The sequence below is a fragment of the Homo sapiens genome, chromosome 7, assembly GCF_000001405.40.
Source record: "Homo sapiens chromosome 7, GRCh38.p14 Primary Assembly".
Lineage (NCBI taxonomy): Eukaryota > Metazoa > Chordata > Mammalia > Primates > Hominidae > Homo > Homo sapiens.
This window is the reverse complement of record NC_000007.14, coordinates 125,184,303-125,472,660: the sequence shown is the minus strand read 5'-3', so window position 1 is coordinate 125,472,660 and position 288,358 is coordinate 125,184,303. Positions and strand designations below refer to the sequence as shown.

At 35.7% G+C, this 288,358-nt stretch overlaps 3 long non-coding RNA genes and 3 pseudogenes across 4 annotated transcripts, besides 7 other annotated features; 2 read left to right on the top strand and 4 right to left on the bottom strand.

Moving 5' to 3' along the window:
* Window positions 1-5,885: 5,885 nt before the first annotated feature.
* Window positions 5,886-34,792, bottom strand: LOC100506664 (uncharacterized). Its single transcript, XR_927932.2, has 3 exons — window positions 34,364-34,792; window positions 11,011-11,180; window positions 5,886-6,391 (listed from the first exon to the last, which is right to left on the bottom strand). It is a non-coding gene; the product is annotated as an uncharacterized LOC100506664 (long non-coding RNA).
* Window positions 6,071-6,302: a silencer, noted in NCBI's record as "fragment chr7:125106413-125106644 (GRCh37/hg19 assembly coordinates)". NCBI's record gives its function as "represses an EF-1alpha promoter that drives an FKBP-Casp9 reporter gene in an ReSE screen in K562 erythroleukemia cells {active_cell/tissue: K562}" and the evidence as "EXISTENCE:reporter gene assay evidence [ECO:0000049][PMID:32094911]".
* A 58,547-nt stretch (window positions 34,793-93,339) lies between the features above and the next one.
* On the bottom strand, window positions 93,340-288,092 carry LOC101928283 (uncharacterized). Its single transcript, NR_110188.1, has 9 exons — window positions 288,048-288,092; window positions 286,169-286,617; window positions 277,577-277,713; window positions 142,914-142,979; window positions 142,258-142,404; window positions 137,246-137,408; window positions 125,454-125,536; window positions 109,145-109,226; window positions 93,340-93,603 (listed from the first exon to the last, which is right to left on the bottom strand). It is a non-coding gene; the product is annotated as an uncharacterized LOC101928283 (long non-coding RNA).
* On the bottom strand, window positions 126,464-126,836 carry PPIAP93 (PPIA pseudogene 93; annotated as a pseudogene).
* MTX2P1 (MTX2 pseudogene 1) lies at window positions 126,904-127,715 on the bottom strand (annotated as a pseudogene).
* Window positions 171,757-172,198, top strand: RPL31P39 (ribosomal protein L31 pseudogene 39; annotated as a pseudogene).
* Window positions 192,231-192,732: an enhancer, noted in NCBI's record as "NANOG hESC enhancer chr7:124919983-124920484 (GRCh37/hg19 assembly coordinates)". NCBI's record gives its function as "activates a minimal SCP1, AML or CMV promoter by ChIP-STARR-seq in naive H9 embryonic stem cells {active_cell/tissue: H9 hESC(naive)}" and the evidence as "EXISTENCE:reporter gene assay evidence [ECO:0000049][PMID:30033119]".
* Window positions 207,326-208,204: an enhancer, noted in NCBI's record as "OCT4-NANOG-H3K27ac hESC enhancer chr7:124904511-124905389 (GRCh37/hg19 assembly coordinates)". NCBI's record gives its function as "activates a minimal SCP1, AML or CMV promoter by ChIP-STARR-seq in naive and primed H9 embryonic stem cells {active_cell/tissue: H9 hESC(naive and primed)}" and the evidence as "EXISTENCE:reporter gene assay evidence [ECO:0000049][PMID:30033119]".
* Window positions 208,205-209,084: an enhancer, noted in NCBI's record as "OCT4-NANOG-H3K27ac hESC enhancer chr7:124903631-124904510 (GRCh37/hg19 assembly coordinates)". NCBI's record gives its function as "activates a minimal SCP1, AML or CMV promoter by ChIP-STARR-seq in naive and primed H9 embryonic stem cells {active_cell/tissue: H9 hESC(naive and primed)}" and the evidence as "EXISTENCE:reporter gene assay evidence [ECO:0000049][PMID:30033119]".
* Window positions 208,370-243,082, top strand: LOC101928254 (uncharacterized). 2 transcript variants are annotated; one of them, NR_110182.1, is made up of 5 exons: window positions 208,370-208,618; window positions 222,604-222,681; window positions 224,220-224,360; window positions 226,131-226,317; window positions 241,820-243,082. It is a non-coding gene; the product is annotated as an uncharacterized LOC101928254 (long non-coding RNA). The 2 variants fall into 2 exon arrangements; NR_110183.1 differs by lacking the exon at window positions 226,131-226,317.
* Window positions 213,277-214,262: an enhancer, noted in NCBI's record as "OCT4-NANOG-H3K27ac hESC enhancer chr7:124898453-124899438 (GRCh37/hg19 assembly coordinates)". NCBI's record gives its function as "activates a minimal SCP1, AML or CMV promoter by ChIP-STARR-seq in naive H9 embryonic stem cells {active_cell/tissue: H9 hESC(naive)}" and the evidence as "EXISTENCE:reporter gene assay evidence [ECO:0000049][PMID:30033119]".
* Window positions 214,263-215,249: an enhancer, noted in NCBI's record as "OCT4-NANOG-H3K27ac hESC enhancer chr7:124897466-124898452 (GRCh37/hg19 assembly coordinates)". NCBI's record gives its function as "activates a minimal SCP1, AML or CMV promoter by ChIP-STARR-seq in naive H9 embryonic stem cells {active_cell/tissue: H9 hESC(naive)}" and the evidence as "EXISTENCE:reporter gene assay evidence [ECO:0000049][PMID:30033119]".
* Window positions 225,512-225,806: an enhancer, noted in NCBI's record as "tiled region #1923; K562 Activating non-DNase unmatched - State 6:EnhF". NCBI's record gives its function as "activates a minimal TATA promoter and a strong SV40 promoter by Sharpr-MPRA in K562 cells {active_cell/tissue: K562}" and the evidence as "EXISTENCE:reporter gene assay evidence [ECO:0000049][PMID:27701403]".
* Window positions 288,093-288,358: the final 266 nt, after the last annotated feature.

Below are 288,358 nucleotides of genomic sequence, written 5' to 3'. Positions count from 1 at the left end.
AATGCAGCATTTGTCCTATGATTGGCTTATTTCACTTAGCATAATGCTTCTTCAGGTTCATCTGTGTTGTCACAAATAGCAGGGTTTTTTTCTTTTTAAAGACTGAACAATTTTTAATTGTATGTATGTACCATATTTTTTTTTTTGTTTAAAAATGAGGTCTTACTCTGTCACCCATGCTGGAATGCAGTGGGGTGATCCTAGTGCACTGCAGCCTTGAACTCCTGGGTTTATGTGATCCTCTCACGTCAGCCTCCCAGTAGCTGGGACTGCAAGGGTATGCCACCACATCTGGCTACGTTGTCCAGGCTGATCTCAAACTCCTGACCTCAAGTGATCCTGCAGCCTCAGTCTCCAAAATATTAGGATTACAGGTGTGAGCCACTGTGTTCAGTTTTCCACATTTTAAAAATCAATTCATCAATTAATGGACATTTGCGTTTTTTCCATATCTTACTATTGTGAATAATGCTGCAGTGAACATTGGAATGCATATAACTCTTCAATATTTCAATTATTTTGGGTAGATACTCAGAAGTGAGATTGCTGCATAATATGGTAGCCTGGTACTAGATAGCCTGGTACAGGCTAAATATAATGATATCAAAAGCTGAATGCAGAGGTAGGTCTATGTTTTGTGTGAACTGAGACATATACAATTCTATTTTAATTTTTTGAAGAGCCTTCATATTGGTTTCCACAGTGGCTGTACCACTTTACATTCCACCAACAATGCCAGCTGGCTTCAAATTTCTCCATTTCCTCACTATCATCTGTGACTTTTACAAATATGATCTTATCCTGACAGGTATGACATGCTATCTCACTGTGGCTTTGAGTTGTATTTTTTTCTGATCATTAATGATATTTAACATTTCTTCATATATCTGTTGAATATTTATATATCTTCTTTAGAGAAATGTCTATTGATGTCCTTTGCCTGCTTTTTAATCAGGTTATTTTTTGTGGGTGCTACTGAGTTGCAGAAGTACCTTATATATTTTGGATATTAACCCCTTACGAGAGACATGGCTTGCAAATATTTTCTCCTAGTCTGTAGATTGCCTTTTCATTATGTTAATGATTTCCTTGCAGAAGTCTCTTAATTTGATGTTGTCCCACTTATCTATTTTTGCTTTTATTGCTTGTGCTTTTATCATGTCTAAGAAAAATTATTGTCAACAAGGTTTAACCCCTATGTTTACTTCTAGGAGTTTTACAGTTTCAGATCCACTGAGTTGATTTTTGTGATTGGTATATGGGTCCAATTTCATTTTTCTTTCATGTGTGATAGGGAAAAAGGGAGAAGAAAAATGTAATTCCAGCTTAATTCACCAATATGAGAGTAGAAAGAGACAAGATCCATAAAGGTGATGAGGACTAAATAACGCGATGTCTTTTAAACTAGAATCTAAACTATATTCATGAGTTTAGATTCTACTCTACTGATTGATAGAAAGTGATTGAGGAGACTTTTAAAAAAAGAATGACCTGGTCTAATTTATCTTTTTAAAAAATTACCCTGGAGGCTGTACCTATTTACTTCATCAGAGGAAAACCACCTATATTTTTCTATCCCTAATATTATAGCTCCATCCCAGACCTTTGTAGTGAAATTCTTTTTGGCATATCCCGTTGCCTCCTTGACTTCCCCCTTTGGAACGTTAATAGACAACCTAAACTTATCTTGTCCACAACTGAGTCCCTTATAGGCCTCCAGAGCAGTTTCTTATGGAGTAATTTTAGTTCACTTACCTTCCTCAACCAGGCAAGAGTAAAGATAATTGCTTTGGCTGTGAGAAGAGTAGAGGATTGGTAGAACCCCAGAGAAGTTAGAAATATAAACTGGGCCTCTGAACATTTACAAGCCCAAATCAAATCACAGAGTAGATTTAAGAGCCATAAGTACCTAAAAATCTTCTGTGGGACCCTCATCCTGGGCCACAGAGATCCTCCACATATAATTTCCTGAAGAAACCTAGCATCATACAGTGGACAAAACCTCGTTGTAAACAAGAGTAGAGTAAGAATAAGCAGAAGTAACAAATTAATAAATAGAGCACTAGAACTTTAAACAGTGGAATTATCAAATAATACAACAAAATAACAATGCCTGATATATTTTAAGAAATAAAAATCAAGATTGACAATGTCGGCAGGGAGCAAGAAACATAATAAATGACATAACATACTTAAAAAAAGGAACCAAATTTCATTTCTAGAATGGAAAACACAATTGAAATCAAAACTCAAGGATAGATTTAGGAGATTGAATAGAGTTTAATAGAAAATTATTGAACTTTAACAAAAGTTTAAAGTAATTATCAAAAAAGAGACAGAAATGAAGATTAGAATGATGAGAGTGATATGAAGAATAGTGTGATATGTAAGATCAGAGTTCTAGAAGGAGAAGAGAAATGAATGTAACAGAGAAATTACTTGAAATTGTGACGGCTCAAACATTTTCAATAGTAATAACTTATATTAACTGATTTAATGAATATCTAGAAGGTTTTTTAAAAATTCTTTGACTGCACACCCAATTTTTCAATAGCTACAATGGAAAGCAAAAATAAGCCATAATTCGATGTAATGAAAGAAAGTAACTGCCAACCTTGAACTGTGTGTCCAGTACATTGCTTTTGGTTTTATCTTTTATTTTTTAAGTAGAGGGTAAAACAAACTAATTTTGACAAAAAAAAAGTAGCTAAGTGTGCTATTAGCAGAAACCCATCAAAGAAAATTCTAAAAACATTCTTCTCAGATGAGAAAAGTATTTTAAAATAGAAAGTCTGAGATGTGAGAAGGCATGAAATTGTTCAACTGGTTTTAAAATATAAACAAGTTGCATAAAAATAAGCAAATTAGATATTATCTAACTCTTAATAAATGGTATTCTAATTGTTTATTATTATAGTTAATAAATTCATAAAAGATGACATTAAAATGCATAACAAAATAACAAAATGAGAGAAAAGTGGATAGAATTAAAGTGCACTGTTTTTGTTTTTATTTTCTTAAAAGGTAGTAACGGTATTAATTCAACTTGCACACTAGTATTTATGAATATTATAATTTCTAACACAATGCATGACAAAATAGCAGACAAGATAGAAGATAAAAATGAAATATGGGCTAACAATCATACATTCCAAAAATACAAATGGATAGAAAAACAGGATAGGGAGCAAAAAAGATTTTGTATCACTTCTAAACAACAAATGTTCCACAGATTATTAGAATAAATATGGAATACCTAATTAATTGCTTCTTTACAAGAAATATTTCATAAATATAATGATATCAAAAGCTGAATGCAGAGGTAGGTCTATGTTTTGTGTGAACTGAGACATATACAATTTAGGGCACCTCCAAAAATATTAAAAATTATCAATGTAATGTTAGCAGCAAAAATGAATACTTAGAATGAGAAATTGTAGATTTCAAACATGCATAAATACCACATAAATCATAAATCAAGTAAAATAGTATATCTTTTTCTTTATTATTGATGGCAGTCTCAGGCCATCTGGTCCCGGCGGGCCATCTGGGGCCGCCATTGCCATCACACCAGCCGCTGCAGGGAGAATACAAGGAAGAGGCGGACACCCCCCCCGCCCTGCAGCCCACCACCCTGAAGGCCGCAGCAAAGTGGCCCTGCCAGGTCGCGGCCGGCGAGGGGTAGCTCTGGGCTGACCCTGAACGCCAGGGCCACAGAGGGATCTTATGGCAACGTTGCCCCCGCCCCAGATGCCGGCCCAGGCCTAGCGAAGACCTGGAACCTCTGCCCCAGGTTGCTAGGGTATGTGGCTGGATGCTGTGTTCCACTGAGCTAGTGACAGCCAGGGACAGGAGGGACACCTGTCCCTTCCAAGGTGTAGGGGCGGGAGCTCCCCAGGTGCAACTGCAGCCACTCAAGCTGCAACTGCAACCAGGCACCCCTGTGCTCTTGGGAGCATGGAGTAGGCAGGAGCAAAGAGTGGCTGCTGATCTGGGCATCCCACTTCACGGAGCAGTCAGGAGCCCTGTTCCAGCCACCCAAACCTGGGCTGCAGACACAGGCATCCACGCACTTTTGGGGGTCCTGGGAAGGCGCCCCTTGCCCTTGCAGGGTGGGAGGGCAAGGGGTCCTGCTTCCGCTGCCTGACCTCTCCCTGCTCTTGGCTCCCGCTCTGATCTCTGAGCGGGGTTGGGGCTGAGCCAGGGTGCCGTCACAACCCAGCCTGGTGTGTGCATGCTGGGAGCAGTGCAGACATGCCAGCCCCCTGCTACCTAGGCTCCCTCCGGAGTTTGGGTATGAGGAGGGCGGGGAGGGGAATCTGTCGGGGAACTGGGGGAAGCTGGGTGCTGGCTTGCATGTGCTCTTTGGTATCAGCAGCCTGCATGCCATGGGCAGCCGCGGGAGGCAGACAGGTTCCTGGGCTGAAGTGGGTGGGTCCTGGTAAGGACCCATCTTCAGACTGGGCTGCTGGTCCCGCAGAAGGAATGGGGACTTGTGGTGTCTCTTCCAGGGCCCACGGCTGCCCATGGACCAATCAACAAATACTTCCTGCCCTCTGATGTCCATAAAAATCCCAGGCTCAGCCAGAGCAGGGCAGAGGACGGAGAGAATGGAGAGATGATAGGAAGGCCGGCTGCAGAGAGAAACTTCCCTCTCTGCTGAGAGCTTCAGAAACCTACAGGGGAGTTGGGAGGACCAGTAGCGGAGAGGAGCTGCTCTCTCCAGGGCCTGCTCTCTGCTAAGAGCTTAACACTTGATGGGACAACCTGCCTACCGAGAGGAGCTACCCAGTGCTGGTCTCCTCTGAGCTGTTCTAACACTTAATAAAGCTCATCTTCCTCTTGCTCACACTTCACTTGTTTGTATACCTCATTCTTCCCGGATGCAGGACAAAAACTCAGGCAAAGGTGCCATGAGCCACAGAAGTTTCCAGCCAGAAAATGGACATCCCAAAGATCCCATAACACTATTGCATATTGTGACTGATTTTCATTATATTACAGATTATAGAAAAACAATTTTATGCATTATACTCTATCATGGTGGTTGTGATTATTAACAGTTTCAAAAATAAAATATTTCAGTTTCACAAGTGTTAATAGTTAATGCCACATCTGCCTTTTCTAGCATAGGTGTGCTTCTTTCCAGGGGCTAAGCTCTTTGAGATTTTCAGCCGTTTGATAATATCCTGGTCTTCTTTCTCTCTCTAACCTCACTTAGCCAATTCTTAGGGAGAAAAGTTGTTTTAAAACCTAGGTTTTACTGGTTCCCCAGAAGCGACTCACCAGAGTCTCATTCAGATCTTTCTCACTGTAGTCAAACTTAGGGTCCCAAGGTTCAATAAGGCCCACCAAGGGCAGGTTGTCACGGGGCACCCAGACAATAGGTGCCTGTCAGTAGTGGCCCTCAGCTAGCTGGGAACCCCAATATCATCATCATAGTGTGAAGGATGACCCCCAGGCAGGGCCAGTACTCCATACTTCTGGCAGAAGGTAGAGAATAAAGATTCCTCTCTCCTGTCTCTGCAGGTATCATAGAAGCTAGGATTCCCCATGGTAAATCCATATCGAATTGAAAGTCAAATGAGAAAGAAAGATATCCTATTAATACATTAAGTTATCTCATTAACAATCCCAAAACTTTGATATTAATAGCAGAAAAAAAAAACAGCTTTCTTTTGATTAGTATCACTCGGTATTCCATAAATATGTACAATTATGTGTCAACTCAAAATAAAATAAAATAATTAATTTTAAAAATGTAAAACTTTAAGTGTAGTTAAAACATTTTGTAGCTACTGCATATATATGTATATGTATGTAGTAGCTACAAAAGTTCAAACAAAGCAAACTTACAGTCAGAAACGATTTCTAAAGAAAAAGAATTACTTGATAATAGATTAAGATTTATTTATTCAGTAAGCGATAACAATTTTGAATTTTTATGCCTAATGGTATTAACTTAAAATAATAATACAAGCAATATTGAGAAATCTATAAGAAATAACAGACAAATCTATAATCATAGAAGGAAATTTCAGCCACTGCTAGATAAGGTAGACACAAAAGTCAGTAAGGTTGCAAAAGGTGAGCAGAATGATTAAAAATTTAACAAGTTGGCAGGGCACAGTGGCTCATGCATGTAATCCCAGCACTTTAGGAGGCCGAGGCAGGCTGATCACGAGGTCAGGAGTTCAAGACCAGCCTGGCCAACATGGTAAAACCCCATCTCTACTAAAAATACAAAAATTATCCGGGTGTAGTGGTGCATGCCTGTAATCCCAGCTACTCGGGAGGCTGAGGCAGGAGAATTGCTTGAATCCAGGAGGGAGAGATTGTGGTGAGCCAAGATTGCCTCACTGCACTCCAGCCTGGGCAACAGAGAAAGGCCCTGTCAAAAAAAAAAAAAAATTAACAAGCTGCAGAATACACATTTTTTCCTATTACACATGTAACATTCAAAAAGTGACCCACATACTAGATCATAAATAAAAATTCTACCTAATGCATGATTAAAATTTGCAACAATGTTGTGGAAGTATATTTGCTTGGTTTCCTTCCAATCTCTCCAACACACACACACACATACACACACACACACTCACACACACACAGATAATGTGGTTCTAAAGTTGGTGGTGTCTTTGAAAGTATCCATTTCTCATCCTTTTACAATTCAAAACAGTTCCGTTATTTGTTGGTAGAGCTACTCTACTATAGAATAATTACTGTAAGAAAAATAAAATCATGTATGTTAATGCTAAGACTTAAGATAGGAATGGTAACAGACATCACAGAGGCCTAGAAGTCCGTTATTATTCACTTCAGCTGTTCAGAACCCAGCTGTGATCTTGTTTATTCTCTGAGACCAATGCCCCAGGCATTTATAGCATCTCTGAAAACCTCCCAACAACCACACTTCAAATCTACTGTTGCCTGAAACTGCCAACTGTTTCGTTTCAAAGATTCTAGTGATTTCAAAATTGCCTCCATTAGAAAGGGAGTAATTGGTAAAATTCCCTAAGGGTAGTAAAAAAAAAAAAAAACTGTCACTGGTAATAGCAGAAAATTTCACAAAAATTGCCAATAAATTTTCTGATTGATGGAACGGAGATACAACTGAAGTTTAATATCTAAGAATCCTGATAAATGGATGAAAAAAAAACTGATACACAAGCAACTACATATGTACACACATCAAAGAAAAAATTTATTTGAAAGCAATTTCTCAGCTTTCTATGTTATATGTCACATGTTAGAAATTGAATTCATGATGTCAACACCTATGTGGGAACAGTTATTGTTTTCCAGTTTATTTTTGTTACCTATCATTAAACAAGACTCTTCCAAAAATTGATACATATACCTTCAACATTATAGAAAGAAAGGAGTGTTCAAGAAATCAGGGCCAAGAATATGGGTATTATCAAATGTAGAGAATGCCTCCACAAATGATACCTCAAAAAATAACTGAATATACATTGTAAATAACGCAACAACTTGTAGTTTTTATAAAGCACATGTGTAAAAACACCATACACAATGAAAACATTATCTAGAGCAAAAGAAACACTAAATTTTGTATTTAGTATTGTTTCAAATACCTAGTAACACACTGGTAGATCCCTTTTAAGATCTGTGATACAATATTATTCTTACTTGTAATTTTAATTGCCTTGCCTTGTTTTATATCTTGTGATTTTTAAAAGCATTTATACAACAGTATTAGGATAGTATATTAACATCTAATTTTATATTGTAAGCATAACCAAAGAGTAAATAAATAAGTTTTTCTGCCAAGATGTTATAAATAATACTCACATTAGCAGAGTAAAGTAACACATATTTGTTTCTGACATATGGTAGGCTTTCAAATAATATATTTAAACTAAATTTTATTTTCTGTAATAAAAGTAAAACTCATAATGCTTGGAAGAGTAGCACAGTTATACTTTTTCCCCCAAAGATTTGCTCATTACCCTCCTAAAACCACTTCTTGATATCCCCCTTGTTTGGGAGTTTTGTTGTTCAATAACACAAATTGCCTCACTCTGAAGCCTAGTCCTACTAAGAAGCAAATCATGAAGTGACAGTGTCACTCGTGAAGTTGACATTTTTGATGCAGCTGCCAGTATTTTCTAAAGAAAAGTAATTCTGAAACCTTTTTGTCTATGGACAACCTTTCCTTAGGTAAAAGCAATAGAATAGTCCCTTTAGAATTCCACTATTACATTTTTTTATACAAGGCAGCATCACATTCATTCTTTATTTAAATTATTTACTCATCTTTATTTTAATTAATTTACTCACTGTCTTTTTCCATTCCTTTTTCTTGTGACAGTTCATCAAGACAAACATATTTAGGGCATTCCACTCCATCAGCCTTCCACTATACAGTGGGCTGACTTGTCACTTCTCAGATGCTTGGGTACCAGGCAGGGAACCAAAAAGGCTCAATGACTATCAAGCACTAAGATTGTGTTAATGTCCTGAATATTTCTTAGAAGTATTGTCGCCTTGAATGTGTACATTACAACAGAAAGTAAGACCTAGACTGGCAAATATTACTTTTTTTCAAAATATACATTCTAATTGGATTAATACTGAGAGTGTTCTAGAGCTGTACAAAATGTGACTAATAATAGTATGTAAAAATGAGAATGAACAAATATTAGCCATATTTGAATAATTTAGATTAATCTAACTGTAATGTTTGAATAAAAAAGCATTTTAAGAGATAATGCTGTATATATGCATTTATGGAAAAGTAAAGCAAACAAACAAATGAAAACAAAAAACTAACATGATCTTCAGTGTTAAAAATGAGGAAACTGCCAAGGGAGGGGGTAAAACGGTAACGACTAAGAGAATGCATAAGGGAGTCTTCTAGGAAGCAGGTCATATTCTATTTCTTGATCTGGGTGCTGATTATATCATTGTGTTTTCTTTGTGAAAATGTCATTTAACCCATTGTAAAAGAATATAAGTCTCTGCTTATAACACAGAAAGCCTTCCAGACAAAGTTTCTTGGAAAGAAAATATTCAGACACAGTAAACATTAGATGGCAAATTTGAAAAGATTAATAAAAATGATGTAAAAATCTCTAAGTTTTTTTTAAATACGAATTAGCACTAGCAGTGAAAAAAAGCATATCACATATACCTTATATGGATTGAAAAATGACAAAAAATTTAACATATATAATTTTAACATTCTAATGAAATTATTAGCTTCTTTGTAAAACACTAAAACTTAAAGAAAAAATATAGAAAAATCTGAATAGTATCTATAAAATAAATCTGTGATTAAAATTTCACAAAGAATTACAGTGTTTCTTTTGGCATTTATATTAACTAGAATGAGGCCAAAGGAAGGATTTAAAATGTTGGCATTACTTGACATGTTGTTCTGAGACGTGTATTTGCAAAAACTGAAAAAATTATGAAGAACTTTGCCCTTTAATGTATGGTAATAGTATTTCACTACTATGTTTGCATTTAAAAAGTTACAGAGAGCTTATAGTCAAATTGGCTTTAAACATATGAACTACTAATTTTGAGACAAAAATAGGTTTGCTAGAGAAAAAATGAGTTACAAAAGTGGAAGAGGGAATAAGAAGGACCTTAAAAAGACAGTGACATAATAGAGAGATTTGAAAGACTTGACAGGTAGATAAGTAGAATTCAAAGAAATATAGGAAAAAGAAAGAAAGGAAGGAAAGAAAGAAAGAAAAAGAAAGAAAGGAAAGAAAAAAAGAAAAAAAAGAAAGAAAGCAAGAAAGAAAGAAAAAGAAAGAAAGAAAGAAAAAGAAGGAAGAAAGGAAGGAAGAAAAAAAATAAATGAAAAGAAAGTAAAGGAAGAGAAAAGAAAGCAAAGGAAAAGAAAAGAGGAGGGGGGAGGGAGGGAAGGAGAGGGAGGGAAAAAAGAAAAGATAGAAGGGAAAAGAGGAGAAAGCCAGCGAGAGCGTAGAAATAGAGAAATATAATGGAATTAAGGTATACATTTAGAGAAGTAAATATGGTAAATTGCTATGAAAACAACACTAGACTAGAATAAAAAATAAAAAGCCATGTTGGATGGAGGAAAACAGGAAGCTTCAAATGCCAAAAACTTGGCATGTTGTTCTGGGTTGTGATTATGGAGATGTGTGTTTGCAAAAAAATTAAAAACTTACAAAATGCTTTGCACTTTAATGTATGGTAACAGTATTTCACTACTATGTTTGCATTTAAAAAGTTACAAAGAGCTTATAGTATTTCACTAATATGTTTTCATTTAAAAAGTTACAGAGAGCTTGTAGTCAAATTGGCTTTAAATATGTGAACCACTAATTTTGAGACAAAAATAGGAGCTTCTAGCTCCCTGTTTGTTTTGTTTTGTTGTTATTATTATTATTGCTATTCTTTCACTATTGCTTATTCAAAATAAAGTTAATGAAAGTATAGGTGACAATGATACAGAAAACAACACCATAGAGTCTGCATACACATACAAGGGAATATGAGAGGATTCTACTCAATGATCCAGATGGAACGATTGACAGGAAATGACAAAGACTCTCAGAAAGCATACTAAGCTCCCAAATGGGGAAATGAAAATGTATTAGATTTATAATGCTTGGTAATACAATCTTATTTCTAGGAATTATTTCTTCAAAACTATAAACATGATGTAAACATTTAGTATTACTTTCAAATGGCATTTATTTAAAGAAAGACAGTTTATGTTTTTAAACTTAGTTTCCAAGTTTCAGAGAGTATCTAGAGAAACATTCAGTATGCAATTACGCATTTCAGAAAGCTAAATTTATTTTTGCTGGTTACTGCAATGGGTTTATTAAATATATATAGTTTTACAACATTTATTTTTTATGAAAGATATCATTTTGCAAAAGTTCTCAAATTCCTAAGAGCCAAATACTTAATTTGGGCTATTATTTAATTCTTGTATAAAAATGGTACATTCTGGGGTTGTTATAAATGCTGTGGCTCATACTTAAGAACACAAACCTGGAAAACTTAAGCAAAGAAAAGTAATTGCATTTCCTCCGTAGTCATTGATATTGGAATGACTATTTCTTGCCAAAATCTCTCAGTTTCTTTAGTTGTCCTAATGGTTTTTATTCAGCAGTTGAATAGTTAGGTTGTTAACAGGAAAAGTATTAACAGAGGCTTTACATCTGAAAAGAAATAAGAGTAAATGACTAAGTTACACCAATTACAACTAATTCTAGATTTACAATAGAAAAATATATAATACAGACCACATTTTTATCAGTAATGGAAAGAAATAGTTTGTGTATTTAGCTACACTTTTTCCTACTATAAAAAATGTCAGAAAAAGAATTTCTAATGTTTTCTATTTAACATAATAGGAATGCATTTAACATCAATTTTCTGTTCCTTACTGTAGGTGTCATTTTAACAGTGTAAGACATTACCTCTTACAGAAAAAGGTAGGTAATGATTTACTCTTTGCAGAAAGCCAGAAGATTTTTTTTAAAGATACATTACTGCCAAAATGATATAGTCTTAGTGGTGGCAACATGTGTTTAGTCCTTCTCTGTTAGGAAATAGAACTTTCCAGTGCCATTTACTCAAGCCTGTGTTACTAAACATTGCTTTAAACCTCTCCAATCCTTCTTTGAAGAACTGAGAGCCCTGAACATAAAAGTACCCTGCTGGATTCTTTGTTAGAATCTTGTGTTCCATTTTATGGGATCACTCAGCTTTGACTCAGTTTCACAGACTTTCTCCAGAGTCTTTGGTATCTTTCTGCTTCAGTAGCTAGAGCTCCTCTCTGTCTTTCCTACAGGACCTGAAATGTCCCTCTGCTTTTAAAACATGACTTAATAACAGATAACTAGCATTTACATCTTTTCGAGAAAGTTTATTCTAGGGATGTCACTTCTGAAATGGCGGAGTGAGGATGTTCATGGACCCTTTCCCTAGTAAAACTACCATAACCAGTGAAAATTACAAAAATGCTCATTTGAAACTGCTAAAAATTGTCATAAGGGCATACAGAAAATGAATAAACATTTATTTAAGAAAATCTACTAAATCTCAGTAAGAACAGCAAAGGTACATGGTATTTCAGCTAGACTCATTCACCCTCTCCATGTTCACCATGATGAAAGTTCTAATCTAAATTGATTCAGCCAAGAACATGGGGCTTCTTCTTTCCCAGCTCCTAACCTAAGGCTATGTCAGGATAAAAAACCTTCCAACATTTCTCATCCCCTCAGCTCTATGTTGTAGACGATCTATTCTAGGCAAGTGGTCAGAAACTTCCTTAGTCTACTCAGCCCCCAATTATAGGCTAGGAGTTGTAACTCAGGCTTGGCAGCCTAAGAATACTGGGCCTCAAATATTCTCACACTACCTCAGTCACAGGGTGGATATTCCATGCCGAGAGAGGGAGACTGCAAATAGTAGAAATTACTACTCTTTCCTAGAACTCTGACTATATATACAAAACTCCAAAGTATGTACTAAGGTAAATAAATTTATTTAAAAGAGATTATAGGAGAATTCAACCTGAAAGGCACATTGGAAAACAATGAGATTTTGATCATGAGCAATTAAGAGAAGAATGATAGCTAAATGGTGCAACAAATAAAATAGTGGATCAGTAGAAAGTTTAACACAGAAACCAGAAAATAAACAGCTAAAGAGAGCTCTCCCAAGGTCAGAATAACCCTCAAATACTGGTTTCATATGATACCATTGCAAAAGATTCCAAATGTATGCTCAGAGCATGCTTGAAAGCAATAGTAGCAAACAATTAGTAGAGTCTAATATCTAGGCATAATACCATAAAGACAGACCAGCTAGAAACACAGCAAGAAAATCAGGAAAGGACAGTCAAATATAACTCATTGAAATCCACTCTAATTCCCATGGGATGAGGGAGAGGGAGAACTCTACTTATGCTCACACTTAAGCATCTGAAGAGGAGTCTGTCACTGAAATAGTCAAACAAGTTAGGATGCAAATAAACAAGCAAACAACAAGACTAGGGAGGGGGTGAAAATCAGTTTCCAGAGTTGCTACACTTTGTTATTTATAATATCTAGTTTTCAACAATAAGTAAAAACCATGCAAAAAAGCAAGAAATTGTGATTCATGTACCTGAAATAAAGCAGGTAAACAGAAATTGCCTTTAGGGAGCCCACATGACAGTCTTAGCAGGCAAAGACTTCAAAAGAGCTATTGTGAATATGTTCAAAGAAATTTAAAAGTGCTTAAAAATACAGAAACTTATGAGGATTATGACTCAAACAAAGAATGTTAATAGAGAGACACAAATTATAAAGAAAAAAAAATGAAAGAAAATTCTGGAGTTGAAAGGTACAACAACCAAAATGAAAAGTTTACTAGAGGATCCCAGCAGACTTGAGCTGAAAGAGTAAAAAATTACTGACCTTTTAAATAAATCAATATAGATTGTGCAATCTAAAAAACAGAGAAAAATAAGAAAGAAGAGCAATAAACTAACACTCAGAGAAAGGTGGGCTACCATTAAGTTCATGAATAAATACATAATAGTAGTTTCAGATCAAGGAAAGGAAAAAAGCAGAATAATATTTGAAATATAATGGCTGAAAACTTCCCAATTTCGCTGAAAAACATTAACCTATTCACCCAACAAGTTTAATAAACTCCAAATAGAACAAATGCAAAGAGAATCATACCCAGATACAGTATAGTCAAAATGTGGAAATACAATGAAAAAAAATTCTTTAACTCATATTAAGCCATGAGGCAAATATTACCTCAACTTCTATTAATGTAACATACCATTTTTTATGACCACTATGAACAAAGTAACTTATATACATACATTTTAATTCAGATGTTTAAAGAGTTTAAATAGTAATGATCAATACTCAATAATACTGAGAATTAATATTTTACTTAAAAATGATAAAATTACTCAATATTGTGCTAAATAGTATAACACATTATTTCACTAAGCTTAAAACAGCCATGAAGTGAGTAGTTATCTACAATTGTTATAATGCGTTCACAGAGCATTAGAAAAGTTAGTTTCCTCATGTTAACACAGCTGGTAGAATCAGAGCTAAATAAAGAACCAGAACTAAAACAAGGTCTGGATTCCTGCAAATGATCATGGGTTTTTTGCCATAACAATCACCACTCAGTATCAGTAGATAGATAATACAAGTGTTAAAGCAAACTAAATATGGCCTGAGAAGGACTCCATCCTTCTATATTTGAGTCCTTGTGGATGAACTGTAACCTAACTTATTAGACAGACAAAATTCAAAAGCTAACTTAGTAGTATACACCTGTAACAATAGCCGAGTCTTGGCCAATCCCAGTGACCATACTTCAACCATTCCTACACGGCTGCGTGTTCAGACTGTGTTCAAATAAGGCACACGCCAAGCTGTAACCAATTCAGCTGTACTGTACCTCAATTCCAATTTCTGTACGTCATGAACTATTTTTTTCTATAAATCTTCTTCCACTACATGGATGTGCTGGATTCTCTGTGAATTTGCTGTGATTTTAGAGGCTGCCCAACTTGCAAATCATTCATTACTCAATTAAATGCCTTTAAATTTAATTCGGCTGAAGTTTTTCTTTTATCAGATGGTGTCAGAAGTGGGATCCGAAGTGAAGCTTCTAGTGACCTCCAGGAGTGCTAAGTGAACATGCAAGGTACCTGCGGGACCCACTTGTGTACACTGACTTCTCAGAGTGGCTGGGGATTTTGGGTAAGCTCCCTCTTGGATTTCGGAGCTCCACAGAGTTGTGTTTTGAGCTCTCTGAGTTTCTGATCCAAATTGGGTTTGGAAGTCATGACAGAAACTGGGCTGGGTCCAGGAATGAAATTGATCTGGGAATTTACTGGTTTGGAAACAGTAAGAGGCCTCTTACATCTGACTGGGTCAGAAAGGAACTGGTGGTAAGCAGTAATATTGCAGTGGTTTTACAATTTGTCTTTTAAAAATTCACAGGGATTTTTGTGTTCTACCCCTTTGTTTTATTTTTCTTGCACTCCTAGGTAAGAAAAAAAATCATTGGCTAAGTTAATCAAGAGAACCTAAGAGTAAAGCCCATATTTTAGGTAAAAATGGGATCCTTAATTTCTGAAAAACTGAGTTCCTTCTTGCTTATACATTAGGCCCAGGAGGCAGCAAAGTCTTACAGAAATGGTGAAATCTTACTAAAGATAACTTACAGTATAATGTTCTAAACGAACAACAACACACTGAAGTGCAATTTAAAAAAAAATTTGTGTTGAAGCTTGACCCCCAGGGTGATGGTGCAGCAAGTCAAGTCACTAGGGCCACTCAGGAAAAGGGAACCCAGAAGGCTGGCATGTTGGCAAAAGGGTAAGAATTTCTTACCAGTCAGATTTCTAATTTCTCTCTTGGTGTGCAAATTGGTTGCATGAATGGTAAAAATCACTGTTTATCTCCTCTGTAAAGTTTTAATTAATGCAAAAAGAATTCTGAGGCTGGCGGTAAGCTGTAGTCAATCTGGTGTATTTTGTGCTATGAATTTGTTTTTCTGTGTCAAGGGTACCTTAGGATAAAACATGGGGTCAGGCGCACATAAGCTCACTGCTCAAGATGGCCCAGCAAGCTGATCAGTAACAAACTTTGTTGCAGGTCCCTGAAACAAACAAAAACCTGGATGAGGTCTTCATCTTGTTTTATGTCCTTGGGAGCTTGATCTTGTAACCATGTGGCACAACTTTCTCTTGGTCTCTGCCTTCCAGGGAACAGAAATTTAGGTTTCATGTCATAGTTAGCTCTAAAAATTATCTTCACTAGTTAAAAGCCTTTGCAAGCTCAAAATTAACTACTCTAGACTTCTTGGAAGAGCACTGGAGATTTTCTTGTGCTGTAGCTCAGTAGTTAATGTTTTGCCATTTTGCAGTGTTGGTCCAGGTTTGATTCCCAGCTTAGTAAATAAGTTCTTTCTGGTTTAATATCTGTGTGTCCTTGTCTATTCTCTTCTCCTCCAAAGACTAAGTTTTCCTTTTGCTGAGCACCTGGGAGGTTACCTTTGGTAAAGTTCAAAAGTCAGAAATATTGGCCATTTGGCTTGGCTAAAGTCAGGAAATAAGAAATTTTAAAAGGACTTTATTAAAAAGCGCTGTAGTTAAAAGTCAGCTGAATTAAAAGTGGATATTCAAGCTCTAACAGCCTGGACTTATTGGGAAAAACAGGAGGCACCAGAGACCCTTTTCTGGCCCTGTTCTTCTAAGGACTCCACCCTAAAGCCAATAACCAATTAAGAAACTTAAAAACTGGCAAATGAAAAATCTTACAACTGAGAGACAGGACTAGCTGGATTTCCTAGGCCGACTAAGAATCCCTAAGTCTAGCTGGGAAGGTGACTGCATCCACCTTTAAACCCGGGGCTTGCAATTTAGCTCACACCCAACATTCAGGTAGTAAAGAGAGCTCACTAAAAAGCTAAGTAGGCAAAAACAGGAGGTAAAGAAATAGCCAATCATCTATTGCCTGAGAGCATAGTGAGAGGGACAATGATCAGGATATAAACCCAGGCATTCGAGCTGGCAATGGCTACCCTCTTTGGGTCCCCTCCCTTTGTATGGGAGCTCTGTTTTCACTCTATTAAATCTTGCAACTGCACTCTCTTCTGGTCTGTGTTTGTTACAGCTCCAGCTGAGCTTTCCTTTCCCTTGTCATCCACCACTGCTGTTTGCCGCCATCACAGACCCGCTGCTGACTTCCATCCCTCCGGATCCGGCAGGGTGTCTGCTGTGCTCCTGACCTAGTGAGGCCTCCATTGCCACTCCCAATCAGGCTAAAGGCTTGCCATTGTCTCTGCATGGCTAAGTGCCCAGGTTCATCCTAATCAAGCTGAACACTAGTCACTGGGTTCCATGGTTCTGTTTCATGACCCATGGCTTCTAATAGAGCTATAACACTCACTGCATGGCCCAAAATTCCATTCCTTGGAATCTGTGAGGCCAAGAACCCCAGGTCAGAGAACACGAGGCTTGCCACCATCTTGGAAGCAGCCCGCCACCATTTTGGAAGCTGCCGCCACCATCTTGGGAGCTCTGGGAACAAGGACTCCCCTGTAACACAACTACTATAGTAATCTTCTATCTGTCTGTCTGTGTAGTTACATAAAAGAGCTCTGATTAATTGACTTAAACAAAAATAAGCACTTAAGTCAAATGTTTAGAAAGAAAAAGTAAAACTGTAATGCCTTTTAGTTCATGTAACTTTAGTAATCTTTGGATAATAAAAACAGCTTTAAAGATTATTGGCAAAAATAAAACATTTGGTCTAAATTATGTAGGTCAGATATTAGGTTTCCTAAATGCTTTAAGGTCATAAACTGCTTTGACTTTTAAAAATTGTTTAATTTATTTTGGAGCATTAGATAAGGCCTGGGGACATGTGGAATTAGCCATGCTCCCTGTACAACTTCCCTGCTTTACAGTTAGGTAAGGCCTGAGACACATGGAGTGAGATATTAGAAAGAGTCAGACCTTATCTGCATTTCTGTCTGGGTCCTAGTGTAGCAGGACAAGCCACAGACAAAACCTGTCAGACACCGAGTTGTAGAAGGAAGGGCTTTATTCAGCTGGGAGCATCGGCCAGCTGCTGTCTCAAAATCCGAGCTCCCCGAGTGCACAATTTCTGTCCCTTTTAAGGGCTCACAACACTAAAGATTTCACATGAAAGGGTCATGATTGATTTGAGCAAGCAAGGGGTACGTGACAGGGGCTGCATGCACCGGTGGTTGGGGAGGAACAGAACAGGGCAGGGAGTTTCACAATGTTCTTCTATGCAATGTAAGGAATCTATGAATAACATCGGCTTCTAAATCATAAGTTGATTTTTAACTACTGGGTTTAGGCCAGGCGGGCCTAGGCCTGGTTTCGGGCCTGGCACTGGGCTGCCTGTCTTTGATTTTACTTCCTTGTTGTTTCTACTGAATATGAAACAATATAAAACAATGTGAGAGGGTCTTTCTCTCCTCTCACTAGGCTCCACACCTAGTACATAATTAAAATCCCAAACTTGCCAAGGTTTTCACCAAAAGTAAAAGTCGCTAAAAGTTAACATTGTAACAAGTGGTATTATTTGGTTTTTCTGTAAATTGAACATCAAAATAAAAGCACAACAGCTTTTCTTAGAGCCCTAATCTACTCTTTAACAAAAATTGTAAAGCGTTATAAAAGGTTTATAAAATTCTTACCTTATGATCAAACTGATTAAGATCATATACATTTGTCTATAAGGTTTTATTAAAATTGGGCTTAACATCAATAACGCTCTAATGGATCAGTGAAATTTGACTTATTTGGTTTAAAAATCATGGGAAGTACTGTAAAAATAAAAATAATGTTTAATCTTCAGGTTATATTTTAGTGAATGATATTAATATATGTTCCAAAATTGTGTGGGATTTCTAAAATTCTAATATGTTTCAGTATATGAGATCAAACATAATTAAGGTTATTATGTTACTTTATTGTAGCCCACAGAAATAACCAAATTTCCTTGTTAATTGTGTTTTTAACTATAAGTATTTAAAGTCATCTCCACAGTTAATTGCTTAATGCTAATGCAGTTTCTGAAAACTTCGCAAGCATGGAAAATCCTAGAATATGTTTTCTTTTAAAAGGTTCGTGAAAGGGTGGAAAGGACCCTGAAAAACACTCTTGAATACAATTTTCTAATAACTTTAAAATCATGTAATGAGTAAAAATTTCCCATGAATTCCCCAATTCCCCAAGAGTTGGACTGGGTAAAAATTCCTGAAACTCTAATAAAAAGACTGACTGGTTTATAAAACTGCTAACCCAAGTATGCCAGATTACCATGCCAAGTCAGTCAATACTAAAATCTTTTAGATATACAATTTAAATGAACTCCATGGTCTAAGTCAAATTACCTGTGATAACCCATCAGTTAACAGTGCTAAAGCACCTACATTGGAGAAACATCTGGTATTCAAGAAGGACATAAGTCCAATCAATATTAAGCATGGACTCATGGAGAACCAGAAAGTCTGCTCTTGTCATTCCTGAGTCCTTAAAGCTTTTGTTATTAAAGGTTCTGCATTCCATGACTCATCATGAAAATGATAAAATAATCCAAATTGAATATATTAATTTGGTGACTTATACATTGTGGAGATAGTTTAAAACCAATGTTTGGTTCCATATTCCTGGCAAGACAATCAAATTTTTCATGTACATTTGGCTACCTGATGGGCCATTTAAACATTTATTTAAAAATTCACTCAATTGTCATTTTCAATGTATGTTTTCCGGAAGTACAAAAGCTTTCCATGCAAAAGAGCTGATATTGTAACAGTAGATTATTATGGATTTTCACCAGGTAAAGAAAGCTTTCTATGGTTCATTGAGGATAACCCCTTCGCAGTCTAGAACCTGAAGATTAGATCTTCTGAGAACATCAGAGAAAGACTGTCTTTGCCATCCACATTGCAGCAAAACTTTGGAAGCTTGAACTTTGGGTTCATAATCTTAAAACTGGGAAGGGTTCCTCCACAATCTTGGAACTGTACACCCATGGAAACCCTTAAGGTAAAACTAACCAGGGAAGTCTCTCCCCAGAAGAAGAAGGCATCCTTGATGTGAACAGCTTTTCCCAATACCGTGGATCAAGACTTTTCTACTATCACGAGAGTCTTATCTTTGAATATTGCTTATGGCTCTATGAACAATAGAAGTAGAAAGGGGGTCTGTTATATACACTTATGGGGTATACTTTTATTTGTGAAGTTTTCAGCCAGCCTTATACATGGATAACCTTATACTTTGATAGATAAGAGTAGGCGGCCCAATGTAGGTGAAAAACTTTAATGGTTCATATGTTGTCTCATAATCAGTCAGAAACAGAACATTGGTTCACTCCTCTTAACACACATCACGGGTTAAAGAAAACATTGCCAGGAGGCCTTCACTGTTCTAGGAGGATACCATTTGTTACATCATTTTTCCATGATTTAGAATAAAAGAGGCAATAATTAGAAATGTATCCCTTGTAATGGGCTCTATGGCAGACTCTACTGTAAAGGCTATGGTTACACAACCAACTTTAAATTCTCCTGTGACAGTTATGCTAAATAATAGAATTAGCTAAAAAGTACCTGTGCAGCTGCTGGCACTTGTGGCCTATGGAGAAATACATCAAATGTAGATTATGAAAATTTAGTTGTAGGGGATTAATGAAAAGACTACTTAGTCAAGCAAGTAGACTCTTCATCTAGCTCATTTTGTAATCTATTTAATATTAGATAATTTGGTTTACAGGGACTCTGTGTATGGGTAAGGAGCATACTCCAAATTCTTATTATCCTCCTAATAATCATCATAATAGTCTCCCTGGTGCACTGTATTCTCTCAAAGGTTGTAAATGTTTGCATGCAGCCATCTCTAGATTGTCAATGGTCTCTCTTCAAATGGAATGAGAAAAGGTGAAAGAAATTTGTGACCATGAGGACACTGTAACCTATGAATGACACAGTGAGACAGGAAACCCAAAATCATGGTAATTGAAAGTGGTGCTAGGGCCTTAAGTTTTGGTCATTCTCTCACCTAAGTGAGAACCTGGCCAAAAAGGAGGAATTTTTTAAACAAAATTATGGGAGGCAATTGTTTTGGACTAAGCTCATGCACTGGGCCCCAACAGGCTAAACCAAACAAAATGGAGTCACTTGTGCTAAATGTGACAATCAAACTAAGACTTTAAGGAAACCCATAGATCCTAGAACAGACCAGGTTTGGTTTTTCTCATGTAAACAGAACATTCCAGCATAAAGAGGTACCCTCTACTCAGTCCTTGTTCCCTCCTTACAAAACCCACTGTTTAACTGTTTCCCAGTGGGTTTCAAGACCATATAGGTACATTTACGATGGTGATAGTAATGTCAATGACTAAGGTTTTGGTCAATCTTTCAAAATTGATAAAATGACCAAAAAGGGGGAATTGTTCAAGCAAACTAAATATGGCCCAAGAAGAACTCTATACTTCTATATTTGAGTTCTTGAGGATGAACCTGGTTAATAGACAGACAAAATTCAAAACCTGACTTGGAAGTATGCACCTGTAACAATAGCTAAGTCTTGGCAAATCCCAGCTGCCATATTTCAAACATTCATACACTGCTGAGTGTTTATAGACTGTGTTCAAATAAGGCATACACTTAGCTGTAACCAATCCAGCCATTCTGTACCTCACTTCCAACTTCTATACATCATTCTTTATTTTTTTGTCTATAAATCTTCTTCCACCACGTGGCTGCGCTGGAGTCTCTGTGAATCTGCTGTGATTCTGGGCCTGCCCAATTTGCAAATCGTTCATTGCTCAATTAAACTCCTTTAAATGTAATTCGGCTGAAGTTTTTATTTTATCACAAGGCTTAGTGTTTCCCAATCCACAGATGTCTCTGTTGTTGTACTGCTGAAATTTGCAGTTAAAGTTGAGAAAATTTGTTAAATATTTCTTTCTTTGTTCATAATGAACATGTTGATGATCCTTGAAACAAAATAGACTCAGGTGTTTCCTCTTTCTTTGCTCCACCCTCCTCCATTTTAAGGTAGTTTTCTTCTTAAGGCAGATTCTTAAAAATCTACTAGTAGATATTCATCCCAGTATTATTCAGTTCCTTTCACTAAACCATTGTTAGTGGATGTTTGTCCTAACCACTAACATTAGTCACCAACTTCTCATATAGTTATTTACTTTATTCAAGTACCAATAAAACAACAATTTCTATTTCTCAATAGAGCACAAAAAACACTAGGTCATAGTCTTGCTTCTCCCATACAAACAGGTATAGAAAAATCTATGCTTCTTTAACTTATACTGATCTTTCATACATTCCTTCCAGATCTAACATCTCTAATACTTTCTTAATTTACTAATTTTTTATGCCTCTTTTTATTAGAAACTGAGAAACGGAGGAAATGACTTAAAAGTACCCGGTAAATCATAGAGCGGAATAGAGTATGATTTGTTTTCTTGAAATTTATTATTTTGATGCCTTTTCTCCCCTCTGAACTTATAAAAATATATGTGAATGTGAGTGAGTTATTTATTTCATAAGTATCAGTAGATTCCTCATCTTCCCTGAGAAGTTATGGATTCTAACTTTCATGATTCATCTTTATATCTGATCAGAAGCAACCTACATTTGACAGCCGTCCACTCAGGCCTAGAGAAAGAAAAACTGAAGAGGTGTGTAATCATTACCGTGTAAAGAAATATTATGGAGGTAACTTATGCCATCTCAGTTTATAAACAGTGACTACATTTAAGGATTGATTAAAATTTCATGATTGCTCACTCATCAGAAAACTTGCTTGGAGGAAGTTTCTTTCTAATTGACAGCTATTATGAGCTAGGATAAAACAACAATAAAACCACAACAAATCTTGTCTCTGAGAGGTTTGGAGATTGACATAAAGATTATACAAATGAAATGGTTACACAGACATTTTCATCCATTGCATTTGAGCAAATTAAAAAATGACTGGAGTGTAACTCAAAGATTCCATTTGGAAACTCAAAACTTCATATACATGTTGAAGAATTTTAGAAAATCATGACATATTGGTGATAGAAATAAAGTATACAAATTTAATTTTTACCATAAGATAATTGGGTGAGCAAAGATTCTTGAGTGAAAAAAACAATGTTTTGCAAAAGTCACAAGAAAACAGTAACTTCACAGCATTTGTTAAAAATGTTTATGTGCTCCAGTAAAACAGAGCATTACTTTTCTCTCCACTTTTTTTATTTCTCATCTTTTATAACATTATATTTCCATTGTTTGATTAATTTAACTATTCATTCATTCATTTATTGATAACTATAGAACTATAAAAATCCAAGAGGCTAGTAGTATTGTCTGTCACTATATACCCAACAAAATGCCCTTCTAATAGGGTGTGCATGATTAGTATTTGATAAATGTGTCTATTACTTAACCAAATTTTACACTTCCAAGAAGTAGACATCTGTGTGACAACAAGAAATTTATATTAAAGATAAGACAAAATGATTTCTATTATACATGTAGTTCTAAGTAAGTGAATAATGTTCTAAGCCTGTAGTTTCAGTGTCCATTCATAAAAATACATCATGAGTAGAGATAGTCATCCCCATGTAAGGGGTAATTTTCTAATTATTCAGAAAGAATAATTAGCTATTTTTGGGTTGTTGAAAAGAATTCAGATTGGGATTACTGAAAACTCTATTCTATGTCAAAACAGACTTCTAGTCAAAACAATCAGATGGCAAAACAGATTACAAATAAATTAATACAATCTACAGCTGTAAAGATAAACAATAATAAAGCCAGTCAATACTTCTGAAGTAAGTCAATACTACAGAATAGAAGAGTATACATATTTTTATATGAAATAGCCTTCCAGCTCTAACAACTGACTTGTTTATAGAGAGTTTCTCTAATGTATTTAATCACACAATGGAGGCAAGGAAATATTTTTATTTAATCCATTGGTTTTTAACATGAATAAAGTTATTTTAAAATTAAGTTATTTCTTTAATATCTAAAAAAGTGAGAGATTAGTATGTCTTTTCACAAAAATGTCAGCAAGACAAAAATACTATTGATTGTCTAATTATTGACTGAATAATCCTTAAATTTTGAATGAAATCAAGAATTATAGTTGCAAGATCAGAGGCATTGCAATGCAATAGATTGTAAAAATGTGTTATTTTGGAGAAGACTTAATTCAAAGTTAAGTAAATCACTGGATGAAAATGCCAGGATGAGGTATTTCCATGAGTTTAGTGAGGATACCAATTGCCAGGCTTAATTCTCTTATTATTTTTATAAGTCACTATTCCTTTCTGCTGATAGACAATAAATTTCCCATTCTGTAGTCTTCTTATCTACAACATTAAAACCTATCTAATTCTCATTTGTTTTATTATCCCTATAGTAGCCATGCAAAAAGGGACTAAAGTCAATTTCTATTTAATCTAGCCTGCTGTAAAAACAAACCCTTGCTTGACAAGCAACCTAGACTGATATCTCTTGCAGACACTATAAAATCCCCATACTTAGCAGCTTGCAGGGATCAGAATAGAAATATCATACGACAAATTACATGTTTGTAGGAAGATGAGGTTCGATTACACTAAATGTAATGTCTACCACCTAAGACACAGCATATTAACAGAAAACTATGACTCAAGGGAACAATACATAGGAATCAGAGTATAACAACAGCCATAAAATATAATAAGTATTGTTATGAAAAAGAACAAAGTGGCATCTTTTAAATTAAGGCTTTTACAATGCTATCAAGTCAAGATATTCAGTTCTTGTTTTAATTCTGTGGTAGAGGAATTCCTTATTCTAATCGTTATAAATAATATTTAATGATAATTACTTACAAACAACAATTCTGCTTTACATGTATTTGTGTAATTACACATTAAGTGATTAGTAAATGTAATTATTAATTAAGTGATGAGTCATCTCTCTGATGAGGGCAATAAACAGACCACAACTGCCAAACTGTAGAACTATGAAACAGTATATATTTTCTTTAATGCCTTAATAACCAAGACTAGCTCATTTTCGGTGAGTCGTTTTCCTTCCAGTATGTTTTTATTTCTAATAATGCCTCATGGAACTCATGGGGGCAAAGATAGGGGATGGGAAATAAAACTCTTGACCTAACAACAAAGTCTTAAGGAATAAACTACTAATTTGCTCATCAGACATGGCTGTGAGCATCAGACAGAAAGACCCTGGTTGCAACACATAGGTGAAATATTCATCCCCCTCGGTGACTCAAAAGCATGGTTTCAGAGGTTCTAGACAAAAAAATAAATCCTCATGCATCACGAGATTTTGAAATTAAAAAGTGAAAGATATGTGCACTATTTCTTTCTGTTTTTTTATTATACTTTAAGTTTTAGGGTACATGTGCACAACTTGCAGGTTAGCTACATATGTATACATGTGCCATGTTGGTGTGCTGCACCCAGTAACTCGTCATTTAACATTAGGTATATCTCCAAATGCTATCCCTCCCCCCTCCCCCCACCCCACAACAGGCCCCGGTGTGTGATGTTCCCCTTCCTGTTTAAAATGTTCACAGCTTCTTTGAGATTAAATTCTTATTACATTCATTATTAATATATCTAATAATATATGAGAGTTGAATGGTTGTCCTTAGCTAAGTTATAATAAAAGGACATTTTAAAATTGTACATCAGACATGCTTTCTCTATACCATGTAAGTTAGTATAAGTTCATCTTAACTATATAAGGATAATATAATTTAAAGAGCTGAACTTTTGTTCTTCATGATCATTTCACTGATTTAGAAAAAATAGCTTAGAACAAAACTGGGGATTCTGTGATACACTGATGTCTATGTGAAATTTAATGTTCTATATGGATTCCTTTGGGTGAAATTATCAATTAGATTATTTTAACAATTTAAGAAGCATTGATATTTCCCTAATATAATCTTTTAGAATTATGATTTTCTTATAATTAAATCCTACTTACAAAAGCAGTTGCATCTTTCTCTGTTTCAGAGAGAGATATAAAATTAGCTATTTCTTACACACTTGTTTGTGTATGTCTGTTCATGTGTGCGAATAGGGAGGGATGAGGGAGGGAGGGATAGGGAGAGAGAGAGAGAAAAAAAACATTGTATCACTCATGACATTTTGTTTTTACTTACTCTAAAGGGAATTCTTCATCTGTTCTAGTATTTGGACTCAATTGATGCTAAATAAGTGTTTGGTATATTATATATAATGTTATTTGACACTCAAATATACAACATGTATATGACACGCAGAGCTCTCTCACATCAGGTAACACTGGACTAATTAGTACTGGCTCCTCGATATTTCCTGAATGCAGCAGACATGCTTCCTTGGAGCTCTTGAGCTTTTGTGCCCATCCCTGTCTTTGTCATGCTCTTCCCCAGGTTCCCTACTTTGCTCTTTTACTCTTATTACTGACAATTGTCTCTGAAGAAATGTCATCTTATCAGTGAGACCTTGCCTGACTACCATTTCAACGCACCTTCCCCAACCCTTTATTCACTAGCTCCTTCATCTGTTTTGTCTTTTTCTACAGAACTTTCATCACTACAACCGTTCATCAAGGATTTATGTGCTATCTTCTTCCTACAGCAACACTAGTGTGTAAGCTCCATAAAGGCAATGTTTTTTAATGAAATATCTTCACAACTCACACTGAAGTTTGGCAAACTACATAAGTATGTTTGAATGAATGACTGAATAGTATTCAACTTATGCAATCAATTTTATTATTTTATCATCTCAGTTCATATGTGAAGAGTTACTATAACCTTCTCTGTGTACCCTACATTTTACAAAACTCTTTATGCTTCAGCTTCAGCACGTTTGAGTCATTTGCCTGTTATCTCAATTACAGTCCTCTTCTTCATGGGCTCATTTCAGCAGTAGCATTTTCCTTTGAGCTTTCTTCTATTTTCCATGAGCTATTAAGGCTTCATTTGCGGCTCTCTGCAAGCATTTCTGTCTTGTTTTCCTTGAAATGCTATCCTTTTCAACATCAATAAATTTACACTCAATTGTTGTCACAGTTCATTTGCTGCTGTCTCCCTGACATTTCAGCTATATTTCAAACTGTTTTGCTAATTTTCACTTTACACTGTTTTTGCAATCATATGTAGATGAGGTGTGAGAAGATAAAGTGATAAGTACATGGCTCAAGTGAAATTCTAGGGAAGCAGCAATTTGAATTCACATTACCATTTGACCATGGCTGTCGCATTAGAGAACATTGGTTTCTAGAATTTTCATTCAATATTACAATCAATTTGGTTTTTCAGAAGCCAGTCTAGAATACTCCAAATGTATTTTTTAATGTTACAATATATTGTGCACAAGGTCAAGCTGAGCAAAACTCAATAAATTCAACGATCCTTTTTGTTTCTTCTCTTTCCCATTACATTCTGTTCAATAAACTCTTTTTCCACTTTAACTCTGAAACCTCCTGTAAAGAACAGCACATGATGTTTGGAGTTGTTTCAATACATTCTTTTGGTTAATTTTAGATTATTCTATTTTCCTTAGCTTCTGGAATTTAGATTTGACTTTCACTAACATTGAAGATGACTGACAAGCTGGACCACATCCCAAAAGATTTCAATGCATTGCTTCAGAAATATCACCATTTGATGCTAGGATCTTTTCATTACACATTTTTCTCTTATTCATTTATTTTTCAAAGAGTTGTTAAGTGGGTACCATGAGTCTACATCTACAGATTTTTTAAAAGAGCAATATACCTGTAGCTCTCTCCTGTGCTATTAAGCAGTGGCCTTTAGCTTTGTAGCTGGCTGCTAACTTTAAATGTTACTACATTTTCAAGATGTTTCTAAGTCAATTACTCCCTCACATACAACAAGCAACACATTGTCCAAGATTTGTAAAAATATCTTCTTGAGCAGTCTTTATTTTTACATTTCTTCCAACAACTTTTAAGTGAGAATCACCGTGAGTCTCAGGTATTTATTTTATGACTAACAGAATTATGACTATGAGTATTTGTTCAGTTCACTTGCAAGTATTTCAAGGGTCTCCCCAATGTAAAGCAATATGTTTAAACTGTAAGGATATAAAGAATTATTATACAGAATTTATGTTCCCAAAGAGCTTAAGGAATAATTGGGAAGATAAGAGATTTTCAAAGAAAGGAAAAAAAAACAGGAAAAACTAAAGGTAGAGTATGCAAAAGGTCCAATAAGTGATAGTACTAATAAGTGCTTTAGGAGTTCACAAAATGACTGAGAACTCAAAATAATTTTCAAGTTACATGAGGGGCCAAGCAGAGTGAGAAGGACATCTTCAGGAAAGGGAATGGCCTGGCATAATTGTAAGAGCCAAGCTAAGTGAGTAGACTTGAAGGAGAGTTGCATTTGAATAAGCAGAAAGTAGTGAAGCAAGCATTGCAGGCAGATTGGGGGAAATGCAGTAGGAAGACTGTTTATAGTTTATTCAGAGGGTAATAGTTAGAATAGAAGGTTTCTATTAAGATAGCCAAGGAGATAAATCTGTAGAGATAGCTAGAACCACACGTTTCTAGATTCTTATTGATTCTGTTTTATACCGCCTGAAGTCTTTTTAAAATAGAAATTAAGCCATATACAATCACTGTTCCACAGTTTTAGAGTACCTATGAAACATACAAGGAGGATGTCTGTGTGAAGGGACAGCCAGGCAACAGTGCCAATGCCCATTAGTGTGAGAAGGATGTTCACAATGAGGGGTGACCTGATGTGAGATGTAAGATCTTAAACAGGGTGAGGAGGGTGTCCGTGCTGTAAAGGCAGCACATTAAACAGTAAAAGGAGATTGTTTATATAGGATAGAATTCAAATAAATAACAATATATTAAGAGAATTAAAAGGCAAGATTTGTATGGTCAGAGAAGGGAGTTATAATTATGGAAATTTTTTAAATAAAATATTTGTTGCAGGAAAATTGATGCAAACTCATGGATTTCTTTTTCAGTCTGTCTTCTTCCTTTCCTCCCTTCCTCTTTCTCTCCTATCTTTTCTTTATCTCTCATCCAATAGTAATGAGACACAGCTAATATATAGATTGGTCTTTAAATATTATTTTCCACTAAAAAAAGATAACCTGTATGGATATATGGCTGATTTGATGGCAGGGGCAGTATAAGATGTATAAGAAGAGGTTGCATTGAGTTTGATCAGAATGCAAAAAAGTGCTCAAAAAACTGACGGAGACATGCCAGAAGGTCATGGTAGCTAGATTGAAAGGATTTTCACTGGCCAAATTTGGTGCAATTTGAGTATTAATATATATAATGGTAGGAACATTATAAACCATTGAATAAAATAGAAAACCAAGTGTTTTCATAAAATTAATTAACTACTTAAAAATTGATGAGCAATGCAGTCAGCTCTCCATATCCATGGATTTCACATCCGTGGATTCAACAAACCAGTGATCAAAAATATTTGAAAAAAATGTTTTTCACCTGTATTGAATATGTACTGACTTTTGTTTGGCATTATTTTCTAAACAATATGGTATAACTACTATTTAAGTAGCATTTATATTGTATCAGGTATTATAAGTAGTATATTAATTGATATGATTTAAAGTATACAGTAGGAAGTTTGTAGATTATATGCAAATACTATGCCATTTTATATCAGGGACTTGAGCATCCATGGATTTTGGTGTCTGCAGGAGGTCCTGGAACCATTTTTCTTAGATATTGAGTGATGGTTTTATTTATATAGTTTCTAATACTGATTGATCACCAGGGCAAAATTAGTAACTTCACAGGAAAAGACCCGGAACATAACACCTTACTTAAATGATGAAAGTGGCCACCATCAGTAATGGAACATGTCAAATTCATGTGCCAATTGGGTGCAATAAGAAGAAAACATCCCTTCTGTAATAATACTCCCTAGGATGCATAACTTGAATCTAATTATAAAGAACATCACATAAACCGAAAGTAAGGGACAGTATATAAAATAACAGGCATATAATTCTCAAATGCGTCAAAGCCATGAATGTCAAAGAAATACTGAGCTCAAGAGAAAATAAGCCTAAAGACACATGACAACAAAAGACAACACAAAATTCTGAGCTAGATTCTCTCCTTATACAGGACATTATTGGAGAATCTGGCAAAACTTCAATGAAGGATGAAATTTAGGTGATAGTAATGTGTCAATGTTAATTTTCTTATTTTGATGCTTTGTATTGTGGTTATGTAGGAGAATGTCCTTGTGTGTGTGTGTGAAATGCATACTAATGTGTTTGTGGTGGGAGGTCTTTGTGCTGCTACAGCAGAGTACCACAGACTGGGTAATTTATAAAGAACAGAAATTTAGGGCCGGGCGCGGTGGCTCAAGCCCGTAATCCCAGCATGTTGGGAGACCAAGATGGGTGGATCATGAGGTCAGGAGATTGAGACCATCCTGACTAACACGGTGAAATCCTGTCTCTACTAAAAATACGAAAAAAAATTAGCCGGGCGTGGTGGCGGGCGCCTGTAGTCCCAGCTACTCAGGAGGCTGAGGCAGGAGAATGGAACCCGGGAGGCAGAGCTTGCAGTGAGCCGAGATCGCGCCACTGCACTCCAGCCTGGGGGACAGAGCGATCCTGTCTCCAAAAAAAAAAAAAAAAAAGAACAGAAATTTATTTTCTGACACTTCTGAAGACTAGGAAGTCCAAGATTAAGGTCCTAGCAGGTTTGGTTTTCTGGTGAGAACTGTTCTCTTCTTCCAAGATGGTTCCTGGATGCTGTGTCCTCTGGCGGGGAGAATACTGTGTCCTCGCATGGCAGACAGTGAAAAAGCAACCAAGCCAAAAATGGCTTGCAGCCTCTTTTGTGTGGGTTTTAACTACTCTCCATAATTCATGTGTTGCAATGTGATACTATTAAGAGATGAGGCTGTTAAATGATGGTTAGGCCATGAGGGTACCTAGATCTTGGAGAAGACATGTTTGAATCATAGCAAGTCGTAATAAGGTATCAGGACATAGGTAACGGCTAATCTTGAAAGGTGTCCCAGGACAATAAGCTCTATGATATCTAGTGATGCAACTGAATAGAATCATCTATTCATAGTATACAAGCATTTACGGGATTTTTTCTTTGTACAGTTTTTTACATTGTTTTTAGAAACTGCACTGCACTTCTGTTCCCATGCCTTTACAGTCTGGGCATGCATAAAATAAAACTTGAAGATTTTATTTTGGAACTAGAATGAGTTACTACTGTTATTTAGGCTGGTTTTGAATTGTTTAGACTAGAAAAATTGACTGATAACAACGAAGTTTACCCTTTACTGATAGGTACACAAAAATCTGTAGTAGGACTACATGTACAGACTGCGTATATCCCATTTATTTCAGTGTATTGAGGAAGAGAGAAGATTATTCAATCAGGACATTATTATGTGCAAGCCATTAACATTAAGAAATTTTAACACTTATCTTTGAGAGAATTTAAAGAGCTGGTTTTTCACAAAATGTTTGAAGAAGGGGTAATGTTATTTTGTTATTGGCTGTCACAAATCTAAAGTTTTCTGACTTACTACTCCTTCATAAGTCACGTTCTACCACAAATCAGGTGTCAATGAGTCTCATCATTGTATTTACCTAGCTGTTATGGTTTTGCATAATGGAGAGTTGGAGAATATCATATATAGTAATGCATGGAGAAAAAAGAAAGTTCAGGAAGTTTAATGACCCCTTCTTGTCTCAGTAGCTGCAGAGCCAATACAACTCAGCTGTCAGAATTCAGTTATTGATTCTCTATTGCTTATAATATGACTTTTCTCTCTTTCCCCATGAGTTTTTCTATTGATATACAAAAATCCATTTTTATATTTATTGAATGCTTACAAAATAAAAAATACTCTGTGATGAACTATAATGATGTAAAGTCCATCAGATAAATATAGACCTTGTTATAAATACTTTGAGAGGAAGAAAGTAGTTTTGTGAGTTTCAGCTAAGAATATATTATTTCCAAATGATAGAATTAACAATAGTTAGATGGTATATAGGATGAATCTTTAAGAATAGATAAGATATTAAATGTAGATTGACAGAGATTGTCATACTAAGAGAGGAAAATGATAAGAATAAGAAAGTCAATTTGAAAAAAAAAAAAATTGGTCAACCACCAAAATGTGGGAAGAGTTTGTATTTCACTTCGGTTGGTAGGGTTCCTGAGACACCAATAGGAACTATGTACAGAAAGCCATATTCTGAGCAGTGTCTGGAAGGCATTGAATGCTAAATTGGGGAGTTTGAACTTATTCTAAAGACTTCTGGAATCTATTGATCTGACACAATCTATGTTCTATTTCAGAAGGATCAATTTGGCATCTATAAAATACTCAGGAAAAGGAATACAGTCAATGAGGAAAATAATTGCGATGCTATTGCAATAGTTTAAGTGTGAGACACTGAGGCCGAATTAAGTTATCAACACTGTCAATAAACAGGATGGGTCAGCTAAAATGCATCAAAAATATAAGATTGATAGGACTTGGCAACAGCTTTGAGGTAAAACAGAAATATGAGGGACTTGTCAAAACCATACAATACTCTCGTACCAAAATACCTAGGATAATGGTGACACTACTAAAGAAAATTTGCTTTAAAGTAGAAAAATTTGGGGAAAGAAGACAGTGAATTCAGTTTGGAATATTAATACTGATTTAGTAGTCCTAGAATATAATGTTCTGACTGCTCTTCATATCTAGAAATGATCTTTTACAGCTACAACCCCGCTGCCCCTCCCAAGTTTGGAAAGATGTGAGTTTCAAGCTGATTTCCATAAGAGATGATGGATTGCCCTGGACTAATCCAAACTTCTCAGTAAGTAAAGCTGATAGTGGGGTGGCTAGCTGCAACTCAGACATTCTCACTTTGGAATTGAGGAGAGCTACTGAAAATGCACATTTTTAAGCTACTGTAGTGTATAGCGATGTTATTTTAGATATTATGTAAAATATGCTGTCTCTCAAAAAAAAAGTTACCTTTTGGGATTAGAACTTAAAATTTTTCCATTAGCAGTATTAGTTTTTGCACTGGACTTTCATTATTAAGAGGTTTGGAGGAAAATTTTCACATTACTCATGACTTTTAATAATATTAGAGGTCAGTGTGGGTTTGCCTTTGGATTATATTTATATATAGAACTTTAATTGGAAAATATGGAAACACAGTAGTATATTTTATCATCCAATTAAAGACTATCCTATCATTTCACTAAACAAAAAATTAAATCAGTTTTGTTTCCAAGGCTATTTTCTCAGACATTGCTATTCAGTCTTAACTGCTGAGTTTTCTGTTATGAAAACAGTCTTATTTTCTTCTTACCCATTGTTGTGGAGAGGAGGATACCCACTTTAAAAGAAAATCTAAGAAAATATTTAAAATTATTTCTCAAAACCTAAATATTTTCTTAATAGTTATTTTAGAATATATGAACATATCAAAACATAATAGAACAATAAAATTTTGTAGTTGTAAGCTTCTTATAATAGCAGGTTAATTTTTTTTGTTTCTTCTCTGCTACACATATGTATATAGCATATAATTAAGAACTTTATCATATTGGAAGTTAGTCATTCAACTCTGGCTTATTCAAATGCTGGGTAAGTGAATGATTACAACATTAACTTTGAAAAGTTAATCATTTTGCATTTGTTTCCTCATTTAAAAAATAAAAATAATAATAGTAAATATTACAACTCCTCATGGAGTTGTAATAATTAAATTAGATTGTATAACACATATGATAATGCTAGATAAATAGTTAATTAGATTGTATAACACATATGATAATGCTAGATAAATAGGAAGTATACAGTTAATTCTAATTGTTGCACCCAATATTGTTGTTGTTGATGTTAACATCATGTATTATTCAGGTACCATATTTCTGAGTCTTTATAAATTACTTACTCTATTTTTCCATCAACACCTATTAGGATTTGATCTATTATGACTTACCTCTTAAATAATACTTGAATGTATACTTTCCTTCCCATCAGTACTCTTGCTGTTATTGTATAGTCTATTACCTTTTACAGCTATTATGGAAATAGCCTTCTAACTCTAAGTTGCAATTATCCAAACTTGACATACAGTTTTATATTTCCACATCTTTATCCAAAAAGAATATTTAAATATCATCATTTAAACCCTATTGTATTACCTCTACTGATTCTGCCCAATCCAGAAGAATACATATAAAAGCAGAAAATATAGATATATTTTAACTCTCTTGTATACAACATGAAAATACCATGTTATTAAAAAAAACTCAACCATTTTCTTTGAAATAAAATGTATCATTGTGAAATTCTGATACTAATGTTGATATCCAAAAACTTAATTTCAAATATTTTAGAATAAAAATGGTGAAATAAAAACTTTGATTGCATCAAAATGGTAATATCAAAACAACATATGCAAATCAATGTATTCCTCTCTTTATTTAATGTGCTAAGTTACCCTTCTCCATTGAAGAAAATTCTATTTATTCATCAAGATTCGACTTTAATATCACTTTCTGCCCAGGCATTTTCTGACTAACCTATTATTTGACTGTGCCCTCCTTTTTGTCCTTGCCCCAAATTTTAATTTACCATTAATGTATTAAACAGTACATCATATTTGTAATTAAATCTTACACATTTGAAGTAGAGATAATTTACTATATTTTTGCATTTTGAATAATAACCTGCCACAACGTATATGCCTGATGAAATGAATATTGAATTGATAAATAAACTTACCAATTCTGAAAAAGATTTTTTCCCATAGTAGAAGAATCAGAATAGGCAGATTGTAATCCTGACCCTCTGTGGCATTTCAGAAAGGCTTTGAAGTCATTTGTCTTAGTTTTTCTCTCCTGCCTTCAGTCTCTGGTAGTTGAAACTCCGGAGTTCCTAGGTAGAAGGGTTTTCTCTCAGCTTTCATGTCCTATCATACCAAGAATTCCCTGGAATAGAAAGAACCTCAAATACATCTTATGGGTTTTTCCAATTTCCTTTACCCTGTCCTTTTCCTTTGTGGTAAGGAGGTGTTGCACTTGGATTAGTTCCCACAAGTCTCCTGGCACATCTTTCTCAGCTTTCTTTTCTGTTCCCCTATGGACATACTTTCACCTAAGTTATATAAAGACCCATGAGTAAGAGGTTGTTGAGTAGATGAAAACTGGTTCTGCCAGAGGAGCCCTTCTAATACCTTCTAATAATCAATCTGGCTACGTGGGGCACGCGCGCGCACACACACACACACACACACACGAAACTATCACGAGTTTGTTAAATGTTAGCTAGTTTCTACTCCCCCTTCACCACTCCCCTATCTGACTTAATGGGTGAAATTCCTCTGAAGTTCTGTTAGAGCTGACAGCCCAGTCTTTTATGACAGTTGTGTCACTTTTTGGATTTCAGTTCATTTAGGAATGTTTGTGGCCTCAGCTCTCTGATATGTTTTGTTTTTAAACTATATGTTAATACCAATGGCATTCTTAAATAGAAAAAAAATCCTAAAATTTATATGGAAACAAAAAAGACCCAGAATAGCCACAGCTATCCTAAGCAGGAGGAATAAAGCTGGAGGCATCACATTGCCTGACTTAAAATTATGCAACAGAGCTATAGTAACCAAAAATGCATGGTACTGGCATAAAAATAGATACATACACCAATGAAACAGAATAGAGAACCTAGAAACAAATCCACACACCTACAATAAACTTATTTTTGACAAAGACGCAAAGAACATATACTGGGGAGAAGATTGTCTCTTCAATAGGTGGTGCTGGGAAAACTGGATATTTATATGCAGAAGAATGAAACGAGACCTCTACCCCTCACCATATACAAAAAATCAAATCAAAATAGATTAAAGACTTAAATCTATGCCCTCAAACTATAAAACTACTCCGAGAAAACATTGGGCAGTGGGGAGGTGGGGATGGTTAATGTGTCCAAAAATAGTTAGAAAGGCTGAATAGGACCTACTATTAATAGCAAAGTAGGGTGATGATAGTCAATAATAACTTAATTGTATATTTTAAAATAACTTAAAGGATGTAATTGGATTGTTTGTAACTCAAGAGATAAACACTTGAGGGAATGGTTACCCCATTCCCCATGAAGTGCTTATTTCAGATTGCATGCCTATTTCAAAACATCTCAGGTAACCCATAAATACACTTACTGTATATCCACAATTTTTTAAATAACTTGAAAATTAAAAAAATAAAATAAAAATAAATGCACTTAATATATAAAAAATAAACTAGATGTTGTAGTTTATTAATCGTTTGTTAATCATTAGGTTAAGACAGATGGTCTCTTGTTTCTAATATTAAACTTAGAATAAAACTGTTTTTTAAATTATTTTAAACATCAAAATATTTATTCTTTTGGCAGGGACTTAGTATTAAACGACACTTCAAATTCTTTAAAAGAAGGTCTTATAGATACCATCCCTTCCTTCATGCCATTTCCTGAGGCTCCACTCAAGTAGTTGTCTTTCACTGGTATTTATTTTCTCATTGCTACAGATTTGATTTTTGCTTATTGGTCCCAGCTTCCTCTGTGCATACTTTGGCTGGATTGTTCACTTGAAACTGGAAGTACCACAGTGCAGCCTTCAGGGTTTCTTTCAGCTAGTTAATGAGTAGTGTGTGTGTCACACACAAGACCAATGTTTGCTCCTTGAAAATTAACTTCAGTTTTATAACCCTGTTAGGAAAACTTACAACTGACTCCATTTCTTGAATCAGACAATAATAGTGCCCACAAGGCATTGCAGGGCCCACACTGGGAGCGAGATCACAGTGATAGTTTCTTCCTTCTTTTTATGAGTGACACCCAACTGTAAGCAATGGTTATAGGTAAAGAAGAAATAATTAAATCTCAGAACCCAGCATTCTCATTTACCAACAGCCAACAAGACAGATGCATTATCTTTTGACTGTATTCACTAGAGATACTGATAACCCAATCCTCTTCCTTCTACATATATGTTTCTACCGGAGTGTTCTAATTTCCAAGTTTCTACTGTAGTGGAGAGAAGGAATGTATGCCTCTCCTATTCCTTTATATTTTCTAGCTAGATGATAATCTGGATTTTTCAACAGCACTAAGTCATGCAACAAAATACCTACCCATGAAATTCAGAGGGTTTGACAGATGACAGCCAGTAACTGGCTATATCACAGATTAACTCATTTCCAAAGAGCTATTCTGGAATAATGACACTCTGTAGACACCATTCTGTGAATAGCTCTTAGGAAACTACATAATGCCCTGGTCTAATCTTCTGCATATTCCAACATTAGAATACATTTTATATGTATGATAGTTATGGCTGGCATTTCTTCCACTTCTTGAGGCTGCTACTACTTGGTTTCCTAACACCCCCCAGGATTATGCATATTCCGGGAGCTTGTGGTGTATGTATATTTTCCATTGACACTTACAGAAGCAACTTTTCTTTCAATTTAATAAAATCAGAGAATTTCACTCTATAGTGGCAACATTCTACATAGATTCTGTCATAGATTCTCACTCTATAGTGCTCCATTATAGGTACACCACTGTGGACATTATTGATCCTTACTTATACTGCAATGGTCACAGTCACAGAAATGTGCACTGTCTCCAAGTTAAATTTCAGCACCAGGGAACTTTTTCAAACTTGAGACAGTGACCAACTGGGATACAATATTCTGGTCCTGACTTTCCCTAATATACTTTGATTCATAAAATCCTTTCGGATAGAGGCCCTCTATTAAAGAGACGCAGTGATCAGTGAAACCAATTCTGTTGAACTGCACAGGAAAAAAATATTAACTCAATGCTTAATATTACACACATGCATCCCTGTCTGACACTTGGATTTTTCTAGTTGTCTTCTCATAAACAATCATATTTTTAAGACTTACAATGAAACTCTACTTCACATTTCTATAATCATAAATTTCGAAGTTTCCTGCTGGTTCTCACCTCACTGGCCATACCTATTCCAGTAATTCTTAAAAAAATGTAATGTGTAGGGGTACTAATTTGAGACAGGAAGACAGGAAAACCCTGCCACCTTTTAAAATCATGCGTTTAATACTTTTCGTTCTTGTCGAATGTGCCCTTCCTCCCTAAACATGAGGATTAGGCATTCTGCAAGTGATTAACAGATTACCTCTCCTATACCTTATTATATTATCTACATTGTTTCCCAATGGCCTAAATCAGCTTCATGTCACTCATGTCTTTAGTAAGTTAGATCTTAAATGTAGTCTGAAGTTTCATTATTAGGGAAGAATGTGCTGAAAAACACCCAGTAGTATTCGACATCACTAGTCTCTTCCAGCCTACGTTTATGCACCTAGTCAATGACATGAAACCCATTTACATTGCACTAGGAATGAGTTATTTTTCAGGAGGTTGCTTTGTTCCCCAAGTAAATATTAATTTCATGAAGACAACCATAAACTGACCTAAGCTTCGGCTTAAACTAGGTCTCCTACAATACATTTATTATAAGCTGCTTCATCTGTTCATTATTTTATCATTCTCACTTGAGATTAAAAGCATTAAGGGAAACCTTCACTCATCCTTGTATATCAAATTTAAGGCCAATTTGTTGCCTATGTAGCAATGAAGGGGAAAAATAGAAGGAGAAAGGAAAGAAAATTTGAGAAGGAAGGCAGGAGAAAAAGGAAAGAGGAGAAAAACAGGGCAGAAAATAAGAAAAAATAAGGGGTAGTATAAGATATAGTGCAAACCTTTTCAATTGTTTCAGAAATTTTCATCATGAGTGTTAAGACATAAGAAAACAACATAACTATTAATGCTTACAACATAGCCCAGAAAATAATGGAACATTTATATAAAAGTAAAACCATTCTATTTGTAAACTAAGTGCCATTGCTGGTAGAAAGCAATAGAGCTTAGGAATTAGGGCAAAAGAAAAATCTTTAAAGAGAGAATCAATGAGACAAAAAAAAAAATGCCATGGTCTGTCAGATTCACATCATCCATTAAGAGATAAGTGAACAAAATCCTGACTTCCAATTCCTTTATATCATCAGTCTGTTAATATTCAATAATTTAAGCCAGAAAACAGAGAAATAGTGTTTTATCTAACAGTTATTAAAGGTTAAAATAAAACAGATGGGGGCATTTGTATGGGCATGTTACGATTCTAACACACAATTTAAATGTTTCTTGACTTTCTATAATATTTACAGAACTGATTTTTTGAGCACCTGGACATAAAGTGAAATCAACTAGATTACACACTTCCCTTTTACCCATGTTCAGAATTTTGTTTTGCTTAGACACAGAGAAACCTTGTTGTTTTGGCAATATAAATGGTTAAGGGTCATCTTTGCAAATCAAATTTTTTTTTCTTTTATAAGGATGATGTGCTTAGCAAACATTCCTCTTAGCTCTCTAGACCACCCATTACATCTTCATTAAAATGAATATCTATCTCTCTCTTCCATTGAGTTCATAAAAATCTTTTGGACTGAGGATAGGGAATCTTTGACACATTTCCAAATGATTTGAGTGCAATTATCCTGACTCTTGTCCTCAGACTGACATTTAGAATCACTCCTCAGAGTTCTGTATTTCCCATGTTAGTCACTATTCCAAAAGCTGATTTCTGGAATCCCATTTCTGGTGTGTTTAGGCATCCTTATTGTCTACCCTACTTCCAGTTTCAAAGAGTTCACATTTTGGCAAGGCCCAACAATGCCCAAATTTAGCAATTACTGAACTCCACTTTCAACATAGTAATCAGGGGATTCTTTTGAATCATATCTGCAATATGTGAGGGCTTAATTCTTCATCCCCAATCAAGTACCCAAATGTATGAAATGGCGAATCTGAAATCCGTGTTGTGATATCTTTGTGAGTTGATTTACCACGGTTTCTACTTAATAAAATTCACCTCCTCCTGTAGCAAAGCCTCGTAGATGGAGTATAGTGCTGACACTCAGCACATCCAGAGTCTGGTGCATGCAACTGTACTGCACTTCTACATAATGAAGTCAACATGGTCAGGGAAGAGAAGTGATTACCCTTTCTCAACCTACTTGCTGCATAGTATGGGATACCTTTTCCCTGTATTATAAACTATTCCTGGAATATTCATATCTAACAGCCCCCATAAATAAGGTAGCAAAATAGAAAGAGAGTAAAATAGATGTGTCTACAATGTTTTATATTTATCACGTGCAAGATAATTATTACATGAAAGACAGTGAGAATTATTACAATGAATCATTATGATCATCTTAATAATTGTGTAGAATCTTCTGGATGAAGATTTTAAAGAACTTGGAACATTTTTAAGATGTCTGAAATCCTTAGGCTTCTGTCAATAAACAGAACTCAGAGCTTAGTGCCAGCTATTTTAAAGAGGAAAGATAAGTCAAGTTTGTAAGACATTTTTAGCTGAGAATCAGGACTGTTATTGTATTAAAGGGAAAATGTCCTTAACAAATTCAAAATTTTATCAGCTGGAAAAGCCAAATGGAAGACATCAAAATATATGAGATCAGATTTTTTAGATTCCACATTTAAATAAGATCATGCCATGTTTGTCTTTCCATGCTTGACTGATTTCATTAACATGATGTTCATTCAGGTTGTCACAAACTATGGGATTTCCTTCCTTTTATGGCTGAATAACAATCTGGTTGTGTGTATATACCATGAGATAATACATTTTTTAATTAGCTAAGTTTATGTATTTACCACATATGTGTACTTCAAAACATTACGTGGTACGTGATAAAAACAAACAATTGTATATGTCAATTTAAAAATAAATAAATGTGAAAAAATACATATGAGAGCTATATAGAAAACATGTGTATTTTATTTTGGTTTTTAACTAGAAGTTTTGAGAAACTTAAAGAGCTTCCACAATGTTTTCTGCAAATAGGAACAAAATGTGGGAGAGTTGAGGAATATATCGAGTATATGGTAGAGATTGCAGAATACTATGAAACAGAAGGCCGAACAGGGACACACACATCTTTTATTCAGATAAAACCACTAAGTGATTTAGAAGTACAATTGGTTGATCAAGTAACTTTTAAAGATATTGCACTTTATGTGGCAAGAACTGGAGTTAGCATCCCGTCACTTGAATACATAGATGAAAACTTAAGAACAAGATAAACTATGACTGTGAACTCCTTTCTTCATTACTATTAAGCATTAAAATGTTGTTACATAACCATATGGAACAATGTTAAAAGGACTCAATAGTTACGCTTATGTTAGAAATTTATATGCTATGCATAACAATAGAAAATAGAGAATAAAAACATATACATACATTTCATCCCATTAAACATACAGTAGAACTAATTAATTGAAATGGTAGGAGTGTATTAGGCAGGGTAAGTAAATTTCTGTAACATTCATTCCAAAATTACATGGCTACTTGTGTACTTCACACTCACCAAGAATTCAATTTATGTAATTGGCAGATGACTTCACACACAATGATTCAGAGACTCAAGCTCCTCCATCTTGTGGTATTTAACCTCCTTTAGGTCCTTGAAGTCCATTTTGCTCAGTCAACGAATGGGAAAAGATAATTTTAGAGGTGACTTGTATGGATTAATCCTGGGAGACAAGTGCATCAGTTTTGCTCAAATTCCATGGAAACACAAAACTAACTGTGGCAGGCAAATATGCTCTAGCTCTGTAATCAGGAAGAAGAGGAAAACAATTTGGTATGAATGTATTCAATCTTAGCCATCGGGAGAGAGTTAAATTAAAAGTTTCTTTCTTATTAAGTGTATTTATGACATAAATCATAAATTTTAGGAGTTAATTCAACAGATGATACATTGAAAATCACATGTATCCAAGATAAATTACCTCATATGCACACATAATTTGTTCCACTGTGTAGTTTTTGCACTCTCTGTTGATGCCTAGTCCATGGTTAGCAAAGAATATTTTTTACTTGAAAAGTTCATTACCAATAATTCTTACTCTTCATATGCATGAAAGGCTAACAATATAATTTCAACAAGTCAATAAATATGGCTTTTAATAACTTGCCAGGGTTCTGCAATGGATATTTGAGTCAAAGCAAAGGATTTACCTTTTTTTTTTTTTTTTAGCTAGTAAAAGTATTTAAAAATATGGAAATATGCTTAAGGGATATGGTATGACTGAAAACCATGTTAAAATAAAAAAAATTATTTACATTTCATAAAAAGGTTATCCTAATTTTTACTTATCTGCAATTGGTTAGAGTAGAAAATGTAATGTATTAATAATAGTAGCTGTATTAGTTCATTCTCACACTGCTATAAATACCTAGGCCGGGCATGGTGGCTTACACCTGCAATCCCAGCACGTTGGGAGGCCAAGGCGGGCAGACTGCCTGAGCTCAGGAGTTCGAGAACATCCTGGCTAACATGGTGAAACCCCGTCTCTACTAAAGATACAAAAAATTAGCCGGGCGTGGTGGCATGCACCTGTAGTTCCAGTTACTTGGGAGGCTGAGGCAGAAGGATCACTTGAACCTGGGAGGCGGAGGTTGTAGTGAGTGGAGATCATGTGACTGCACTCCAGCCTGGGCAACAGAGCGAGACTCTGTCTCAAAAAAGAAATACCTAAAACTTGGTAATTTATAAAGAAAAGAGATTTAATTGGCCATGGTTTTGGAGGCTGTACAGGAAAGAGGCCTCAGGAAACTTAAAATCACGGCTGAAGGTGAAGGGGAAGAAGACATGTCTTAACATAGCCACAACAGGAGGGAGAAAGAGAAGCGGGAGGTGCTAAACACTTTTAAACAACCAGGTATCTTGAGAACTCACTCACTATCATGAGAACAGCAAGAAGTAAATCTGCCCCCTTGATCCAATCACCTCCCACCAGGCCCCTCCTCCAAAACTGAGGATTACAATTCAGCATGAGATTTAAGTGGGGACACAAATCCAAACCATATCAGTAGCTAATAGTTGCTCACTGTGATAGAATGGTCCTTTTGGACAATGTTTTTAAAACCCTAGCTATCAATTTTTTTTTTTTCTAATCCAAAGACATAGAAGTAGGCAAAGCATAGTGACATGTTTTACTTCCTTTACTTTAAAGATGGAGAGTTAGGTTACTATTTTTTAAAAAAATTTAAAGTTTGAAAGGCAAAAAAATAAAAATAAAATAATAAAATACCAGGAATTTAGAGAAAGTAGAAAATATATAATTATGCATAATGTGATTTTGCTCTTAATATTCATATTTTGTGGCTTTATTCTGGTGTCAGAGTAAAAGTGTTTTTGTTACTATGAGTAGTACTTTGTGTGACATTAAAGAATAATGAAAATGGTCCAGGCTCTGAGAGATGCAGGGCTACGTGAAAATAGTCGCTCAGGCTTATTGACTGAGAAAAATGATCTTCCCTCTCTGAGTCTCATTTTCTTCACATGTAAAGTATTGCAGGTGGCATTGCATTCACAGAGATGCTGAGTGGATTAAGTATGAAAACCTGGAAGTGGATGATCAAGTGCCTGGAATCAATCAAGTTAAAATTATGTAGGTAAAGCAAATCTAGCTTATTTAATAAGTGTGTCTCACTTTCATAGATTTTTCAAATGGATAAAACAAACTTTGCCCTATTTATTTTATGTGTAAAACAAAATAATGATTATGAAAGAATTTTATGGAGATAAGAATGCTAGAAAATCTAGGATGTTATCAATTGTGAAATGCCCCTTTATTTCCTCAGATGAAATCCAAGATGACCTCATATCTGGGTTCCAGCAAGATATGCTACAAAATGAGGCCTTGGTGTTCTTTACGAAATCATCTACACCTTAGTAGAATCCCTGTACAACACTGGATTCAAATTGAAAAGCTTTCTAATCATTCTGGTTCAGCAGAGGGTTAATCAAATTTCAATTCCTGACTATCTCACAACATAAAGGCAGGCATTTTTTTAAGAGATCAGATGCGTTTTTGCTGGGTTAAGTACAGCAGCAAAGCGATGAATGTTGTCACCTGGGAAATAAAGAAAAGCGAGAGCTAATCAATTTCTTCCAGTTTTTATTTTGCTCACCCACTTGATTTGGAGCTACATATTGCTGCTCCCAAAATTAACGGTGAAGACATCTTGTTGCAATTCAGCAAGCATTACAATGTGCACTCAATTTTGAGTGTATTGAAAACCTCATCATTAAAGATCTTCTGAGACATCTATGTTTAAAATAACAGCATCTTGTGGTTACAGCAGCAAATTTAAACACATAGAAATAAAGAGGTTTCTGGTGAATTAGCTGTATGTTATAAGCTATAGTTAACTATCTGCATATTTATTCATTCATTTTACACAGTCTGCTCAGTTTTTTCAAAAGCAGACAGTCCAGTTTTGGTGTTCATTGTAAACTCAATTTGGTTTTAATTCCTTACTATACTTTCCTGACATCTATTTTATGGAAATATAGCTGGTCATTAACACTGCTTTGCATGCCTTAAAACTGTGTTGTTTTTCATGCAAAGTAGATATTTGTAGAATAATTACAGATGGGAAAGTATGCCCCATGGAATTTTTTCTTCATTACAAAATTATCCTGTTCTGATCATTTTATATCCACTTCATTATAAAAGGAGAGCACGGGGATAATCAAATATGTTAGTTATGATAGTAATCTTTAGAGCACTTGTTCTTACAAAGTAAGAAGTGATGAATTATATATAAAAGGAATCATTGTGGAAAAATTACTTAAGTAAATTCTTTCTGATCCCTGCTCCTTTTTACCACCTTCTCCAGTCTGTGAGAACAGCCTCTCTCAGCCACATATGAAGTTCCTGCTAAAGCTTACAGTCATGGTGAACTTGGCTGCTAACATCCAGAAGAGGAGGATTTGCCAGAAAATACCATCTACTCATCACTGTGTCCAGATTTCTCTTCCATCTTTTAGTAGGATAACCCTGAGCTGAATTTTCTTTGTAAGTTACTCCAAATCTACTCTCCACCCCACTCAATGCCCCACAAAATTGACCTGTACAGACTATATCAACTGGAATGCCTTGCCTTCTAATTCCTTTTAAGTTTAACCAATAGGACCAACTGACAGGAAATTTCAAACTGGGAGGAAAGAGAGGTAAGGAGGTATTCCCTCAACTAGTCTTCAGTTGGCAGTATCTGCAAACTTCCACTGAAGCCCATAGCTCCTGCTGAGCAGCCCTCTCCAAAGCTCTTTCTTTGCAGGCTCTGATAACTGCTCTTTCTCTTTACCTTAGTGTTTATCATTAGTCAAGCCTAAGTGTGATAATGGCTTCAAATTGGAGTTAGTTCTAGAATGCATCAACATCGTTTTTTGGTTTTCTTTGCTCACATATTTGTAAGTAGCCCCTTGAGGCTGTCTCATTATCTTTTTTGAGAGTGCCATCTATTTCCTGAACGATTCAGGGCCCTGTCAACATTTTTTTCTTATGGAAACAGAGAGAGGAGGACTGAGATATTTTGAGTTACAGAATGATAGATTTAGAACTGGAAAGAAGATTTATATACCAAAACATGATGAAATGGGATCCATAAATAAAAAGTGTTCTTCCCAAGTCAAAGAGCTAATTTCTTGAGGCAATGAGGCCATAATCAGTTTTCCAACTCCTGGTCAACTCCTTTTTTAAAAAAAAAAACTTAACAACATCTGGATTTAATCATCCAGAATCTAAATATTGAGATGAGTCAATAGGAATATGAGTCTTGCTTCATTTATTTACCTTTTTGCTTTTTTAATGTAATTGCTTTTTGAGGAAGATTAATAAGTAGACTGGAAAAGAAGGAGATCAATGGAAATGAAACAGGATAAATGAAGAAAGACTAGCACAGATAAGGACTGCATTGTAGGGACAGTGGTAGTTGACTTTCTAAATAGCAGTTATTGAAAATACTTGCTGTAGCATTCCTGGTTGATGTTTTCAGTTTATGTTGTGGATAAATAGGCCCTGTACCCAGAGTACATTTTGTGTCTGAAACAATAAATTCACAGCTGCCAACCTCACATAAAAAAAGGGTCACAATTTCACAATATGGGCTCAACTTGGGCTTTGAATCTGTATTTCAGTGCTGGAAAATACATATTTCCATTATACAATTAACCTTCCCAGTATAAGCATAAACCACCCCAGAACTTATACTGATATAAAAATTTTACTTTTTATGTATACCTGATGTATTATTTTATGTCTTGTAGAGATCTACACATACCACAAACACTCAGAAATAGCTTCTAAGAAGAGCCTTTACTACCTTTTCTTATTCTCTCATTTAAGCATTTTAAATAATATAATTCAGATATATTTATTTTGTTCCTTTCTATGAGTAAGATAGTATTGGAAAAACAAAAATAAAATATTTCACAAGCTGATTAAAGAAACCTACACTTTAATTTGCAAAGATGATTGCACATATAAAACTTGGTAATTCAAAAACATCCCAGAAAGGACAATTTATAGCACAAACACAAATCTATTCATGGTAAGCCCACATTTATGTAGTCACAGTTTACTTTTCAAAGGTTTATATTAGTGACAAAACCAAAAGCAACTAATATAAAACACCGTACTGTTTTCATTCAAATGGGATAATTCAATTGCCAAATGTTGGTTTTGTCTAAATCCATCATGCATCTGCCTTATAAACTGATTGAGAAATCCTAGATATTTGTGTATCACAGAAAATGTCTTTGCCCTAGGCTGTAAGTCAGGGGATGATTTGAATAAAGGTGTCAGTTTGTTTTATATTTAAAGAGAGTATAGCGGTAAAATAACCAATATTTATGACAGTATTGAACAACATTAGGCCATGAGCCTCATTAAAGCTTCATAGGTTTCTGTCTGACTTAGGACATAATTTCAAACAGCTGACACTCACATACACAGCAAAAATCAATTAGGTGGGAAAGCTATACAAATCAGTCAATCCATTAATAATAAAACAGCTCAAGAAAAAACACTTGAGATCTAGAGGGAAGGTAAAAATCATAAGAATCATTAATCCAGCTTAAGCAACATGGCAAAACCCCTTCTCTTAAAAAAAAAGGTAGCCAGGTGTGGTGGCACGCTCCTGTAATCCCAGCTACTTGGGAGGCTGAGGTGGGAGGATGGCTTGAGCCCGGGAGGTGGAGACTGCAATGAACTAAGATCATGCCACTGCACTCCAGCCTGGGCAACAGAGTGAGACCCTGTCAAATAAAAAAAAAAAGAATCGTGAGTGACCTGACAAATTTCTTCTAATAGAATGAGAACCACTATAATGGAGGCATCAGGACTGGCTGAGTGTGATGCAGCCATCACATGCCTCAGGCTGGCTCCCCAGATCCAGGATCCCCTTGATCATCACATACTGTGGTCCAGAGAAACCACAGTGTGATAGCATCTTGTGTTTCACTCAACTGTTATTTCCCCAAATCATATTGTTTGATCATGACTGCTCAGTCCAAGAAGAAATGCAATACACGTATTTAAAAAAAAAAAATACCAACTAAGATTACATGAGACTAGAAATTCCATCTTATTTATGTTTGTATTTCCAGTGCCTAGAATGGTGCTATTAAATGCTAATACACATGGTCAAGTCATTAAATATTAGACTGCAATAAATAAATTAACTAGAGTCTCATCACTGCTATTAACCTGTTGTATGAAGTTGAACAAATTATTTCAACTTCCTGAGCTTCTGTTTCACATCTGAAAATTAGGGATTATTATAGTACCACCTCTGAGTTCACACTGTTCCCCACCAAGAATGAAGTAAGATAATGCACATGAACAAGCTTTTTGGATTCCAACATGCAATAACCTGAACACATGTGTTTGTGTTGCTATTTCATATTTTATGGGTTAAAAAGGGGCACCAACTTTGTCATTGGTATTCTTCTGTTCAATACATGATCAGATTTATCAAACAATTGTTAGTGGGCTTTTTTTCTGGAGAGTTTATTAAATGTTCCAATTTCAACAAAAAAAAAATGGCTTGCAAACATTTAGTCCGTTTGGAGGTATTACAAAAAGATGTTGCTCATTATTTTTCCAAAATAATGAAAGGGAATGTTCCAGAGTAAGGACCCAAACAATAGAAAGCTATGAACTCTGGCATTTCAGGACATGACACAGCAAGCCTTCCCCTAAGGTGGAAGGTTCTAGTCATAAGAGAATCATCGAATTTCAACAGAAAGAAAATGAATGATCATGTTTATTCTTACAGCAAAATGCCAGTGCCTGTAACAGCCAACGTGAAACAAGAACAAAAATAAAGTGGTTTATATAGCATAAAGCAGTGCATTCTTAGCAACTTCAAGAGGCCTCTAAAACAGCTTAATAACAGAAACTTCTAGGTATGTAAGCAAATATATGCCTGGAACAGAAAATCCTTTTGCTTCACCGTTGAAAACAGTGTTAGTGTCTTGTGGAAAGAGATCAATGTTAGTGATCATAGGAAAAACTCAACCAACAGGCAAACAGAAAAGTAGCCAGGGATGAAAAGTAAGTTCAGTGATGATGGAAAATCAACAATTGAATGCTGTTTGTGAAAATGAAAGAAAAGGCACATTGAGGTAAGGTAGAGAAAACAGTAGGGATTACTTGAAATACATGTGAGTTTTGCCACACTCCCATCAGGTATTAATCTTTGGGACTTGGGAATGAAAAATAAAAGAATTCCCTAAATTACAGTTTGTTCATAAACTACTTCAAATATTCCTCGTACTTTTCACTCAAAATATAGATCTTAATATGCCTACTAGTTTGAAAATATTGTTTAATAATATTTAAAAAGATTTTCAGCCTATAGCAAAGTTTCAAAAACTAGAAAACAACAGTAAATATCATTGGCTAGTTTTCAAATATGAACAGTGAGATGTTTTAGCAAGGTTAAAATTATTTTACCCCCCAAGCATCTTACTTCTTGAAACACTGTTATAAGATTTGTATAAATTATAGTACATATACAAACTAATATCCATTTTATTGGTATGCATGTTCATGACCCTGTTTTCTGCCAAGGGTGAGTCATGAACATGCATAGCACTGAAGCAGCAATAAGCAAGATTGATTGGTCAGATTGTGACAGATTCTAACCTAAGTGTTTCTATGCTGTTCTCAGAAATGTCTACTTAACCTTTGATTCTGGATGTCAACATTTCCTGCTCTTGCTTTCAATGTGTCATAGTGGTTTCCTTCAAATCAGTAATTTCTCTATGTTGACTGTAAAGCTTTAATTATTTCAAGATAATTGTAATGCTTTTTCTCATGTTCCCAATTTTTTTTGACAGAATTTTCTTAGGATTCTGGACTCAGAGAAACATAAGCTTGCTGAGAATCACTGGGAAGAAAGACTTGGATGAAAACTTTATGCAATACATACTTCTTGCTGCCCTGGTCTTTCTCATAGCCCCTCAACCTAAGGTAGCTCACTGTATTTTTTTTCTTTCTCCCAGTTTCTTGGTTATTCAGAGTCTTTTGTGGTGCCATATGAATTTTAACCTTTTTTTACTAGATTTTTTTTTATTTCCATATGTTACTAGGGAACAGATGATGTTGGGTTACATGAGTAAGTTCTTTAGTGGTGATTTGTGAAGTTTTGGTGGACCCTTCACCCAAGCAGTATACACTGAACCCTATTTGTGTCTTTTAACCCTCACACCCTTCCCACCCTTTCCCCGAGTCCCCAAAGTCCATTGTATCATTCTTAAATCTTTGCATCCTCATAGCTTAGCTCCCACTTATGAATGAGAACATACAATGTTTGGTTTTCCATTCCTAAGCTACTTCGCTTAGAATAATAGTCTCCAATCTCATCCAGGTCACTGTGAATGCTATTAATTCATTCCTTTTTATGGCAGAGTAGTATTCAATTGTATCTATACACCACAGTTTCTTTATCAACTCGTTGATTGATGAGCATTTGGGTTGGTTCCACATTTTTGTAATTGTGAATTGTACTGCTATAAACATGCATGTATAAATATCTTTTTTGTATAGTAACTTATTTTCCTCTGGGTAGATACCCAATAGTGGGATTGCTGGATCAAATGGTAGTTCCACTTTTTGTTCTTTACAGAATCTCCATACTGTTTTCCATAGTGGTTTTACTAGCTTACATTCCCACCAGCAGTATAGAAGTGTTCCCTGTTCATCATATCCACACCAACATTTATTTTTTTTTTTTTAGTTTTTTATTATGGACATTTTGCAGGAGTAAGGTGGTATTGCATTGTGGTTTTGAATTGCATTTCCCTGATCATTAGTGATGTTGCATATTTTTTCATATGTTTGTTGGCCATTTGTATAATCTTCTTCTGAGAATTATGTATTCATGTCTTTAGCACACTTTTTAATGAGGTTGTTTTTTTCTTCCTAATTTGTTTGAGTTTGTTGTAGATTCTTGATATTAGTCCTTAGTCAGATGTATATATTGTAAAGATTTTCTCCCACTCTGTGGGTTGTCGGTTTACTCTGCTGACTGTTCCTTTTGCTGTGCAAAAGCTCTTTCCTTTAAGTCCCAGCTATTATTTTTGTTTTTATTACATTTGCTTTTGGGTTCTTAGTCATGAAATACTTGCCTAAGCCAACGTCTAGAGGGATTTTTCTAATGTTATCTTCTAGGATTTTTATAGTTTTATAGTTTTTATAGTTTCAGGTCTTAGATTTAATTCCTTGATCCATCTTGAGCTGATTTTTGTATGAGGTGAGATATGAAGATCCAGTTTCATTCTCCTGCATGTGGCTTGCCAATTATCCCAGCACCCTTTGTTAAATAGGGTGTCCTTTCCTCACTTTATGTTTTTGTTTGCTTTGTTAAGGATCAGTTGGCTCTAAGTATTTGGATTTATTTCTGGGTTCTCTATTCTGTTCCATTGATTTTTGGGCCTATTTTTATACAAGTACCATGCTGTTTTGGTGACTATGGCCTTATAGTATAGTTTGAAATCAGGTAATCCAGATTTGTTCTTTTTGCTTAGCCTTGCTTTAGCTATGTGGGCTCTTTTTTGGTCACATATGTATTTTAGGATTGCTTTTTCTAATTCTCCGAAGAATGAAGGTGATATTTTGATGGGAATTGCATTGAATTTATAGATTGCTTTTGGTAGTAAGGTCATTTTCACAATATTGATTCTACCCATCCATGAGCATGAGATGTGTTTGCATTTGTCTGTGTCATCTAGGATTTCTTTCAGCAAGGTTTTGTCATTTTACCTGTAGAGGTTTTTCACCTCCTTGGTTAGGTATATTCATAAGTATTTTAATTTTTTTGCAGCTATTATAAAAGGGGTTGAGTGCTTGATTTGAGTCTCAGCTTGGTCACTGTTTGTGTATAGAAGAGCTACTGAATAATGTATATTAATTTTGTATCTGGAAACTTCGCTGAATTCTTTTATCAATTCTAGGAGCTTTCTGAAGAAGTCTTTAGGGCTGTCTAGGTAAACAATCATGTCATCAGTGAACAGAGGAAATTTGACTTCCTCTTTCTTGATTTGGATGCCCTTAATTTCTTTCTCTTGTCTGATTGTTCTGGCCAGGACTTCCAGTACTATGTTGAAGAGGAGTGGTGAGAGTAGGCATTCTTGTCTTGTTCCAGTTCTCAGAGGGAATGCTTTCAACTTTTCCGCGTTCAGTATATGTTGGCTGTAAGTTTGTCTTAGATGGCTTTTACTACATTGAGGCATATCCCTTCTGTGCCAATTTTGCTGAGAGTTTTAATCATAAAGGGATGCCAGATTTTGTTGAACGTATGCTTTTTCTGCAGCTATTGAGATGATCATGTGATTTTTGTTTTTAATTCTGTTTGTGTGGTATATCATATTTAATGACTTGCATATGTTAAATCATCCCTGAATCCTGGTATGAAACCCACTCGATTATGGTGAATTATCTTTCTGATATGTTGCTGGATTTGGTTAGCTAGTATTTTGTTAAGGATGTTAGCATCTATGTTCACCAGGAATATTGGTCTGTAGGATTTTTGTTTGTTTGTTTGTGATGTCCTTTCTGGTTGTGGTATTAGGGTGATACTGGCTTCATAGAATGATTTAGAGAGGGTTCCCTCTTTCTCTATCATGTGGAATAGTGTCAATAGGATTGGTACCAATTCTTCTTTAAACGTCTGGTAGAAATCTGCTGTGAATCCATCTGGACCTGGACTTTTTTGTTGGAAATTTTTAAATTACCATTTCAATCTTGCTGCTTGTTTTGGGTCTGTTCGGGGCATTTAATTCTTCCTGATTTAAGCTAGGAGGGTTGTATTTTTCCAGTAATTTATTCATCTCCTCTAGGTTTTCTAGTTTATGTATTTAAAAGTGTCCACAGTAGCCTTTAATGATCTTTTGTATTTCTGTGATGTCAGTTGTAATATCTCCCATTTTGTTTCCAAATGAGTTTATTTGGGTTTTATCTCTTCTTTTCTTAGTTAATCTTGGTAATGGGCTATCAATTTTATTTATTTTTTTCAAAGAACCAGCTTTTTGTTTCATTTATCTTGTATTTTTGTTTGTTTGTTTCAATTTCATTTAGTTCTGCTCTGATCTTGGTAATTTCCTTTCTTCTGACGGGTTTGGGTTTTATTTGTTCTTGCTTATCTAGTTCCTTGAGGTATGATCTTAGATTGTCTGTTTGTACTCTTTCAGACTTTTTGATGTAGGTGTTTAGGGCTATCAACTTTCCTCTTAGCAGCACCTTTGTCTTATCCCAGTAGTTATGATAGATTTTGTCACTGTTGTCATTCAGTTCAAATAATTTTTTAATTTCCATCTTGATTTCATTTTGACCCAATGATCATTCAGGAGCAGATTCTTTAATTTCCATTTATTTGCATGGTTTTAAGGTTCCTTTTCGAGACGATTTCCAGATTTATTCCACTGTTGTCTGAGAGGGTGCTTGATATAATTTAAATTTTCTTAAATTTATTGAGACTCATTTTGTGGCCTATCATATGGTCTATCTTGAAGGAAGTACCATATGCTGTTGAACAGAATGCATATTCTGCGATTGTTTGGAAGAATGTTCTGTATATATCTGTTACATCCATTTGTCCCAGGCTACAGTTTAAATCCATTGTTTCTTTGTTGAGTTTCGGTTTTGATAACCTGTCTAGTGCTGTCAGTGGAGTATTGAATTCCCCCACTATTATTGTGTTGCTGTTTATCTCATTTCTTAGGTCTATTAGTAATTGCTTTATAAATTTGGGAGATATAGTGTTAGGTGCATATATATTTAGGATTGTGATATTTTTCTGTCAGACAAGGCCTTTTGTCATTAGATAATAGCCCACTTTGTCTTTTTTAACTGCTGTTGCTTTAGGGTTTATTTTGTCTGGTATAAGAATAGCTACTCTTGCTTGCTTTTGGTGTTCACTTGCATGGAATGTGTTTTTCCACCCCTTTATCTTAAGTTTATGTGAGTCCTCATGTGTTAGGTGAGTCTCTTGAAGGCAGCAGATAGTTGGTGAACTCTTATCCATTCTGCAATTCAGTATCTTTTCAGTGGCGCATTTGGGCTATGTACATTAAGAGCTAATACTGAGATGTGAGGTACCATTTCATTCATCATGCTATTTGTTGCCTGTATATCTTGTTTTTTTGTTTTTTAACTGTATTTTTGTTTTATAGGTCCTGTGAGATTTGCACTTTAAAGAGGTTCTGTTTTGATGTGTTTCCAACATTTGTTTCAAGATTTAGAGATCCTTTTAGCAGTTCTTGTAGTGTTGGCTTGGTAGTGGTGAATTCTCTCTGCTCATTTGTTTGTCTGAAAAAGACTGTATCTTTCCCTCACTGATGAACTTAGTTTTGCTGGATACCAAACTTTTGGCAGCTAATTGTTTTGTTTGAAGAGGCTGAGTATAGGGCCCCAATCCCTTCTAGTTTGTAGGGTTTCTGCTGATAAATCTGCTGTTAATCTGATAGGTTTTTCTTTATAGGTTACCTGGTGCTTTTGCCTCACAGCTCTTAAGATTCTTTCCTTCATCTTAACTTTAGATAACCTGATGATGAAGTGCCTAGGTGATGATCTCTTTGTGATGAATTTCCCAGGTGTTCTTTGTGCTTCTTGTATTTGGATGTCTAGGTCTGTAGCAAGCCCAGGGAAGTTTTCCTCAATTATTACCCCAAATATGTTTTCCAAACTTTTAGATTTCTCTTCTTCCTCAGGAATGCCAGTTATTCTTAGGTTTAGTCATTTAACACAATCCCAACTTCAGCATGTCTGAGCTGAAACTCTCATTGGGTGGGTCTTGCTGTGGCTGCTGTGGGGGATGGAGGTGAGGTTCCCAGGTCAATGGAGTTATGTTCATAGGAGGATTATGGCTGCATCTACTGTGTCATGCAGGTTGTCAGGGAAGGAGGGGAAAGCCGGCAATCACAGGCCTCACCCAGCTCCCACTCAACCCAAAGGGCCAGTCTCACTCCCACTCTGCCCTCCCCACCCAACAGCATCAAGTCTGTTTCTAGGCAGTGGGTAAGCAGGGCTGAGAACTTGACCCAAGCTACCTGCCTCCCAGCTGCAAAAGCAAATGGGCTTTCGTTCTTCCCCCGCCTGTGGAGTCCCCACACCAGATTCACTCCCTCCTTCAAGTTCTGGCCAGGAGACTTCTCGATGGGTTCAAATGGTTACAAAGTTCATATAGAGGTTTCCTTCTCCCTGTGGCCTTTTTCCAGTGCCTCTAGCTTCCCTCCCCAAGGACCCCTGTGAGTCAAGCAGAATTGGCTTGCTAGGGGACCCTGAAAGCCCACAGGGTTTTTCCTGCTGCTTCCTCTACTCCTGTATTTCACTTGGCTCTCGAAATTGACTCAGCTCCAGGTAAGGTCAGAATCTTCTCCCACGATCTAGACCTTCAACTTCCCCAATAGTGAGGGGATGGTGTTCAGGGGCAGATGATTTCCCTTTCTTACTTTCACAGTTTGGGAACTCATATTATTTGGTGTGTCTCCTGGGTCTTGCAGGAGCAATCTGCTTCCTTCAGAGGGTCTGTGGGTTCTCCAGGCTTTCCTAATGTATTCCTGCAGTCATTCTGGAGCAAAAGTTTATGATGCAAGCCACTACACACTGCTCTGTTCATCCAAGCAGGAACTGCAATCTAGTCCTGCCTCCTGTCCTGCATGATCTCCCAAGTGGCTCTAACATTTTGTTTTCTGTTCTGTAGAAACTGCCATTGAGATTTTCATAGGGATTGCATTAAACTTGTGGATCACTTTGAGTAGTATGAACATTTTAAGAGTAATAGTTTTCTAAGCCATCAGCATACAATGTCTTTCCATTTATTTGTGCCTTATTTAATTTGTTATCAATATTTTGTAGTTTTCAGTAAACATGGCTTTAACCTCCTTGGTTAAGCTTATTCCTAAATAGTTTACTTTTTTTTAATGCTATAAGAAACAGAATTTCATTCTTAAATTCCATTCCTATGCGATGAAAAAAAAACTATTTGCAAAACATAGTTTAGGAGTTAATCTTCAATATATATAAGAAGCTTCTACAAATCAATAGCCAAACAATACAAAAAAACCCCAAGTAATTCAATTTAAAACATGGATAAAGGACTTACATAGTCATTTCACTAAAAAAAAAAAAAAAACACAAATTGCCAAGAGATATAAAAACATGTTCAAAAAACTACCTATTGTGTACTAAACTCACTAACTGGGTGACAGTATCCCTACTCCAAACCTTAGCATCATGTAATATACCCATGTAACAAACTTATACAGGTACCCCCTGTATCTAAAATAAAAGTTGAAATTTTACAAAAGAAACATAATGTCAGTAATCATCAAAGAAATACAAATCAAAACCACAATGAACAATCACCTCGTACCTGTCAGGATGATTATTATCAAAAAGAAAGAAAGAAAGAAAGAAAACAAGATAAGTGTTGGTAAGAATGTGGAGAACTTAGAACATTGTACATGGCTGGTGGGAATGTGAAATGGGGCTGCTATAGGAAAAACAATATAGAGGTTCTTCATAAAATTAAAAATAGAACTACCTTATGATTCAAAAATCCCATATCTGAGTATGTCTGCAAAAGAACTGAAATCAGAATACTGAAGAGATGTCCACACTTCTTTGTTTTTTCCAACACTGTTCACAATAGCCAAGCTATTGAAACAATTTAAATGTTCATTGACACTTCTGCTTCCCTCGTTCTTCCCTCTTTTCCTCCCTCCCTTCCTTTTTTTTATTATACTTTAAGTTTTAGGGTACATGTGCACAACGCGCAGGTTTGTTACATATGTAAACATGTGCCATGTTGGTGTGCTGCACCCATTAACTCATCATTTAACATTAGGTATATCTCCTAATGCTAGCCCTCCCCACTCCCCCAACCCCACAACAGGCCCCGGTGTGTGATGTTCCCCTTCCTGTGTCCATGTGTTCTCATTGTTCAATTTCCACTTACGAGTGAGAACATGTGGTGTTTGGTTTTTTATCCTTGCGATAGTTTGCTGAGAATGATGGTTTCCAGCTTCATCCATGTCCCTAAAAAGGACATGAACTCATCATTTTTTATGGCTGCATAGTATTCCATGGTGTATATGTGCCACATTTTCTTAATCCAGTCTATCGTTGTTGGACATTTGGGTTGGTTCCAAGTCTTTGCTATTGTGAATAGTGCCACAATAAACATACATGTGCTTGTGTCTTTATAGCAGCATGTTTTATAATCCTTTGGGTATACACCCAGTAATGGGATGGCTGGGTCAAATGGTATTTCTAGTTCTAGATCCCTGAGGAATCGCCACACTGACTTCCACAATGGTTGAACTAGTTTACAGTCCCACCAACAGTGTAAAAGTGTTCCTATTTCTCCACCTCCTCTCCAGCACTTGTTGTTTCCTGACTTTTTAATGATTGCCATTCTAACTGGTGTGAGATGGTATCTCACTGTGGTTTTGATTTTCATTTCTCTGATGGCCAGTGATGATGAGCATTTTTTCACGTGTCTTTTGGCTGCATAAATGTCTTCTTTTGAGAAGTGCCTGTTCATGTCCTTCACCCACTTTTTGATGGGGTTGTTTTTTTCTTGTACATTTGTTTGAGTTCATTGTAGACTCTTGATATTAGCCCTTTGTCAGATGAGTAGCTTGCGAAAATTTTCTCCCATTCTGTAGGTTGCCTGTTCACTCTGATGGTAGTTTCTTTTGCTGTGCAGAAGCTCTTTAGTTTAAGTAGATCCCATTTGTCAATTTTGGCTTTTGTTGCCATTGCTTTTGGTGTTTTAGACATGAAGTCCTTGTCCATGCCTATGTCCTGAATGGTATTACCTAGGTTTTCTTCTAGGGTTTTTATGGTTTTAGGTCTAACATGTAAGTCTTTAATCCATCTTGAATTTATTTTTGTGTAAGGTGTAAGGAAGGGATCCAGTTTCAGCTTTCTACATATGGCTAGCCAGTTTTCCCAGCACCATTTATTAAATAGGGAATCCTTTCCCCATTGCTTGTTTTTCTCAGGTTTGTCAAAGATCAGATAGTTGTAGACATGCGGCATTAATTCTGAGGGCTCTGTTCTGTTCCATTGATCTGTATCTCTGTTTTGGTACCAGTACCATGCTGTTTTGGTTACTGTAGCCTTGTAGTATAGTTCGAAATCAGGTAGCATGATGCCCCCAGCTTTGTTCTTTTGGCTTAGGATTGACTTGGCAATGCGGGCTCTTTTTTGGTTCCATATGAACTTTAAAGTAGTTTTTTCCAATTCTGTGAAGAAAGTCATTGGTAGCTTGATGGGGATGGCATTGAATCTGTAAATTACCTTGGGCTCCCTCCCTTCCTTTCTCATTTTCTTCCTTGTTACTTTCTCCCTTTCTCTCATTTGGTTCTTCCTCTTACTAAACCATAGATGGCATTAAAGCAAATGTTCACTGTGTTCACTGTTATATGCTTTAAAACAGTGCCTGGCACACAATAGGTGCTCAATAAATGCTCATTAGATGAGTGAATAAGTGAATGAGTGAATACATGAAAGAATAAAAAAAAAATCTTGGGTCATTTATTTAAATGGAGCTCATTTTTGATGTGACAATATTGCTGTTTTGCTCCCAGAGTTGTTGTAAAGGGTACATATGATGAGTTTAAGAAAATATTGATACAAATTTATTTGAAAATGGAACATATTAAGATACTAAGCCTGTAGAATTTTTTTTAAAATAAAGAGAATATAGACATGGTATAGCTGTATTTAAAATGTTAGCCAAAAATATTTAAAAAGTACTCACAGGCAGATTTTTTTTTTTAATTAAAGTTCACTGTAGTTTTCTTAAGACATAAAATATTGGTAGTTGCCAAAGTTGTTCACCATGATTTAGAGATCTACACTTCAGTAAATAGAAAGGAAAAGTAGAAAATTACTTTGCATCGTTGAGTATTTAGAGTAGATCCAAGACCATATTAAGATTTTTACATATTATATATCACTGAGGCAGTACTGTTACTTTAATTTATAAATTTATAAATAAAGAATTCAGCCCCAGATACATGAGATCTGCATGTCTTTAAATCAAGTGCTTTACCTACTACATCATCTTTCTTTCATCAATGACTAGGAAAATGGTGCAACAGATAAGTCTGTAACAATTTTTTATCCTATGTAAACCAAAAAAAGTATCAGACAGTTGTCCATCAATTAAAAAATTTATTTTGCAAAGGTTAAGGAGGCACATGCGGGAAACAGGCCCATACCTTTCTACAATGATGATTTTGAGGGCTTCAATATTTAAAGGGGAAAGGGTTAATACTGGGGACAGAGCAAGAAATTTTTAAAAGGTGTAGGTAGATGAGGCAAACGGTTGCATTCTTTTGAGTCTCTGATCAGCCATTCATGTGTGAGGGAAAGATAGAGAAATAGTCACTTATGCATTCATCTGGCTCAGTGAATCTGCATTTTCACATATGATAAAATAAATGTAGGGCAGAGGAAGCAATCAGATAGGCATCTGTCTCAGGTGATCAGAGGGACGATTATGAGTTCTGACCTTTTTTCCATACCTGTGAAGATAAGGTATCAATTTACATTGCCGGGGTGAAATTCAACAGAACTGGTTTAGGGTAAAGATCTTGAGCCTCACATGGAATTTCCTAATGGGCAAATTGTGAGGGAAATATGTAGTGTTTTGTTGTTGTTGTTGTTGTTGTTATTTTTTAAGTATAGCTATCTTATTTGGGAATGAAATGGGAGACAGCTTTGCCTGACTCAGTTTATTTTCCTTTCATACCTATGTTTTATTATTGGGTGCCAGTTCTGTCCACTCCCTTTTCAGAGAAATCCCACCTACTGTCCTGGCTGAGGTGTTGTCAGGTTACAGAACTCAATGTTACCTCAACTCACCTCAAGTGATTGGGCCAGGAGAAATCTTCTATGCTACAGCTTTAAAAAAAAAAAATGATAAATCGCCTAGATTGCTTTATTGGGAATTTGAATTGAGAAAACAGAGGTAAATGTCAGTTATCTTGGGGTTTTGACACAGTTAATTTATGAGGTCACACCTTGGAGAAAAAAATAGAAAATGTATGAAGCAGTCAGGGGTGAGGCTGGTGTGCTAGGAAGCCAAAGCCACCTGCAAGCAGAAGTTATTAAAGAGTAGGAAAATAAGTCAGCAGTAAGGAAAGGCAAGAGCAAGAATCACACATGCTGAGATTAGGGAGATCATGCAGCCCCTAAGAGATGACAAGAGAACCCTTGTTTTTCTAGTTCTTAGTTTCAGTCCCTATAAGACTATGTCTCTTATCATTTGGTAACTGTACAATTGTCTGTTATATCTTTATTTTAAAAAATAAATCTTCCCTTTTCTTTTGCCAGAACTAGTTGGAGAGGTCTCTCTTGAAATTAAAATGATTGTAAGTAGAACAGATTATACTGCTCCAAAAAACCCATTATTTTGCGGGATGTGTGTGTGTGTATGTGTATGTCTGTATTTAGAGAAAGAGTCTGTTTTCTCCTCAAGCTATGAGTTTCAGTTTTATTTTAAGACACACTTTTATCTGTTACCACAGTGAGAGAACAGAGAATTTTTTTTTTTTGCATGTGATTTCTTGCTTTTAGGAAAGAAAGTGTTTCAAAATTTGAATAAGAAATAATACATAGAAATCATCTTTGTTTGTTATAGCCTCCCAAATTTATTCACATAGTCTGAAAATTCAGCTTTACATAATAAGAACTACATCCACCTCATAGCTACAATAATTACTGAAGAAGTTTAATTTTGCAGGAAATATAACTAAGAATAATAGCAAATGAAGATCTCTTAAGCTTATCTTAAATATTACATTTAATACTATATCAATTAATGAAAGTTTTATTTCAATGATTAATGTTTGATTGCCTTAAGCTAGCATTTTTATTCAAAATAAAAGCTTCACCAGTGTGCATTTATAACTTATAGTCCTGATAGTTAAACTGAAGTTTGGGCTGAAAATATCTTTGTGCAATAGAAATGCACATATAAGACTAACATGAACTATGGTTGACATTAAACAGAAAGGTATTACAAGTATCAGACCTAACTCAAAAAATGTCTGCTAGTTGCATGCAAATACTCTAAAGGAATAAGATAAATATCTTTATGTGACTTAATAAGCCCGATTTCATTATTTTATAGTTATACCACTATAACTTCAGTACAAAGTGTAAATTGGTGTCTTTCTAGTTAATAAAAAGTAAAGACAGGTTTTCTAGGGGTATGAATGTTTTTAGACATAAATGTAGAGGTGATAGTTGTTTTCCTGATATAAACAGAGCAGATAAAATATGCAAAACAGGTTTAAATCATTAAGCAAGGGGAGCAAAAATTAAGAAACATTAGCTCAGCCCTCATTCAGGCTTAAGGTCACTTCAATAGCTTATTCTTAGAGACACTTAAAGTCACCCATTGGCCAAGCATAGAAATTCATTTCTCTTGTTAGGACTTTGTAAATACAGAAAGTGAGCTGTGTTTCCACAGACCCTTTATTCCAGCACTTCTCCTGTGGCTCTTCTCTGTTATCTACTACTGCTCCATTAATTTCTCCATGACCCTTGATGATTTCCTACAGGCAATTACCCAAAGGCCGTTGCCAAGACTGATGATAATCCTTCCTACAGTTCACATACTTTGGCTGATAGAGCCTACGCAGAGGGCATAGCTCTGTTCTCTCTGCCATCACGATCTCCTCTCCATTTGTCCCCAATCTCCTGCGTTGGGGTCTATCTCTAGCCCATCAGAAGCATTTTCACATTCTTGTCAAAGTGAGGAGTGAGAGAACTAGGCCAGCATTATTAGTCACAACTTCACTCAGTACAAAGAGGCATCATTCACTCTGCCCCTGGAACCGTCTTCATTTTCTACTATCATTTTTCTTTATCACTTACGGCAATATTCTTTCAGAAGTTTCATGGACTCTTCTTTGACTTTTTTCATAAAATCTTGAATCAAACCTGTCTCCATGCAATGATTCTCCCCAGCATGAGTAACTTTAGGTCCTTTCCCTTGGGGCTGCCCGACTCCATACAAATAATGGGCCTTATGATGATTAAGGAATTCTTCCAAGTGACAGTTAAAGAGGCTGCCTGCCTAGAGCAAATGAAAGGCATGTGGAATGGAGATGGGTGTTATAAAGAGAATGAGTTTGGATGTTGCAAATTTCACAAAATACCCTCTCTGAAGATCAAATTCTGATGCAGGTAAGAGACTGAAATTAGGTAGAAATTCTAATTATAAAATCCATGAATAACTACCTATTTCTGAATACAATATTGTCAGTTATTTTATTCTAGAGTTGATGAAATGTGAATTTAAATACTCAAGGCTTAAAATTCAAGGGAAAAGTATCAGAGATGACTTTATCATTGCAAATTAAACATAAGAGCTAGATTTCTTCTTAAGTTTTTCATTTTTGTTTTTCTTCACCTGTACTCTTCTCAAAACCTGTATTTATGCTGACAAGATTATTTTGGCTCTAGTAGTAGATTTGGGTTTGCAACAGGAAGTAATTGTAATTAGCAATTTATGCAAAATAATTATTCTTTTTTTATGACTTGGATGTTGACCTTAGTGTGTGTCTTCTGTGTGTATGTGTGTATGTGCGTGCATGTGCATATGTGTGTATAAGTGTACATATTACTAGAAATTGTTAGAAATGTTTTAAGGAGTATTATTAAAGTTTATAAGTGAAATAATCTTCATGATATAAAAAACATGAATAGACATAAATGAATAAAATATTTCACAATATATTTTTGAGTCAGTAATTTCAGATGTACTTTTGGTATTTTCGTATAATTCTGCCTTTCCCAAAATATAAAAATGTATTCATTACCTTCTCTCCAAAAATGCTTCCCTCTCCAGAGCTCCTTTCCATCCTTATTACCACCATCATTTCACCAGTCATAGTTTCACACATCCTTGTCATCTTTCATTGGTCTTCCATCTTATTCAATCAAGGCATCATACAAACTTTAGAATTCACTTCAAAACACGCCTTACATTTATCTCTTTCTTTTCATTATCTCTGTCCCCATTTTAATTGTGAATCTTATTATTTCAAATTTAGAGTGTCTCTACAGGTATCTCTACAGTTATACTGATACTCTACAGGTATGTTGATATCTCCACAGGTATACTGTACTGGCACCTCCTGCTATGTATAATACAATGTTTTATGTTCACCAGACCTGTAACAAAATTTTTGTTTAACTGTTTTTTTCTTCACTTCCATTTTCTTCCTCTTTTTCTTCTCTCCTACAAATTTAGATCTGTATGTTATTGTCAGGCTTTCTTTATTGTTTTCATATTATTCCTTTCTTAAACAATTTTCAGTAGCTTCCTACTGGCTATGGAAGTAAATCTAGATTTCTCTGCTCTTATTTCATACCTGACAAATTCCAGCTCTGCCATGCCAGTCAAAACTTGTACTTCACAGCTTCATGGTGTGGACTGTGCTTTAGACAAGCCAACTTGAACACAATCCTTTCACAATGACCTGCTTATGCTGACTTCATTCTTCTCTTTTGCCTAAGGGGTATTTAATGCTTCAAGCTTATCTTTCAAGTTGAGGTTAAGTTTAGTTTTCCAAATATCTGCTATAACACCTAATTCAAATGTTGCTCTTGTAGGTGTTACACTTCATCATGTGCTACTTTCTGGCATTTGCTTTCCCAGCGTGAAGGAAAAATGCCTCGATGGCAAGGATTAGGCTGCATAGTCTAAGTATGACAGAGTCTCCCGGCAGTAAACTGCCCTAGAGACCAACTAGGTCAGCCCCTTCATTTTAAAGCTGATAAAACTGAGGCTTAAGTGATCAAGTGGCTTTCAAAAAGCCATAGAACCCTTAACAACAGCATTAGGAATCACACTCCATTTTCGCCTCGGTACATAGCATAGCATATACATAGGAAAGCATGTATTAATTCCACTTAATTCTGGATTTGCGTGTAACTAATTCTCTGTAGACAGGAAAAGATGTTTATTTTCACAATATTATAGCTTTCAAAGCTGGCTGATTTCAAAGTATCCTGTTGTGACCAGAAATGAACAAAATATTTACTGAGGGAGAATATATGTCTTACTTTTAAATAGCTTCTAGTTTCTTCTTCTTCTTCTTTTTTTTTTTTTTTTTTTTTTTTTTGAGATGGAGTCTCGCTTTGTCGCCCAGGCTGGAGTGCAGTGGCACGATCTCGGCTCACTGCAAGCTCCGCCTCCTGGGTTCACGCCATTTGCCTGCCTCAGCCTCCCGAGTAGCTGGGACTACAGGCCAGCTAATTTTTTGTATTTTTAGTAGAGACGGGGTTTCACCATGTTAGCCAGGATGGTCTCGATCTGCTGACCTTGTGATCCACCAGCCTCGGCCTCCCAAAGTGCTGGGATTACAGGCATGAGCCAACGCACCCAGCCATAGCTTCTATTTTCTAAACAGAATGGGAACCCAGTTATCTTTTATTTACCTAGTAGGGTAATGTACATAAAGAATCCAATGTGAAAACTGCAGAGAAAACTATAGAGGAAAAGAGTTAGAAGGAAAGAAGAGATGGCTGGAAGCATGGAGAGAAAACAAAATGAGGATTTTTGCAGTGAATTGCTAAATGCTTTGCGTTGTAATGTCATTTCTTCCCTAATCACTCCACAAAATCTTTAATAAATTAATCTTACAACTCATTATTTCAAAATGCAACCCAAAGTACTTCTGCACTGGTTCAATGTGGGTAAAAAAGGAAAAGAGATTCAGCATAAAGTTTCAGATACATCTGTATTACTTTGAGTCATCAGCAATAGTTTTAATTTTTAAATTATTTGTCTTCTTTTTAATACTGACAAAATCCTACTTCAATTAAAATAGTGTAATTTATAAAAATTAAATATTTTAGGTATTTCATGGAATATCTTAATTATATAGGAAAGATATATTTCAATGATTAAAGAAAATTTCTCATTAAACTACAAAATTGGAAATAAAAATGACATTTTCTGAATAAAGCCGAACGGGGAAATTTTTAAAATAAAAGCTTTGATTTTAGCACAGTGTTTTCACAGAGTTTTGTCAAATTATCATATGGTCCATTAGTTGATGAGTACAATTTATATGTAGTAGAAACATTTGAAAATATTAGTTATAGATGGAAATTTTTTGCCTAGTTAGTTGTAATATATTACTCACCTACTAGGTACAAAATATTAAAGTATCCATTGATTTTACATTTGTGTTTGATTAGTGATTAATATAGTTTTGTGTAGTTTATGTAAAACTGTAACTAAACAAAAATTTTTTGGCATGATTCATATTCTTTTCAACATACCAGAAATGTTTACAGTGATGTTTTCTTTCTTTAAAATGTGTCATACATGTTCACCATTTAAATTTTTATTATGCTTGTAATCCCAGATAAAACAATGCCATCATGTTCTGTTCTGTGAAACAGTCTTACTTTAATTCACTTGTTAATTTGGAAAAAAAATAAGCTCTTAAAAATTTGAATTTTTTTTTAAAGTTGGGGTTAGTCAACCTGCAAACTCAGTATGTTAGTTCCATATTGTTGCTTTAACCGAGTACCACAAATTTAATGGCTTAAAACAACTAAAATTTGTTATCTTACAGTTCTAGAGGTCAGAAATCCAAAATGGGTCTTGGTAGGCTAAAATCAAAGTGTCAGAAGAGCTGAATTCCCTTGCAGGTTCTAGGGGAGACTTGTTTCCTTGTTATTTCCAGCTTCTAAAGGCTGTCTGCGTCCCTTGATTTGTGGCCCCTTCTTCCATTTGCAACACCAGCAGCATAGCATCTTTAGATCTTTCTCTGACCCTTCTGCCTTCCTTTTCCACTTATAAGAACACTTGTGTTTACACTGGGCCCACTAAAATAATCCAGGATGAGATCAGTTGATTAGTAGCCTAACTCCACCTGAAATCTTAATTTCCCATTGTCCTGTAATCTAGCATATTCCCAGATTCCAGGGAATAAGATGTGAACATCTTTGGAGGACTACTCCCAGCCATTAAAATAAAAGTTGCTTCATTTTATTGTAATCTCCATATCTCTGATTTTCAAGCATTCATAATTCATGTTTAGATTCATATCTCACAATGAACTTCTATGCTTAGAAGACTACAAGATAAATTTTATGTTTAAATAGAATTAGGTTATTTTGTTATTAAAAATTATCCAGCATCTTTTAAAATTTAGGTAGCGAGTACATGATATTCAAAATCTTGGATTTGCATGCATTGCTTATTTTGTGAAGAAGACTGGCCAGAAACTTATTATAAAATTCCACAGCAAGTGAATGCCCAGCAGGAAGAACCTTTTTCCTACTTCCTCCACTACACGTTTGTCTACACAAATCACGCGTAAATGTCAGAATCCACTTTCTACAATTCATTTTTAAAAGTTTCCCTTCCATAGTGCTGAAATTTAACAACCAGTGAGCCAAACAATAAACCTAAATCTTACAGCCAAAAGTAGCTTTCAGAATAATGAAATTTTAGGATTGACTTAATAAAACACCACTATATTATAAAAAGTTTTATGATTTTTTTGTAATATTGTATTTTATATTTGGCATTTACAACTTATAGCTAGAAGGACAAATAATTTCTTAAGTTTCAATCCTCATTGAATTTATATAGTTCAATTATGCCTCAAATCAGACATTAGTCTCTAAGCACTCAACTGACAAAATAATTTTGATAATCATTTATAAATTCTAGAAGGAATAAAAATATTTTATTTCAATATTTTGTGTGGCTTTAGTTTGGATAATTTCTATATAGCCTTTTCTACTGTGTCTCTTCTGTCAAGCTCACCAACTGAACAATTTTTATTTCAAGTATTGTGTTTTTCATTTCTGTTTCCCTTTCATTATTTTAGAGGTTCTATAGCTTTTCTAAAACATTCCATATGCTTTTTTATATACTCCTTTAACTGTAGAAACATGAACATATTTAAATAGTTAATATAGCATCTTTCTGATAATTCCAACATCTGTGTCATTTGTTTTTCTTTTATTCTTATTCTTAACCCTCTTGTTTATGTGTTTATTTTTCTGCTTATATACAGTATTTTTTATTCTATACTGGACATTGCAAAGTTACATTTTAAGTATTCTGATTTTTTAAAAAATATCCATGGAAAATTATTGTTTTTCTAGTAGGCAGTTAAATTACTGGTGTTTGCTGTTATCACATGAAGACTTTGTTTTACACTTTGCTTGGGTCTGTTTATTTTGGCTTTGCATTTAGTTCTAGGGCAAATTCCTTCATCTTGAGGCATGGTCTTTATTCCTAAAATGGAATCTGAGGTTTTGATGGAAATCTGAACTGTTATAATATCTCCTCTAGTATGACAAGACTTCAACTCAAACATCTGTATTCTCAACGCCTAGAAGCTTCTGAACAATCTACTCAGCTTCTTAGACTTCTTTCTTTTTCTCTTTTCTGTGTTCCTTATAGCTTTAACCTTTTGCTTCCCCTTTATTCAAATTTTGTATTCAAATTTTGTATCATCTCCAAACTATGAGCAAATGTTTATAGTAATTTTATTTTAATCACCAAAAAAGGGAAGTAACTAAGATGATCTTCAGTAGGTAAATAAACACACTTAATAAATCCACACAAGTGAATATTATTCAGTGAAAAAAAAGATATGAAATGTCATGCTATGAAAATACATGGATGAATCTTAAGTGAAGATTGCTAGTGAAAGAAGAGAGTTGGTAAAGGCTGGAAATTGTATGATTCTAATTTACAGCATTCTCAAAAAGCAAAATTGAGGTGATATTAAAAAGATCAGTGGTTTTCAGGAGCTTGTCATGGGAAGGGGCAGAGGGTTTAATAGGTGAAACACAAGAGATACTGTGGGTTGTGAAACTATTCTACATGAGACTGTAATGATGAATTCAAGACACAATGCAAGTGTCAAAATTCATAGAGCTTTATTCCACAAACAGTTAACCTTAGTGTATGTAAATTTAAAAACATGTAGGAGGTCAGAAGATCTCAGGACAGAAAGCAATGTGTAACAAAATTATCTAACTTTATTAAGAATATATGAAAAGCATTCACTAAAGAGGGTGAGAAAGACATGCTGACGCAAAAAAGTTTGGAAATGGAGTATAGAAGACAAAGGACAAAAAAAGAAGTGTACATAGGCATTGCACTTTAGTTGATAAAGTTGATTCTCACTGGAATATGTATGAGCAATTCTTGTAGTGCTGTATGTTTATACTGGAGTTGAACAGTTAGGTAAATATTTGGTAAACCCCAGGAGCCAGGTTTCTCACTGTTGGAGATGAGGGTTATAGATAAGTAAGGGAAGGAGTTTAAAATGATCCATGTGATAATCAGTATGAACTCCATGTTTGACCTAATACAGAAAAAGATCGCTACACATAGAAATATTGTAGATACATGTATATAAGTGAGTTCATATATACATGTATATATCACAGCGGCATGACAATGGGCACACATAGCATCCAATTCTGGGTCTCTTTTTTTTTCTTCGGTACTTGGTTTCTAATACTATTCTCAAATTTTAAAAACTAGGGTTCTTTGGAAAAGTCCATTATGTACAACCATTGGAGCATTTTTTTTAGTGTCAGGAAGTAAGCAAGTGGTAAAACAAAACAAAACACAAACACAAACAAACAAAAGCAGAAATTTAAAAAAATATAATGAGGCTATGTCAAAGGGGTATAGAAACTAACTGAAAGAGCTACCAATGGCCAAAGCTGGAACCATTTAGCAAAAGGCAAAAATTAAATAAATATTAGATTATACTACAAAGTATAAAATTAATATATGAGTCCATATAATATATATAACAATTGAATACGCAAATAAATGAAGAATAGACAAATCTATGCAGAAGAATTCTAAATAATTTAGATATTCCGCCTTCAAAATGGTGGAGTGTAATTCCTGACTCCTTAAGTGCAGGCTCCACATAGTTACCTCCTTCTAAAGAGTATAATATGGGAATGGAAGAAAGAGGTAACTTTACAGTGGACAAATCTGACAAACACTACCTCAAGCCAGGTAGTCAAGTTTAATAGTGATAAGTCACGTATTCTTAATATGATGTAATAAGAATGGTACCTCATCTCTGAGATCTTCCTCCCCCTAATCCATAAAACCAGTGCAGTCATTTTAAAAAAATTCAGAATGAAGGACATTTTATACAGCATGTGACCAATAATCCTCAAAACCATGAAAGTCATAAAAAAGAAGAAAAGCCTTAGAAATGGTAAGAGCCAAGAGGTGCCCAAGGAGACACAACTATTAAATGTAGTAGTTGTGGTCTAGAAAAGAAAAAAAATAACTAGGAAAAAACTAAGCAATTCTGAATACTGTGTGCACTATAGTTAATAATAATGATTCAATACTGGTTTACTAATTATTGCAAATATACCATGCTAATGTTAGGTGTTAATTGGGGAAGCTGAGTATAGAGCATATGGAAATTCTGTGTATTCTCAACATTTTTTGTAAATATAAAACTTTTCAAAAATAAATAATTTTTAAAATCCTATATTAATAGTATTTATAAAGCCGATATTTTTTCTTTAAAATATAATTTATTATCTTAGCAATAAACATTCATCTAATTGTTAAAATATGTAATTTTCTTAATACTTTCTCTTACATATGTGATTGATATGTATATATGAATATGCAAATTTATTTGTTTAAAAGAAATTTTAATTGTTTAATTTTGTCCTATGTTCCTCATATGACCTATGCCACAATATCACATATCTCTGGGAACCATGTATCAGAACAAAAAGAGAAAGAAAAAAACTAATGTCTGGCATTACTGGGAAATAATGTTTTATTATGCAGGAACCTATTACAGTCATGCTGACAAAGAAGAAATATTTGACAAGCTATTTTTTTTTCTCTTAGGAAAATGCTACCTTTGCTTACCTCCTCCCCACACTTCAAAGCAGTGGCTGTCTTCAATATTGGCAGCAGAACAATGCTCAAACGTTTGTTGCACTTGGTACACTCACTTCTCTGCTTTCTGAGACTTGAGTCCATAGATGAAAAGAAGCATTGGTTTTCCTTGGGCTTGAATGGTATCCATCCTGAGAGTAGATGTTTAGAATTAGGAGTCGTATGGTGCCTGCACTGACTGCCAGACCTAATGACAAAAGTGTCAACTTACTTTTTACTAAAGTTATTGTCTTTCTGTTTTGTTTGTGAGATGTACAGCCCTCATACGTAGTGCTACTTAAAGTAAGTTCTGCACCTTGATGTCAGTGAACATGCCCTGGGGAACCGTCTGTCAAAAGGAAAGTGTAGATATTGAGAATAAGCATTGAAAGAATTTTACTGCACTTTGGAATGGCCATAATATCATTACATTTTATGAAAATATTTAACCTCAAAGAATTAGAAATGCAAATTTCGTATTTGATCATAGACATGTTGAGGATCACTGCTCTCAAGCATGGGGTCTAGGGCAAGGTATCTCCTTCCCCAAGTCTAAAAGTGGTATTGAAAATGGAAGAGTAGCACAAATGAAGAAAGTTTACCTTCGCCTTTTCCAAAATCTTGCTTAAGGTGACCTCTATCATCTTTAGTCTTTAATGGCAGAAGTTAGTTGTTTAGATTCCTCTTTATTCTGGTATGGGACTTTAATTAGTATTCTTATAATCATATAAGCACATTCATAAATCTCTAACAATAAACTGTCAGAAATATAAAGGGAACTAGTCATATTATATCCTGTGAACTTTAAGGAATGGAAAAGAAACCTTTAAAGACAGAAAAAAAAAAAACAAGAAAATACAAGGTTAGGCCAGGCGCGATGGCTCACACCTGTAATCCCAGCACTTGGGGAAGCCAAGACAAGTGGATCACCTTAGGTCAGGAGTTTTAGACTAGCCTGGCCCACATGGTGAAACCCCATCTCTACTAAAAACACAAAAATTAGCCAGGTGTGGTGGAGGGCGCTGAGGCAGGTGAATCGCTTGGACCTGGGAGGCAGAGGTTGCAGTGATTGCATTCCAGCCTGGGCGACAGAGTGAGACTCCATCTCAAAAAAAAAGAAAAGAAAAGAAAGGAAATAAAGAAAAAGAAAATACAAGGTTGTACCGTGTGATTGCAAGATCAGTCATGCTTATTTTTCATGAATTCATCTTTGGATTATTGTGTAAGGGTAATCACAATGCCCTAAGAAAAGTACTGATGTCTTTACATCTCCTGTGAATTGAACTATAAAGAAAAACATTGATTTTTTAAGGCCTCTGGTATATTGAAAATGTTATTATGTTTTCTCTCTTTAAAGAATCTATCTAACTCAGCTACTCAACACCATCAGTAAATTTCTATTGTCCTCCTGTATTAAAAACATCTGTTTTATTTTTGAAATGTGTATCATAGCATATGTTCATTTCCTTATCTTCTTTAACTCAGAGCAACTGGTTTCTTCATATAAATTAGTAACTAAATATATGATTATATTTATGCACAAAATTCCAGTTTCATTGTGATGCCATAAAACTGCCTTGCACATATGAAGATAGCTATTCACCTGCTTGGCCACTGAAGATTCCCACTTTTGTGCTGATGAGCTTGTAGTTTTTCAGCTCCAGGTCTCACATTTGCTTTTCTCATAGCTTTATAATAGGCATTACATCACTATGTCCATCCAGGAATAAAAGTTTGTTCAGTATACATTAAAAAAGTTAAATATTACTTTGGGTTAACTATATGTTCAAAGCAGCTGAACTAATTGACTAGATCTGGGGATGAAAAAAAATATGTACCTCAAATTTCTCAACAAAACCAGTAAGTATTACTATACTAATACACATTTTAAAAATTATTTTGTTTTTTTTCTGTGTATTTTTTATAGTCAGTTGTAGGTCATTAGTGGTAAAGATTTGACTATAGAGATTTTATCAGATATAGATGATTATATCTTTGAATCTAACTGCTGCTATCAGCAATTCATGGGATGATAATCATCCTCAGCATTGATATAAATCAAAATCCAAAGGAAAACTGTACAACTGTAGGTGATACTTCATTAGGACCCCTGGCCATGCTGTGAAGGAATTAGGTCAAGCAAGAACTGGCTGTACCTAAAATTGTACACAGGTTTCACATCAACTCTTTCCAGTAATATTTGTTATCTTCTGCTGAAATACTTCAGAGAGATATATTCTTTTTCTCTCCCTTCTTCTTCCTCATAGTAAGGTCCGCTCTTGAGTCCTTTACTCATTCTAGGGCAAGGATGGCTAATAAAACAAAGACAGAGCACTCATCTTCTCAATATGGACAAATGACATAGACTCTACCACATAAATTTTAGATTTTATCTTATATGTTGAATCAGAATTTTCCATGTTTCATGTGAGTGAGAGAGGTGCAATCAGTTTTTCTCATACTACTTAAAATCATGTATTACCCTGCATTATATGTTAGCAACATATTTTGCAGAGAATTAAGACCACTTTTAAAACAATGTCTTGTTTTTACAGCTTTAAGGCATGTCATAGAGGGCTCAAGCTGTCCAAGTTTGTTTGAGTGTGTCTGAAAAGTGAGAGAGGCTATCTAAGCAAAGGAAGGAGAGGTAGATGACATGGCAAAGGCAGAAATCCCCTGTCAGCTCTACAGTCTCATAACATACCACTTGCTCCGTCCCTTGGCACACTCTAGATCCAGATGATGATTCTTTTAGACTCTTAAGCATTGGAAATCCTTTCTTGCCTCAGGGTTTCCATATGTACTTCTCTGTTTTTGCTCCAGGTAAAGGGATATGTACATTTTGCTTCCACAAAAATGTATCTTTTCTCTTATGATACATAGTTTATTCTAGATGATGAGAAACTAATTAATAAGATTTTGATCTCATTTATTTATTTCTTCTAAATTAAGCCATGCCACAAGGGCTTGCCAAGCATAAGCATTTGTAAGAAGATTGATTTGAGCATTTTAGGGTCACTTTTCTTTGTTTGCTAGTTCTTCATCATGGCAAACAATGCCAAAAATATAGACAATGTCAAAGAGCCATAATAGTGCAAGAGAACGTCCCTCCCTGTGTGAATCCTTTGGTCCTCAAAGAGGTGCCCAGGTTTCAGTATCTATGGAATAAAGGGTCTGCCAATTTCAGGAGCCCACCATCATGGAGCTGCTGTCCTTTTTTTCACTTATTGGGCTGAGGATGAGAAGAAATAATTTGTCAAATACCTATTTGTTATTACCACCACTAAATGAATTTTTAGGCAGGAGCTTGACTCAAATCCAATTTTCACCATCAGTGATGAAGAGTTTCATGAAATATAGACAGCCCAATTTCTGCTCCCCCAGAGGATAAAATCTAGTTGGGACTAACATCAAATATGAAGATCTATTCCTGCCATTTGTTATTTTAGCTATAAAAGTAAAAAGCCGACCTCAGCTGTTTGGAAATACCCAAGTGCGGAAGGGAATTGTTAGAGGGATGGGAGGCAGCTGAGTTGGGCTTAGTCTGGGAAGGCTCTGCTTTGCTAATTCTCTGAGGGATTTATCCTTGCCTTGACGACCCTTGAGTTTTTTTTCCAACTGTTTGACATTAACCCTTAGTATTTTTATTCCCTTGGATCTACACAAACACACACACACACACACACACACACACACACCCCACATAAAATGCTTGGGTGGGGGGAAACAATTGGTCTTAAGCTGTTAGATAACAACTTTAGAACAATTTCTAAACAATGTTCAGGGGAAAAAGACAATTTATCTAAAGTTATTAGAGATTTCAATTATTTTGTCTTGTTTTTCTGATTCACAGGGGTTAGTCGAACTTACTGATTACCCTTATTACAATTTACTGATTACCTATTTTTTTCTGTTTCTCTTTGAAATTGGGCCTATTTGAATGGCAGTGATCTAGGGCAGAGAGAAAGTACTTTCTGAAGAGGAAAATAAAAGTAGGAAAGATTGAGCATCAAATCTAGAGTTTAGTTGTTGCCACGGTAACACCAATGGCTTGTTCTGGATGTGCCTGTGAAAGAAACCCTGAAGGCATCAGAAAGAGTGGAGAATAAAAACTGCACTGGAGAGAAAAGAAGAAGGGAAAACACAGTGTCAGGGTTTGCATGTGGTGTGGTAAGAAGCTGTCTCACCGTTTTTGCCAAGCCTGACTCTAAAAGGACTAAATTATACTATCCCTTGGTATATTGATTCCAAACAATATTAACTCACTTTCATGTGTTAGACACAATGCTAAATTTAAGAATACAAAAATACTTTAAAAGTACATTTTCTTTCAAAGTAGTAATAACTTAGCCAAAAAATGTGACATTTATATAACTCATATCAAGTTACCAATTTGCTACCAACTGCTACTCTTGACTTAAAAGCATCTTTTCCTTAAGTTGCTTACTGTATATTTCTCATTTATTGTTTTCCCTGCTGGCAATAATTTACCCAACCAGATCTATTACCATATCCATTCATTTATTAACAAATGTATTTAATTTCTATTCATGTGTTTACTGATGTCACCTACATAGCAGCCAGTGGAGATTTAGCAGTGAATAAAATAGGCATAGTGTCTACATTTTACATTATACCTATGCAATCCCATCATGAGTTTACAATTAAGTAGATAAAACAGATATTTTTAAGAGGGTCACACAAGTAAGTAATATAATCACCAGTTAATGATCAAGGCTATTGTAAATAATGTCTTCTTCCTCTTTTTTTTTTTTTTTTTTTTTTTGAGATGGATTCTCGCTCTGTTGCCCAGGCTGGAGTGCAGTGGCGGGACCTGAGCTCACTGCAAGTTCTGCCTCCTGGGTTCACACCCTTCTCCTGCCTCAGCCTCTCAAGTAGCTGGGATTACAGGCAACCGCCACTACGCCCGGCTAATTTTTTTTTTGTATTTTTAGTAGAGACGGGGTTTCATCGTGTTAGCCAGGTTGGTCTCGATCTCCTGACCTCGTGATCCACCTGTCTCGGCCTCCCAAAGTGCTGGGATTACAGGCGTGAGCCACCGCACCTGGCCCTTCTTTCTGTTCTTTAGGTGACTATCCCTCTCTACCCTCTGAGATGGTTGTAGCAGTAGTATGTGTGTATGCATGTGTGCCTGTGTGTTCTGTATTTGTGTGTGTGTGTGACAGGTGGTCAGGGAGTCTGGGTCTATCAGGCTTGAGGAGACTAGTGTCTATGAGAGAGACAGCCTTCTCAAGAACCATTGGTGGAAAATTGGTTGGTGCTCAGTGCCATCCCAGTATTTTCTAAGTGTCTTGCAATCTGTCTTAGACATTTTCTTCTTACTATCCCCAAATAATATCATTCAGACATAACTTCATGCAGATATCTTTATCTGCAAGTCAAATTTACTTTAGGCCATTCACTTCTATATTTATTCTTTCATTCAATCAATATGCATTGAGTTCCTGCCCTACATAATTATACCACTTATGCTAGGTGTTTGGAAAGAGGGCAATAATCGACAAAGACTAAGCTCTTATATCCTAGAACTTGTATTATTGTTGCAGAAGGAGGAGTGAGAAAGATATTAAATTATGAATAACTATTGATTATTTAAATAAAATTATGATAAATGATACAAAGTAGAAATACAGAAGGCCAGTAAATATTATCATTGAGGGAACTGACTCAGTCTGGAAAGGAGGGTAACAGAAACTTTCCTTGAGAAAATGGCTTTTAAGTGAAGGCCGTAAAGTAGTTAACAGATAAGAACCAGAGAGATAAAGATTCATTCATGCTTTGAGGTAGAAAGTAGCAAGTGATGTGCATATCAAGCTTATGCTGTAAATTCAGATGAGGAAGAAATACTACTTTCTATTTTCCCTTGAAGCAAATTAAAAATGATTCCAATACTCCAATTCTGCAAGACAATGGGAGATTCAATCTCTGTTATTATCCTGGCTTCCCATCACATTTCTCTCAGCCACATGACAGCAGTGATCTTAACCTGAACCTTAACTAGGAAAGCCTTTTCAGTTCAGTTCATTATAGTCACAAAAAAGATGTGTGTAGTCTAGCCTTTGTCATACCTTGAAGTCCAGCTGCTCTGCTGATTCTGTACATTTTTAAGCATAGAGAACACTTCATGGAAAAGAATCCTGGCTCCCAAGTTACAGCATTCTTAAATTTTTTATACATCCTCCACGGGGCCTTACGAGGAAGCCAGCCATGGGCCCCTTCCATTGGCAGAGCTCACTAACAGCCATCAAATCCTCACCCTTACAGATGCTTACCCTCCCTACTCACCTTGCACAAAACCTTTAAATAACTCAGGCTATGGAAGAAAGCAAGTGGCTTGCAAATTTTGTTTTTGCGACTCCCAAAGCAAGAGAACAGAAAATCTTGACAACTTGGTGAGTTTAAAAATAATCAAGAAAAACTAATCAAAATTTAACGTCTCAAGAAATTTTGATGCAGCATATAACATGTTTAAAAATTTAAAATGTTTCACGGTGGCCAGAGAGCAAGGAACTGAGAGACTTTCATTAGTTAGAGAGGAATAAAATTATGCCAGGTCTTGAGTACCACCTAAAATTCATGTCTATTAACATTTTGGAGTAAGATTATATCACTCCATTCTATGTACAGTGTAAAAATATTTCTGCTGTTTTTATCTCTACTTGCCAGCATTAGCCACAAGATGACAAAGCCAGTTTATCTTTTGTCAAAGTTCCTCTTTTTAGCCATTATGCATCCATGGGTCTCCCAGTCCTGTATATGGATGCATTGAGGAGAGAATCCAGATCTGAAAAGTTTAATTTTGTGAACTGACTGGGTCAGAATTGTCAGAAATCCAGTTGTAACTAGGACATGGAAAGCTAGAGCCAGAATTCTGGAGCTGGATGAAGTCAGACATTCCCAATAATCCTAGCCCCCCTGCAGTGGCTTAATTTTAGTGATTGAGCTGCATATGATTCTGTGTTTTCCGGTGAACAGGCTTCTAGTCAGCCTGTTCTGGGCAATCTGGGCAATCCTCATTAAAGATGTTCTTCTCCTTGACACTTTGCAGATATGAGACATGGGAAGTCTTTTCAGGGGACAAGTAGTTCTTGGATTGAGGCTAACGTTTCATCAGCCATGGACGAATTGGGCTGTGAGGTAGTGAAGCACTGTTCATGTCAGCCAGGCTGTGCCAGAGGAGGAGGAGTCCAAAACAGTTGCATAGGTGAACTCTTCTTTCTCAGTTGCTATGGGAAGTGCTAACATGGAGCCCCTTATCGTAGCTGTTTGGGGAAAGGTGATTCTCAGTGTCAAATTCAGAAATAGGACTCTCTTCCCTGGCAATTTGAGCCCAAAACTTTGTACTTTATTATAGAGTTCAGCTCTTTCAGTTTTCGTATACACCACCACTCTAATATATTTCAACCTCTACTTAGGTTAGGACTAGCTTAGAGTCTGCCTGTCTTTCTGCCAGAACCACTTTTATTTTTATTTTCCTAACTTTTATTTTAAGTTCAGGGGTATATGAGCAGGTTTGTTACAGAGGTAAACTTGTGTCATGGAGGGTGGTTGTACACATTATTTCATCACCCAAGTATTAAGCTAAGTATCCATTAGTTATTTTTCCTGATCCTCCCCTTCCTCCCACCCTCTGCCTTCCAATAGGCCCCACGGTGTGCTGTTCCACCCTGTGTGTCCATGCGTTCTCATCATTTATCTCCCACTTATAAGTGAGAACATGTGGTATTTGGTTTTCTGTTTGTGTGTTAGTTTCCTAAGGATAATGACCTCCAGCTCCATTTTTGTCTCTGCAAAGACATGGTATCATTCTTCTTTATGACTGCATAGTATTCCATGGTGTATATGTACAACATTCTCCATATACCATCTGTCATAGATGGGCATTTAGGTTGATTCCATATTCTTCACTATTTTGAACAATACTGCAATAAACATACATGTGCATGGGTCTTTACAATATAATTATATACCTTTGGGTATATAACCAGTAACGGCATTGCTGGGGCAAATTCTATCTTCAGTTCTTTGAGGAACTGCCACACTGTCTTCCACAATGGTTGAACTAATTTACACTCCCGCCAACAGTCTATAAGCGTTCCTTTTTCTTCACCACCTTGACAGCATCTGTTATTTTTGACTTTTTTATAATAGCCATTCTGAATGGTATGAGATGGTATCTCATTGTCGTTTTGATTTTCATTTCTCTAATGATCAGTGGTGTTGAGCTTTTTCTTAATATGCTTGCTGGCCACATGTATGTCTTCTTTTGAGAAGTGTCTTTTCATGTCCTTTGCCCACTTTTTAATGTTTTTGTAAATTTAAGTCCCTTATAGATGCTGGATATTAGATCTTTGTCAGATAGATAGTTTGCAAAAATTTTCTCCCATTCTGTAGGTTGTCTGTTTTCTCTGTTGATAGTTACTTTTTGCTAAGCAGAAGCTCTTTAGCTTAATTAGATCTCATTTGTCAATTTTTGCTTTTGTTGCAATTGCTTTTGGCATCTTCATCATGAAATCTTTGCCCTTGCCTATGTCCTGAATAGTATTACCTAGGTTGTCTCCCATGGTTTTTATAGTTTTTGGTTCTACATTTAAGCCTTTAATCCATCTTGAGTTAATTTTTGTATAAGATGTGAGGAAGGGGTCCAGTTTTAATCATCTGCATGTGGCTACCCAGTTATCCCAGTACCATTTATTTAATAGGGAATCCTTTCCCCATTGCTTGTTTTTGTCAGTTTTGTCAATGATCAGATGGTTGTAGGTGTACGATCTTATTTCTGGGTTCTCAATTTTGTTTTGTTGGTCTACATTTCTGGTTTTGTACCAGTAACATGCTGTTTTGGTTACTGTAGCCCTGTAATGGAGTTTGAAGTCAGGTAGTGTGACGCCTCCAGCTTTGTTCTTTTTGCGCAGGATTGCCTTGGCTATTCGGGCTCTTTTTTGGTTTCATATGAATTTTAAAATAGTTTTCTCTAGTTCTGTGAAGAATGCCAATGGTAGTTTAATAGCCATAGCATTTAATCCATACGTTGCTTTGGGCAGTATGGCCATTTTAACAATATTGATTCTTCCTATCTATGAATATGGAATGTTTTTTCACTTGTTTATGTCATCTCTGATTTCTTTGAGCAGTGGTTTGTAGCTATCTTTGTAGAGATCTTTTACCTCCCTTGTTAGCTGTATTCCTAGGTATTTTGTTCTTTTCATGTCAATTGTGAATTGTTCCTGTTTTGGCTCTTGGCTTTACTTTTTCTTTTTTTTTTTTTTTTTTTTTTTGGTGTATAAGAATGCTAGTGATTTTTGCACATTTATTTTGTATCCTGAGACTTTGCTGAAGTTATTTATCAGCTTTAGAAGCTTTTGTACTGAAACTATCAATTTTCCTAGATATAGCATCATGTTGTCTGGAAAGAGAGACAGTTTGACATCCTCCCTTCATTTCTTTCTCTTGCCTGATTGCCCTGAATAGAACTTCCAATACTATGTTGACTAGGAATGGTTGAGAGAGGGCGTCCTTCTCTTCTGCCAGTTTTCAATGGGAATGCTTCCAGCTTTTTCCCATTCAGTATGATGTTGGCTGTGGGTTTGTCATATATGGCCCTTATTATTTTGAGATATGTTCCTTCAACACCTAGTTTGTTGAGAGTTTTTAACATGAATTGATATTGAATTTCATTGAAAGGCTTTTATGCATGTATTGGGAAAATCATATGGTTTTTGTCTTTAGTTCTCCTTATGTGATAAATCACATTATTGATTTGCATATGTTGAACCAAACTTTCATTCCAGGAATAAATCCCACTTAACTGTGGTGGATGAACTGTTCAGTGTGCTGCTGGATTCAGTTTGACAGTATTTTGTTGGGGATTTTTTCATTGATGTTCATCAAGGATATTGGCCTAAAGTTTTCTTTTTTTGTTGAATCTCTGCCAAGCATTGGTATCAGGATGATGCTGCACTCATAGAATGAGTTAGGAAGTAGTCCCTCCTCCTCACTTTTTTGGAATACTTTCAGTAGGAATGATACCAGCTCTTCTTTTTTCAGTAATCTCTAAAAATCAGATGCCCATGTCAAAGATTAAGTGAAATAATAAATTTGAAGCATTTAACATGGTACCTGTTACATGAAAATAATTGTTTTTGTCATGTAAAAGATGATGGAACACCTGTCATATGAAACATAGTATTTGTAACATAAAATATTATGTTAACAATATTAACATATATTAACATGTTGATATAAATATTAATAATATAAATGACCAATTTAAAAAATATATATGTATTTTGTGTATGTATAAACACACATACAGAAATATATGTGTTTAATTCTTGATTTTCTAAAGAGAATTGGTGTGTAAATTATTACACTAATTAAAAAAATAAAAGTCAATGTTAAAATGAAGTTTGAGTATAAATCAGAAAAATCTAATTATTTATATTATTATCTCATTATCTAAAATCTAATTATTAGAAGGGCATTGCCATAGACTGAATGTTTATGTCCTAACCCCCAGCGTGATAGTATTTGGAGGTGAGACTTTTGAGGGGTAAGACTTTTAGAGGGTGGAATTGGTTTCCTTATAAAGGAGGCCCCAGAGAGCTCCCTCATCTTTTCTTCTAGATGAGGTTACAGGGAAAAGACAGCAATCTGTGAAAAAAAAAAAGGGTGGATTCTTACCAGACACCACATATGCTGGCACCTTAATCTTAGACTTTTCCAGCCTCCAAAACTGTGAGAAATAATTTTCTATTGTTCGTAAGCCATCCATCAGTTTATAGTATTTTGTTACAACAGTCCAAATGGATAAGACAGCCATCTACCATTTAGAACTACATAGTAACCACAAGAAATTATACAATGTTAAATCTCTTGTTTTGTGAGATGCCCCACCCTCTTTGCTTTTCAGAGTGAATTTTGTCTCTTGTTAGCTACCTATCAGGGAGTAAAAGAAGTGGGCAAAATTTAATGTCACATATATTTGGGAGTAATATTGTAGTTCAAAATTCTGATTATATTCTATGCAATTGAGAAAATAAAGGTTTTTTCCTATTTTCTTCTCTTCTTGCCTCTAAGAAACTTTATATATATATATATGAATATATATGTGAATATGTGTGTATGTATGTATGTGTGTATATATATGTGTGTGTATATATGTATATATACATATTTCTTTTTGTCATGACTAAGGGATGGTGAAGAAAGTGTCACAGTACATAGTATGTGAATCCCAGGACTTGTCTAAAAGGACCACTGCAACTGAAAATGTTAGGTCTTGCTCTGAAATATTTTAATTTCACGCAGATATACACCAGGACTCTGATGAAGAAATAAGTACATACTCTGAAAAAAGAGAGAAAGACATTTGAGGAGGCTAACAATAGAGAAGTAGATAAGCTAAACTGATGCTATGTGGCTTGGCTGCGATAGATGTGAATCAGACATTGGGTCATTGGGCATAAGGGCATTAGGGTTGTTTGGAGAAGAGAATAATGCTAATTAGTGAGAGGGAGAGCCAGCCAGGGAAACAGAACCATAAAGCACATGAGGTTTAGTCACTTAGGCAGTATCTGCTCAGCTACTTACAAAGATCGGCATAATGACAAATCATTCACTATTTATACAACAGATGTTTATTTAGTTCCTACCATAAACCGGAATAAGCAATGAGGTTAGGACAGTGGGCAAAGAACAGATTAACAGATAGTAGCATTTGACTATTCTCAGTCAACCAACTAATGTGGTGGTTTTGCTCATAATGAACTGAATTTCTACTGGAATTGTTATACTTTTAGATGCTATCGTTATGATGATAATTTTGTCTCTAAATTATATTTATCATTATAATTAAAAACATTATATATTTCCAACCATGTTTTGATTAATCTTTTAGTAAATATTATTCAGTGTTGATGAGCTCGATCACAGTTCTACTCTCCAATATTTTCTTTAAGAAAAAATTGAATGTGTATTTATAATGATAGCTAAGCCCAAAAAGAATGACAATTTATTCACAAAATAATCACAGGAAATATAAATTTTGAAAGTAATAATGATAAAGCCCTGCTAACATGAGACATATCCTTACTTTAAATGAAATTGGATTCCATTGTTTCCAATAAAAATCAGTGCTTCCTTTGAAACAGTTTCTTTGCACGAGACTGAACAAGTGGCTTGAAAGAAGGATTGAGGCATAAATTTGTAGCGATAGACGGGCTAAAGAAGCACTCTTTTTGAGAGCACTGCTACTTAAGTCATCCACTAATGTGGTACAAAAGAATGACTTGGAAAAGATATGACATATCAATTCAATTAGCAATTATTCTCAACTCATAGCCCTTCCTTAAGATCTATTTGTCACTATAACAAAGACTCTCATGCATCTACAATCTATTCTGGCACATGCTTTTAGCTGGCAAGGAAGAAGTAGTCTGGAAAGTTATTGTTGCCTTCCTACATTGTCTTACAGAAGCTCATAATAAGCCAGAGCTGGAGAAGCATCTGACCACTTCAATTACTCTGCAGGATCAAGTCTAGGTATCTGCAATGCTAGAAAGATTCATGAGCCAGCAGCAGCTGCGGCAGCCACAACAGCCCAGAAAATACCCTCACAAATCCACATCGCCCGAGCTGTTAAGACTTCACTTTCCTGGTTAGGCAACACAGAAAATAAGGACAGAAATAAGCAACGATTGCCAAATAATACAGTTTTCTAAAAGCACCATATCACATTAGCTGATTCCCTTCAATGTTTTCTGCCATATTTTTTTTACTTAAGGCAGAAAAATTAAAATCTTTGAATATCTCAAAGTGAATGTTTAGGTGTAAAGCCAATCTTAACACTTAAAATTTTTAAAAGATGATTAAACAAAGAAGTACCATTTTACAAACTATGCTTATATCTTACTTACCCAAATATGGTTGAGGACCTGATGCTGAGTTTTTGCTAGTATTAGGGAACATTATTTAAGCCAAACATCGTATAATGCAAGTTTTGTGTTTAGTAAAGAACTTTTTATTTGGCCTGTGATTAAATGGGCCATAATAATGAGCCAAAGAATTCCACAATTGACATTTTCTTTTATTTAACATTTATTTTAAGTTTAGGGGTGTATGTGCAGGTTTGTTACACAGGCAAAATTTTGTCATGGGAGTTTGTTGTACAGATCATTTCATCACCCAGGTATTAAGCTTAGTACCCATTAGTTGTTTTTCCTGATTCGCTCTCTCCTCCCACTCTCCACCCACTGAGGCCCCACTGTGTGTTCCATTCCATGAGTCCATGTGTTGTTGTCATTTATCTTGCACCTATAACTGAGAACATGCAGTATTTAGTTTTCTCTTCCTGCATTAGTTTGTTAAGGATAACGACCTCCAGCTCCATCTGTGTACCTACAAAGGACGTGATTTCTTTCTTTTTTATCACTGCATAGTATTCCGTGGTGTATATGTACCACATTTCATCAATGGTTTTGCATTCACAATATATTTTCTTTTAAAAAATACTGCATGAAACGATTGCCTTCCTAAGTGACATCGTAAATTTAACTCAACTCAAAATAGAACTGACCAGGTGAAATACTAACTCAACCAATGTTAGGCCCCATGAAATACACTTCAATACTATATTGATATATTCCTTTTGTTACTATTATCACACTTGTAGTTGTAATAAAAACTAGCTCTAACAAAATAACTGATGTCCAAAAGTCATATAAGATGTGTAGTTGTATCTTATGAGATTAATAAAACGAAGACAGCAGGTTATACATGTAGCTAGTTATTAGTTCTAGAAGTGCAGCTTTGTGATACACTGCTGTGGTTTAAATATTAAAGGGGATGACTCCACATCTTGTGGCTGATTAGGACTTCTAAGACAGTAGCACTGATTTCAGCATTCCTCTGGTTAATTGGCACCCCTTTTATTGGCCAGCCATGGTGTAAAACTTGAGCTGGGAAATACTGAGAGATCCAGACACCAACCTTAAGTGTCTTTCCTCCTTTTCAAATTGGCGTTGCATTATTTCCCCAATCACCTTACCCTCCCACAAAATCCTCTATTTTATCTCTGAAAAGTCGATGACTATTAACATTTTTTTTTGTGAATGCATGGACTGACCCTTTTTAAGATTCCTTTTTCTCATTTGTATTAAGAGTCTTACATATAAATATGCTTAAGGGATTATGGTATGCTATGTGTTTCATTTACTTTGTTGACAAAAGCTATAATGCACTTCTGTTCTATGGTATGTCATGGTAGTGAGAATTCCAAGACAAAAGCAAAAGTGGCAACATGTCGAGGAAGAACTAACATGACATTCCCAGGACTCAGTTTAGGAATAGGAAGTAAGCAGAGAATTGTTTTTCAGTACAATATTAATAATACACAAATAAATTACCCTAGGAAAATGGAGAAAAAGTAAGAAAACTCATGATTCCTCACATCCGTAAAGTTCCATTGCTGCCCATTAGGTCCCTGCTCTTCTGTTCTCCTTATTTTAGGCTTCTATGCCACTCGCTACACATAGCTTAGGGCAAATGATGATTTCCCCCTATGCCTGAGTCAGAGGCAAGGAGAAGGGAGAGAGAGGGATACACTCTTTAGCGAGTGGTAGGTGTGGTATCAATATGTATGCATGTAGATAGATGGGGAAAAGTGGGGAGTGGGAGGTGGGAAAACTGACTGAAAAAGAAGTGGTTATTTTGTAAAATGTTCCTCCAGTCATGAAAACATGCTTGGATAACTATTATTTACTAGGCCCTCAGCTAGTTTCAAACGACTCATTAGGAAATAAAATATGGATTCAGGTCTCACGGAGCTTATGTTTGAATCTCAAATTGGATATTAAACAAATATAGAGACAATCTGCAATAAAGTGCTCTACAATAAAGCAATAAATTAAGTCAGATGTAACACGAAAGATGGCTAGCTTCTGCCCAAATCCCATTCACATGCCCTTCACACAGATACTAAGACCTTATTCCTCCCTACATACGAGATTTAGATAAAACATAACAATACATCAAAGAAATGTCTAGATTCAGACTCCTCCTGATTTTGTAACTTTCATGTCAGAAACTAGAGCCACAGGGGAGATTTGGGATGAGAAACATGATCACTAGGTAGTATAAAAAATAGAATCAGACCAGAGACATCTAAAAAAAAATGACCAGACATGAGAGCCTCCGGAGCGAAGTAAAGTGAGCAAAGTCATGTGTATTTACTTTTATATCCAACTTCCCAACCTGCCCTTTTTCCTCCCTCCATCTTTCACCTCTGTCTCTGAGGACACTAGAGTTTCCCTCCTTTATTCAGACTACATCTTGGGCAATGAGACCAAGGGACTGAATAGACAGCCGTGGTAGCAACAAGCCAAAGAAACAGAAGAGAAGATTCAAGAGTGTTTCCAAGTTCGATGCAGTACTGGTGGGAAGCCCGAGATATTCTGGGTAAGCACTGGCTTTTAAAAATAACTCTGTATAAGAGCCTACACACACAACAACAACAACATTCTACAACAGCTCAGTCCACCAGTAGGTGAGGAATTTTAGGGACTATATGTTATAAATTAACACTCTGTCAAAATGAAAAGTAATGGTATCAAATATTAAAAAAACTCTCACATGTATACTATCAACTTTGTTTTTTTTTTCAAATCTAAGCTGTCTTGCAGTAATTAAAACTAAGCTACAGAAAATATTCTCCCCAAAAAAACTAATGTTGCTATTTTTTATTATAGCAAATTAGGGAAATTGTTTCTAAGAATGTGTGAAGCAGTTTGAGACTAAGTTTAAAATGTTAATAATACCTTTGAGGAGTTCAAAAAAACTCAGCAAATGTTAACTCATTAATTCTCAATACCCATTAGTGATGGTAGGAAAGAAGTGTTATTAGCCTTAATTTACAGAGGCAGAAACTAAAGCACATCTTGAGTAATCAGCTTTTCTAATGTCAATAATCACAGATAACTTTATATCTATGGAGATTCACAGAATTGGTGATCCCTTCAATGTGACTTCAATTACAAGCCATTCATCCAATCCATTGTGCTTCAAAAAAATATACTTGTTTTTATGTACTAGAAATAAACTATAAATATATATGTATAACCACTTATTAATCCTGTTCCTGAACCAATTTTTGTGAAATATCCAGTAAATTATCAGATTTGTTACCCATCAAACATTAGCATGAATAGTTATTGAACTGAAGTAGAAGTAACCTGGAGTACTAAATATAAAGTTAGTAAAGTTATAAAAATTACATGTATGTATGTAAGACATACAGCTAATGGTTAAAGCCTATTAAATTATACACAAACACACAGAAATACTATACATGTTAGCCTAGCTGCAGTTGGCTGTCCTACAAAAAGACTTTTAGTTTAATAAGGTCATTAATTTTTCCACTCTTTATTCATTTCTTCACTAGACAAATTATATATCACCATTAGAGCATGATTGCTCCCTGAAGAAAAAAATGAAAGAACAATAAAATAAGCAAATTTGTAAAAAAAAAATACATTAATACAGTCTAATGAGTTTATTGACTTTAGCTATTAAGGCATATATAAAGTCAAAAGAGGTATTATCAATATATAATTTTTTCTATGACTCTGCAAACTGGTCTCGACAGAGGCACCAATGGGATAACTATATCACAGCCCACTAACACAGAAGTTTTAGGGGAAATAGTAATCATGTATTTTATGCCATTAAAGAAAATAAATAGTAATCATAAGTAATGGGAAATATGATTGTATTCAACAGAAAATGCCTCAAAAGGGTTTTAGGTTCTAGTAATTGCAGGAAGGTCATACAATGGATGCTCCTCCTGTATGAACTCCAGCCTAATGTTATATATGTTTGTGTGTGCGTATCACATATATATGTATTATATATCACATATATATTATATATCACATATATATTATATATCACATATATATTACATATTATATTTATAAAATACATACACTCTCCCTCCCCACAGGGACTCCTTGAAAGAATACTGCATGATGTGTGTATATATCTCTCACCTGGGGGTCTGTCCTAAGATGACTTCTGATGATTCATGTCATTGTGTAGTCCTCGCTCCTTCAATATGGGCTAGACCTAGTGACACTCTCTTCTAACAAATAAAATACAGTAAAAATAGCAAGGTGTTGATTTGGAGATTAGATTACAGAAAGACTGGATTCCATCTGGCTCACTATCCCCTGGAGGCTTCAATCTGGAGGAAGATAGCTGCCTTGTTTTGAGTAAACTTACTTAAGAGACTATGTGGCAAGGCACTGATACCTCCAACCAAATACACTGAGGACTTCAGATTGTCGGCATCCCTGTGAGCGAGCACAGGAGTAGCTCTTGTAAGACCATCCAATATCCACATGAGTGAACTCAGATTGATTTCTCCCAGTCAAGCCTTGAGATGACTGCACCTGGTCTACACCTTGATTGCAGCTTTGTGGGAGATCCTGAGGCAGAGGACACAAATTAAGTTGCACCTGAATTTCCGACCCTCAGAAACTGTGAGATAATAAATCCTTGTTGTTTTAAGCAGCTACATTTTGGAGGAATTTGTTATGCATCACAAATATACATTTGTAATGAGAAATATCACATAATATTATTCAACAGGGATTCCTCAAAGAAGGTCTCAGATTCTGGAAATTTCAGGAATCTGTACTGACTTACTTTCCCACAGATATTAATTTTAAATGCTGTTCAAAATACATGTTAAAAAACTATTCAATTTTTTTTAATTTTATTATTATTATACTTTAAGTTTTAGGGTACATGTGCACAATGTGCAGGTTTGTTACATATGTATACATGTGCCATGTTGGTGTGCTGCACCCATTAACTCATCATTTAACATTAGGTATATCTCCTAATGCTATCCCTCCCCGCTCCCCCCCACCCCACAACAGTCCCCAGAGTGTGATGTTCCCCTTCCTGTGTCCATGTGTTCTCATTGTTCAATTCCCACCTATGAGTGAGAACATGTGATGTTTGGTTTTTTGTCCTTGCGATAGTTTGCTGAGAATGATGGTTTCCAGTTTCATCCGTGTCCCTACAAAGGTCATGAACTCATCATTTTTTATGGCTGCATAGTATTCCATGGTGTATATGTGCCAGATTTTCTTAATCCAGTCTATCGTTGTTGGACATTTGTGTTGGTTCCAAGTCTTTGCTATTGTGAATAGTGCTGCAATAAACATACATGTGCATGTGTCTTTATAGCAGCATGATTTATAATCCTTTGTGTATATACCCAGTAATAGGATGGCTGGGTCAAATGGTATTTCTAGTTCTAGATCCCTGAGGAATCACCACACTGACTTCCATAATGGTTGAACTAATTTACAGTCCCACCAACAGTGTAAAAGTGTTCTTATTTCTCCACATCCTCTCCAGCACCTGTTGTTTCCTGACTTTTTAATGATCGCCATTCTAACTGGTGTGAGATGATATCTCATTGTGGTTTTGATTTGCATTTCTCTGATGGCCAGTGATGATGAGCATTTTTCATGTGTTATTTGGCTGCATAAATGTCTTCTTTTGCTTTGACAAAATTCAACAGCCCTTCATGCTAAAAACTCTCAATAAATTAGGTATTGATGGGACGTATCTCAAAATAATAAGAGCTATCTATGACAAACCCACAGCCAATATCATACTGAATGGGCAAAAACTGGAAGCATTCCCTTTGAAAACTGGCACAAGACAGGGATGTCCTCTCTCACCACTCCTATTCAACATAGTGTTGGAAGTTCTGGCCAGGGCAATTAGGCAGGAGAAGGAAATAAAGGGTATTCAATTAGGAAAAGAGGAAGTCAAATTGTCCCTGTTTGCAGATGACATGATTGTATATCTAGAAAACCCCATTGTCTCAGCCCAAAATCTCCTTAACCTGATAAGCAACTTCAGGAAAGTCTCAGGATACAAAATCAATATACAAAAATCACAAGCATTCTTACACAACAATAACAGACAAACAGAGTGCCAAATCATGAGTAAACTCCCATTCACAATTGCTTCAAAGAGAATAAAATACCTAGGAATCCAACTTAAAAGGGATGTGAAGGACCTCTTCAAGGAGAACTACAAACCACTGCTCAAGGAAATAAAAGAGCATACAAACAAATGGAAGAACATTCCATGCTTATGGGTAGGAAGAATCAATATCATGAAAATGGCCATACTGCCCAAGGTAATTTATAGATTCAATGCCATCCCCATCAAGCTACCAATGACTTTCTTCACAGAATTGGAAAAAACTACTTTAAAGTTCATATGGAACCAAAAAAGAGCCCGCATTGCCAAGTCAATTCTAAGCCAAAAGAACAAAGCTGGAGGCATCATGCTACCTGACTTCAAACTATACTACAAGGCTACAGTAACCAAAACAGCATGGTACTGGTACCAAAACAGAGATGTAGATCAATGAAACAGAACAGAGCCCTCAGAAATAATGCCGCATACCTACAACCATCTGATCTTTGACAAACCTGACAAAAACAAGCAATGGGGAAAGGATTCCCTATTTAATAAATGGTGCTGGGAAAACTGGCTAGCCATATGTAGAAAGCGAAACTGGATCCCTTCCTTACACCTTATACAAAAATTAATTCAAGATGCATTAAAGACTTAAATGTTAGACCTAAAACCATAAAAACCCTAGAAGAAAACCTAGGCAATACCATTCAGGACATAGGCATGGGCAAGGACTTCATGTCTAAAACACCAAAAGCAATGGCAACAAAAGCCAAAATTGACAAATGGGATCTAATTAAACTAAAGAGCTTCTGCACAGCAAAAGAAACTGCCATCAGAGTGAACAGGCAACCTACAAAATAGGAGAAAATTTTCGCAACCTACTCATCTGACAAAGGGCTAATATCCAGAATCTACAATGAACTCAAACAAATTTACAAGAAAAAAACAAACAACCCCATCAAAAAGTGGGTGAAGGATAAGAAAACTATTCAATTTTTGAAAGAATGATCAAAGTAGGCAGAGACTGGCACGTTTTGATTCTTGAAAGAAAGGAACCCTTGAAGATATATGTTTACATGTCTCCTTCTCTGAGAGCCCTCTATAGGTCACATGGAAGAATACCCTTAGAACTCAATCAGAAGTTGAAGATCCAGGCTGTCAGAATAACTGTAAAGCAGGGGAGGAAAATGCAGATGGAAGGAAATCACAGAGAAGTAAGGTTATGTATATGTATATACACAAATACACAATATGTATATATCCTTCTCAAATTCGTGGCTGATTCATGATCTTTACATTTATGGGACAGAGAAATCCAGTTGAAAACTACAGAAGACTAAAACCTGAGCATAGATTTTAGTTGCTGTGCACAACATAGAACATGGAATTTAGTGTTTAAATTCTACTACTTAGAGGGTGTCAGTAGACAATCTGAGCTTTACATTGAACCCCCAGCTGGATAATGCTCTCTGAGTAAATACCACATGCCAGGAATAAGAATTATCCCTAAGATTGGAAAAAATAAGACTATCTACAGTTAAGCCAACATTCTACTAGTTTCACAGTGTTTTTAAGATAACCAAGTACATAATAGCAAATGTCAAAAGTGTTTGGAGGAGAGAATAGATGCCAGATTCTGTACATGGCATCACTGAAAATTCTTAGTATGCAATCAAATGTAGAGGATTATTGCTAAGTTTGTAAGTTAGTAATTACAAAAAATATGAAGGCACAGAAAAATGTGACCCAAATAAAAACCAAAATCAATCACGAAAAATGGACCTCAAGATGATTCAGCATTTGGAATTAGCAGGAAAAAAAAAAATTTTTAAAGGGCAATTTGAAATATGTGCAATGACATAAAATTAAAGATGGCTGCAATGAGTGAACAGTTGAAGAAACTCAGAATCTTTTTTAAAGTCGGAATTTCTGATTGCAGTAGGAAATATATGAAATTATAAATAAACTGGAATTACATTAATATAGCAGTAGATTAGATATGGAAGAAGAAAGGATCAGAGAAATTGAAGACAGATAAACAGAAATTACCCATTCTAAAAAACAAACAAAAAAGACTAAAGATTAAAAAAAAGGACTGAAAAAAATCAAAAATACATCAGGAACTTTTGGACAAACATTAAGCAGCCTAACATACATAACACTGGAATAACAAAAGAAGAGGAGATCTAGAAGAAGTAGAATAATTATTTAAAACAGCAATGATCCCTAAAAATGCCAAATAGTGTAAAAATTAACTTACTGAATGAAGAATCTCAAAATCCTCAAGAAGGTAAATAAAGGAAAACTATACATGGAAAAATCATTAAAAAATTAATGAAGAATAATTTGGTTGAGGGCAGTGCCTCACTCCTGTAATCCCAGCACTTTGGGAGGCTAAGGTGGGTGGATCGATTGAGCCCAGGAGTTTGAGACCAGCCTGGGAAACATGGAAAATCCCCTAATCTACGAAGAATGCAAAAATTAGCTGAGCATGGTAGTGCTTGCCTGTAGTCCCAGCTACTCGGGAGGCTGAGGTAGGAAGATCACTTGAGCCCGGGAGGCAGAGGTTGCAGTAAGCCAAGATGGCACCACTGCACTTCTGCCTGGGCAACAGGGCCAGACACTGTATCCAAAACATAAAAAAGGAAAACTTAAAAATATCCAGAGGCCGGGCGTGGTGGCTCACGCCTGTAATCCCAACACTTTGGGAGGCCGAGGCGGGCGGATCACGAGGTCAGGAGATCAAGACCATCCTGGCTAACACAGTGAAATCCCATCTCTGCTAAAAATACAAAAAATTAGTCGGGCGTGGTGGCAGTCGCCTGTAGTCCCAACTACTTGGGAGGCTGAGGCAGGAGAATGGCGTGAACCCAGGAGGCGGAACTTGCAGTGAGCGGAGATGGCGCCAGTGCACTCCAACCTGGGTGACAGAGCTAGACTCCGTCTCAAAAAAAAAAAAAAAAAAAAAAAAAAAATCCAGAGAAGGGGACAAAGACACACACTGTCAATCCATAATTCTGTATCCTGAAATATATTCTGAAAAAAAGACAAAATACATTTTTAAATAGATTGTTCAAGATGTATAAAGCTGCAGTAATTAAGGCATGGTAATATAAGTAGAAGACAGACAGAGTAAAATATAATAATGAGCCCCAAATTGCATCAGCACTTGGAAAGAGTTAGTCAGTTTTGTTAAAATTAAACTTTCATTTACCATAAAATAGAGCAATCAATTCTTTTTCTGGGTATTTACCCAATGGAAATGAAAATATATGTTCAAATGAAGATCGGTATGTGGATTTTTATAGCAACTTTATAGCCCAGGACAAGAAACAATCCACATGTTCAAAACATGCATAGGTTACACATAAAATGATAAAAAATAATAATAAAAGACACTGCTAGCTACTGCCTGTGGGTGGGTGGATGAGTTTTACCGCAAAGCAGCAAGAGGAAACATTTTGTGTTGATGAAATGCTCCTTGTCTTGATTGGTGTGGTGGTTGTATGACTGAAATCATTTATTGAAATCCATTGAATTGTATTTTGTGAGTGAGTGAATTTTAACTGTATGCAAATTATACCACAATTAAACCTGATTTGGAAAATAGAGGCCTTTTAATTCATCAAATGAACATTTGATTGAAGTACTTTATGATTATGTAAAATAATTTAGGATTATAAGTTAGTTTAGAAAAGAGATTTGAGGATTTACTTGCCTTAAAATAATTGGATGGCAACTTAGGGAAATTGGACACTCACTACTCAGCTCCAAATTAATAAACTAAAACCAGTAAGTAGCAATTGCAAAAAGAGAGATTTTATTTCTGTATAAGGAAAACGTCCCAACAATAACAGAATAGCTTATTCTATGAGTTAGTGAGTGCCTTACCAGTCAACTAAGAAGCAGCTGGAGGTCCACCTATCTGAGATGAAGTAGATGGGTTTATTACATTGTTTGGATAGGTTTTCTTAAGGATTCTTTGTAATTATTAGGGTCTCTGGTTTTATGCTATAAATCTATATGACTGGAATAGAAAACATGAGATAATATTTCAATTTTTGTGAAATCAGTTTTATCTCCATCTTGAATTTTGTAGGTTCTGTCAGTTTTGACACAATGTCAATTAAAATTATATTCTTTATAACTTACACAAAATGAAGAAAGTAGATCAATAAATTATTAAGTGCCACTTTGGTACTACAACAAATTTAGAATTTACAATATTTTCATAAAACCTGTTAATATTCTACTTTCTTTCTTCTCTAATACCATAAGCATCACCCCCAAGTAAATGTGTATATTTTCAAACATAAATTTAATTATTTGCATCTGTTTTAAAGATTGTTGATTCTACCATGTAAAAATTTTGTTTATCTGAAATATCATCATCGTAGTTTTTAAATTGATTAATGTATTTATATACTAAATATAAGTAAATCTTTTTGGTTGTGTAATTTTTTTGTCTCTTAGATTTTGATAATGGAATCACATTCCAGAAACTGCATTTTCCTTAAAGTTAGAATGAAAAATATACAGTCATTATTATGAGATTTTTCTCTTCAAGTTTAAGAGACAAACAATACAAACTGATATTTGCTTAGAAAATATGAGACGTTTGCTTGTGAACAGCTGCCACATCACACTATTTAGAATAGAATTACAAAATTGATTGGAAAATCTGTCTTATAAAAACTTTTCTATCAAAAATACACAAAACCTAAAATAAAACAAAGATACGAAAAATAAACTATGCAGAAATGGAGGGGTTTTTTAACCAAAAATGCATGAAAATATATATGCTCAGAAGTTAAATGGGAAAAAAATATGCTGTTTATTTTCATTTCTAGCAACACTTTAAAGTTTTGAATCAGTATGCTAGTTTTAAAAATTATTAAAATACATATTATTTAGTTATGAAAAAGTTTGTGTTTGGATACCTCAAAGAACATGGGGTTTTAGAAACAGTGATCAAGAAGCTAGAGTTGACAGCAAGGAATGAAATGATATATTTAAGCTATCAAAAGAAGGGGCAGGAAAACAAAGTTCATAACACAGAAAGTCAAAGTACAGCACTCTTTGAAGACTTAGAAAGTTAAAGTGGCAATTGGTCATGGCTGAAAAAGAAATGAACTAATGAAGACCAATGGGTTGAAGGTACAGAAAGGGCTGCATGTTCTGAAGATAAATAGGCATGGAAGTGAGGTGAGAGGAAATAAGGTAAAGCGCACTGAATGAATGATAATGCCTGAATAGGTAGCACGTTGATTACTGAAGTAGTTCACAGCGCTATAGATAAAACCAAAAGGATATTAAATCATTTAATGGCTTTCTATGAATTATAGAAGAAGGTCCATTACTGTGGTATGTTGTTACATAAAACTACATGTTCCAGAGAAGACATCCACAGCCTTCTGCAGCCTTCCTCAGGGATTTCTTTATCCATTTAGAATTCTCTCATGTGAACCAGGTCAAATATTAAGTGTCTCTCGGAGGAGTGACAAATTTTGTATTCTTCAGAATGGTGCAATAAAATTTAGCCACTCATAGACATATTGATTAATCACTGGATCTGTTAAATGTAAAAATCAAATTTGTAAGATGCAAATTTAGATGACCTAGACCTTTTTTGCAAAATAAAAAAAGAAGAGCATTGAAGAATTAAACATAACTGCTGAATCAGAGGAAAGTTTCCAAACTAACCTTTTATATTTTTAATATCTAAAATAAACCACATATAACAGGAATTATACTTTCACATTTTTGAAATAAGCATTCATACATGAGTATATTGAATAGTATTAAATAGCAACTAAATTTATGCAAAGGAAATAGAAACTAGCTACATATTGATTATGCATTAATTTCATTAGAAATGGTAATTCGGCTGAAATAACACCATATCATAGATTTAAGGTTTTGAATTTAAATTTAGGGCTTGCAAAGAAAATTATACAAAGTCATATATTTTACTTACTTGGGACCAATAAGAGAAAATTAAATTTTGATAAACATACTTATTGTTATCTACATACTAGAAACTAATTAGTATGACTGGCTTTAAAATAGAAAATAATTTTGTGCTGATAAACCTTGAGGATTAATTACTGAGATCAAATGACATAGACACCGGAACACTTGTCATTTTATTTTTGTAAATTAATCCGTAAACCAAAAAAATGTTAATTGAGCAATAATGAGTTTTCTGGGAGCATACTAAGTAATGAAAGAAATACAAAAGAAGAAAAATTTGCAATTCATATAATCAAAACCTCAATTGCTGGGTGACCACCATGACTTATGATTCCTAACTTTTATCACACAGGTGAGAATTCAAGCTCTATTACAGTTTAATTTTGTGAGTTTTTCTTCTTAAAAAAAGCAAAATAGCTAGTATGCATTTGTATGAGCTTAATTTTTGAAATATTCAGAAGATAAATTTAAATCATATTAATTTTGGCTAATTTTGGTGAACTGGGATTTTCACTGAATTTGGTTAACTTTTGCAGAAAACCATTCATATTTATAGAACCAGAAGGAGATGCCCAAGTGAAAATCTCCAGCCATTAATTTATTATACTTCAAAATATGTTAAAAAAAAAAAAGCTATTAAGCATAAGACAAGAAATAGGACCCTGATAATTGTATTTCTGACAGAATTTTTAAATGCGTACATAGACTATTATGAAGTATATTTTTGATTATTTTTCTTTTCCATTATTTTTCTTGTATATTTAATGCATACATACATTATTTAAAAAAATTTCATGGGTTTTAAAGAAAACTATAAATGGAATGCTTTTGGCATTCTCGCTAAGCTATTTTTAAGTAATTGAACCACATTTTTAAAAATATTCTGGAGTAATGTATATACTTATAGTTAACTCTTTACCCAAATGTGATGCCAATATCAAAAACCAGATATGATAAGAGAGACATGATTTCTTGGAAATCTTAATTTTTGTCACGTAGAACTTCAGATTTGTTTTAAATAAGATATCACTGATCTATCTAAGCATTTGCATTTCCCTGATGATTAGTGATGCTGAGCATTTTTTCATGTGCCTGTGGGCTATTTGTATGTCTTCTTTTGAGAAATGTCTGTCTAGATCTTTTTCCCAGTTTTAAATCAGGTTATTTGTTGTTTTGCTATAGAATTGTTTGAGTTCTTTATATATTCTAGTTATTAATCTATGAATTAAAAATGTGCTACACACAATGGAATCTTATTTAGTCATAAAAAAAGAATGGAATCTTGTTATTTTCAGCAACATGGATGGAACTGATTAAGTGAAATAAGCCAGGTTTGCTAGCAAGGACCAAACTATAGGAAAATTGTGCTTTTGTTGCCTTATGACAAATTTCATTAGTATGCTAAGAACTATTCTGTCAACTGTTGTTGGTAGACATTTAATTAGATTTGTTTTAAAAAGCCTTAAGTGACAGGAAGACAGCTGCATACTTACCTTGAAAATGACATTCTATGTTTCCCTGTAAGCTAAACTACTGCAGCTGTCTGATAATTTTTACTCTTTCAAGGAAATGATTTGTAAGAATGAGACAAGTGATCAGCTTTGAGCCTATACTGACTTTAACAGGATTTTGGAAAGGCTGGGCAAGAGAACAAAGGGAAATTTATATCAGTGCCGAAAACTGGTCATGTGCTTGTGATTTCTGCTGCTTTGTTGGACTTCTTTGTTATAATATTTATCTGTCTTTTTCAAGAAAAAATAAGTTTAGAAATGCAAATACTACAGAGAAAGAAATAGCTGTGTTCCTGCCCATGTAGTTATTTAAAATTGGCACACTATATTTGTGAATTTTTTTTTCTGATTCAAGTCAATGAGTTACTCTGGATACACTGGAATATTTACTTATTTATATTGGGTTACATTTGTACAGTCTGTTATTTTAAAGGAAATGCACTGATACTCTGGGAAATATATTGCTAGAGAGATAGATAGTAACAGAGAAATGAAGAAATATTTCAAAAAATTCCAGTGGTAAATGAAAACTTTATTATTTGCTAGGATGCCTTGGTAATAAAAATTCCAATGTTAAGCCTGCAAATTTTATTCAAAATATTTAAATCATATGTATGATAATTGTAATAAATCATGAACTCTAGTAGACTCAAGGATATAAGACACTGGTAGTATTGGTACCTGGGAAGCATAATATGTGTGGGGACAATGATTTAGAAGACACCTATGGTAAGTTGAAATAGACAAAGCTTTGATTTGCTGAGACCACATTGCAGAGGTGAAGGTCAAAGTTAACCAACCTGCTAGATTAAACACAGGAGGAGAAAAATTCATGTTGATGTAAAGACTTAAAAAAAAAAATCAAAACCCCAAAAACTGTATCTAAGCTCTTTAGAACCAAGAGACAGGTATATGGCCCTAAACAGCCCATCAAACAGTATACTGAATGGGAGCTTGTTTGTGACCACTGTTTCCCACCCCTTGGTGACTGCTTGTATTGGTCCCAAGCCAGAAAGATCTTTTGTTGCTGAATTGCCTGGTTTAATTCAGCGTATTTCGAGGGCTAGCAACAAAACATCCCTGGGGATGTCTTAAAACTTTACGTTTTAAACACATCCTTATTTGCAGTCAATTGTACTTCTTATAACCTCCTCTCTGAATTCAAAGCAGTTTCAACAGCTGTTTAAATAGCAGAGGAAATGAAGCTGCCTCAGTGATCTTACTACATGGATGAGAAGAGAACTGGGCAATTTCAGAACAGCAGCCTCAGGAAATAAAGCCAGAGCTGAGTTGGATATTCTTGCTCAGTTCCCTGTTGTACTCTTCCCAGTTAAATCGATGGCTCCTTCTTAAGGAAATACTCCTCTTTGGGTAAGAGTCAGGACTAGAGGTTTTGATACAGGGGGCAAGGCAAATATGTTCCTCTCATGTTTCTTTTTTTTTTTCCTCCCTGGAGATGAGTTTAGGGATTCATTCCCCCAACTTTCTCTATCTTCTTGCTTTCTTAACCTATTGGGCTTAACAATTGATCCTATAGTCAACCAGAGGTGAGGCTGTGTAGCAATATATAATAAAAGTAAGATTTTCACCTTCATGAAGTGGTTCTCCTCATCTCTAGTCATAGGATTTTATTGCGAATGCTCCCAGTACTACTGATGGGAAGCTCAGCTTTTGTCCCAAAGCCTCAATGCATTACAGACGAAAGTAATCACACCCTAATCTAAATCTCACAGCAAATATATCCAGCCATGTGTTCTGAGCTGGCTCTGGGTGTTATGTGATGAATCCAAATGCGTACAAAAATTACTCCAAATGGTAAAATGTCAGCATTATTAAAATATGCTAAATTTAAATACTATTTATTTCCTCACATTATCACATTCCAGTTAAATTTAAAGTCCATAAATGAGATCATTGTTCCCTTAAACGTAATTGTAAAAATAACAACTAAAAGTGAGTCTAAAGACATTAAAATCCAAAAAAATTATATTGTTAACTTCTTATTATGCAAGTCTTAGCCAGATAAATCTCTTTCTGATGCCTGGATAATATTGGAATTCCTTCAGCAACTGCAACCTAGGCTGTGATACAGTGAAATTGGTATAGCCAACTCTAGAAATTGAATTATTTCAGTAAAAATCTTCTTAAACTAAAGGTATCACTTAAACAAAGCCCCAAATTTTCCATCTAGTATTTCAGTGCTCAAACTGATATTTGTACTTATTTCTTGGAGTTTCTAAATAACAAAATAATATTGAGATTTTAAGGGTTCATTCAAAATTTAGAAATGAGAACCAGGCATCAGATAAATAGAGATCAAAGATGAATATCACAATCAATAAAAGTTGGACATAAGAATAAAACCTAATTTGAAGCTTAATGGGTTTCTATTATCTTCATCCTATATTGAAATTTAAAAACATTAAACTGCTGATCCCAGTAAGCCTGCCACATGCAAAATAGAGAAAATCTTGGCACCTTCCACAGAAGGCAATAAGTGAATCCTGTCTTGAGGAGGTGTTCTCATTCTTTTCCTTTTCTGGTGAGTGAAGTTGAGCATTCTTTTCCTCTATGGACATTTGAAGACAGAAATAGCATTGAAATTTCCCAATTTCAATGGCTATATGAGAAAAATTCTAACTAAAAAAAGAGATGGGTTTATGATATTAATGGACATGATTTAAAGGCTTAACTTTTAAGTGTATTATTAAAAATGAACATATAACTGCTGTGATAGACATATATATTTTCTTCATAGCATCTTTTTCCTTGTGAGGGAAGTAGAATTTTTCTCTTCTGTCTCAGCAGAGCCCAACACCAGCTGCCAACCCCAGGTAAGATCAGGCATGAACCTAGGTCTAATCTCATGACCTTGAACACCAAGAACAGCTCAACAATAGGCTGAAAAATTAAATAAGGCAATCAGAATCCTCTCTGCAGTTTTTCTCCTTGAATTATTTGGAAATAATGTCTGTTTCCAATAGAAAATACCTAGTAAGATGTCCCACAGTGTTTAAACTAATAGTGCATTCACTGCATGGAGACAACTTGTGCCAGAACTAACATGATAGGATTTACTTAATGGCACATTTAATTACCTAATGGAGCTATTCCTAAAATCTTGTATAATAACAATTCTGAGCTGATGCAACATTTATCCTAGCAGAATATTTAGTGAAATTTAGCCAAGAAACACATTAAAAGACGTTTGTCACAGCCAATCTGAAAAACACACAAACTGCTGAAATTTTGATAAACTAATACAATGGGAAAGTATATGTTTGAAATAGGACAACCTTTAAGTCATATTGTTAAGTAGAAAAAATAGATACAAAACTATGCATACAGTATAACTAATTTTGTGTAGATTTAAATAATATATATCACTTTATGAGTAAATACATATGTTACCAGATAAATATAAATTCTAGAATTACAAATATGACTTTTAATAACAGTTGCATTTTATGGCAGAAATAGTACAAATTTAGAAAAGAGATAAGATTTTGCTAATAATTTATAATTTTTCTTACCTTGGAATTTTTGTATTATGTGCATATATTATTTTTTAATATAGTTATTGCCTTTTGGTGGAATCATGGCCAGTTTTATTGTTTTTTATAATTCTAACTTGAAATTACTAATAAATATTATTTATTTAAAAATTATTTATCGTACTGAAGGCAGCACAGAGCTATGTGTGATTTTATATATACACACACATATATATATATATATGTATAATTTCCACAGTAAGATTGTAGCTTCTTGAAGACAGAGACCATGATTTCTTTTTCTTTTCTCCCTGATGGTAGCATGTAAGTTCTACCTAAATTGATTTATATAGAATTGAGCAATATGGTTGCATGAGATATGTTAATTGACAAATTCTTCTCTCTTAGAAAAGCAGATAGCCTTGTGTAAAAACCCAAGATTCTTCCATAAAATTATCTCCAAATTTATAAAATTAAAAATGAAATAATCATTTTATCTATTGTATGGTTAACTTCACTCAGGAAAATGAACTGAAAAGCAATAGGAATTATGTGATTTTTGTAAAATGTCAAAGACTTTTCTTTTTATGATTGTTTTCTAGTGAATGAATTTCTTAGGCTTTTGGACAAATTGTAGGGTTCATCCAACGTGAACATTCAGTACATTTTCAATTTTTTTAAAGTACTTGTATACTGCTTAAGTAGTTTATGTAGTCACATAGAAATATGGGGCACATAACTTCAATGGCAAATCCCAAATTCCATTATATTGCTACATCTGTAGTTAATGAATAATGTAAACGAAAAATTCAGAGTTTTCTATATAGCACACACATTTTTATCTCTACTCTTTTATTTATGAATATTTTATACCAGCTTGCGATTTTGTATCACTGCAAGTAAAAATGAAAGGCAATTGTAACATGGTTATAAAATATACCATAGTAACATTTAGATGATCGTCCACTTTTCCAAGTACAAATAATGTTCTTTATTTCCCCAAAGCTTTTTGTTAAAGTTCAGTTTTTCTATGAGACTTATAATTGATCTCTATTTAATAGCAATATTGGCTCGATGGTTTGTTTTTACTACGTACTTCTAAGCATAAAAATATATCAAATGAATACTTTTACAACAAATATGACTTGAAATACTCGAAATCAAGTTCCTCATACTAGTGCATTTAGGAATGAGAATATCTAAAAAAATACAGGATTTAGAACTCTTCCAAAAACAGTATCTAGTGTATCTCTCAGTGCCCTGACGAGAACTATGTCACCTCAATGGTGACTCTTATGTACCATAAACATCATTACCTTTGGACTCATCTCCTAATGACATGGAGAAAAAAGTATTCTACAACAATAAAATATATTTTTGTAGTCTTTAAATTAGTCCCTATTTATTTGAGCTGTCTAATGGAGTCTATTATCCTGAAATGCACCAACATACCACAGTAATTCAAGGAAACTTGCAAAATAAGCAAATAATACTTCAATGCATTCAAAGATCACTTTTCTTTAATTTAAAAAATATAATGTCTTAAGAAGAATGCTTTTAAGGCAGCTTTGTAACACTAGTGTAACTAGATGATGTTCAGAGATATAAAATTGAGCTATATTTTTCGCAGGAATATATTCAGATAAACGTCCCTGAAATTTCAGGAAACGCTACTAATTTTTAAAGAACTTTTGAAAACAAGGCAAATGTCAGGGCTATGGAGCACCAAATTGTTTGGACAAACGATCAAATGGGTTTTCCTTGTCTCTTGATTAAAAGCAACAACGGCTACAATTTGTTTCTAATTTTAAAAACTAGATGCTGATGATCACTGAATAATTATAAGATTAACCATAAGAACTTGCATTTGCATAACTAATTTTAATCTTCAAATATATTTGCACAGATTATTTCTTTATTTTCTTACAGTTTTCTTACCCTTTTGATTTTTACCAGTATTACTGACAAAACAACTATATTGGCATTATTTATTAATCAGGTTAACATTTGCATGTTCTGGATATTTAAACTTTCTACAACATGTTAAAATTAGCCCTTAGCCCAAGGATTAACTATTTTTACCAGAGCAGAATTCTAAATTCAGGCTTACGTATACCCAGAACAAGATTTGTCCCATTACTTAATACAGCTTAAATTGAGAAGGTTGCCATTCAGTATTTTTCATGATCTAGAATATGGTAACCTCCAGATGACAAGTGACAATAAAGACTATATTTTGAAAATTCTTTTATAAACTAAATTGTAGTAACAAACCTTAGAGATGTGGGATAGGGTCCAGCCCATTGCAACAAGGTAAATACCACTATAAAGTGAATCAGATGTATATCATTTTCTGTAGATTGAACTAATTAATTATTTACTTTTTCTAAGTAACTTTTCATAATTTGCAGAATTTTATAAGGATCTTTAGTAAATACCATTTTCAAAGTAAACTGGAATGTGGTCCTTGCCACTTAAAGATATTTTTTATAAGCTTAAGAATGGTGTAAACATTGGGTTAAACTGCTTAGTCATATAAGATTTTCTAGCCTATTGGCTATTCTAGAATTACATCACTTGCATCTGAGAAATTTGTACATTTATCTTACTTATCAAAAAACTTATTTCACAACTTCTTGCTAGAAAACATAAATCAGTTCAAGTTCCGTAATGTATTGTCATTTTTTGTCATTATATGACATCACCATTTTTGTTTATTTTATTTCTTTGTCAAATAACTTATAGTTTTTATTTATTTATTTCTGAGACAGGGTCTTGCTTTGTTGCTGAGGCTGGAGTGTAGTGCTAACTGAAGCCTCAAACACCTGGGCTCGTGATCCTACTGTGTCAGCCTTCCAAGTAGCTAAGACTATAATCATGTGACACCACACCCGCATTTTTTTTTCAGAGATGGGATCTTGCTATATTGCCCAGGCTAATCTCAAATCCTGTCCTCAGATGATCCACCCACCTTGGACTCCCAAAGTTTTGGGATTACAAAAGTGAGAAAGTGTTCCTGGCTGTATTATACTTTTTAAAATGAGTATTCTATTGCTTCACAATTCTCTGTTTCTTGTCATTTTATACTTGGTAAGTTTTTCCACTCAATATTCTAAAACTGCAATTTAGTTCTAATTTATGTATACTCAAAATCATTAACTTTTCTTAATAAACATTGACACTGTATCTTTGTTAGCAAATTACCAGCGATGTTCTTGTTAAAAGAAAAGCTACTAGCTACTTGTTAAGAATATATATTATCTGAAAAATAATACAAGATGGTAAAACAAATAGTCTTCTTCTTGTCAGTTATTATTTTATCATCATTCATATTTTGATGAAATATTTCATTTAAAATTTTACTTCCTACAGGTTTATCCATAATCAGGGCATTTTGAATGTATTTTATGTCCTTAAGAAATTGGTTTAGCTCTGTAAAAATCTAATAGATTTTAAGACCCCATTTGAAATATGGAACTTTTATCAGCAGAAAATATCACAGAAAGCAGAGGAAAAAGTAAATTAGTAAAGCCAGGAAAATATTAAATTATAACTTTTATGGAATATCATTTCTACTGTGGGTTTCTTTCCCTTGAATAATTCTTACAATGCACATTGGAATGAGAATGAAAAATAACATTTTCCCTTTATTCATTGAATTAAAAAGTGCATTCACAATGTTAAAACATTATTTACTATTGCTGTACTAGCTAAAACAGGAAATATGCCCAGAGTCAAAAAGAAATGGGGACAGGTTTAATGGAAATTAAAGACTGGAGTCAACATTATTATACACTTAGATTCTCTCTTTTTTTAGTATTTGTTCTCCATTTCAGAAAATGTTATATGTAAAATAAAAATACGTGTGTATTTGTTTCAGGCAGATTTTCACATTCTATTAGCTTAGTGACATTGGGACTAATAGAAGAAGGTATGCAATAGCAATGAAAATAAATAATTGAATGAGCACTTTTTTTCAGCAAAAAGAAACTCATGTATACCCATTGACATGTGAAAATACTTTGCAAAATTATTAGGCAATCTGTGTTTTAACAAATTATAATCTTACAACAAAATCTCTTTAAAGAAATACTCCAAAGACACTTTGTAAAGAATAAATGCTGTATCTGAAAAAATTTTTTGATATTGCCCAGAATTCCAGAATGCTAGAATAGAATGAGGTACTGAAAAGATATAAGATTTTTATTCTTTTCACATTTTAAGATATTTTTAAATAACAAATCATCCACAAAGACATGCTCCTTGCAAATTTTCCTTAAAATTCCAATGGATATAAAGCAAATATTGATAGTGACAGGTTACCATACCCCAAGCTCAATGTACTTCTCCATATATAACTGTTTGGCATATGTTTTCCTAGATTTTGTATTCCTTGCACCAACTCATAATAAATCTTTAGATCTATTCAACTCAAAATGCTGCTGAAATAGATTAATTATTAAGCCTGCTATTCATTTGGATGTGTTTTCCCTCAGTTTTCTATTTAGTTTCCTACTTACCAAGGGTCATTTTAGCTGTTGAAGGAAACATTAACAACCATGTCAAAAAGAACTTACTGATAAGGCACTATATTTATTTACACTTTTGTTAAAGTGAAAAACTATAGTTACAGATGTAATGGAGCTATAGATACATGTGTATATGTGTATATGCATGTATATATGTATTTATATATGTTTACCTACACATACTCTAGTTTGTTTTGCAAATTGGCTTTTGATAATAACATGTACTTATTTCATACCCACATTAATTCATTTAGCTTATGCAAATCATGAAAGAAGAAATGTAACTTCTAAAGTTTTAGACATCTAAATTACCATCCTGACAATAGAAACTTTTTCCTTTAAATTAAAACAAAACAAAAAAAAGGTGGTGTGAATGATCACAGCAATATTGAGAATGTTTAAAATGGCTATTTCCTTACATTTTAAAACAACATATGAATGGAAAATTTTTATTTTGGGACAATTATTATACACTATTTTATTAACACTTTCAAATAAAAAGATGTTCACCCTTTCACTTCTTCCACCATGTGAGGATGCAGCAACAATGTACCCCTCTGAAGCTGACAATGAGCCCTCAGCAGACAGCAAATCTGCTGGCACATTGATCTTGGACTTCCCAGCCTCCTCAATTGTTATGAACTCATTTTCTGGTACAGCTAAGTTAAGAGACATCTGGGCTGGTGCAAATACACACGAGGATGCCACTGCCCTACTCCCACCAGTGCCTCAGCCTAGCTGATACATGTGTACCCTGCTGCATTACCAATGCTGCTGGTACGTGTGAGTGAGCATAGATCCAACTGCCACCACCCTGATGAAGCGCTTTGGCCAGTATCTTCCACTGGATTCTTGTGGCCAGTGAACTGGGTATACCTTTGCCTCTCTAGTGCAGCAGTTTCTAACCTCAAGGGGCCAGAGTATGAAACCAGAGGCCCAATACAAGCACCCTAGGGTTAGAGCATGAAAGCAGGAGTGCTAAGCTGAACTTTGGCCCCCCGAAGTCTTCAAGAAATGAAGCCAGTTGACTGATCCCACTTTATACCACAATAAAACCCTCAAATGCATGAGAGAAGATAAAAGCAAAAAGTCTGATCCAAACAACCACAACTTCAAAGTTTAAAGGAACATCAACCCATACGGATGAGAAAGAAGAAGCTCAAGAACTCTGACAACTGAAAAAACCAATGTCTTCTTGTCTCCAAATAACTGCACTAGCTCCCCAGCAATGCTTCTTAACCAAGCTGAAATGGCTGAAATGATAGTCTTAAAATTCAGAATATGGATAGGAACAAAAATTATAAAGATTCAGAAGAAGTGGAAACCCAATCCAAACAATCTAAGAAATAAAGTAAAACAATACAGGAGCTAAAGGAGAAAATGGCCATTTTAAGAAAAAAAAAATGATCTGATAGAGCTGCAAAAGCCACTACAAGAATTTCATAATACAGTTGCAAGTATGAACAACAGGACAGACCAAACTGAGAAAAGATTCTGCAAGCTTGAAGACTGATTCTCCAAATTAACTCGGACAAAAATGGTAAAAAAGAAAGAACAAAATCTATGAGAAATATGAGATTGGGTCAAGAGACCAAATGTATGACTCTTTGGCATCCCTGAAAGAGAGAGAGAGAGAAAGCAAGCAATGTGGAAAACATATTTGAGGATGGCATTCATGAAAATTTCCTCAATCTTGCTAGGCAGGCCAACATTTAAATTCAGGAAATGCAGAGAACACCTGTGAGATACTACATAAGGTGACCATAATCAAGATACATAGTCATCAGATTCTCTAAGGTTGACATGAAAGAAAAAAATATTAAAAGCAGTTATAGAGAATGGGCAGGTCATTTACAAAGTGAACCCCATCAGGCTAACAGTGGACCTTTCACCAGAAATCCTACAAGTCAGAAAAGATTAGGGGCCTATATTCAGCATTTTTAAAGAAACTCCAAACAGGAATTACATATCCAGCTATACTATGCTTCATCAGCGAATGAGAAATAAAATCCTTTTTAGATAGGAAACTGCTATGGAAATATATTACCACCAGATCTGCTTTACAAGAGGTCTTTAAGGGAATGTTAAACATAGAAACAAAAGACTGTTACCAACAATCACAAAACACACTTAAGTGCATAGACCTTTGACACTATAGAGCAACTACCCAATCAAATCTGCATAATATCCAGCTAAAAAAAAATGATAGGATCAAATTCATACATATGAATATTAAACTCAAATGTAAATGGGTTAAATGTCCCCAGTTAAAAGGCACAGAGTGGCAAGATGAATTAAGTAACAAGACCCAACTGTATGTTGTCTTCAAGTGAGCCATCTCGCATGCAATGACATTCATAAGCTGAAAGTAAATGAATGGAGAAACTAAATAAAATTGAGATGTGGAAACCATACAAAAGATCAATGAAACCAAAATTTGTCTTTTTGAAAGAATAAATAAGATTAATAGATTGCTAGTTAGACAAAAAAGAAAGAAAGAAGATCCAAATAAACACAGACTTGACAAAGAGGACATTACGAGCAATCCAACAGAAATACAAAAAGCCCTCAGAGACTATTATAATCACCTCTGTGCACACAAACTAAAAAACCTACAACAACTGGATAAATTCCTGGAAACATACAACATGCCAAGATTAAGTGAGGAAGAAATTGAAACCCTGAACAGACCAATAATGAGTTCTGAAATTTAATAGGTAATAAAAAGCCTACCATCCAGAAAAAGCCCTAGACCAGCCAGATTAACAGCCTAATTCTACCAGACCTATAAAGAAGAGCTGGTACCATTCCTATTGAAACTTTCAAAAAACTAAGGAGGACCTCCTCCCTAACTCCTTCTATGAGACCAGTATCATTCTGATACCAAAACCTGGCAGAAACACAGCTAAGAAAGAAAACTTCAGGCCAGTATCCTTGATGAACATAGATACAATAATTGTCAATAAAATACTAGCAAACTAAATCCAGCAGCAAATCAAAAAGTTAATCCACCATGATAAAGTCATTATCCCACAGGTGCAAGTTCGGTTCAATATATGTAAATCAATAAATGTGATTCACCACATAAAACTAAAAACAAAAACCACATGATCACCTCAATAGATTCAAGAAAGGCTGTCAATAAAATTCAACATCCCTTCTTGTTAAAAGCTGTCAACAAACTAGGCATTGAAGGAATATGACTCAAAAAATTAAGAGAAATCTGTGACAAACCCACAACTTATGTCATACTGAATGGACAAAAGCTGAAATCAGTCTCCTTGAGAACCAGAATAAGACATGAATGCCCACTGTCACCACTCCCATTCAACATAATACTAGATGTCCTAGCCAGAAAAAATCGGTCAAGAGAAAGAAATAAAAGGCATCCAAATATGAAGAGGAAGACAAACCATCTCTGTTTGCAGATGATATGATTTAATACCTAGAAAACCACGTAGTCTCTGCCCAAAAGCACCTAGATCTGATAAAAAACTTCAGCAAAGTTTCAAAATACAAAATCAATGTACACAAATTGGTAGCATTTCTATACACCAACAATGTCCAAGCCAAATCAAGGACACAATCACATTCACAATAGCCACATACACACACACAAAAACCTAAAGTACCTATTAATAGAGCTAACCTGGGAGGTGAAACAGTAACTTGAGAGTTACAAAATGCTGCTGAAAGAAATCAGAGATGACACCAACAAATAAACATTCTATGCTAATGGATAGGAAGAACTAATATTGTTAAAATGGCAATATTAAGCCAGGCATGGTGGCTCATGCCTGTAATCCCAGTACCCAGGAGGCTGAGGAGGGAGGATCACTTATGACCAGGAGCTCCAGACCAGCCTGGGCAGCACACAAAACCCCATCTCTACTAAAAATACAAAAATTTGCCTGACCTCGTGGCATGTGCCTGTAATCCCAACTACTCAGGTGGCTGAAACATGAGAATCACTTGAACCCAGGAGGCGAAGGTTTTAGTGAGCCAAGACTGTGCCACTGCACTGCAGCCTGGGTGATAGAGTGAGACTCTGCCTCAAAAAAAAAAAAAAAAAACAGGCGATGTTGCCCAAAGCAATTTACATATTCAGTGCTATTCCTATCAAACTGCCAATGATATTTTTCACAGAATTAGAAAAAGCTATTGTAAAATTCATTTGGAAGCCAAAAAGAGCCTGAATAGCCAAACCAATCTTAAGCAAAAAGATCAAAGCTGGAGGCATCATACTACTTAACTTCAAACTATACTACAAGGATTCAGTAACCAAAACAGCTAGATACCAGTACAAAAACAGACACATATACAAATAGAACACAATAGAGAGCACAGAACTAAAACTACACACCTACAACCATCTGGTCTTCAACAAAGTTGACAGAAATAAGCAATGGGGAAGGGACTTCCTATTCAATAAATAGTGCTGGAGTAACTGGCTAGCTATTTGCAGAAGATTGAAACTGGACCCCTTCTTTATACCAGATACAAAAAAATCAACTCAAGATGGATTAGAGCGTTAGATGTAAAACCTAAAAGTATAAAAACCCTTGAAGAAAACCTAGGAAATACCAATTATGGGATATCATTCTGGACATAGGCCCTGGCAAGGATTTCATGCTGAAAACACCAAAAGCAATTCCAACAAAAACAAAAATTGACAAATGTGATCTAATTAAATTAAAGAGCTTCTGCACAGAAAAAAAAAAAACTATCAAGGGAGTTAACAGACAACCTAGAGTTAACAGACAACCTATAGAATGGGAATGGGAGAAAATTTTTGCAAACTATGCATCTGACGAAAGTCTAATAATCCAGAACCTATAAGAAACAGAAACAAATTTACAAGAAAGAAAATGGTAAAAAGTGGGCAAAGGACACGAACAGACACTTTTAAAAGGAAGATATACAAGTTTCCAACAAGTATATGAAAAAATACTTAAGATGACTAATCATTAGAGAAATGCAAGTCAAAACTACAATGAGATACCATCTGACAAAGTCAGAATGGCTATTAATAAAAAGTCAAAAACTAACGGACACTGGCAAGGCTGCAGAGAAAATGTAACACTTACGCACTGCTGGAAGGAATGTAAATCAGCTCAGCCATCGTGGAAAGCAGTTGGCAATTTTTCAAGGAACTTAAAACAGAACTATCATTTGACCAAGCAATCCCATAATTGAATATATTTCCAAACTAATATAAATTATTCTACCATAAAGACACATGCACACATATATTCATCTCAATACTCTTCACAAGTACAAAGACATGGAACCAACTTAAATGTCCATCAGTGGTACACTGGATAAAGAAATTTGGTACGTATATACCATAGAGTACTATGTAACCATTAAAAAGAATATAATGTCTTTTGCAGCAACATGGGTGGAACTGGAGGCCATTATCCTTAGCAAACTATTGAAGGAGCAGAAAGCCACATACCACATATTATCACTTATAAGTGGGAGCTATACATTGAGCATACATGGACACAAAGAAGGAAACAATAGATACTGGAGCCTAATTCAGAGTGGAGGGTGAGAGGAAGGTGAGGATCAAATAATTACCTATCAGGTACTATGCTACTTACCTAGGGGATGAAATAGTCTTTACATCAAACCTTCGTGTCATGCCATTTACCTATGTAACAAACCTCCACACATACCCTGAACCTAAAATAAAAGTTAAAAAAAGTTTTTATATGAATTTTCCTGATGATAAAAATAATTAGATATGATTAAATGCCCATCACATAACTAGAAGCTATTTAAAAAAAAAAGGTTATGTGAAGTAGTAGGAACTCTTGAACAGTGCTGGTGGGAGTGCAAATTGATACATCCATGTTGGAAAACTCTTAGGCCTTATCTAACTATAGGGTAATATTTTTACACCTATGAATCAAAAAAACAGTACCATTTATATACTCAAAAATGCATACCTACATTTTATAAAGGCATGTGCTCCAGGTTTATAGAGTAATATCTAAATTAATATCCCCAAATTAAACAACCTAAATACCTATGAACCATAGAATAAATTAGTTATTTTGTGGTGTAATCATATAATGGAATAAGATAAATTAATGAGAGTTAAACTACAACTACAACCAAAACTTTAAAAAATTTTACAGATATATCATGGAGTAAAAGAATTCAGACTTTAAAAAGTATTAATGCATAATGATATTTAAATTAAGTTTGTAAACAAGCACACTCCTTTCATAGTATTGGGATGGTTGTTATCCCTGGAATGGGAAGAAAATGTCTTGGTTCAAAGGTGGTTTCTTGGTATGGTCATTGATCTGCAAACTGGATTACACATTCTTAAGATGTATACTCATTCATATGTTGCACTTTAATTTTAAAAAAGTTTTTCTGAAAAACTATAATGATGCTTGAAATAAAAAGTAAAAAATAAAGTCTTTATTTTATTTCTTAATGCTTTAAATAATCATGATTTAATACTGACAGGACAAAACTATCAGTAATGATAAAAGTCAGATTTACAAGGTCATTTACCAATTAAAGTGAGTAGTTCTGCAATGTATTTACCACAGATCTAGCCCAACGAACTGCCACATTTGTGGTTCTTAAATGTTCATCAATAGTGATAACCTAGGGAACCCCAGCTGGAGAACTGGAAATTGCTCTCATCAATTTCTATGGGCTTTCCTAAGCCCACCCATAGGGAAGATTTCTTGACCTAGACTAAGATAATCCTCTTATTTTAATTATGATTATAACTGCCTCCTCCACTCCCAATACCTGTAAACTATCTTTAATTAAAATGAGAAGGATATTGAAAAAGTTCAAAGTGTAAAGTTAAAAATCAGTGAAAATACTAGTTCTATTAAACATACATAAGATACTACTAAAGAATCAGTTCAATTTCACAGAACATTTGCATTTCATTGCCCTGGATCATCTACTGAGTGCCTGGTAGCTGAATGTGTCTTGATTCTTAATAAATTTTCAAATAAGTTTTCTTCATAATATTGCTTTACTTTTCCCAGAGGAACTTTTTCTTCTCCCTAACTTTTTAAAAATTTCACTATGTTTTGAAATCATAGTTTATTTACAATATTGGCTAGGTATAGTGGCTTACCCCTGGAATCCCAGCACTTTGGTAAGCCAAACAGGTGGATGGCTTGATGCCAGGAGTTTGAGACCAGCCTGGGCAACATAGCAAAACCCCATCTCTACGAAAAGTACAAAAATTAGCCAGGCATGGTGGAGTGTACCTGTAGTCTCAGCTACTCTGGAGGCTGAGGCAGGAGGATAGTTTGAGCCCAGGAGGTGGAGGTTACAATGAGCTGAGATCATGCCTCTTCACTCTAGTCTAAGTAACAGAGCGAGACCCTGTCTCAAAATAAACACATTTTTGAGATATATTATGGAATTGAATTTAGTAACTGATAGTTATATGCTTATGCTTATGGTGATTTGCCATCCGTATCTAAAAGTTTTCTTCTGTGTGTCATCATTTCTCAAAAAAGGCCCAGAATTGAAGAGCTACGAAATGACTTCAATTTCAGGAAAAGCCAATAATCATTTGCATAACACTCAAATAAGAAAAAAAAATGTTATACAGGCAACTGAATCTCCACACACTTTCAGTGAATATTGTGACTTTGTTAATCCTCAGTTCATGACAAACAATTTGCCAGAAACTTGGTGAGCTCCTGTTGAGCACAAAATGATTGAATAATTGCTTTGAATAGTAAACTGTAACATGATAAAACTTTCCCATATCTTTTCTTCATAAACATTCTGGTTATATTGAGTTGCTTTCATAGATATTTCTCATAGTTTATTACCTTATCAATTTAGATATTTGCTGTTGTTATTAGACACAGGCATACATCATTTTATTGTAGTGTGCTTTCATGTACTTCTCAGACACTGAGTTTTCACAGGTTGAAGTTTTGTGGCAACCCTGCATCAAGCAAGTCTATCAGTGCCATTTTTCCAAGAATTTATGTTCACTTTGTGTCTCTGTGTCACATTTCGGTAAGTCTCCAATATTTCAAACTTTTTCATTATTATCTGTTACGGTGATATGTGCTCAGTAATCTTTGATGTTACTATTATAACTGGGGGCAGGGGACACAAAAAACGCACCATATAATATGGCAAAATTAGTCAATAAATATTGTCTGAGTTCTGACAGTTTCACCAGCTATCTGTTCCCGGTCTCTCTCCCTTTTTTCAGGCCTCCCTATTTTCTGAGACATAACACTATTTAAATTAGGCCAATTAATAACCTTACAATGCCCTTTAAGTGATCAAGTGAAAGGAAGAGTCACATGTCTCCCACTTTAAATCATAAGCTAAAAATGATTGAGCTTGGTGAGGAAGGTATGTTGATAGCCTAGACTGGCTTCTCTTACCAGTCAAGTTGTGAATGCAAAGTAATAGTTCTTGAATAAAATTAAAAGTGTACACCAGTGAACACATGAATGGTAATAAAATAAAACGGCCTTATTACTGATATGGAGAAAGTTTCAGTGGTCCAGATAGAAGATCAAACCAGCCACACCATTACCTTAAACCAAAGCCTAATCCAGGGCAAAGCCCTAACTCTCTTCAATTCTGTAAAGGCTCATGGGGGTGAAGAGGCTGCAGAACTAAAGAAATTACGTCTATAAGAAAAAAGTGCAATTTGAAGCAGCAAGTGCTGATGTATAAGCTGCAAATTATCCAGAAGATTTAGCTATGATCATTAATGAAGGTGGCTGCACTAAACAACAAATATTCAATGTAGATAAAACAAGCTTCTGCTGGAAAGAGATGCGATCTAGGACCTTCATAGCTAGAGAGGAGAAGTCAATGCCTGGATTCAAAGCTTCAACTGACAGGTTGACTCTTGTATTAAGGAATGATACATCTGGTGACTTTAAATGGAAGCCAATGCTTATTGAAAACTCTGAACATCATAGGACTTTTAAGAATCATGCTAAATCTACTCTGCTAGTGCTCTACAAATGGAACAACAAAGCCTGGATGACAGCACATGTGTTTACAGGATAATTTAACTGAATATTCTAAGTCCACTGTTGAAACCTACTGCTCAGAAAAAAAATACCTTTCAAAATATTACTGCTCATTGACAATGCACCTAGTCACCCAAGTACTCTGATGGATATGTATAAGGAGATTAATGTTGCTTGTCTGCCTGCTAACACAAGATTCATTTGCAGCTTATGAATCAAAGAGTAATTTTGACTTTCAAGTCTTATTATTTAAGGAAAACATTTTGTAAGGCTATAGCTGTCATAGATAGTGATTTCTCTGATACATCTGTGCAAAGTAATTTGAAAGTCTTCTGTAAAGAATTTGCTATTCTAGGTGTCATTAAAAACATTTGTAATTCATGGGGAGGGGTCAAAATGTCAATATTAATTGGAGTTTGGAATAAGTTGGTTTCAAACCACATGGATAACTTTATACGTTTATGACTTCAGTGCTGAAAGGAACTACAGATATGGTAGAAATAGCAGGAGCAGTAGAATTAGAAGCAGAGCCTGAGGCTGTGACTGCATTGCTGCAACCTCATAATAATACATGAACAGATGCAGAATTGCTTTTTAGGGATAAGCAAAGAGTGGTTTCTTGAGATTATATCTACTAGGGAAGATTCCTGATAAAGGTATGAAAACTGTTGAACTGATAACAAAGGATTTAAATATTAGATGATCTTAGTAGATAAAGCAGCTGCATGGTTTGAGAAGATTGACTCCAATTTTGAAAGAAGTTCTACAGTGGGTGAAATACTATCAAACAGCATTGCATCCTACATATAAATATTTCTCAAAAGGAAGAGTCAATCAATATGTCAAACTTCATCGTTGCCTTATTTTAAGATATTGCTGCAGCCACCCCAATCTTCAGCACCCACCACCCAGATCTGTCAGCAGCAATCTACATTGAGGCAAGACCCTCCACTGGCAGAAGATTATAGCTTCCTGAAGACTTAGATGATCATTAGCATTTTTAGCATTAATGTTTATTTTAAATAACATATGTATAATAATTTTTAGTCCATGTGCCATTGCACACTTAATAGACTACAGTATGGTGTAAACATAACTGTTATACACACTGGTAAACCAAAATATTTGTGTGACTCATTTACTGTGACTCATTCACTTTATCTGGGTGGTCTGGAACTGAACCCACAATATCTTCAAAGCATGCATGTAGCAAGAAAATATAGGAAAACTCAGAAATAAGAGAGATAATTGGATTATTTTTCTGTAACTATCCACGTCACTTACTTAAATCTCCACTTTGGCAATGAACATTGTGTCTACACCTGTATGTTCTTGTTCCAGATTACCCCTGATGAAGCCACACAGGAAAACAAATATTTAAAATACTTGAGTTAATATCTACTGGTGAAGATGACCAATAAAGATTTGAAAATTGTTGAACTCATAACAAAGGATTTAGAATATTAGATGAACTTAATGGATAAAGCAGGTACACGGTTTGAGAAGACTGAATCCAATTTTGCAATAAGCTCTTCCGTGGTTGGAATACTATCAAACCATACATTTTTAAAGCCTGTTTAAAAAAAAATACTACAAGGCAAATAAATGTGAATTACATTTTACATATATGCTACAGGCAGTGATACATTAAATAAGAGTAATACAACAGAGAGCTTTACAAATAGTTTGGAATTTAAAAACTAGATGTAGTAGAGCATATCCTAAAAGGAAATTAGTTTCAAATGGCTGAGAAAGGGCAAAAGAACACTGAAATGTACTTGTCTAACTAGAGCAGAAGTAAATTTACAAGAGGAAGTGAATTTTATAACTAGGGGAAAGCTAAAGGTTTATAAGGGTTTAAGTAGTAAGTAGATTACTCAGGTCATGGGTTGTCAACTTTTTGACATCAATGGACAAACATATATGTACTCTAATCTATTTGTCTAAACATTTTCCTGGAAGGGGATGTGTTTGCCAATCGAATAAAACAAATTATTTACCCACATACCTGAATATGTCTTGTAATTTTTTTTAAAACAAAAATAATATTAACATAGCTTCAAGTTTCCTTTTCTCTCTCTGTGTTTCAAAAGAACATGATCCTCCTACATCTAATGAACAGATCCATGAATTAGAGTAGTGGGACAGAAGAGAATTGCTGAAGGCCCTCCAGTGAGAATGCCTCAGGAATGCAGCAATAAGAGACTATTTCAAAGTCTGCCTATGAGCAAGAAGAGCAGCACACAGTAGTTTTAACATCCTGCCTTTCTATACAGTCATAAGTTTGAAATCTGCTTATTTTGGTGTCTGCTAGTTGCTAGAATTGGTTGAGCTAGATTTTTCATTTTTCTGAATTCAGCTCTGTAGCAAAAATGCTCAGATATTTCTCTGAAATAGTTTTTTTGTTGCTGCTGTTTCTTGGAAGAAATATTTTTAAAAATTTTGGAAACATTCTTTTCTACATGATTCTTTTGGCATGAGATTATAGAGGGAGAGACACCCTTAGAAACCTTTTATATCTTAGGTGCCAGGGTTCAACGGAGCCAAATATCTTATGTCCACCTGATGCAAGGTCACCACACTAAGGAGGTATCAAGGAAGATGAGACAAAATGCTAACTTACTACTTTTATAAATATATTTTGGTGTGTTTGCAAAAGAAAAATATTTTTTTCTGAATAAACACCATGGTCATTCTCATACCAATAACATACAAATCTTGCAACTTATTTTATCCATCACTCTTCGTCTTGATATTGTTTCTGCTCTTATTTTCTGATTTCAATTTCAAGGCAAATATTTTTATCTAACATTATAAATTTCCCATGCAGTTTTTTGAGTAGCTTCTCTGATCCATTACCTATGACTTTATCTTTTTTTTCTTTAAAGAAAGATATAATATTTAGAATTATGATTGATCTTAAAAAGATCAAAGAGAATATATGCAAATATGTTTTATTGTTCTAATTCTGAATGAAACATGAAAATCCTATTAGGATATAAATAAGGGAAAGTATACAAAATGAGAAGAAAATATCAAACATTAAATGCAAGCAAAATTTAATTTGCATTAATTGTACATCTCTAGCCAGAGGATGCAAAATGACATAGCTGTTATCTCACTTAAAGGGGACACTAAGCTTCAAAAAACATATAGGCCAATGGGCAGCAGAGAACTCTTGGTTTTATCTTTTCACCTAATTATACTTTTATAGCATTCAAACTATCATTTAAATTTTTCTTTTATGCAATGTCTCATAATAACTAATTCTTAGTTAGAAGCCAGGCATGGTAAAATTGACATTTATTTTTCATTTTATTGCTATTATTATTGCTATAGCTACTATTTTAGTGTGGTAGGACATTGGTTTTCCATATCCTTTAGAAGGCAAAGATTTAGATAGTCAGCTGAGTGGGAAGAAATGAAGTGTAACTTTAAGTCAATGCTGGTGAATTATAAGTGAATACCCACAGCAAATTATTAAATTCAAGTTATTAAATTTTGGAATTTCAATTAAATTATTTTAATGTTTAAAACAAATATTCAAATTATTTTAATGCTTAAAACAAACATTCAAAGAAATATCTACTTAAAATTTTTGACTTATAATAATAAACTCCCACATTTGTGTATTCACTATTAAGATAATTTTGCTTATCACAAAAATATAGTGAAATCTGGGTTTGTTCAACAAATAGACTTTTACAGAGTAATGATAACAGCAAAAGATTACTATAATAGACAATGTATATGCGTATTAGTTCATTCTCATGCTGCTAATAAAAACATACCCAAGACTGGGTAATTTATGAAGGAAAGAGGCTTAATTGACTCGCAGTTCAACATGGCTGGGGAGGCCTCAGGAAACTTACAATAATAGTGGAAGGGGAAGCAAACACATCCTTCTTCACATGTGGCAGGAAGAAGACTGAAAGCCGAGCAAAGGGGGAAGTTCCTTATAAAAACATCAGATCTCATGAGAATTTACTCACTATCTACTCACACGCTATTCTCGTAATAGCATGAGGGAAACCACCCCCATGATTCAATTACCTCCCACTGGGTCCCTCTCACCACATGTGAGTATTATAGGAACTACAGTTCAAAATGAGATTTGGGTGGAAACACAGCCAAACGATACCTATAAGGTACTAATCTAAGCATTTTGTGTAAATTATGTTATTTCATCTTTACCACTATTAAGACTTACGGTATACAAATGAGTAATATGTGGCTATAAGGGTTTAAATATTTTTCTCCTACACGTTAAGTTAATAAGTGCACTTTCCTGATTCAAAACCAGTTACTTATTCATCCCTCTAAAATTTGTGAAGCAATGCCATTGCTACCCATATTTCACAAATGTGGATAACAAAGTTAAGAGAGTTATCTTTATGTGATTATTGATATAAAGTGGTAGAACCAATGTCTGAGCTCAGAACAATATATTAAAAGAGAAAATAAAAGTAAACTTCATGGAGCTAAGGGTCATGGAATAAAAATCTAGCTGTGCAACATCAACATGATCAGCTAGCTATATGTTGATATTGAGCATATGTATTAACTGTAATAACACATTTACTGGTTTATATATTTTAATAATTATATAATTAAAACATATCAATTTGGTTTTTAAAAGTCCAATAAATTGTACTGTTAACTAGGCAATGTGAAAGCAAAAACATGTTAAATGGAGTAGTGTATTTGTAAATAATTTTTGAAGTGGAGATACTAAACTACACAAATTCCGCAAATAAAAATATATAATACTAGTTGAAGGACATATTATACATGAGCTGGATGAACCTTTCAATTTACTTCTCTGTTATTTATATTATCAAACCTTTTCTCTCCACTGGATACATAACTAACAAATATGCATGAGGCTTCTCATTTAAAGAATCAAAAATACCCTAGGTTCTATATATTCTAACTCACACAGGAGTCTGTACATCGTTGCCATTTCCTCCAGAAATTTTAATCTATAGCAAACCTCAAGAAGTATAGACATTTGTATAAAAAGAGTTATTGCTGCCAGTGATCTACAGATACCTATAAACTTGTTCAAGTGAAATTTTACAAATTCTCTAATTTAGATCATCAAATTATATTGCAAATATTTGTAGGAATAATTTTTGAGGGAACTAAATAAAGACAGTGATCAGATCACATGTAATATTGGAAGTGAAGGATAAACTATTATAAGAAGAATATCCCAAAGTACAATTGTTTAAGCAAAAGACGTGTGAATCTCTCTTGCATAGCAGTCCCTAGTTAAGCAGCCAATTTAACAAGCCATCTCTTGTTGCATCTCCATCCACTAGCATGCTTTTATAATCTGTAAGATGAAGTTAGACTTCATTAATTTGTGTTCCAGAAAAGGCAGAAGAAATTCAATGCAGTCCTTATTCTTTGAAGCAAGTGAGGCAGAAAGTTCACACATTACTTTGGGTCATGTTCCACTTGTGATGTTCTAGTTACATGGCCATAGTTTTCTGAAAGGGAAGCCAGGAAGGATAGTCTCCAGCTAGGTAGGACTAGTTATTCATTTGAGCACCATGCACTGTGCTATCTGCTGGCTTTACAGAAATGAGGTAAATGCACACAAACTTCTGTCTTCATGGAGTTTATAGAACATAATACATAAAAATACCCTGTATATTATATATTAAGAAGAGAGAAATTGTTTTGAAAAGAATAAATGAAAAAAGGATAAGTGGTGTTGAAATGCACTGAGACATGTTGCACTTTTTAATAGAGGGGTTGTTGCAGACCAAGCTTGTCTAACGTGTGGCTCAAGGTGGCTCTGAGGGTGGCCCAACACAAATTTGTAAACTTCCTTAGAACATTGTGAGTTCTTTTCGTGATTTTTTAATTTTTTTAGCGCATCAGCTATCGTTAGTGTTAGTGTTTTTTTTGTGTGGCTTAAGACACTTCTTCCAGTGTGGCTCAGGGAAGCCAAGATTGGATACCCCTGTTGTAGACCATGCCAAGAAGGACTATTAGAGCAAAAACTCTAAACCCTACACACTTCTGGGGGAAAAATCATTCCAGGCATAGATTAAGCAATCGGAAATATGGTGCGATAGGAAAACACTCAGTGTGATTCAGGACCAGCTAGTAGGTCTGGTGTTTGGAGCTGAGTGAGTAAAGGAGAAGAATGGTAAAATCTGAGGTTAGAGCAGTGACAGAGAACAGATCATTTAGGTCCTCATGGGGTTGTTATGAGGACATTGGATTTTGCTCTGAGTGACTTGGAACGTTTTTGGAGGTTGTTGGACAGAGACTATTTGTCTGAGAAAAGTAGAGAATGGGTCATTGAGGAAACTAGAAACTGATCTTAGGCCCCGAGCTAGACTTCAGTGTTACTATAAGCATTCATGTACAAAACATTCTTATATCTCTCTAAATAAGTGACTTTGGTTTCTTTACCAACTAAGTTTTATTTTTACTCCATCTACTCTGTCTTCCACACAGGTAAGCTTTATTGAGCTACCCAGTCACAAAATGCCCTGCTTTCTGACAGCACCCAGTGTGGGTCAAAACCCTGCTTCCTCAGACTCTCTCCAAAATTACCTATGAAAACCCAAATTCAATAAAAACTTCTTTCTATCATCTTTCTGAGATGCCTCATGGTTATCTATGCTGTGCATTCTCTTTTCTTGTAATTAAAAATAAATTTAATTGTTCAACTGTTGATATGCTCATGGCAAAGGCAAAACCATAAGGATAGAGAGAACTATAGTGGTTGCCAAGATTTAAAGTTGGAGGAAAGTAGGTTTAGTTACAGAAGGACAGCATGAATAGTATCTCTTGCATGATGGCACTCTTCTGTATCTTCATTGTGGTGGAATTTGCATGATTATGCATTTGTAAAAACACATAATATATACCTATGACTAAATTTTAATATGTGGAAGTTAGAAATTCACTATATGTAAGTTAGAACAAATTTTTATTTCAATTTTTATTTTAGATTCAAGGAGCACATGGACAGATTTGTTACACTGGCATATTGTGTGATGCTGAGGTTTGGAGAGCACTTGATCCCATCACCCAGGTAGTGAGCACAGTTTCCAGTAGGTAGTTTTCCAGCACTTTCTCCCTCCCCTCCTTCCCCTTTTTGAGTTCCCAGTGTCTATTATTCCCATGTTTCTATCCATAGTTACCCAATGTTTAGCTCCCACTTATAAGTGAAAAAGTGGTGTTTGGTTATCTGTTCCTGCATTAATTCGCTTAGGATAATGGTCTCCAGCTGCATCCATGTTGCTGCAAATGGCATGGTTGCATTCTTCATGGCTGCATTGTATTTCATGGTATACATGTACCACATTTTTTTAAATTCAATCCATCATGGATGGGTGCCTAGGTTGATTCCATGTCTTCGCTATTATGAATAGAGCTGCAATGAACATACAATTGCATGTGTCTTTTTGGTAGAACAATTTATTTTCCTTGTGGTATATACCCAGTAATGGGATAGCTAGGTTGGATGGTATTTCTTTTGTAAGTTCTTTAAGAAATCTTCAAGCTTCTCTCCACAGTGGTTGAACTAATTTACAAGGAATCATTTTTTATGAATTAATAATTAAAAATTCAAGATTCTTTCTAATTGTGAGACAGCTTATTCCTGTAATGGTGATTACTGCACTTAATTACATAAATAGAATTTTAAGCTATCAATAATATTAGCTTAGAGAATGTCAACACTTAAATTCCTTTTCAATTCAGCATTTCTTAAATTGGTGGATCATCAGAGAATAAAGCAAACTAGTCGTGCTTCTCTGTAATGATCCTCTTTTAATTATTTCTACTATTTTCTACATGGCACTATTTCCTAACATCTAAAAGATCACCAATATTTTTTGAACTGGAGACATTAAAAAGGAGAATTGTCTTTATAGCTCAGCTTTTGTTCCTTTATGTTCATGCTTTCTTCTCAGAATTCCTTTAGTACCTAGCCAATTTTCTACTTCTAATTAACCAATTATCACTACTTGTTTTTAAGGTAACTTCATGTTCTGCTTTTTAAAACTGCTAAATGTCTTTATAGACACTCTCTGTTCCTATTTGTAAGCTTTTGCTATTTTAACCCTCTATAAACTTCGAGACAGGAAATAGGGACTCCACATTCCTCCCAAATCACTACCATGGATCACAGCACTTGAATCTTGACTCTGTCCAGCACCCTTTATAAGTTTCTGGGGTATGACATAAAAATTTTAAAACCTTAAAGAGAAAAGGCTACAGAAAAAGAAAAGATACTGAAAAGATAATGTATAACAAATATTCAACAAAGTTGTTTTTTCCTGTTCAAGTAAAGTCACTTAATAAAGAATCAGAGATTGATTTGACTTTGACTCCTGTTGCCTGAAGGAAATTACTTAAACACACACACACACACACACACACACACACACACACACACACACAATCTTTATTCTATTCTCTAAACTATACCTAGGGAGAATGTTCTGTTTATAGATAACGGTTCCCTGAAACAAACTGCTTCTTTGTAAAATAAGTGTATAGTATATGATACCCTGTGCAGGTGAACATAAAATACTAAGACTCATGTACACGGATGAGTATGTCTTTATTTATAGAGAAGTTGGGGGATTTGGTTTTCTTTTTTTTTCTTTTCTTTTTTTTTTTTTTTTAAACAGAGTCTCACTCTGTCACCCGGGTTAGAGTGCAGTGGCCTGACCTCAACTCAGTGCAACCTCTGCCCCAGGGGTTCAAGTGATTCTCGTGCTTCAGCCTCCTGGGTAGCTGGGATTACAGGTACCTGCCACCACGCCTGGCTAATTTTTCTATTTTTAGTAGAGATAAGGTTTCCCCATGTTGGCCAGGCTGGTCTTGAGCTCCTGACCTCAGGCAATCTGCCCGCCTCAGCCTCCCAAAGTGCTGGGATTACAGGCGTGATCCACTGTGCCCGGCCTGGTTTTCTTTTTGACACGCTTTGGCTTTAGGAACACAGCCATAAATAGTTTGTCAGTCTTTTTTTCGCTGAATTCCAAGAGAAAGTTACTGAAATAGTAACTTCACACAGTCTTCAGATCCATCCTAACAATAGCCCAATCTCAACAGGTATTTTTGACCCACCTGATGATTTTGGAAAGAATGAAGGTGAAAAAGAGTCACAGGATAAAAATATGTGAAGGACTAAAGACTGAAAAATCACTGCATTGTAGCCTACACCGATGAAGGTGGGAGCCTGGGCTGAAATAGTTATAAGTAATACTTATTTTCATAATACCTCTTATTTTTGAAAGTATACTTACATGAATTATTTTGATGCTTAGGAAGTCTTACGCAGCAGACAGATCAAGTAACATTACTAACTTCTGTTGGTTGTGATAAAAATGAGTCTCAGGGGAATAAGCTCATTTGGTGGAACAGTCACTATGGGAATCTATAGCTCATTATTTGAACCCAGATTCCTCTTCACAATACTCGGTAGCCTATAAACAAATATGAACAAACCCCAAATTCACCCTTTTATCACTGTCTACCTATATTTCATTGTTTCTTATTTCCCCCTTTATTCTTCAAATAATCCCAATACACTTAAGAATAGCAACCATCTGCTAGTGTGAATTATCCTAGGGTGGGAGTTTCCCCTCAGGATCTCTTCTACAGTACCTATTTCTGATATCAAAGCCAAACTATAATATCTGTCGTTATATATTCTCTTCCTTTTTTCATTTTGTCTATTCTTACCCTTTTTAAATCTTTATTATTGAAATTTCTAATATTTATTTTGATGCCACACTCAGCAATTTTGGGTAAGATCAGGACTGATCATTGTAATTATTCTTGATGTTTTTCCTGAATCTTATTGGTAAAGTCAGTATTGACTTTCTTTTCTGATGATGTAATGAGAGTTTAATGGAATAAAGCAATAACGATAAAAGCTGGAACTCCTTACTCTGCCAAAAGTAATCAGCCTCTATTTTGAGATGAACAATTAGGGTTCATCATGATCAGGCTTCTATGTAGTTAGGATTCTATTCATTTAGTTTTATAAAGCCTTTTTTCAATGCTTGTGTGGTCTTGATTCCTGAATGTCATGTTGAACCTTTATGTGAGATAATGAAAAAGAAGTTTGGCTACCTGGGTCATTGGAAATGTACAAAGTTTCCATTGCATCATTCCTCTGAGGCAATATCACTATTGATTACTGTGAAACTTTTCTTTGAAGAGCACTAAAAATGATTAATGGTTTTACCTTGGTTATGCCCAAGAAGTCTTGACGTTGCCAGATTCAACTTGCAGATTTGGTTTAGTAATATCATTTACTTCAACAGTTTTAAGCAAAATACATTTTTGAAAAAAAAAAGAGACTTTCTCTTGACATATCTGGATTTAGTTTGTCTTACTGAACAGACTGCCCACAAAATTAGTGTGTGTGTAATTTTCTGTAACAAAGAACTCTTACCAAACCAAGATATGTTTGGAAAATGGAATCTTTCTATAATTCAAATTTCAGCCCAACCACCAAATGATTAAACCTCTCCCCAAAGTGCTCACTTCAATTAGTGTGTCTCTGGTCATTTCCCCATGGCACCTGGTATATATTTTTATTTAGATATATGTATCTCCAAATACATATATATATACACATATATATATACACATATATATATATACACATATATATATACACATATATATATATACACATATATATATACACATATATATATATACACATATATATGTGACACTCAATAAATTACTTCAAAAAAATTTATGAACAAGTACGAATTATAAATAGTCTGCTTGTAAAGAATTCAATGAATCAATGTACGATCAATAGAGTCCTGTAAAAACTTTCTTTCCGTATTTCCAGCATCAACAGTAGAGATGACTAAGAGAAAAACAACTCTTAGTTTCAGAGCCAAAGGAAAGTATGTCTCGGCCTACCTGTGAGTCAATCTAACTATCTATCTACACACATACATACATATGTATACACATACCTGTATTATGCATTTGGAAAAAAATATGATATTTTTAAGCAGGAGTCTTTTTGTTCCAATTTGGGTTCATATTTTATGAATTTGTTAAATATTTTATTAATATGTTAAATGCATTTATATACCGCTCTCAATAAATTAATCCATGTTGGTAATCTCTTTGCTTCTTTCAAAATATATCCCCCCATCAAATGTCTATAGACACTAATGAGAGAAGAATAGAAGGATAATGATAGAAGGATAGATGAAATGGAATAATTTAATTTCTTAATATCACAAAGCCCAAATGCACTTTTTTTCTAAATCATTTCTTAAATCCACTTTAAGTCCCTATTTCAGGTAATAACTGCTTATATCAAAAGATAGGAATCTGTAATTTAAGATATAAAAGTGAAAGCCTCAAAAATAACTGTAATCAATTTACATCTTGTACAATATTTAATGTGACAACTTTTTTTCAACACTCTTATTCTGGTAAAATAATATATCTAATATATGACCTTTAATACTAAAAATGAAGTTTTAGCATGCTTCGTGAAACATAGTAAAATTGCATAGAGGTATCAGAAATAATTTTCTAATTCTGCTTACAAAAAAGCCTCTGAAACGTATTCATAGTAAAATTACGTGTCATCATTGAAACCAGTAGAAGTTCATCTCATAAGAGATTCATAAACAAGCCAGGAGTGGGGGTTGTTTTGACTTAAAAATGTGTATTTTAAAAAATTAGTGGGACATGGTGGCACATGCCTGTAATCTGAGCTACTCGGGAGGCTGAGACAAGTGAATCACTTGAACCCAGGAGGTAGAGTTTGCAGTGAGCCGAGATTGCGCCATTACACTCCAGCCTGGGCGACAAGAGCGAAACTCTACCTCAAAAAAATAAATAAATAAAATAGTATTTTTCTCTAAATATTATTATTTTTTAGGTAATTATTCCCATGTTGAAATGTGTTAGTGCTCAAATCTACAAAATGCAACACACTATGAATTTAATTATTTAACAGGACAGTTTGGCCTCGTACTTCATCACAAGGAGTTAGATCCCTTCTCTCAGCTGTGCTCCCTCCCCGCATACAACCATTGTAATTAGTGGCTGGGAAACTACATGGTAGGACATCATTGCTTTTCCTCCTGTAAAGGACTAAATGTAAGGCAAAAAATAAACATATTCAAATATTCCTTATTTAAATGTATCTCATATGGCCTCAATCAGCTATAGGTAGGAATTAAGTTAGCATTTTTTTTCCTAAGGGGAATCTCATCATACAGAAAATGAGAGTTTCCTAGAGTAATCAAATTCAATTTCAGAGTCTAGGATATAAAACTAAGGTGTTGGTTCTCTACAAAGAGTGCAGCTAATGCAGAAAAAGTGCCTCCCACCCCACCCCTGAGAAAAAATATAAATACCATTTGAGCATTAGTAACACACCAAAGACTTGACGATGATTAACTATAAAAAGTTATAACACAAGGGACGTCTCTGTCGCCCTCCCTGAGTATTATACCGAAAAGAGTATTATTATTCATTCCTCAAGGAACCATGTTTATCCACATAAATAAACAAGTATCAGAAGTGGCCGTCATGTGGGAACCACTGGGTTTCAGGGTTAATGGCTTGTCTTGTTCTGTCCTGAGAATGAGGCCGGAAGGATGAAGGGAAATGAGATCAGACGGCCACTGTTTTGAGAATCTAGCCTAATCAGGACACTTAATTTCCTGGCAGGTTATCCCAGGAGACCATGAGAAAACTGATTCAATTACAAATATAAGTAACCCTGGATATCCTCAGAACTATATTTGGAATAAAACTCTTGAAAAAGACTGAATACCATGCTAATTTAATAGGTAGAGTTTTATAGATTTTTAAATAATAAAAAATATAATTAATCTTAGCAGTTTAAGTCTAATTATATGGTACTTACTATGTGCCAGCCATTCTTTGGAATCCGTTACATTTAATCAGCCTTTTGATCCACTCCATTTAACAGCTGGAATAACTGGGGTCCTGAAATATTAAGTAATTTGCTCTAGTACACACTTTTTAAACTGTCAAATAGTTTATTTTATTTAAAGCTCAATAAAATGTATAAATTGTTTCATATATGTGGACATAAATAGATGAGACATACTACAAAATAGTTGAACAAGAAGCCACTAGTTGTAAAAATTTAAAATAGAAAATTACAGTGTATTCAAAAAAAGTATATCATCTTAAATTTTGCTATAGATTGTAATATCTTGAAATACCTCAATATAACATCCATATTATTAAATAACAACCATATGCAACAGTAAGAAAAATACTATTCATTATCTGTCTGTCCAAAAACATCAAGAAATATTATTAGTGAGTCTCTCAGATTGACGTATTTTATAATTTCTATGTTTCCTGGAGTTAGGGTACTTCATGGATTAATACTATAGCTATTCACCCAATATTCAAGTCAATTAAAAGGTAACAAGTTGGATTTCTAAAAAGGCTCGTGGAAGGTAAAATTATTTTAAACCCAATAATGCACATCATTCCCATCATCAAAATGATACTGCAGACCGTGTTGATTTAAAGTTTTTCATATGTACAACAATCATTCTAAAAAGATATTTATGATTTAAGTTTTAATTTAAATAAGGATGCATACCACTTATTTATTCACTATATATAAGTATTTTGGCAGCAAAACATTTGACAGTAAACTGGATTTTAGCAAAAAAATTTGAACTACTGTGAGTTGGCTTTAGAAACCTAAAGAACTGCGGTGAGAGCACAAAGATTATAGTGAACAAATGAGGTGGATGGGTGCTCTCCTGAGCTGCAGAAGAAATGGTTTGGTGTTGAACACAAAACAAAAGTCAAATTTATTAGAGTTGTTCACAGTTCACAATGGTGATCTTCTTGCTGATCTTGTCATTCCATAATATCCACAACAGTCATACCCTCATGCCCTCTTTCACATTGTCCAGGCCCACATGGTTGCCATCCAACCATTCAGCCTTGGCATGGCAGATTAAAAATTGGAAACCATTTTTATTGGGTCCAGCATTTGCCATGGACAAGATGCCAGGACCTCTATGCTTCTGGATGAAATTTTCATAACCAAATTTCTCCTCGCATATGGATTTGCCATCAGTGCCATTATGGCATGAAGTTACCACCCTGGCACATAAACCTTGGAATAATTTTGTGAAAGCAGAATCTCGTATAACCAAATTCTTTCTCTACAGTTCCCAAAGCACAAAAGTTTTCTGCTGTCTTTGGAACTTTGCCTACAAACAGTTTGAAGAAGACGTGGCCCAAGGGCTCACCCTCTGCAGCTATGCCAAACAGAGTGGGGTTGGCCATGGCTAGTGGCAGGCACCTCCAGGCAGCAGCAGTGTCTTAGAAAAAAACACTGTTTATTCCACATGTGTAAAATTCAGTGAGTGACTTTCAGAAAGATCAAAAGAAAGTAAATGTAACATCTATGCTGTTGTTTAAACTTCATTTTTATATGCATGCATGTTTCAAGGAAACAAAACTTTCGAGGTATAGAATATAACATATCAAATGAAATAATTCAGAATTATCTTAACGTGTACACAAATAACAATATAAAGTACATATATAGGATACATTGTATAATTTGTTTTGAGGTTTCAAAAGGAAGTTATTTGGTTTTAAAATTCTGATACCAATATCTAATATAACATTCAACTAAAACGTATTTCAAAAGTTAAACTTTTGAAAATAATAACAAAATTAACACATAATTTTAAGGCAATCTGCCTTTATCACAATCGTCAAAATAGTGCCTTTCAATTCTTCTGCAGAGAGCAAGAAGGTTGCTGTAGTTTTTCACCTCAGAAAGTTTATCATTCATCAATCGTGTGGTAAGAATGGTGTACAAATGGCCAAATACCAGTGTATCAAATTCAGGAAGCTGCTTATTAAAAAAATATGGTTGTGTTACCAGACTTTTAGAGAGAGCTTGACAGCACTGGTCTATATCTTCTAAGACCTGGTCCAGAGTTTTCTTACGCCATCTGATAGCTTTCATCTTACATTTGACTTTTCACCATTTCTGATAGGCCAAAATATGATGCAGAGGCCAAGGGTAAGGAGATCCATACCTAGAATGAGTGATCTCCCAGATTTAGCTTCATCAAACCACTGAAGATACAACTAGTAACAAAAGAATATTCACTAAAATCTGGGAAAATGGAAATAAGATTAACAATACTTGGGATATTTGAATTTCAACTGAACTTATTTACTTGAGCTTGTTGGAAGATTATTTAACTTACTAAGACACAATTTCTTGTATCTTCCCAACTAAAAATATAGTCATTTTTACCAATGGAGCTTGAAAAACAAATCTTTTTTTGATAAATAATCATCTTGCTTTCAGCATCTAAAACTTATTACCAGAAACATACCTTCTGCCAGACAAATGGCATTATTTCTTATCCGAATGCCTAAGGGTATGATAGGCATTTTGATTGTTATTATTTTTTATTGTGTTTATTTCTGGAATTTTCTACTTTGAAGTTACCATCCTTGTCGTTAGCTAGAAGCTACAATATAAATTTTGCATTCAAGTCTCTGTGTTTTCTCCTTTGCATGCAAATATTATACTGTTTTCAAATGATAATATAATCAGTTCACATTTTTATTGGAAAGACTAAAATATTAACACTTTGTTCTCTTTGAAGACGATGATCTAAGTTTTATGTAGTAATCATTTCAATTAAATTATTGGTTCAAAGATACTATTTTAAATTTTGATGTAACATACTTGACAATGCTTTTATCAGATTAATGAAGCGTAGCTTTGCTTTTCAAATTTTATTTTGATACATGGGCTCATACCTTTGGTCCAATTCATTGATAATTGTGTTTAAGAATAGAAACAGTTCCAAATTTTGGATTTATATTTAAGATGAATATAAACATGCTTAGATTGTTCCAGTACATTCGATATCTTTAACTTAAAATTAGATATAAAAGTTGCTCTATTCCTGTTGATGCTCCTAAAATTTCACAGAATGTATTATGCAGAACACCTTCACAAAAAATTAAAAACAATATCATAAATAAAATAAAATCCTATGTTCCCTGTGTATTTATGAAAGTAAATTACCTATTCTTAAGAAGATGTAAAGTGACTTATCTCGATTTGAGATAAATATGATCAATGAGTAGTTAAAACTCAAAAGAGCTGAGGCTCAGCTTTGAATCTATGCAATCCCTGAAATTTGATTAAGTTGCTACTGGATTGCTAGTCTCTCAAAGTACCTGCCAGATACAAGCATACTATTTTAAGAGAGGATAATTTCATATGAGACCTTACTATTTCTATAATTTTGCTAATATGTATAACACACAATGTAAAATAAACAAATAAATACACTTAAAGAGGAAAACAATTATACAAACCAAAAGAATCAATGTAATCTGCAGATATAAATATAAATTTATGGATCAATTTGTCATATATGCCAAATAAAATAGAAGACAGAAGGCCAGGCGCGGTGGCTCACACCTTTGTCATCCCAGCACTTTGGGAGGCCGAGGCGGGCGGATCACGAGGTCAGGAGATCGAGACCATCTTGAATAACACGGTGAAACCCCATCTCTACCAAAAATACAAAAAATTAGCCGGGCGTGGTGGCGGGCGCCTGTAGTCCCAGCTACTCGGGAGGCTGAGGCAGGAGAATGGCATGAACCCGGGAGGCGGAGCTTGCAGTGAGCGGATATCGCGCCACTGCACTCCAGCCTGGGCAACAGAGCGAGACTATGTCTCAAAAAGAAGAAAAAAAAAAAGACAGAAGACACCCTGTTAAATTTGAATTTCAGAAAAACGTTGAATATCCTATGCAATATGTGGAACATACTTATACTAAAAAAATTATTCATTGTTAATCTAGAATTTTATTCAGCCCTTATCTGAAATTCAAATTCAACTGGACATTCTGTATTTTATCTGGAAACATCACTTATGAGAAACCCAAATATGAGACTTCCCAGAACCAGATTTTAAAATAACTGCACGAACAATGTTCAAGAAGTTAAAAGACAAAGAAGAAAGAAAGGGCTTCACAAGGTCACCAGCTACAGGTTTCAGCTGCAGTTGCCAGAAGAACAAGCAATGATTAGACAGACATCATTGCCAATGCCTATGAACAGCATAATGACAGCTCCTTCAATTTTAAAGTAGATTGAATATAGAAAGTGAAATGAAACTATTTAAAACTGAAGAAGAGATTTGAACAAACGGAAATCTCTCTACTTAGCAGGGTGGCAAATAGTGAGAAAGACCAGATGAACCATAGAAGTAATTTTGTCTCCAAGCAGCATTTTTTTGAAAATTTATTGCTAATTCTACCCTTATTTCTCATAATTTTTTCTCTCTTTTTGCAATTTACCTCTGTGAAGACTTTTTTTTTTTTTTTTTTTTTTTTTTTTTTGAGACGGAGTTTCGCTCTGTCGCCCAGGCCGGACTGCAGTGGCGCTATCTCGGCTCACTGCAAGCTCCGCCTCCCGGGTTCACGCCATTCTCCTGCCTCAGCCTCCCGAGTAGCTGGGACTACAGGCGTCCGCCACTACGCCTGGCTAAATTTTTTGTATTTTTAGTAGAGACGGGGTTTCACCGTGTTAGCCAGGATGGTCTCGATCTCCTGACCTCGTGATCCGCCCGCCTCGGCCTCCCAAAGTGCTGGGACTACAGGCGTGAGCCACCGCGCCCGGCCAGACTTTTTTTTTGTTTCATCTACATTTTCAGAATGGTAGGAAGCTGATCTGTGAGCTGATTTGTGAAATATCATGGCTGTACCTAAATAATTTGTGTAATTAAATCAGTATACTCTTTTTATATTCTTTTTCTTTTTATCATAATAGACATCTACATTGAGGTCAGCTTAACATTTTTCAATTTCTTTCAAATGGATAAATAACATTCTCTTTTGGCTAGGATTCCTGGCATTTCCTATGAAAAAGGTAGAGGATCTGCTTAGAAAGTTTTCATCTTAGAATTACTTGAATATTTTCTCCCTTTTCTAATTTAATCATCTATAGAATTCAGAGGGAGAATTAGGTAAATCTAAATTAAGTAAAAGTTATATTATTCTAAGCACTGCCACTAACATTTTACAGATAGTGTATGACATTATCTATAAACCTTTTCAAGAAGCTACAAACAGAATTAAAAATACATAAGAAGAGTGTTATTTGTCCCACATATTTTCCTTTTAAATAGTTGCAGCTTTCCTCAACTGGAGTGCTTTTGGTTTTTCTGAAGGATCAACATTTTGTTATGTGTCACTAATTACAGAAGTATTAGCCTTCTTGGCTTCAGTGCACTTAATTTGAGCATCCTCTATTGACAATAAAAGAAATCCTAAATATTTGAAGGTATAATCAGAAAATCAATAAAATTTCAATAGAAATAAAATTATAAAGCACCATGTAAATGAAATATACAGATACATAATATAACATATACATATATAAGAAAAAGGATATTTTCTTGCAGCATTCTTCAGTAATCTTTATTCAATTTAACATTTTAAGCAGTTAATCTTTATTAATCTAGCAATTCACTTGCCATCCCCACTTCTCAGGAGAAATAATAAGAAAAAATACAGTTTTCAATTTCTTAATAATTGATAATAATGCTGTTACATTTACTTATTTATAAGTATATTTAATAAATACATCTTTACAGTTGACAAGGCTCATGTGCCCTAAGGGTCCTTTAGGACGTAGAAAAGTATGTGACAATTGCCACCTCATAGATGAGGATGCTTAAGCCAGAAGAATTCAACTTACTAGCTCAAGATCACGCTGAAATTTGGAAGTGGATGCAAGATTAAAATGGAAGTCTTTTTACAGTAAGTATGGAGCTCTTTTTGGTACAATATTTGTCTGATTCTTCTGAAAAGTTTATATTTCATTGGTTTGTGGTTTCCTGGTGGTATATGATAGGGTCATTTGATATATTTTACATTGATCTTATTTAAAAGAAAATAAGGAACAGAAAATGGAAACAAGCTCTTTTTTTTGACTGCTTACAATATTCCAGCACAGTTTTAAGTGCTTTACATATATTAACTCATTTAATCATCCCAAAATGCTATAAAAAGAATCCAAATGGAGACTTTTCAGAGTCTTAACTTGGTTGAAACCACTGGTCTTCAACTGAGACCTCACTCCTGTGGGCTCTTTTAGTACACCCCCAGCTGCCACAGGACCATCTGTGACAAACGCCTGTGGATCAGGGAAAGTATGTGGTTCCATTTCTAACCAAAGCACATTTTCTTCGAGGCTTCAAACATATCCTGTAAAGTTCACATGGCCACTATAATCCCAAAGAATACTGGGGAGAAAATCGACCACATTGGTCAATATGCCAGTTTCTATTGATCAATGCCTGAAGAACAAGTCCCTGCAATATGCTGCCATTATCACAGAGCTATGGGCTTTCTTGTCGTTAATTCAGAGATCAGCACTTCTATTGCCTACAAAAATCTATACACTGTGGCCTTCGTAATACCACATCATTATAAAGGAACTCCCCCATCCTTTCCCACATATCTTCATATCTTCAGCATGATTTCTCAATATTCCTGAAACCTCGAGTTTCATGAGAACACAACTTCCTGTGCACCAAATTACGTGAAGACGGTTTATATTCTCAAAAAAAAAAACAAAAAAAAAAACACTTAATCCAGTGTCACTATTCTTCTACACCTCCAAAATCAAGCATCCAAAGCATCTTAAGAATACTAATAGTTAATTTTTTTTTTTTTTTTTTTTTTTTGAGATGGAGTCTCTCTCTGTCTCCCAGGCTGGAGTGCAGTGGCGCGATATGGGCTCACTGCAAGCTCCGCCTCCCGGGTTCCCTCTGTTCTCCTGCCTCAGCCTCCCGAGTAGCTGGGACTATAGGCTTCCGCCACTATGCCCGGCTAATTTTTTGTATTTTTAGTAGAGACGGGGTTTCACCATGCTAGCCAGGATGGTCTCCATCTCCTGACCACTAGTGATCCGCCCGCCTCGGCGTCCCAAAGTGCTGGGATTACAGGCGTGAGCCACCGCTCCCGGCCAAAGAATACTAATAGTTAACTTTTAATGAGCATGTAGCGCATGCCCAGTCTGTTTTAAGCATTTCACATGTAATTATAAAGTAAATCTTCAAAATATCTATGGGACAGGATTATTAATATAACTGTTTGACAGATTCTTCATGTCTTAAGTCACATTAAGTAGGAGGTAATCATTTCAACTTTGATTATTAACCTTTATGCTGTAGTACTTCACTTATTTGCTTTTTTAAATTTAAAAAATTCATAATTTTTAGTAATAGTTTACTATTCTTATCTTCATTAAGTAAATAATTTATTTTTTCTTCCTTTCATTATTTTCTACCATGCGTTCCTTGCATTTTTAATGAGGAAGAATCTTCTTTCATTCCTTGCCATTTATTGCTATAAAGTAACATTCAAGCCAAATCTGAGTAAGAGCAATGCTGCTGTATCTTTTGTTTTGTGTTGGTATGTAGTTTATTTTTGTTGAGGTACAGAAGAGCAGTCTGATGAAACCCTATTTCATAAACCTTATTAAATAATAGCCTAAAAAAAAAGAAAAGATTTCTTTAAGTCTAGTTGTAACAAATCTCCATTTTCTGACTACAGCAAGGGTGGTATGACTGCTCACTGGGTATATGCATCAACTGACTTGAAAATAAAATCTACATGTCATGCCGTGGCTCCATACAGCTGCAATAATTGCTGCACTGCAGCTATTGAACCTACTTTAAATGTCAGAGATAATTTTTAATACACATGTTTAGGTTTTGTCATTTTCTTTAATACAAGCTAAAAAATTTGTGGGAGTGTATTAATACTGTATACATAAACAATGACTCTGCAGCTAGCCTTCAGAAACATATGTTAGAATGTCAACACACTATGAAATTATGTATGAAGTGAGTATGGAAAATATGCACATAAACTTATAGCAAACATTTAGTGAGAAAAAACACTTGTAAGTTTTCTATCAGAATTTCAATAAAAAATATTAAGCACTTGACAGCAAATTCATATGCACATGTCATCTGATAGCAGCAACTAATTAAATTATAAAAGGTAGAGCACATCGCATAAAGAAAGTGCTACAGAACCTCATGCCACTTTCATGTTGACCCCTGGATATGTACTTTATTTGCTAAATTCCATTGTATTGTAACATTCTTTTAAAAATTTATGTCATTCCCACTAGCAACACACCTTAGCTGAAAATTAAAGAGAGACTGGAAAAGTCATTCATATAATAGGAAAATTAGTGAAAGGAACTTCTAATTGACATTATAGAGATCAGTGTTTACAAGTGAAGAAAATGAGTAAAATAATTAGGTTGATGATATGTAATAGTACTTATAAGATACTTTTTTGATTAACAAATATGCTACTGGGTTGACCTATTTTGCTCTTTTGTTGTTGGTTTATTTTTTGTTTGTTTTCTGTTGCTATAATTTTTGAAAAATTAAGTTTTATTCCAATTTTAAAGGATGTTTTTAAGTATCAGTACTCTGAAAATTATATTATGTAATATTTGAAGTCTTTTGATACATAATTATTAATATTATTACCTCATGATTAGCCATTGCCATCAACTTAATATTTATTTATTGAGAACCTATTATACACCAGACATTTTCTATATCCAGGAAAGACAACTTAAGTCCTACATGATTACACTTTTATGAGGTATCTAAAGTAGTCACCTTCACAGAAATAGAAAGTATAATGGTGGTTACCAGGGGCTGGGTAGAGGAGGGAATCGGAAGTTTGTTTAATGGGTACAGAGTATCAGTTTTACAAGATGAAAAAGTTCTTGAGACCCATCGCACAGCAACGTGAATCTACTCAATACTACTAAACTGTACACTAAAAAGTTGTTAACATGGTAGACAGAAATTTACCAAATTGTATATTTGACACATGTGTAGTTTATTTTACGCCAATTCTACCTCAATAACACTGCTTTTTTTTTCTTTAAAGATATGGGGGAAACTTAAATATATATTGCTAAATCAAAGAAGCCTATCCGAAATGGTTACATACTGTATAATTACAAGTATAGGACATTTTGGAAAAGGCAAAACTACAGGGACAATTAAAAGATCAGTGATTAACAGGGGTTCGGGGGAAGTGAAGAATATGTGGATTACAGGGGATTTTTAGGGCAGTCAAATTAGTGTATGATATTCTCATAGTTGACACTTTTTAAAACCCATAAGACTTTAGAACACAAATCTAAATTATGGATTGTATTTCATAATGATTTATCATTTTTTCAGCATTTTTAACAAATGTACCATATTAATGCAAGGTGTCAATATGGGGGAATCTGTCAGGATGTGGAGAGAGAATATATTGATAATGTTTGTATTTTCTGCTCAATCTTTTAGTATAAAAATACTCCAAAAAATCTAACTATTAAAAAGAAATACATTCAAAATGCAAACATAATCCAATCAATTCTCACCACCTCTACGGCTTTCACCTTAATTTTAGACCATCATCATTTTTCACATTTTTTGCCTTGCTCCTGTAGAGGGTGTTCTAAGTGTAGAGGCAAGACAGAGTCATTTAAAACATTTCACTCTCCTTTGTAAAACCTTGCTTTGGATTTTAAATTAGAATCAGATAGCTTAAAGTCATCACAGCGACCTATATGACTACCTAATTTTGTACCATATAATTCAATATCCTTTAACTAACTTTTTGGCATCATCTGCCCAGCTCACTTCACTCTAGCTTCATTGACTAGTTCTGTCTCTTTCTTGAACACATCAACCATTCTCTAACTCAAAGATTTTCTTTATTGCTCCCTCTTTCTAGTATGATCTTCTGCCAAACAGCCTGATAAACCTTATGCCTTAATTCCTTTGAGTCTGCTCACTTGTCATTTTCTTAATAAGCAAAAACTTCCTTGATCACCTAGTGTAAAATAGCAAACATTTCTTCTCAGCACTTTCAATCTCTTTCCTTGCTATATTTCTCCACATAGCACTTATCATTATCAGATACACCATCTATTTTACTGTGCAACTCTCTGCAATATAATATGCAAGGAAGGAGAGAGAGAGGAAAGAAGGTGGGGAAGAGAAAAGCAGAGGAAGACAATAAAAATGAGAAAACAAATCTTAGAGATAACTAGGCTTTCTGAAGTTATCACACCAAGTAGGTGAAATCCAAGATTCAGACATTCTTCCAGACCAGTCCCAAATCCAGATAAATATGACTAATCCAAGATTCATGCATAACCATTTATATGATTTTGATACACATATTTATAGGTTTTTGCCTAATTGCCTTATCATAACTCATCTCCGAACATATTTATTTGTTTGCCTTCATGTTATTCTATGGAGTAACTGTAAATTTGAGAGAAGTACTTAGGTACTGTATTTAAGTAGAGGAAGATTATTTCTTAAATAAAGAAGACTGAGGTTTAGTTAAGACTGGTTATTTGTCAGAGTTGGGTCAAATGCAAAAATAGCCTTTTACGTTAACATGATTGGCCTAACAAAATCCTTGCATTTATTCATTAGGGTCATTCTTAAATGGTTCTGCTGAAAAGCGTTTTTGAACAATAGATTAATCCCCAAAGCATTTTAAATCTTTGGGTAAGCTGCTTCAGGTTAGAAATTAAAACATTCCATTATATATCTAGCAAATAGAGTTCAGCGCTTCAGGCTGCGAACTTGTCTAAAACTCTTGCAAAGAGTATCTGTTTTGTAAATGTCTTTTATAGTAAAGTATGAAGGAGTCAGTTTAAATGTTAAGAAAAAAGAAAAAAGACATATGGAGAATAGTAAAACCACAAATTTAAGGTCATGACAAATGTCATGGTTCTTAACAAAGTAACTAACTTGAATTTTGAAGAATCAAGAAAAGTTTTAATTTAGGAATATGTTACTTTGTGCATTTCTTGTTTAGATCTAAAACATTTCTATACAGTTTAGTCTTTTCATCCCATTACACTGCAGTGTTATGGTTTTTATTTTGCAATGTTTAATTCCTTTTCTTGGATGGACAAATTATCCTTGTTTTCCCTGCAGCCCACTCTAATGATTTCCACTAACTGTGATAATGAGGCCAAAGCCGATTAACTTTAGGACTTTCTTCTACTAAAATTGACAAGCAAGCTATGCAGCAATACATGTAACTCTCTCTCTCTCTCTTTCTCTCTCTCTCTCTCTCTCTCTCTCTCTATATATATATATATATCAGATATATCATATATATATCACTATATATATAGGGTGTGTGTGTGTTTGTGTGTGTGTGTGTCTATCTAGGAATATTCTTATCTTCCCTTCTAGCAAAAGGAAAAAAAATCAGTGAATCTGCCAACATGGCCATTGCCAGTTGGCCAGAGGATCAGGTCACTTGCATGTCCTCTCTCAGCATGAGAGAATATTTGCATACTTGGCTGCATTCTAGTTTTGAAGGACACCTGCACTGCTTGTTCTGGTCTTAGTGGGATACAGAGGCACTGTCTTGAACAGCTTTATTTTAACCCATTTAAACAAAGAGTTAAACTAGAATTTAGAACTTTTTAAGGAAGGATGGTAAAAATCAGTATAAATACTTAAGTAAATTTCGTTTTACCCAAATATTAATACATAAAACACATACCTTTTTACTTAGCCTTTTATTATTAGCCATTTACCTTGTTTTCTAGATGGAGGAACTGTGTTTAATGGTACCAACTGTTTTGTGGTGTTTTTGTTGAAGAAGAGGCCATTCTTCTCCCGATGATTATTTTGGACTTTGCAAAAGAACAAGTAAGCACTTACAAAGAAGTTTATACTCAGAATTTGCTCTTTACATCGCTATTGGAAAGCATACATTGGTTATTAAATGAATATACAGCTCTAGACTTCCAAACTTCTGTATTTTGGACTATAATTATATGTCTTGCAGTTTTTTCTTGGTACTGTGAGGTCAACAAGGAAGTTTAAAAAAATGACCTTCTCTAAAGAAGTTTCCAGTTTAAATCTCGAACAAAAGACATTTAACAATTATGCAGTTACTATGTCAGATATTCATAAGTCCTTATATATGCTTTTTTAGGAAAATCTATTGCAGTTCAAGATAGCTATTTATATAACTATCTCTTAGGTTTATGAGTCCTTTCTAGGTAGGAGCTATATCTCATATATGTCTTTAATCCCTAATCAGTGACACAAAATCAAACTTATAATAGGTGTTTAGTAACAACTTTTTTTGTATGATCAAAAAGTTTGAATTCCATAAGCAGAGGTTTCATTTATTTCACACTAGACACATATATTTTATATAATATTTACATACTCTTCTACCTGAACACTTGAGTGTTTTTAGTTAAAAGGCCAAAGAACTACAGTTATTATTTAGTCTTCTCTTTCTTTAACTCATATATCCAACTCACTTTCAAGTCTCATAGATCCAGCAAAATGCATATCAAATCTTTAAATTTTGTTCTTCTCTACTGTTACTTTTTTTTCTTTTCTACCATGAAAAAATGTGGAAAAATGCTTTGATAACTTTAAGGCCATACATAACACACTAATTATTACCACCACTGCTTCTACCTCTAGCACTGCCATTGCCACAAACACCATCAGTATCACCATCACAACCATTACTACCACCGTCACCATAACCACCACCACCATCAGCACCTGTACCATAACTACCATCTCCACCATCATCAGCACCATTATCATCAGTATGCCACCACCACCACTGCCATTGCCAATGCCTGAGTGGAAGAGGAGTAGAGCAGCGAGGTGCTTGAGACAGAATTTTCTCTCCCAAATCCCCCATTATCACCATTGCTGCTAACATCATCAAAGCTAAAACTTGAGGCTGTTTCTATACCTGAAGCCTCAATACTCTTTTTGTTTTATTATTATTATACTTTAAGTTCTAGGGTACGTGTGCACAATGTGCAGGTTTGATACATAGGTATACATGTGTCATGTTGGTTTGCTGCACCCATCAACTCATCATTTACATTAGGTATTTCTCCTAATGCTATCCCTCCCCCAGCCCCCCACCTGACAGGCCCAGGGCCTGGTTTGTGACGTTCCCTGCCCTGTATCCAAGTGATCTCATTGTTCAACTCCCACCAATGAGTGAGAACATGTGGTGTTTGATTTTCTGTCCTTGTGATAGTTTGCTGAGAAAGATGGTTTCCAGCTTCATCCATGTCCCTGCAAAGGACGTGAACTCATCCTTTTTTATGGTTGCGTAGTGTTCCATGGTGTATATGTGCCACATTTTCTTAATCCAGTCTATCATTGATGGACATTTGGGTTGGTTCCAAGTCTTTGCTATTGTGAATAGTGCTGCAATAAACATACGTGTGTGTGTGTCTTTATAGTAGCATGATTTATAATCCTTTGAGTATATATGCAGTAATGGGATTGCTGGGCCAAATGGTAATTCTAGTTCTAGATCCTTGAGGAATCGCCACACTGTCTTCCACAATGGTTGAACTAATTTACACTCCCACCAACCGTGTAAAAGCGTTCCTATTTCTTCACGTTATATCCAGCATCTGGTGTTTCCTGACTTTTTAATGATTGCCATTCTAACTGGCATGAGATGGTATCTCATTGTGCTTTTGATTTGCATTTCTCTCATGACCAGTGATGATAAGCATTTTTTCATGTGTCTATTGGCTACATAGATGTCTTCTTTTGAGAAGTCTCTGTTCATATCCTTTGCCCACTTTTTGATGGGGGTGTTTGTTTTCTTCTTGTAAATTTGTTTGAGTTCTTTGTAGATTCTGGATATTAGTCCTTTATCAGATAGGTAGATTGCAAAAATTTTCTCCCATTCTGTAGGTTGCCTGTTCAATCTGATGGTAGTTTCCTTTCCCGGGCAGAAGCTCTTTAGTTTAATTAGATCCCATTTGTCTATTTTGGCTTTCGCTGCCATTGCTTTTGGTGCTTTAGTCATGAAGTCCTTGCCCATGCCTATGTCCTGAATGGTATTGCCTAGGTTTTCTTCTAGGGTTTTTATGGTTTTAGGTCTAACATGTAAGTCTTTAATCCATCTTGAATTAATTTTTGTGTAAGGTGTAAGGAATGGATCCAGTTTCAGCTTTCTACTTATGGCTAGCCAGTTTTCCCAGCACCATTTATTAAATAGCGCATCCTATCCCCATTGCTTATTTTTGTCAGGTTTGTCAAAGATCAGATGGTTGTAGATGTGTTATTTCTGAGGCCTCTGTTCTGTTCCATTGGTCTACATCTCTGTTTTTTTACCAGTACCATGCTGCTTTGGTTACTGTAGCCTTGTAGCATAGTTTGAAGTTAGGTAGCATGATGCCTCCAACTTTGTTCTTTTTGCTTAGGATTGTCTTGGCAATGCAGGCTCTTTTTTGGTTCCATATGAAATTTAAAGTAGATTTTTCCAGTTCTGTGAAGAAAGTCATTGGTAGCTTGATGGGGATGGCATTGAATCTATAAATTACTTTGGGCAGTATGACCATTTTCACAATATTGATTCTTCCTATCCATGAACATGGAATATTTTTCCATTTGTTTGTGTCCTCTTTTATTTCATTGAGCAGTGGTTTGTAGTTCTCCTTGAAGAGGTCCTTCACATCCCTTGTAAGTTGGATTCCTAGGTATTTTATTCTCTTTGTAGCAATTCTGAATGAGAGTTCGCTCATGATTAGGCTCTCTGTTTGTCTGTGAATGGTGTATAGGAATGCTTGTGATTTTTGCACATTGATTTTGTATCCTGAGACTTTGCTGAAGTTGCTTATCAGGTTAAGGAGATTTTGGGCCAAGACGATGGGGTTTTCTTAATACAATCATGTCATCTGCACACAGAGACAATTTGACTTCCTCTTTTCCTAATTGAATACCCGTTATTTCTTTCTCTTGCCTGATTGCCCTGGCCAGAACTTCCAACACTATGTTGAATATGAGTGGTGAGAGAGGGCATCCTTGTCTTGTACCCATTTTCAAAAGGAATGCTTCCAGTTTTTGCCCATTCAGTAATGATATTGCCTGTGGGTTTGTCATAAATAGCTCTCATTATTTTGAGATACATTCCATCAGTACCTAGTTTATTGAGAGTTTTTAGCATGAAGGGTTGTTGAATTTTGTTGAAGGCCTTTTCTGCATCTTTTTGTCATTGGTTCTGTTTATGTGATTGATTACATTTCTTGATTTGCATGTGTTGAACCAGTCTTGTATCACAGGGATGAAGCCGACTTGATTGTGGTGGATAAGCTTTTTGATGTGCTGCTGGATTCGGTTTGCCAGTATTTTACTGAGGATTTTCACATTAATGTTCATTAGGGATATTGGCCTGAAATTTTCTTTTTTTGTTGTGTTTCTGCCAGGTTTTGGTATCAGGATGATGCTGGCCTCATAAAACGACTTAGGGAGGATTTCTATTGATTGGAATAGTTTCTCTTTCCATTTGTCTTGGAACTCTTACTTCTTTGGCTTCCTTAGCACTTCTCCTATTTGCTGACTACTTTTAAGTCTTTTTAACTCCCTTCTCTACCAGCTGACCTTTAAGTATTGTTTTTCCTTTCCCTCAGCCATTGTCACTTCACTCCATATTATGCAATCTCATTAATTCAGATGTTAATGAAACTCAAATCTCTATGTCCAGTAAAAATCTTCTTTTTCTTTTCAAGTTTCTTTGAAAACAACAAACCAAATAGCTCACAGTAACTTCAAAATAAAGCATTTCTAAAATAATTTCTCTTCTCACATTCCAAGGTGATTTCTTCTGAACGTTTCATTTTTGCCACCTTTTAATCATTGAACTAAGTGGATCAAATTAGAAAATGAAAAGTTATTTTCTTTATTATTAAATAAACAAATTTATTAAATTTACTTAAATTTAATGAAGAATATAAGACTATTGGTAAATTAATTGTGGAGGAAGTAAAGGAAAGAAAGCACACAAATGACTTTTAGCTTCCTAGTTTGATCCATATACATCATAGAATACTATGTAGCCATAAAAAGAACAAGATCATGTCCCTTGCAGTGACATGAGTGGAGCTGGAGGCCATTATCCCTAGAAAACTAACATAGGGATGGGAAACCAAATACCACATGTTCTCACTTATAAGTGGGGGCTAAATGATGAGAACACATGGACACATAGAAGGGAAAACACACAATGGGGCCTTTTAAAGGTGGAGGGTGGGAGGAGGGAGAGGATCAGAAAAATAACTAATGGGTACTTGCCTTAATACCTGAATGATGAAATAATCTGTACCCTCATGACACAAGTTTACCTATGTAACAAACCTATGCTTGCACCCCTGATCTTAAAATAAAAGTTAAATAAATAAATAAAAATGTTTCTCATATATAGGCCACCTTTTTCATTCCTACATCTGGTGATATCTTCACTTATTCCCAATCTACAGTTACTTCTCAATTTATGACAGGATTACATCATCATAAAGATGAACCCATCAGTAAGCTGAAAATACATTTAAGATACCAAACCTACTGAACTTCACAGCTTAGACTAGCCTACCCTAAACGTGTTCAGAATGCTTACATTAGCCTACATTTGGGCAAAATCTTCTGGCAATACAGTGCACTGCAGAATATCAGTTGTTTACCCTCATAATCTTGTGGCCTGACTGGTAGCTTCAGCTGCTGCCCCCCAGCATTGCAAGAGAGTATGGAACCTCAGAATGCTTACATTAGCCTACATTTGGGCAAAATCTTCTGGCAATACAGTGCACTGCAGAATATCAGTTGTTTACCCTCATAATCTTGTGGCCTGACTGGTAGCTTCAGTTGCTGCCCCCCGGCATTGCAAGAGAGTATGGAACCACACATCCTTAGCCTGGGAAAAGATGAAAAATTCAAAATTCAAAATAAGGTTTCTACTGAAGATGTATCACTTTTGCACCACTGTAAAATTGTAAGTTGAATTATTTTTCAGGATTCTATTACAATTATAGTCATGGCCTGCATAACTGTTTTAGGCAAAGATTATGTTTTAGTCAAACATTATGCCCTGCATAATGTTTAAGTCAATGACAGAAAATTGCACATACAAATGTCATTTTATAAGATTAAATACTGTATTTTTACTGTACCTTTACTATGTTTAGATATGTATAGATACAAAAATATTTACCATTGTGTGACAATTGCCTACAGTATTTAGTACAGTAACATGCTGTACAGGTTTGTAGCCCAGGAGCAATAGGCTATATCATACAGCCTAGGTGTGTAGTAGGCTAAGTTTGTTTAAGTATCCTCTATGATGTTCCTATAATGACACAGTCACCTACAAATGCATTCTTTAGAACACATCCTCATTGTTAATTGATGCGTGACTGTACTTACCTGTTTTTTCTGCCTCAAGTTTCAAAGCCTTACATCCATGATCTACATGATGTCTGTGTTAGTTTCCTAGGGATGTTAAAATAAAGTATTACAAGTTGAGAGCGCGAACAAAATAAATTTATTGTCTCAAAGTTCTGGACTCTAGAAGTACAAAATCAAGATGTCAGCTTCCTTCGCCCCTTCTCAGGTTTGTGAGGGAGAATCTGTTCTATGCAGCAATCCTAGTTTCTGGTAGCCTCATTTGTTTTTTGGCTTACAGATGATATTTTCTCTGTGTCTTCACACCATTTCCTGTTATATCTATTTCTATGTCAAATTTTGTCTTTGTATTAAAATACCAGTCACAATGGATTAGGACCCACACTAATGACCTCATTTTAATTTGATCCTCTGCAGAGACATTGTTATGGGTTGAATATTATCTCCTCTCAAAATCTCTGTGCTGAAATCTAATCCCTGATGGATGTGAGTGGTATTTGGAAGTGGGGCCTTTGGGAGGCAATTAGGTCATGAGGGGGAAGCCCTCATAAATGCGATTAGTGCCCTTATAAAGGAGACCAGAGAGCAACTAACTCACCCCTTCTGCTATGTGAGGACACCAGAAGAAGTCAGAATTCTGCAACATGGAAGGGAGCCCTCCACCAGAACATGACCATGCTGGCACCCTTATCTAAGACTTCCGGATTCCAGAACTGTGAGAAATAAATTTCTGTTTTCTCAAGTAGCCCAGTATGTGGTACCCAGTTATGATACTATGACACCCAGCCAGAACTAAGACAGACCCTTCTTCCAAATAAAATTATATTTATAGGAACTGGAATGAGGACTTCAACATATTTTGTGAAGAACACAATTCAACCCATGACAACTGCCAGAGGTATGATTGTAAAAGATGTTGTATTACATCCCTCTCTTTCTTAACTCCCCATTATTATTTCATAAAGTCAACTACTTAGGAAATAATTAAGGCTATCTTCAACCTACTTCCAATATTTCTTTCTCATCTTGTCTGCTGGTAATGCCTATCAATGGCCCCTTGCTCCAGCCAGTATATTCCTGATGCTTTGAATTTTCTGGGTTTTGCTGAAACTCCACTCTTTACCTGAAATATTTTTCCCACTTTCCCCTGGCTACTAACATTTTACTTCATTTTCATAACCCCAAATCAAATGGTGTGTTCTCTAAAAAGAGCCCCTTGATTCTCTCGTCTCAATCTGCAATTCCATATTCCCATGGCATGCATTTAAACCTTTTAAAATGTAAGACTTACAAAGCCTAACTTCTACAGAGATCTCCCTTATTCTTCAATTAATTCTATTCTACTCCTTTTAATGAGCCAAAATGGCATGTGAATAGTGAATATTTAAAAATACATGATTTATTTAATTGATCTATGTTTGCAAGTAGGGCCTCCTGAAACTATCAAACCTGAAAGAATCACAGTACCATTGATGAAAATGGAAAAGCTTGACAGAGCAGCTTCTATGTCAGAAATTTTAATGAGCTTGACTGATAGAAGATACTCGTTAAATATATCAGAGCAGAATGCATAAATCATTCCCATAAATGTAGGGATTGAATTTACTATATGAAATCTCCAAGTGGTTAAAGAGAGTAACCAAAGGCACTCAGTGAGCTTTGGGAAACTCTATTATTTATTGGGTGGAAGGAGAAATAATTTCCAGATCTACAGAAGGTGAGTAAATGAACGACAAAATGCAAGATACGATGTGTCTGGTGTAGAATATAAATTTAATAATGGCTGGTTCTCACCTTAATTCTAGGCTTAGTTCTAGAATGTAGATACCACAAAATGGAAAATAAAAACTAATATATTTACAGAGATAGCTAGTTAACCTGTTTTGCAATGAAAATGTTCTGACACATTTCAACTAAAATACATATGTACAAGATGTAGTTACAAAAGGGTGTTTTTCCTACTTAGGAATTGAAGTAGCAGCAAGGAGGACATTCTCCTCACGAATCTGGCCTATTCTTTTTTTCTTTATATCTATTTTAATTCTCGCATTAAATCAACATTTAGCTATGCTTTAATGTTCACATTTAACATAAAAACCTAAAACACTTCATGAAATTCTAAAATCATGCTACATTATGATGCATGATTTAAGCATTTCATTCTAATTAAGTATATGTACTAGTGCCTGGGTCGTTCAGGGGTAGAATTCTCACCTGCCAATTAAGCATATGTATAAAGCTATAATTATTGCTAGTCTGCTTTTCTGTTTATACTTTTACCATTCCTCAAAAGACTTAATGAGCTTATTGGATAATTTTGGGAGATGGGACCTAAATCTTAAAGCTTTGTTGATTCATTGGAAATTCTAAATGCAATATTTCACCTTTGGTCTTTCGTTACATAATGGATAACACAGTTAACCCATCTTTCCCTGATGATAATGTTGGTCTTTACTTAAAGGGCATCATAATTTAAATGCTGTAAATTTAAGAAATAGATAATCATTTTTTCCATAAGATTATGGCAAGGCAGCCTGGGAGTAACTCATGAGTTTCTTTCAGCATCTGCCAAGAGCAGAGGAGCATTCCTTTATGGCTTTCTTCTTAATGGGAAAATGAGTGGGTTTACGCACATCTCTGTTTAATTTGGGACCAAATACATCTCTTAAGAATCCTTACTTCCTCTTAGAGAGTGTTAATTCTAAAGCAATTATAGCGTGACAGGTGGAAACCACAGGTAAAAACACAGCTGCACGCCTTTAAATGATGCCTATAAACATTTGGAAATAACCTAGGATATTTCCATGATCTTACAAGATGGGGTTGTCAGCAAGCCATTCCTGCTCTCCCCAGTGGAATGCTTTCAAGACAGCAAGTGATGTTTTACACGTTGCTGAACTACAAAATACAACATGATCTTGTTTGCTCTCCCCAGTGACGTGCCGGTGTGGAATTCTCATTTGCTTCTTTTGGGGATTGTGGTCAGCATTTTCACTTTTGAAATATGTTACCTTCTCCATTATGTATAGAAACTTCTGATTTACTGATATTTGGTATATTTTAGGAGGTAAAATGTCCAAAAGTCCAGAAAGCTATAGAATTTTAAAACAAAAATAAGATGTTGTATTTAAAAGAGAAATACTTCATCAGTTCATGAAAATAAATGCCATTCCAAATTTTGAATAATGGCAAAATTATTACATGCAAACATTTAAATTATTAAGCACATTTAATAGAATTCTGAGTATCTCATTTTACAATAAAGCAAAATATTTTATAAACCTGATTAGGGATTCTCAAGATATTAATGTGTCAATACATGTACATGTTATCAAAGAAAAAGAACACATTTATAACTAATTGGGAAGTTTATCAATTAAAAAACAGAATCTTTTAGATCTTGTCATTCAAGAAGCCCTGATCTTTTTAATGTATCATAATAATTCTCAATATTAGCAATATTTGAAATTCTCTGAAAATACAGAAGCATAGGCAGGGCGGAGTGGCTCACGCCTGTAATCCCAGCACTTTGGGAGGCCGAGGTGGGTGGATCACGAGGTCAGGAGATCGAGACCGTCTTGGCTAACACAGTGAAACCCTATCTCTACTAAAAATACAAAAAATTAGCCGGGCTTGCTGGCGGGCGCCTGCAGTCCCAGCTACTCGGGAGGCTGAGGCAGGAGAATGGGGTGAGCCCGGGAGGCGGAACTTGTGTGAACCCGGGAAGCGGAGCTTGCAGTGAGTAGAGATCGCGCCACTGCAGTCCAGGCTGGGCGACAGAGCAAGACTCCGTCTCAAAAAAAATAAAAAATAAAAAAATTTAAAAAATAACTGTAGCAATATTCTTAAAGTTTCACGTTTGGTGTTACTTGTTTATCATTAACAATTCTCACTGTCACCTTAATAAGATGCTAAACTTCTGTCCTGATTGTCTCTATGTCCCCAAAAGAAGCACAAAGCATATTGCTAGACAAGCTGAATTAGAAAATTGGGAATTGGGGATTGGTCCTGCAAATTGATCTTGAAAACTTGCTGATTTCATGTCTTTTAACACAAAGCACACACTCTTGACATTCAGCAATCTTGCCCTGAGGAATTAGTAATACAAAAATCAGTTTTTCCTTTCTTATTTGATGGAATCAAATCTCCAGCTCCGTTGCTTATAAAACAAAGCTGTTTGAGTCACTTCGACTTGAACTGAATTCCTTAATACTTTAACACATATTTTTGTTGGTTTGTTTGCATTGTGTTGAATGTACTACCTAGCTTTTCTAATTGTACTCAGGAAGAAATGGTCTACTAGAAGTTAGATTGCTACAGTGAGAAGCAGAAGTGAGAAGTTTTCCAAAAACCTCTTTCACACCAGCAGAGATGTCTTTCCTTTCTATATATTCATCACAAAAAGTTAATGTCTGATTTGAGAGCACTATGTGAATATGTTATATTTACCTTTTAAATAAAGAAAGCTAAATGTGTAGGTGCCAGATTTGCTTGATTGAGGGCTATTTATCAATTAAATGTTTCTTAATCTATGCACCTGTTTGAATAATACATACAGTTTTTTTAGATAAATACTCTGTTGACTCTTGAAATGTCACATAACACCCTAGAATATACAACATATTAAATTTAAGAACCAATGCTTTACATTTACAAAGTAAAAGATAAAACGCTAAATGTTTCCATTATTTTATATTGCTCTCAACATTTTAGGCTTAACTTTTATTCATATAACATTGCAATCTAATCTCAGTATGTAGGCTGTAGATTCCAGCTGCTCAGATTCAAATCCTGGCTCCATCACTTACTTAAGTTACTTAAAGGTCCTATAGCTTAATGGCAAAAGACTATTAAAACTAAACTAAACCTCCATTATAGGATCAATGTGGAGGTTGACATAATACGTATAATGTAGTGACTCTATTGCCAGGCACAAATAAAATTTCAGAAAGCCAGTGTGAACTATATTATCTCTGTGATTTTAGACCAAACATCCAATATTTTTATTCTCATTATCAACTTATAAAATTATAAAATAGTATCATGTTTAAAACTAAAAATGTGTTTGGATATTTGGAGATACCCACACTCAAAGTCTCCCAAGGAATAGCTCATTATTCTTTCAACCACACAAGTCCACTTTATAAATTTAATAAACAAGTTGGGGATTAAAAACATAAAGCAACAGTTCTAAACAATTAGAGATTTCTCTTGGAATGCTACTGTAAGATGATTTTCTTTCAATCATGAAATTTTCCTTTATTTTGCTTTCTCTTTCTTTTTCCAGTCACATGTATCGAATATTTTTAGGCACTCAGAATTCAGACATAAAAGCCAATTCTTAATTGTCAAGGAATCCATTGAGTATAGGGGAGACAAGCGTTAAAACAATTTACACGGAGTGTTGTTTATGTGATAAGAAGTTGTAGAGAGGAATACAAAATAATAGTGGTGGTGTTTTCTACAACTATCATTTTGTGTTCACAGTGATTATTGTTTTTTATATTACAATTTGACCTGTTAATATTAAAATATTTTTAAGTAGAAAGGCAGGGAAACAAGCTATGCTTGAGTAAAATCACAATGGATTGTTCATTGCTTGTCTTCAGAAGGAAATGATTAAGACAGGTATTTTTTAGGTGGCTTGTCAAAGATGACCAGCATTCTAAAACAATTGAAGGACTTGGAAACAATTACCTTTTTAATTTTTGTCTGGTAAAGCAGTTTTTAGGAGTGCTTTCCAAAATATTACTAGTGATTTAGAAAAAGTACTTACCAATAACCATTCATTGAACTAGTATTAAAGTATGGTTAGTAAGTAAAATGATCTAATAGGCATGCTTAGAATTCATCTTTTCCATTTGGAATACATTTGTGGAAATAGAAGATCTGCTATGATCTTCTATTTGCTATGATCCTGTCCTGAACAGTGAATATGTGAAAAACTTTTTGTGTAATGTGTGGCCTGAGGAGCACTATCACCTATTCCTTGGTTTTCCACAAGGCCTCTACTCCTAGATTCCTAGGCTTAGACCTAACGTTTCTAGTGTTTTTTTAATAATAGTTTATAGAAATATATATATTAATATTTATTATTGTTACATAAAATACAAAACACATTCAGGAAATATTTTTATATCATGCTTTCAATTCTCTTATATCAAAGAAATGTCTGCACTTGCATGTTTATTTCAGTTGCCTTCACAATAACCAAGATATGGAATCAACCTAAGTATCCATTAACAGATGAATGGGTAAAGAAAATGCGGCATAGAGACACAATAGAAAATAATTCAGCCATAAAAAAGACTAGAATCTTATTTATAAGTGGCAACAGGAATGAGTCTGAAGAACATTTTATTGAGTAAAATAAGTCAGGCACTGAAAGACAAATATTGCATGTTTTCACTCATATGTGGGACCTAAAAAAATTGATCCTTGCGGGTAGTGAATAGAATGGTGGTTGCCAGAGGCTGAGAGCCATAGTGGGGAGGGGAGGATGAGGAGGGATTGGTTAACGGGTACAAAAATACAGTTAGATACAAGGAATAAGCTGTAGCATTCGATAGCACAATAGGGTGCGTATGGTTAAAAATAATTTAATATATATTTCAAAACAGCTAGAAGGGAAGATTTGAAACGTTTCCAAAACAAAGAAATGATAAATGTTGAGGCACTAGATATCCCAATTGCCCTGATTTGATCATTACGCATTGTATGCATTCGTCAAAAGTTCACAGGTACCCCATAAATATGTGCAACTGTTTTATATATCCACTAAATTAAAATTAACATAAAATTTAATTGAAATTTAAGTAAGTCAAAAAAAATACTTGAAAACTGTTAAAATATTCAGCTAGATGGCCTTTACCATCCTCTTTCTCACTCCTTCCCCAATCTCATCTCTACCTTAACGGTGATAATTATGGGTAGAATGGAGACCTAAAGGACTGGCCAATGGATGGCCACAGGTTGTTGCCAGCACTAGTAGGTCTTCTATGGTCTGTGGCTAGCTCCAACACTTTACATAATGTACCATGGGAAAGCTCTTTATATGCAAGTTGCCTCATAGAAAGTCAGGCCCATATAAAGGAGTCCCAGGAATATAATTGATAGGGTTTGGCTGCGTCTCCACCCAAATCTCATCTTGAATTGTAATCCCCATGTGTCTAGGGAGAGACCTGGGGGGAGATGATTGGATCATGGGGGAGGTTTCCCACATGCTATTTGCATAATAGTGAGTGAGTTCTCATAAGATCTGGTGGTTTTATAAGGGGCTCTTCTCCCTTCGCTTCTCTCTCCTCGCTCCTGACACCATGTGAAGAAGGTTCTTCCTTCCCCTTTGCCTTCCACCATGATTGTGGGTTTCCTGAGGCCTCTCCAGCCATGTAGAACTGTGGGTCAGTTGGTCCTCTTTCCTTTACAAATTATCAATCCTGGGGTAGTATCTTTACAGCAGTGTGAGAACAGACTAATATAGTTAGTACATTATGAAATAAATATAATTATATTTCATAAGGTAATTGTGAAACATTGCCAGCAAGATTTTCGTATCTATGATACATTGTAATTTAATATATAATATATATTTCATTCTGTCCTAAAGTTTGGAGTATCTTAAACATTCAGCTGACATTATGAAGCTCAGAATGTTGAACACCAGATATCTCCAAAGTCCAAAGCCTTGCCTGTATTGAAAACCAATTAACTTAATAGCTTGAAGTTTTTGATATCCTGATGAAGTCAAAAAATGTACCCCTTCTAAAAGAAGTTGAAGTATGCTACATAAGTATTCCTATATTTACTGAATCATGCATTTCTTATTAATATGGTTGAAAGCTTCTGCTAAATCAGGGAAAGCAGGGATGCATCCTTGCAGTAGATTAGATTGCCACAAATTTGAGGAAACCAGTTTAGCTGTGCATATCAAGTCTTAAAATCATCCATAATATTTTTATCAATTCCACATTGAGGAATTTACAATAGACAACAAGAGATATATATGAAGCTAAATGCAGAAAGATGTCAATTTTATACTTTTATAATATAGCAAATACTTAAAAAATCAATGTTTAATAAGAAAAAAGTTTGAATAATGTATACTAAATGATTATAAGAGAAAATCTTATCATCACTAAGATTACATAATCATACAGTTTTAATAGTATAGATAGGTGCAAATACTATAATGTTAAGTAAAATAAAACAATTAAAATGTTACTAGACAGGCATGGTTGTAACAAGTCTATACTCCTAACTACTCAGGAGGCTGAGGCAGAAGGATCCCTTGAGCCTAGGAGTGAGCTATGATCACACCACTTCACTCCAGCCTGGGTGAGAGAGTGAGATCCCATCTCAAAAAAAAAAAAAATTTAAAAATGTCAGTTATAGTATAATGATTATACTGAAATAGATATATATTGCTTATATGCAGAGAAAAATAGTTTTAATAAATCAGTATAAATTAAAATAAATATCTCCAAATATTAATATCAGTTTTCTTTGGGTAATAACTCTTTTGTTTTTGAGACAGGATCCCACTCTGTCACCGAGGCGGGAATGCAGTGGCATGATCTTGGCTCACTGCAACATCTGCCTCCCAGGCTCAAGCAATACTCCCACCTCAGCTCCAGACTAGATGGGACTGCAGGTGCATGCCACTACACCCAGTTAATCTTTTGCAATTTTTTTGTAGAGTGTATTAGTCAATTCTCACACTGCTATAAAGAACTACCCAAGACTGGTTAATTTATGAAGAAAAGAGATTTAATTGACTCACAGTTCCACAGATTTAACAGGAAACATGACTGGGAGGCCTTAGGAAATTTATAGTCATGGGGGAAGGTGAAGAGGAAGTAAGCACATCTTCACATGGTGGCAGGATAGAGAAAGAGAGTGAGGAGGGAAGTGCCACACACTTTTAAACCATCAGATCTTGTGAGAACTCACTCACTGTCATGAGAACAACATGGGAGAAATCCACCCCCATGATCCAATCACCTCTCACTAGGTCCCACCTTCAATACATGGGGATTACAGTTCCACAGGAGATTTGGGTGGGAACACAGACACAACCACATCATTCCACCCCTGACTCCTCCTAAATCTCATGTCCTCACATTTCAAAACCCAATCATGCCTTTCTTACAGTCCTCTAAAGTTTTAACTCATTTGAACATTAACTCAAAAGCCCGCAGTCCAAAGTGTCACCTGAGACGCCCTTCTATCTATGAGCCTGTAAAATCAAAACCAAGTTAGTTACTTTCAAGATACACTGGGTAAATGTTCCTATTCCAAAAGGGAGAAATTAGCCAAAATAAAAGGGATACATGTCCCATGCAAGTCCAAAACCCAGAAAGGGCAGTAATTAAATCTTACAATTACAAAATAATCTTTAACTTTATGTCTTACATCCAGGAAGGCTGATGCAAGGAGTGGGCACCCAAGGCCTTGTTCAGCTCTACCTTTGTGGCTCTGCAGGGTACAGCCTCTGTGGCTGCTTTCATGGACTAGTGTTAAGTGCCTGAGGCTTTTCCAGGTGCAGGGTGCAAACTGTTGGTGGATCTAATATTCTGGGGTGTGAAGGATGATGCCCTCTTCTCACAGCTCCACTAGGCAGTGCCCCAGTGAAGACTGTGTGGTGGCTCCAACCCCTACATTTCCCCTTTGCACCGCCCAACTAGAGGTTCTCCATGAGAGCTCCACTCCTGCAGCAGACTTCTGCCTGGGCATCCAGGTATTTCCATACATCCTCTGAAATCTAGATAGAGGTTCCCAAACCTCAACTCTTGCCTTCTGCACACCTGCAGGCCCAACATCATGTGGAAGCTGCCAAGTCTTGGGCCTTGCATCCTCTAAAGCCATGGCCCGAGCTCTACTTTGGCCTGTTTTAGTCAGGGCTAAAGGTGGAATGGCTGTGACACAGGACACCATGTCTTGAGGCTGCATAGAGCAGCCGGGCCTGGCTCAGGAACATTTTTACCTCCTAGGCCTCCAGACCTGTGATGGGAGGGGCTGTTGTAAATTTATCTAAAATGCCCTGGAGCCACATTCCCTATTGTCTAGCTGTTAACATTTGGCTCCTTTTTACTTATGCAAATTTCTGCAGCAGGCTTGATTCTCTCCCAAAAAGAGTGTTTGTGTGTGTGTGTGTGTGTGTGTGTGTGTGTGTGTTTCCCACAAGGCCATGCTGCAAATTTCCCAAACTTATATGCCCTGCTTCCCTTTTAAATATAAGTTTCAGTTTCATATAATCTCTTTGTTCATGCATATGAGGATTTTGCCATGTTGCCCAGGCTAATGTCAAACTCCTGAGCTCAAGCAATCCTCTCGCCTTGGCCTCCCAAATTGCTGGAATTACAGGCACTAGCCACCATGCCTGGCCTTATCTTTGGATAATAACTTTAAAAAGCAGTACACTTATTCTTTTTTAAATCTCTGATTGATGGATAAAGATTGTATATATGCAAGGTGTACAATGTGATGAATTGACATATGCAAACACTGGGTAATGATTGACACAAAATTGATTAACATATCCATCATTACCCATGCTATACTTTAGATCCTAGAACATGTTCATTTTATAACTGAAAGTTTCCCCAGCCCTCAACCCCTGGTAACCACTGTTCTCTCTGCTTCCATGAGTTTGAATTTTTTAGACTCCTCATATAGGTGAGATTATACAGTACTTGGCTTCCTGTGTCTTGCTTATTTCATTAAACATAATGTCCTCCAGTTTCATCCATGTTGTCACAAATGTCAGGATTCGTTCCTTTTTTTGTTGGCTGGTATATATATATATATTTTTTGTTTGTTTAAAATTTTCTTCCTATTAAAGTCACTGAAAATACTGCATGATTAAAACCACATACAAAGTTTCATTTAGTATTTTAAAGTAAATTTTTAAAATACAACTGACCATGGTTTAATATGGCACTCATTATTCAGTATTATTCATTTGTTAGTACCTCATATAGGCCACAGAACATGAGAGATAATCTTCGTGAAATCGAATGTAGTTATTTTGTATTTTATAGGAGATTGATTATACCACACTCAGCAACTTGCTATTTTTGCCATGATGCATTTTTTAAAAATGTAACTCTAGAAAGTTGCTTCTTCTGAAATATATGACCAAAATTATGCAATTTTAACATAACTAAGTGGAAATCAAATAATTTGACCATAAATGCTCTGCTGTTGGGAAGAAATATCTGCAGAGACCACTTTGCATAATGCAATACAAAATCTGAACAGTTTTTGCTTTGCTTTCTATCCCCTGCTGCTTGGTGTCCTATAGGGAGGCATTGTAAGCCTGTAATCTTACAGCTCTTTCATTTATCATCCTTGAGATCCCAGCCTAGAACTGAACATTGAGAAACATGCTTTTAGTTTTTACAGGTCTGATGAATTAAGAGGTCTATAAACCAAAAAATATAATTTTTCTCCATGTCTTATTTTGTAAGCATCAGATTTTTTCATGTGGTCTGTATATTCTTATTTAAGCCAGTATTATCAAGTTTAAAAATTCCAATATAGAACAGTTGAAAGTTTACAACTAAGCTGAGAAAAGTTAAAAACTCCTGCCAGGGAAAAACAAATAAGGTTTATTTACTGAAGCAATGGCTGAGTTCTTAATTCCAGGATAATATTATTTAGGAAAACTATAATATGTCTCATATAAATAGCTTTCGTTTTTTTGTTGTTGTTTGTTTTTTTGTCTGTTTGTTTGGGGACAGAGTCTCACTCTGTTGCCCAGGCTGGAGTGCAGTGGCATGATCTCAGCTCACCACAACTTCCACCTCGCGGGTTCAAGTGATTCCCCTGCCTCAGCTGCTGGAGTAGCTGGGATTACAAGCGCGCACCACCACACCTGGTTAATTTTTGCATTTTTAGTAGAGATGGAGTTTCACCATGTTGGCCAGGCTGATCTTGAACTCCTAACCTCAGGTGATCTGCCCACGTCAGCCTCCCAAAGTGCTGGGATTACAGGATATGTAGCTTTTATAAGTAGTCTTCTGTCTTACAATTTTCAAGATAAAATGTTTATAAAAACGTCAAATATGACCAAAAATTTTGAAATGTAATGTCTATAGCTAATATGGAAAGGGAAAAATCACAAGCTGCTCTCCTATAATGCTGTTTTCTTTTTCTTTTTTAATTCTTGATTTCTTTGTACTAATTCTACGCACTTTACTCAGATACCTGAAGCACATAGCAGATGGAATAACTTAGTGAGATGCCAAAAAATTGTTTTTAAATATAAAATTTAAAAGACAGCATTATAGACTCAATATGAGAAATGTTACTGAGGAGATGCTAGGTCATCAAATCTCTGTATAATCTAGTTGCAAGGGTAAAAAAACAATACTGGCATTTAAAAATAACAAAACTTTCTACATATTCTGGCCATTCTTTCTATATTCATATGTAAGACCACCTCTTATTACATCTCGTTCTGGCTGAAGTAAAATAGTCATTTTTCTGCAGGACAGATCAAGAAATGCTGTTCAAGAATGAAGGCCTGGAATAGGGGACCCCAAGAGCTTGCTTGATATTCTACCCTGCTGTACCCAAGCTGCTACATAAGGTGCAAGACAAAGTACCCTTTTCCTTGTCCTCTGCTTTTCTCAAGCAGAAAGAGTCTTTCCTCATAGCCACCACAACTGTGATTGTTCCAGGTCTCACCTGAAGCCAGCAGGTCTCAGAGTCTCACTCAAAGCCCACAGTGTACTACCCAGGTATTACTGCTGGTTATTCAGGGCCCAAGGAATCTTTAGTAAGCATTTAATAAATCCTGCAAGAACTGGGTCCTTTCCTTCAAGGCAGCAGATTCCCTTCTGGCCCAGAGTGTGTGTCATCCAGAAGCTATGGCCTGTAATCGGGGCCTCATAACCATGCCCAGTGCCCTATCTTACTGTGGCTGAGCTGGTATCCAAGACGCAAGATGCAAGACAAAGTCCTCTTTACTCTTTCCTCCCCTCTTCTTAAGGACAAGGAAAGTGTCACTTTCATTGCTGTGAGCTTCACTACCTGAGACTGGGGGAAGGGTGATGCAAGCGCTGCCTTTTCTCCTCCACATGGTGTCTCACTAGGCCACATGTCCCCCAGCTCTACTGGCTTTGAGACCAGCACTGCACTGAGACTTGCCTAGGAGTTGCAGTCCTTATGTCATACCCTGCCTCTTACAGTTATTTACCACACCAGAGCACTTCAGTCTGCAGTGGTGAGGGTTGCTGAAACTCAAGTTCTGATCACTGGCTAGGGCTGATCTAAATGCTCACTCCAAGCATGGCATTGGCTAAATTCAGTTCAGTTTTGCTTTCTTCGTGACAGGCAGCACTGGGTTCAATGCAAAGTCCCAAAATCTCTGTACTCTCCCTCCCTCAAGCAGATTCTCTCTTCACACCATGCCATTGCCAGGGAATGGGCAACGGGTGACACTGGTGATTCAAGACTGTCTTTCCTACCCTCTTCAGTGCCTCTTTTAGCAATATGAACTTAAAACCAGGTACTGTAATTGCTCACCTGATTTTGGATCTTATGAAGATGTTTTTGTGTGTGTGTAGATAGTTGTTAAATTTTAAGTTCCTGTGGGGGATGATGATCAGTGGGTGCTTCTATTCAGCCATCTTGCCCTGCCCCTTCATGGCTGCTTTTCCTCTTCATGCCACTTTTGCCCTTGGGATTCTTAGCAATTGTTACTACGGGGAAAAGACTGAGAAGTGATGTAAAGGACCTTTGCTAAAAGATGAAAAATGCCAGCAGAACTCAAAGCAGTCTCTGAAAAACTCAGAGCCAAATATTAAATTTGGGACTGCCAAGGTATCCAGCACTTAAAGAACTGAGATGCCCAAGAAAGAGTAACAGGGAAGTGAAACATACACTTCATCCCGGTTTTTCCCTTCTGACATTTGCCAAAGATAAGAGACTGATAGACCAAGGAGAAAATATCTGAAATGCAGAGGAGAGATTTAGGGTAGCTCACAGTATGGGGACACAAAATCACCGAATAGGAGAGATGCTATAGAAAGTCCATAATGTACATTTGCAACTAATGGGGGTGATAGGGACTACAAGATAGGAGTAAAGTTGTGTCCGGAATTGGTTCCTTCTGGTGGGTTCTTGGTCTCGCTGACTTCAAGAATGAAGCCGCAGACCCTCGCAGTGAGTGTTATAGTTCTTAAAGATGGTGTGTCCGGAGTTTGTTCCTTCCGATGTTCAGATGTGTCTGGAGTTTCTTCCTTTCGGTGGGTTTGTGGTCTCGCTTGACTTCAGGAGTGAAGCCACAGACCTTCGCAGTGAGTGTTACAGCTCTTAAAGGTGGTGTGTCCAGAGTTTTTCATTCCTCCCAGTGGGCTCGTGGGCTCGCTGACTTCAGGAGTGAAGCTGCAGACCTTCTCAGTGAGTGTTACAGTTCTTGAAAGTGGCGCATCCAGAGTTGTTCATTCCTCCCAGTGGGTTCGTGGTCTTGCTGGCTTCAGGAGTGAAGCTGCAGACCTTCGCGGTAAGTGTTCCAGCTCATAAAGGTAGTGCAGACCCAAAGAGTGAGCAGCAGCAAGATTTATTGTGAAGAATGAAAGAACAAAGCTTCCACAGCATGGAAGGGGACCCAGTGGGTTGCCACTGCTGGCTCGGGTGGCCAGCTTTTATTCCCTTATTTGGCCCAGCCCACGTCCTGCTGATTGGTCCATTTTACAGAGCACTGATTGTTCCATTTTTACAGAGTGCTGGTTAGTGCATTTACAAACCTTTAGCTAGATGCAGAGCGCTGATTGGTGCATTTTTACAGAGTGCTGATTGGTGCATTTACAATCCTTTAGCTAGACACAGAGTGCCAATTGGTGCATTTACAATCCTTTAGCTAGACAGAAAAGTTCTCCAAGTCCCCACCCGACCCAGAAGCCCAGCCGGCTTCACCTCTCAATGCCCCCTCTAAACAGGACACCTCAACTGCTGCTGGGAATTGGGCAATGACTGCTCTAGCTACTTCCTGCTGGATAGAGGCCAAGAAGGGGCGCTGCAGTTGTAGAGTTCTCCAGAGGGGAACTCTTTAGGCCAGTGAAAGGGCCAGTGGGTCAGTCCAGGGGTCCTCAGTAGAAGTTGTTAGTTGAGCTTATTTGGGGTTCCATTTGGAAGACCACCTGTAGCTTGATGGCCTCAATTCTGGAGGAAACAAATTTGACAAGGAAGTTAAAAATACAGGGCTGGAAGGTAAGTAATAGCAAGGTGGCTGCCATGGGACCTAGAAAGGGGAGAAGCCATGTTGCCCAACTCCAGAGGTTGGTATAAGAGTTTGAAAGGTGTTGTCTGATTTCAGAAGCCTTTTCTTGTAAATGCCAGGTGGCATCTTGTACTATCCCTGATTGGTTAGTGTAAAAGCAACACTCTTCCACTAAGAAGGTGCAAAGTCCTCCTTTCTCAGCAATGAGGAGGTCTAGGCCTCAGTGGTTTTGGAGAGTCACTGCTGCCAAAGAATGTATTTGGGATTGTAGTTACTATCCTTACCAGATAGATTTTGTTATTTCTTGCAAACTGTCTGAGGAATCCTTTGAGAGTGTGTTGTAGTAGGATAATGCATGTTACACTGTTAGCTTTTAGTAAAATTTACTTTAGTTGAAAACCTTGTAAGTTTAGGATTTTAATTTTTCTTTGCTATTAATAAAACCTCATTCAGTCCATATTAACTTAGAATTGGTGTAAATGGCTCCTCCCTAATTCTGTAAGTACTTTAAGATTTGGCTGAGTGCGAACAACTCACACATTTGAGTAGACCAATTATTAGGCAACTTTCCTAACTGCTTCTACAAGTGTTCCCTTATCACTTACTGGCTGCCCATGTGTCTTTTTATTTTCTTTAATCGCCTGGGAGGAACCATCTATCATCCTGTCCTGAAGGAAGTTCCTCCTAGATCTGGTTTGACCTTTGTATGGTAATTAATTAAGATTTAGATCCCCTTTTAGAAAACCTGCTGGGTTAAGGATTTTTGATAGGAAGGCTATGGGTTGTCAGTGGCCTCCCTGTTTTCGGGCTACACCCTTGTTTACACTGAAAACAAGGTGGTATTGGAGTGTTATAGGGTTACAGAGAAGACCTTCAATTATCAATTATAGGTTTTAAATTTACCCCGGCTTTTAAAGGAATAGGGTACAATGTTTTTTCTTTACTACTTCTATCTCTTTCTCTCTCTTTGACTCCTTTGTCTCTTCCTCTCTTTCCTTCTCTCTTTGACTTTCTGTCTGTCTCTTCCTCTCTCTGTCTCTCTCTTTGACTTTCTGTCTCTCTGTCTCTTCCTCTCTGTCTCCTTCTCTTTGACTTCCTATCTTTCTCTTTCTCTCTCTCTGTCTCCTTTGTCTCTTCCTTTCTTTCTCTCTTTGACTTTCCATCTCTTCCTCTCTCTGTCTCTCTCTTTGACTTTTTGTCTCTTTCTCTCTTTCCTTCTGTCTTTGACTTTGTCTCTCTCCTTCTCTCTGCTGGTCTTTCCCTGCCTCTGCCAGCCACTTGCGCTGCTGTTCTCCCCTCTCCTTCCCCTTTTTTGATGGCTTCGGCAGTGTAAGACTGCCACCTCCTTGGTTTTTGCACTGAGTGCAATAACTCCATGATTTCCTTGTACTTAATGGGGGTTCCCCCAGAGGTTAGGAACTCCCTTTCTTTCCATATTGCAGCATGGGCATGTAGGATTAGATAAGCATACTTACTATCTGTATACATATTTATTCTTTTTCCCTTTCCCAGTTCTAAGGTTAAGGTAAGTGTGACTAGTTCTGCTAACTGAGTGCTGGCCCCTGGGGTAAGAGGCTTACTTGCAAGTATGATTACATCACTAACTATGACATAACCTGCCCTTCATATCTCGTTTTCCACAAATGAACTTCCATTGGTATATAGGTTAAGGTCAGGATTAGCTAAGGGTACTTCTAAGAGATCATCTCGGGTGGAATAAGTCTGGACTACAACCTGTTGGCAGCCATGCTCAACCGGCTCTCCATCCTCTGGGAGAAAAGTGGCAGGGCTGAGGGCCACACACATACGCACTTGAAGCACCAGTCCCTCAAGGAGTAGTGCCTGGTATCTAAGCAGGTGGTTGTCTGATAGCCATAAACTTCTTTTGGCACCTAGTATGCCATTACATCATGAGTAGTCCAGACAGTGAGATCCTTTCCTTGTATTATTTTGATAGCTTCTGACACTAAGACAGCCACCACCACAGCTACCCATAAACAGTGAGGCCAGCCTTTTGCTACTACATCAATTTCCTTACTTAGGTGTGCCACTGGTTGTGGGGTTGTCCCATGAGTCTGAATAAGGACACCAAGAGCTATCTCTGCCCTCTCTGTGATGTATAAAGAGAAGTTTTGTCCTGTGGGAAGGCTTAAAGCTGGAGATTGTACTAGGGCCTGCTTTAAGGTTTTGAAGGCTGTTTCTGCCCCTAGTTCCCATTCTACTAGATGAGTACTTGCCCTCTGAGTCTCCTTGATTACAGTATAGAGGGGCCTGGCTATCTTGCTGTATCTGGGAATCCATAGTCAGCAAAAGCCAGTGATTCCAAGGAACCCCCGCAACTGTTTTAATGTCTTAGGGTGAGGATAAGCCAGTATAGGCTGTATTTGTTCCTTGCTGAGTGCCCTGGTCCCTCTGGCTAAGATTAGGCCTAGATATTTGACCTGCTGTAGGCAAAGCTGGGCCTTCAACCTAGATGCCTTGTACCCTTGATTAGCTAGAAAGTTCAAGAGATCTAGAGTAGCCTGCTGGCATGAGGCTACTGAACTGGTAGCCAAAAGTAAATCATCCACATACCGAAGGACCAGAGTGCCTGGACTTGAGAAATGGCTCTTAAAAGTGGCATGTCCCTAGATCTTGGGCCAGTGCCTGACCAAATAGATGAGGGCTATCCCTAAACCCTTAGGGCAAGACGGTCCATGTAAGTTGGGATGTGTGATCTGTGGGATCCTCAACGGCAAACAGAAACAGGGAGTCAGAGTGCAGGGGAATACAGAAGAAGGCATCCTTGAGGTCCAGAACCGTGAACCATTCTGTTTCCTCTGGTATTTGAGAGAGCAGGGTATAGAGGTTGTGTACAACTGGATATAGAGGAATTACTGCCTCATTGATGAGTCTAAGATCTTGCACTAGTCTCCACTGACCGTTCGGTTTTTGTACTCCTAGAATTCGGGTGTGGCAGGGACTGCTGCATTTCTTTACTAAGGCTTGAGCTTTTAAATGTTTAACAATATTCTATAATACTTTATGAGCTTCAGGCCTTAAGGGGTATTGCCTTTGATAAGGAAAAGTGGTGGGATCTTTTAGCCTGATTTGGACTTGGTGGGCATTTTTTGCCCATCCAAATTGTCCTTCCAATGCCCAGACTTCAGGGTTGATTCCCTCCTCAAGTAGGGGATGACAAGTGGGTAACTTGTTCCCCATATTCATGTAGATAATAGCTCCAGCTTTGGCTCATATATCCCTCCCTAATAAGGGTGTGGGACTTTCAGCCATGACAAGAAAGGCATGTGAAAAGAGCAAAGTCTCCCAATTGCAACTGAGAAGGTGGAAGAAATACCTGGTTACAGGCTGTCCTAGGATTCCTTGGATGGTAACGGACTTTGAGGACAGTCAGCTGGGACAGGAGATTAACACTGACAAGGCCGCACCAGTGTCCAGGAGGAAGTCAATTTTGTGGCCCTCAATGGTTAAACATACCCAGGGCTCAGTGAGGGTGATGACATGAGCTGGTGCTTGCCCTGGGCACCCTCAGTTCTATTGTTGGATCATCTGGTTGGGGGCTTCTGGCCCAGAGAACCTTTGTCCTCTGGGGCAGTGTGCCTTCCAGTGATTGCCTCAGCGTAGTGGACATGGGCAAGGGGGCAGCTTGTTTCTGGTTGGACAATCTTTTTTAAGGTGTCCTAGTAAACCACACCAATAACAAGCCCTACCAGGTGATTGGCCTGCTCCATTTTCTGTCCTCTCTGAACCACCAAGGTTTGTTTGTCTGAGGGCCACGACTAAGGCTGCAGCCTTTTTCTATCTCACTTTTCCTTTTAGGCCTGTTCTTCTTGGTCCCTATTATAGAACACCGAGGTTGCCAGGTTTTATAATGCCTCCAGGTTTTGTTCAGGGCCCAGGGCTCACTTTGGGAGCTTTCTCCTGATATCCGCTGCTGATTGGGTAATAAACTTATCTTTTAGGATCAATTGACTCTCAAGTGAGTCAGGTGACACAGGAGTATATTTTCTTAAGGTCTCCCGTAGCCACTCGAGGAAGGCAGAAGGATTTTCTTCCTTTTCCTGAGTTATGGTAGACATCATTGAATAATTCATGGGCTTTTTCCTAATTCTCCTTAGTCCTTCCAGAACACAGGTCAACAGATGTTTATGACTCCAGTCCCCATGATCTGAGTTGAGGTCGCAGTGGGGATCCATACTGGGGATGGCTTGCTCACCGGTAGGGAATTTGCCCCTTTCTGATGCTGTCATTCTATCATTTACTTGACTAAGATACCAGGTATCTCCAAACTCTCAGGCTGCAGCCAAAGCTGCATTCTTTTCATTAAAAGCCAGGGTTTGATCTAACAATAGCCTGACATCTCTCCAAATGAGATTGAAGGTTTGCCCTAGACCCTGTAGGACATCTATGTACCTATCAGAATCATCTGAAAACTTCCCCAGGTCTGCCTTGATCTGCTTTAAATCAGAGAGGGAGAAGGGGATATGTATTCGGGTTGGGCCAAATTCCCCTCCCCCTACAGCTTGAAGGGGACATAATTGATAGCCCAGGGGTTTTTGTTCCTTTGGAGATTTCTTTGCTTGTTTCCTTCTGGGCAGGGGAGATTGGAGGAGGCTTATCATTAAGAGGAAGGGGAGCTATAGGGAGGCTAGGATATGGGGGTAAGCTGAGAGGTCCTCCTGTGGGATGTAAATTGCAAGCTTTGCATAGTTGTGGATTCTCCTTCAATGAAAAGAAAGCTTGGACATAAGGTATTTCACTCCATTTGCCTTCCCTCTTACAGAAAAGGTCAAGCTGCAGGATAGTATTGTAATTTGTACTTCCCTTAGGTGGCCATTTTTCCCCATCAGAGAAAGAATATTGGGGCCAGGCCATAGTGCAGAAAAAAATGAGCCACCTCTTTTTCAGGGTTTGTGGGTCAATTTGGTCCCAATGGCTTAGGATGCATTTCAAGGGTGAGCCTGTTGATGCCTGAGTGCTTCCTTCTGAAAGACAAAACCACCCATGGTTTTGGTTTGTTTGTTCTCCCCCTGCCCAAGAACCCGCAACAGTCCCTGGACCCTGCTGATCAGAATAGTCACACTTGCCAATGCAGCAGCAGAAACACCTCTTGCCCAAGAACCTGCAACAGTCCCTGGACCCTGCTGATCAGAATAGTTGCACTCACTGACGCAGCAGCAGAAACACCTCTTGCCCAAGAACCTGCAACGGTCCCTGGACCCTGCTGATGTTACTCCTTTCTATCATGTAGACTCTTCACAAATTACTTTTGTATTTGTAAAAATGCATATATTCTCTCATTAGATTCATAATATTGTTTGAAGGTAAGTGCTCATATATATTTATCCCAATATTGACCTTTCTGGAATTTACCATTGTTTTATTAATTTCCATTTTTTATAGGATTATTTTCCTTCTGCTTGAATAATTCATATTAGAATTTATTATTGATCTGTTGGCAAAAAAAAAAAATATTTCTTTTCTCCTTTCTTTTCCTTTTCTCTTTTCTTTTCTTTTTTTGAGATGGAATCTCCCTCTGTCACTCAGGCTGGAGTGCAGTGGCACGATCTCAGCTCACTGCAACCTCCACCTCCTGGGTTCAAATGATTCTTCCGCCTCTGCTTTCCAAGTAGCTGGGATTACAGGCACGTGTCACCAAGCTCAGCTAATTTATGTATTTTTAATACAGACGGGGTTTCACCATGTTGGCCAGGCTGGTCTTGAATTCCCAACCTCAGGTGATCCGCCCACCTCGGACTCTCAAAGCGCTAGTATTACAGGCACGAGCCACCATGCCTGGCTAAAAAATTAGGTTTTTAATTTGAAAAAGTGATGTTTTTCTTCACATTTGAAGTATAATTTTATTAGGCATAGGACTTTAGGTTGGCAATAGTTTACATTCAGCTTTCTAAATATGTTATGTTATTTACTGCTAGCTTTATTGCATGCCTTTGAAGAAAGCACATTTTCCTGACAATAACTGCTTAAATTTTCTTTTATTTGGTTTTCAGCAATTTTACTATAATGAGTTTAGTTATAGATTTCTTATTATTTATTCTTTGAGATTTGTAGAATTTTGTTCATATGTGTGTTATATATACATATATATACACATATATGCATACATATACACATATATACACATATATATACACATATATGCATACATATACACATATGCATACATATACATATACACATATATATACACACACATACACACACACATATATATATATTTCAGTAAAACCCTTCCCCCTTGAATATCATTAATAAAATTTACATATGAACATCTGTTATAACAGGGCTTTCTTGATCAGTTTATAAGGAAATCCACTCAAAGCCAAACCCTGTACAACACAGAATTTCTCTGTCAATCTCAGAGCAGCAATTTTCTCTATAAACAGTACTTTGTTGGCTTATGATTATATTTTTGGTAAGGCAAAAAACAAAAGTAAACTGAATTCTAACATTGACTCTTTTGACTTCCTATAAAAATGCCATTACCTTTCAATCTTACTCATTGCTCCAAAATTCCAAAATCTGTCAACCTATTTAAAAATATATTTTCACAAGTAGCCTAGCAAAATAAAATTATCCTTATAATACTTTTGGTGCTTAGAGGATGAAGGTTTTGTATGGGCACTGTTTTTCTTCTTGAGATCAAAGCAATTTTCATTTGAATTCATTACAGAGAAGCAGCCTGAGCCACATTTCATCATCAGCTGCTAGAGCTATGAATATGATTTCTAACAATGTGCTCACTATAGGTATAATGAAATTTAACTATAATAAAACAGTATAGCGTTTGTCAAAATTGGACTTTACCATTATCTTTTCACAGAAATAAAATACCCAATAGTTTCCTCAGTGTTTCACTTGCACTGTTCCCTTTCTTTGAAAGATTCTTGTAATTTCTGAATTTATATTCATTGTCTATAAAATGAGACTGATTTAAGCACATTTCCTAGAAAATATAAATATGAATGCAGAGAGAAGGAGAAGCATGCACTGACTTACATACTCACACACCACAACCCACACAGGTATTCTAGAACATCATAAAAGATGATTGCTGTAATCTACAATACATCAGGTATAGATTTTATCAAGTTTTTTGGCTCTTACAGATAAAAATTTTCCTATAAATGGGTAATTATTATTTTAATATGTTTATACAATTTCAACTTATGCAATCATTTTCATTAATTTTTTCTGCTTTTAAAATGAGTAGATAAATTAACCTGGCTTTACAAAACCAGTAAATTAACAACAATAGCAACAACAATAATTAGCATTTAGGAATACTAAAATGTTACAGAGTTCCCTAAGACATATGGTGTAGCCTATAGCTCCTACACTACAAACTTGTACAGCATGCTACTTTACTGCATACTGTGAGTAAACGTAACACAATAGTAAGTTTTTGTGCCTTTAAACATATCTTAACATAGAAAAGGTATGGCAAAATTATGGTATAAAAGATTAATATGGCACTTATGATGAACAGAGCTTGTAGGACTAGAAGTTGCTCTGGGTGAGTGAGTGAGTGAGTGAGTGAGTGAGTGAGTGAGTGAGTAGTAAGTGAATGTGAAGGCCTAGGATATTACTGTACCCTAGGGTCCCTCAACCCCTGAGCTACACACCAGTGTCAGTCTGTGGCCTGGTAGGAACCGGACTGCACAGCAGGAGGTGAGCAGCAAGTGGGCAAGCAAGCATTACCACCTGAGCTCTGCCTCCTGTCAGATCAATGGTGGCATTAGATTCTGAGCATGAACCTTATTGTGAACTGCACATGTGAGGAATCTAGGTTGCACATGAGAATGGAATGCCTGATAATCTAAGGTGGAACATTTCATCCTGAAACCATTTCCACCTCCGCATCCACCCTTCCACCGCCATCCCCCCAACCCCCATCACCCCAACCCCACACCAAGACTCCAGACTGTAGTACCCATTAGAGCAAGAACTATTTATGTGTTGTTAACTATTATCTTCCTAGAACCTAGCTCACTTCTTGGCACAAATCTGCAATCAAATCATCTTTTTGTTGACCATGTGATTATCTTACATACTGATAACATATGATGACAAGACGCTTGTTCAAAATGATAATTATTGGTACCAAGCTGAAATTGTTCACCTCTCCAGCTTCTGTACTATTTAGTGTAACAACAAGACACTGTTAACATTTCCTGGGAATTTATTTTATCCAGATCAGTTTCTATTTCCTTTCCATGTTGTTCCAACACTCAAAATGCTATTACTACTCAAAAGGAATTTAAAAGGCCACTTACTATTCCTAGTAGAGTATTTTTTATGGTAATTCAAAGAAAGTCCTAGACATGTATGTTGCTGTAGCTATAGCTGTAGCAATTTAGATTATACCTACTTTCACAAATAAAGTGCTCTTCAGCTTAAGACTTTATTGCTAGTTTAATGTTGCTCAAACTCACATGTTCTTGGCAATTAAAATAGATACTATTGAAAAGAAATTTGAATAGCAATAGGCAGAGTATTTTCCTAACAGCCTGTTATAAATATTTAACCCTGCAATTTATTTTATGAGATATAGTAAAAACTCACTCTTTAGAGCAACTAAATATAGCTGTATTTCAATGCTTGTGCTCCTATAATATGAGCCAGCCTGCTTTTTAAGTGTGTATTTTGAGATACACAAGTTGGAAATTTCAGCTGTATTCACCTGAGAGGCTCTTGGTCTGTTTTGATTTTTTAAAATTATTTTGATAATTGGAATTATTTAATTATGAAAAGTATATCTGATTTTTAAAGTGTATATATACACATATATAAATGTTCACAAAAATATGTAAAGTAAATAAAATATCTCATTGAAGATCCTATTTACATTCATTAAGACTACTATCATAATAGTTTATTTCCTCCGAGAAAATTTCAGTTACCAGATATTTGCACATCTGCATGTACGTGTTTTTATTTTGTTGACAAATAGAATAAATGCTATGTATATTTTTGTATTTTTTCCACTTAAAATACACTTCGAATACCTTCACATAGTAGCAAATACATCTTTATTTCAGTTTTATTGAGGCCTACATAATAATTCATGGTAGAAATATATCTATAATGGACACTTAAGTTGTTTGTATATTTTGCTATTAAAACTGATAGCATAAGAAGCATTTATAATCTATACATAGATATCAAAGTATATATTTAGTATCAATTGCTACTTGAGTAGTTAAAATTTTGCCAAATTGCCTTTCAAAGAATTTGTATCTGTTTACATTCCCAAGGAGATATGTAAGAATGCTTATTTTTTAGATCTTAATAAACCCTGTGACTTAAATATATTTTTTAAATGTACAATCTGATGATAAGAACGTGAATACCAGTTAACCCTTAAATGGAACTTACTATGTGCAAGAAACTATATACTATTTGTGTTTGTACATGCATCTGTGTAAATTTGTGTATGTACATATCTCTATACATATATACACAGATATGTACAAATTTAAATTTATATACATTTATGGAGAGAGAGAGTTAAACAGATGTCTCAAATTTGTTAATTTCATATGCATTATTTATGAATCTTGATTACCACCATTTGAAAGTATCTACAAACACATACCATATATATACACATTCCAAAGGAATACGTATGCATATATAGTACCATATAAATAGAATGTTTTTAATAATTCACAAGAAGTTCTTCATTTCCACGAGGAAGGAGATTTGGCAGAAGGTATTACACTTTTGAAATTGATATTTTTATATTTGCAAACTTTATTTCTGTAATCAATAAAAAAAGCTATTTGAAGAAGTAGAAAGAGGAAGAGGAGATTAAAGAAAAAGAAGATGGAGTGATTACATTCAAAAGGATTAGTCTCAGCTAGGGATAGTGGTAATTTTTTTCAAGCCTTCGATAAACAGATAATAATTGGTCTATTTATTTATTTACTTTTAATTTTTTACTTAATTTCAACTTTTATTTTAGATACAGAGGATTCATGTGCAGATTTGTTACATGGGAATATTGTGTGATGCTGAGGTTTAGAGTGTGGATACTGTTACCCAGGTAGTGAGCATAGTGCCAGCCTGATAGGTGGGTTTTTTAATTTTTTAACCTCCTCCTCCCTCCACTTTCTAGTAGTCCACAGTGTTTATTTTTCCCATATTTATGTCCATGTGTGCTCAGCGTTTAGCTCCCATTTATAAGTGAGAACATGTGGTCTTTGGTTTTCCGTTCCTGCATTGATTTGCTTAGGATTATGGCCTCCAGGCCTATCCATGTTGCTGTAAAGGACATGATTTCATTGTTTTATAGCTGCATAGTAGTCCATGGTGCATATGTAAATTGATCTATTGAAATGCTTTTAGAGCATGCAGAAAGAAGCACAGATTCAAAATTATTTTCTTTTAATTAGCAGGTAGTAATATTAAAACTTAAACTTAATATAAGAACTAAAAATTATTGATCATCTTCATTTAAGAATGTTGAGGAAACAGTTCTAACAGTGACACCATTTTCTGTCTAATTTTGAATACTTTCTCCCACTAAAAATGTCTGTTATTCTAATGCACCTACTTTGTTAGACCCACTGCATTTTAATTCTCACTCTTACACATAAATTTGGGGATTTAACAATAAAGTAAGAATTGTGAACAAAGAAGATCTGGCTAATTTTTGCTGCTTTTATTCTAGTGCTGAAGACAGAATTAAGGCAAATAATTTAAGGTTATACATTTTATGAGATGGTTAGTACAAAACGATGTATTCATAGTGATTAGGAAGGTTTTTCCTGAGGATGTTTGTTTGAGCTGTAACTTGAATTTTCCGTGTAATTTACTAAGCAGAAATCAGAAGTAGAAGTGAAATAAGAAAGTATTCCAGATTAAAAAAAAAAAAGTTCAAGAAAAGAAGTCGCACACTGGAAGAATGAACCCAGTATGATTGAATCACAGCGAGAGTGTGAGGGGTAGCATGAGGCTACTCTGAAGAGTTAGACAAGGGCTTCATTGAGGAAAACGTTGTCAACCATATCATGAAATTTGAACTTTATCTTTAAGAAAGTTGCTTTATCCTACAAATACGTATTGTTAAATTGTGCCAGGGATGTTTCTAGATTCTGGGGTTTCATTGACGAACAAAACAGAAAAAAAAAAAAAAAAGAAATCCCTACCTTCATGAAGTTTACATTCTACTGTATTTTGCACGTAGTTTAACCTTAAGTGTGGAATTAACATCTGCAGGATGAATCTGACTGAATGAAGCACTGATATACACAGACCAAGCACAAATTCCCCAAGACCCAACAGTCAACAGTAGATTACGCCAGATGTCCTACACATGGCTTCACCCAGATATGTGTTCTTCCCTTTCCTCTTATCTTATATTTGATCGAATTACATTAACTTACTTAGTGACCACTTTTATTAGGAAGCATATCTTGTAGTGAAATGTTTCCTGATTTTAGCTTTCCAAGAGACAGGCACAAACCAGGTGATTTTTTGGGGGTGGGGGTGAGGGGGGGACACAGTCTTGCTCTGTGCCCCAGGCTGGAGTGCAGTGGCACGATCTGGGCTCACTGCAGGCTCTGCCTCCCGGGTTCACGCCATTCTCCTGCCTCAGCCTCCCAAGTAGCTGGGACTACAGGCGCCCGCCACCATGCCGATTTTTTTTTTTTTTTAATTTGAGAGAAAGTGTAAATTAACTCTAGGCAATACTGGAGAAAGAAATGAAAGACCAAAATAAATAATTTTAAGTTGTGTCAAAATCCAATATTTGCTCCCTTGCTATCACTGGCTCAGGCTTTCTACTGTCCCATGTAGTTTTAAAAGAAAGAATTTGACTTATAAAAGTCTTATAGTTGAGACAGTCTACAGTGAATGGTGGGAAGACGTGGAATAGTTAAGGCACAAATAAATATACATACTGACCTCTTGGGTGTCATACAGTAAGTTCTTTACAAAGACTAGTAAAAAGTGGAGGAAATAACAGAATATAGCAAAGGAGAAAGGAAGCAAACTTTTTGCATCCCTACCATTGTACAGACATTTGAGACATATGCTCATTTTTACACATCATTTTCTTGGATCTTTGCAATACCCTGACACTCCGACCCCTATGGTAGAGGAATTACAAGGTCATAGAGATAGACAAAGTCTTTGAATCCACACCTGTTTAATTTCAAAGACTTGAGCTCATGGGACACTGAAGTAATATTTTAATAGCCCTTTGTTCTCTGGACATACGTTCAAGTTGTACTTTCACCATATCAATAGAAATTTTTCTAATGAAATTAATATTAACTTTTATTAAAGGTAATAGTGACATATTACTTCTATTTTTACGAAGAGTGCTAAATCCCATTTTTTAGACATAGAAGTAGGTTACTATGGGAAAAAGTAAAATTGTATTCTACTTTTAGAAAAAAAGTGAAATAGGTTCTGTATAAGGAGGACAATATCTTCTTAAGATTTAATTCATATTGCAGACTACTATATATTCATCATCTACTTATTGAAAAAGCCAAGCATGCACTAGGGTATATTTATGTATAATATGGTTTCAGATATTAGATTTGAATGGAAAGTTTATCGCTATATTTATCTTTTTTGGATTTTCTTTAATATATGTTGCATGGGAATATTCATGGTAAGTGATATATCTTTTTTAAAAAAATAATGAGCTGTTTTACAATTCAGTCAAAGAAATATTTAAGAGGTAGAAACATGTTAACATACATAAAGGTCATATGAAGTGATGGAGTGGGTACTATTTCTCAACATTTTTCTTTTTTTTCTCTTAATTGTTTTTCATTAATCTGTCTTGTCCCCAGTTCTCTTCTATAGATCTAGGATAAAGATTGTATGTGGGATGGGTGAAGGAGGAGGTTAAGTTGTGCCAAGATCCAATATTTGCTCCCTTGCTATCGCAGGCTTTCTTCTGTCCTATGTATGGCAGTAATCAATGATTAATACCTGTCCCTTAATCAATGATTAATGCTTCTTAGACAGAAGAGATGGCAAAATAATAGGGTATCAATGGGAAAAGTATAAAGTGATACTAAGGAGAGTTCACATAGAATCTGCCAGACCATATATATTCCAAAGATTAGAAAACTGCTCTCCTTGAAGAATGATCATCAGTCAGTTGAGATGCATTATTAGCACAAAGATTTTTAAAAACTAGTTTGATGTAGATTTTGTAAGAAAATAACTGGAGTTTCTAGATCTGTTTAATTTTTAGCTCTGTTACATAAAAACTATTTTATTTTAGAGGGTATGAAACATCTGAAGACTCAGCTTCCTCATTTGAAAGCTATGGACAATGTCTGCCTTCATAGAATGCTATAGGTGTTAAAATAGAAAGTATAAAATGAGCCCTTAGTGCACTAACAGACAAATGGCTAGAATATGATAAAAGCTCCTCTCTTTCCTTTGTGTGCATACTCTATGAGTGACTGGAATTGGTAGTATTATAGAACATATCACCATAGACATTTTCAACTTTAACTTTACACCTTTTATCATAATTTTATAAGAATTGCTATTTCATATAAAATATATATAATTGGATTAATTGCCTTACCCAAACTGAAAAAGCCAGGCTTAAAAAAAAAAAAATATATATATATATATATATTGCTTTCCAACTTGGACCCAGTAGAATGGCTCCCGCAAAGAAGGGTGGCCAGAAGAAAAACGGCCATTCTGCCATCAACGAGGTGGTGACCCGAGAATACACCATCAATATTCCCAAGTGTGTCCATGGAGTGGGATTCAAGAAGCGTGCCCCTCGGGAACTCAGAGATTCCGCAATTTGCCATGAAGGAGATGGGAACTCCTGATGTGCGCATTGATATGAGGCACAACAAAGTAGTCTGGGTAAAGGAGTAAGGGATGACCCATACCGTATCCGTGTGCGGTTGTCCAGAAAACGTAATGAGGATGAAAATTCACCAAGTAAGCTCTATACCTTGGTTACCTATGTACCTGTTACCACTTTCAAAAATCTACAGACAGTCAGTGTGGATGAGAACTAATCGCTGATCGTCAAATACATCAAATAAAGTTACAAAATTGCAAAAAAAAAAAAAAAATTTAAGCCAAAAAGTCAACTAAAAGTTACCATGATTTATTTTACTAAATATAATAAAAAAAGATTTGTCATATTTCAAGAATGTTAAATGACATGGGAAAAGGTCCATGACATAATTATAAAAATTAGTATATATAACTACATAAAATATTATCCCAATGTAATAGATAGTAAGCAAATACAGAATATATCATATCTGACTAGAAGGAAATGCACTTTAATAAAACGATACCTATTTTCAGGTGATCAGATGATAGGTATTTTTTTATTTTGTGTAATGTGTATGTAAGCCTGCGTGTGTATGTGTGTGAGAAAGAGGAAAAAAAATATGTCTTCTCTAGGAATATTAGCTTGAAAATAGGAAATTTCCAATACCTGACCATTTCTGGTCAGTTTTATAAATACATAAAAGTAATTTCATCTGAATTTCAGTTAAATTCCCAATCAGGTAATTATAAAATCTGTTAGTTTTGAACAGTGTCATATCTGTAACGTTGTGCAGTTATTTGATTTTGATTTTTTTCAGTATGTGCCCTTCAAGATTTTAGGTCCAATATAATAAATTAAAAGACAGGCTGGGCGTGGTGGCTCACGCCTGTTATCCCAGCACTTTGGGAGGCCGAGGCAGGTGGATCACGAGGTGAGGAGTTCAAGATCAGCCTGGCAAAGATGGTGAAACCCCATCTCTACTAAAACTACAAAAAATTAGCCGGGTGTGGTGGTGCGCGCCTGTAGTCCCAGTGAGAGGTGACAACATGCTAGCAGCCCCCGCTCGTTCTTGGCACTTCCTCGGCCTTGGCATCCGCTCTGGCCGCGCTTGAGGAGCCCTTCAGCCTGCTGCTGCGCTGTGAGCCCCCTCACTGGGGCTGGCCAAGGCCAGAGCCTGGCTCCTTCTGCTCACGGGGAGGTGTGGAGGGAGAGGCAACAGCAGGAGCCAGCTCCCTCTGGGCTGCCAGAGTGCCCAGGCTGGGTGCCGCAAAGTCCCGCAAGGGGTGCCAGTGAGAGGTGAAGCCAGCTCGGCTTCTGGGATGGGTGGGGACTTGGAGAACTTTTCTGTCTAGTTGAAAGATTGTAAATGCACCAGTGAGTGCTCTGTGTCTAGCTAATCTAGTGGGGACTTGGAGAACTTTCTGTCTAGCTAAAGGATTGTAAATGTACCAATCAGCACTCTGTATCTAGCTAAAAGTTTGAAAACGGACCAATCAGCTGTCTGCAAAATGGACCAATCAACAGCATGTGGATGGGGAAGGATAAGGGAATAAAAGTAGGACACACGAGCCAGCAGCAGCAATCCGCTCGGGTCCCCTTCCATGCTGTGGAATCCTTGTTCTTTCACACTTTGCAATAAATCTTGCTGCTGTTCACTCTTTGGGTCTGGGCAGCCTTTATGAGCTGTAACACTCACCAGGAAGGTCTGCAGCTTCACTCCTGAAGCCAGCAAGACCACGAACCCACTGAGAGAGATGAACAACTCTGGACGGGAGGAAAGAACAGCTGCAGATGTGCCTCCTTAAGAGCTGTAACACTCACTGCAAAGATCTGCAACTTCACTCCTGAAGCCAGCAAGACCATGAACCCACCAGAGAGGAAGAAACTCCGAACACATCAGAACATCAGAAGGAACAAACTCGGGACACACCATCTTTAAGAACTGTAACACTCACCGCGAAGGTCCGCGGCTTCATTCTTGAAGTCAGTGAGATCAAGAACGCACCAATTCTGGACACACCAGCTACTCTGGAGGCTGAGGCAGAGAATTGCTTGAATCAGGGAGGCAGAGGTTGCAGTGAGCCGAGATCGTGTCACTGCACTCCAGCCTAGGAGATAGAGCAGAACTCTGTCTCCAAAAAAAAAAAAAAAAAAAAAAAAAAAGAGAGGGAATGAGCGAATGAGCACCATTAAAAAAAATTTAAGAAAAATAATTGTCCTACAAATTCTGAAATTCCTTCATTCTCTCTACAAAGTCTCTAGAGTGAATCAAGCTTTTAAACATCTTGTTCACATTTGTTTTCTAGAAAATGAAATGAAGACGTGGGCTGTTAAATAGATTTCTCCTAACAGCCAGTTATGAAAATCTCTAGGACCAGAATCACTGTTTTTTTTTGTTTTGTTTTGTTTTGTTTGAGACGGAGTCCTGCTCTGTCGCCCAGGCTGGAGTGCCACGGCGCGATCTCTGCTCACTGCATGCTACGCCTCCCAGGTTCACGCCATTCTTCTGCCTCAGCCTCTCGGGTAGCTGGGACTACAGGCGCCCACCACCATGCCTGGCTAATTTTTTGTATTTTTAGTAGAGACGGGGTTTCACCGTGTTAGTCAGGATGGTCTGGATCTCCTGACCTAGTGATCCGCCTGCCTTGGCCTCCCAAAGTGCTGGGTTTACAGGCGTGAGCCACCGTGCCCAGCCACACATTTAAAAAATTAATTTCTGAAATACAATAATCTTACCTTCAAAGAGTATGTAACTTCAGATACATTGTTTATTCAAATTTAACATCATAATTTACATTCTAGAATTTATTGTTCCAAAAATTACATATTATATGTTTCCCCTTAAGAACACTTTGTATATTTTTAGCATAGTTAATTTGGGTAACAGAAAGATTGACTTAAACATATGTTACAGTATAATTGACTTTTCCCATAAATATAATTGCTTTGCTTATACTGGAAAATATACCAAAGCTCAACATAAAGAGCTTTGTAAATAAAGAACTTCACTGTAAATTTTAGTTTGAATTGGCTTGAGTGTTTTGAGTATAAAGACAAATCAGAGGTTTGACCTCTGCTGCATGTATACAAAATTTAATAATGGTAAGAATTATTTATTACCTAAGTATTCCAATACCCATTCTAATATATGGAGAATCACTTATAAAAATTAGCTATGATAAACCCAGTTTACAGTTTTCACTAAAAAATGTGAAACAGAAATGTTTTTATTATTTCTCTTTTCAAGGCTTAGAACAGGAAATCAAAACAAATATAAGAAATAAGGAAATAATATGATCATCAAAATCTGTAAATGACCATATCCCAAACCACAAAACGTAGAAATCATTTGGAAAATACACTGAAATTTGAATCAAATTGAAGAACATCCCCAAGCTTTAATACATTCTTCTCTACATCTCTTAGCAGTTTTCAGCTTTTCCTAGGATAAAGCAACAGTCTAGAAAAAGCATAACAATGCTTGCACTGATGAAGTGACAAGGCTTTGGGGGGGGTCAGAGAAAAGTGGTCAACATTCTATATCTGTCCATATTCATTTTGCTGTTTGACAGTGAAAACAGAACTAAAATAAAAGTACTGAGTGTTATCATCTTCATTTGCTGGGATGTATCCTCATACTTGAAATGAAGCTTCCAAAGGCCAGGGAGGAGTTCTACTGCTGATCAGAATTAGCTGAAGAGAGAGAGATAAACTAAATCGGAGGTTTGTGACACGAGAGGAAATCCTGTTCACTATAAAAAATGAAGAGAAATATACTTCTAGGTTTGAGGAGAGAATGTGGTAAACTGGGTGCAAACACATGAGAGAACACTGCTTCTGATGTGCAATAGCCAAGTTCCACACATAGGCCACACTTTCCTGTCCTTCCAAGACTATTCTTGAGCAGGTAGCTGTCCCTGATTGAGTTGCCTCAAATCAAGATACGTAGTGATCAGTAAAAAACCAGCAAGAGAACAATTGATAGATGATGAATAAGTATAATAATTATGATATGAAATTTCAGATATGTGACTCTCAACACTCTAGTCCTAAGCATAATGCAAAATCTGGAAATCAATCAGTGGAATACCAGTTTGAGGTGGATAAATTTAAAGAACTTTAAGCAATTACCTAGGTGAAGTAAAGTGGAAAGGTGGAATATTAAGAAAACATAAACACAATAACCAGGATGAAGGAGTGAGAAATAACTGAAGAATAGCAATACTAAAAAGTATCTTTCATCTTCTAAAATTAAAGGATGTCATTTTCCAAAACAAAATATGCTGCTGCCTGTTCACTGTGCTTTGAATACTTTTAAATATATTTGCATGTCTTTTAATCTGGTTCCAATCTACTTTTACTTCATTCCCTTTCAACATATCTTATTTGTCGACTTGTTTAATTACATGCTGTGAACTTTTGTGGCTCTTTATTTTCTTCATATTGGTCTTTCTGTCACTCTATTTAAAAGATCTTTCTTCAAACTATTTTTGATGTTGCTGATATTCTGTAAGAACCAAGTCAAATGTCACTTTCTCTGTGAAATTTTCCATCATAAGGCAAAAGTAACCCCTCTTTTATTAGTCTGTTAAAATTTCTCTCAAAATATATGGTACATCTCTCCTTCAGGTAAATGTTTATTGAAGTCCTTTGTATATTTTTTAAATTATGTTATTTGTTTTTTGCTATTGAGTTGTAGGGTCTTCTTATATATTTTGACTATTAATCCTTTATCAGATTTATGGTTTGCAAATTTTTTCCCTTCCTTAGGTTGCCTTTTCACTTTATTTATTATTTTACATGCTGTGCAGAAATTTTTTAGTTGTATATAGCTCTACTTGTCTATTTTTGCTTTTGTTGCTTTTATTTTTGGTGACATATCCAAAAAATCATTGCCAAGACCCATGTTATGAGCATTTGCCCCTGTTTTCTTCTAGGAGTTTTACAATATCAGGTCTTATTTGTAGGTTTATTGAGATTATTTTTGACTATGTCTGTGTAAAATAGAGATCCGATTACATTATTTTGCACGTGGATATCCAGTTTTGCTAATGTCACCTATTAAATAGATTATCCTTTCATCATTGTGTATTTTTGGCACCGTTTTTGAAGATCAGTGGACTGAGTAGTCATGGGTTTATTTTTGGAATTTGTATTATGTTCAATTGATCTATATGTTTGTATTTATGCCAGTACCATCATATTTTAGATACTGTAGCTTTGTAATATATTTTGAAATCAGGAAGTATGATGCTTCCAGCTTTGTTCTTTTCTCTCAAGATCACTTTACCTCTTCTGGTTATTGTGTGTGTGTGTGTAGGTTTCAATTCATAGATCATTTTTTCTATATCTGTAAAAAATGCCATTGGATTTGGAAGGAAATAGCAGGGAATCCGCAGATCACTTTGGGCAGTATGGACACTTTTACAATATTCAATGACATTATTTTCTTAATTTCCTTTTTTGATCATTTGCTGTCAGTATACAAAAACACAACTAATATTTGCATGTTGATTTCCTATTCTGTAAGTTCACTGAATTTGTTGCTTATTTCTAACAGTTTTTTAGTGGAGATTTTACAGTTTTTTTTACATATGATTTTGCAAAGAAGCCTTACAAATGGTCACCCTATATATATATATATGAAAAGATGCTCAACATCACTAATCATGAGAGAAATGCAAATTAAAACCACAATTCTATATCACCTCACACCTATTAGGATGGATTCCATAACAACCAAAAGATAACAAGTGTTGGCAAGGATATACAGAAACTAGAACCCTTGTACACTCGTAGACTAGAAACGCCACCCTTGTAGTGGAATGTAAAAAGGTGCAGCCAGTATGAAAACCATAAGGAGGTTTCTCAAAAGATTAAAAATACAGTAATCATATAATGTAGTAATCTCACATATGGATATCTACCCAAAGGAATTAAAGTCTTGAATAGATATCTGCACTCTCGTGTTCACTGCAGCATTATTCACATTATCCAAGACATAAAAATAACCCAAAGGTTCACTAATAGATGAATAATTTTTAAAATATGGCAAGTACCTGCAATGGAATATTATTTAGCCTATAAAAGGAAGAAAATTCTGCTATAATACAACAATAAAGATGAACCTGGGAGACATTATGCTAAGTGAAAAAAGCCACTCACAGAAGTGTCTTTCTGTGCATAGTACATGATTTCACTTAAATGAGGTATCTAAAATAGTCAAACTCATAGAAGCAGGGAATAGAATGGTAGTTGCCAGGGTATGGTGGGATGGGGACATGGAAAGTTGTTTCTCAATGAATATAAAGTTCCAATTATACAAGATGAATAAATTCAAGATATCTGCCATATAACATAGCACATACAGTTAACAATACAGTATTGTGCACTTTTAAAAATTTGTTAAGAGGCCAAGCCAAGATATGAAATCAACCTAAGTGCCCACTGATAGATGAACAGAAGAAAATGTGGTATTAGCTGGGCTCAATTGCTATTGCCTCTAATCCCAGCACTTTGGGAAGCTGAGGTCGGAGGATTTCTTGAGGCCACAAGTTCAAGATCAGTCTGGGGAACATAGCAAGACCCCTTCTCTACAATAAATAAATAAATGGAAAGTGTGATATGTAGATATACAATGAAATACTATTTAACCATAAAACAAAATGAAATCCTATCATTTGTGGCAAGATAGATGAACCCGGAGGGTACTATGTTAAGTGAAATAAACTGGACACAGAAAGACAAATACCACATGATCTCACTCACGTGGAATCTAAAAAAAGTTGACCTCATAGAAGTAGAGAGTAGAATAGTGGTTACCAGAGGGTGGGAGAGCATGTGGAAGAAGAGATGGGAAGAGGTTGGTCAACAAGTACAAAGTTACAATTAGATAGAATAAATTCTGGTGTTCTAGAAGGGATACTATAGTTAATATTAATATAGTATATATCAACATAGTTAGAAGAGAGAATTTTGAATATTATTACCACAAAGAAATAATAAATTTTTTGTGTTTGTTTGTTGTTTTGTTGTTGTTGTTGTTTGTTTGTTTGTTTTTTGAGACGGAGTCTCGCTCTGTCACCCAGGCTGGAGTGCAGTGGCGCAATCCTGGTTCACAGCAAGCTCCACCTCCTGGGTTCATGCCATTCTCCTGCCTCAGCCTCCCGAGTAGCTGGGACTACAGGCGCCCGCCACCGTGCCTGGCTAATTTTTTGTATTTTTAGTAGAGACGGGGTTTCACCATAGTCTTGATCTCCTTACCTCATGATCTGCCCACCTTGGCCTCCCAAAGTGGTGGGATTACAGGCGCGAGCCATGGCTTCCGGCCGAAATAATAAATGTTTGAAGTGATAGATACCCAACTACCCTGATTTGATCATTATACAATGTACACATGCATTGAAACATCACACTGTAGCCCACAAATATGTACAATTATAATATTATGTGTCAGTTATAAATAAAATAAAACTTAAAACGTAATTTGTTAAGAGGGTAGATCTCATATTGAGTATTCTTAACACACACCACCACCCCCACAAAAACACAAAGGGACATAAGGAAACTTTTGAAGGCGATATATACATTTTTTATCTTGATTTTGGCAATAGTATCATGGGTATATGCATATGTCCAGACTCCCTAGATTGTATATATGTGCAGTCTCTTTGTAAAATCATATATACCACAAATATGCTATACTTACAATTACATTAATCAGTAGTTTTCATATAATCTTTTTCTTTTTTTGAAACAGAATTTTGCTCTGTCGCCCAAGCTGGAGTGCAGTGGCATGATCTTGGCTTACTGCAAACCCTGCCCCACGGGTTCAAGCGATTCTCCTGCCTCAACCTCCCAAGTAGCTGGGATTATAGGTGCATGCCACCAAGCTTGGCTAATTTTTGTAATTTTAGTAGAGAAGGGGTTTCACCATGTTGGCCAGGCTGGTCTCGAACTCCTGACTTCAGTTGATCCACCCACCTCAGACTCCCAAAGTGCTGGGATTACAGGCGTGAGCCACCATGCCCAGGATTTTTTTCAGTTGAAGAATTCAAGGTATATATTAAAAAACTTTGAATCAACAATTATAGAAAAAGGAAAAAAGGGCTGGGTTTGTCAGTTTCAATAGGAGATTCTATGTATTTAGTCTCCAAAGAACCCAGAATTATCTGTGGGGAGTTTTGAAGGAGTGAGCCATTTGTAAAAAACATAATATGTAGGGCATGGCAAACAGGAAGAAAAAGCAAAAAGGAGCATTAGAGTGACAAAAGGACAAACCCAAAACAGGATTTACATGGAAACCCATGCCAGCAACCTGCATCAGAGAAATGTATCTGCAGCCAGCAGTATCTCTGCTGCCATACAGAGGTCTAGAAATTTTGAAAGTTTATAAGGCAAAAAGAGAAAAGACAAATACCAAGCAAGGAATCACAGATGGAACAATCAGAAGGATTACTAAAACAAGAATCCAGTCCAAGGGGAATATTAAATAAGAATTGTCAGAATTGAGATGCTCATGAGAATGTCAGACTCAGAATAAGAGAGGCCTGATATCAAACCCCAAATATTTGTGATGGAATTTTAACTCTTTCCTGCCTTAGTTTAGAGTAAGTATATTCTAGTAAATCTCAAACCTGCATGATTATCAAAATGACTGGGTGTTTCATATAATACAAATCCTAAATCCCACTTTTAGAGTCTTAGGACCAGTAACCTTGTATTACAACAAACAAAAACCAAACCAGCGAACAAACAAACAGAAACCAGCAGCATGGGCAACATTGTGAGACTCCATCTCTAAGAAAAAAAATACAAAAAAAATTAGCTGGATGTGGTGGCAAACACCTGTAGTCCCAGCTGCTTGGGAGGCTGAAGTGGGAAGATCACTTGAACCCAGGAGGTCAAGGCTTCAGTGAACAAAGTTCACACCACTACACTCCAGCCTAGGCACTACAGTGAGACCTTGTTCAACCAACCAACCAACCAAACAACAACAACAAACAGATAAAGAAAGGTCATTATAATGTTCAGTATGTTTGTTTTAGGGTGGAAACATGGTACAGGTAGAGTCAGCCTATGCTTGACTCAATTTTTTCCTCTTCATCTAGAGCTTTTAATTTCATTTTATCTGTTTTCTTATTAAAAACTTTTCTTATTTGTAGTGTCTCACCCTAATTCTTGTCACAATTCTGCCCCTTGGATATCTTGCTTTGTGTGGTGGTTAATTTTGTTTCTGTTTCAAGGAAAGATCCCAGCTGTCTGTTGATGAGCTTTCTTCCACTCCCCCAGCAGGTCTCAGCCCTGAATCCCTACTGATAAATAAGCAAGCATCTTTGATTTTCCTTGCACTAATGTCAACAAGACCTATCTTGACTTAACAGCTTCTATCTGCACATATCTGTCAACAGATTCATCAAGAATGTCTGTAATTAATATGCTTATCCTAGTGTTAATGGTACAATTGCAAACCTATAATTAACACTTCAGTATATAATTAATACTAACATTTCAACCATATATTACAGCTGACACATTTCTGATTAAATGAACAAACTGAATTCAACAAACATTTATCTGCAACTACAGTAATTAGATGAAGATTGTGGGACAATGACAAATCAATTCCAAAGACAAATTTGCAATCTCTTGAACAATGAAAAAAGCCCACAATTGAACCATGCTATGATTTTAATAATGTCAAAACACTAACAGGTATTTTCACACAAACCATGGATAATGAAATGTTTTTTTTTAATATTCAATTATAGTTCAATACAAGAGTTGGAAATTTCCTTTCTACAAAGAGCAAGATCATAATTATTTTCAGTTTTGTGGGCCATTCCATCTCTTCCACAGCCATTCAACTTTTTCAGAGTAGGTGTGCCTGTGTTCCAACAAACTTTATTTACAAAAAATAAAAAATAGCAGGTGGTTCAATTTTCCCCCCAGGTTGTACTTTACCAATTCCTGTTTTAGTGGACATACTTGGATCTGTGGTGTATTATACATTAGGGCAATGTGATATGAAAAGATTGCTTTCATTTTCAAAATCCTTTGTATAACACATCGTGAAGACATGATAAACTTTGTATTATTTTCACAATATGAGAGTTCTAGAATTCACATTATCAAATATTTATTCCATACTCTGTGTTGTATGATGCACGAGGGATAGGAAGAGGAAAACATGTATTGGTATGAAATTCTTTCTGACAAGCTTTGTTTCAAAATGGCTGCACTATTTCCTAGGATTGCTGTAACAAATTACCATAAATCTGGTGCCTTAACATAACAGACATGTATTTGCTCACAGTTCTGAAGACTAAAACCCTGAAATCAAGGTATCAGCAGTGCCAAGGTCCCTCAAAAAGCTCTAAGGATGTATCTTGCCTTGCTTTTTTCTACTGCTGTTGGCTCTCAGCAATCCTTAGTGTCCCTGAGTTTGCAGCTGCATTACTTCAATCATCTTCAAATCATCTTTTCTTTGTGAGCCTCTGTGCCCTCTCCTTTTCTTTTAAGAACACCAGTCACCATAAACCTAGGTCGATTTTATCTTGAGATCCTTAACTGTTAACATATGCAAAGACACTATATCCAAATAAGATCATATGCTGTGGTTCCAGATGGATATGAATTTTGGGAGGGGGCAGTATTTAATCCACTACACTAGTCACTATTTTTAAATTAAATATGATTTCATGACTCCTTTAATTTCTTTCAAGTAGTGCTATTTTGCTTTTAACTCCTCAAAGAGCAGAGTTCAAAGCCTTTGTCAATTTGGTTTTGTTGAGCAATACAGAACCACGACAGATTTTAGCAGAATCAGGGAATTAATTAAAAATTAGAGCTTAAATAAATGTGAAAGGGTTGATATGAATTTTCTGGAAGGCTGTAGCTGAAAAATAGGAGAAAAATTCATGGGAGTGACTGTAGAAGCCAAGACTGATGGAGAAGTCTGAGATGCCTCTACTCTGTTTCATTAAAACTACAAAATGAGAGCTAATGGAAACATCTCCAAACTGTCAAGTATGTCCACCATGACTGCAAAATGAGAACTTATGGAAGGTCTACAGAACGGCTGTTCATGACTTTCATAACCTTCTGAGAATAATAGCTTCTACTTCATATACACCTTTACAGAATTTCCTCTTATTGGCAACGTCAAACCCAAAACCGTACAAAGAAAGGGATTCTGGGCATATATTTTCCAGCCTTCATAGGGAGTGGTGGTAAATATATATATATATATATATCCATCCAAGTGCCTTTATCAGCTTGGATATATACATATATCCAAGTGCCTAATCAAATATATATATATATATATATATCTCCAAGTGCCTTTATCAACTTGGCATCCATAATCACCATTTTAACCATATTTACTTTACATATAATATGTAAAGTGCCATCAGATTCTACAGTCAGTGCAGTATCCCTGCTATTTGCAGAGTAGTTCATTGGTATCAGGAGCCAAAATTGACATTGTAGACATCTCAGCTTTCATAGTTTTGAACTATGATGGAAAACATTACAAATCAGTAATGTTTTTGGGTTTTGTGGGGGGTTTTTGAGTGAGGTGGGGGTAAGGGAGTCAGTTTATGAGTACACAATTGCCTGACTCAGTCTGGTGGGCAGTGGTATGGTATGGTATGGTATGGTATGGTATGGTATGGTATGGTATCATATCATATCACAAAAATCAGCATTAGTATGTAACTGTTATCCAATAAAACCCTCAACTACTGAATATCATTGTTTCTTCAATACGCAATCACCAAAAAAAAAATGCCACCATAGTGCATTTAGAGAGAGTTAGAAAAGCAATTGGCAGAATAAATTGTTGGCACAGTAAAAGAGTCCTTCATTAAGGGCCTAAACTTTCTTTCTCTTAAAGATTCCTGGGCCTGTGAATTGACTCAATTTTGGGAATTACATGTGGGGCCATGAGTAATATAAAACCTCGTTTATATAAATCCTTAAGAAGGCTACTGTATTAGTCCATTTTCATAGTGCTATAAAGAACTGCCTGAAACTGGGTAATTTATAAAGAAAAGAGATTGAATTGACTCACAATTCCACATGGCTGAGAAGGCCTCAGGAAACTTACAATCAAGGCAGAAGGTGAAGGGGCAGCAAGGCAATCCTGAGAATTTCATGATATGCTAGCAAAAGATTGTTCAAGATCTTTGTAGGTCAAACCATTCTTGGTACTGCTCTGGTCCTGCTACGGATTAGGCTTACTCTACGTAGGCTGTCTATAGTGATTAAGTGGCACTGCATGGTCCCACCATTATAAAATTCCATCGTTTCATTATATTTAATAATCCCATTTTAATAGCACCATTTCCCACTACTATGCTTTGCTTGCAGAGAAAAAACACTACCATGCCTTTTGAAAGTGCTATTGCTTCCCTCATTGTGCGGGTTGAATTCCAAAAAATATGTTGAAGAGCTGTAAATGTGGCATTATTTGGAAATATAGACTTTGTAGACATTATTGAGTTAAGTTGAGGTCATAGTGGATTAGAGAGGGCCTTAAATTCAACGACTGGGGTACTTAGAGGAGAGAGATTTAGGGAAAAAATGACACAGAGGAGACATGCAGAGAAAAGAGCCATGTAAGACGGAGGCAGAGATTGGAGTTACAATGCCAAAAATCAAGGAATGCCAAGGATTGACAGCAAACAGCAGAAAGAAGAGGAAAGAAAAAATTATTCCTTAGAGCCTTCGGAGGGAGCACGGTGCTACGATTGGCTTGATTTGGGGGTTTCTAGCCTCTAGAATTGTGAGAAATAAATTTCTGTTATTTAAGCCACCAACTTTATGGTAACTTATTAAGGTAAAACTAAGAAACAAACTCACTCGCTAATATATCTCACAAGGCTGTGCTGAAGAGGTTGTCCTCTGGATTATCTCAGGGGAACTGGTTAGGAATAAGAGAAAAGGTTATATAAAATAAATCCACTCAAGCTTTCCTACCTTCTTAAACTTTGAACACCAAAGATTTTCTAGCTTGTCAAGTGTACATATTTTTAAGATATTGGCCTTCATTGTATCCTAATTATCAGACAATTAGATTATTTATCCCTTTAAATCTAATCAGATCAGATGATCAATTCTAATTTCACAACCTAAGTCTGTACTCACCAAAGCACTTACGGTACCAAAAATTTTATTAATCCTGGTGTATTCAAGGAAATAGAGCCACTACAATTTTTCAGGGAAGAATTTAATCAAGAAATTTGAGCTTAAACAAATGTAGAAGGACATGTTAGAGGGAAGGTCTGGGGTACCTTAGCCAAAGGCATGGAGAGACAGTTGCTAATGGCTTCAAACAGGAGCAGGTAGAGAAGGCAGAGCTTGTGGAGAAGACTAAGAAGTCATTACATTCATCCTCTAGTTTCAAAAAGGAGTTAGCTGGAGAGTGGCATGACTGCCATGTCTTGGTTGCCAAGAGTAATGGCTTCTAAATCTCACCTAAGCTCCTCTCATTGGCAAACCTTAAACCAGCACCACATACTTAAGAGGATTCTAGGAAACCTAGTTCCCAGCTTTGACAGTGAGTGTTGTGTAGAAGAGTGTGGTGGTCCGACACAGGGCCCCTCCACTCCAGACTAAAAATTTTTCTGTAATATTTCTATCTATATATTTCCATCTAAATATTTCTATATATGAGTTCTTCCTTAGAAATGGAGGTAAGACTATTCCTTGAAAAATTATCTTAAATTCTAGTTCTACTTAAATGCTATGGACCCAATTCAGTTTCTAAGCCTTATTGTCTAGAAGTATGTAAGAAAATATTCTAATTTTCTCTAGAGTTTAATTTCAGTATAAAGACCAAAGACATTTTTAGTAACATCTTGATGAGATTTCAGTGAAACTGTCTGCCTGCATCATTAAAGCATCTGTCTTAAACTGTGACAAAAACAGGTAATATGTTTCAACTAAGATGTGTCATACTTGGAAGTATTACTAGTCCACATTCAATTTCTGACATCATATGAAAAGATGCTTTGAGTTTAAATATAGATTCTATTGAATTGTAGCCACTTACATTTCTAATATCATACTGAACTATACAGTGAGGTAATAGAGTGATGCTGTATTTTTACTTATACCATGAAAGGCAATACATTGCTTAGTCATTCTCATATTCACAAGACAATATCATAATGGCATAAGAAACAGATTGATGATTTCAAAAGTCTCTCTAAAACCATTCATTAATTTTTAGATGAATGAGATTATTTCATAAGGCAAGAGTGTTTAATATTTCTAAATTATCAGTGATGAAATTTTGTTGTTGTCATTCTTCTTTATTATAACAAATATAACCCTGTATATGTGCTTGTACAAGCAAATTCCACTGAGTGAAATTCAGTTTGCTCAATTATTCATAAATAGTCCATCCTCTTCCTATTTCCCTCAAAAAAGATAAATAGAAACCAAACAAATCTGGAATTTTAACTATAAGGAGTCATGTGGTCTCAGAAAACAGAAGCCAATATATTGAAAAAAAAAAAAGAAAAACCCAAATCAGACTGCATAGACTTTGATTCTATGTTTGAAAGAATATGCACATTTGTAGATACCTATCTAACCTCTTCTGCTGATCCTTAGGGGTTATTGACACCTCTTCTGCAATATGTACCTTGTCTGCATTGTTAGTGGCAAAATAAAGAATAAAAGAATCAAGAGAAAATATTCTCTTAAGCTTGCATATTCTAAGTATATTTTGAGGGTACAAGCATGAAGCTAGAATTTAGGTTGCATAACTAAAAGTTTTTCAAATCCATTTATTTAATAACTATTATTTCATAAGTACTTGTGAGTCAGGACATTCTATTTGGCATCAAATTGATAATAGTTAAACTTAAATGCTATAATCATTTTGGAGAGCTAAATATCTGCCATGACATTATAGTGAAGTATATTCAGGATAATTTGGTGTGTAATGTTTTCAACACATCAGCTATTAGACTATCATTTATAGAAAAAGTAATTACACTTAAATTTTATCAAATTCTGAGTAGGTCATTGGTATATAGAGATACAGAGGTTATACGTGTGTGCCTAGAATAATGAGATATCAAAGTTGAAGATTTCAAATGAGCTTTTTAAGCTAAAAGGAACATATTTCTAAAATAATATCATAGTGGTAAAGAGCAGGACTATTGGAGTTAGACTACCCAGTTTGAAACCAGCTTCTAACAAGCATCTAAAATTCCTCAGTAAGAACTTTGGGAAGTGATTTAATTTTGCTGAGATTGAGTTTCATTTTTGTGAAAATGAGGGTAAAAAATAATCCCAAGCTCTCACATAAAACACGCAAACGTCTAAAGTGGTTGCAAACACATGGAAAAGGTGCAACAAGAGTAATGATTATTACTTGTTAAAATGTCAAATGTATTTTGTCCAATTACATTGAAACATGGAATATATATTTTGGCATGTAGATATCCAGCTCCACTCAAATGCAGAGTCAATTGCTATATGATTTATCTTTAGACATTCCTGCAATTGTAACCAAGATGTGCCATATTTTTTCACCATTTAAAACTAACACTTCCTTTAATGGCTTATCACAGGAAGTATAGTTTTCAGTTATTTGAGGGGTTCATTTTATTCCTTTTATTCCTCCCTCCTTCTGTCCTGCCTTCTTTTCCTTCCTTTCTCTTTAAACCAGGTTTTCCTATCCAAGTATTTCTGAAAATTCTCAGGGAAGATCATGTAACCTCTACAGGCAGCTGATTTTAGACCTTAGCCTCAGTCTGAAGTTGTTAAAGGTGATAGTTATTAAAGCACTCCCATATTGATTCATTCTAAATGTAGATACAAGCTGCTCACTGAGAGGAGACAAGTATAGTTAGTAAAAATATCACTGTAACAAAAGAAAAGATAAAACCAAATTCTATTAATGGCTGCAAGCCTGAAGTAGATATGCCTTCCCTGACCCAGCTCCCCAGGCCTTGAAATTTCTGTGAAATGTAAAAACGAGTGAAGAAACAAAAAGTCTTCTGCAGAAGGTAATTTTGGCCTTCATGAATACATCTCTGGCATCATGGCTTTTTTCTTATATTCTGGTCATTTCAAAAAATTATATACATAGTTTAATGGATAAATTATTTTGGAAGATATTAATTTTTAAATTTCAAACATCAAATTAACACTAAAGATATAACAACATAATAGGTAAAGACATGCTAATTTATTCATTTCTATTAAAGCACCAAAAATAAATGTGTTTTTTTTTTAATTTTTGAAGCCAAAATTATACATGGCATAAATGTTTGAAACATCTTACTGGCAGGTTTTAATGCTTTAAAAATTGAATAATATATCTTAAAAACAAAAATTACAAATAACACTAGAAATAAACACATTAAATAGGTAAAAATGTACACTTTTCAATTTGATTGCACACACATACTACCAATCTATTTGGGCTAAATAATTCTGATATATTAGATTCTATGCAATGGTGTTTGAGGTTTGACCACAATGGGGAGGTTGGCTTGACACCTGTATATTGGCATCGTTAGTCCTGCCTGTTTCAGTGCTATTTTTACCCATGTCAAGTTGTGTGTTTACTTATTTATTCATTTGAATTGTTGATGCATGAAGCTAAGTAAATTCTATTTCTTAGTTTATGACATATCACCTTCATTACAAGATGTGACTCCTGTTTTAATTTATTTGATTGTGTTTCTCCTTCATCTTTTACCATCGCTGACTTTCCTTTCCTTCTACAGGCACGCAGTCTTAAGATTTTGGTAAAATGTTGTTGATCTATTACTACTACTGCCTCTGGAGAAAATGTCTAGAACAAGATGCTAAAATAAAAATGATACCCAGTGAAAGACCTGTCACTATATGTTACAAAAGGCCCCGTGTTTTCAGGGTTTGAAACTAAAAACAACTAAATACAGAACTAAAAACAACAACAATAATAATAATATAGTCACATTGAAAGAAAACCACTCCTTTTGAATGTTTTGTATTTACCATTTTAGGACAACAGAAAAAAGTTTTATTTATTTATTTTTTTCTAGAAATAACTATGTTCAAAATGAATACTTCCCACAAGGTTGACATTAACTAAACTTTCTTAATAGATTCTATAGTCATAAACTTTTATTTGTTTAAATGCCAGTATAGATATGCAGAACTTATCTTTATACATGGGCTGTTGAGGATCTGAATCATAATTGTCTATTTTAAGAGGCACAGAGAAATAATATTCCTACTGATTTACAGCAGCTTCCTCCATAAGCCTCAATTTTTAATGTGATAGTAATCACACAAGGGGTAGAGAGGAATGTAGAGTAAGAAGTATTGATATTCTATATCAACTGTATTTGGTTGTATAAAACCATAGAGACCCTCTAAGTTTTCTGACATAACAAGATAGTGTCGGTTTTCTTAAAACAGTAGAGGGTGGGTAGGGGAAGGCAGCCTCAGAAACACATACTAACATTTACTACAAATTGTTGCCTTTTAATCAAATGACAAATGAGATCTATGACAACTTTATAGAATAACAGTTCTGTTTATCTAATAAGTACAGCATATTAACTATGCTATCCAAAGTACTTTTAAAAATCCTAATGATTGCATTGATGTTGATGGCTCTAGTGTTTAAATATCAGTAACACTGCAAATCTGACAGAGGATAGTAGAAACAATTGATCTAGTTTTTCCAACTTTTTGAAAGCAAACATCCAGCTTTTAGTTTGTTTTATATTCATAATGGCCTTTTGCATGATATTAGGCAAATTGAAGAGCAGTACGTCACTATTATGCAATTTTTTTTTTTTTTTTTTTTTTTGTGATGGAGTCTTTCTCTGTCTCCCAGGCTGGAGTGCAGTGGCACGATCTGGGCTCACTGCAAGCTCCACCTCCTGGGTTCACGCCATTCTCCTGCCTCAGCCTCCCGAGTAGCGGGACTACAGGCGCCCGCCACCACGCCCTGCTAATTTTTTATATGCAATTGTTGATAACCAAATCAATTTTCATGTTTTAATTTTAGGAAAAACTTTCTCTCATATATGACCATAACTCACTAGTTATAAGATAATCTGATGGGAGTTGGAGGCTGGACTTAGTGAATATCCATTTTCACCAGGGAGCAATAAAGAGAACATGCAACTGTACTGTACTAAAAAATAGGGCACTAAAATTTGAAATTAAAGAAGACAGAAAGTGAGGGCACAATGTAAATTTACAAGTATTTTCTTCCAGAGTTGCCTAAGTCCTCTTAAGAAAGGCAGTACGTGGACATTCGTCTACTTTCATAAGGAGTCTACAAGCCAGAAAAGTATGTGTGACAATGAGGTAGAGAAAGCAAAACAGCTACAAGTTGAAGAAGAAAAATCAGTGACTATAAGACCATTAAAAAGATAATATTTTAAAATAAAAATGATAGTGTATTAAAGTCAAATGGACAGAAACATTTGTTATAGATGTAGTGTTATTAGATATCTGTGATACTAATCATCATCATCAACATCATAGCTAAAAATTACTAAGTACTTACTATTGGTCTAACACCATAATGTGTCTATCTACTTCTTCAGGCAGCTATTTTCTCCAATTTACAGATAAGTAAATTAAGACTCTCAGAGTTTCCTACAGCCTTACAATGAAATCAAATAATTTATCTTGAAGTCAGATGAAATTAGAAGTTAGACTAGAATCCTGGGTGTTTTGTTTTTTTTTTTCCTAATCCATTAGTAGAATTTAATCCTTTTTTTTTTTTTTTTTTTGAGACAGTCTTGCTCTGTTGCCAGGCTGGAGTGCAGCCATGGGATCTTGGCTCACTGCAGTCTCCACCTCCTCCTGGTTTCAAGCAATTCTCCTGCCTCAGCCTCCCAAGTAGCTGGGATTACAGGCACGTGCCACCACGCCCGGCTAATTTTTGTGTTTTTAGTAGAGACAGGGTTTCATCACGTTGGCCAGGCTGATCTTGAACTCCTGACCTCAAGTGATCTGCCCGCCTCGGCCTCCCAGAGTGTTAGGGTTACAGGTATGAGCCACTGAGCCTGGCATTATCTTTTTAATCTCCTGTTTAACTGTGACTTATTTTATTAAATCAGTTTTGACTGTCTGAAAAAATGCACTGTATTTACAGTAGATCATTTCTAGCATTAATAACGTATAGTAGTTCAAACCCTTAAATAAAAGAACATTGTTTTTGCTTATAAAACTTAAAAATATAATGTCTTTATTGAGTTAATTCTTTCTAGACATGTTCTTTATAAAATGGCACTAAGTTTATAGCTTCCATACAAAAATAGTTTTTCGTTCCTTCCTAAATACTAAATAATCTACCTCAAATTTAAACTAGCACATAAATTTCACTAAGAGGTGTCTGTATACCAATCTATTGGCTTAAGTATAGGACAGAGTTGTTGGATTTTCTCTATGATGATTTCTAAAAATATTTTGGTGGCATAGCAATAATTTGGTGAGATGGCAAATTATACAACCCTGCCGAAAGTATAATTATATATTTTATTTCTCCATGCTAAAGACTGAAGTCCAGCATATCTTAGAGAAATGATAAAAACACAGAAAATATAATCAGGCTTCCATTGTAGCTTTACATTTCACTCCAAGGATTATGCTTGAATCTATAAAATACTCTCAGACTATATATTTTTTTAAATAAAGGAGACAGTGATATGGATAATTTAAAATTGTAAACAATTCTAAAATAGTTTCGTTGGTCTGTAGTATAAATTATTTTATTTTGGAGCTAATTTATCTTCCCAGGTGTGCTTGTCTTAGGCTAAAATTTTATTCCTATTTTTGACTATGTGATTGTTGAATAATCAATTAGGTCACGGGATGACCTAAAAGTGCATGGGAACAGAAAAAAAAAAAAAAAAATCCTACCCTAGAACTCCATGGAATAGAATTGGAACAAAAGAAACGTCCTTAAAAGTGGACATATATGTTAGATATTAACAAAGAGAAAACTTAGGCTATAGGGCTTAAATTCAGCTATTCAATCTAAAAACCTTTATGTAGTTCAAGTAACTTTCATGAATACTGATGTTTTTTCCTTTCATTCCTGCCTTTCTTTACATATGAAAGGAATGATACATGGAAGCAAACAGGTTCCCCTGGTCTATTTGCCATGAACAACTTGATATTCTTCTAGGTGGTATTTACAATGAGGAAAGGAGGGAAAGATAAATTAGAGCTCTCATTTTGTTGAAATTTCATTTTAGTAATCATCCTAATTTTATAGCAAATTTCTTTTTTCACCTAGCATATGTTCCATTCAGCACATATATTTCAAAAATGTATGTTGATCCCCAATTTTGAATTTTGGTTCTTTGTCATTCTGATGAATAGAAAGATGCATTTTTAAAAGCTGTCATCTGGGAATGAGTCAATGTTCTGCAGATCATTGGCAGGTAGGCCAAAGAGTTATTCCACCAAATTATATTCCCAGCAGGAGAGGATGTAGACACTCTAACAAACTCTGGGCACGGTGACATCTGTATCTTTGGAAAGAGACCAATTTGCATACCATCTGGCACCAGACAGTTGAGCTCCTTGAAGTGGTAATGGAGAGACATTTTGGTTCTGGTAATCAGGGTTACAGCTATGTGGTGAGTTAAATGCTCCACACAGAGATGCTGACAGGAGTATTACAGCCCTGAAAACGACAAACTGGGTGATGTCAATGGGCTGACTAGAATTATTGCAACAAAAGGAAGCCATCTAAATTGGAGATTTTTGTTATTTTGGAGAATTCAGAAAGGCTTATATTTCATATTAATTCACAGTATTGAAGTTAAGTTCATCCTTTGAACATGTTAGTTTTTAAGACATTATTCTTGAGACTCAATAAATAAGCATAGGGATGTTCTTTCCTAGGTGCAGCATACTGTGTGTGTAAGTAACAGCTTGAGAGAAAATTACAGTCATTAGGGTGCAATGGTAAAGAGTTTTTATTTCTATTTAATTCAAATTAAATCTGATTCAAAATACATGGGGAACAGGGATGGTTGTTGCCAGGAATGCTATTAAAGCTTCTGTTCAGCATTTCTGAGGACCCTTTATTAAAACGAGAGTGACAGTATCATCCTATCCAGTGCTGTTCTGTTTGCTATCCCTTCACAAAGCCCTAAACACAATTGCTTCTGGTTTAAAATCGGGGATCAGAGACAGCAGGCAAGGTAGTAGAGGCATGAATATAAATATTTACATATTAGAGTTTATAAAAAAAATAAAACTTTTACCATTTACAATATTTTGCTTATAAAATATTGTATAAACTCTGCACTTGGCTTGTGACACCTGCGTTTTTATAATGAATTAATTTTATTTCATTAATTTTATTGTTTCTTTATACAATGAATTGATTTTATTTTATTGCGTTGCCACGCTCATACTAAAGTAATTTTTATATAAACTTCTACTAACTTCTAGTAAAAAATACTTTATGTACTTGTTTTAAATTGTTTGCAACAATTCATGCTATTTCCTGCCCATCATCGGTTGTGATAATTAATTCTGTCTTACAATTTATGGCGCCTTTATTAACACCAACCAGAGATGTTACTTATAGCAAAGCACCCTATTTCTTCCAATCTTCTTTCTTTCTTTTCTTTCTTATTATCTTTTTGTTTTCATTTTCTTTTATTCCAGAAGCAGATTTTATAAATTTCCAATTGCTGCTGTAGAAACTTGCTATAAATTTAGTGGTGTGAAATAACACAAACGTAGCATACTAACGTTCTGGAGGTCAAAGATCTTAGAATCAGTGTGTGAGCAGGGGTGAGTTTTTTATGGAGATTCGAAGAGAGAATTTATTCCTTTTTTTTTTTCCAGTCTATAGAGGCTGCCTACATTCCCTGGCACATGTTCCTCATCAGCAATAGCACCTCTCTGACCCCTGCTTCAAATGTCTCCCTCTTATAAGGACCCTTATGATTATACTGGGCTCATATGGATAATCCGGGATGATCTCCCATCTCAAGGTTCTTAACTTAATCACATTTGCAAAGTCCTCTTTGTCATGTAAGGTAACATATCCACTGGTTCTAAAGATTAGGACACAGACAACTTTGTAGGCATATTATGTCACCTACCATATACATAGAAAGAACTAAATGATTATATCAGAAGGTATCAATTTCCACCAATGTTAACTGCCACTGTATTCTGACAGATGGTGTAAAACTGTCACAGTTAGCAATGTTCCCTCCCAGGAAAGGAAACAGAAGTCACACTCCTGCCTCTAGAGAGTCATTGATTCTCTTATGCATGAGTCTTATTGAGCAATATTCTGAGACTGTAGGAAAAAAAATACTCTCTCTTCTCAAGAAGCTTAAAACCTACCATAACAAAAAGGTAGGTAAATAAGTAATTAAAAGGAAGGGTAATGTGGTAACGTCCATGAGTTTACTCCAATATATCAGAACACAGAAGACAGAGAGACTACTTCCACTCCGGGTCATCAGTGAAGACTTTATTTTTATTTATTTATTTAGCAAATATTTGTATCGCTCTTACTTTGTTCCAGACATAATTCCACATATTTTTCAGACATTACCATTTAATTATTCTACCAATCATCTGTGAAACTTTATTATTATCATCCCAATTTTACAGATGAAAATATCTGGGGTATAAATAGAAGAGTTAAACAAGGTCACATACCTATAAAGAGGTTTGAACCTAGGCAGTTTAGCTTAATAATTTTTTATAACTACTGCACTAAGCAGCCATGTTCAGGTGAATATCTATGTCTCTAGAGTATCCATTTTACACCAACATGTTTATAGATGACCAAAACTCCAAATCACTGGGCCATGTCATCCAAGAGCTTCTTAAACTTTCAAATACTCTTAACATGAATCTTTGAATTTAGCACAAATGTACAGCTCAGAAAACCTTGATTTGAGGAATTTTAGCTTATTAACAATTACCTATCAGGGTATTCAGTTAGTTTCATGTCTGGAACTTCCTCTCTCAGTTCTTGGAATATGTTTTGATTTGGTGATGTTTTGTTGTTTGTTTGTTTGTTTTGAGACAGGGTCTCACTCTGTTGCCCACACTACAGTGCAGTAGCATAATCATGGCCGACTGCAGCCTCGGCCTCCTGAGCCCAGATGATCCTTTGGCCTCAGTCTCCTAGGTAGCTGGGACTACAGGCACAGGCCACCATGCCTGGCTAATTTTTGTAGTTTTTGCAACCATGGAGTTTAGCCATATTGCCCAGGCTTGTCTTGAACTCATGGGTTCAAGTGATCCACCTGCCTCAGCCTCCAAAAGGGAATATGTTTTTCTCTTTGTGAGAATTATTAAGCTATATATAACTTCACGATACCAACAAGCAAGAAAACAAAGTGGTAAATACTTACAGTCAGAAAGCTCTGGATATAAATCATATCTCTGCCATTTGCTAGCCATGAATAAAGACATACCCAAGACTGGGCAATTTACAAAAGAAAGAGCTGTATTGGACTTACAGGTCCACATGGCTGTGGAGGCCTCCCAATCATGAATCAGAAGGCAAGGAGGAGCAAGTCACATCCCACATGGATGGCAGCAGGCAAAGAGAGAGCTTGCGCAGAGAAACTCCTGTTTTTAAAACCAGATTTCATGATACCCATACACTATCATGAGAACAGCATGGGAAAGACCTTCCGCATGATTCCATCATCTCCCACCAGGTCCCTCCCACAATACATGGAAATTACAGGAGCTACAAGATGAGATTTGGGTGGGGACACAGAGCCAAACCACATCATTGCACCCCTGGCCCCTCCCAAATCTCATATATTCACATTTCAAAACCAATCATGCCTTCCCAACAGTCCCCCAAAGTCTCAACTCATTTCAGCATTAACTCAAAAGTCTAAAGTTCAAAGTCTTATCTGAGTCACAGCACCATCTAATCAGCTGCCAGCATGGCCAGGATATAAAGCAGGCAGAAAAATGTGAAAAGGCTAGACTGGCTTAGCTTTCCAGCCTACATCTTTCTCCCATGTGGAATGCTTCCTGACCTTATACATCAGACTCCAAGTTCTTTAGCTTTGAGACTTGGACTGGCTTCCTTGCTCCTCAGCTTATAGATGGCCTATTGTGGGACCTTGTGATTCTGTGAGTTAACACTACTTAATAAACTCCCCTTTATACATATATCTATCCTATTAGTTCCATCCCTCTAGAGAACCCTAATAAAAACAATATAATATATTCAAAATTATACACATAGAAATCTACATTGCCAGAAACATAGTAGATAATAAATGCAATGTTTGGTTTAACACTTTAATTGAACTCCTATTATTCCCTTCTAAAATGTTATTTGTGATAAAAGCTTCACCAATGGTAACAGAAAGATAGAAGATAACAAATTATTGGCATATCAGTGTTTGATCAAGAATTCTAACTGTTTCAAGATAACATCTAGTTATTTTACCCTGGGCCACAATAATTATTTGACAAAAAAAGTTATAACTCATGAATTATTTTTTATTAGATAGGTTTGTGCCTAAATTTGCCCACTGGTTGTGATGAAAGCAGTTAAATTGATCGTTCTTTAGGGACAATTGTATCTTCAACAAAATATAAACTGAAAGTAGTATAATACCCAATTTCATTGAAATTAGAGTTTCAGAATTTATATACGTAATCTAATGAATAGTTGCTGGCTGAATCAAAGAAATTACTTTAGAAAATTTAAAACAGTTCCTGACATCTGCTCTTGGGCCATTATTTAATTAACTTTACAGCAGGAGGGGTAATTATTATAAAGTTAATTGATCAACTAGGCCTTTCTACCAGCAGGTAAGAGCTGATTTTCCAACTGCAAATAGGTATGAAAAATTTAAAGCACATGTTCAGGCAGTCCCAGAATTACATACATAGCCTTTCTAATACCAATCATTTCATCTAGTATTTTTTTTTGAAATTTTAATGCAAAACACTTTACAAAAAGGACCACATTCAATTGACAGATTAAAATCTATGTTTGGCTTTTTAAAAATATTTCCCCTCTGCCTCATTTTCCAGATGAGTAAACTGAGGTTTAGATAAGTTTTGTTTTTTTTTTTAATTGCTCAATCATATAGTTAGACATTGGCAGATCCAGGACTTGAATTCAGGTATGGGCATTTCTAAAACTCATTTAAGGCTATTCAGTTTTTAATGTTTTTATGAATAAGCACAAAAAACATTATCTCTATAGATAATCACAGGAAATGTCTTTTCTGGTCTGCTATCTATAGGTGTTACTTTTGTCTCCCAAAGCTATCATACTGTGTCTGGAATTGGTTCCTTCCAGTGGGTTCTTGGTCTTGCTGACTTCAGGAGTGAAGCCGCAGACCTTCACAGTGAGTGTTACAGCTCTTAAAGGTGGCGTGTACGGAGTTGTTTGTTCCTCCCGGTGGGTTCATGGTCTCACTGACTTCAGGACTGAAGCTACAGACCTTCGCAGTGAGTGTTACAGCTTTTAAAGGTAGTGCAGATGCAAAGAGTGAGCAGCAGCAAGATTGTATCGTGAAGAGTGAAAGAACAAAGCTTCCACAGTGTGGAAGGGGACCCAAGCAGTTTGCCACTGCTGGCTCGGGTGGCCAGCTTTTATTCCCTTATTTGGCCCCACCCACATCCTGCTGATTGGTCTATTTTACAGAGACCTGATTTGTCCATTTTACAGAGAGCTGATTGGTCCATTTTACAATCCTTTAGCTAGACACAGAGTGCTGATTGGTACGTTTTTACAGAGTGCTGATTGGTGCATTTACAATCATTTAGCTAGACACAGAGTGCTGATGGTGCATTTTTACAGAGTGCTGATTGGTGCATTTACAATCCTTTAGCTAGACATAGAGCGCTGATTGGCGCATTTTTACAGAGTGCTGATTGGTGCGTTTACAATCCTCTAGCTAGACAGAAAAGTTCTCCAAGTCCGCACTCAACCCAGGGAGTCCAGCTGGCTTCACCTCTCATAATTAAACCTAAGATTTTTCTCAAAATACTATTACTAAAGTCAACCTCAAAATTAATTTCAAACTAATCTCAAAAGTATATTAGCTCCACAAATAAAAAAATAAGTATTTTGAATCAGATTTTTTAGATTGTAGTAGGAACACTATACATGAAATACACTCTCCTAACAAATTTTTAAGTGTGTAACACAGTTTTGTTAATTAAAGGTACAATGTTGTGCAGCAGATCTCTAAAATTTAACCACCTTGATTAACTGAAATTTTATATCCATTGAATAGCAACTTCCCATAAACTGCATGATTGGATTTACCACAAAGATTACTTACGTTAGACTTCAGCACAGTCTAAAATGAGGTATCTAAAATAATCAAATAGACGGTGTATTATCATTTTGATGTGCCATTGAATTATTTTGCTAGTATTTGGTCAAGGATTTTGTGTCTATATTCATCCAGGATATTGGTATGCAGTTTGTTGTTGTGTCCTCATCTAGTTTTGGTATCGGGGTGATAACAGAACTCATAGAATGAGTTATGGAGAATTCCCTCCTCCTGTGTTTTTTTTTTGGAACAATTTTGGGAGGATTGGTATCAGTTATTTGCATATTTGGAAAAACTCAACTTTGAATCCATCTGCTCCTGGGCTTTTATTATTGTGTTGGAAGAATATTTATGATGGATTTAATCGAGTTACTTATTATTGGTCTGTTCAGGAGTTCTATTTCTTCGTGGCTCATGCTTAGAAAGTTGTGTTTTTCCAGCAACTTATTAATTTCCCCTACATTTTCTAGTTTGTGAGCCTGTAGTTGCTCATAGTAGTCTGTAATGTCTTTTTCATTTTTGATTTTGTTTATTTGGATCTTCTATTCTTTTATTGGTTGGTCTAGCTAGCAGTTAATCAATTTTATGTTTTTGAAAACCGACTTTTTGTTTTGTTGATCACTTGTACTCTATTTTTGGTCTCAATTTCATTTAGCTCTGCTCATTTTTGTTATTTCTTTTCTTCTGCCAACCTGGAGTTTAGTTTGTTCTTGTTTTACTAATTCCTTGAGGTGTGAGGTTAGGTTGATGACTTGTGATTTTTTTTCTTCTTTGATGTAAGCATTTAATGGTATAAACTTTTCTCTTAGCGCTGCTTTTGCTATATCCCAGACATTTTGGTATGTTGTGTTTCCATTTTCATTCATTTCAAAAAAATTCTAAATTTTGTCTTAATTTTTTCATTGACTCAAAAATTGTTCAGAAGCATGTTATTTAATTTCCATGTATTTTTATAGTTTCTAACGTTCCTCTTGGTATTAATTTCTAGTATATTCTGCTGTGATCTGAAAAGATACTTAACATAATTTTGATTTTTTCAACTTGTTGAGACTGATTTTGTATCCTTACCTATGATGTATCTTGGAGAATGTTACATGTTCAGATGATAAAAATTTATATTTTTCAGTTGCTGGATAAAATGAAATGTCTACCAGATACATTTGGTTTACAGCCAAAGAAATAATCAATAGAGTGAACAGACAGCTCGCAGAATGAAAGAAAATGTTTGAAAAACTGTACCTTAGACAAGGGATTGATAGTCAAAATTGACGAGAAAAATCACACAACTCAACCAAATAAATAAATAAATAAATAATCCCATTAAAAAGTGGGTAAAGGACATGAACAGACATTTTGCTAAAAAAGACGTACAAATGGCCAGCAAGCACAGGAAAAACAGGTCATCAACCCTAGTCGTTAGAGAAATCCAAATTAAAACCATAATGAGATAACATTTTATACCAATCATAATTATTAAAAAAAAATTAATAGAGGTTTGCAAGAATGAAGATAAAAGGGAATACTTGTACACTGTTGGTGAGAATGTAAATTAGTACAACCTTTGAAAAAAACAGTGAGGTGATTTCTCAAAGAACTAAAAAGAGGACTACTATATGATCCAGCAATCCCACTACTGGGTAATTACCCAAAGGGAAAGAAATTGTTACCTCAAAAGGATACATGAACTCATGTTTATTGCTGCACTATTCACAATAGCAAAAATATGAAATCACTGTATGTTTACATCAATGGATTACTAGATTTTAAAAAATATGTTGTACATATGCAGAATAGAATGCTATTCAGCCATGAAAAAGAATGAAATCATGTCTTTTGCAGCAACATGGATGGAACTGGAGGCTATAAGAGAAATAACACAGAAGCAGCAAGTCAATTACCACATACGTGGAAACTAAATAATGGGTATTCATGGGCATAGAGTGTGGAACGATAACAATGTAGACTTGGAAGGGTTGGGGGCTGGGAACCGTATAAAACAAGAAACTACTTAACAGGTACAATGTGTGTTATTCTGATGATAGACACACTAAAAGCTCTGAATTCACCATTATACAATATATCCATGTAACAGAATTACACTTCACTTCATAAATTCATACAAATAAAATAAAAAGTAAAAATAAAATGAATCAAACACAGAAAAGCAGAGAGTAAACAGTGGTTGTCAGGAGCTGGGGAGAAGATGAAGTAGGAAGCTGAATCACATGTTTTTAAAGTAAAAGTTGAATCCACAGCTAACACAACAGCAAAGTCATTTATTGTCTTTAACAAGAAATTGTTGAGTTGATAATAGGCTGATCATTTCTATCTGTCATCAGAATCAGAGGAGTGTGGAATGTAAGATATCAAGCATTATAAGTATATTTGAAAAAGCATCAAATTAATTGGGAAAAGAAAAGCCCAATTTTTATTTTACAGCGAAAAAAATCAAAATAAGTTTATAATACAAAATACTTTTATGTAGGTAAATTCTAAAAATGCTCTCAACTGCACAGAATGATGCCTCAGAGTCAGTAAGAAAACTGGATCTGAAAAAGGCAAACTACATAAACATAACTACTGGCATCTTAGCACGTAAATTTGAAATATGACACATATTTTATTAATTACATATATATTTTTCAAAAACCTATTTTTTTCAGTCTACCCTCAGATTTCAAATCGACTTGCATTAGCCTTTTAAGATGACTGACAAGGATAAGCCAATTATTTTTATTGTCCCATGTTGTCTCATATGAAAAATAAAATGAGATTTTTCAATGATATTTGTATGAGCTGTGTCATGCTATAGTTACAAAAGACAAAACAAAAGCCTTGAAATCTCAGTGGATTCAAGCCACAAAGTTTTCTTTCCTGCTCATTTTTGTTCATACCTCATGTCCAGTATAATTTAGCTAGGGGCACTTGCACCAAGCTACCCTCACTCTTGAACCCAGAGTGATAAAACAGCTACTACCTGGAAAATCATTTCCATCTCAGAAGGAAGAGACAGTCTAGTGCATGATAACTTGGATAAACGTCCATCTAGAAGTGATTCGTGTTCTCCCTGCATTAAGTTTTCTGGTCAAATCAAGAAATATGACCATTCCCAAATTCAAAGTAAAAAGCAAGTGTGAGCCTATCAACTTGCCAAGGAAAAGAAGCAGAAGTGCTTTCAGGCAGCATCAGAGACTATAACAATTTACCTTCTGGGTTGCCAAATATGCAGTTTATGCTCCTTTCTACATTTCAGAACATAAAGAAAAACCAAAAATTATACTTAATCTCTGCCTCAGGCGCAAAGTCTAATGTCTGAGCATGATGACTGGCTGTGTCTTCATTTGATTTGGTTGCCATTCCTCTTGGTACAGAAATCTATAAACTTAAAATCCAATTTGTTTGCTTCCAGTGCTCTTAATATATGATGATGAAGCATCAAAAGGAAACTCACAGTAAATATTCCATTTGATAGAAAAATGATGGGAGAAGCAGCAGTTACTTATGCATAGAAAATCTATAACCTATTTGCATACTATGCAAGATCCTCTACACTAGATTATGAAATGTATCATTATTAGGTCCTAATTCTTCTCCACTGAAGGCCTCCCCAGTCTCTTATGCCCTGGCTCTACATTTAGGTAATTCCTCCTTTCTGATTTGCCAGATGCCATCATCATTCTTCACAGAACTAGAAAAAAACAATCCTAAAATTGATATGGAACCAAAAAAGAGCCCTCATAGCCAAAGCAAAACTAAGCAAAAAGAACAAATCTGGAGGCATTACATTGCCCAACTTCAAACTATACTACACAGCTATAGTTACCAAAACAGCAGAGTACTGGTATAAATATCAGCACATAGTGCAATGGAAAGAATACAGAACCCATAAATAAACCCAAATACTTATAGGCAACTGATCTTTGACAAAGCAAACAAAAACATAAAGTGGTGGAAAGGGCATCCTATTCATCAAATGCTGCTGGGATCATTGGCAAGCCACATGTAGAATGAATCTGGATCCTCACCTCTCACCTTATACAAAAATCAACTCAAGATGCATCAAAGACTTAAATCTAAGACCTGAAACCATAAAAACTCTAGAAGATAACATCAGAAAAACTCTCATAGACATTGGCTTCGGCAAAGAATTCATGACCAAAAAGCAAGTGCAACAAAAACAAAGATAAATAAATGGGACTTAATTCAACTGAAAAGCTTGCACAACAAAAGAAATAATAAGCAGAGTAAACAGACAACCCACAGAATGGGAGAAAATAGTCATAAACTATGCATCTGACAAAGGACTAATATCCAGAATATACGAGGAACTCAAACAAACCCAGAAGAACAAAGCAAATAATGCTATTAAGAAGTGGGCAAATGACAGGAATAGAGAATTCTCAAAAAAAAAAAAAAAAAAAAAAAGGATATACAAACAGCCCACAAACATATGAAAAAATGCTCAACATCACTAATTATCAAGGAAATGCAAATTAAAACCACAATGAGATACCACCTTGCTCCTGCAAGAATGGCCATAATTTAAAAATCCAAAAATAATAGATGCTGAGATGCATGTGGTTTTTTACCACATCCTTAATATTTCCTTTTTAGGAAACACTTTTACACTGCTGGTGGGAATGTAAGCTAGTACAACCACTACGGAAGACAATATGGAGAATCCTTAAAAAACTAAAAACTAACTTTTGATCCAATAGGAAATGAAAACCAATTATCATACAAGAAGAGGGTGGCTGCTGTAAAAATACCTAACCTGTAGACATGGCTTTGGAATTGGGCAATGAACATAGGCTGGAATAATTTTGAGGAGTATAATAGAACAGGCTCACTAGAAACATAGCCAGATTTTATTAAAAGGAATAGAAAGATGAAGTAATGAAAAAAGGTGTTGACTTCCAAAATTCTAAGAGCAGGAAACAGGCTGGTAAAACTACTAACCTACTGTGCCATCCTTCATGAAAAAAGGAGGACAATTATAAGGAAAGAGCCACTACTCTCAGGATTATTCTCAGGCCTTTAAATTCAATGGAGTTTTCCATCTGAGATTTTGAAATTGGAATTGGTGTCTCCTTTATTCTTCCCTTGTCTTCCTTTTTTAATGTGAATGTCTATAACTTGTGTCTTATTCCTGTCCCATCATTGTATTTTAGGAGCAGGAAACTTGTTTCCTAGTTTTATAAGTCTAAAGATAAAGGAACATTTTCCCTGTGGATGGATTTTACCCAGATTCTCACCCATACCTGAGTTAAATGTTTTAGGTAATGAGATCTGAAACTTTGAGCTAATAAAATTTAGATGAGTTTTTTTTTTAACTTTTAGTTGATTCTGTAATTAGTTGAGACTTTTGAGAATATTGGAGTAAATAAGGTGAAAGTATTTTGCATGTGGATTGGACATGAATCTTTGGATACAAGGGGATCCTAATGCTGCAAATTGCAACCTCTTCCCCTAGGGCTACAAGTTCATTAGATACTGACCTGCTTTGTTATCATCTCAAAAACTTCACCAACATTTTCACCACTACATAAGATAGATGGCATGTTTTCCAACATCCATTCATCATTTATTCACTAAGATAGGCAGAATAATGACTTCCAAAGATATCCACATCTTAATTCCACGGAACTCTGATTATGTTACCTTACATAACAGATGGGACTTTGTATATGTGATTAAGGATCTTGTGGCAGAAAGACTGTCCTGGATAATTCAGGTGGACCACTGTAATCACAAGATTCTGCAAAAGTAAAACAAAGGCAGGATAGGCAGAGTCAGAGAAAAAGATGTGAGAACAGAAGCAGAAGTCAGAATCCTGAGAAAGACCTAACCGGCCATTGTTGGTTTTTAAAAAGAGGACAATAAACCAAGGAATTTCGTCAGCTTCTAAAAGCTGGAAAAGTCAGGATATAGATTCTCCTCTAGAGCCTCTAAAAGAAACAGTTCTGCTGCTACCTTGATTTTATCCAATAAGATCAATGCTATACTTCTGACCAAGAGAAATGTAAAATAATACATTTGTGCAGTTTTAAGCCATTAAGTTTGTAGTAGTTTGTTACAGCAGCAATAGAAAATGAATACAGTGGGAACTATACCTTTGGCCTTTTTTTTCCCTGTGCTATTTTGTCCAGTTGAATGGACCTAATACACACCACTTTAATCCATTTAACTTTTTCAAGTACCAATATTGTACTTCTAACACTAATTGGATCTGAACAGAAAGGCTGAGGTTCAAATAGACTTCCGTGCTCAAATTTTTTATAATATTTTATTTTATATTGTATTATTTTCAAATATGTTACTCTTAATCTCATTCATTTTGAAATAATATCCAATATTCAGTGACATCTCATTTTTTCAAATTATTTCAAATGTCTTCTATCACTTTTATTTTACTTTATTTACTCGGTAATTGACAAGCATCTATCTTTTGCAAACTTGCAGGTACCTAATTTTGTGATTTTTCTCTATTCTCTTTCATTTCTAGTTGCAAACTGATCAATTCTTTCCTCCTTTCATCTCTTCCTTTTAATACATCGCCAAATATAGCCAATAGCAATCAACATATGCTTCCAACCCTGCACATCCCAACTTCTTCCCTCAAAGCTGCAGGTTCATTAGTAATTGACCTGCCTTCCAAGCTATCATAGCAAAAATGTTACCAACATTTTCGCCATTACATAGCATAGATTGCTTGCTTTCCAACAGCCAACCATTATTTATTCACTATCTACCAGTCAGACCCTAAACAAATACCACATATTTAAGTGTTTCCCCTTATGGGAACATTCATTTATACTAGGTTAAGATGTACAACAAACAACTTAATGATGTAAGCACTGAAGGTTAGTTTTTTACTCAAATTTTATGTCCTATGAAGGTTAGCTAAGGCCTCTTCTCTAAGTCATTCTTATTTTGGGACCTAGGCTGAGAAAACAAGAAGATATTTTCTGGAATATTTCCTGGGTACTCTGTGTATCACTTCTTTCTCATGCTGCTAATAAAGACATACCCGAGACTGGATAATGTATAGGGAAAGAGGTTTAATTGGCTCACAGTTCAGCATGGCTGGGGAGGCCTCAGGAAACTTAAAATCATGGTGGAACTGGAAGGAAACATGTCCTTCTTCACATGATGGCACGAAGGAGAAGTGCCGAGCAAAGGGGGAAATACCCCTTGTAAAACCATCAGATCTTGTGAAAACTCACTCATATAACAAGAACAGCATGAAGGTAACCACCCCCATGATTAAATTACCTCCCACCAGGTCCCTCCCATGACCTGTGGAGATTATGGGAACTATAGTTCAAGATGAAATTTGGGTGGGGACATAGCTAAACTATATCACTGTGGCAGAGAAAAAAAATGTAATGGATTATTGCTGTTTTAAAAATCTCAGTTCATAAATGATACAAGTCACTTCTGTTAACATTTCATTGTCCAAAGCAACCTAGACCATAGAGCTTCCCAATTGCAAGGTGGCAGGGAAGAAGGCCCAGACATAACTGATATGGACAGCAATCATGACTACCACATACATTATTTGAATGAAAGTTGTGATACTCATACATTTAGTTTTCTGGTTGAAAATGAAAAGCAGACTTTTTAAGAGAAAATTTAGGCACTATTCATAACTGCATAATACCAATATTCAACTGTGTGATGTTCTGAAATGCAAAACACAACAACAGAGTTTCTTTGTACTGTATGATACAGAATCTTAATGATAAAACCATTACTTTGTCTATGCTTGGATTACTTTTACAATGCAGTTAGTCTCATATTCCAAGAAATTTAGAGGAAGTCATTAAAATATCATTTTTATACAGTACAATATTTATATGAAATGACACTGTTTATCATGCAATATTGCTAATGCTTTAGAAAATGAGAGTGTAAACTACAGTTTTACCACATTTATTTACATCTGTATGAAAAGATGCTGGACTATCTCATAAGGAGATCATTTTCATATAAAAATTAGTTGCATAATAACAACCTTATATGTGAAAGCAAAGTCAGAGTTTTCTTTTCAGAAAAGTGGAAAGGGAATATAATGGTGCATCAGGAAATTAGTTATTTTGTGGTTTTTATTTTAGGGTCAGTACTATTAGTGCCTGTCCCACTGGAATTCCCAAGCACTTGTCTGAGCCACAGTGGCATGGCCTTTGGTGAGGGGTAGAGAGAGCACCATGTTGGACAGTTTCCACATTGGTATACCATGGAAAGTATAGAAACTTTCCAGAATGAGCCTATGAATGGCCTTGTGGTTTACTATAAAGCTACATAATCTACCTATAATTTGGAAATTATAAGATGATAAAGAAAAGAAGGAAGGTAATTGTCACAGAAAAGACAAAGAATTCGTATTGTTAATAATTCATATTCTACAGTGTTAGCAATTTTATAGCATCTTTCAGGCCATTTTATGGACTTTCTTGTAGGAAGAACTTATCATTTTGTAAACAACAAGCTGTCAGAATCAAAAAGGAAACAAATTATATGAGCGACGCCAAACCTGAGATCACCACAGAGTGCAAGACTTATTAAAAATCCATGATTCTATAAAGGGCTTGTAAGAGACAGAGAGAGTAATAAATGAACGAATGGCAAGAACCTATAGTGAGCAATTACTCCTGTAATGATGCCTTAGTGACCTCTAATAAATGCTTAATTTGTTTCTTGGCAGGAAAACATCGTTGGAAGGCCTAAGGTGATATGGTCAAAGTAATATGAACAAAAAATTGCTTTTTAATAGCTACATAATGAAGATTGCAGGACTTTAAAACATTGAAATAAACTCTAATATTTCACATTGCTGTTTTCCTATTCCGTATTCCAAAACTACAATAACGGTGCAACTTTAGTATTTTTGCCATCTATATTTTTAAACAATATTCTTCTAACTCTTCATACTTATTGGAATATGTGAATAACTTTAAGATATACTACTTAATATGGCTTAATATTCCTAAACACAGTGACAAATTTTACTAAATTAATAATTCATAAATATTAGTTTTAGATACACTTAACATGTTTCTATGCCTAAATTATCTTCTATATTTATCATATTCTACCATTCTTGTACTAATTAAAATATATTGTCAAAGAAACTGTCTGCTTAAGGAAATATAACTCTTGCTTTTTTTCTTAATATTTAACTAAGGAAAACTATGAAAAAGTTATATATACACCTGTACACTTTTGATACTGCTTGTCCTGAAATTTTACTTATGTTCACTTCTTTATGTTGTGGCTTCTGAAGAACAAAACATTCCGCAAGTTAGAATTCATGCACAATTAGGTCTTGTTGGGTATATTAGAAGGGTCAGTGTTTAATAAAATCGTTTTCAAAGCCAGACCTTATCTCTTCTTCCATGTTCATGGGTAAAAGCCCAAGTGTCTTATCAGAGGATTCCTTTGTCAGGGAATCTCTGAATGAATGAGCTTCTTATGCATCCCTGATGCTTTCTGATCAATCTCACTGAACGTCATTGCAAGTCCTCTGTAGCTGTACCCAAGTCAGCTTTTAATTTTTATCCTTTGTCTTCATCTTTGATTTAGTTTTGCCATTTTCGAAAGTCCGTCTTGGTCCAAGAGCCCATAGTTTCCTGTCTGCCATTAGTTTCTAATTTCATGTCTTACTGATACAGGTTCATCTACCCCACTCAGATTAGCTCTGGATTCTGGGCTTCAGCTCAGGCCTGTGGTGCTCTTATTCCTGAGAAGGATGTTTAGGCAAGGAGATAAGAAAAGTCAGGTGATTCCACCAGTACCTACTGTCAGGCCTCTGAGCCTAAGCCAAGCCATCGCATCCCCTGTGACTTGCAGGTATACGCCCAGATGGCCTGAAGTAACTGAAGAATCACAAAAGAAGTGAATATGCCCTGCCCCAACTTAACTGATGACATTCCACCACAAAAGAAGTGTAAATGGCCGGTCCTTGCCTTAAGTGATGACATTACCTTGTGAAAGTCCTTTTCCTGGCTCATCCTGGCTCAAAAATCACCCCCACTGAGAACCTTGTGACCCCCACTCCTGCCCGCCAGAGAACAAACCCCCTTTGACTGTAATTTTCCTTTACCTACCCAAATCCTATAAAACGGCCCCATCCTTATCTCCCTTCGCTGACTCTTCGGACTCAGCCGGCCTGCACCCAGGTGAAATAAACAGCCATGTTGCTCACACAAAGCCTGTTTGGTGGTCTCTTCACATGGACGCGCATGAAATTTGGTGCCGTGACTTGGATAGGGGGACCTCCCTTGGGAGATCAATCCCCCGTCCTCCTGCTCTTTGCTCCATAAGAAAGATCCACCTACGACCTCACGTCCTCAGACCGACCAGCCCAAGAAACATCTCAGCAATTTCAAATCCGGTAAGCGGCCTCTTTTTACTCTCTTCTCCAACCTCCCTCACTATCCCTCAACCTCTTTCTCCTTTCAATTTTGGTGCTACACTTCAATCTCTCCCTTCTCTTCATTTCAATTCCTTTCATTTTCTGGGAGAGACAAAGGAGACACGTTTTATCCATGGACCCAAAACTCCGGCGCCAGTCACGGACTGGGAAGGCAGCCTTCCCTTGGTGTTTAATCACTGCAGGGACACCTCTCTGATTATACTTACACGTTTCAAGGGTGTCAGACCACGCAGGGACGCCTGCCTTGGTCCTTCACCCTTAGCGGCAAGTCCCTCTTTTCTGGGGAAGGGACAAGTACCTCAACCCCTTCTCTCCTTGTCTCTACCCCTTCTCTGCTTTTCTGGGAGAGGGGCAAGTACCCCTCAACCCCTTCTCCTTCACCCTTAGCGGCAAGTCCCGCTTTCCTAGGGGGCAAGAACCCCCCAATCGCTTATTTCCACGCCCCAACCTCTTATCTCTGTACCCCAATCCCTTATTTCCGCACCCCAACCTCTTATCTCTGTGCCCCAATCCCTTATTTCCGTGCCCCAACCCTTTCTCTGCTTTTCTGGAGGGCAAGAACCCCCCACCCCTTCTCTGTGTCTCTACTCTTTTCTCTGGGCTTGCTTCCTTCACTATGGGCAACCTTCCACCCTCCATTCCTCCTTCTACTCCCTTGGCCTGTGTTCTCAAAAACTTAAAACCTCTTTAACTCACACCTGACCTAAAACCTAAATGCCTTATTTTCTTCTGCAATGCCGCTTGACCCCAGTACAAACTCGACAGTAGTTCCAAATAGCCAGAAAATGGCACTTTGAATTTTTCCATCCTGCAAAATCTAAATAATTCTTGTCGTAAAATAGGCAAATGGTCTGAGGTGCCTGAAGTCCAGGCATTCTTTTACACATCAGTCCGTTCCTAGTCTCTGTGCCCAGTGCAACTCGTCCCAAATCTTCCTTCTTTCCCTCCCGCCTGTCCCCTCAGTCCCAACCCCAAGCGTCACTGAGTCTTTCTAATCTTCCTTTTCTACAGACCCATCTGACCTCTCCCTTCCTCCCCAGGCTGCTCCTCTCCAGGCCGAGCTAGATCCCAATTCTTCCTCATCCTCTGCTCCTCCACCCTATAATCTTTTTATCACCTCCCCTCCTCACACCTGGTCCAGCTTACAGTTTCATTCCATGACTAGCCCTCCCCAACCTGCCCAGCAATTTACTCTTAAAAAGTTGGCTGGAGCCAAAGGCACAGTCAAGCTTAATGCTCCTTTTTCTTTATCCCAAATCAGATAGCGTTTAGGCTCTTTTTCATCAAATATAAAAATCCAGCCCAGTTCATGACTTGTTTGGCAGCAACCCTGAGACACTTTACAGCCCTAGACCCTAAAAAGTCAAAAGGCCGTCTTATTCTCAAAATACATTTTATTACCCAATCTGCTCCCGACATTAAATAAAACTCCAAAAATTAAATTCCGGCCCTCAAACCCCACAACAGGATTTAATTAACCTCGCCTTCAAGGTGTACAATAATAGAAAAAAGTTGCAATTCCTTGCCTCCACTGTGAGACAAACCCCAGCCACATCTCCAGCACACAAGAGCTTCCAAACACCTGAAGCGCAGCAGCCAGGCATTCCTCCAGAACCTCCTCCCCCAGGAGCTTGCTATAAGTGCCAGAAATCTGGCCACGGGGCCAAGGAATGCCCACAGCCCAGGATTCCTCCTAAGCCATGTCCCTTCTGTGTGGGACCCCACTGAAAATCGGACTGTTCAACTCACCTGGCAGCCACTCCCAGAGCCCCTGGAACTCTGGCCCAAGGCTCTCTGACTCCTTCCCAGATCTTCTCAGCTTAGCGGCTGAAGACTGACGCTGCGCGATCGCCTCGGAAGCCCCCTAGACCATCACAGATGCCGAGCTTCGGGTAACTCACAGTGGAGGGTAAGTCTGTCCCCTTCTTAATCATACAGAGGCTACCCACTCCACATTACCTTCTTTTCAAGGGCCTGTTTCCCTTGCCTCCATAACTGTTGTGGGTATTGACAGCCAGGCTTCTAAACCTCTTAAAACTCTCCAACTCTGGTGCCAACTTAGACAATACTCTTTTAAGCACTCCTTTTTAGTTATCTCCACCTGCCCAGTTACCTTATTAGGCTGAGACACTTTAACTAAATTATCTGCTTCCCTGACTATTCCTGGACTACAGCTATATCTCATTGCCGCCCTTCATCCCAATTCAAAGCCTCCTTTGCGTCCTCCTCTTGTATCCCCCCACCCTAACCCACAAGTATAAGATATCTCTACTCCCTCCTTGGCGACCGATCATGCACCCCTTACCATTTCATTAAAACCTAATCACCCTTACCTCACTCAACGCCAATATCCCATCCTGCAGCATGCTTTAAAAAGATTAAAGCCTGTTTTCACTTGCCTGCTACAGCATGGCCTTTTAAAGCCTATAAACTCTCCTTACAATTTCCCCATTTTACCTGTCCTAAAACCAGACAAGACTTACAAGTTACTTCAGGATCTGTGCCTTATCAACCAAATTGTTTTGCCTATCCACCCTGTGGTGCCAAACCCATATACTCTCCTATCCTCAATACCTGCCTCTATAACCCATTATTCTGTTCTAGATCTCAAACATGCTTCTTTACTATTCCTTTGCACCCTTCATCCCAGCCTCTCTTCGCTTTCACTTGGACTGACCCTGACACCCATCAAGCTCAGCAAATTACCTAGGCTGTACTGCTGCAAAGCTTCACAGTCAGCCCCCATTACTTCAATCAAGCCAAAATTTCTTCCTCATCTGTTACCTATCTCGGCATAATTCTCATAAAAACACACGTGCTCTCCCTGCCAATCTTGTCCGACTGATCTCTCAAACCCCAGCACCTTCTACAAAACAACAACTCCTTTCCTTCCTAGGCATGGTTAGCATGGTCAGAATTCTTACACAAGAGCCAGGACCACACCCTGTAGCCTTTCTGTCCAAACAACTTGACCTTACTGTTTTAGCCTAGCCCTCATGTCTGCGTGCAGCGGCTGCCACTGCATTAATACTTTTAGAGGCCCTCAAGATCACAAACTATGCTCAACTCACTCTCTACAGTTCTCATAACTTCCAAAATCTATTTTCTTCCTCATACCTGACGCATATACTTTCTGCTTCCCGGCTCCTTCAGCTATACTCACTCTTTGTTGAGTCTCCCACAATTACCATTGTTCCTGGCCCAGACTTCAATCCGGCCTCCCACATTATTCCTGATACCACACCTGACCCCCATGACTGTATTTCTCTGATCCACCTGACATTCACCCCATTTCCCCAAATTTCCTTCTTTCCTGTTCCTCACCCTGATCATGCTTGATTTATTGATGACGGTTCCACCAGGCCTAATCGCCACACACCAGCAAAGGCAGGTTATACTATAGTACAAGCCACTAGCCCGCCTCTTAGAACCTCTCATTTCCTTTCCATCGTGGAAATCTATCCTCAAGGAAATAACTTCTTAGTGTTCCATCTGCCATTCTACTACTCCTCAGGGATTATTCAGGCCCCCTCCCTTCCCTACACATCAAGCTGGAGGATTTGCCCCACCCAGGACTGGCAAATTAGCTTTACTCTACATGCCCTGAGTCAGATAACTAAAATACCTCTTAGTCTAGGTAGATACTTTCACTGGATAGGTACAGGCCTTTCCTACAGGGTCTGAGAAGGCCACCGCAGTCATTTCTTCCCTTCTGTCAGACATAATTCCTCAGTTTAGCCTTCCCACCTCAATACAGTCTGATAACAGATGAGCCTTTATTAGTCAAATCAGCCAAGCAGTTTTTCAGGCTCTTAGTATTCAGTGAAATCTTTATATCCCTTACGGTCCTCCATCTTCAAGAAAAGTAGAATGGACTGAAGGTCTTTTAAAAACACACCTCACCAAGCTCAGCCACCAAAAAGGACTGGACAATACTTTTACCACTTTCCCTTCTCAGAATTCAGGCCTGTCCTCGGAACGCTACAGGGTACAGACCATTTAAGCTCCTGTAAAGACGCTCCTTTTTATTAGGCCCCAGTCTCATTCCAGACACCAGACCAACTTAGACTGTGCCCCAAAAAACTTGTCATCCCTACTATCTTCTGTCTAGTGATACTCCTATTCACCGTTCTCAACTACTCATACATGCCCTATTCTTGTTTACACTGCCGGTTTACACTGTTTCTCCATGCCATCACAGCTGATGTGATGAAACCTACTATAATTGAAATGATGGTAAATTATAAACATGATAACTTCAGAATCCCATGAGGGAACAGGATGGCTGAGGTGGGAACCCAATCGCCTAGACAAGCATTTTTAGAACACTAGATGCTATATGGAAATATATGCCCCCCTGGATTTACAGACTCAGGAAACAGACTTGGTAAAACTCATTAATTATAGCTATGTTATATGAGGAGCATGGATAATGTAAAAGAAAGGGAAGAGGATGAACAATAATTCTAAAGTAAGTTATAAGTAATTCAAAGATGAGAGGGTTATAAAACCCTTGACCAAGGATTATGAGTAAATTTCACTTTTAACTGACTCAATGGCATAACGCCTTTCCAAAGAAAACCATAACAAAGACCAAATTGGAATTCAACCTTGGTTTAAAATCCAAAACAATCTTAGACCTTAGACCCATAGCATTCGAATATATTTAAATTTTCATGCCTGTCGGTGTGAAGAGACTACTAAACAGACTTTGTGTGAGCGATAAAGCTTTTAATCACCTGGGTGCAGGCAGGCTGAGTCCGAAAAGAGAGTCAGTGAAGGGAGATAAGGGTGGGGCCGTTTTATAGGATTTGGGTAGATAAAGGAAAGTTACAGTCAAAGGGGGGTTGTTCTCTGCCGGGCAGGAGTGGGCATTGCAAGGTGCTCAGTGGGGGAGATTTGAAGCCAGGATGGGCCAGGAAAAGAACTTTCACAAGGTAATGTCATCACTTAAGGCAAGGACCGGCCATTTTCACTTCTTTTGTGGTGGAACATCATCAGTTAAGGCAAGGACCGGACATTTACACTTCTTTTGTAGTGGAATGTCATCAGTTAAGGCGGGGCAGGGCATTTTTACTTCTTTTATGATTCTTCAGTTACTTCAGGCCATCTGGGCATATACGTGCAAGTCACAGGGGATGCGATGGCTTGGCTTAGGCTCAGAGGCCTGACATAAATGACATACTAAAAAAGCTCAGAGTTATTTTAATTTAAACTTAATTATGAATCATCTCAGTATTGGTCTGGGTTCTCCAGAGGAATAGAATCATATAAATATATATACACACATAGAAACACATACACCCAGCCCTATCTATGGACCTCTTGTCACACACACACACACACACACACACACACACACACACATATATATGCATACACATACACACACACAGAGATTTTTTTTTATAAGGAATTGGCTTATGCAGTTATGGAGACTTAAGTCCCACAACTTGAGATCAGCAATCTGAAGGCTTAGGAGAGCCAATGCCATCGAACTAGTCTGGAGCCTAAAGGTCTGAGACAAGGAAAGCTAATGGTGTGAATTCCAGTCTGAGTCTAAGTCTGATTCTGACTTTGATAGCAAGAGAAGACTATTGTCTCCACTTGAAGATAGTCAGGCAGAGAGAACTGTGAAAGGAAAATAAACCTTGGGGCCCCAAAATCACTAAGCAAAAGGGAAAAGTCAAGCTGGGAACTGCTTAGGGCAAACCTGCCTCCCATTCTATTCAAAGTAACCAGTCCTCTTACTGAGATAAATGCATGGTTGATTGCCTCCTTTGGAGAGGCTAATCAGAAACTCAAAAGAATGTAACCATTTGTCCCTTATCTACCCATGACCTGGAAGCCCCCTCCCTGCTGTGAGTTGTCCCCCCTTTGCTTTGAGTTGTCCCAGCTTTCCAGACTGAACCAATGTTCATCTTACATATTTTAATTGATGTTTCATGTCTCCCTCAAGTGTATAAAACCAAGCTGTGCCCTGACCACCTTGGGCACATGTCATCAGGACCTGCTAAGCCTGTGTCACAGGCATGCATCTTCAATCTTGGCAAAATAAACAATCTAAATTAACTGATACCTCTCTCAGATATTTGGGGTTCACAGAGTAAATTCTCCTTTCTCAGACTTTTTCTTCTATTAACGCCTTCAGTGGATTGCATGAGGGTCACACACGTGTGGGAGGGTAATCTGCTTTACTCAGTCTACCAATTCAAATGTTAATCCTATCCAGAAACACCTTCACCCTCACCCACACACCCAGAATAATGCTCAGTCAAATATCTGGAGCCTCCTATGGCCCAGGCCACACAAAATTAAGGATCACAACCTCCATACAGAGATGAGGTCTTAAATTGGAAATTGTGTCTTACTTTTTTCTGAATGTATAGCTCAATCACTTATACTCACACACTGATCTATCCAAAAACAATTTCGTAAGTATTTCCTTTGTCCTTAGAATTTATCTAAGTGAAGGAGAGAAAATAATTCTGCTCTGCCTGAGAGTTTTTGTCTGTGGAATAGGAAACACTAAAAGGTTGAGGGACCGCAATAAAGTTAATTTTCTTTCTGTGAATGAAAGACAGTGTGCTCTCTCCAGCACAATAATGGTGGCCCTTGAGGATCATACTATAGATTACACAGAGACATTCACTCAACGATATTTATTTTTGGTCTTCAACTATCATAGTGTTGATAGTGATGTGTGAGAAAGAAATGTAGAGTGGCAGTTGGAATGTTTGGGCTGTAACTACTTACTAGGCATTATTTTTGTGGCAATCTTTATAAACTTCTTGAATACACATTTAAAAACTTATGCTAGTCACACATGCATGACACGTAAATTTGAAAGCATTCCACATTATAATAATAAAATAAGTACAAAATATGCTGATCAGAACTATCTTCTTATTTTGAGGGGTAAAAGGAGAGTATTTTGGTGTGTAATTTTTTAGATCTTTTCTTTTCGAATAATTTCAGATTTACCAAAGAGATGAAAAGACAGCATAGTTTTCACTCAGCTACCCCTAATGTTAACACTTTACATAACTATGGTACATATATTTTGGAAATATCCTCATATAAACAAGTAAATCTGTAATAAAAATGAACTTATAAACATTGGCATAAGTGTGAAATCAGCAGCCTGCCTGGAAGCTTAAAAAAAAAAAATGAGTCTCCTAGACTAAGGAATGGATTATATGAGTGAAATTTCATTAACAAGAGAAAGCATTTTAGTACCCTTTAAGGCTTTCAGTAGTGTATAAAAAGTTATTTAGAAACCAGGAGCCACTTCCGCATCTCATTTACCTAACTGATGAGAGATAAATGAGCTCAGCATTTAAAGCACAGCCTGGAGGTATTGTTTTACACATGAACTACAGTCTAACTCCACTAAAAGACAAGAGAATCATTAACTTTCTGCTACCACAGTGCCAGCAGCAGTCACTAACCTTTCCTACCATAAATAGTTTCAGAAATAATAATAGAACAATTATAAATCCTGATTTTCATCACTGGTTTAGTGAATTTTTATAAATCTAAGCCAAAACGCTATAAATGTAATACTTTATTATGTGTAAACAGGATATTGTTATTTATTTAAAATGTCATTAAATCTCACTGTGATAGTGCGAAAATAATTTTTACCACCTCTTGGGAGCTCTTTTTGATGAAGCAACTGAGAGATAAATATTCTGTAGATTGCTTTAAAAACAGATGAAAGTTTCATTTGATGAGAAGCGTGAACATCACCATCATTTGGGTAATGTTGAAATCAGACTTGAGGCTATTGCCAAGACTAGAATCTCCCTTGCTGATACAAAAGCTGGTGATAAAATGTCTACATTTAAAATGAGATAGAATTAACATTAATTTGAAAATACGAGAATGCACTCCAGTCCTCAGCCCTGTAAAGAATCATGTTGCACTCACCCGGCAGTGAGACGGGTGGCATTAACATTGCACACCAGCACAGTTTACATGAACTACTGATTTAAGTCTTACCTTCAGGAAGTCTCATGACAGCTAAATGCTGCCAAATGCTGACACAGAGTTTTATCTGTGTATTTGCTGTTTTCACCTTTCTTAGTAAAGCATCTGTAAGCACTGTGCAAAACAGTATGTAAAGCAATCTTATTAAATTTATTATAATTCATGGATTTTTTATTTTCTAACTATATAACCATTGATAGGCAAATTATAAGAATTTTCTTTCTCCTTTTCTATGCACATGATCTCTACTTTTGTTTCTTTTTTTCTTTTCTCTATTTTGTGTTTGATTTGTTTTATTTTGTTTCTTTTGTTATATTGTCCTGGCTAAACCCTATAGTGAGATGTAGAACAAAAGTAATGATAGGGGTGATTTTTCCTTTGTGCACTATCTGAAGTAGTGGGAAAAGAAAGAGGGCAGAAGGGAAGAAAGTTTTCATATTTTACCATCAAATATGAATGCTCTTAGATTTTTGCAGACAGTCTTTATTTCATAAAAGACAATTCTTTGTACACCTAACATACTATTAATTGTTTTTAAATTATGAATGGGTATTGAATTCAGCAAAGGCATCTTAAAAACTTATTTTGAGATAATCATTTTTAATCTTTTTTGTAGTTATTATGGTAAATAGCATTGACATATTTTTTATGTTAAATCATTCTGTGAGTTTGCTTTGTTATCTTGTTTAGGATTTTTATAACTATATCATGAGAGAAACTTTTGGAATTACAGAGTGGGTGATATCCTTGTCAGATTTTACAATCAAGATTGCGGTGACCTCATAAAAAAGAGCCATTTTCCTATAATTCAGAAGAGTTTGTTTAAGATCGGGGTAATTTATTCAGAAATAAATGGAAGAATACACCAGTGGAGGCATCTGGTATCAGGATTTCATTTGTGAGAGTTTTTTTAAATGCATTGAATATATGTTAGGAATTTAATATAGTTGACACGATTCTGTTTTCACATTTATTCTTCTACATCTTTGGGCCCAATTGAACCCTTTCTTGAGTATTGAGTAAATAACTAGGAGTGTGATTTCTGGATTGTATGGTAAGTCTATGTTCAGCTTCATGTAACACACAACCAAAACGTCTTTCAAATGGTTACATTTTCCCCCTCCACCTCATCAGCTTGGATGATACAATTACATTTTCATGCAGAAATTCTCCTATCTGATTCTCTCTGGCCATAAAAAATGAGATTTCTTTTTTTTTGAAATAATGATCAGATTCCTGGGTAATGCTCAATGAGATGTTGTGCTTTCCAAACCAAAGAGGATCCTAGCCTAGTTAAAGCCTGAGGCCATTTAAAAGCAATCTCCTTATAATTGTCAGCTTATAAAATTGAGTAAGACTATTCAAATTATGTAATGCTGAATGTAAAATGACACTATGCAATTAAAGGTTAACTTCTAACTCTAGAGGTTTTTTTAGTAAAAAAGAAAAAATAATAAAGTTTTGATATTAGAATACTTTTTCCAAGAAGGTTAATCGGAATTTTTTTATTTTACTTTTTGGCTTCCTTAAAATAATTTGTTGTCTTTTGCTGAATTGTTGGATAGATTTCCTATTCTAAGTGTGTGTGTGAGTAAATATATTAGTAAAAAATACACTCCTCTAATGTAAAGTACCTATTTTTTTTTTTTTTTCAGTTACCATGATTTTTTTTCTTTCTTCCTATCTCTAAAAATGTTTACAGTTCTTTTTGTTGCTAGGGTTACTTTTTTTTTTCTGCTCTAATTTCCTTTTCTAAAAGTATCATTATGACTTCTAATTCTTTCTGCCACTATTCATCTCTTATTTGTCAGTGTTCATTCTCGTTTCTTTTACTAGACTCACATTCTTAAGAATCCATTTTGCAGTTCCAGTTTCTAAAGCCAAGCAATATATTCACCTGAATCACCTTCAGTTTTAATTGCTCCCCCACACAATGAGTATTACGGTATTTGAGCATGCTACTGTAGATGATATCATCTATTTGAGAATAACTTAAAACTTCAGATGAACTGTACCTGAAAATATTTTGGTTGAGACTAGCCAGAGCTAACTTATGTCAGAACAGGCTGTCATTATGAGACTAATGGGAACAAAAGTAATCACTCTTTGCCCTCAAATATTTTTCATATTCATAGAATATTTCTTGCATGAATTACTTATTAATCATACTTGAGACATGTCAATACCTGAATTCCTATTACAACATAGAGAAAGGGAAAGAAGAGGAAGGTTTCAGAAATAGCAATGTCAGTTGTAAAAATGTGGAGTAACTATTTTTTTTCCACTGTTGCCAGTGGTTAGCCCTTTCTGAGCCACTATTAGTGCTGTCAAATGTTTACAGCCATGCCTCTGGAGTGTCACAGACTCAGCCAGCCTCTTGCTACTGCCTGTACTCAAGTGCTTTGTCCATTAGAGCTTCTTTCCAGCATTTACAGTTGTGGTACACTGCCTGAACTCATGCGTTTGTGTGCCTTTAGAAAGCTTTTTAATGATATTTGAATAGTGGTACCTCTCAGCTCTGCATATGTTTAAAAAATAAGTTAGTATAGTTAAAAATGAGATGTGGCTTGGCAAATTAAGAAAAGGAATTTGTGGTTGTATTAATTTTCTCAGGCTGATATAATAAGATACCATAGACTGGGTAACTTAAACTACGAATGTTTATTTCTCAGTGGTCTGGAGACTGGAAGTCCAAGATCAGGGTGCCAGAATGGTCAGGTTCTGCTAAAGGCCCTCTTCCTGGCTTATACACAGTCACCTTCTCACTACATCTTCACATCTCCCAGAGAGAGTTCTGGTCTCCTCATCCGCTTATAATGCACCAATCCCATTACAGGAGCACTATCCCCATGACTTCATCCAAATCCAATCAACCTCTCCAAGGTCCCACCTTCAAACATTATCACATTGGGGATTAGGACCACAACATAAAAATTGGGAAAAGGGGGACAGAAATATTTAATCCATATCAGTGGCCATATTGTAAAGGTCTTATGTATCATTCTTTTCTGTCCAATATTTGAAATAAGTGTTAAAGTAGAGGATATTGTGCTCAAATCTGTGGAAAGGAAGACATAGAGGATGAGACATCACAAGAGATCTCTCAGTTCAGGGATAACTGAGACAATTGGGAAAAGAAGCCTGCACTGATAGAGCTATGGAGTGGAGGAAAGTAATTTCATATTTAACATAGGCAGAATAATAAGAATGACTTGGTAACAACTGATACGAGGTTGAAGGAAGGCATTTCAAAAATGTTTGAGCTTTTGTGTTTGGACACCTCGTGAATAATAATGTCATTGGCTTCATTTAATGAAACAGGAAACACAGGAAACTTTAGGGACAAATTTACTTTGGCCTTTTTAGTTTTGCTTATTTAAGAATGTCTATTGCTGTTAAGAAAATCTGCATAAGAGAATAATAGCACACACAAATCATGTCTATATGAGTTAAGGAGCAAAGATGAAACCATGGGATGCACCAACTATTGAGATACGGCTGGAAGAAAGCCAGAAAGACAATGATCAGTGAGCTGAAGGGTGGGTAATAAAATAATGTGTTACAGTGAAGGAAGAAAAGCATGATCAATGTTATCATTCTATAGAGCAGCCTAACTAAATAAAAGGCAATCACTGGATTTAACGATTGCAGGTGCATGTCTATCATATTAAAAACAGAAATCATATCCAAGTGAGTTTACTAGAAAATAAGAAATGAAAGAAAATAAGTGGTTTTGTAGGTTCTCTAACAAAGTTTGTTTATAGAAGGGAGAAAATGAGGGTAGCTGCTTACAAGGAAACATGGTTGTATGTTTAGAGGACATGTTTGTAGATTGAAGGTGAGATTAATATTTCTGAACAGTTGGAAAAAGTGAACGTAAACAGAGGAAGGGTCAGTTTCTCTGTTCAGAAAAAAAGATATAGGGAATGATAAAGATTGCTGGAGGAGAAGACGGATGGACTGCAAATGGTTTGATGAGTGTGAATGACATGCAATGGGTTTATGAGACTTGAAGAGAATATAACATATCCACTGGATGATGTATAATTCAAACAAAAATGAAGCCCCACATGCCAGCCCAAGCATGGAGTTGGATGGGACAAAATAATATCTAGCAACTGAAAGTAATGAAAAAAACATTGCTGTTTACTGTCATCTCTCAGATAATGTCAAAGGGTAAGAAACATATTCTCTTTGTTCTGAACAGCTTTATCAAATTTTATACTTCTGTCATTAGAAATATCTTTCCCTTGAATCACAACCGATTTCCTCAAAATCTCTCCCCTACAACTCTGAATTCCTACTGGTTTTTTTTTAGCCACGATTCTTTCTACTCTTTTTTGAGTATGCAGGCCCTTTTCAATGATGCTCGATTTATGTGTTTGTCTCTTTCTTTTTTTAAATGGAGTCTTGCTCTGCTGCCCAGGCTGAAGTGTAGTGGCATGATCTCGGCTTACTGCAACCCCAGCCTCCTGGGTTCAAACGATTCTTCTGCCTCAGCCTCCCAAGTAGCTGGGACTATAGGCACGTGCCACCATGCCCAGCTAATTTTTGTATTTTTAGTAGAGATGGGGTTTTACTCTGTTGTCCAGGCTGGTCTCGAACTTCTGACCTCATGATCTGCCCACCTCGGCCTCCCAAAGTGCTGGGATTACAGGCATGAGCCACTGCGCCCAGCTGGGTGTGTCTCTTTCTATTTGTTGTCCAAAATTCATGATGCTCTCCTTGTTTTTATCTCTATTTGTTATCTTAAAACTACATCACAGGACAGGTGCAGTGGCTCACACCTGTAATCCCAGCACTTTGGGAAGCTTAGGTGGGTGAATCACTTGAGGTCAGGAGTTCAAGACCAGCCTGGTTGGAAGGGTGAAAACCCGTCGCTACTAAAGATACAAAAATTAGCCAGGCGTGGTGGCAGGCACCTGTAACCCCAGCTACTCAGGAGGCTGAGGCAGAAGAATCACTTGAACCCAAGAGGTGGAGGTTGCAGTAAGCCAAGATCAAACCACTGCACTTCAGCCTGGGTGACAGAGACTCCATCTTACAAAAAAAAAATAAATCTACATTACAAAAAGCCCAAAGGCATAGCAGACACAAAGCAGGTACTCACTAGATGTGGATGAGGATATAGAATCACAATAGAAAAACATAAGAATCTTCTTGATCATAGAGAAAAAAAGTAGACTGAAAATATGCAAATGTAGATATCTTTACCTTGTCAAAGATGGGAAAATAAGTTAATGTTCCAAAAAACATGTTCATCATTTTCTTCTAGAGTTGCTAAAATATTAATAACTCTTCAAGGGTAATTCAAAAACTATATCATTCATAATTTGGGTATATATGTATCTAGAATAAATTACTATGGTATTATATCTTATTAAATTCTCATATATTGCCTCATAAGTCCTACCACATTCCATCAATATACGTGGGTGGTGTAATTTTTAACTCCATGAGGGTATTTGTAAAATCATATTATTTGCTGCAATAATAATAGCTTCTTAAGTATCTGATATGTGCCAGAACCTTCAAAGCATTTACTCTTCAGAACAAACCTAAGTTGTTGTAGAACTCTTATTACCTTTTACAGATGAGGAAATGACAGCATAAAATTAAAAGTAATAAGCTCCCCGTTGAATTGATTCGATTGATGATACAGAACCATAGTAGGCAGAATAGTAACTTCCCCCACCCAATTAAGATGTTCATGGCTTAATTCTCACAACCTGTAAATATGGTATATTCCATCTAAAAAGGGATTTTGCACATGTGACTAAGTCAAGAGTCTTGAGACAGGTAGATTATACTAGATTTTCCAGGTGGTTTCAGTGTAATCACAAGAGATTTTATAAGAGGGAGACAGGAGAGTCAGGGTCAGAAAAGGAGATGTGATTAATGACCCAGAGGTCAGAGGGACTTTAGAATTCCCTGCCTCTCCCAACCTACAGGTTCCAAACCTTATGAATCTACTGTAGCTGATCTAGATACACTTCAGGTCTCAGCTGAGAACTCACATCCTTCTGAAGGTAAGCATTCTTTGACCCACCAAAAAGGAGAAAGTGTTTGTGTCTCTTGTCTGTCCCCACAGCACTCAACACGGTCTCCATGTTGTGCTCCATTCCACATTTCAGAAGTGCAGAAAAATATGAGTACCAAAATTCCTCTTTGGGAGAGTACTGCTTTTTGCTTTTTGCTTTTTTTTTACTATTGGCAAAAACTACATTGACAAACTATGCAGAGTGATTCCAAGGAAATTATCACCAGACTGTTATACATGAGTCTATGAGGGAAATTTATTTTATTTTGCTAAAGGGAAAAGAGGGAAGAATATAAGGAAAAGAAGATTATAAAACAGGGGTGCAGTTAGATGATTCCAGCTGCTATACATTTACTTGTCTGTGCCCTAACATATACCAACAAGTGTACAATGAGTACCTCCAGATAAAGTCATTGATAATTTTGAATTCTCTTTTTACTTCTTTATATTATTAAAAATTCTAAAATGAGCATTTTTACTTTTGAAACTTAAAATAATTACAGGTGTATTTATTTAAAAAACACATATTGGATCTTTACTATGTGTCAGGCATTTTCCCAGGTTCTGGGAATAAAACAGTGAACAAGAGAGACAACATCAGACATCGAGAGTAGAATGATGGTTACCTGAGGCTGGGAAGGGTAGTGGGCAAGTGGGGAGGAAATGGGGATCGTTAATGGGTACAAAAAGTACAGTAAATAAGATCTAGTATTCAACAGCACAACAGAGTGACTATAGACAATAATGATTTAATTGTACATTTTAAAATAAATGTATAATTGGATTGGGTAACACAAAGGACAAATGCTTGAGGTGATGAATATTCCATTTACCCTGATGTGATTATTATGCATCATATGCCTGTATCAAAATATCTCTCATGTAACCCAGAAATATATACACCTACCACCTACTATGTAATAAAAAAATAAAAAATTAACATAGACTATGTCCCTGCTTTCAAGAAGCTTGCATTTTAGTAGGAAGTGTAAAAAAAAAAAAAAAAACCTAAAAATAAGTAAGGCGGTATCAGATAGTGAGAAGTTAATAAGTAGTATACTAGAAAATACAAAGTGATATACTAGAAAGTAAGTCTAGTATATCACTATACTAAATATAGTGGTTACAAAAGGACCTTTTCAGTGAAAAGAAGGCATCATTCAGGTGAAGACATAGGGAGGTGCGTTCCAGGCATGGGGAACAGCTAATGTGAAGTTCTGACAGCAGAAAAGTCAGGGTATGTTCTGGAAGTAAAACAAAGACCAGTGTGGATAAATTGTGATATGGAAGGAGACAGATGGGTAAGATAGGAAGTAGAGTTAAGCAGGGGACAGATTATGTAGGACCTTAGAGTCCAGAATGATGAATGTAGATTTTATTCTCCATGTAGTAATAATAAATTTATTATAAGCATTTCCCAATTTTACTAAGCATTCTTCTAAAATACCATTTTAATGGCTTCACATTATTCTGTCATATGGATGTGCTGAGATTCAATTAATCATTCCCTTATTATTGGATATTTAGCTTATAAGACTTGGGCAAAATCCAACTTGAATCAATTAGTGAAACAGAATGAATCCACCTTTTCACCACTTCAATCAAATGCCAGTTAGTAGCAATTAGTACTCACTGAAGATGATATACGATCCTGAAAATTCTAATCAGGTAAGAAATATGCATTATTTTCCCCGATATAACTTATTTTGACATGTGTGAAAAATAGTAGATGCTTAAATTAATCTCATGCATGTTTGCGACCATCTCTGGAGAGCTATTACAAATCTAATAAGTGAATATGCTAGTATAAATAATGTGATAATTTTAAAAGAGTTTTATTTGAAATAAATAGAATATTCATTTCACAAAAGAGAGCCTCAGGAGATATAAATGTAAGCATAGCATATGGATTATTTGAAAGAATAGTAGAGAAGATGTTTATATTTATAGTGAGGGCCAGCCATCATTTTAAAGGGAGCTATGTTACCATGGGACATGTCTACCATGGTCAGGGATCCTGTCCTGCCTATCACTTCCGGATTTCTGAGGTTTGAATTGCATCTGCAATAGCTGCCAATTTCTCTTCCTCTGTTCACATATTTATTGCTATTACCTTGTGATAGTTGGGCAAAGCCTACTGACCCTGTCTCACAATATTGATTTTAGCTGTATTAAATTAAATACACAGGATTATAAAGGAAATCAATCATTGAAATGTAGTTTCATCTGTCTTCTCAGGACTCTGATGTAGACCTACATTATCAGCACTTCATGGATGATTTCTAAATTGTAGTAGAAGACTCCTCTGACCCTTGGCTCAAGTAGATATATATGTATTGTAAAGAATATTTATGACCATATTGTGCAGTGTGTTTATAAAAATTGGTCCCTCAGGCTACAAAAGCCTGGATGTATAGTCAGTGTACAAGCAAATTTAAAATGCCTTACTTTGTATCTGGGCTCAAGGAATCCCAACCCAATCCAGCCCATTCATTTACTTTGATTCAGTGGTTGATATTGTGGGTCACAGGAAGTCCTTATATTTTTGTAAAAGCTGTCATTCTCTGGGTCTCATATGTATTGGAATGCAGCACCAAATGAGCTGTCATGTTAGTTCTGCAAGGATGCTGGTTATAAGGAGGGATAATTTCTGTTATGGTCACTGCAGGTGCTGAATTCCTACAGCTGTATCTGTTTCACTGATCCTAAGGCTAGCAAACCCTGTGTTCTGCTGGACTGGAGTTGCTAGAATGGTTCACACACCACTCCTCACATAGAGGTGCTGTGCCCTTTCCCACATTTCCCTTCTCCTCACCCCACATCAAAAACTCACTCAAAGAAGTCACATTGCACACACCTAGACTCCAGGTCAGACCATATCTGCCCATAGACTTGAGCTTTTTTTGTTATTGTAGACTTGATTCTGTTTTCTGGGGTCTTGTTTTTGTTGTTGTTGTTTAACTTCTGGCACCTTCACAGATCAGGAAGCAATGTTTGTTCTTCTTCCCCACTGTCCTCCACGGAACTCCTCCATACTGTCTCCCAGAAGCCTGTTTTTATGCTTACTCATTGTAGTTATTGGTCAGCTCCTTCTCTCAACACTCAAGCAGCAAACTAGATTCAAAACTAATTTTTCATGGCATTTGAGACTAAATAGCTAAGTTTGAGTTGGATAATCTCACATACTATGATCAACTCTTGCTTTATCTGCCAGTTCTCCTCACACCAAGTCTTTTTTTCCTTTCTTTTTTTTTTTTTTTTTTTTTTTGAGGCAGGGTCTCACTCTGTCACCCAGGCTGGAGTCTGTCACACGATCACAGTTCACTGCAGCCTTTACCTACTGGGCTCAAATGATCCTCCCACCACAGCCTCCTGAGTAACTGAGACCACAGGCATCTGCCACCACACCTGTTTTTTTGTTTGGTTGTTTGTTTGTAGAGATGGCATTTCACCATGTTGCCTGGGTTGGTCTCAAACTCCTGAGCTGAAAGTGATCCTCCCACCTTTGCCTCTCAGTGTTGGGATTACAGAAATGAGCCACCACACCTGGCCCACAGACACCTTCTAATATGCTTATGTGCATGTCCACATTAGTGAATGGAAGAATGCTTTCTTCTGTCTCTATGTGAGTATCTACTATTGGAATTGTAAAGATTGGAATATATATGTGTATTTGTAAGGATTTTTTTCTTTATAGATATATGAGGATCATAAAGAAGACATGCGCATCTTTTTCTGGGTAACTGTGTCTCTGCTAGAGTGCCTCTGGGCACGCACATAAAAACTAGCATGCTTTAAAATCATTCTCATTGAGAAATGAAACAGAAAACTGAAGGAAGAACAGAGCTTCTGAACATAGAATAAGAAAGCAAGCCAGTACTTTGGAGTCAGATGATCCTGAGATCTCCTTCATCTACTAAGTGCTATGTAGCCTCAAAAGGTTATTCAGGGCTTCAAATTACCTGCAGATAAAATATACATATAATTATTTGAGGATGAAATACTTGGCACAGTGTAGGGAATCAATCTATATAATCAATAAATGGAAACTTCCTACCTCAGTCAGCAAGTGTTGCTTTTTAAGATCTTAAATGCTTAGTGATCAAATTTGTATAAGTCCATAAAGATAGCAACTGTTATTGAGTTCTTAATATATAGGAGGTGTTCTCCTCAGTGCTCCAAATCTTTTATATTGTTTGATATATGTAAAAATCTATAAGATAGGTATTTCTGTTATTTGTACTTTGCAAGTGAGTAACCTGAGGCCCAGAGACAGTAACACGATGAAGATGACAGAATAACAAGCAGAGGAGCTGGGTTTGAGCCACAGCAGTCTGGATCCAGAGCACATGCACTCTTACACTCTTACTCTATATACCAAACTACCTCTTACAAAGGAGGCAGAATTGACACGACTTGGCAGGATGCAGAAGATAGAGATGCTTTCCTACAGACCCAGTTTTGGTGAATTAAGGAGTAAAATAGTCTCTTCTTAGAGAATAGTGAGTCTGTATCACACAAGAATCAGGACTGTTTGAGTAAGATCTTAGGGGCTCACTCTGTGTTCCTTAAACAAAGGGCTAGCTGGATTTCAGGAGACTTATTTTCTCAGCTAGAGAGCAAACCAAACTCAGTTTTTCATAGGATCAGTGGTGCCCTCCTTTTGGCATGTAGCATCCCAAGGACTTTGTTTCTCAGCTGTCCCTTGATCAACAGGTGCAGGTTACCTGGCTTTCCCAGACACTCTGTTAGCAAGCAACACCCTTTAATAGAAATTATCTATGCCAAACAGCCTATTTATTTTCTCCTGTGCAGATCTGTTCTTTGAATGTCTTCTATATGAAGAGATCCACAGGTGGAAGTAGTATTAGAATGAATCTCACACTCCATGGTATGATGGGAAACTTGGGACTGCTTCTATTCTCTGCCTTGTTGATTCCAACCACAGAGATGATCCGTTAGACCACACCTGGCCACATCCTATGCACAACAGGTGACACTTCTGAAAATATCCACAATGCATGAGAGTTTATCAGCAATATAAGAAAAGAGAAGACAGTTCTCTTTAGCCACTGAGTGGCTGAAATGACCTGCTTATGTGAGCAGGTTGATGATGATGATAGGACCACATCACTTTGCAGTATAAAAACCATTTCCCCATCTATTATGATATTTTATCTTCAGGGAATGCAATGCAAATTATTCACATATAACAGCTGAGAGAACTAGGACACTAAGAAATAGAGACATTTCCAAGTTTGACTGCTAGTAAATTCAAGAATCAGCACAAGCCTTCTGATTATATTATATCATGATGCCTGAGAAATATCAGGCAATTAATTCAAAACTATCAACTCAAAATATCAGTTTAGAGATGGGTCCCAGATAAATGGGAATCCTGTGTGCAATGAATTATAATATTAGCTAAACATAAACAAGATATACATAAATTATAACTAGTCAGGGCAAATTGCAACTTAAATGCTGTATGTTTCCTCTGTACCAGTAAAAATATGAAGGTCAGCTGAACTGAGAAACCTTTCCATTAGAGCGTATTTGAATGCTGTTTAGCATAATTCTGCTACCAGCATTATTTTTCTTTCCTGTCAGATTGACTACTATTTTTTAGTTACCAAGATAATTTGATAGTCATCTAATTAAATAAAAGGAACAAAAAGGAACAAACACAGTACTGTTTTCCCCAAAACCAATGTTCTTTAATTGCTCATTGTTCTTTATCTTTGTAGTCAATGTAAAGAGTTGCCTCTAAGTGGACCTTTTTATAGGTACATATCTTCTCAGCCAGGTTCTCCATCTTGGCACAAAAAGGCTGCATACACAAATTGAACATGAAGTTAATGCCAATGGTATGGACAGTAGTTTTATAAAAACTGAAGTACTTTATCATGCCGTTGTTGCTTGTGTCATTCTCTTTGCCACACATAGACTTTTTTTTTTTTTTTTTTTTTTTTGAGATGGAGTCTCACTCTGTCACCCAGGCTGGAGTGCAGTGGCTCGATCTTGGCTCACTGCAAGCTCCGCCTTCCGGGTTCACGCCATTCTCCTGCTTCAGCCTCCCAAGTAGCTGGGACTACAGGCACCCGCCACCACGCCCAGCTAATTTTTCGTTTTTTGTTTTTTGTTTTTTTAGTAGAGATGGGGTTTCACCGTGTTAACCAGGATGGTCTCGATCTCCTGACCTCGTGATCCGCCCGCCTCGGCCTCCCAAAGTGCTGGGATTACAGGTGTGAGCCACCACACCCATCCTCACAAAGACTTTTAGTCAGTATTGAAACAATTGCCAAAAACTGCTAAAACTCACGTCTGAGTACTTTTGATCCCTTGGACACTAACATTTTAACTGGACATCAGTGAAGACCACTGACTTTTTAAGGTTCATCACAAGGGACTGAGTCTGATATCATCTAGCCTTTAAGCCTTCACCACATGTAAATAATGACTCTCCTTGTGTGCATTTCTCTACTGGATTTGAAGGGGTCAACACATTTTCACAGGAATAACTAGTCAGGAAAGTAAAAAGTGATGCATTTCTAACACAGATTAGTTTACTCTTGAAATCCTGCGATGATACTTTCTCTGCCATCAGCGAAATACTATACGATCTTTTACACTGACATAGAAAAAATGTTTTTTAGTAACTCATTTATTCATTGAGCTACCCTTTATATATAACACTATGTATATTGTTTATATGTATGTTATTTATATTTTATATCTATATTATATGCCACTTTTGTTGAAAGAGTTTGAATTCTGGATACTCTATAACTGGTTCACTGGATTCTACTGATGATCCAACAACATATATTTTGAAATAAATAGCATGAGTCCCAGATTGACATTATTATCTTTTAAAGAGGAAATAACAATAAAATATTAGTATGTTATGGCCAGGCATGGTGGCTCATGCCTGTAATCCCAGCACTTTGGGAGACCAAGGCAGGCAGATCACCTGAGGTCAGAAGTTCGAGACCAGCCTGGCCAACATGGCGAAACACCATCTCTACTTAAAATACAAAAATTAGCTGGGCATGGTGGTGGGTGCCTGTAATCCCAGCTATTCGGGAGGCTGAGGCAGGGAGAATTGCTGGAACCCAGGAGGCGGAGGTTGCAGTGAGCCGAGATCGCACCACTGCACTCCAGCCTGGGCGACAGAGCGAGATTCTGTCTCAACAACAACAACAACAACAAAAGAATTGGTTTCTAGTATAAAGTTTTCCACCCTGCCTTTCAACGTTAGAGTTATCCATATTGATATATCCAAATGAGTTTTTTTAAATAATATGGGAATAATCAGTTAATATTTATCAAAGTCTTCTTGGGTAAATAAAATGTATGACTGAATTTGATTGAAGAAGTACATTATTATTTGAACTCTTTTTTATATTCTGATATTTGTAATTCTACTGTATCTGATGTATAGTCAGCCTTCTGTTGCCTTAAATCCAGAGACAGCAAATAACCGTCTTGTATCAGACAAATATACTATCCTAGGTATTAAAATTCAGTGATGATTTAAGACTCTTCACTGATAAATAAAAATAGCTGATGACTGTGCATTTCATTTGATTTTGCATATATTCAGCTTATTGTTTTTGTTTTTAAGGCAAAAACAGATTCAAGGTAAGTGGTTTAGTGTAGGAGTCCTTTTAAATTGGATTAGTCAGAATGAGGAAATTTCCCAAATGTCATATTTCTAAAAGCATCATCCTCTTTCTCTTTTATACACTACTTTTTCTTAAAGAGCCCTCCTCCAACTGATTTAAAAGTGCAAAAATTTCACTATTATTATTGCTTTACTCCTTTAACCTCTGTTAAAGCAAATTCCCTTTGATAGAATAATAATTAAAGTGATTAATGTTAATAAGCTCCTCAAAGTGTTTCCACAGTGATGGTTTTCATAAGGGAAAAAGAGAAAATATAAATCAAGAAATAAGTATAAAATGAAGACAGACTTCACTTATTTGACTTTTCCCCGGGGTCATCTCTAGAAACTCAGAAAGTAAAATACACAGCACAGTACAGTAGATCTTGTGAGCAAAAGGGATGACTCCCAATCATGGACATAAACATGTAGTGGATTTTCTGTCCTATGGAATTGCAAATCATCTGTGTAACATATAGAACAGTATAGTAACCTGAAAGAACACATACTTTTAGAAACTCAGAAAATCCTACTTTGAGAACTGAAAGTGAAACAAATGAAAATTGATTGACATTAATATTGAAACTACACACACAAACACTGAAAATCCTCAACAAACATTCTGAAAGATTACTAACATAAAGTGTAATCTGATGTTCAGTTGGGATTTATCTGCCATGAGATCATTTTAAAGAGAGCCTCTGACAATCAAAAAATAATATAGAAAAATAAAGAGAGTCCAGCAAATAAGTATATATTTATCCAACACCCTTGGATGGCATTGGATGAATAAGGAAAATGAGAATTTTTCCTTAAATGACATGAAAGTGGGACAACTATCCCAATTCTAAGGGTGCTTTACAGCTTAAATAATCTGGCATCTCCATGATGCACCTACAATTCTGAAATAATTATCCATGGGGGCTCAAAGCTCATTAACTAGACTATACCAGCATGTGGTGAAATACCCCAGGGCTAAATGAATTTCTTCAGACTAAAAGAAAATGACTACTAGAAAGAAAAATCATATGGTCAGGAATAATTAATTTCAGAAATCATAAATATGTGAGAGAGTATGAAACAGCATTTTTCTTTATGCAAAATACATATAATGGCTTAAAAATTATAACTTTGACTCTGGGTTTCTAATACATGTAATTATTACATGAATATGCCTTAGAGATATCACAGGTTTGGTTCCAGACCATCACAATGAAGCAAGTCACATAAACTTTTTGGTTTCCTAGTGTATATAAAAATTATGTTTATATTAGAGTGTAGTCTATTAAGTGTGCAATAGCATTGTGTCTAAAAACAATGTACATACCTTAATTAAAGAATTTAGGGGCTGGCTGCAGTGGCTCATGCCCGTAATCCCAGCACTTTGGGAGGCCTAGGCGGGCGGATCACGAGGTCAGGAGTTCGAGACCAGCCTGGCCAATATGGTAAAACCCCATCTCTAATAAAAATACAAAAATTAGCTGGGTGTGGTGGCGTGCACCTGTAGTCCCAGCTACTTGGGAGGCTGAGGCAGGAGAATTGCTTCAACCTGGCAGGCGGAGGTTGTAGGGAGCTGAGATCACACCACTGCACTCCAGCCTGGGCAACAGAGCAAGACTCTGTCTCAAAATAATAATAATAATTATAAAAATAATAATAATTTATTGCTAAAAATGCTAAGCATCACCCGAGTCTTCAGTGAGTTAAAATATTTTTGTTGGTGGAGGGTATTGCCTCAAGTTAATGACAGCTGATGAATCAGGGTGATGGTTGCAGAAAGTTGAGGTGGCTGTAGAAATTTCTTAAAATAAAACAATAAAATTAGCTGCATTGATTGACTCATCGTTTCACAAAAGATTTCTCTAAGCATGTGATGTTCTTTAATAGCAGTTTACCTACAGTATTAACTTCTTTCAAAATTAGAGTAAATCCTCTCAAACCTTGCTGCTGCTTTATCAACTAAATTAATCTAAAATTCTGAATTATTTGTTGTCATTTTAACAATGCTACAGCATCTTCATTAGAAGTAGTTTCTATCTCAAGAAACTACTTTTTTTGCCCATCCATAAGAAATAATTCATCATCCATTAAGTTTTTTCAGGAGATTGTGGTAATTCAGTCACATCATCAACTCGATTTCTAATTTTAGTTCTCTTGCTATTTCTACCATATCAGCAGTTACTTCCTCCACTGAAGTTTTGAATGCTTCAAAGTCAACTAGGAAGGTTAGAATCAACTTCTTCCAAACTTCTGTTAATGTTGATACTTTGACCTCCTCGCACAAATAGTGAATGTTCTTGAAGGCATCTAGAATAGTACATTCTTTCTAATGGATTTTCAATTTATTCTACCCAGATTGACTGCAGGAATAACTATCTATGACAACTGTAGCCTTACAAAATGTATTTCTTAAATCATAAGATTTGAAAGTCAAAATTACTCTTTGATCCATGGACTACAGAATAAATGTTTTGTTAGCTTACATGAAAATTGATTGCCTTGTAAATATCCATCAAAGCTCTTGGGTGACTAGGCACATTGTTAATGAGCAGTAATATTTTGAAAGGAGTCTTTTTTACAGAGTAGTAGGTTTCAACAGTGGGATTAAAATATTTAGAAAACCATCCTGTAAACCAATGTGCTGACATCCAGGCTTTGTTGTTCTATTTACTGAGCACAGGTAGTGTCAATTTAGTGTAATTCTTATCAGCCTTAGGGTTTTTCAGAATGGTAAATGAATGTTAGCTTCAACTTAAAGTTACCAGCTTCATTATACTCTAACAAGAGTACCAGTGCCCTTTGAAGGTTTGAAGCCAATCATTGTCTTCTCCTCTCTAGCTATGAAAGTCCCAGAAGGCATCTTCTTTCAATGGAAGGCTGTTTGACTGCATTGAAAATCTGTTATTTAGTGTGTCCAGCATCATTATTGCTGTTAGCTGGATCTTCTGGGTAACTTGCTCTAGCTTTTACATCAGCACTTGCTGCTTTACCTTGTGCTTTTATGTTATTGAGACAACTTCTTTCCTTAAACCTCATGAATCAACTTTTGGTCACTTCATACTCTTATTCTCCAACTTCCTCGCCTCTCTCAGCCTTCACAGAATTGAAAAGCGTTACGGCCTTGTTCTAGAATAGGCTTTGTCTTAAGGAAATGATGGTTTGATCTTCTATTCAGTCCACTCAAACTTTCTCCATATCAACAATAAGGCTACTTCACCTCCTTATCATTTGTTTGTTCACTGAAGTGAAATTTCAGTAGATGATTAAAATTTAAGGATACATTTTGTAATCCCTAAAGGAAGTTGGATATTCTAAAGAATATCTACTATAAATTGAAGGAAAGATACATAATTAAAAAGTCAATACATTAATTGAAATGTAACTGCTAAAAATTCAAAATCAGAATAAAAAAGGAAGATGGGAACAGAAGAGAGAAAAAAAGAGAACACACTGAAGATCAAAATAAAATAATAGATACAAATCCAGCCATCCTTATGATTATATCATAAATGTAAATGAAATAAATTAGGTAAACAAAAAGGAAATAAAGGTAAATAACATTCTATTTATGGGAAATGTAACTAAATATACTGATACATTGTAGAGGAGGAGATGGATAAAGATAAAACATGCAAAGAATAAAATACAAAGCTGGAGATAAAATTGACTTCAAGAAAAAGTGTATTGGCAAAGATAATAAGAAACATTTTTAATGATGAAATGTTCAATTCAGTAGGAACACATAACAATTGTGAAAGTATAAACATCTAAGAACAGAGCCTCAACGTGCATGTAGCATAATTTGAATTAAAGGCATAGAGAATTCTACCATTAAGAAAGATTTTAATACCCTTCTCTGAAATACAGTAGAATAAGGAAACAAAAAATTAATACAGAAATAAGTAATCTGAATAGTACTACCCACCACGATCTAATTAATATTTATATAACACTGTACCCTAAATTTGCAGAATAAATATTATTTTCTTCTGCACATGGCAGATGCACCAAAATATATATGTTAGACATAAACAAAATTAAGATTGGAAAGGTTGTGATTATGCAGAATATATTTTAGGGCCATAAAATATTTAAAATAGAAATTAACCACAATAGGTTATCTGTCAAACCCCTAAATATTAAAAAATTAAACAAACATTTCTAAATAATTCATGTGTCAGAGTAACATGTTACTATGAAAATTAGAAAGCACTTTAAACTTAATGAAAACCAAATAGAAGTGTGGGATATAGTTAAAGCAATACTTATCAGACAACTTACATTATTAAATGCTAATACTAGAATATAACTTTTATAAAAGTTAACAACAAATAACTAAGATTCTACCACACCATACTAGAGAAAAAAAAATAGAAAAAAGAAACATGGAAATAACAGCAGAAATCAATAAACATCAGAACAGGAAAAAAAAAAATAGAGAAAGTCAAAGCCAAAAGCTGGCAACATGAAATGATCAACAAACAGTGAGAGAACAATAATAATCAATTTGAGGACAGAAAAAAGAAATATCCCAGGACATCCTATAGATGTTATAGTTCTTGACTTAACGTCTGTTCTATATAATTATTTTCCATCTTAGTTCATTTTCACTTTAAGAAAACGATCCAAAATCTGTTTTCTATCCATGACCTTGACTTGACCTTATATTTTTATGTTTAATTTCTTTCTCCATGGCTTTACTTGAAACACTCTTGCTCAGCCATAGTTTTCTACCTAGGCAATATTCAGATTCTCTATTCTTTTTTTTTTTTTTTTTTTTTTGAGATGAAGTCTTGCTCTTGTTCCCCTGGCTGGAGTGCGATGGCACGATCTCAGCTCACTGCAACCTCCGCCTCCCAGGTTCAAGCAATTCTCCTACCTCAGCCTCCCGAGTAGCTGGGATTACAGGCACCTGCCACCATGCCCAGCTAATTTTTTTAAATATATATTTTTAGTAGAGATGAGTTTCACCATGTTGGCCAGGCTGGTCTTGAACTCCTGACCTCCGGTGATCCCCCCACCTTGGCCTCCCAAAGTGCTGGAATTACAGGCATGAGCCACAGTGCCCGGGTGAGATTCTCTATTCTTTATCCTATAAATATAGCTATGGTCATTGAAGTGGTAAAAGGGTGATGAAAGACGTTGCACTGTCTATCACTAATTACCAGTAATGTTTGAAACACTGAGCAATTTTCTGGAAATATTCAAAACATACCTCATATTATAAGTATCCCAGTAGAAAGAAAGAGGGGATTTAAAAAGTCCTTTTGAGGGTGATTCACTTATAAAAAATGCATAAATATGGGTTGTAGTTGTTCTAAAAAATATCAGTCCTATAAATTTCAATTTAATAGAAGAAATTGGGACTGCTATTTATTTTTACCTCTTTATCCTTGAAATTCTGTATCTGGTATATAACAGAAGAGCTTCACAATTACAACCAATGTATTTGTGCAATGAGTAAAATAAAGGGGGTCTAAATGCCAGAGGGATTGTGTACTATGTTGATCATAACATTATGAATTAGGTTTTAAATCTGTAAAAGTTTTAAGCACACAAATGCTATTCATTATGAAAAACAGAGGGATTTTAGAAATATATTATATTCAGATGTGTCTTTTTTAGGTCAGGCTTTTATTTAAAACCTGGAGAGGTAGAGGGTTTATAGTGGAATGTCCTATGTATAAATAGTACTGCATTTGAAAATACATTATTTTTGAGGAAATTCTCCAAAAACATTTTAAAATTAAAAAATAAGATTTGTTTTTTGAAAGCAACATAAAATTTCATGAATTAGAAAATGTTCGAGGGGGAAGTACTCTTAAATCTTCCTGTTTGTTCGATGAACAGAATCAGATAATGTTTCACAGAAAATATTACTCACTAATGCTAAAATTAATTAGCTTTTAAAAAACACACAAATAGTATCTAGATATAAGGAATCATTTATTTATAATAACTGCTAAAGAGCATAAAGGGAAAAAATGTTAGAAACTTTTTATCATGACAATAACCCTTCATCATACAATTTCTCTGATATGAAGAGTCAGTAATGGAAATGAAACACTCATTTGCTTTGCATAAAAATAGTAATTTATTCTAAAACAGGGAAGTATAAAATGAAATTAGAGGTATGTAGGTGAACTGCTAAGTGGCTGAACTGATCAAGGTTTAATTATAAAGTACTAATATGGATTTATAGATTCAATCTAATTTATTCCTGTAACAGAAGTATTTTCCATGAGAGAGGCACTTTGCAACATGGGTTATACTAAAACTAGTAAGTATGGTTTCTGCTTTAATATGAAATAGTATAAAAAGTAATTTGTAGGTGATCCCAAGGAAATAAGAAAAAGCCTTTGCATTACATTGAGTAATAGAATGGAGAAAGGCTGAAATCTTGGCAATAATAATTCTAACAATAATAATGAATATGGACCAGAGTTTGGACCTATTTGCCTTCAGATCCATTCTTTGCCCTTCTCTCTGAACACTCTGTACAACTGGCAAGCTGATTTCATGAGCTGGATTTTTAAGGTTCTCTTATCACTTGACTTCTAGTTAGGTTCCTTGAAGGGGAGGATAGAAGGTGAAAAGATGAGAGAAAGCAGGGTATTTGTGGTCCATCTTGTCATCAACATCAGGCAGTGCCTCCATCTCCTTCAAGGCAGCAGCTTCCAATCATGTGACTTTGCCCCTGAGCTCTCATGTTGCCTGATCTCTTTGTCCAGAATGCCTAGAGGTGGTAGCGGCATCCTGCTGTTGCTCATTTATGGATTGCCTCACCACAGTTTTTTTCAGCTTTTCCACCACTTGTGTAAAAAGCTGTATACATCAAAACAGAGGGTTTACTGTCTTTCTCATTAGACACTGAGGATATAAACACCATAGTTATGAACCAAATATTTGTGTTCCCCTAAAATTCACATGTTGAAATCTTAATCCCCAATGTGATGGTATGTGGGAGTTAATGAGTTCATGAGGGTGGAGCCCTTATGAATGGGATTAGCGCCCTTATAAGAACAGACAAGAAAGCTCTCTCTCTCTCTCTCTCTCTCTCTCTCTCTCTCTCTCTCTTTCTCTCCTCTCCACCATATGAGGACACAAAGAGAAGAAGGTGTTATACATATCAGAAATACTTCCTAATCAGACACCATGTCTGTTGGCATCTTCTCTCGGACTTCTCAGTCTCCAAAACCATAAGAAATAAATTTATGTTGTTTAAGCCACCTCATCTATGGTAGTTTCTTATAGCACCTTGAACTGATTAAAATGACTAGCAAGTTTTACTGGGTGCTAGGCACCATAAAAATGATTTATATATGATGCTGCATATATTGCTTACAACAACCATAAATATAGATAATATTAGTAGAATCATTTGGTAGATGAGAAAACTTTAAAGTTATTCAATAATTTTCACCATGTCACACAACTATAAGTGTCAGAGTGAGAATGTGAATTCAGACAGACTCTAAATTTAATGCTCCTGACCACCAGAATACTAAATAAAAATCACCCCTGTCACCTGTAATTATCTCCAATACAAATAAGTCCAAGCTGACCAAATCTCCGAAAGATGAATCTGGTTCAAATACGTATTAATATCCAAGAAGGTAGGGCAAAGCACTAAGGCTGCAATTCATTAATATCCTATGAAAAAATTCACTGCCTTCATGAATTAGCTTACAAACTATTAGAGAGTAAAAGATTACAAATAAATAAATCATATAAATATAGTATCATGGTATTATCTAGAATTAAGTCCTATCATATAAAGTAAAAAAAAATGGGAAGAAATATGAGAAGTCTCAGAAAAGGGTTTGGAATTTTAAATGAAAAGGTTCTATGTTAGGAATATTCTTCCAACTAGTTCCTTTCCTCTTTCTCCTGGTCCATATCCCACCTCTCAGAACTTCATTTCAATCCCATTTTTAGACATGGATGAAATATCATACTACAGGTTATAGGATATGGCTTACTGACCAGTCACCCAGAGGCTGGACATCATCACACAGAAGTGAAAGAGGTGATTATTTCCAAATGTTCTGCATCATGTGATCTCATGGGAAGCAGGAGGCAGGAAAGCACTAGGCAAATAGCCTCCCTCCGTTTCCTCTCTAGTGAACTACTCTGATGTAAAATTTCTCCATTCCATGTTTTCAAAAATTGTTACGTGGCAAGTGAAAAACTGTACTGTCTCTTGTGTTACTATGCCTCCTGGTGAGCAGATACGCAGAGAGAGATACATTGCATTATTTTACTTGGCATCTTCCTTTCCTTTGCTGCCGTGTTTTCATCACCCACATACTCTATGTGTGTTTCTCTTAAGTAAAGTATTAGCGCTTAGGTGTTTCCATGGACTCAGTTGAAAGAAACCGAGGTTACACTATCACATAATTAAAAATTTGGAGGGAGGCAGCTAACAATCACCAGATCTCTGTCTCGGAGATGTCACAGATGCATCCCTGATGTTATCTTGACCTTTTACTAAAATCCAAATGAAGGCTAAAGCTCTTCTCATTGTATTTAAGTTTGTAGCAGGAAGAAGAGGAATGGAAACACCACCAATTGGGTTTCTCTTTTCATCATGAAAGAAAGAACTTCCCACAAGTTCCAACAACACAATTCCAGTTAACATTTCATCTTTAAAACTGTACTTGGCAAGTCTTGCCTTTAAAAGAGGCTAGAAAAGTAAATATTTAGCAGCGCTGGTCTTTTTAATGAAAGGGTGTAAGGAAGAAGAGGTCTGGGAGTATACTGGCCAGTGGTAGAATCCACCACATTCATTAGTAGGAGCTCCAACAGCATAGTATAGAAGGAATGTCACAGAACCGATTCTTGTAAAAATAATGACTGAAATCATTCAGCACTTAGTAAAGATATGAATTATCACATTAAAATATGCCATTTATTCCCAAGCAAAACGAATAAAAAGAGTCCATATATAATTAATAGTTAAAATAACCCTCACAAAAGCAAATAAAAAGTATTGAAGCCGGTCACAGTGGCTCACACCTGTAATCCCAACACTTTTGGAGGCTGAGGCAAGCAGGTCACTTTAGTCCAGAAGTTCAAGACCAGCCTGGGCAACATGATGATACAAAAATGAGCCAGGCGTGATGATATGTGCCTGTAGTCCCAGCTACTTGAAGGGTTGAGGCTGCTTGAGCCTGGGAGGGTGAGGCTGCAGTGAGCCGCATTTGCACCACCACACTCCATGGTGGGTGACAAAGTAAGACCTGTCTCAAAAAAAAAAAAAAAAGGAAAGAAAGAAAAGATGTTGAAAATAACCATAAAGATGAATTACTTATAAAGAATAACAATTAGACTGACAGTTGTTGACAGCAACAAGAGGCTCAAAGACAGCAGAACGGTATCTTAAAAGTGCTAAGAGAAAATGAATATCACCTAAGAATTCTATACTCAGTTCAATTATCATTCAGGAGCATAGATGATATAAACACATTTTCTTTCAAATACTGGAACAGTTTAGCCCTAACACATACTTGCTAAAAGAATTACAAATAACATACCTGGATAAGAAAGAAATTGAATTAGAGGAGAGAAGTAAAATGCAAGAAGCAGTAATATAATCTGTAACCAAGTTACCAGATCCTGGTTGAGAACAATTGCAAAGAAAAGAAAGAATATTCAATTCAATATTAGTTGACCAGATAGCTTACTGATCCAAATTGGGAAAGTTTTGCAGTGAATGGGGTTACTAAAATAATTATAAAATATAATTTTATAAAAAATTTTATTGACTAGCCATTGGTTTCATTATATTGGTAGACCTTAACAGAATTATGTTTTAAAATATTTTTGAAATTAATATATTTCTTAAAAATGTTTAAATATATCCACATATTTATTTACATTAAAGAAAATTTTTGAAAGTGTTTAATTTTCTAAGCCTTTAAAAATACTACAAATTCACCTGGGCATAAATTTACATACTTTATTCAGTTTCTTAGTCGTATCTGTTTCTAGTACAATGCCAATGATGCTAATATAAATACATTTTAAATATGTTCTTAATATTTTTAATATTTTTTATAAAACTGCCTATATTTGTTCTGAAAATAGTATTTTATAGTTAACAAATAGGAAAATGCTAACAAATTATATTGAAGAGTCTTCACATATTTTTAAATTATGAAAATCTCTCTACATGCTGAAGTCCCTGGGAGCTGAGAAAAAAAAAATTTCTACTAAGCATAAGACATTTCAGTTATTGTCTTTTCATCTCCAATCAGAGTATATTCCTTCAATAAATATTTTCACAAAATAAAACTCATAAAACAAGTTGTAACTACTTCTGAAACGTGAAGTATTATAGAAAGTAAAAAGAAAGGCTGCACGTATCACCATACTGAGCTTTCGTATATGGGTTCATTCAACATCAGTTTTGCTATAAGTTTTTTAGTTTATTTACTCTAGTGGTATCTATATACCACTAGAAAAATTGTAAATGTTTACAACTTCATGCTTCTATGTCCATTAGTAGAACATTCATCTTATTTGAGTATAATTATAACTTATGTGTGTCCAAAAACCAATTCCAGCTACACTTCTGCTCCATAGGTTTAATTTATTTATTCCTTTTACTACAAAGGAATTTAAAATATTCCTTTTACTACAAAGCTTTGCCTTGCCAATTGGCTAAAATATTTGTATCATTCCCAGTCAGTTTTTACTGATATTCCAATAGCATGGTAACTGTTTCACTTTTAACAAATTGAACTTCTACATCCATATTTTCAGTCAATGAATATATAGGAAAAAGAAGCATTTGAAAACACTATTAAAAAAAAACTAGAATAATTTATTTTTGAAGTTTCTCTTGCACCAATGGAGCCAAGACATTTCACATCTATCACATCATTCTTCATGAAAATGGACTAATATAAGAAATTGGTACAAGGAGAGGGGCACTGCTATAAAGATAGCCTGAAAATGTATAAGCAACTTTGGAAATGGGTAACAGGCAGAGGTTGGAACAGTTTGGAAGGCTCAGAAGACAGCAATATGTGGGAAAGTTTGGAACTTCCTGGAGGCTTGTTGAGTGGTTTTGACCAAAATGCTGATGATGATATAGACAAGGCTGAGGTGGTCTCAGATGGAGATGAGAAACTTATTGAGAACTAAAGCAAAGGTCACTCTTGCTATGCTTTAGCTGGAGGTATTTTGCCCCTGCCCTAGAGATCTGTGGAACTTTCAACTTGAGAGAGATGATTTAGGGTATGTGGAAGAAGAAATATCCAAGGAGCAAAGCATTCAAGAGGTGATCTGGCTTTTCCTGAAAGCATAGTCATATGTGTTCACAAGGAGATGGTTTGGAATTAGAAATTATGTTTTAAAGTAAAGCAGAGCATAAAAGTTTGGAAACTTTGCAGTCTGACCATTTGGTTTAGGTTGATGCAAAAGTAATTGTGGTTTTTGCCATTATATTTAATAGGGAAAAAAAATCCTGGGGAGAAATTCAAGCTAGCTGAAGAAATTTGCATAAGTAATGGGGAACCAAATGTTAATCACCAAGACAATGGGGAAAATGTCTCCAGGGCATTTCAGAGATCCTAGAGGCAGCTTTTCCCATCACAGGCCTGGAGGCCTAAGAGGGAAAAAGTGGTTTCTTGGGTTAACCTTGGGATGTGGCATCCTGCATCCCAGTCACTCCAGCTCCAGCCACGGATACAAGGGCCAAGGTACAGCTCAGCCCATTGCTTCAAAGGGTGGAAGCCCTAAACGTTGACAGCTTCCATGTGGTGTTGAGCCTGCGAATGCACAGAAGACAAGAGTTGAGGTTTGAGTACCTCCACCTAGATTTCAGAGGATATATGGAAATACCTGGATGTCTAGGCAGAAGTGTGCTGCAGGGGCAGAGCCCTCATGGAGAACCTTTGCTAAGGCAGTGTGGAAGGGAAATGTGTGGGTTGGATACCCCACAGAGAGTCCCCACTGGGGCACTGCCTAATGGAGCTGTGAGAAGAGATCCGATATCCTCCAGACCCCAGAATGGTAGATCCACCTACAGCTTGCCCCATGCACCTGGAAAAGCCACAGACACTCAACACCAGCCCATAAAAGCAGCCAGGAGGGGGACTGTACGCGGCAGAGCCACAGGATGGAGCTTTCCACAACTGTGGGAGCCCACTCCTTGCATCGGCATGCCCTGGATGTGAGACATGGAGTCAAAGGAGATTTTGGACCTTTAAAATTTAATGACTGCCCAGCAGGGTTTCAGACTTGCATGGGGCCTGTGGCCCCTTTGTTTTGGCCAGTTTCTTCCATTTTGAATCGGAACATTTACCCAATGATTCTACCCTCACTGTGTCTTGGAAGTAACTAACACCTGCTTATTGATTTTACAGGCTCATAGGTGGAAGGGACTTGTCTTTTCTCAGGTGAAACTTTGGACTTGGACTTTTGAGTTAATGCTGGATGAGATAAAACTTTGGGGGCTTTTGGGAAGGCAATGACTGGTTTTGAAATGTCAAGACATGAGATTTGGGATGTGCCAGGGGTGGAATGATATGATTTGGCTCTGTGCCCCCACCCAAATCTCACTTCAAATTGTAATCCCCATGTGATGTGGGAGGGACCAGGTGAGAGGTGATTGGATCATGGGGGTGGTTTTCCCCATGCTGTTCTCATGACAGTGGGGAGTTCTCATGCGATCCGATGGTTTAAAAGTGAAAGTTTCCCCTGTGCTCTCTCTCTTTCCTACCACCTTGTGAAGAAGGTGCTTGCTTCCCTTTCGCATTCTGCCATAATTGTAAGTTTCCTAAGGTCTTTCCAGCTATGCTGAACTATGAGTCAATTAAACCTGTTTTGTTTATAAATTACCCAGTCTCAGGTAGTATCTTTATAGCATGTGAAAATGGAATAATACAATACATAAATGCATAAATGGAGCCCTTGCAGCTTTGTGTCCAATCTTCTTAAATAACCAAAATTTAGAAGTAGACAATGAGACCATGACAAAAGCTAGAAATAAGATGCTTTGAGTTTTCCCACACCTATCCTGATTTATTCTAAAGCAACTATTTACTTTAAAAAAATCTTGATTAATAAATGAAAATCTGGGACAAATGCTAAACTAGATGGATGCCAGGACAATAGACAGAAACCAGACCTGTCCCAAGCAAACCAAAATGTGCAGTTGCCCGTAACAAACAGCACATTACACTTGGTCATTTACATATAGTATAGTGGCATTTTGGATAATGTGCTTTAAAAATCTGACTTCAATTTTGTATAGCCAGCATTATGGACTTAATCTATAAGGTTTAGAGTAATGTATATAAGGCATTGAAGAGGATTTTACAAGGCTTAAAAACTTACTTAAAAATATTGAATGCTTTTATTCAATAAAAGGAAGCATGTTATAAAATTGTTTGAATCTACGGTTGTCATGACATTTTATTTTTTTTCATGAATAATATGACAAAGTGCTATTGTTAAATGTTGGTCTTCACTTAAGGCCAACTGCTTCATTTTCCCCACTGCTAAAAAATGAGGAACTATCTTTTTTATTGATTTATTTTTATATAAAAAACTGTTAGAACTGGTAGGTGAATCCAATAAAGTTGTAGGGTATGAAATCAACATACCAAATCAGTAGCATTTTTATACACAAATAATGACCTAACTGAAAAAGAATTCAAGACAATTATCCCATTTATGATAGTGTCAAAAAATAAGATATGAAGGAATATATTTAACTAAGGAGATTAAAGATCTGTACACTGAAAACCATATAATATTGATTAAAGAAATTGAAGAAGACACAAATAAATAGAAAGCTATCCCATGATCGTGGATCAGAGGAGTTGATTTTCTTCATGTATTCATGCTACCAAAGGCATGTATATTGCCATATACAGATTCAGTGTAATTCCCATCAAATGGTATTCTTCACAGAAAGTTTCAAAAACCTTAAAATTTGGCCAGGCACACTGGCTCACACCTGTAATCCCAGCATTTTGGGAGGCCGAGGCAGGCAGATCACGAGGTCAGGAGATCGAGACCATCCTGGTTAACACGGTGAAACCTGTCTCTACTAAAAATACTAAAAATTAGCCAGGTGTGGTGGTGGGCGCCTGTAGTCCCAGCTACTCGGGAGGCTGAGGCAGGAGAATGGCGTGAACCCAGGAGGCGGAGCTTGCAGTGAGCTGCTGAGATCGTGCCACTGTGCTCCAACCTGGAGGACAGAACAAAAGGCTTTCCAAAAAAAAAAAAAAAAACACTTAACACTTAATATTTGTGTGGAACCATGAAAGGCCTGAATAGCCAAAACAATTTTGAGAAAGAAAAACACAATTGGAGGCATCAGACTCCCTGGTTTAAAATTACTGTGTATTCCAAAGCTAAAGGAATCAAAAGAGTATTGTACTGGCATAAAAACAGACACATAGACAAGTGGAACAGAATAGATTCAAACTCCAGAAACAGATTCAAACTCCAGAAATAGAAACATATAAGGTCAACTCATTTTTGACAGGGACACCAAGAGGACACAACGGGGAGAGGAGAGTTCTTCAAACAAAGGTGCTGGGAAAACTGGAGGTCCACATGCAAAAGAATGAAATTAAATCTTTATCTTAAATCATAAACAAATATCAACTCAAAATGGATGAAAGACCCAAATATTTAAGATAAGAAACTATGAAACTCCTGGAAAATAGCATAGGGGAAAAGCTCCTGGGTATTGGCTTTGGCAACAGTTTTTTGGCTATTACACCAAAAACTCAGACCACAAAAGCAAAAATAAACATAGGAGACTACATCAAACCAAACACTTCTGTATGGCAAAGGAAACAATCAACAAGATGAATGAATTACCTACAGATTGGGAAAAATATTTGCAAACCATATATCTCATATGTGGTTCATATTCAAAATTTATAAAAATTTATATAACTAAATAGTGAAGAAACAAATAGCCTGATTAAAAATGGGCAAAAGACATGAATAGACATTTCTCTAAGGAAGACATAAAATAGCCAACCATTATACGAAAAGGTACTCATCATTATTAACCATCAAGAATATGCAAGTCAAAACCACTGTCAGATACTATCTCACACCCATTAGAAAAATCCTAAAGACAACAAATGTTGGCAAGAGTGTAAAGAAAAGGGAACTCTTACACACTATTGGTAGGAATATAGATTGGCATAGCCATTATGGAAAACAGTATGGAGATTTCTAAAGGAATTAAAAAGAGAACTACCATATGCCCCAGCAATCTCCCTTTGGGCATATGCCCAAAAGAAATGAAATAACTACCTCATAAATATACCTTCACTTCCATGTTCATTGCAACATTATTTGCAGTAGTGAAGATATGTAAACAACCTAAGTTTTCATCAGTGGATGAATGGATAAAGAAACCATGGTACATATATGCAATGTAATATTATTCACACCTAATAAAGAATGAGATCTTGCCATTTGCCACAACTGGATAAGTCTGGAGAATATTATGCTAAGTGAAATAAGCAAGATGCAGTAAGAAAAATGGTGCATGGTCTCACTTAGATGTAGAATCCAAAAAAAATTAAATATACAAGGAAAACAAAATAAGTCTAGAGAGCTAATGTATAGCATGAGGGCCATAGGTAATAAAATTGTACCATGTAAGAGATTGATGTTAAATGAGTAGATTTAAGTGGTTCTTGCCACAAAAGCAAAACTGTGGGTAAATATTTGAGATGATAGATGTGCTAATTTGCTTCATTATAGTAATTTCTTTACTATCTTTATTTATACCACAACGTGTTTATACCTTAAATATGCACAATAAAATTTATTTTTAAAAGTCAATGTATAGCCATTTTTCAACACAGAAACTATAATTTAAGTTTGAACAATCACAAAGAGTATTGCCATACAAATTATATCGTTTCTTCGTCTTTACCTGTAGTGCAGCAGAAGTCTGGATAAATTTCAGAATGTATAACATGAGTTAAGGAATACACTTTATTGAGAAAATCTGTGTATGCCCAAGGTCAGCAAGCAAAGTTTTAGGAACCCCTTATCCTCTTATCATTCATTCCACAGAGAAATGTGCTCAATCTCTGAGCCTGTTAAATCATTGAGTCCCCTCTAATATGAGTTTCCTTTTTCATATAACAAGTATAGGGAAACAGTATCATCACTGAAGGAATAAACGAATGGATGGATTTAGGGTCCATCTATTTCCAAAGGTGTTCTGGAAATACTAGCATTTCAAAACCTAGAGATCTTGGATCTCAAGAAATCCTTCTGTTGGGGGAGGAAGCCTCAGGCCTATGGGAAGATGATTTGGTAAGGGAATCCCTACCTTCAATTTGCTAATATACAGGCAACACAAGGTGAGCATGTGAGGTCACTTTCAGCAATTCTTGTGGCAGCACAAGTCTTATAAAAACTCATATGAAAAGTATCTTTATTATTTAGTTATAACCATTACCATAATATTATCTTACACCAATGGTAATTTAAGACTAACAAGTACTACATCATACCATTGCAAATTTACCTGAACTTTCTATATATGGTACAATTTTAAGCTTCATATTTGCAAGAATAATAAGGTCACCTGGTGCCAAACAATCTTAACTGTCATAACCATTACTATACTTTGGTACTTCAAGATGATGGACCTGAATGAAAACGGATTCAAGGCTGCAGTCTATACTTGCCTCATGCAAGCAGGATATGGCTGTCACTGCCTTGAACCACAGAAAATCTGCAAAGTAATTATATAAAAAGTTGCTGGTTTTTACATCAGGAACATATAGTGTTTGGAGTCTAACTAGCTATTAAGTTATATATATATATATATATCGACCAATTAAGTATTAAATTGAATGAAGTCAAAAATGCTAACTAAATAACTGATTAGGATTCCAAAAAGCTGAATTAGAAATCACTGAAATTGTATGACTGAAAATTCAGCTCTGCAATACACATAGAGAAAATTTTACCATCAGATTGTCGATTATGTTAGAGTGTATGAATTATAACGCCTGCTTTTATGTAAATTTTCTATGCAAAACCACCACAGATTAATCACATTCCCTAATTTATGGTATGAAAAGGACGAATTTCGACAATTGCAGGGGACACATAAACCACTTGAAACACAATACGCTTCTTTTCACTTTTCCCTGGAATTTTGTTTGCTTTAAAATAAAATTAAAGCCTTTCATTCATGTAAGTAAAAAAAAAATTGGATGACAGACAGTAGAGACTTAGAAATGACAAAAAAACAAGGTATCAGAGCACACAAGGGCATAGACTGGTTTTATTCCCATTGATTCCATCTTCACCATTCAAATATAAGATAATCATGAAGAGGTATGTAACCTACCTGTGTTTCAGTTTTTACAATTCTAAAATGGAAATAAGAAGACAATCTCAAGGTAGAACTGATATAAATTATTATGCCTATCACAATAATTTTAAGGATGTCTGCCTGAATTCCAAGTTGATGACTACATTATATTATTTACCATGAGTTTCAGAGAATAGTTTGATGATCATTTACCTCAATACTTTTTTAGAGTTAATAATAATAATAAAAGTGTCTCATATTTAAATATCTTAAAGAAAAGCTTAGTTACATTTGAACAAGATTCTTTACTTCTGGCCTTTTCAGGGAATTCTTATGCCATTGTGAAAGTTGAAGACAGAAAAGCCAGCATGCATTGATTGCCAAATACATAAAGTCCATTTTATTTTTTTTTGTGAATTTCCTGGGGCTAATTTCTCTTAGCAAACTTTGGGGAGCACTCATCTTATTTTTTTTTAAAGAATTTCATCTTTATTGCCAAGTGGTTTGAAACTTATACAATCATTTTTAAAAAGAACATTTTATTTTCACTCATTAATTACAATCTAATCTTTAAACCGCAGAAAGTATTTATTTACACTTACACCTTTGGTGGTTTTAAAGTTACTTTTGAATTGATTTTTTTAAAGGGCAGAAAGAATACTTGTTTGTTTTTCAAAGAACATGAATCCATTGGAAAGAGGTGTTATTTGTTGTTGTAGTGCCAATTTGGAGAATGTTGTTGGTATATAACTTAAGTTCAGTTGTTGACCACAAAGAATGTCTTTCATTTATTGATGTAAAAAAATAAACAAGAAGCAAGAACAAGGGAACCTCCTGGTAGCATTGCACAGCATGTTCAGACAAAGTGTTGAGCATTTTCTGAGCAGAATATTATGGCACATACAAGCATTGCCTAACCTTAGACTTAATATGTGAAACTTGATATTCCAAACATGTAAGTGTACATATGTGTGATTCCCCACATATTCCAGTGTACTGCAGGACAATGATGACAAATATTGTCCTTCTTTATGCAAAATCCACAATAGCCATAAGGCAAATGACTACATTTGTTTCCCTTTTCTATTGTAACAAATTACCACAAATCTAGTGGTATAATGGCTTAAAGCAATGCAAAAAAATATTTTGCAGTTTGGAAGTTCAAAATGGGTCTTATGAGGCCAAAATCAAGGTGTCAGCAGGGTTGCATTCATGCTGGAAGCTCTAGGGGAGAAATAGCTTCTCTGCCTTTTCCAGTTTCTAGAGGCTACCTTTATTCCTGGACTCATGGGCCCCTTCCATCTTCAATAAAAGGCAGCAATTAAATCACTCAAACCTCTGCTTCTGTTGTCGTATATCTTTTCTTTGACTCTGCCTCTCCTGGATCTCTTTTTCACTCATCAGAACCTTTATGATTACATTAGGTTCACCCAGATAATCCGAGATAATCTCCCCATTTCAAGACCCTTAATTTAATCACATCTGCTAAATGCTTTCAGCAATGTAAGGTAACATATTAATGGTTTTTAGGGATTAGGACATGGACATCTTGGGAAGGCCATTTTTCTACCTACCATGACAATACTTTTGTTTACATTTAAAAAAAACACAATTCAAACCTTTCTATGAGTTAGCAATCATAATTCTCAATTTCCTGAATATCAACAGTGATGATTTAGATTTTGAGTATTGACAGAAGATTTACTTGCCAAATGACTGAATAATATAAATAGCACCTGCTACTGAGTTTAAAAAATAGAGGACATTATTTTAGAGTTTTTATTGCATATGGCTAACATAGACACAGAATGATTTTGTCTCCCAGCTACCACATCCATCAACTCAATTTTATCACTTTGTTTTCCTAAACAAGAAAATGTTTTATAAATCATGCACATCTGTCATCTGTAAGAGGCATCATGTGTTAAGAACAAGTGTTTAGAGTTTAAAGTGATGTATTTTCTCTTTTTAATAACTTGTCTCTGCCTGGTATTTTCTCACCTTGCAGCAAAATTTTAGAGGTTGCAATGTTCTCCAATGAGCTATTCTATTATAAATTCAAAGAGGTTTACCACATCAAAAAAAAAAAGCATCCGTTGACTTGATAATTCACTGACTCCATTCTTCACATCAGATAAATGCTATTTGACCATGTGAGATCTAATAAAAGCCAATGCCAATTTTGTTAAATTCTCTCACTGCTGCATCTGTGCATGGATCATTAAACACCTTTAGCACATCATGTATGCTAGACATTAGAGCCAGACCTGGTTCATCTAAATCAATTTGTAATTTATGTAGTTCAGTTATGGATTTTCACTGCTAATGCTTCAAAATGTGACCCAAGTATTCTTTTAAGTTAACAAACTAATCAAGTACAATTCAAACTGAGAACAATTGCTTTTATTATTATTTTTCGTCAACCTCATTACAGCTTTGAGTTTCACTTTGCTTGTATTCTGGATTCAAATAAATTCACATAAATCACAGATTCAGATAATTTGGGGCTCTCTCAGCAAGCATAGTCAAGACTATCAGCAAACTTGTGCCACAACAAAATAATGGACCTTCTATAATGTAATGCCCTGAGTAATCTGTTCTGAATTACATCGATATAGAAGAAACACAATGAGATTATTTTAATATTTTTATATTTAAAATTATTTCTGTGAAGCTTTAGATGGATCTGACTTATTCTGAATTCCATTCTAGGATGAGTTTTAAAACAAGATTTCATTGTATTTGGATATCAAAATGGGACCCTTTATAAGAACTTAGAGGAAAGGAATTCATTTGGCAACTATTCTTTCAGAGATTGTTGTACAAGATTAGTCTAAAGTGTGGGGAAAAGCAAGAGAGATCAGATTGTTACTGTGTCTGTGTAGAAAGAAGTAGACATAGGAGACTCCATTTTGTTATGTACTAAGAAAAATTCTTCTGCCTTGAGATTCTGTTAATCTATAACCTTACCCCCAACCCCGTGCTCTCTGAAACGTGTGCTGTGTCAACTCAGAGTTAAATGGATTAAGGGCGGTGCAAGATGTGCTTTGTTAAACAGATGCTTGAAGGCAGCATGCTCCTTAAGAGTCATCACCACTCCCTAATCTCAAGTACCCAGGGACACAAAAACTGCGGAAGGCCGCAGGGACCTCTGCCTAGGAAAGCCAGGTATTGTCCAAGGTTTCTCCCCATGTGATAGTCTGAAATATGGCCTCGTGGGAAGGGAAAGACCTGACCGTCCCCCAGCCCGACACCCGTAAAGGGTCTGTGCTGAGGAGGATTAGTAAAAGAGGAAGGAATGCCTCTTGCAGTTGAGACAAGAGGAAGGCATCTGTCTCCTGCCCGTCCCTGGGCAATGGAATGTCTCGGTATAAAACCCGATTGTATGCTCCATCTACTGAGATAGGGAAAAACCGCCTTAGGGCTGGAGGTGGGACCTGCGGGCAGCAATACTGCTTTGTAAAGCATTGAGATGTTTATGTGTATGCATATCTAAAAGCACAGCACTTAATCCTTTACATTGTCTATGATGCAAAGACGTTTGTTCACGTGTTTGTCTGCTGACCCTCTCCCCACAATTGTCTTGTGACCCTGACACATCCCCCTCTTTGAGAAACACCCACAGATGATCAATAAATACTAAGGGAACTCAGAGGCTGGCGGGATCCTCCATATGCTGAACGCTGGTTCCCCGGTTCCCCTTATTTCTTTCTCTATACTTTGTCTCTGTGTCTTTTTCTTTTCCAAATCTCTCGTCCCACCTTACGAGAAACACCCACAGGTGTGTAGGGGCAACCCACCCCTACATAAAGAATATGGAAGCCATGTATTTTTAGAGGACATGCTATTTTAACTTGCTCAGCTGTGATTATCAAGTACCCTGTATCACAGGTGATATTGTATTTGCCAGTGAGCTGGAACTGGGCCAAGACCCACTACATGAAACATGGCACTAGCAAGAGCTAGAAAGGAGCTCATGATGCCCTGAGAGCTGACAAGGCTCATACATTACAGCAGTTCAGGGAAAGGCTCACTTCTTCCTTGATGCTGTGATACTAAAGACATTATTTTCATTCTTTTTATGCCTGCATAGTATTCCATGGTGTATATACAAAACATTTTCTTTATTCAATCTTCCATCGATGGACACTTTGATTTAATGTCTTTGCTATTGTGAATAGTGTTGTGAGAATTATGAGTGCAGGTATCCTTTTGACATAATGATGTCCTTTCCCTTGGTAGATAGTACTGGTATTGCTGGGTCAAATGGTAGTTCTGTTTCTAGTTCTTTAAGAAATCGCCATACTATTTTCCAAAGAGGTTGTAGTAATTCACATTCCCACCAATGGTGTATAAGCATTCCATTTTATCTGCAAATCTCTATTAATTTTTAGTCCTTTTAATAATAGCCTTTCTGATTGGTGTAATATAGTATCTCATTGTGGTTTTAATTTGCATTTATCTGAAGACAAGTGATGTTGAGCATTTTTTCGTACATATATATGTTGGCTACTTGTATGCCTTCCTTTGAGACATGTCTGTTCATGTCCTTTGCCCATTTTTTAAATGGAATTATTTGTTTTTTTCTAGTTAATTCCTTGTAAATTCTGGACATTAGCCCTTTGTCCAACGCATTGTTTACAAAATTTTCTCCCATTGTGTAAAGTGTTTATTTATTATGTTGATTCTTTTACTGTGCAGAAGCTTTTTAGTTTAATGAAGTATCATTTATATATTTTTGTTTTTATTGGATTTGCACTTGAGGTCTTAGTACAAATTATTTGCCTAGGTTAATATTGAAAAAAGAACATCCTAGATTTTCTTCTAGAATTTTTAGTTTCAAATCTTTTTATGGTTGAATAGTACTCCATTGTGTATATGTACTACATTTTCCTTATCAATTCATCTATTGATGGACACTTAGATTGCTTCCACATCTAAGCTATGGTAAACAGTGCTGCAACAAACATGAGAGTGCAGATGTCCCTATGATATACTAATATTCTTTCTTTTTAGTATATATTCAATAGTGGGCTTGCTGGATCATGTGGTAGCTCAATTTTTAGTTTTTTGAAGAACCTCTAAACTCTTTTCCATAGTGTTACTAATTTACTAATTAGTGCTACTAATTTATATTCCCACCAGCAGTGTATGAGGGTTCCCTTTTCTCCACATCCTTGCCAGCATTTGCTATTGCCTGTCTTTTTGATAGAGGTCATTTTAAGTAGGGTGAGATAATATCTCATTGTAATTTTGATTTGCATTGCTCTGATGATTATGTTAATCAATTTTTCATATTTCTGTTTTCTGTTTATATATCTTCTTTTGAGAAATGTCTATTCAAATCTTTTGCCCATTTTTTGATCAGACTGTTATCTTTTTCTTAAGAGCTGTTTAAGCTCCTTCTGTATTCTGATATTAATCCCTTGTCAGATGGGTAGTTTGCAAATATTTTTCTCCTGTTCTGTATGTTGTCTCTTCACCGTGTTGATTATTTCCTTTGCTGTGCAGAGTCTTTTTAACTTGATGGGATTCCATTTGTCCATTTTTGCTTTGGTTGCCTGTGCTTGTGGGGTATTGCTCAATAATTTTTTGCCCAGACCAATGTCCTAGAGATTTTCCCCAAAGTTTTATTGTAGCAGTTTCATAGTTTGAGGTTTTAGATTTAAATCTTTAATTGACGTTGATTTGATTTTTGTATCTGGCAAAAGATAGGGAATTACTTTCATTCTTCTTCACATGAATATTTAGTTTTCCCAGCACCAATCATCAAAGAGATTGTCTTTTCCCCAGTGAATGTGCATAGCACCTTTGTCAAAAATGAGTTCACTGTAGGTTTGTGGATTTGTTCCTAGGTTCTCCTATACTGTTTCATTCGTCTATGTGTCTATTTTTATGGCAGTACCATGCTGTTCTGATTATTATAGCTCTGTGGTATAATTAGAAATCAGGTAATGTGGTTTGTCCAGTTTTGTTCTTATTACTTAGAATTGCTTTGGCTATTATGGGTCTTTTGTGCTGCTTCCATATAAATTTTAGGATTGTTTTTCTATTTCTGTGAGGAATGTCATTGGTATTTTGATAAAAATTGTATTGACTCTGTAGATGCTTTGGGCAGTATAAACATTTTAACAATATTGATTCTTCCAATCTATGAAAATGGAATATCTTTTTTATTTTTTGGATCCTCTTCAATTTCTTTTATCAGTATTTTATAGTTTTTATTGTAGAGATCTTTCATGTTTTTGATTAAGTTAATTCCTAGGTATTTAATTTTTTGTGGCTATTGTAAATGGGATTTTTAAAATTTCTTTTACAGATGGTTCACTTCTGGCTAATGATACTAATGCCTCCAATCTATGAGCATAGAATGTTTTTCTATTTGTTTGTGTCATCTATAATGCCTTTCATCTGTGTTTTGTAGTTGCCCTTGTAGATATCTTTTACCTCCTTGGTTAAATGTATTCCTAGATTCTTTGTGTGTATTTGTGGTTATTATAAATAAAATTGAAATCTTGATTTGGTTCTCAGTTTGAATATTATGAGTGTATAGAAATGCTACTGAAATTTATATGTTGGTCTTGTATCCTGAAACTTTACTGAAGTCATTTATCAAGTCTAGGAGTCTTTGAGAGGAGGTGGGGATTTTTAGTTATAAGATTATGTCATCCATGAACAGACATAATTCGACTTCCTCTTTTCCAATTTGGATGCCTTTTATTTCTTTCTCTTTCCTGATTTCTCTGGCTAGGACTTCCAGTACTTTGTTGAATAGAAGTGGTGGGATTGGGCATCTTTGTCGTCTTCCTTTCTTAGGGGAAATGCTCTCAACTTTTCCTCATTTACTGTAATGTTGGCTGTGGACTTGCCATAGATGGTGTTTATTATTTTGTCATATGTTCCTTTGATGCCTAATTTGTTGAGGGTTGTCATCATAAAGGGATATTGGATTTTATTGAATACTTTTCTGCATCTATTAAAATGATTATATGGGTTTTGTTTTTAATTCCCTTTATGTGGTGAATCACATTTATTGATTTGCATATGTTGAATCATCCTTGTATCCCTGAAATAAAACCCACTTGATCATGATGTATTATGTTTTGATGTGCTGTTGGATTCAGTTTGCTAGTATTTTTTTGAGAATTTTTGCATCTATGTACATTAAGGATATTGGACAGTAGTTATCCCTTTTATTGTGGCCTTCCCTGATTTTGGTGTCTGGGTGATACTGGTTTCACAGGATAAGTTAGAGAGGAATCATTCCTCCTCAATTTTTTGAAATTATTTCAGAAAGATTGGTATCAGCTCTTCATTGTACATTTGATAAAATTCAACTGTGAATCTATTTTTTCCTGTGCTTATTTTTTGGGGGAAGGAAGGAGAATTTAATTACTGCTTCCATTTTGTTACTCATTTTTGGGAACTTCAGGATTTTTATTTCTTCCTGGCTCACTTTTGGGAGCTTGTATGTTTCCTGGAATGTATCCATTTTCTCTAGGTTTTCTAGTTTGTACACAAAGAGATGTTCATAGTAGTCTCTGATGACCTTTTGTATTTCTGTGATATTCATTGTAAAATCACCTTTACCGTTTCCGATTGTGCTTATTTGATGCCTCTCTCTTTTTCTTGGTTAATCTAGTGATTGGTCTATCAATTCTGTTTATCTTTTCAAAGAAACAACTTTTTATTTTGTTGATCCTTTGGATAACATTTTTGGTCTCAATTTCCTTTTGCTCTGCTGGGATCTTTGTTATTTCTTTTATTCTGCTAGCTTTGGGTTTGGTTTGGTTTTGTTTCTCTGGTTTTTTTTAGGTGCAATGTTAGGTTGTTAATTTGAGATCTTCCTATGTTTTTGATGTAGGCATTTAATGCTGTAAACTTTCCTCTTAGTACTGGTTTTGCTAAATCCCGAAGGTTTAGATAAGCTGTGTCTGTATTTTTATTCATTTAAAAAATTAATTCTTTTTTAATTTTATTGTTTACTCAAATATTATTCAGAAGCAAATTATTTAGTTTTCATGTATTTAGGTGGTTTTGATGGTTCCTTTTGGTATTGATTTCTAATCTTATTCTGCTGTGATCCAAGGAGATACTTGATATTATTTTTATTTTTTTAATTCATTGAGACTTGCTTTATGGCCAAGCATCTGGTTAATTTTGGAGATTGTTCTATGTGCAGATGAGGAAAATGTATATTATGTGATTTGTGGATGAAATGTTCTGTTAATGTCTATTAGGTCTATTTGCTCTAGAGTTCAGTTTAAGTCCAAAGTTGCTTTGTTGCTTTTCTACCTCAATGATCTGTCTAGTGCTCTCAATGGGTTGAGAAGAATAGAAGTCCCCTACTATTATTATGTTGCTGTCTGTTTTTTAGGTCTAACAGTATTTGTATTTTGCATCTACATGTTCCTGTGTTGGCTGCATATCTTTCATTTCAGAATTTCCATTTTGGTTAAGGTCTATTGCTAGAGAGCAAGTATAATACTTTGATAGTGTCATAACATTCAGTTTTTTCAAGGTGCCAGAGTTTTTATGCTGTTTCCTTCTCATCTGGAGAAGCTGACATCCTTGTTTTTGAATTAATTTTCATTTCAATGGAATTTTTTCCTTCCTTAGAGATGATTGCAGTGTTGAGTACAGTCTTTTGGCTTTGCTTCTATAGCCCTATGAACTTCTGTCAGCAGGTGTTATATTGAGTCGTGCAGTTCAGCCTCCATGCCAGTAAGGTGGTTCTTATGGGTAAAAGGTGGCTGTGACAAATGCAGATGGGTACGTACTTGATCATTATTTACTGTGTGCTCTCTGTTGTTTCAGGTGATGGGCTGGACATTGGAATGCCCAGTGCTTGAGCTTCCTGTTCAGTTTTAGCCGTGGGGAAGCTAGGCAGAGTTGGACCACCTGGCTTCCCCACAAATACTCTAATATTGAGCATGGGCACAATTCCTGATGGGAGTGGCTGGGGATCTCCTGCTGAAATGTGCCAAGGTCTCTGCAGGAGGTGAGATGGCCGCAGTAGCTTCACTTCTTAGACAGGCATGAATGTGATCTGTTTCTCTATTACATCCCTGTCCCAAGGCTCATGACTGTCAATTCAGACATACACTGTCATCTATCTCATGGCCACAATGTATCTGAGACCCGCGGAAAACACCTGTCCCATGGTTCTCCGTGGGAGTGACTTCAGGGTGGAACCTCTTCACTCAGCCCAATACACCATTCATCCCTTCCCTGCATCAGGGAGCCTCTCCCAGCTTCAGGCTGGTCCCATGTCTGCAGGCTGCCTGGCTTTGCTCTCCTCTGCTTTCCATGATTCCCATCACTTCTCTGTTGAATTCCATGTGCTCTCTTAGGTGATCTACTTGAAGTGTTAATATTTACTTGCTATCTTGATTTCTTTCTGTGAGAGAGGTGCTCACCAGCTGCTTCTAGTCAGCCATCTTGCACAAGGACCTTTGAATATTTTAGATAGTTGATTCACGTAGAGTTAAAGTGAGCAGCATTCTGAGCAGGCATTTTGTAAAATGAGTTAAGAATCAGGATTAGATTTTGTATTCATAGATATATAATATTATTAAATATTTAATGATAGTCCTGACACTAAGCCAGCAACACTGCTGAAAACAGCAGATGTCATGCTATGTTACACATCATTAAGGTCCAAATTAATTATGTGTGAATTCAAAAATAGATTTCCAGGGTCAGTTTCTGTGCCAAACAACTCACCACCAATCTAAGTTTGCTTAATACTTCTAAAATCCAAGAATTTTCAGTGACACCCTTTTAGAATGCATTATAGGCATTTTGAGGGAATTAATACAACTGTAATCTAATAGCAAATATATTTCAGACTATGTAGAAATTTCTCACCGTAAGTGATCCTTATCAAAACTATTAACCAACACATGATCAAACTATGTCTATTGAGTACATTTTTTTCTTTATAAACTTCTCTTTTAAGTTTGCTGTGTTTATTTATGAATCTTCTTATCTTCCTTGTGCCTTTAAAAAAATCAAAGTTACGGATATCAGATAAATAGTTCACATCAACATTTATGTGAGAGATAAGGATCCTGGTTGACTTATGAGGGAATGTGGATTAATTCTAGTCTTTCTAAATATGTTACTAAAGTTAAGGTTTGTGAGTGGAAGTATAAAAGCGGTTTGAGAAATTGTCACATTTGAACATAGTCATGAACACAGTCACTAAAAAAATTTAACAATTTAATTATACGTTTACATAAAGGACAGGACTAAGTCCCATGCTGGCTATTTTTTGCTTAAAATAATAATTTAATGGTTTTAACTTAGCATCTTCTCAACATATGCAAATCATTCTAATCTGCTATAGTGTATTCCCATGAACATTTGTTAACAGTAGGAGCTAAAGATTATAAAAATATTTGTTCTCATGGGATTGAATGACTTGAAGTGAAAACTACCCATAAGTGACCACGCTGCTGACTGGGTATTACAAAATGCACAAGGAAGAAAAGTAGGAAATGACAACCTAAATCTCCATACATTTGATGCAAATGGGAAAGGAAATTTGCAGCCACAGGGGTGACTCTCAAGACTAAATTAAAATAAATTTACACCAGAATTGTCTGTATTCCAAGACAGATAAAGAAAAATAAAAAACTCTTATATATCATGTGATGGAGAACTTATAAGTGGCAATATAGTAAAGCAGTGCAAATTTTGCAAAATTCCCTTTATCTTCATAGTGTAGCTATAATACTTCACATAATATCTAAATGTTTGTAATGAACTTTCTTTGCTCATGATTTGAGCTATAGATTTATTCATTTAGTCATTACAATAAGTCTATGAGGAGAGCTCTTTTGTGATTCAAACTCCATAAACGAGACAAATGAGAAAAGAAAAATAAGCAAAACAGGGAATCCACCTAACATGAGTATAGCATATCTACCATACTTAAACACCATGCTCTTTTGCCTGGTAAGCTTTGGAGTGCTTGGAATTGTACATGGGAGATATTTTATGTGTAGGTGGGATAAAATAATTTTCAAACTCTTCCAAGTATGACAACTGCCTTAATGCATGCCCTCTAAAGTTAATATTATCATTCAACAATAGCTTTGCACATTGTCTATTGTCCATTTGAAAGGATAAGTATGGAGATTTTATATCTTACTCATGCCATTTCTTAATTCTTTAAAACTTTATGTCACATAAAAAAATTGCAAATATAGTAAAGGCCTCAATTATGATTAATTTATCTGAAATAATTGAACATAATGATTTTTAATGTTTATAGATTTTTATTGATTTTCAAAATCTTCTCCTTGAGTTTTAAAAATCTAACCAAAAGAGATTTTAACTTGTTTTCAAAATATTTGACTCACTTTTACAGTAAACCTAATTATGTATCTCCTATTACTCTTTCTTTGAGTTTAGGAATATAGTTTATTTTATACTTCTAAGGAAAAAGTCAATTATACAGTAGATATTTAGTACATACTTAATTGAAAAATTGAATTAGCTTATTTTTTGTTTTCCAGTAAATTGTACTATTATGCCATATCAAATAATTCTTAATGGTAACCTAAAAGTGATCCTTGCTTGAATTGAAAAAAAAAAACTTTTAAAAATTGAATTAGAAAAGATTTGTCACTTTTCCCCCAAATATATCAAGTAATTCATTGTTTTGCAAATTTTTAAACTGACATGTTCCTTTTCCTGATCACCTAAGCCATTGGATATTATGACTTCAGAGAGACCAATGAATTCTGCACTTCCCTCACATTAAGTGTGTGTTTTTTTTTAAATTTATTTAAAGTTCTCTAGTTCCTTGTGAGAATTAGTTGCTGATGAAATATGAGTGATAAATTTCAGCTTTGACAACTGACTTTCTATGCTAACCCATGCTTTGTTCAAAGTAGTCATTCCATCTTAAAGAGTGCTTATTTGTTTCACTATGCTTTTCAAACTCAATCTTCTGTCATTTTTGCTAGTTGCATTCCAGATTTTAACTTTTCCAGCTCCCAGTTGTGTCTTTTTTAACTTTTACTCTAATTAGATTTTCAGTCATTGATGTCAATTGCATTTTTACTTGTATTAAGCTCTGTTCTTGCCTACCTTAGGACATTTTGTTTGTTTGTGTGGTTGTTTATCAAGTAGAAGCTTAAAAGCCTAGAAACCAAGCTCCTTCTATTGATGCAGCAGTCTGCTAATACTGGTCCCACCATAAAAGTTTGTGGGTGAATGAGCTGGTATCACGTACAAATGATTGAAGTGATCTCAGTGGCACTCTTTCATGTTCCTTCATGATACCTTTGTGTCATTCACTTATTAACATACTGAAAAAGTCATTTACTTTTTCTACTTCTCTTACTGTCTTACTTTCCTTTTTCTGATTTTGTTTTCATTCTTTTTTCTCTTCCTCCTCCAACTATACTTTTGGTTTTCTTCTGGCAGTCAGGGCTGAAAAGTTACTGATCTTGCTTTAACAATAGATCCCACCATTAAATGCTCTGCCTCCTGTTTTGAATAATCAAATAGAAATTTTAAGGTTTTCATGGAATTGTTGAGAAGCAAAACAATTTAACTTTGAATATTTGATATACCCTTTGACTTCCAGCGGACATAGCCAGAGTTTAGGCATTTTGCTTGCAAATAAAGCTGATGTATTCTTTCGAGCCATAGAACCATCCAAGTCACTTAAGGAAAGAATATATGACATTTTTGAAAAATAAAAGTAAGAAAGAAAAAGAAAAAAAGGAGAAAAATAACCCAACAACAGCATTTTGCTCATGTCTGCACAGGATCAAACAGCCTTATTTATTCAGTCTTAAAAAAAATAAAAATAAAACATTTGTGTTGCTTTCACAAAGACATATTTCATTGAGGGTGGTGTATTTTTAAAATGAATTTAGGATTATGTTAATGTGATTATTATCCTCAAAAGTGTCACTAGACTATAATTTAGAATAATGGAAGATGTGACTGCTGATATATATTCTATTCAAATAGAAAGATATGCCAATAAAATCATTTTTCTGCCCTTGAAAATATGTTTTGTAATCTCACAAATGTGGCTGACAAACTAACTTTGGAAGTTTGCAATAAAGGCATGGGTCTCAATAAAAACATTTCTGTTCTTTTTTTCTCCCTATAATACCTTTCTATTTTCCAGATGTTTGTGACTTTGTTTGTTCATGCTTCTCCACCAAAGGAAGTAGTTTTCTCTTATGTACACAGTGTCATTTTCAAGGTCTTTAATTTGCCTTCTGCATTGGTCACAGTCACCTTGCACCAATGTGATGTTGGAGCGTTCTAGTGTAATGTGTAGGCTATTAAAATGAAGCAATCAGGGGGAACTGGTTTCAAGTCCAGGAGAAGAAGTGATGAAAATTATATGCAACTAATGCTTTTGCTATTTGAAGTGACTATAAAAGATAATGGATATGCCAGCAAACAGTTAGATCAGCAGTGCAAAGAAAAAAAAATGCAATAGAGGAAAAAATTTCAATATAAAGCAATTGTTAAAGAGAAAAAATCTCCTCAGTTGATTCTTTGGAAACATTTCCCCCTACATACCCAAGTATGACTTGAATGTATTATTTTTCAAATTTTGTCAAACTGATTATTAAACTTATAAGTATATAAATTATTTGGAATATTTTTAAAACTAATCTAAATTAATAATGGGAAAAGTCAAGCCTCTAAATGATAGAAAGTGTTTTACATAATTAAAATATTCTACCTTTTATTTGAGTGTTCTAGAATTTACATAAGCTTTCATTTTGTCTGTGTGCTATGTGCTGTGTGCTTCGGAAATCCTTGTTAAAAAACTGAATAGGCCGGGTGCTGTGGCTCACGCCTGTAATCCTAGCACTTTGGGAGGCTGAGGGGGCTGGATCATGAGATCAGGAGATGGAGACCATCCTGGCCAACATGGTGAAACCTTGTCTCTGCTAAAATACAGAAAAAATAGCTGGGCATGGTGGCACACGCCTGTAGTCCCAGCTACTCGGGAGGCTGAGGCAGGGGAATCGCTTGAACCCAGGAAGTGAAGGTTGCAGTGAGCCAAGATCGCACCACTGCACCCCAGCCTAGTGGCAGAGCAACACTCTGTAAAAACAAAAACAAAAAAAAACAAAAAACAAACAAAAAAAAACTGAATAAAGAAGCAGTTACAAATGATAAAGAGGAAATGAGAGATTGCTTTTTTTTTTTTTTTTGCAATATATTAACTTCATTGTCTTAAATGCTTAGAAAATCTGGTTTTAACCACAGTTTCTCATTTACATTAGGAGAAAAGAAAAAGACAGTTTACAACTAAATATCATCATTTCAGAGTACTGTGCTTAGAGAAGAATCAAGAAAATAATTTCTATGTTCACCCTCTGCCTCAGCGCTTTGGTGATTCTCCTTAACACGTGTTTACAATTCCCTTGTGAAAAATAAAGCTGAATTTAACAATGTGAAGAATTCAGTTTCACATTTTGCAAAGTATGAAAAGTGTTCCACAAATGAACTGCATTGCTAGTTTATGTTTCCTGAATGAAAGTGTAGGTGATTGATGATGAAATGAACTAACAATTTCAAAGTAAGTGTATATAATGGAGAGACTTGGAACATGGCTGTGTTCTCACCAATGTGTAACTAACTGCCTGGGGATAATACAGAAATTGCCTTTTGCTTGATAGTATAAATTTTAAATCAATCTCTCTCATTTAATCAGAAGAAGAGAGGCTGGTCTGGCTCCTGCCACAGCCCTTATATTTGTTATTAACTTTGCTCATAGAATTTATGATTTATTTATTTTTTAATAACCAACTTACACAGCAGACACTGATGGATCAGCTATGATTTAGGTTTTGGAAGAGTTTCAGCCTATATTTTACACAAGATTACATATCTTTAGAAACGTCATATCATTTTCAAAATCATCCACAAATGTTATAAAATGAAATAATTTATAAAATGTTATAAATTAAATTATACGTGTTATAAATTAGCCACATTTAGAAAATATAATTACTTAATGAAATATAATATTCACCTATGTAAAGAAAATATATTAAATATAAACTGAAAGATGTGTAATTTATATAGTGTGAGTACAATATAAGGGGTTTCTGAATTGTGCATTACTTAAATTCTCTTTCTCATGCCAGGTACATTATTTCATTTCCTTCATGAATTTCCTGGACACACTCAAAGTTAGACTTACCCTCTGTAGACCTCCACTAGAGAGGACCAGTCCAGAACTTCCTCTTATATGACCCAACCTCTAATGCCATTTCCTCTTTCTTTCTTTCTTTTTTTTTTTTTTTTTGAGACAGAGTCTCGCTCTGTCGCCCAGGCTGGAGTGCAAGTGGCACAATCTTGACTCACTGCAAGCTCCACCTCCCGGGTTCACGCCATTCTCCTGCCTCAGCCTCCCGAGTAGCTGGGATTACAGGCTCCTGCCACCATGCCCGGTTAATTTTTTGTATTTTTAGTAGAGACGGGGTTTCACCTTGTTGGCCAGGATGGTCTCGATCTCCTGACCTTGCGATCCACCTGCCTCGGCCTCCCAGAGTGCTGGGATTACAGGTGTGAGGCCATTTCCTCTTTCTCTGAATTTCATCGCTATCTATTTGGAATCATTGGGCCCAAACTAATTATAACCTTTATCACTGTTTTCTATCTGTATAAATTTAAGGGTAATAAGTCCAATTTTGTTAAGGGGTTGTATTAGTCCATTTTCGTGCTGCTGATAAAGACATACCTGAGACTGGGAAATTTACAAAAGAAAAGAGGTTTAATGGACTTACAGTTCCATGTGGCTGGGGAAGCCTCACAATCATGGTGGGAGGTGGAAATCACATCTCACATGGCAGCAGACAAGAGAGGAGAGCTTGTGCAGGGAAACTCCCCTTTGTAAAACCATCAGATCTTGTGATACTTATTTACTATCACGAGAACAGCATGGGAAAGACCTGCTTTCATGATTCAATTACCTCCCACCAGGTCTCTCCAATAACACATGGGAATTCAAGATGAAATTTGGGTGGGGACACAGCCAAACCAGATCATGGGTGACGTCTGGGCTCCTAGCATATTCAAACTGGGATGATGTACATCGTATCCACTAAGTAATTTCTCATAATCTGCTCCCTCACAGACCCCCAACCTTCTGAATATACGGTATCATTTCATACTTTATGTCCATGTGTTACTTGGCATCTGCCTATAAGTGAGAACATGCAGTATTTGTCTTGCTGTGTCTGACTTTTTTCTTTAGATAATGGTCTCCAGGTACATCCATGTCGCTGCAAAAGACATTATTTCATTCTTTTTTATGGCTGAACAGTATTCCATTGTATACCACATTTTCTTTATCCAGTCATCCATTGACGGACCTTAGGCTGAGCCCATATCTTTGCTATTGTAAATAGGGCTGTGATAAAAATATAAGTGCAGATAACTTTTTGATATAATGACTTATTTTCCTTTGGGTAAATACCCAGCAGTGGGATTACTGGATCAAATAGTAGTTTAATTTTTAGTTCTCTGAGAACTCTTCATACTTCTTTCCATAGAGGTTATACTAGTTTACATACCCACCTACCTGACTTCAACTGCAAGCCTATAGTAACCAAAACGCCATGGTACTGATATAAAAATGGATACATAGATCAACATAATAAAATAGAGAACCCAGAAATAAGTTGCATACTTGCAGCCAACTGATTTTTGACAAAATCAAAAAACCGTACACTAGGAAAGGACACCTTATCAACAAATGATGCTGAGAAAATTGGATTGCCATATGAGAATAATTAAACTTTGTCTCTTTTTATATTAATCACCAGCAATCTCAGGTCTCCAGGTTATTCCTCATACCCCAGATTCTAATTCCTCTTTTCTATCTATTTTTTCTCCCTTTCCCAACTCTTGAAGCCTTTCTATTTTTTGGTCTCTAGACCTCACTATATTCTCAAACTTTTCTGAATATTCCTGCCATTTTCCTGCTCTACTGCCCTCTGGCTTCTCACACAGCTCACGTACCTGCTGTTTGTCTCCTTTCTTACCACCTCTAACTACTGGGCCTGGAGATGTAGTAGATATTCATCTTATTCTAATTGTCAATTCTAATATATTATCTTCTCTTTCTCTCTAAAGACCCTAAGTTCAAATGACACAAGTCATTTGCTCCTCATCCCTTGAAGATTTGACACCTGACTCACAATTACTGTCTTTAAAACTACTCCTCTACTTTTTTCTGTTGATATCAAATCACGAAGATAATTTTCTTCATATATTGGCCCCTTAATTTCCAAGATAATTTTTTCTAACTCCACCACAGTCACTCACTACCATATTCATATTGTAAACATTGTCTTTACTAATCAAAGTAACCCAACCCCATAGTCTCTGTTTCAAACCTACCACTCTCCAGTCATCACTTTCTATCTTTGCAGCTCAAGCTCTCTAGTCCTCCTCCCCATTTCTTCCGCCCCATCCAGAATTACAATCCATTTATCTTACTGAATTTTCACAAGCACTCACACTATTCATGTCATTATCCCGTTTCTATAGCTTGAAATTTATAATCAAATTTAAAATCCCTCACTTGCCTATCCTCTCAACTGTCTTGCCACTTTCCCATTCTTCCCCTTTTAATAACCCCCTGGTCCTTAATAAAACTCAATTCTCAACCTATTTCTTCTCTTTATCCATGGATGGAGAAAAGCAGTGGTCATGCAAACTGGTCACATTTGTTGATATTTAAGAGCTTCCCTTAAAATGGTCTGCAATGCTTTCTGAACACACAGGACAATTCTCTAGGCCATTTAATCTCTTACCCTTCCAGATAAGTATTTCATTTATTCCCTTTTCTTTTTAAATCTCAAAAGACTTGTCTTGGTCCATTTGGACTGCTGTAATAAAATACTATATGCTGGGTGGCTTATAAACAACAGAAATTTATTGTTCACAATTCTGAAGACTGAGAAGTTCATGATCAAGGCACTGACCGATTTGGTTTTTGATAAGGGCCAACTTTTCAGTTCCTAGAAGGTGCCTCCTTGATGCTTTTTCATTGGAGGAAAGGGCCACCAAGTTCCCTTGGGCCTCTTTTATAAAGCCTCTAATCCCATACATGAGAGTGCCATTTTGCCATCTTCCTGCCTAATCACCAGCCAAAAGCCCCACCTCCTGAGACCATCACCTTGGGAATTAGGATTCCAACACATGAATTCGAGGGGGGACACAAACATTCAGAACATAGTGCCACCACACATTCACTCAATGGAAATTATTGATTCTCATTTCACTGGGAAAATAGAAGCAATCAAAAGATAATTTTCACAAATTCCTATTACTATATTTACCGACTTACCTGCACCTCTTTTCTCTTCTGTTGCTGTGACTAAACTTTGTCCTTGGAAAAAACCTGCTTCCCAGTGGTGAACCATAATCCACTACCTCTTGCCTGCTCAAGATTTGCTTCCTCAAATATCCTCATTCTCTCCTGAATTATAATTTGTCCTTGTCTTTCTATCATATCCTCTCCTTTACCATATTAATATGCAATATTTCTCTCATTTTAAAAGTTCTTTGATTCCTTTCTCCAACCTATTTCTCTATTTTGTATTACATTTAATTTATTGGCTCCCTCAACTTTCTATTTTTTAATTCTCCCCTAAAGCCATTACAAACTGGATCCCTGCCCTCACAAATATAATGAAAGTAATCTACTCTTACTGAAGTCACCAATGACCCCATGTTGCTAAATCCAAGGGTCATTTTTATTCAATTATCATTATGTTTAACCTTTGAAGGAATATGAGATGCAATAAATCACTTCTTTATTAAAAATATTTCTTTAATTTCTTCATCATGCAGAGCCTCAGAGCTCTGTTCTTGTACTTCTCATTTTAAAATATCTGCTCACATCAACTAGTCTCAACACACATCTATTAATATATATTGATAACCCTCAAATTTGCATCTCAGCCCCTGCCTTTGCCTGCCACTTCAGACTCATGTAGCCTAATGATTTCTTGAATTTCAAATTAGCTTCCAACACTGAATATCTACAAAATTCCTGTAAGTCCTATTTTGTCCAAATCATTCCCCAGATCTATTAATAGCAATGCCTTTACAGTTATTCAAAACAAAAACTTTGGTCTCATCTTTGATTTTCTTTTCACTCACATCCTACATCCAATTTATTTCTAAATTATGCTGACTTTATTTTTGTAGAATATCAAAAATCTAACTCTTTTTACCACTTCCACCATGGTATATGTCATCTTTCTTTTCTCACATGGGCAATTGAAATAACTTTCTAACAAGTGTCTTTGATTCAATCCTCAATTCCCTTGAATCTATTTTTCCAGCAGCCAGAGTTTTTCTTTTAAAATATGTGGCATGTTATATCTCTGCACTGCCCAAAATTCTCTAATAGTTTTCAATTTTCCTCAGAGTAACCTAGTCTACAAGGCCCTACTGTATCTAATATCATCACCAGAGTTCAACACTCCCCTCTCAGTAATCAATAGAACAAGATGACAGAAAATCAGTAAGGATATAGAAGACCTGAACAACACTATTGGACAACTTAACCTAATTGACATTTATAGGACACTTCCCCCAAGAAAAGCAAATATTCATTCATTTCAAGTTTACACTGAACAGTCACCAAGATAAACCATACTCTGGCTCATAAAACAAATCTTAAGAAATTTGAAAGAATTGAAATATGTTCTCAGGTAGTAGTGGAATTCAACTAGAAATAAACAACAGAAAGATATCTGTAAAACCCTTCAGTATTTGAAAATCAAATAACATATTTCCAAGTAATCCATGAATATAAGAGGAAGTCACACGGGAGATTAAAATATTTTTAATTGCATAAAGAAAACAACATACTGAAGTTTAGGAGATGCAGCTAAAAGAGAGCATAGAGAGGCCTGGCGCGGTGGCTCACGCCTGTAATCCCAGCACTTTGGGAGGCCGAGGCAGGCAGATCACGAGGTCAGGAGATCAAGACCATCCTGGCTAACATGGTTAAACCCCGTCTCTACTAAAAATACAACAAATTAGCCAGGCGTGGTGGCGGGCGCCTGTAGTCCCAGCTACTCAGGAGGCTGAGGCAGGAGAATGGTGTGAACCCAGGAGGCAGAACTTGCAGTGAGCCGAGATCGTGTCACTGCACTCCAGCCTGGGCAACAGAGCGAGACTCCGTCTCAAAAAAAAAGAGAGCATAGAGAGAAATCTAAATGTTTATATTGTAAAAGTGTCTCAAATCAATGACTAATCTTCCACCTTAATAAACTAGAAAAAGAAGAACAATTCAAGTCCAAAGAAGTACGAGGGAAGTGCATAATCAAGAACAGAAACCAACAAAAATAAGAGCAAAAAAAAAAAAAGAAAAGAAAATCAGTGAAAACAGAAGGTAGTTACATAAAAATACAAATAACATTGATTAGCTTCTAGAAAAGCAGACAAGAAAAATGAAAAGAGAAGACAAAGGTTTCAAATATCAGGAATGAAAGAGGGGATACCGCCACAGGCTTTAGAGGCATTAATACAATAACAATGGAATATTCTGAAAAAACCCTCTGATCACAAATTCAAATAACTAGATGAAATAGCTCAATCTCTTGAATGACACAAATTACCCATAGGTATTCAAAAAGAAATAGTTAATCTGAACTATCCTACGTCAATGAAAGAAGTTACAATTATAGTTAAAACCCTCTCAGTAAGGAAAATTCCAGTCCCACATGACTACTGTGGCATAGCACAGACACAGACCAACAGAATAGATAGGGATTCCAGAAATAGAATCACACATATATGGCAAATTACCTTTTGGAAAAAGTTAATTCAATGCAGAAAATATTGTTTTTTAACAAATGGCACTACAAAAATTGGATATCAACAAACAAAACAAAAGAAAGACTGAAAAAAAGGAGAGAAGGATAGAAGAAAGAGGGAGGTAAAGAGAAACGGAGGAGGGCCTAGAAAAACGAAATAAAAGCTTCAAACTACACTTTTCACCATATACAAAAGTTAACTCAAAATAGACAATAGATGTAGTAAAACTAAAAGATTCCAGAAGAAAACATAGGAGAAAAATCTTTGTGATCTTTGATTAAGCAAAGATTTCTTGGATAAGATAACAAAATCACAATTCACTCAAACATTGGTAAGTTGGACTTTATCAAAATTAGTAAATTTTGCTCTAAAAAAATTTTAAGAGTTCCGAAGAACTCTCAAAATTTATTATTAAGAAAACCAACAACCTAATTTTTTAATGTGTGCAAAGAATTCAATAGACATCTCTCACAGACAAAAAGTTAATTATATGAAAAAATGTTTGACATCTTCAGTCACTAGGGAAATGCAAGCTAAAAGCACAATGATCTGCCATTATTGACCTATTAAAACATCTAAATTTAAACAAACTGGCAATAGCAAACAATAGTGAGTGTGTAGGGCAATTGGAACTGCTGTACTTTACTGGTGGTAATAAAAAATGATACAATGACTATAGAGAACAGTTTGGAGTTTCTTATAAAATAAAACATACTTAATATGTGCCCAGTAATTTATTCCACCTGTAAGATTCCACCCAAGTTGAAATAAAAACATATTTATATTAAAAACTATACATAAATATTTCTAACACCTTTATGTGTAATTCCAAAGGTAAAAACAATAAACTTGTCCCTCAACTAGGGAATCAATAAGCAAACTATGGTATATCTGTACAACAGAATTCTACCCAGCTATGAAAAGAGCAGTTTAGTGATTTGTGAAACAACATGTATAGATCTCAAATGCATTATGTCAAGTGAGAGAAGGCAGTCCCCAAAAGCTGTATATTGTATGATTAATTTATATTATATTCTGGAATAGGAAAAACTATAGGGGCACGATACAAATCACTGATGCTAGGGCATGAAGATTGAGGAGCAAATTGACTAGTGCATAGGGAAATTTTGAGGGGGTGACACTACAGTTCTATATATTGATTTTGATGATGGTTACATGATTTTATGCATTTCTCAGAGATCACAGAACTGTATGCTAAAAACAGTGAGTTCTACTGTACATGAAGGATATCAAATTGTTAAAAGGAAGCTATGCAAATAGCAAATAAGCATATGACAACTGATTGAACATCATTAGTCTTCAAATTATGTAAATTAAAACCACACTGAAAAACTTTATACACTCTTGATTAGGTAAAAGTTAAAAATGGACAACACTAAATTGGTTGAAAATGTGGAGCGACTGGAACTCTCAGACACTGCTGGTAGAGATAAAATATTATTTGGCTGCTTCTTATAAAGATAATATATTTGTCCTCTATCTAAACAATTACTCTCTTAACTATTTACCCAAAATAAGTGAAAATATGTCCAGAGAAATTGTACAAGAATATTAATATCTGTGTATTAAAGGAGTGTTATAACGTAAATTATGGGACATTAATAAATAGATAATACTTTAATAATAAAAGGAAAATGTTGTACATGTAACAACATCAAGAATTTCAAAAACATCGAGGTGAGAGAAAGACGTTAGACTTAGACGTATATCCTGTATTATTCTATTTATATGAAGTTAAAAAAATCCAATCTATATGGTAATTCAAAGTTTGGATGCCTGTGGAGTAGAAATTGACTGGGAGGAGACACCAGAGGACTTTGTAGAGTGATGGAATTATTCTAGGTTGTGATCGAGTTGTTATTACATGGGTGTATTTGATACATGTATTTGATACATGTATCAAATTATACATTTCACAGTAATTAAATTTTATCTCAATTAAAAAAAGAAAAAGCTTGCTTGGAAGGTTTGCAATTTTTTTTTTTTTTTCTAAGAAGCTTTCCCAGCCTGCTCAGCCTGCAGCAATAAAGTGGTTGGTTCTGAAGAGCTTGCTGGGAAGGCAGTGTAAAGCTTTTGCCAGCCTGCTCATCTGACTGCAGAGGCTACCCCCAAACAATAATAGCTTCCTCTTTACTTCTGACTGCTGTACCTCATGCAACTTCTCTTACTGGCAAATTCTAACCTGGAACTACAAAGACAAAGGAATCTCACTAACAGAAAAGAGTGATAGTGATCCCACATTCATAACAGACAAGTACTCAGGGTAATGTAGTACAAATGCAAGAAAATTCATTGAAGCCATTTGTGAAAAATTATGTAGCCAAAATAAGCAATCAGCTGTTCTAGTTTTGTTTTTCTTTTATCAAGTAGTTTTTTTCTGGTATTGTTATATTCCAAGCAATTAATATTTTTAGTTTTTCATAATTAATTATATAATAGAAAGACTTTAACTCTATTCCCTTTTGCAATTCCACTAAAATGACAGTAAGATATCTATTTTTTAAAGTATTCAACTAGAGAGATTAGAACAAGAGATGTCAACAGATTTTTGGAAGTTATAAATTGATTAGGTTAGTAGTAATTATGAGAGCAGATATAATAGAAATTTAAGTAGCTCAGGACTCAGAACATGATGCCCCCAAAATATGGCATATTGACATACTGAGTATTGAAAACTGAAAACAAATTGAGAAAAACACAGGAGCAGAAAGGTCCCTCTCTGACCTTCTCCCACGTTTTTTCCTCTGACACATCGTCATACAAGTCTCTCTTAACTACTCGCCTTGAAAATAGGTCCTAAGATCCTCATTCCAGAGGTAATCTGCTCTATACCCAGAAGCCAAGAAGAATCTGAAAAAACAGGCCTTACAAAGTTCTCTCAATTTATTATTTCTGTTTATTTGTTTTTATTATTTATTATTGTTTTATTTAAATTTATGTTAAATTTATCATTATTTTTATTTATCATTATTTGTCTCCAATCACACTCCTGCATGATTGTCTGTAACAAAACACAATTTCCCCTGAGTCTTTGAGTCTTCATTTTTGAAGCCTCTTTGTCTCATAAAAACGTATATTAAGTAAAGTGATATGCTTTTCTCTTGTTAATCTTTCTTTTGTTATAGGGGTGTCAGACTTAAACCTTGTGATGGGTGAGGAAAATATATTACTTTCTTCCCCTTACATGTCTAAAAGAAACAAGTTGATGCGCACTGCAGAATTCTACAAACCTCAAGAAGTAGAAGCCTTCTCTGAAGGCAGGCGAGCAGGGGAGCTGATGTTGGGAAGTCTATTTGAAAAGCTGCATAGGTGGCTCACGCCTGTAATCCTAGCACTTTGGGAGGCCGAGGCAGGCAGATTACAAGGTTAGAAAATCGAGACCATCCTGGCCAACCTGGTGAAACCCCATCCCTACTAAAAATACAAAAATTAGCTGGGCTAGGTGGCGCGTGCCTGTAATTCCAGCTATTCAGGAGGCTGAGGCAGGAGAATCGCTTGAACCAGGGAGTTGGAGGTTGCAGTGAGCCGAGATGGTGCCTCTGCACTGCAGCCTGGCTACAGAGTGAGTCTCCTTATCAAAGAAAAGGAAGGGGAGGGGAGGGGAGGGGAGGGGAGGGGAGGGGAGGGGAGGGAAGGGAAGGGAAGGGAAGGGAAGGGAAGGGAAGGGAAGGGAAAAAGAAAGAAAGAAAAGCTGCAAAGGAAGCCAGCAGATTACTAGGGGTCCTCCCTCACTACCCTCAACTGGGAGAGTACCTTCATACACTCTGGCATTAAAGATGATGTGTATTCTCTGGAGGAATGTAATAGAAAGCTCTGTACTAAGAAAAGAAAGGAATAGATGGAGGCAGAGTGTTGCAACCTAGGTCTTTGCTACTCAAATTATGTTCCATGGACTAGCAGAATTAATGATTCCTGAGACCTTGTTAGAAATTCAGAAACTCAAATTCTACACTAGGTATCTGGAATCAGAATCTGTATTTTACCATATATTTGTATGTGCATTGTTTAAGAAGCACTGACTATTCATTTACTAAATGTGCAACGTCAGCCAGCACTGAGCAAGGCTTGCCCTGAGCAAGGACCTACAGGTGCTGACACTTTGAGAAAATGTCTGTGCCATAGATAGCTAGCTGCCAACAAAATTAATACTCTTCCACCACATAGAGTTGTCATTGGAAACCAGTTGCCTAGGCTGAGACTGCATTTCCTATCTCAATTTGTACTAAATGTATAACCTTGAACTATTCTGGCCATTGTAGTTTGAACAGATGTGTGTCAGTTCCAGGCCCAGGATGGAAAAAGTAGTACGCCCTCTTCTAAGTGCTCTTTCCCTTTTTGCCATACAGGTATTACAACACCCTGTGGCCAGTAGGATTGCAAGATGAAGAAAGTCTGTTTTTGAATCTCTAAAGAGAGAACATTAATCCATTAACCACAGAAGTGAATAGTAAAACATTTCTGTTGCATTTAAGCTTTTACACATTTAGGATCTATTTGTTTATGAAAGCTGGCCTTGCTTTATCCAATACCAACTCTCAAACAAATAAATGGGTATGCATCTGATCACCTCACGGTGAAGCTGAGCAGTTGTTAAGCTGAGTTCTATACAAAGTTTTCCATTTTCATTTTAATGCCCCACTCTCAAGTATGAATGAATAGCTAGCATGACTGAATATTTGCGGAAAGTCTCCAAAGCCTCTAAAAGACTATTAATAAGTATATAGAAAACCAGGCAAAGGGCAAAACAAGGGGCCATTAACACCATCAAGAAAAGCCAAAAAATTATACAGGAAAGAAAATGCAATCAGAGCATATTACAAGATTGATGTGATATCTACAAAGTCACTGTAATATAAACATTGGTTTGACAAATAATTGTAATATAACTATACTGGGAAAGAGAGGGAGGAGAGTGTGAGGAGCAAGGGATACAAGAGAGAAATCCTTGTCTTCAAACTAAAATTGTATTTTGTCTGCATTTTTAAAAATCAAGAAGTAGCAAGTATTTTATGTATGATACAGAAGTAAATACGAGAAGATGCAAAGAGTTGAAAATGTCAGGTTCTGCAGATTCTGGGGTGAAGAGAAATGGAAAAGGGTGAATGCAGTCTTGAGGTTCTAAGACTTTGGGGGCATTTTAACTCTTTAAATTCTGTACATGAATAACAGAAAATTAAAAAATAAAATAATGCGAGTAATTTTTTCTTATGTAACTCAATCTATCTCTTAATACTTTATTTATAATAATACGTTATTCGAGTTAGTTAATTCTACAATTCTACAATGCTATCTCATTCTACCTACCACCAAATTTTGTCAGTTTGTTCAATCTGAAGATGAGGGTCTATGTTTCTTTGAAAAGCATGTTTGTTAAATTTGCTAATAAATAGTTACACTAAAGACAGACATGGAACTGAGGAGCCATCATTTATTCCATTAAAAATAATATTTTACCCTAAGTATTTTGTAAGTTGCCTCTAAAACAATGCATTTGATTTTCCAGTTAAATTATTAAAGCCTTAAATAATGAACTTGCTTTTGTTAATACACTATGACTATTAGAGAAGGTAAGAGTTTATAGAAATTAAATAAGAATAAAATTTCACCATGTCAAACCCTAAAGACTGTGCCTGTAAATCATATGTGTCACTTTGAACCATTACAAATAATCTTCAGTGATGTAGCTTCAAATCAAAATTAGAAAATATTAATTAACTGAAATAGGAAATATCAGATGTAAAACACCAGTGGAGTCTCCCTCTGATTCCCTGGGAAATTACTGCTCAATTCCTTAGAAAATACAAACTTAATCCATGCATAAATACCAAAGTCAAAGCTACATGCCAGGAAAGATGACAGGAATAAACCCACGATTGGACAGGCTGAATTAGAAGACCTCAGTCTTAAAATAGCTTAATTCCTAACTAGAAGTGAAATGTCAAGTGAAAATACTCAACGTAATTGATAGATTTGTTGTCCAATAGCCAATAAGTATTTAAGAAAAAAATTCCTTGTGATCACTTTACATTTATGACTTAATATGTTTTCACCAAAATTATCAGCAATATGCAAAGTGCTCCTACTAGTGTGGAATACAGATCTCAGAAAGATTAACGGCCACATGTGTAGTTCCATTACTGTGATTTCGACATAAATTATAAAAGGAACATTATTTCTCGACTTCAGTCTGATCACAGAGGCTAAACACAGATACAGGTTCAGAGATAGAAAGCAAGCTGAGAGTGATTCACTTCACCCTTATATTTTTAAAGACTGCAGCTTCACAAAACAAAGCCCTCTCATGCAGTAATTATATTATGTCACTTTACATAATAATATATCTTCCAGTCTACTTCTGTTTTCGAAATCACCTGGGGATTGCAAATTGTTCTTGCAATTATCTGATTTTCTGTCTAACTGGGACAGTGTTTCTCAAACTGTGAGGCTGATCACACTGGAGAGACTTCAATCTTTTCATGGGGGTATGAAAATCAACCCAAAGAAGAGGGTGTTATATTTCTCTGCTCACTAATTATTTTCACTAATGACTGAGAAAGCAAAATCATTTCATTAGGAATTTTTTTTATATTAGTACTTTTTTAATGAAGTATATAATTTCTCTTCCATATTGTGTCATCAAAATATATTTACATGTTTCATTTGCATTCATACATTAAAGAGTAAAAGATGTGGCTGGCGGCAGTGGCTCACACCTGTAATCCCAGCACTTTGAGAGGCCAAGGCAGGTGGGATAGCTTGAGGCCAGGAGTACTAGACCAGCGTGGCCAACATGGGGAAACCCCGTCTCTACCAAAAATGAAAAAATAAATAAAACTAATAAAAAATATTGGGAGGGCATGGTGGCAAATGTCTGTAGTCCCAGCTACTCAGGAGGCTGAGACATGAGAATCGCTTGAACCCAGAAGGTGGAGGTTGCAGTGAGCAGAGATCAAACCACTGCACTCCTGCCTAGGTGATGAAGCGAGACTCGGTCTCAAAAAAAAAAAAAAAAAAAGTAAAAGATGTAATTAATTTCAGTCATCAGATAATGATTTTATTTGTATTTTAGAATAGGAAAAAATACAAAAATTTCAAGGACTGAAAAAATAAGGGTCCTACTTGCTTTTTAACGTATCCTAACATACTCAATGGAAATGTTGACAATTGTATCATTTCTGAAATATCATAATACTCTAATTTCTCTTTGACTCTATGATTAATTTTTGACCCTTCTAATTTATGATATGCCCCTTACAAAGTGTATTAAAATATTGCAGAGTATTTTCTATGTCAATAATTTTAGAATGACATCATGGAAAAGCTATTTGTTTACATTCTAGTCCCTGATGAGACAGAGAGCACAGCTGTAAGTAACAGTGCCACTGAAGAGTGAATTTTCCCCAAGTCCGTGTACTATGCAGGTGAGAAGCCCTCACAGCTCAATAGTTGATCTACTCTCCAGAAGAGGCATAGCCAATTCTTTACTATTTGCAAGTAGAATATACATAGATAAAAACATAGAAATTATGGCTTATCTCTACCTTATTTAGCCAGAAGCCTAGCTTTCATAGCCTTTTGAGCTATCTTTACAATTTAAAAAATTCTCTTAATACCGCCTTCATTCTACATTTTTATGGAATAAATATTTTTCTATTTGTTTATGCAAAATGATCTTTCTTTTTTACTCAACCTGGTCTCCAAAGATAATCAAGAAAGTAGCGAAATATAGAGATAATCATCATATAACCATTGCTGACATTTTAAAATAGTTCCTACTAATAATTTTGACATCATATATTATGAAAAGAAAATAATTTTATCTATAATCTTAAAACCTGTTTTATGTTCTGCTTAACATTATTTTCTATAAACTTTTAAAATAAATTTTTGAATATGCATGCATTTCAAAAGTATATCATATATACCAAAGTTTTCATAGCCAGGCTGGGAGAATACTAAACAGTTAATGCAATTGGCTTACCTTGTTCAAAGATATATTAACTGAAAAGACTACTAATTAAGAGACAAAGGAGCTCTGCTCATATTATGTGTCAGTCTAATTACATACATTTGTTTCTATAGAGGAAAAACGAATTAAAAAATCAAATAAAATGGCATTACATTGAAATGCCAAGGTTACTGAACCAAACATACTCAGCTGTATTCACAGACCAGGCAGAAGATATTAATAAATGAATAAAACATGTTTTATTTAATACAATAGCAATTGGTGAGAACTACAGCAGGTGGGAGAATATGTATCCTGACTATAGCCAATCAAATAGAAATTGTCAAACAATGTGTTTCTAATAACCTGTCAACAGGCTTCTAGTTGATAACCTCTGGACATCTAGTGTGATGTTTTAAATTGTTCTTGAAGAGTATTTCAGAACATCAGATCTAATTGTGTATAATTATGATAATACTATCCATAGACAAATATAAGAGTTAAATCATTTCATTTTTTGCAATGCCTGTGGCTTTCATTTTCATGAATTCTCTTCTGTGACATCTTCTACTCAACAAGATACATTTATTTACACATCTGCTACATAACCATTCACAAACACTCAATAATCACCATACACTAGAAAGTTTTGTACAATCTCAAATGTTCTATGTTTTTATCTCTGAGCTGTGGAGCCCTGTAAGACTTAGTTTCTCCTACACATTTTCCTCAGACTGCGTGTCATTTGAGTGCTATGTGCTAAGATTATTCACTGCCTAGATATGCTGTTCATTTGGTTCTCACTATTAAAAGGCAGTGCTATAAACTACTTCTCACCCAGAAAACACTGCCAAGGCTGTCAAACTAGCCAAGAACTGTTCCAGAGGAAAAATGTATATACTATTTAAAAGTTAAACCAACAAAAATGACTCAATGAAAAGAAGTAGGACTATGCATATGCCTGTTAAAAATAAAAAATAGCAACCTGAGTTGCAACTTTGACATTTATACATTTTAACCTAAAGTCCCAGAATATTCTGACCACCGAAGAACATGTTTTTCTAATAGAATTTACTTACATGAGTGTGTTTGATGATAACTGTGAACAAATTCTATGTATGGCATTGAATAAAAATCATAAATTTTGATATAAAGCAGACCTTGATTAAATTCTCATTGAACCAGTTAAATAACTTCAGAAACTCTCAGGACATATCTGAAAGATAAAGAGAGAAATTTCTACTGGAAATAGTCGTTTTGAATATTTGAAATAAGTATTCAGTTTTAGGCTCATTTTTGTACCTCTTGTGCTGCAAACTGGTTGTCCTTTCAGACACTATGCTTGTGATGCTATGAAGAAATAACTGAGACTGATTAATTTATAAAGAGGTTCAATTGACTCACAGTTCCACATGGCTGGGGAGGACTCAGGAAATGTACAATCGTGGTGGAAGGAGAAGCAAACACTTCCTTCTTCACATGGAGGCAGGAGAGAGTAGTGCTGGGAAAAGGGGGGAAAGCCCCTTATAAAGCCATCAGATCTTGTGAGAACTCACTCAAAATAGCATGGGGATAACTCCCCACCCCCGTGATTCAATTACCTCCCATCAGGTCCCTCCCACAACATGTGGAGATTATGGCAACTAGAATTCAAGACAAAATTTTGGTGGGGACACAGCCAAACAGTATCATTCTGCCCCTGGCCCCTCCCAAATTTCATGTCCTCACATTTCAAAACACAATCATGTCTTTCCAACAGTTCCCCAAAGTCTTAGCTCATTCTAGCATTAACCCAAAAGTCCCAGTCCAAAGTCTCATCTGTGACAAAGGCAAGTCCGTTCCACCTATGCACCTGTAAAATTGAAAGCAAGTTAGTTACTTCCTAGATACAATGGGGATACAGGCATTGGGTAAATACACTCATTCCAAATGGGAGAAATTGGCCCAAACTGATGGGCTACAGGTCCCATACAAGTCCAAAATCCAATAAGGCAGTCATTAAAACTTACGGTTCCAAAATCTCCTTTGTCTCCATGTCTCGCATCCAGGTCACACTGATGCAAGTAGTGGGCTCCCACAGCCTTGGGAAGCTCCACACCTGTGGCTTTGCAAGGTGCAGTCCCCATCCTGGCTGCTTTTATGTTTGGTGTTGAGTGTCCATGGCTTTTCCAAACTCACAGTGCAAGCTGTCAGTCGGTCTATAATTCTGGGGTCTGGAGAATGGTGGCCCTTTCTCACAACTCCAGTAAGCAGTGCCCCAGTGGGGACTCTGAGGGCTCCAACCCCACATTTCCCTTCCACACTGCCCTAGCAGAGGTTTACCCTGAGGGCTCTGCCCCTGCAACAGACTTTTGCCTGGACATTCAGGCATTCCCATACATCCTCTGAAATCTAGGTGGAGGTTCCCTAACCTCAATTCTTGTCTTCTGTGTACCAACAGGCCTAACACCACATGGAAGATGCCAAGGCTTGGGGCTTGCACCCTCTGAGGCAATGGCCTGAGCTGTACCTTGGCCCATTTTAGCCATGGCTGGAGCAGTTGGGACACAGGGCACCATGTCCTGAGGCTGCACAGATCAGGGGGACTCTGGACACAGCCCAAGAAACAATTTTTCCCTCCTAGGTCTCCGAGTCTGTGGTGGGAGGGGCTGTCATGAAGGTCTCTGACATGCCTAGAAGCATTTTCCCCGTTGTCTTGGCAATTAACATTGGGATCCTCATTACTTATGCAAATTTATGCAGCTGGCTTGAATTTCTCCCCAGAAAATGGGTTTTTCTTTTCTATCACATCATCAAGCTGCAAATCTTCCAAACTTTTATGCTCTGCTTCCTCTTAAATGCTTTGCTGCTTATAAATTTCTTCTGCCAGACATTCTAAATTATCTCTCTCAAGTTCAAAGTTCCACAGATTTCTAGGGCAGGACAAAATGCCAACAGTCTCTTTGCTAAAGCATAGCAAGAGTCACCTTTACTCCAGTTTTCAACAAGTTCTTCGTGTCCCTCTGAGACCATGTCAGCCTGGACTTCATTGTCCATGTCACTGTTAGCATTTTGGTTATAGCCATTCACCAAGTCTCTAGGAAGTTCCCAACTTTCCCACATTTTCCTATCTTCTTCTGAGCCCTCCAAACTGTTCCAGCCTCTGCTGGTTACTTAGTTCCAAAGTCACTTCCACATTTTCAGGTATCCTTATAGCTGTGCCCCACTTCCTCAGTACCAATTTATTCTATTTGTTCATTCTCATGCTGCTAATAAAGACACATCTGAGTCTGGGTAATTTATAAAAGAAAGAGGTTTAATTGACTCACAGTTCTGGATGGTTGGGGAGAGCTCAGGAAACTTAAAATCATCAAAGAAGGGAAAGCAAACATGTCCTTCTTCACATGGCAGCAGGAGAGAGATGTACCGAGCAAAGTGGGAAAAGCCCCTTATACAACCATTAGATGTCATGAGAACTTATTCACTATCATGAGATCAGCATGGTGTAACTGGACCCATGATTCCATTACCTCACACCAGGTCCCTCCCATGACGCATGGGGATTATGGGAACTATAATTCAAGATGAGATTTGGGCGAGGACACAGACAAACCATATCAGTTGGAATTCATGTCTATGAATTACGCATGTCATAAGCCTCCAGATAATGATGCTGGCTGAGACTCTGTGGCAGAAAAGCAAAACTTATTTTCTTTTAGTAGTTTCATAGTTTCATGTCTTAGACTTAAGTCTTTAATCCATTTTTATTTGATTTTTGTACATGGTGAAAGATAGAGGTGTAGTTTCACTTTTCTGTATGGATTTATTTCTGGGATCTCCAATTCTATTTCATTGATCTATGCCAATACCATGTGATTTTGGTTACTATAGTTCTATAGTGTAATTCAAAGTCAGGAATGTGATTCCTTCAGTTTTGTTCATTTTGCACAGGATGGCTTTGTTATTTCTGGGTCTTTTGTGGTTCCATGTAAATTCTAGGATCATTTATTTTTTATTTCTGTGATGAATGTCCTTAGTATTTTGATAGAGATTGTATTGAACCTGTAGCTTGCTTTGGGTAGTATGAAAATTTTAACAATACTAATTTTTTTCAGTCCATGAACAAAGAGTATCTTTCAACTTTTTTTGTGTTATCTTCAATTTATTACATAAATATTTTATAGTTTTCATCCTAGAGATCTTTCACTTTTTGTTTGATTTGTAAGTATTTTATTTTATTTGTAGCTATTGTAAATAGGATTACTTTCTTGATCTCTTTTTCAGAGTGTTCACTGTTGGTATGCAGAAATGCTACTGATTTTTGTATGTTGATATTTTTTCCTGAAATTTTACTGAATTTGTTTATCAATTCTATCAATTTTTGTGGATTCTCTATGTTTCTTTCAAATATAAGATTATACCATCTGCAAACCAGGATAATTTGACTTCTTCTTTTCCAATTTGAATATCCTTTATTTTTTTCTCTTGTCTGATTGCTCCAGCTAGCAATAGTACTTTCAGTATTGTGTTAAACAACAGGGTGAAAGTGGGCATCCTTGTCTTGTTCTAGATTGTAGAGGAAAGTCTTTCATTTTTTTCCCATTCAGTATGACATTAGCTGTGAGTCTGTCATATATGGCTTTTATTGTGTTAAGGTAAGTTTCTTGTATGCACAGTTTTTTGAGGGTTTTTATCATGAAGGGGTGTTGAATTTTATTAGATGCTTTTTCAGCATCTATTTTAATGGTCACATAGTTTTAGGCCTCGTTCTGTTGATACGATGTATCATGTTGATTGATTTGTGTTTGTTGAACCATTCTTGCATCCCTGGGAAAAATCCCACTTGGTCTTGATGAATAATATTTTTAATGTGTGTTGTTGAACTCAATTTTCTAACATTTTGTTGAGTTTTTTTCCATCAGTGTTTATCAGATATATTGGCTAGTAGTTTTCTTTTTTTGTTGTGCCTTTGGTTTTGATATCAGAGTAATACTGGCATTGTAGAATGAGTTTGGAAATAGTCTCCCCTTTTCTATTTTTTAGATTAACTTGAGTATGGTTGGTAGTTTTTCTTTAAGTGTTTGGTAAAATTCTAAAGTGAAGCCATTGGATTCTAGACTTTTCTTTGCTAGGAGACTTTATAGTGCAGCTTTCTTCTCATTACTTTCTATAGATCTCTTCAGGTTTTAGATTTCTTCATGTTGTAATCTTAGTAGCTGGTTAGAAATTTGTTGATTTTGTTTGTGTTTTCAAAAAAACGACTTTTCCATTTTGTTGATCTTTTGGGTTTTTTATTTTTTGTCATTTATTTCTGTTGCAATTTTCATTATTTATTTTCTTCTAATTGTGGGTTTGCTTTCCTCTTGCTTTTCTAATTCTTTAAGATGCATTGTTAGATTGTTTAAGTTTTTTAATGTTTTGATGTAGGCTTTTGTAGCTATACACTTTTACTATTGCTTTTACTCTGTTCCACAGATTTTGTATATTATGTTTCCATTTCCTTTTGTTTCAATAAATTTTTAAATTTCCTTCGTAATTTTTTTATTAACCCACTGGCTACTCAGGTGTACATTGTTTAATTTCCGTGTGTTTGTATAGTTTCCAAAGTTCCTCTTGTTATTGAATCCTAGTTTTTTTCCACTGTGGTTGGAGAAAATATTTGATATAATTTGATTTTTTTTAAAGTTTTTCAGATTTGTTTTGTGACTTAATATATGATCTATCCTTAATAATAATGCATATGCTGAGAAGAAGAACATGTATTCTGCAACCATTGGCTAAAATGTTCTGCAAATATCTATTAAGCCCATTTGGTCTAGAGTGTAGATTAAATCCAATGTTTCTTTGTTGATTTTCTGTCTGGGAGATCTGTTCAATGCTGAAAGAACAGTGGTGAAGTCTCCAGTTATTATTGTATTAGGGTCTATCTCTCTCTTTACCTCCAATAATATTTGCCTTATATATCTAGGTTTTTCAGTGATGGGTGCATATATATCTACATTTCATCCACTTGTTGAATTGACCCCTTTATCATTATATCATGACCTTCTTTTTCTCTTTTTATAGCTATTATCTTGAAATCTATTTTATCTGGTATAACTATTTCTTCTTTTTTTGGCTTCCATTTGCATGGGATATCTTTTCCATCCCTTTATTTTCTATCTATGTGTGTCTTCATAAGTGAAGTGTGTTTCCTGTAGCCAACAGATTGTGTGTTGTTGTTTTTTTTATCCATTCAGTTACACTATGGCTTTTTATTGGAGAGTTTAGTTTAGTTACATTCAAAGTTATTGATAAGTAAAGACTAACTCTTGCCATATTGTTATTTGTTTTATGAATGTTGTGTGGCCTTCTCTTCCTCCCGTCTTTCCTTCCTGTCTTCTTTTTTGAAGGTAATTTTCTCTGGTGTATGTTTTAATATCTTTTTATTTTTTGTGTTTCTATTGTAGGTTTTTTTATTTGAGGTTACCATGAGGCTTGCAAATAACAACCCATTATTTTATACCAATGGCAGCTTAACACTGATTGCAAAAACAAACAGGCAAGGAAAAACGAATTTTTAAAAATCTGCACTTTAACTTCATCCCTCTCCCGCTTTTTAACTTTTTGCTATTTCTATCTCAGTATCCTGCCTGTGTCTTAAAAATTATGTAGTTATTATTTTTGATAGATTCATATTTTAGTCTTTCTACTCCAGGTATGAGTAGTTTATACACCACAAGTACATTGTTATAATATTCTGTGTTTGTCTGTGTACTTACTATTACCAGAGAATTTTGTACCTTCAGATGATTTCTTATTGCTCATTAACATTCTCATCTTTTAGATTGAAGAACTCCCTGTAGCATTTCTTGTAGGACAGGTCTAGTATTGATGAAATTTCTCAGCTTTGTTTGCTTGGGAAAAATGTTTGGAGGATATTTTCAGTGGATATGCTATTCAAGGATAAGAGTTTTTTCCTTCAGCACTTTAAATATATCACACCACTTACTCCTAGCCTGTACGGTTTCCAGTGAAAAATTGGCTGACAGACATATTGGACCTTCTTTGCATGTTTTTTCTTTCCTCTTACCACTTTTATAATCCTTTCTTTGTCTTTCATCTTTGAGAGTTTAATTATTAATTGTCTGGAGGTAGACTTATTTGGGCTAAATCTGCTTGGTGTTTTACAACCTTCTTTAACTTGAATATTGGCATTATTCTCTAGATTTGGAAAGCTCTCTGTTACGACTTTGAATATACTTGCTGCCCCACTGTCTCTATCTACATTCTCTTTAAGGCCAATAACTTTTAGATTTGTTCTTTTGAGGCTATTTTCTAGATCTTATAGTCATGCTTATTCTTTTTCATACTTTTTTCTTTTATTTTCTCTGATTGTGTATTTTCAAATAGCCTTTTTTCAAACTCACTAATTCTTTATTCTACTTGATCAATTGTACTTGATCAATTCTGCTATTGAGAGACTCTGATGCATCTTTCAGCATCTCAATTGAATTTTTCAGCTCCATAATTTCTTTTTAATATTTCTAATTATTTCAATCCCTCTGTTGAAATAATCTGATAGGATTCTGAATCCCTTCTCTGTGTTAGTTTGAATTTTGTTGAGCTTCTTCAAAATAGCTTTTTTGAATTCTTTGTCTGAAAGGTCACATATCTCTGTCACTCTGGGGTTGACCACTTGTGCTGTATTTAGTTCATTTGTTGAGATCATGTTTACCTGGATGGTCTTGATGCTTGTAGATATCAATCAATGTCTGGGCATTGAAGAATTATGTATTTATTGTAGTCTTCAGAGTCTGGGCTTCTTTGTTTCCATCTTTCTTGGGAATGCTTTCCAAGTATTCAAAGGGTATTGGGTGTTGTGATCTAAGTGCTCACCGAAGGTATATTTGCATTAGGGGACATCCCAAGCCCAGTAACACCATGAGTCTTGTAGACTCTTAGAGGTACTACCTTGGAGGTCTTAGGTAAGATCTGAGAGAATTCCCTCGATTATCAGGCAGACACTCTGATTCTCTTTCCTTACTTTCCCCAGCAAATGAAATCTAACACTCCTGCTGGTTGTCCAGAGCTGGGACAGAGGTGACACAAGTACCTCTGTGGCTATCACCACTAGGACTGTGCTGGATCAGACCTGAAGCCAGCACAGCACTGGGTCTCACCCAATGTACATGGTGACCACTTTTTTCTTATCCTTGATGTTTACTTAAAGCCCAAGGGCTCTTTAGTCAGAATGGGGAGAATCTAGCCAGGCTTACCCTCTTCCCTTCAGGGTGGTAATTTCAACCCCCACTCAGTCCACATGGGTCCAAAAATGCCATCTGGGAGCCAGTGCCTGGAGTTGGGAAGCTTAAGGATGTGCTTTGTGCTCTATTCTACTGCAATTGAGCTGGCACCCAAGCCACAAGACAAAGTGTTTCCCACTTTTCCCTCCCCTTTCCTCAAGCAGAAGAAGTCTCTTCCCATAGGTAACCATCCCCCCACTTCCACCCACCAGGCCCATGGTGAATACTGCCTGACTACCACCAATGTTCCCAGAAGGCCCAAGGGCTTGTCCATCAGCTAGTGGTAAACGTTTTCAGATCTGGGTCTCCCTCTTCAGGACACTGAAGAGGGCTCCCCTCTGGCTCCCCTCTGGCTCAGGGTAGGTTCAGAAATGCTGTCTAGGAGACCAGGCCTGGAATCAGGGACCCCAAGAGCCAACTTGGTACTCTTCCACACTGTGGCTGAGATGGTACCCAAGCTGCAAGACAAAGTCTCCTTTGCTCTTCCCCCTACTTTCCTCCTGCGGAAAGAGTCTCTCTCTGTGGTTACCACAGCCAGAAATGTCCTGGGTCACATGTGATGCTTGCATGGCTCTGGGCCTCACCCAAGGCCCATGACAAATACTGCCTTGCTACTACTGGTGTTTATCCAAGACCCAAGCACTCTTTAGTCAGCAGGTGATGAGTTCTCTTAGGACAAGAGGTCCTTCCCTTCAAGGTAGCAGATTACCTTATGGTCCATGGTATGACTAGAAATGTTGCCTGGGAATTGTCCTGGAATGGAGGCCTCAGGAATCTGCCTGGTGCCCTATTCTATTGTGTCTAAGCTGGTTTCCAAATTGCAAGACAAAGTCCTTTTTATTCTCTCCTTTCCTCAAGCAGAAGGAAAGGGACTCTCCCAGAGTTGCAAGCTGTGCTGCCTAGCATTGGGGGAAAGGTGTTGCAAGCACTCCCTTGGCCATCCCAGCTGGTGTCTCACTAGGTGTCATGCACCCCAAGTCCACAGGCTCCAAGCTCAACACAGGACTAGGACTTGCCTAGGAATTACAGTCCTCATGGCCTAGACTGTCTTTCAGGTTTATTTAGTAAGCCCAGAGAGCCTTAACCTGTGGTGGCTGGTCTATCTAGAAATCAGGTTCTGACTGCTGGAATGGACAATTTCCCTCTGGCTAAAGCTGGTCTAAATGCTCCCTTTGTGGGTGCCCCGTGTTGCTTTCCACTGTGACAGTCAGCACTGAGTTCTGACACAATCTCCCACAATCACTGTGCTCTCTCTCCCCCAAGCACAGAGATTCTCTCTCTGTGCCACATGGCCTCTGCCGGTAGATGGGGGAGTGGTGGTGTCAGCAAATCAAGACTGTCTTTCCTCCCTTCTTCAGTGCCTCTTTTCTTGCTATAATATTAAAACTCAGTACTGTGATTACTTACCTGATTTTTGCCTCATATGATGGTGCTTTCCTTTGTGGATAGTTGTTCAATTTGGTCTTCCTGCAGGGCAAGTTAGGGATAATCACTGGAAGGTTTTTTCTGGTCATCTTCCTCCACTTCCTCCCTATAATCCATTTTGAGTTAATATTTTTATATGGCGTGAGGTAGGAGTCCAGGTACATTTTTTGCATGTGAATATCTATTGTCTCACAATTTGTTGAAAAGACTATTCATTCCTTGCTGAATGGTCTTGACACTCTTTAAAATTTCCAAAATCTGGTTTCTCTTTCATTCATATATGTTTGTCCTTAGGGAAGTACCATACTGTCTTGATTACTCTTGCTCTGTGGTAAGTTTTGAAATTGAAGTTAAGTCTTCAATTGTTTTGATTATTCTGGGTCTGTGAGGTTGTTTTGAGAACTCCTCTTTACATCCTATTACCCAGTGACCTGTACAAATGTACAATAAATTTTTGTTCAATAAGTGGAATAACTGAAAAATGAACAAGGTCTGTTAACCTAAGAATATCACTTGTAAAACCATTAAAGAGCCTGATCCTTTTGTTAAATGCCTCAGTTAATATTTTAAAATGTAACTTAATAAAATAATGTTGCTCTGGACTTAAAATGTGCAGTAAATATCTTGCCATCTTTAATATCTATAAACTAAATATTCTTAATTCAATTGTATCAGAATTAGCAAGAGCCCTATATTCTAAGAATAATAGATATACTGCATCTGTGATTAGCCTTCTTGACTTCTGTTGTTTGTAGTAATGGTATGCTTATAACTTTTATTCTAGTCCATCTGTTTATAAATAAAATTATTAGCAAGCTTATATAATTTACCTTTAATATAATATAAATAAAATACATGTTTTATAAATATATTTATTATATTTATAAATATAAACATAATTATTAGCAAGCTTACATAATATAATTTGCCTTTACCTTTAATATAATATAAATAAAATACATATTTTATAAACATACTTATATTTATAAATATAATATAAATAAAATTAGCAAGCTTATATAATTTACTTTTAATATAATTCACTTTTATGATGTCATCTAGAATAATTCTTCTTAGTACTCAAACTTTCTACATTCAGATACAAATGACTACTTTGCCTTTAACAGAGTGAAATCAGCAAAGTTTAGAAATTCCCCAAAGGTTAGGGAGGATAATAGCCACTGAGTTTCAGATACATGAATTTACAGTGCTTTAATCACACCACAGACATTAACAGACCAAATATGGTATACTTTATAATAATCTCTAAATGCTCTGAAGCATAATTAGTAGGGTAGCATTGAGAAACATCATTAATAATTTTGGGGTGAAATAGAATGTGCATTGTGAAGATCCAAACTTTGCCAGAATTTTTTTTCCACAAGATGACTGTATGGGTCTACAAAGAAGAAAAAAAACAATTTTGAAAGATTAATTTCATTATGCTAACACAGGCTCTGAGGGTTCATGAGTCATTGCAGGTTAATCATGAATATTTGTTATTCATTCTTAAACTAAAATGTCCTGAGCTTTTTACTAGCATGAAGACGGTCTTTTTTTGACAGTGTGTCAAAGTGGCAAAATCACATGCTTTATGGCTAGACTGACCTGTTATTTAAACTAACTTTGACAAGTCACCCAATTTCTCTGACAATCACAATTTTTGTGAGGATTCAAATTAAATGAGATAATTTGTGAAAAGTACCAGTAGAATTTGTCACCCTGATGCCCTGACTTTGTTATCAGCTCATATTACAATTGAAATTCACCTCTGTTGTACTACTCACACCAGTATAGGTATAAAGTGACTATAAATTAAAACTAATCTGAATGGGTTTGATTTTTGGAGCTAAAAGTTCACCTTATTTGCACAGCAATTCCAAAGAGAAAGTCCTCCAGTATAACACTGTAAAAAAAACATTACATTATTTATGAAAAATTTAAAATGAAAACAGTCTATCCTGTGATAAAAATGATATGTCTAATCAAGGTGTCTATGCATTTTTTTAACCACAAGAGACATACTTCTAGCATAAGCGAGATGAAGGATGATCACTAGCATTGTGTAGGATACACTCTGCACAACTGTACATAATGGCCTTGCTTACTTCTAGAATATCCTGAGGCCCTGACATAATTCACGTTGGCTCTTTACCTTGACTTATCCACAAA